Here is a 260,000-nt window from a genome sequence, read left to right as displayed (position 1 = left end):
CAAGTGACCCCTTCCACATGTGAAACACGAGAGGAACGTCATGCGACCCAGTGAGCTACAGGCAACTAGAATTTAACCACCACTTCCACACCGACTTCTGAATTTGAATTGTGTGAATCGAGGCCCAGATTTCCTTAATTCCTTTAAAACTCTATACAAAAAAATCTCAAGGACAACGACTGTATTTCAGACCCCCATTGAGACAAATTGTGGAGTATTCTTTGTGTACATTTTTGTCTGGAAGTCAAAAGGAGCTCAAGGGCTCTCTGCATTGTAATGAATGTTTTGTTAGCCTGCTATGCTGATGTCATTTCAATGATAGAGGTTCTCACTCTTGTAAAGCTAACAAAGGTTTGGTTTAGAAAACTGTTAATCCATCAGCACATCCACAATTAAACTCTGAAGTAGCGCAGTTGCAGTTGGAAGAACTTTGGCTCAGTTTGAAAGAGGGAGATGGAGAAGGGTGGGTGTTTCAGGGAGTGTGGGGGGGATAAGAGTTTACCCCCTCTTACTAATTTTGGGCATTGCTTCTGCGGTACTGGTGGTCTCAGATATCCTATCATTCCAATCTGCCTTTCACTGTGTTTTTTTCTTTTTTCTGTGTGTCATAGACCCAAAAATGGATTTAACTTACGTTACGACAAATCTATATGGAGTTTGTTTCTGTCTGCTGGTTGACTCCCCTGTTTCCGCCTGCACTAGGACCCTCTCACCCCCTCCTCCCCATGGTTCATGCTTCAGTGTGATCTGTTTTTATGGCTAGTACCTCTTGATATAAACCCTTGCATTCATTCCATCACACTGCTGCATTCGTCGTCCCACGTGCCGCCGCGTTATTGATGCTCAGTGCCAATATTGTTCCATCAAGTCTCTGTCGGCTCGTCGCTGACAGCAGTGTAACATTTCAGGAAGTGAACTTAGACTAGATGTTTGATCTGTTATGCAACATTTGTGAGAAAAAACAGACCTAAGCAGTCAATTCAGATCTTGTTCATGAGCAAAAGAAACTATTTCCGTTCACTCAGGGAACCTCAACTAACATCAAACAGGAATGAAGATGGCAGTGGACGTCACTGCTGCTCTATCTGCTGTCCGTTGTTCCACACTGAAATACCTGGATCATAACTACTGAATGGATTGTCCTGAAATTTGATACAGGCATTAATGGGGAGAGCTCTTACTGGCCCCCACAAGTGTGCAGAGTGAGGTGTTTAAATTGAATTTACTGCTTTAATATTTAGACACCGGCCACACAGACTGGCATGACTTATGAGCAGGTGTTTGTGGTTACCAGACGATGAATCCCAACACCCTTGGTAGTCCGTATGATCACCACAACAGCCAGGAGACTGTCTCATTTTGTGTGGCTATTCATATTCCAAAAATATGCAAACATTTATTTCAGATGCGCGTGGTTTTAGGCACTAATAAAAGTGTGTGGTAGCATGGGTTGCATGGTGACACACTAAACCTGGATGGTGAGCAATGCAAACAATGCCGGTCAACCATCGGTATGTTAGCGTTGTCTCCATCAGTATGTCTGAATCCTCACGTTGTTACTTAGTTCAAAGCACAGCTGCGTCTGAGTGCATCCTCACAAAAGGCAGGAGACTATAAATGCTTGTAATATACTTGTTCAGGTGACATCTCTGGGTAGAGGTAGGAGACAACAATAAGGCCACACAAATGAATTACTGATCATTTTGAAATTGAGTGTTAAGAGATTGTCTATTTTCTAAACTTCCCCCAAATTTCAAATGTGCCAAGTTTAAAGGAGGCTGATGAAACTTGATTTAAAAAAAAACAACTAAATATAAAGAAATAAGTAATCATATCAATTAGAATCATCCAGAATGCTGCTGCTCGAGTCCTGAGTAGAAGGAAATACAACCATATTAGGCCAGTCCTCAGGTCTCTGCCCTGGCTTCCTGTCACATAGAGAATAGACTTTAAAAGCTTGTGTAAAAGTCTTTACATGGCGTAGCACCAAAGTACATCTCTGACATGTTAAAGCCGTACTGTATGAACCAATTCAGACTCTGAGAACCTCAGGGAGTGATGTCCTGCTGGCACCTAGAGTCAGGACTAAACAAGGTGATGCTGCGTTTCAGTTTTACATAGTCTTCCAGGAGATGTGAGACAGGCTTCAACTCTGACAATGTTGAAATTCAGGATTAGAATTGTTCTATTTAGCTGTGCATATGACAACTGAAAAGATTGTATCTGCACTTTTCGTTTTAATTTAGTAAGTAAATAAAAAAAAGAAAGTAACATTTCATTTATATACTACCTTTCAAGATAAAAGTCACTAAGTGCTTCACAATAAAACACAGGATGTTCTGCCTCCTCAAACAGGAGCCCACAGCCCACCAGTTAGATTTATTTACTATTATATAATACTATTCTACGTTCTATGGAGCGACGTTTCAATTACAATTAAATGATTACCGTAGATAAATACTAAAATTAATAAATATTCCATGAAGTAAATAAATATGACGATCAAATAAATACAATTAAATTAATAATAAAATCTTTATTTTTTAAATTACAACTTTTCATTCTTATTTTATGACAAATTATTTTATAATGGTATATTTAGTAATTCATGACATTTTTATTTCATAATCATTTCTATTAGTGAGACTTTTATTTTGTAATGCCATGTTTAAATATTTCATTGCCACTTATATTTCATGGCTCTTTTTAGCAACATTTTTTATATTCAAATGAAGGGGTGTGGTAGTTTGTCCAGTCCTGAACTTCAGTGGATGCTCATGAAGGACAAGACAGCCGGTAGAAAACAGATGAAATATCTATGAAGAAGAAGAACAAAATGCAACAATATTTTGGGGAAACATGGACTTTCACTGACTAAAAGCTTCTCAAACTTATCGTGAGAGGCTACTGTACCAACCACCTTGGTGAAATGGCACCTACACAAGCCTCACCAAGCTGAGAATCCTGTTCCAGGACCACTGTCACTAACCCCATTTATCCTGACTGCATGCCAGTGCAGCACCATTGAATCAATCTTATAATAATCAAAGTTAATTAGAATTATATATTATTATTCATTGGTGCTGGGCCAGTGCAGGATCAACCAGCAGCTTTGCGGATGCATGATTCATTTGCAGTCTAGATGTGGAGGGGTGGTGTAAACCTCCTGCTCTGGCTGGGGCTGGGAGGGGCTGCTGCAACCAACTGAGCGTGCTTTGGACGAGGAGGAAGGAACACAGCAAGCCGGGGTCCTGCTTGCTGTGAAGTGTAAAAATCTCACATGCTTTAACATTTGAGTTTCCAAAAGTTAATACCTGAAAAAGTCGCTAGATTTACCGTTAGTTTCTCTTTGGAAACAAACAAGCAGACAATTAAGTCATTAGAGGGATTTGAAAACTTTATAATTTGTCACATACCGGTAGTAAAAGAACCACCACTGCATTTAGCTGGGCAGATTAAGTAAATATTCCATAAAAATCTTTCACTTGGTGATACAAGCACCAGATTTGGCACAAATGATGTCCAGGATGCACTCCAATATGGTCTGCATTTTTCTTTCAGATGGCAGCTATTATATGACTGAAAATTAGCATTTTGGGGAGCTGTCTGATCACAGATATTGCATTATGTTGACAGGCAACGTCTATGATCATTCACTGTAATTGGAGCTTAACCAGCCCATTTCGGGAGCAGGACCACGCCTCAACCACGCCTCCTCCGGCACCACGCCTCTTCCGGCAAACCTTCAAATACTAACCTAAACCTCAGTTCCTTTTCGCTCTCGTTCTCTGCACGCTCGCTCTTGGGCAGCACGTCAACGCTACTACACACTCTCGTATCTCGAAAACAGTTACTCACCTATTCAGGCATGGACCTCGTGTTGCTATCGCCTTCGGACGACGATCGGCTTGCAGGGGATCACCAGCAAACACCAGCTGATCGGGATCCGGAGGAGGAAAACTCTTCAGATGTCGGCGCGCCTGAAGCGCCGCTCTCCCGGGCCCCCATGGCTGCCCGGGGGGCCGGCGAGCCGGTCAAGCTCCGCATCCTCTGTGGTCCACATCCCGTCCGGTTCACCTCTCCTGAACATCCGGGATCGTCGTTGCAGGTCTCCGACTCCTCTCCTGTGTCTCCTCGCCGTCGACCCGACAGCGCAGGTTGCGCAAACCGCCGCGCAGCGAGACCGAGCCGCCCCGTCCGCCCCAGGTGTCCCGCCAAAGAGCCCGCCGCCAGGCAGGCCGACCTCCGACGTCGGCTGCCGCTCTGGCGGCGGTTTATTCCTCTGGAACGCACGTGTTTCTCAAACCCCTTTCTTTTTTTTTTTTTTTTCTCTCAGCCACCTGCGGAGCTCGCTGTCAACCCCGCTCCAGCGACACACACCCAGAAACGAGTGGCCCATCCGGCCGGTTCATCTCTCATGAACATCCGGGATTGCGGCAGCCCGCCCGCAGGTGTCCTCCCCGTCCCCTGGCCCGCCTCCGTCATCGGCGGGGACGCGGGCAATCCCTCGCCGTCGACCCAACAGCGCAGGCTGCGCAATCCGCCGGCGGTCTAGCCACGCCCCGGCGGGGGGAAGGCCCCGACGGCCCGCCTCCTGCAGGTGTTTCGGGCTGGACTGTCGCCACCCTCCATAGGGCACTGCCTGGTGGAGTCCCTTTTCACCGCATGGACAATAAAGAGGAAAAAAAAAAAAAAAAAAAAAACAACTTCTCAACCATCTCATGTCAGCCTGCCATGCCAACAGCCCCGCCGACGCCTGCTCTCTTCCGGATGACGTCATCACGCCAACTCCGACGGCGCGCCGTGACGTCGACCCCCGGGTCTCGCACTCAAAAGATTTTTCCAGTGGCCAGCCGCGGTACTGCAACAAAAAAAAAAAAAAATCCCATGGGGTCCAGAAAGCTTTTTCCGCAATAGTAAAAGAGAAGCGATCGTACAAACCGGACGTTGAGCATTACCTTTACTCACAAGGTCTTTCATTAACATTCTCGTTAAACATAATCTCCGAACAACGTTGCCTCATTGCAGGAATCTCAACTGCACATGAGCGGTCCTTCACCTTAAGCCGTCCGTGTGGAAACATAAACAATTCCATCGTTACACGGCCCACCTCCAGCAACTACAACAGCTAACTTCGGCCGGGGTTGCTAGCACCGGGATGCTAGCTCCCCCCCAGCCCACCTCCAGCAATTACAGCAGCTAGATCCGGCCGGGATTGCTAGCACCGGGATGCTAGCTCCCCCCTCAGCCCTCCTCCGGAACCTACAACAGCTAACTCAGCCGGGGCTATTAGCTCCGGGATGCTAGCTCCCCCCTCAGCCCTCCCTACAACAGCTAACTCTGCCGGGGTTACTAGTACCGGGATGCTAGCACCCCCGCTATGCTCGTTCAGCAGCCTCAACCGCCAGCGGTAGAAGGGGCCCTCGGCACCGGATTGCCAGGATCCTTTGCTTCCCAGCTTCATCAGTCCCAGCAGGTTACCTCGGTTGGGGCCACCGGCATCGGGATGTTGGTACCCGGCATCCCTCCCACCGCATTTCAACCCAGTTTCCTTCCTCAACCCGTTCTGGCCCCGCAGGCAACTACTCATTTCACCCCGTCCACAGCTAATCCCGCCGTCCGTCATCCCAACGCTTTCGCTTCCCGCCCTTCTCCAGTTCCGGCCAAACCTGCGCAAACAAACCTACAACAGCTAACTTCGGGGCCGGGGTAACTAGCACTGGGTTGCTAGCCCCCCCCCCAGCACCTACAACAGCTAACTCAGCCGGGGCCGCTAGCTCCGGGATGCTAGCACCCCCCTCAGCCCACCCCCGGCACCTACAACAGCTAACTCAGCCGGGGTTACTAGCACCGGGATGCTAGCACCCCCCGCCATGTTCTTTCAGCAGCCCCAACCGCCAGCGGCGGAAGGGGCTCTTGGAACCGGATAGCCGGGATCCTTGGCTTCCCGGCTCCGTCGGTCCCAGCGGGTTGCCTTGGTTGGAGCCGCCGGCATCGGGGTGTTGGTGCCCGGCCTCCCTCCCACCACATTCGGCCCGGTTTCCTTCCTCGAACCCGTTCCGGCCCCGCGGGCAGCCGCTCGTTTCGTTTCGTTTCCTCCTCGTGCCTTCCCTCCACCAACCACCCGCAGACGGACATCTTGAAGACCATGAAGGATGCCTCCACTCGAAAGGAAAGTCATCCACCCGTTCAAAAGAGCTCACACCGACCGAGTTCGCATACGCTTCTCTCTTTACAGAGAAGCTGCGTGTTCCGTCTTTCTTCACGTCGCCGGGGGCTGGACGGCTCGTCCAGCGTCCTCGGTTCGGCCCTCCGCTTCGGAGGCAGCGGCTTTTATCGATCGCTTCGGGGCTGCAGCTCGCCTTTATCAGTTCGGCGAGGCGCGTGCTGGCGCGCCCGGACACTGAGTCGCGTTACTTCGTCGCCCGCACGGCCCCGGCGTGCTCTTCGTGCGGTGCCCCGTCGCGCCCAGCTCTTCCTGCTCCGTTCCTGCTGCGCCGGGCATCACTCCACCCGAGCGAGGATTTCGGCTTCGCGGAGGCCGGGCGAGCATCTCTCTGCACCTATCGGCATTCCCGCTCTGGAAGTGGCGCTTCGCGGTCGCCCCAGTCCGCGCTTCGTTGAGTTCCTCGTAAAGGGTTCAGTGAAGGTTTTCACCCCGGCATTATCTCACTTCCGTCAACATCTTTCGAATGCAAAAATCGAATCCGCCATAAACGAGCCGGAATCAGTCGATCGCTCGCTCGCCAAGGAATTTAAGGAAGGCTTCATGATCGGCCCGTTCACTCATCCCCCCTTTCCGAACTTTCGAATAAGCCCTCTCGGCATTGAAACCGGGAAATACCCAGGAAAGAAACGATCATCGTCGATCTTCAGCGCCTCTTGGCAGTTCCATTCCAAGCATCAATAGCCTGATTCCGAGCGAAGACTTCTCCCTCCACTACGCCACCATCAATCACGCCATCGCCCTCATTAAACTCACTGGGAAAAGGTCGTGGCTCTCAAGCAGATATCACCAGCGCTTTCAAGGTTCTCCCAATTCACCCAGACTTCTGGCAATACTTCAGCGTCCGCTGGCGAGGTGCATACTACTTGCAGTCAGGCTCACCTTCGGCTGCAAGAGCAGCCCCTAACTTTTCGACACCTTTAGAGGCCCTCTGCTGGATCCTCTCCAACAACCACGGCATTCCTTCCTCGTCCATCTCTTGAATGATTTCCTCATCGTTACCCCTCTCTCATCGCCACCCGCTTCCGGCCTGGTCACCCTGACTTCAGTTTTCTCCGAACTCGGGGTTCCATTGTCCGCTGAGAAAACGGTGGGCCCCTCCACTTCCCTCGAATTCCTCGGTATCACTCTCGATACGGATCTGTTTCAGGCTTCTCTTCCAACCGAAAAGCTCAACCGAATCGGTCTTCTTATTTATCGGCCTTCTTATTTCCTCTTAGCCCCAGGCTGCACCAAACGCCAACTCCTCTCCCTCCTGGGCCACCTCAATTTTGCGATGCGCATTTCGGGAGCAGGACCACGCCTCAACCACGCCTCCTCCGGCACCACGCCTCTTCCGGCAAACCTTCAAATACTAACCTAAACCTCAGTTCCTTCGCTCTCGTTCTCTGCACCCCTCCCCCCACCCCTTTTCTCTTCTCCTTCTTCCCTCTCTTTCTCTACCTCATAGATTCCTAAGGGGTTCGTCGTTGCCCGGGCGCTGTGGCGGATTCCCTACCAGCTTCCCCACAACGCATCGACCGATCCATAGATCATCATCATCGTCATTGTCATCGTCATCGCCATTATCATCACCATCGTCATCGTCATCATTATCATCTTCGTATCAATAAATCATTTAAACGTATCCTGTTGATGGCGTGGTCCTTGCTAGTGAATTATATGGTCAAGCTTTATTGGTTTGTACCTCGTTTCTTATTAACTTCCTTTTATTATTATATTTTTGGGAAAAACTCATCCTCGGGTGTAAAATGAATTTAAGCTGAGAAAGTTTGAGTCCTCAGGTTTAGCCACTAACCAAGCTCACAAGCAGGCCAACATTAAAGGTGATGGTGGTGCCATTGGAGTTACTGAGGATCCATCTGCACTAAGGGGGTGGATGGTGTCTGGACCACAAGTTAGCCAGTATGAGTTGGCATCACAGGTCAAAATATTAAATGAAGATATAAGGCATCATGAGCAGACCATTCAGTCTCAGAAGTCCTTCACTGACAAGGTCCAGAAACTGTTTACTGTGCTGAAAGATCTGGGAAAGCCTGTCCAGGAAGAGTCCGAAGATCTGCTCACATTGGACACAAAAACCATTGCGGGTTCTCACTTTGAGAAAGGTCAAGCTGCCTTCAGAAACCTTTTCAATGGTCTGGGTTTTCAGGCATCCCTCTATAGGCTCATCAGAAAGAACAATGCTGACTTCGTTCGCCAAGAGGCAGGTGCAGCCTCTGGAGACATGATAAAGCAGATACTCAAAGATGACTGCTCTTACAGGTTTATATCCTTCCAATCACGAGAGTGCGATCTGAGAATCAGTCTTTCCCTACAGCAACACAGGGAAACGCCACTCTAGCCAGAAGTCTCTGCTTACAAACATTCTGGAAGATACAATTTCTCCTTCCGATCGTTGATGGTTCATCTCTTGTGTATTGTCGAAGAATAATATAAAATCCAGTTCAGAAGTCCGCTGTGGTGTAGTGAGTTTTATTCAGTAAGCCGGCGGTGAGCAGACCTCCGCAGAGCGTGTCTGGGTTGGTGTGCTGACCCAGAGTGGTTGGAATCATGACTTTATACAGTAAGTTCAAAGTACAAAAGGCAAGCCAAGTGAGAGACAAAAAGCCATTTAGAGTCAGATCTGTGATCTGTGATCTGTGGCCAAATGCCGTTATCGGGCATTTGGCATGACTGTCACTAAGTTGTAAATTACCCCATAGGGTGGTCTCGTGATTCAAGTCTGTGGCCAAATGAGTTGGTATTAACATATCAGTCAGTCAGGAACTTCGTCATATGGCATTCCCATGATTCAAGTCTTTGTTGAAGCCAGTTCCAAGGTGTCGGCCCTGCAGGGGGTAGGACGCTGGAGTTTCACGTCAGCCACAGTGTCACAATGCCTCATCAGTATTCATTTTCTCCAAAGACATCAAAGACCTTTGAGGAATATGCTGTCCAAGATGGAGTGCCAAAGATCCAGACATTACTCATCAAAATATGAGTGAACAGACATAGTTTTTGATTGTTTCTGGACTCTGGACAGCTACCACCCAACTGGAAAAGTTTCCTGCAAGACAGTAACAACAAGACTGAGTTATTTGGGGTCCTAGCTGACAAAATAGTGACCATGTCATAGTTGTGACCAAAGGAGTGCAGGCTCTTTCAAACAAACCCATCAAGCCTTAAGGGTTTAAGCCCTTGCAACCACGAAGAAGCTGACTCCACAGTCTTCCCACATGCTCTTCATTCAGCCAAGCAATACATGGAGCCTGTGTTGATTAAGGTATGTAACAGATATTCTCGTTGTTTCAGTCAGTGTTTTGCGACTCGTCACGATGCAGGCTTGGAAAAGATTCATACCCTCACTGTGATGTTATGTAAGCTTTTTGTGTTAAAGGCAAGACATCTGCATGGCATGGGAGGTTTGCCCTAAAGCGAGCACTGTCTTCAAAAAGCTTAGTCAATACCCACCTATCATAGAACCCCCTTGAGAGGTTTTTCATCCCCATGTATGACAGGCACAGAACTACAGGCAAGGTTGATGGGGCAAGACTGAACTTGTTTGCTCGGAAGCAAAGGTCTTATGATGCCATTCCACCGACAAGCGCATCCCTTGTTCAGCATATGAAACAGTCTGCCTTCCAGGCTGCCTGCATACGGGGCAAGGGAACAGTGTGCAAAATGCAAACTGGGAGCCCTGCCAACTGGGGCTGGCAACAAGATGGTGAGGCCTGGCAGGTTATCTGTACAACCCTTTCACCCACTGCTCCGACTTGTGAGCAGCTGACAAAATATGGCTGCAAGACTGAACGCCGAGAACAATGCAAATACTATCTGTCCTGGTTTGGGGTTTATTTTGGTTCCTGTTTTATTTTGAAAGTCTGTGTCCTTGTGTTTAGTTATTAGTTTGACTTCCCAAGTTCATCTGCCCTGAGTGTTGGCACCTGTGTCTCGTCAGCCCTTGCTGATATATTGTCTTGTCCTGTGTTTCCTCTCTGGTGGTCCGTATTGTTTTGTATCTCTTGTTGTTGTGCTTTCCTTGTTCCCTTGGGTTCTCTGTTTTAGTCCTCCATGTGGGTTTCTGGGTTTTTAAAAATGTATTTAGAGTTCTGAGTTTAGTTCCTTTTGGTTGGTTTTTGGTATACCTGGCTTGCAATGGTTTTTGTTTCAATAAATCACTTTTTCAACTTCATCGTAGGCCTCCTCTCTTACATGCGGGTCCTGCTACAACCTTCAAATCGTAACACTTTAGCATGAAATGTACACAGTTGTGTGCCTGCAAATGTGAGGACTAAAAGAGGAGCCAGTGGAAGTCTTACATCAAAAGTTGTTTCCAAACTCAAACAACACACATGTTGATCTGTTTTTTCATATTGTTTGTAAAACACAGAATTTAAGTTAGCATCACCTTCTACATTGACAACACATTTCTAATGTACTGGTCAACCTCAGATAAGTCTACATCTTCTAGCATTGGGTGGTCAAGACATCACATCGAAAACATCGGTAAGAATGTTTCTTTGTTTAATTCCCGTTGTATCATCCATAATTTTAAGCCATCAAGCAGGTCTGAGCAGTCTATGTGTTCCGGTTTTTAATTGGTCCAAACTGTTCTAACTGAGTTTAATGAATTAATAACAATTTTCCAAATAATGAAGTTGCCAACTTAGACATTGTCACTATATTCAGCAAGTTTCCTTCTAGCGTCTTTTATGTCTGCTTGTTTGTTTCCAAAAAGTGACTTGTGGCAAACATAGTGACCCTTCCAGGTATTTACTTTGGGAGACGGTGTACTGTATATATCCATCCTAATTAACTTTGATTATTATAAGATTGATTCAATGGTGCTGCACTGGCATGCAGTCAGGGTGAATGGGGTTAGTGACAGTGGTCCTGGAAAGGGATTCTCAGCTTGATGACGTTTTACAGATGGGTGATGTGCTACCATTCCAACGAGGTGGCGTGTAGCCTCTCTCAATGAGTCCGAGATGCTTTCAGTCTCAGACATTTTACAAATCTGAAACATCCAGTGTAAGTTCAAGTTCACCCAAAGTGTTGCTGTGATTCTTCTTCCTCTTTGTTGATGTTTTTATCGGTTTTCTGTTTTCTTCCGGCTCTCCTGTCCCTCCTGAAGATCTACTGAAGTTCACGACTGGTAACTATGCCCCTTCATTTGAATATTTGAATATAAGAAAATCAATTAAAAAGAGCCCTGTGGCAATGCAAAATAAAAAGTATGTAAACATGGCATTACAAAGTAAATGTATCACGAATAAATTATTTATTTATTTAAGTATTTATTCATTCAGTTGTGAAAGAAATGGTGCTCCATGGCATTCATTAATTTTTTCCAACTTAAATATTATATCATAAACTTCAGATGTGAAATTATGAACAACAGAGATGAAAATGCTATTGAGTATGTATGAGGTTTTACAAGGATGCACCTGTTACTGTTTATTACTGTTTATGGCTTGAAATTCTTTATCTACCACATTCAAGTAACACTACCTGTTTCTTTGTTTCCTCGCTGAAGAGACTGGATTGCACTGGGACATCTGGGACATTTGGTTCTTTCCATATGAGAGCGACCTGCTGTTGAAGCAGTATTTTTAGAAGTGACTGTTAATGCTGCCTATAGGTGCAGCCAGCTCCCATCCAGTTGTAAAGTCCCCTGGACAGATGTTTCTCCAGTCACAGACTTGGGTCTGGGTAGCCACATGTGATAATATGCTGGAAGAATCTTATCTAATAAGTGGTCGAGTTCCCTTGTTACCTCTACTACTACTTCTAAAGTTTTAGATATTGCTACGTAATAAAAAAACAAACAACAATATGGTCCTTTCCAAGTCTCATAATTATGGTAAACAGATAAATAATACATGGCATGCTGCAGGTCAACAAGTGCCAAAACCTGTTTTTTCACACAGCTTCTGCATTTTATTGTAGCTTTGCCATTTCCCCTGCGAATGATGGATGGATGAAAATGTGTTCTTATTTTAACAAGTATTCTTGATTCTTGATAATAAAAATCATATTTGATTGATTTGTTTTTTATATGATTTATTTTGTTGTAATTTCCTGCTGACTCTGGTGAAAATGGATTAAAATGTCAAAATAATTTATGTCACGTGACTGGAGATTTGTACAGAACTTCTTCTTAACTTACATATATTATTAAATTGAAGCAAAATGGTAATATTTCATGTCTTGATCATTTTTTCACTTCACCAAACATAAATTCTGCTAATTCACATTCAGTTTATTAGCTGGATGTAGTAAATTTGAAAGACAGGACTGGCACTACAATCTGTTTTTTTTTCTTTTTCTTTTTTTAGTTATATTAATTTGATGCCAAATGCAATGGCCATAAACTTTGAAGTCATACCTTGTTTGGCTTTTTCCCTCTCTGAATACATCACAACCTGTCTAATAACTTGCTCCCGGTCTTCACAAGTGTCCTCTGTAATATGCAGTGTGGCTGTGGAAAAATCCAGCAGGCTTTGGCTGAGCATAAAGGGCAATTAGCTGCATCATGAAATAAACCAGCACAGTGTCCCGTTTGACAAGGCAGGACTGAAATGTTTTTTACCTACTGGTGGCTCCACAAAGAAACCTCTGAGAATTTGTTTTTGTCCTCCAGCCTATGATGCATAAGACACATGCAAGCAAAAGGCATCATTTGTGTTTGCTCCCTTGATGTGTGTTTACCTTACGTATGGTGTATTACAGCTGGATTGCCTCCAGGCAACACAGAAATGGGACCATAAAGTGAGCCGAGGACACCTCCTCGTCTTGTTTGGATTGTTCGGTAGCAGTGCGAGTCAAATGAGGTTTTTTGTATTTAAGGGTGTCTCCTAATGTTCCCTGGCATGACTGGATAATAAAATTCACAATGAAGCGAGAGAAGCAAAGGAAGCCTCGAACAGCCAGCATGAAGTATGGATTAAAGTAGCTGGGTCTGCCTGGCTAAGAAGGTGTCTGGGTGATAATCTGATCCTAATCTTTTTAGATCTAATCGGGCCAGATGTAATGTGATCCATTAACGCTCAGTGATTGGATTTGTTAGAATGGTGACATGCGATTTCTGAGTCGCACACGCCAGTGGCACAACTCTTTGAAACGAGAGGTCAGACATGATGCTATTATAGTCAAAATGAGCCTTTCTGTCGTGCTAATCTGAAGCAAAGGGAGACCGTGTCTTGTAGCTTTAATGGGTCACACACACAGAGGGAACCAGCATGCCAAATGTCATGCAGGCTAACAGCAGGGCAATCAGGAATATTTAACCTCCTGTGCCTCCTTGGAGCTGTACCATAGGTGCACACACCCATTGGTGTTTACGGTCGTTAGGCTCTAAGATGCACATGCAGAGAATTGCCACTGAATATGGGAATACATGCATACATGTATGCACTGGACCATCACAAATGCAGCCTGTTGCCAAGGCCGGCCTGTCAGTTGGTGTGCACCATATGTTGCCGTGTTGGCATCACCGTAGGTGTTCAGTCTGGGGGTTACAAATCAGTCAGAACCTCATACATGTGTAAGTGTAAGCGGCTTCTTTCACCTCAACTAGCCGCTTTGATTTTGTTTTTTGTTGGGGTTTTTTTCACTCTGATGAAGGCTGAAGTTAAGGTCATCCAGAGATGCTAGGAGCTGAACCTCTGAGTAACACCGTGTAACACTAGGTGTAATGTATGGCTTGTGCAGTAGATGAAGACTGCAGCGTGTTACATATTGCTCTAACAAAACCTGATTGTGCACAATTAAGATGTGTAAGATGCTGAGAACAGGTTGGAAAAATATCCAAGACTCATCTCCACTCATTTGTGCCTCCTTGTTTTTGTTTTCTTCCATCCTCCTGCCCGTAACCTGAAAATAGAGCTCAGCAAAAACATGTTGGGCGAGGCCTTAAATACACTGGAGGAGAGAGGAGGATGGTTGGAGGAGCTATAAATAAGGAGTCTGGACATCTGGTGTGTGAAAAGTTAATTGTAAATTAAAATAGAAATAACTATTAACACTGTCACAAACTATTGTATTGTCATTTGAAATAGCATTAAAATATACACATGTATGCTGGCACAAAACACTGAAGCCATCAGCAACCAGCTTGGTGGTTTTTAGAAAGTAGGACCATTGATTTCTGTGCAGTTGTGGAGGCTGGCCTTTCACCCAGAAGACACACGTCCTCTGGAGACTACTAAAGAGTCCCACTTATAACTTTGGTGTCCAGAGTTATGACAAGACCAATGACGTTTTCAAGTTGGCCATAGTGTCATATTATGTTGAACTGACAAATGTGAAAGTGTAATTACTGTTATCTAAGTGCTGGCAAGATAGTGAGCCTATTTTTATCATCCTGGAGTCGAGTGGCAGAAAAGTCCCCTGTATAGTTTAATTCATCCATTGTCTATGTTGTGTTTAGACTGTTAGAAGAAATCAACCTGATCTCACAAAAATCGGTGAAATGCCCACGACCTCTCATCACTATTTTCCGTGGCACCAGCATGGAAAGTGGTAAATTCCGTGTGAGCACTACGGATATTGTACCTATGCAAAGTCAATTGGGATCCGTTGTCGTGATATATACACGGATTATTACATTATTATTATTTATATATTATTCTTTATTATAGTGGCTAAGTTATTAGTTTTTGACACGCACGTTACTGTTTGTTACTGTCAGTTTGTAAAAGCATGTTTTTAACGCTGTTTTAACAGTGTTTTATTGAGGTTTTAATGGTGTTTTGATTATGTTTTAACAGTATTTTGACGGCGAGTATTTAACCGTGTTTTCTAGTATTTAACATAAATTCGAGTATTTAACCGTATTTAACACACACACACACACACACACACACACACACACACACACACACACACACACACACACACACACACACACACACACACACACACACACACACACACACACACACACACACACACACACACACACACAGCTAAAGGCTGATTACAGCATTGATTCACAACCTTTAGACTTAGATGGTTTGGTGATGTTTGGACTAAACAACAGTCATAAGTATTGACCGAAGCTCCATGAGCTCAGTGACAGTTTGAGCTGTGTTTTTGATTGTTGGGTAAAAATGCTGCTTCTGAAGGTGGAACATGGAGTCAAACATTTTTATTTCTTTTGTAACACAAAATAAAAAGCTTTCAGTCTGTGAAAGTACCTGTTTATTTGTACAGTTCAGCATTATTTAAATGAGATTTGTGCCCATGAACCAGTATCTGAGTCGCCGGGCTGTTAGAAAGGCTGATATATGAGCTCAGGTGGTCGGTTACGATAGCGAGGGCTATATTTACAAGGTATATAATGACAGTATCTTCACTGGTAAGAATCTACCACACGTATCTGCTCGACAAACAGAACACATCTGCCATATCAGCAATTTTGCAACTAAATTTAATATACATTTTCTTAGTTTTTTTGTGTAACAAGATAGAAATAAATGAGCTAATCCTTTTTTTTTCGTTGAAAAGTGAGTCTAATTGGCCTTGAAAAATGTACTTCAGACTGTTTTTCACTTTCAAAAAGTGCACTTAAGTCCATTGAGATGCCTCTAAGTGAAGACACAAGCGTTATGTAACATCCCTGTGGCTATTCTAATCACATGTACAATATGCACACGTTCACAAGTAAAAGAAAGAAATAATGAGGGAATATTCAACTTTTAAATATTCTAATGTCAATGAAACTGCAGTTGTTTTTGATAGCCACATGACTGTAGCTTTCCTTCATCTTTGGCCTCTGTGTTCCCATCAATCTGCACGTCCCATCTGTGAGGGAGACGTGCAAACCCACAAAATTGACAGTAGTGTGCTGCAATTACAGATAGTGTTCAAACTGTTGACATTTCAGGGGAACATTCATTGAGCCCATTGAGTGCTGCAAAGGCCTTCTTTGCATTCTTAGACACTGCGAAGCACATGCTTCTCAGCTTCACGACGTTTTAACTAAACACAGCGTGTCTTTACATACATAACACCTGCAGACAGACCGATTTTTTTGTCTGCTCTTGCAGCCTTTCTTCTTTTATGGCAGGAGGTATGAGGTCAGCATCAGCCCCGGCAGCAACACAAGCTCACCAAGTATAAACTTTCTGTGATCATAAGATATGCTTGGCAGAAGTTTCTCCCTGTAACGTACACTCCCGCAGGACATTGTGTATCTGTGAAATGTATGTTTGGCATATTCAACATAGCTTGTCTGTCGTCTATTGCATATTTTGCAAGTATGTCTGCACATCTTAAAGGCAACAATGTGCATTCGTGCATGTCCAATTTGCGTGCCCGCACATATCTGCATGCATGTTATGGTGTGAATACACACACGGGTGTTTTTTAACAAGTATCACTTCCGCATTTTAGGAATATAAATGTGTGTGTTTATCTGCATGGGATACCCTAAGCTGCGTATACTCTTTGCAAAAGCTTGAGGCACACCCCAGCGGGACTTTCCTTTAAACTGCATGGATTAAACCGTCTGTCATCAGTTTGTGCGTGCATGTTCTTTAACTATGCGTGTTCTTTTATGTTTTTGTGTGTGCATTCATGCATGAAAGTGCTTCTGTGTTTGTGGCTGACTGATCACACAGGAAAAGGTGATTGCCTATTAGTATTAGAACGGCAGTTAACACCTCCTTTTTTGTAGTGGTTAAAGTACTTATGAGTGTTTAGTGCCTTACCTGCAGCAGACATCAGCCGAAGCACTATAATGACACACAAGCTTGGCTAACGGCAACTCAGAATGAGGGGCATAGAGAAGCAAATATTCACCATCTGAAACAGTTTTAAGGTAAACAATCTCACAGTTGTTAGAGTAAATGGTGTTAGATGTACTTATCCTGTCACTTTTACACCAAACACAGAAAGTCCATGCTGCAATACAGTCAGCAGACTGTAACTGTCTGATGCAAAGTGATGCAGTGCAGACATATACCATTCACACAGTTGTGGAAAATATGGAGAATATCTGAGATGTTTCAGTTGGTGAAAACCAAGAATCAAGATTTGCCAACATGGAATGAAGAAAAGTTATAGTTCCTTATTTGGCCACTGGGGGCTGACTCCAATGGCAAGTAAATATCCTTTGACTTCCGTGTTAAAATGTCTTTCTTTGCAGCATCAATAAATCTATTTACAGCCTTGATCAAAACATGCTGTTTGTCTCCAAAACAGGTAAAATGATTTATTAGGGCCCGAGCACTGACAGTGCGAAGGCCCTATTGTATCTGTAGGATTTTTTTCTTGTTTTTATTTTTCCGACGAAATAAGGGCCTTTTTTCCCCCTAAACGTTCCCCAAAAGTCACCAAATTTTGCACGCAAGCCAGGCCTGGCGAAAAATGTGATAATTAATGGTTTGCATTAATGGGCGTGGCCTAATGGCTCAACAGCGCCCCCTAGAATACTTTGTGCCTCAAGCCCCACAATACGGTTTGACGTACATGCACAAAAATCGGTACACACCTGTATCATGTCGCAACTTAAAGAAAAGTCTCTTGGCGCCATGGCCGAAACCGAACAGGAAGTCTGCTATTTTGAATTAGTCGTGTAATTTTGGCGCAATTTATGCAATTTCTTCGGCTGTTTCTTCGCCCTAACCGTAACGTGCACGTGCATCAAAATGTGCGTCTCGATCCTGCGACGATGGGCATTACTTTTCTCAGTCAAAAGCGTTACCGTGGCGACGATAGACGCCAAAATGCGCGCCCCCCCTTCATGTGATTGGTCCATATGTGATAGTTCCTACTTTCTGCCATAACTTTAGAATGGTTTGACATAAAGACTCGTGGGTGGTGTCATTAGACGCGGTTTTGAGTCCTTGACCATAGTTGGTGCAAATTAGCCCCGCCCCTTCTTCTGATTGGTCGATATCTGATAGTTCCTACTTTCTGCCATAACTTTTGAACGGGTTGTGATAAAGACATGTGGGTGGTGTCTTTGTTTCTTTGTTTTGTTTTGTTTTCTTAAACTTCTCATGAAGTGTTTTTTTTTTACATGTACAAAAATAAAATAAATCAAATCAAATATGTTTCTCTATTTTTCTTAATTTTGTGAGGGGGGATATATATTGTTTTTCGGCACTACCTTGTTCTCCATAGCTGATATAACATGAATTACTCCTATGTGGGATCAATATAGTTCTTATTTTTGCCATCTGAGAAAATTAAATATATTATATTCGGTGCCGGTTTCCCAAGAATATTAGTGCGTGTGTGAATGAATAAATGAGACGTAAAACGTAAATTTCTTTGTAGAAAGGCGCTTTATGAAAATAAGTCAATTCACTTGCATTAGTTTACAGCGCAGTCTTGCCACATCCAATATGGCGGCGACGTTGACGTACGGCTCAGCGCCCGATGCGGCGTCTACGTATATATGTCTATGGTATCAACGATCGCAGAGTAAATGGGAGAGTCTCTCACTGCTTCTTCATCATAAACTTGTAACCTGGCTCGGGCTGCGCTTACATTTTTCTCTTCCTGAATTCGCTCTAATTCACGCCTTTGAGCTCCATGTTCTGCTCGCTGTTTCTCCTCCAGATGTTGAATTTTTTCCCTTTGCCTTTTTTCTTCAAGCAGCATCTTATATATACTACTATACTATACTACCTTTGCTGCAAGTTCTGCTGCTGCTTCTGCACGTTTTGCTGCCACTGTGGAGGTTCTGCTGTGACAGGTGGAGGGCGTACGTGAGTGTGAGGCAGAGGATCCAAATAATAAATAAGCCATAATCACGATTAGGCAGCTCATGAAGCCGTTGCCTCTCACTATCAAAATGTTCCTCAATGCCTGATAGTCTTTCATGAGCAATTTTTAACATTTAACTTGTCACTGCCTCACATGCATCGATATGTCGCCTTGTTTCTGTTGTTGGTAGGGCGTGAAGTCTAACTTCATTATATACACTCAAAACCTCATCCTTTGGCCTTTCTAACGAGTCTGCTAGAAAAGCTAATTTACTTTCTGAGATATCAGATTTGAGCTCATTTTGTGCCTTGCGGGCTTGAATCTTCCATTGGTCGTACAAACATGCAAGTTTTCTCTCCCGTTTTTCTGTTTCATCCCTTTGGAATTCAAGCATTTTCTCTGTAGGCTTACGCTCTCTACAGGAACGTCTAAGCCAACATGATCTCACAAAAATCCGTGAAATGCCCACGACCTCTCACCACTATTTTCCTTGGTACCAACACGGAAAGTGGTATAATTCCGTGTGGGCACCACGGATATTGTACCATGCAAAGTCAAGGGGATCCGTGGTCGTGATATATACACGGATTATGACATTATTATTATTTATATATTATTCTTTGTTATAGTGGCTAAATTATGCGTTTTTTTCACGCAAGGTGCTGTTTGTTACTCTTAGTTTGTAAAAGCCCGTTTTTAACACTGTTTTAGCAGTGTTTTACTGAGGTTTTAATGGGAGCACCACGGATATAGTACTATGCAAAGTCAATGGGAGGCGTGGTCGTGATATATACACGGATTATGACATTATTATTATTTATATATTATTCTTTGCTATAGTGGCTAAAGTATGCGTTTTTGTCGTGCAAGGTACTGTTTGTTACTGTTAGTTTGTAAAAGCATGTTTTTAACGCTGTTTTAAACTTAAACTTAAACTTAAACTTAAACTTTATTTATTTATATAGCACTCTTTATGCAACTGGAGTGCAACACAAAGTGCTTTACAAAAATACATAAAAAAAAACAATCTCCCTTGACCCCCCCCCCCACCCCCCCCACACACACACACTCCCCGTACCCTCATTCATAAGACATACACACACATACACACAGCATACTATACAGATGCAGACCCACCCGGCACCCCCCACCCTTGTGATAAAAATGGAGTATGGCTGAGCACTGATAGACCAGGTGAGGAAACACCGTCCTATGGGAGCCATCCACACCGAGAGCTGTCCAAGCCCATGACTACAGGGGACGCCGCCGCAGAGACCCCCCGGACCCAGACAGAGAGGGGCCCACACCACGGCTATGAAGCCCTGGAGCAGGACCCCCAAATATCCAGGCCAGGACAGCAGGACCCCCAACTATCCAGGCCCTGGAGCAGGACCCCCAACTATCCAGGCCAGGACAGCAGGACCCCCAACTATCCAGGCCCTGGAGCAGGACCCCCAACTATCCAGGCCAGGACAGCAGGACACCCAACTATCCAGGCCCTGGAGCTGGACCCCCAACTATCCAGGCCAGGACAGCAGGACCCCCAACTATCCAGACCCTGGAGCTGGACCCCCAACTATCCAGGCCCTGAAGCAGGACCCCCAACTATCCAGGCCCTGAAGCAGGACCCCCAACTATCCAGGCCCTGGAGCAGGACCCCCAACTATCCAGGCCCTGGAGCTGGACCCCCAACTATCCAGGCCAGGACAGAAGGACCCCCAACTATCCAGGCCAGGACAGTGGGACCCCCAACTATCCAGGCCAGGACAGCCCCCCATAGGCAGACCAGGCTCCCGGCGTGGAGGGCCCCCATGAGGAGAACGAAAGTTACGCCTGTAACTACGGTTCTATGAGTCCCGGATGACCGCCAGGCGGTGCTGTAAGCACTGGATATCTCCCCCTCGCGCATGCGCATGTCGAGTACAATACCAACAATGTCACGTCACCCGTGACCCCTGCATGACCCCCGGAAGGGTATATCTTCCGGCGTCAGCATGGGATCGGCTCCTAGAATCTTCTCGCGAGAGCACGAGGATTCGGAGTGACCGGCAGGCCTGGCGGTCATCCGGGACTCATAGAACCGTAGTTACAGGCGTAACTTTCGTTCTATTTCGTCCCTACTGACCGCCAGGCGGTGCTGTAAGCACTGGATGACGAATACCAACAATGTCACATAGAATCCCGGTCACATACCACACTGATCAGGGGCAGAAGGACCCGGGAGTAGAACCACGCTATCTAGCTAGCTATCTGCTAGCAGAAAAGCTATCTCCGTAGAGAGCCACTTCAGGCCCACCCGGGCCAAGGGCCCAAAAGGGTGGAGAAGAGAGGGCACCTAGCACCATGGGCAGGTCCCACACTGCTCGGGGGTTTATATTCATGTTTATGTTCTGGTTCTCTGGAAAGCGTCTAGAGACAACATCTGTTGTATTAGACGCTATATAAATAAAATCGAATGGAATCGAAAACTGGGGCCTTTGGGCTCCTCGGGGGGGGGGCAGCCTCAGAGCCCCCCTGAGAAAGAGAAACCAGCCGGTGGCACCCCACGGTGGCATTCTCAACCAGGGCATGTTGCGATGAAATGACCGCCACATACACCCTTAAAGTGGACTGAGCACGGCCACCATCCAGGAGGGACCGAAAGGAACCCCAGGATCGTGGCCACGGGGCAAAGAACAGGGTCCTCTGCCCCGTCTGCACACCAGGCAGAGAATCTCCCCCACTCGCACTCATACCAGAGGCGGGTGGGAGGCACATGGGCATTCGAGATGCCAGCCCTGACAGGTTCAGGACAGCTTGACAACAATGGGTCGGGCGCCGCAGCGGCCAGACTCAGAGCCAAAAACGACGGGGTCGGGGTGCAAAACCTGAATCCCCGGCTGGAAAAGACGGTCCCTCTGGGGGGCGTCATGTTGTGTCGCAGCAGAGCCTCCGCAGCAGTGGAAACTATGTTTCCCCGGTCGGAAGGGGGCCACCAAGAGGAGCCCGTGAGCCCTCTGGAGGACCCTCTGCAAAGGCGGCTTGCGCCGGGAGAGGAAGTCCGTCACCCGGTTTCTGTCTCCAGGCAGGAACATCGCCCGAAGGCCGGGCAGGCGAGGAGCTGTCCACGCTAGGAGGCCCCGGGACACCTGCAGCAGCTGTGCAGAGTCGGGGCCCCCTCTGGTGGCCGATCAAGGAACAGTGGACACACTGTCCGACCGACCCGGCACGTGCCTCCCCCACAGGAGTTGCAAAAAATGTTAGTGTGAAGTGCAGAGCCCAGAGCTCCAGCACGTTGATGTAGCGCGTGCGGACCCGGGAGGACTACTGATGACAGCCTCCCGGCAGGGAGGGGAAAGCGCCTAAGGGCACACCCCTCAGCCGGAATGTCCCGCCTCTTCAGGGTGCAAGGGTATAGACACACACCCGCGAAACCCTGACCAGCCTGCGCCCGTGCCTCTTGGCATCCAGGCGAGGCTGTCCAGCCACATTGCAGGGGGCGTAGCGACAGCAGGCCCAAAGGTATAAGAGGGGCAAGGGTTGCCATCACGCACCTGGTGAAAAAAGTCCTCGGTGACAGGGAGAGCCCGCACAGGAGCACCCTGAACCGACAACGGTGGCCCCGGTAGGCGAGCCCCCGGAACCACCGGTGACGTGCCGCGACCGGCACGTGAAACAAGCGCCCTGTAGGTCCACAGTTGCAAACCACTTCCTCCTGACCAACGCAGAGCATCTGCTGTGGTCAAGCCTCCGGAAGGGCAAGACCTTCATGTATTCGTCGAGGTCCCTCAAGTCCAGGATGGGACGACGTCCGTCGTCTCTCTTGCTGACGAGAAAGTAGCTCAAGTAGAACCCCCAGGCCGCGGCGGGGGGTCCACCGGCATGATGGCGCTCTTGGCCAGTAGGGCGGGCAACACCTGAGCCCGAGCCGGAATGTTTGCCGGGTCTCTGACGATGGTCATCTCAACCCGGCCGGAGATAGGAGGCCGGTGTCGGAACTGCAATACATACCCCCGGGCTAGGGTGGAAACCACCCGGGCCCCAATGAGCAGGCAGCCCAGTAACCGAGCTGCTGCCGGAAAAGTAGCTGACGACCGGCTCCGTGGCCTTAGCGCCGTCTCCCCCGGGCTCCGGACGTCCCGGGGGGCGACGGTCGGGATCAACGCCCCGACGCTGGTGGGACGGTCCGCGCACAGGGGGGCGAAAGTCACCATCAGGCTGACTCACAGACCGCTGAAAGCCGCGCCGGCCGCCGTGGGCAGGCGGCCAGGGGCGAGGCCCGGGGGCCGGTGAAGGGCCTCCCGGTGTACAGGAGGCGGCCGCACCCCTGTGAAGGTACACCAGCCGCTGCCTGGTCTCATCAGCCAGGGCGGTGCGGTTCAGAGCTTCCAGGGCAGTTGCCCCAAACAGCTCCCCCGGTTCTGCCGGTGCCTGACGAAGAACCCTACGAGCAGTCTCCGTCAGGGGTGACTGCGCCAGTCAGACATGACGGCGCGTGTGCACCAGGGTGGACATCAGCCGCCCCAGTTCCCTCGTTTGGGAGGCAAAAAGCCTGTAGGGATATGTCACACATGTCCTGTGTGGAATCATCCACCTGTGCATCCTGCAGGGAGGTGGAGAGCCAGTAGCAGATGAAAAAAGGGTGTTCCCCAGCCGGCCGATGCGTGCCGCTGTTTCATAAGCCTTACAAATATGCCCATCAGTAACCCTACTCTGGGTAGAGGGGCACTTGGGATCTGGCTTCAGAGCCTCATCAGGAGCCACTATCAGTGCTGCAATGGAGGGCTCGATGGGGGGGGCATGTGGTGGAGACCAGCCACAGCAGCGTCCTCCATCGCCGTCAGAGCCCGGTCATCAGCCGGCTGTGACATCTCTCCAGCATGAGTGCAGCTCCCTCAAAAAAAAAACTCCGACAAAGACGGAATGTGAATTCCACCGGAGAAGGATTGCGCCTGTGGAAGGCGCTAGAGGCCACCTCCGCACGCGGTGCATTCGGCTGCAAGTGTGCCAGGGCAGTGCGGATAATGCTCTGCACGGAGGAACAAACCGTCCCCTCCCGAGAGCTCTGGGCAGATGAGTGCGAGGAGAACCCCGAGCGCTGTGAGGCCGGGTCCCCTGATGACACGTTGATGTGGCTCGCCGAGGCTGCAATGGAGATGGCGTCCTCCGGCAGCGGCGGTGGCGACCCCAGAGCAAACTCTGGCATGGCAGGTTCCACCTGGCCAGTACCAGGTTGCAGATTGAGGAGGGGCGCCGTCATCTGCTCCATGTCGGCAGCCAAGCGATCTACCTTCGAGGAGAGCTGGCTCGTCATCCGCCGTCGTTTGGGGGCCCCCACCACTCTCTTTGCCGATCGCTTCAAAGAAGACCCCGGCTGAGATGAGGGGAGGCTGGCCAACGGCCCCGCTGCTCAGGGCCGAGGCACGACACGCAGAGGTCCTGGTCATCCGCGGGGTCCAGGGCGGCCATGCACCCTGGGCATGAACGCTCCATCACAGCGACCGGTGGGAGAGGGAGCGGACACGCTGCCGTCGCCACGGATGTGCTGGCAGGAAAGAGGAGCGGACACGCTGCCGTTCACACGAATGTGTCGGTGGGAGCGGTCACGCTGCCGTCACCACGGATGTGCCGGTGGGAGAGGGGAGCGGACGCGCTGCAGTCACCGCGTAGGTGTCGGTGGGAGAGGGGAGCGGAAACGCTGCCGTCACCACAGCGAGCACGCTGCCGTCACCACCAATATGCTGGCGGGAGAGGGGAGCGGTCACGCTACCGTCAGCACGGATGTGTCAGTGGGAGAGGGGAGCAGAAACGCTGCCGTCACCACAGCGAGCACGCTGCCATCACCGCCAATGTGCCGGCGGGAGAGGGGAGGGCCACGCTACCGCCAATACGGATGTGTAAGTGGGAGAGGGGAGCGGAAACGCTGCCGTCACCACAGCGAGCACGCTGCCGTCACCACCAATATGCCGGTGGGAGAGGGGAGCGGCCACGCTACCGTCAGCACGGATGTGTCAGTGGGAGAGGGAGCGGACACGCTGCCGTCACCACGGATGTGCTGGTAGGAGAGACGAGCGGACACGCTGCCGTCCACACGAATGTGTCGGTGGGAGCGGTCACGCTGCCGTCCACACGAATGTGTCGGTGGGAGAGGGGAGCGGTCACGCTGCCGTCACCACGGATGTGCCGGTGGGAGAGGGAGCGGACGAGCCGCCATCACCACGTAGGTGTCAGTGGGAGAGGGGAGCGGAAACGCTGCCGTCACCACAGCGAGCACGCTGCCGTCACCACCAATATGAAGGCGGGAGAGGGGAGGGCCACGCTACCGTCAACACAGGTGTGTCAGTGGGAGAGGGGAGCGGAAACGCTGCCGTCACCACAGCGAGCACGCTGCCGTCACCGCCAATATGCAGGCGGGAGAGGGGAGGGCCACGCTGCCGTCACCACGGCTATGAGAAAAGGCAAAAATAGGCGTCTTTACTCAAAAAGAAGAGAACAATCCTCTCTCGTTTCTTTCCTTTTTCTTTTTTTTTTTTTTTTTTCAAAAGAAAAAAATAATCTGCAAGGAAAAAATAATGTTGTCACATTAATAAAGTGGGAGAGGGAGCGAAACGCTGCCGTCACCACAAATGAGCCGGTGGGAGAGGGGCGTGGCCTTCACCACGGCTGTAGCAAGACCAAAAAAGGTGTTTGTATTGTTTTCTCAAAAGAAAAAAATAATCCTTTTCCGTCTTCTCTTTTTTTTTTTTTTTTCAAAAGAAAAAAATTATCTACAAGGAAAAAATAATGTCACACTAATAAAGTGGGAGAGGGAGCGAAACGCTGCCGTCACCACAAATGAGCCGGTGGGAGAGGGGCGTGGCCTTCACCACGGCTGTAAGAAAGACCAAAAAAGGTGTTTGTATTGTTTTTTCAAAAGAAAAAAATAATCCTTTTCCGTCTTTTTTTTTTTTTTTTTTTTCTTTCCTTTTTTTTTCAAAAGAAAAAAATAATCTGCAAGGAAAAAATAATGTCGTCACATTAATAAGTGGGGAGAGCAAGCGAACGCTGTCTCCCTGCGCAGATTGTGATCAGGTGTCAGGCGCAGCTTGACAGCTTACCTTCTGTCAGCTGGGCAGGGGGGCGGGGCGGGGAGACGCCGCCGCCACCCGACACCATCAATACCGCGTCGGCCACAGCTCCTCGGAGGACGAAAAAAAATCGTTACTCCTACCTTACGGCACGAAGCTGCACAGAGGCCGGCGGGTTTCTTAGGGAGGAAAAAAAGGAGCTTCACAAAGCTCCTATTTCCGTCCTGTACTTCAGACGCGCGATGCGAGAAGAAAAAAGGAGCCGATCCCATGCTGACGCCGGAAGATATACCCTTCCGGGGGTCATGCAGGGGTCACGGGTGACGTGACATTGTTGGTATTGTACTCGACATGCGCATGCGCGAGGGGGAGATATCCAGTGCTTACAGCACCGCCTGGCGGTCAGTAGGGACGAAATAGAACACTGGCGCTGAGAACTAAGAAACAATAAACAAGATATGAACAGAACTAAAAGGAGTGTAAAACATGAAACATGAAAAACAGCATAAATGAATGTTAATATAAAAGATAAGTACACTGACAGTAGAAGCAACATTAAAAAATAAATGAGTAAATAAGTAATAAAATAAATAAGTAATTAATAAAAGCTTTAAGAGGAACTTAAGAGGAATAAAATGACATAGAGGAAAACATTAATAAGTAGTGCTAAACAAGTAAAAGGAGATTCAGTTAAAAGCTAATTTAAAAAGGTGAGTCTTGAGCCGACCTTTAAAAGCATCAACAGTCTCTACGGCCCTGAATTCCTCCGGCAGGCTGTTCCACAGGCGTGGGCCATAAAAATGAAATGAAGCTTCACCAAAGGTTTTGGTTCTCACTTTGGGAACAGATAAAAGACCGGTACCGGAGGATCTCAGGGTCCGCGAGGGGCGATATGGTAAAAGCAGGTCTGAAAGATAAGAAGGGCCAAGGCCGTTAAGACACTTAAAAACAAGTAAAATAACCTTAAAATCGGTTTTAGCAGTGTTTTATTGAGGTTTTCAGACTCCTAGCTAAAAGTGTTAGTGAACTATGCAAAAGAAGACACAAAATAGGCCCCATTCCATTAGTCAGGAGGCTCTGAGACCTATACGTTTCTACACCCTCCTAACCAGCCAGGACGTTTTGGAGGAAACACTGTTGCAGAAGTCATAGAAATCAGATTTGGAAACCAATTAAAACCTCAATAAAACACTGCTAAAACAGCGGTAAAAACATGCTTTTACAAACTGACAGTAACAAATAGTACCTTGCGCAACAAAAACCCATAATTTAGCCACTATAATAAAGAATAATATATAAATAATAATAATGTCATAATCCGTGTATATATCACGACCACGCCTCCCATTGACTTCGCATAGTGCTATATCCGTGGTGCTCCCATTAAAACCTCATTAAAACACTGCTAAAACAGCGTTAAAAACGTGCTTTTACAAACGGACAGTAAAAAACAGTACCTTGCGCGACAAAAATGCATACTTTAGCCACTTTACAAAGAATAATATCTAAATAATAATAATGTCATAATCCGTGTATATATCACGACCACGCCTCCCATTGACTTTGCATAGTACTATATCCGTGGTGCTCCCATTAAAACCTCATTAAAACACTGCTAAAACAGCGTTAAAAACATGCTTTTACAAACTAACAGTAACAAACAGTACCTTGCGTGACAAAAACGCATAATTTAGCCACTATAACAAAGAATAATATATAAATAATAATAATGTCATAATCACGACCACGGATCCCCTTGACTTTGCATGGTACAATATCCGTGGTGCCCACACGGAATTATACCACTTTCCGTGTTGGTACCACGGAAAATAGTGGTGAGAGGTCGTGGGCATTTCACGGATTTTTGTGAGATCAGGTTGGTCTAAGCTCATTTGTTAGCTCTTCAACTTGGTCTTGAAACTGAATTTTTTCTTGGCTGCTCGCTTCTTCATTTACAGTTTGTTCATCTGCAGTTTGTTCATTTGATGCATTCATTTTAAGGTTTGAATTGGGTATTTTTGCTTCATTTAGTATTAGGTTGAATCACATAAAGAATTATGTGCAGTGATGAGCTAAAAATAATAAGTGATAATCAGTTTTTTTTTTGTTTTTTTTTTAAATATACCTGACACAAACTGTTAAACCATATGCTAAACAGGTTTAAGGAAATACTGATACACTTTAGAATGACAGAAAATGATCTAATAGATGAAATCGTTAATGTATCCCAAGAAAAAAAGAGTCCTTTATGCTTTAGGTGGATGGACGCACCTTTCCTTAAGTGCTGCAGAGAAGGTAATTGGCTTAGCAGTGGTACACCTTACAGTTCCTGTTTGAATATCAGTTGAACCGTCAGATGATTTCACTTTTGACAGGTGAAGTAGTCTGGCACCATAAACCTTCATCACCAGGCGGCAGCGAAATGGCAGGAACCAATGAGAGTAAAGCTCTTACTGTAGTGTCCTCAGGAAGAAACGTTGGAGTCTTCAACTGATGTTCAGGAGTTTATTAAGTTCCTTCACACCGTAAGAGCTGCAGTAAACAGATATTCATCTTAAAACACACTTCAAACTAATATTTACAAACGTATTCATGACAATATTACCTTTTACCTCTCTAACTGAGACACTATAACAAAAAATCAGTTGAAATCTCCGTCCGTTTAGAAAAGTATGTATGGATGTATTAATAGAACGGTACACACGCCGTTAACTGCGATGGAGGATATCCTGTCCGAACATTCAAAATAAAAGTCCTTTTCAAAATAAAGTTCTCCTTTCATTGTTTCAAAGGATCGTTCGTCCTTTCAACTAAAGACAGGTGCTAAAACTGTGACTGAGATGAGGTGGCCCTGCTCCAGCTGGGTCCCTGTTCAGTCCAACCTTTTTGCAACATGAAGGAAAAAGATGCTCCAAAAATGTCCAGGAGACATGTCGTCCAGGTCCAGGTCGTCCACATGTCCACATTTAATGGTGAAAACTTTCTCCTCTGGCCCTCATGGTAACAGTTAGCCTAGCTAGCTTCCCATCCGTGTTCCTCCCTGATTCTCCAAATCCAGGGTGTTGTGACACCAGTCATCTGCAGGTAAGACACTAATCACTTATTACTACCTATTAGGACAAAATACGCCTTTAGAACAATTAACTGTCGCTGTTAATAATAAAAACTTGATCCCACCGAATACTGGATAACCTTAAGCTTATTTTAACCTTATTTAACTCTGTAAAAGATGTTTCAGCAGTTGACTTTGTTTAGCTTGTTATATTTTCTTCCTTCAAAATGCTTCCCTTTTTTTCTTTTAAACAAAAACAGGCACAACTGAAATACATGCTACAAATACAGTACATGTATACAAGATGATGCTCTCAAAAGCTGAACCAATGCAATGTGGATTCAACTGGGGTTCACAAACAAAGAATAGGCACTCAACATGAGATGAACTTATATTCTTGTTGCACTAAAGTGTGCAACATGTGTAAGTGTATGTAAAATGCAGTGTAAGCTCTAGTTCCAGAGCCTCATAAAGCTCTAAAAGTTATTTGGGATGACTTGTACACCTCAGGAAAAACTCTGACTGCTATTACTTTCCACATTTTAATATTAGAAAAAAGAAAAACAATGGTAAAAAAAATAAATGAATACAATGAAACTGTGAAAATAACAGATGCAACTAACACATAGGACATGCAGCACAGGGACATGGATGGTAAGTACATGAGCCCGGTGGAACCAGGTCACACAGACACATGCAGTACACGTTCACCTCCATGTGTACAGTTACGTGTATTATGGTGTGCATGGCAGCAGTATATCTGATTGTATTTCCTCTGCAGCAGCTGATACTGAAGCTGCTGTGACAGCCTGCACCTGTCACTCTGCATCACAAACACACTTGGACACACATGCAAACACACTCACACACTCACACACACACACACAAACTAAAGATCCACTCTCAAGCTAACATGCAAGTTGATTCTCGATAACTGCACAAAAGTCTGTGTCTCATGGGCTTAGTTAGAAAGGTGAGTGGTAAGACTAAAGAATCCTAATTCATGCCGGCACATTTTCCAGATTGGGGAGTTATAGAAATGTATATCTGCCATGAGGAAATATGGTTATCTTTGTGGCTCTGCATGTTCAGCAATATCTCAAAATGCCTTTCTTGTTCTTCTATTAGCCATTTTGGCCAGTTGACAAATAACTACTTTCATTATGGGTAGTAGTCACTCCAATGCTACGATGAAAAACTTGCACTGCAGTAGTTGGCACTGCAATAAAGAAAAAAAACTTCATTAGCATTCAGCCCGACTACGTTTGTCTCTCTAGCTATTGCCAGAAGAGGCTGATGAGATACATTTTAATGACAAAAGTTTGCAAAGCGGGAGTTAAATTAGATGAACTGGCTGAACCTGTCTGTTTCAGGAAGCCAGTGAGAGTATTAAAGGAGATATAACGCTGATTTTAATCTGAGTTGTCCGTTTCTTCTCTGCCCTTTGTCACAGCTCATCTGCCAACACACACACACACACACACACACACACACACACACACACACACACACACACACACACACACACACACACACACACACACACACACACACACACACTAAGCAACCAAGAACAGAATTTAAACGACACAATTTTAATCTTGCTCTTCTACTCACAAACATTTATAACAGTTCATGAATAAATATTTAAACCAAATACCACTGAGATGACATTCATTTGACTCTGACTGAGGTAGAAAACTAGATTCGGCCTCATCAAGGCCTCTGAAACCAACTTTTGGTTGCAACAAAGCAAGCTTCGGCTTTATCTCAATATAAAAACAGATGCACAAGCACAATTTAAAGCTGCATGTGATTTATTTTGTGTTTGGGATCACATGCTTGTCTTATTTATTCATCACTCAGGGATTGTAGGTTCCCTCAGTTATAAGAAAGCAGCAGTTTTTCAGCTTCTTTATCCCCCCCGATACTAGCTACAGTACTACATTGAATCCATATGAACTGCACAGTAAGAACAATTCTTCACAAGCAAACACACAGACATGTTCAGAGTGTAAGTAAGAGACCCTCAATGCTTTGTTCAGCAGCTTTTTTTGTTGTTTTTATTTTTGTTTTTTAAACATGAATTGAATTGTATTCATTCTTATTATTGAAGGGGAGAATAGACGACTCCACATGACTCTAGGTAATCTTTAAAGATTAGCTGCTTGAGGCCAGCTTTACTTTTACCTCTTAGAAAGCTGAACAAGGAAGACAGAAATATCTCCCATTTCAGCAAGGTATCTGCTCAGTGCAATAAATTAAGTACGCACATAAAATATCTGTAAACCAATTGCAATGTTTTTACAAGGAGTGTAACAGACAATGTTCTGTAAACAGCAGAGCCAACTGTATTCGTGATCTCCCCAGCTCGGCCTGACAGACCGCTCCACTTCACGGAGCTAAAGCAGACGGAATGAAAGGAAGGTGTGGGTTCATTGTGGTGTCTTTGGACACAAAAAGCAGTTCCAGTGAGCATGTGATGAGACACCGTGAATAAAAGGGAGACAAAGAGCATTTCTGGTAGTCACAAGTTTGGGTCTCAGATGTTATTCTTATGTACAAGTCTACACTCATAAATGGTTTGAATGTTTATTGGGAAGGAATTAACAAAGACCAAGCTTGTCTTGATAATCTCATCATGAGTCAGGCTGAAGGGAGACTCCCTCCACCACAATGTTTCAAATAAGACTTTTAGCCTCAGCGCAGGCAGAGAGCACTTTCTCATCGTTGCTTCAGGAAGGTTTTGTCTGGATTGCTAATGGAAACACTTATTAGCCATGCAAATATCTTGCTAAATTCCCGCTCATCCTTTCTGCCTCCTGGTTTTTTAACTTGTGTCTTTTTGGGTTAAAGGGCTTTATTAATGAAAATATGTTAAATCAGAGGTAGTTATCTTTATGAATTATCTCTAAGAAAGACAAATAGCTAAATACTCATTTAAATCTGAAGGATCTGTAACCTTTATTTTCTCTGCATTATGTTTGACCTGCAACAAACTCCTTCACGGTTGAATCAACGTTTGAGTGTTTTGGTTTCATTCCTACAATTTGTCCCCATAGTCCTGTAGTTTTTTTTTTCTTTTTAAATCTAAGACAATTTCTTGAGATCACGTTGAAAAGTGTGTGACAATACCACGAGGATACAGTATCACCTTCTCAGCCATGTTTCTGAGCAGCTGGGTTCACAGCAGTAGGAGTCAGATTCATCTGGACCCAACTCCATTCTACTTACCGCTTCAGTGTGATGACACTCTTCTGGAATAAGTGTTTGTGCTATCCACTTCTGACGTTCAGCAAAGAACAAAATGTGAAACCGGATGTGAGTGATGTGGCTCTCAGATGCCAAGATGAGTCTGGATTTAGATATGTGATGGCTAAAAAAAAATGTTTTAATGCTTTTTTCTGATCACAAAACACTTTTTTGAGCAATATATTGCTAAGCATTCATGAGTCAGAGCAGATGGTGTTACCTTGTTGATGCTACATCATCTGTAAGTAATTGCACTTCATTCTAAACATGAAGAAACTCTATACCTTTCAGCCTGGCAGCATGCAGGGATTTGAACCAGCGACATTTACAATAATTTTTCTCCCTAAAGAGAGATTTTGGAATGAATAAGCAGATATGATTGAAAGGTTTTTCATAATGTTTCCTTACAAAAAAAAACATGAAAACAGTGTGGTAGTTGATGCTTCATGTCTCTGTAGACTTTCAAGATGGGTTTGCTCACTTTTGCTGCATCTAAGATCAGTGGACAAGCTAAGTGTTTTTTTTTTTGTGGGAGAAAAAAAGATGCATGCTTAAATTTCACTCAAAGTTATCAGTCAGGCGTCTTTTAAATTTGTTGCAAATGAATATTATCAGCTTTCTACGTATGTAGCTGCCTCAACAGCCTAATCTTACCTCAAATTGTGCAATAGCTCCATTATTTAAGCACAAAACCTTAATTTCAAAATAAAGGTGGTAATATTGAGACATGCGTACAGTCATGCCATTTTCTTTTTGTTTAAAAAGTCCCAAAGTGCACATTTGCAGGTCAAAGGGCATTGTTTTCCACGTTCCAGGTACCATTAAGTTTACTGTGTTTGGTACCATTATGTTTTTTGTATTAATTATACGTCTACTTTGCTTTATTTTCATTTATTTCAATTTCAGAGGCTATTTAGCATTATTTATATAGACTGTATGGTATTTTAATTTTCATGTTGGAAAAATAATTAATATTAGAAAGTATTCATTTTCCGATAGTACCGACACTTCCAAAAACAACCTCTGTCAAAAATCTCTCAACGTAGCTGTTGTAAATTTCCTTAAAAAGAATACTGGCTTCTCTGTTTTGCTCTGTTATTAAGAGAAGTTCAAATGGAAAACAAAGAAAAGAACCAGTCTTGCACTAAAGGGGAACCGTGATCAAGAGTAAAACCACAGTGAGACTGACAAAATATCACCTAACAACACATACTTACAAAGAGTGAAATGGTTCGTATATCTCAACAAACTCAAACATTGTATGTTTAAATACACTGGTGGTTACTGCACAGATTTACGCTAACAATGTTTAGTCCAATATTCTACTTGGTCAAGCAATTGAGGCCAGGTTTTCCTTACTGTTCCAACTGGCGGAGCTGTTAGCCTGCCAGTCCACCAGAGACCCTGGAGCCACGTCTAAAACCTGCTCAGAGAAAGAACTTGGTGGCAGAGTCGGTGAGCTGTCCTGAATGCTGCTCCCCGTACTCCCTTTAAACCTGGATGTCTGTTGAACGTCTTGCCCCGTAACACCATCCAGGTTTGAGGTCCCGTTCTGCCTTCGTGGGGATTTGGAGAAGTGATTTCTCCTACTGCACCACCCCCAGGCTCTCCTCCCTCCCCAGCGTCCTCCTTTGCCCCTCAAATAGAGTATTTCCTGGAAGGCATGCCTGAAATCAGGGCTGCGGCAGTATATGAGCGGGTTGAACGCTGAGTTGGAATATCCTAACCAGTTGAGGATTCTGACGGCCACCTTGCTATCCCCAAGATTGCTGAAAGTTGTGAGGATATTGAGGATGAAGAAAGGTAGCCAACACACAGTAAAGGTTCCCATAATGATCCCCAGAGTTTTTACAGCTTTGTGCTCCTTAAGAGAGAACTTGAGGCGCTTTGTGGAGAGCCTTCCTTCCCACTTTTCAGTCCTTCCTCTGTTATCGTCCCCCTTGTCCTCTTTTTCAGTGTCTACATCTCCTGGTTGCTGCATGCTCAGTCTGTCCTCTCCTGCGGATTCCTCCGCCTCTGTTCCCGCCCTCAGTTTATTCAGTGCAGGGCTATCGTCAGGACTGGGCACCTGTGCAGAGTAGTGCAGATTATAAAGGTGCTTCTCCCTGCCTCGGATCTTCTCCAGCTGCTTCTGAGCCTCCTGGAAGACGCGGCTGTACAGGAAGATCATCACCACCAGCGGCAGGTAGAACGACACTATTGAGGAAGACACTGCATAGGCGGTGTTGGTGTTGAACTCGCAGCAGTCTTCGGCAGCCAAGCACTTGAGAGCCGTGATATCATCCGATACCCAGACCTTCAGATAGATCGGCAGGAAGGAGATAAGGGAGGCCACGGCCCAAACAGCCAGCACCACTGCAAAGGCCCGACCCCTGCAGTAGCAGCAGCCAAGACGGAAAATACAGGGAAAGAATATGTGAGCACATAGATACACGACAGTTATGGTGTTGATTTATTAGAACTCATGGATATGCAAGATTTTAACAAGAGATCAACCATCATATTACTCTTAGAAATAACCAATAATATCAAGATTTCTCAAGTTGCGATTCCACATGTCTCAAAACCACTCCACCAATATGCATTTACCTATCAGGTAGAAGGGAAGCAGGTATTGATCGGGAGAGTTTGGCTGTTGCACAAATTTACAGAATTGTTAATTTGGAGAAAAACTAATTTGTCTCTGCTGAGAGTTGTTGCTCTGCCTTGAATACTACGTCTCTTTACTTAGTCCAGTGGTTAAATGTATGCCACATATAAAGAAACACAATAAGCAAACAAAGAAGAATGTACACATGTATGAGATGAAATGACAACCTAAACTGGTTTTGGCGGTTTCTTTAGCATCTTTTCACTTTCTGTTTTCAGAGCTATCATTATTATTATTATTATTATTATTATTATTATTATTATTATTATCATTATTATTATTATTATTACAATTATTATTAATATTACTATTATTATTATCATCATCATCATTATTGTTATTATTACTATTATTATTATTATTTTGTGTAGACTTATGATACTTCATTTGTTCTTTTTGTATATTCTATTCTGTTAAAAGGTGGGCAAGATCAGCTTTATGCTTCAAGCCCAGACCTTTTCGGTCAAAATAATCACAATGTTGACCAGGGAAAAACCTGTGTTATCTTGTTTGTTGATTTTTTTGTGTGATTTTTATGTTTGTGAACCGAAATAAATATTAACTAACTAACTAAATTCAATTCAATTCAATTTTATTTATATAGCGTCTAATACAACAGATGTTGTCTCTAGACGCTTTCCAGAGATCCAGAACATGAACATAAACATAAACATAAACCCCCGAGCAATTATTATATGAACAATGGCAGGTAAAAACTCCCATAGTGGGAGAAAAGCCTTAAGCCAAACAGTGGCAAGGAAAAACTCTCCTTTAGGAGGGAAGAAACTAACTATGCCAAATAACTACAGAATGACTTGATTGAGTTTTGGAACAAAATAAAGTATGTTTTTTTGCATGAAATAAAATTGTTATAACCATGCATGTACCTGTACCTCACGAAGGTGTACGACCAAGTTTGGCCAGACAGGCACAGAGGAAGTTCAACTCTCTCACACTGAGTTAAGGTTTTTAAGTTTTTTATGTTATTTCCTAGAAAATATTGAATGAATCCTCTCAAATTCTGGGATATAAACCCATTTTGTATGAGATGAAACAGTTTCTCGAATTTGTAATTTAAGCAAAGGAAAGGAGCCTGTATCTACAGTCAGAGCCGACAGCTGATTTTATCATTAATTTTTCGATTCATATTTTAGGACTCTAATTTGCAGTACAGCATGGACTTAATGTTTTCCCCATATAATAAAGAGTGCTGGAAGTGGTCAACAAGACTAGAGAAACTATGCAAATGCTGTGGATTTACCATTGCCCTCAGTACAATTCAATATTCAAACAGCTCATTTGCAGATTTTGGCATGTGCTGCCAGCAGCCTCAAGTTCGTAGTCTCAAGCAAAGATGAGTATTGGGCTGCAGAGGTCTGGTGATCTCACTTCTTTGAAACTGTACACCTCCAGATTCTTTTCATTTTTAAACTAGTACTCACCCGCAACTGTCTCTGTCTCAAGTGACTTTGAGTAGTGGACTGTACAGTCACAAACTACACGATACAGCTATTTCAAATATCTTTAAAAAACCCTCAAGACCTCCACTCAGTTTTCGTTATTGCAAAACGGTGTGCTGTCCTTTTTAAGGTAAAAAAATAATAATTCTGGAACAGATTTTCTGAAATGGGTGGAAAATATACTGATGTTAATTCAGAGGCATTAGAGAAGCACTTGTGCAAGAGGAAGGGTATATCCATGCAGGGCTAATCATTACCATGGCACTATTTAACCCATACTGACCCAACGCAACGCATGAGTGTGTTTGCCTGCATGAGTGCACCTACGGTTTTGATGGTTAATGGGTTCATATTTTCCAGCTAGTTGAGCCTTTGGATAAAACTCTAGAAAATGATGAAATGCCAGGATTTATTTGATAGTACTGTATGTTTGAAAGCCTGAAAATGTAGAGGGTGGTGCAGCAAAGGTATTCCTCCTGTACTGTTGTCGTATTCGTTTGACAATGCAGGATCAAAAACATTAAGACATTTTATTCATGTTTTTGGTTATTAAACAGCTCCTATACCTGGTGAGCAGAGTTGGGTAGCGAAGCGGCGAGGTGATGGCCAGGTAGCGGTCCAAAGCAATCACACACAGGGTTTCAATACTGGCTGTCACACACAGCACATCAGTTGCTGTCCAGAAGTCGCACATGAAGTTTCCAAATTTCCAGATTCCCAGCAGGATGTTGCTGGAGCCAAAGGGGACCACAACCACACCCATGATGAGGTCAGCAACTGCCAGTGAAGCAATGAAGAGGTTGGTGACTGTTTGGAGCCGCTGGAACCGTAGAATCACTGTAATCACCATTACATTACCTGCACAGAGGAAATTCATGCTGTACTACGACTGTTTGATTTTTCTGTTATTGGCTTATTGGCTGAATGAGTCCGGTAGCCTTCCTGCTACTTACCAAAAACTATGGCCAGAACCAGAACAGCCATGGCAACCCCGAGCAGTACCAGTTCCGCATCACTGTACTCCGATGTTGAGTTAGAGCCCTGGGTGAAGTTGCTGTTCTGTGATTGGTTACACAGTCCTGCCATGATCTGCTGTCAAAACAAACGGTAAAATACAGCTTTGGTCAGACCCTTTGTGGGCAGGTGATTCAAACTGTCAGTCTTCATTCATATTGTAACATATAGTAAATCACGTTTTAATGCAAATTAAAAGCAAATGTATTTCATTTTGTATTCCAGTAAACTACACTTCACTACTGTTAAATGCAAAAATACATCATGCAAACTGTTACTCTGCTGCTGTCCCTTGACCTTTGAAAAGGTTGGTGTTGTGAGCGTCTGGGGCTGAAAGTTGAATGTGAGGTGACAGATGAGTTCAGATGGAGCTGATTGCATTATTCACAATCAGCTGTTTGTGCCAGGTGGGCACAGCTGTCAGAATAACTATTTTGTTAAATGTCCTAAAGAATAAATTAATTTAAAAATGTTTTTTTAAGTCACTGCAAAGATGGAAGTTATCAAATATGCACTTAAATATAGACACACTATGGTTAGGAGGTGTAAAATCTTGATTTACTTGATCACAGTAATTTATATTTGCATTATCATGTAACTATAACACCGACTCTGCTTAGTGATGCATCATCGTTTTAAACTACGCAGTGCAGGTGGTGTCACATATACAGTGGTAAGTCAGTGCTAACTGGATCTGAATCCAGCAGTGGCAGCAGCACCCCCTCCGTCCACGCCCCTGCCAGCCAGAGTCTTCCAGGAAATGTTTGGCTAAAGCTTCAAATTTGCAATACTCGCACTGTTTATGATTTGAAGTTTTCAGTGGAAGCTGTGCTGTTTTCACTTTACACAAAGTCTGATGAAACAAGCCCAAGTGCAAAGTCTTGATCGGGCTCATATTCTTAGCAAAAAGGTCAATCTTTAATTTCTTTACATTTTGACAAATAAATATCACAGACAACTTCCTCAATTCATTAATAAGACTGAGCCAGCTACCCTCCCTTTCTACCCTTTCTTTAAAATATGCAAATGTGGCAATAACAAGTGAAGAATGCATTTATTTTGGTAATATAAAACTGAATATTTGATAATGCATGATTAAAGGTTTAACCTCTTTTTACCTGGGATAGGTGATTCCCGTCCTGTGACCCTGAATACACTGAAGCAAGTATGAAATGAATGTTTGAATGATTCATCTTTTTAATTGTTACATTTAAGGGTCCTAAAAGTAATAACTGTAATTGTGCATTTTGGGTGTTCTAAACTGGAGGAGGCCCTTTGTGGTAGTTTCTCCCAAATTGACAACATATTTAAAGCGTCCCGCAGTGGCAGCAAAATAGGAAGCTGCCTATAGTGTGAGGAAAGGAAGGGCGACTCCTTCAACTAGTGTGCTTGAAAGCACCACTCCCATATGATATAGTGTGGGTTTGCACTCATATTTATGCAGATAGATAAGTCAGTTACACTGTTTGTACATCAAGAGATTATTCTTTCTGGCAAATACGAGGACTACCGCCATAGGCTGCCCAACTTATCTGAAACAAAAACCTTCTTTTAGGCTCAACAGGTCAGCCGGGGAAACCCTGTTATCTCATAAGGCTAAACATATGTGGTTGTTCACAGAAGGAGTGAAGTGGTTCTGGGTGTAGGAGTTCAGCAGGGTCGGCTGTGTGCGTGTCTTTGCATTTTCCTCCCCGGTGTTAACCAACGTCCACTCGCAGCATTTTGTCCAGATACGGTGTCAAGTAATAGAATCGTTTTCATCTCTCAGGTATCTGTCTTATACTGTCTTGTATTCTTTTTATTTTTAGTATTTTGTAATAAAGAACAGTAGAGAAAATAACAAGAAAGGAAAAAGGGCGTAAAAGACCCTGCTGGAACCCTTAAGCCAGCAAGACTCTAAAATAGCGTCTTAACATGCAAACAGAACAGAGTGTACACTTTGCTTTTACACCCTGACCTAATCATTCCACTTGAGGTTACTACATTTTCTTCAGTTGATGCTGGGGAAGAGCTGTGCAATTTATAGGTACCAGAGCATATACATTATGCAATGGTGTTTGCCAAAGAGAAGTGGAGCAGATCAGCTTAAATAAATTACATTTAATGCAACTTTATATAATTGGGGTTGTTGCATGCACCCTGGTTTGCAGTTACTAGAAAACACATGTGAGGGTAGCTGCAGGGTCTTAAAAAATGAACATCTGATATAGCGTGCATATATTTATTAATAGTCATTGATGTATAAAAAGACATCTACTTTTATTCACACTTGGCTGGTTTGGTGAGCATAACGGCTCTTTCACAAACGTGGGCTAATTGACAGCAGGCACATGGAGGTGCTTGTTTGCTGTTCTGACTGTTGGGCAGTCGGGGGATGGTTAGTCCTGGTAGGTGAGCAAAGGTTTAGGGGTAGTAATCTACAAAAGGCCAATACTTACTCTCTGAGCTGACTAATTGCTGGCTCAGCTTGTTGCAAAATATTTCCCTTTGCATTGCCATCTATTTATTTTGCTAATAGAAAGCTGCATGTATGTTATGTTTTTTGATGCACATCTTGAAACGGTTTTGTTAATTGGATTTGCCGCGTGCTCGTGCACTTGGGGTTTGTATGTAAGTTGGCTTTATTCCAAGACAATCCAAACACTCGCAACGCATTTTAATGGCAGCTTGAAAGTGGCGCATTGATTCACGAGTGTTTACCCAGCTCTCCAGTGGTCAATGAGCAAAGTGTTGAATTTTGGGATGCATTTCAAAAAGCTGAATGGAAGCAGGGTTCCACCATGACAGCGTTGCTATTCTATGACAATCATCTCACAAGAGGAGTAAATTGGTCTTAAAAACAGCGTCACAGTGAATTTGAACAGCTGTTGCAAAGCGTCAGGTGCTTTTTTTTAGTGTTAGTTTTGTCAGGTATTCTGTCTGCAGTGCACAACACCGTGTTTGTGTGAGAATTTGTCATTATTTGGAGCATGCGCCGACATTTGCATTTAGAGGACATTCTGTGTCTGGAAAATTATGGATTGGCTGGAAAGTTAACTGCAGAGTCATTTTTAAAATCAATATTTCATTACCAATGCTCATGTGGCCATTTCACTTGTAATTAATAAAGTATTGCAGAGGGCCCTTAAAGGCAATCATGCACTACACACAATATCATACAATTTGTAAGTGTGAAAGGATGTCATCCTTATTATTCATGTTTTTGCAAAGGGCCAGTGTTTATTGGCACATAAAGTCTGAAACTGATATTATCATTCTTTACACCAATGACCCCTGTGTACCCTTTCATGGATCTGTGGTTATTTATCGCTCCACCAATCAGATCACAGATAATCTCAAGAGATGTCATCATTTATGCAAAAATCCTGACCGTTTCCCTGACTGAGCCATTTAAACAGTCTCACACGAGGAAACCTGACCACCTCTCTGGGGCTGGTTATCACACACCAAAGATTTACAGAGCTGTAAAAATATTTATGTAGAGAATCAGGGATGGCAGTTACAATGGGCACTTAGAGCCCAGAAACGGACGCGATCGTGGATACACAAACACAGGCCACGAGTGTGTGGCAAATACATAAGCACACAAAACACCCAGCTTTTTCCAAGCTTATGAACAGATGACAGCACACCAGTGTGAAAAACCCCAAACTCTCTAAAAATAAGACGCACAAACCTTTGAAAGCCATGTTAGATTAACCACGTATAAAAAGATCAACGCTTGGAGATTGTTTTTTTGGTAGAAATTTGACTTGTCTGCAAAATCACGTTTAGTCAAGGCTATTATGCTTTCAGCAAAAGTGAGAGTAGACAGAGGAGCTCAGCTCACTCGTCAGGAACTCTACAGAGAGTATTTGAGATCTGTGTGATTTCAAAAGTTTCAGCCTTATAGAGCTCCAGATATGTTAGTCTTCAGTCCTGCTTATGTTATCTTTATAAAACAATGGTAAAATGATTATGTAACTCCAGAGAAACATGTAGGATTAATTGAATTAGGCACTTAGGTCCTGCTTTAACTGGCACCTAGAATACATATCAATTGTCAAATGTCATCTTGAACAGATGTTATGTAAGTTGGATCGCCCCCATGAAGGCAGTGTGTGCATGAAGAGTATGGATATAAACCAGCCTTCAAGTGTCAGTTTTCTTACCTCCAGGCCTTGTTTTCTGCTTCAGTCCAGTGATTTCATTTTCCAGATGATTTTAAATCCACAACATTATTAAAATGTGGTTGTCAGCAGCTTTTTCTCCGCTTTTTGCTGAGGTATAAGTTTTTGCTTTCAAGTGTGGCACGCACACACGTGCACACGCTCTGTCTGGCTCGTCCTCTTTGTTCTCACTCATGCATGGACACACTCTTTCAGCCCCAGCCATACTTTGAAGCAGCTGAGTCCGTCACCCTTTTTATAAGCAAGCCCTGATGACATCACAGCAGGACAGTAGCCAATCAGAGGACAGGAATCAGCTTTTTGAGTTTATGGCATGTCTGCAGTGTTCTGACAGCTGGACATTACCCAGTTCCCTTTTGGCTTTGGGAAACCAAAGTTTTTGACCTTATTCTTTCAGATAAGCTTCTTTTAAGCACCAGCCTTCTTCACAGTCATACAGCAACTGCAGAATAAAACCACAGACTGCTCTTGTTGTCTGCTGGAGATGTGCTTCTGCAGCTGAGCACGTTCAAAAGCATGCAACTCATCACTGTGATGCTTCATCCCCATATTCAGTAGCGTGGATGGGTCTGCCTCTTGCTGTATGTAATAATAAATGCAGTGTAATATCTTGTTAAATCTCTCCAACCTAGTTTTATTTAAATTAGTTTAAATTTGCTGGGTTTTTTTTAGCCAGAGCTTAGTTTCAGAGTCCACTTTGGTTCATACTCATGACAAAATTCAACTTATGATCAGGTTTCTGCTGAAAATTACAAAATATTTAAAGCAATTTGCTAAAGATTAAATAAAAAATGTTTGACAATTTTTTGTTTAAAAGTCACTTGTATACAAAGTCTTTATTTGCTATCACAAAAATGAATGTATTATACCATTAGAAGTTATAATTCTAACAACTGTTACCAGGCTTTTTGCATATGTCCACTCGGATTTCAGACCCATTGTCATGTGTTTATTCTACTATCAGGAAGGCTTCTGTGCTTTCCTGGTATTAGAATATACAGATATACAGATTTTATGTGAACATCTTTGTGATTTAAAATGAACTTTTGCAAAAGCTTTTTTTTTTCAGTGCAAATCTAGGATTTCCATCGTGAGTGTAAGTTCATAGCGAGTCTGACTCAGCAGAAATTCTGCAGATGCATCCTCTCAGAGAGGTCAGCTGACATGACAAGCAACAGCCCAGCTAACTAATGCTGAGTGCTTATTTTTCGAAATCGAATGAGTACGTTTAGTTTTTTTTTGTCGTACAGACTTGATGAAATGAATTTTGTTAGAAAGAAGTTCATTGGTTTGTTTTCAACAAGTATGTGGTGATGGTGTTTGACAGGTTATGGTACAGAGTCTGTTCCACATGTTGATTCAAGTTTAGATGGATACATTTATGACCTGTCTTAGAGAGACACATACATCAACTGCCTGTGGAGCGTCTGCTGGAGTGTTACCAGAATTACACCGCTTCATTAACATGCCGTTTGTGTTGATCGTTCAACATTCCAGAGATCCAAGAGTATCTTAATACGTTACAAGGAAATATCAGTCTTTGTCCTGAGCACCAATGAGTTGGGTAGTGTTATGTGTTGTGTGTGTGTGTGTGTGTGTGTGTGTGTGTGTGTGTGTGTGTGTGTGTGTGTGTGTGTGTGTGTGTGTGTGTGTGTGTGTGTGTGTGTGTGTGTGTGTGTGTGTGTGTCTTGTGTGTTTTTTATGTTACTGTCTGAGTGTAGAAAAATGAAGCGATGTCTGCTGCAAACCTACAGTAACTTTCTCCATAATGCATAAACTTTTCACATTGTATTACATCATATCATGTTGCATCATCTCATATTGTATCATATTGTCTCCCTGGCTTGCCGTCGGGGTCAGAGGTCAGGGTCCAAATGTCGAGTGCACAAAAGGAACAAAGGACGGACTTGAGATTCAAAATCTGAGGACTGCATCAAATGAAAAGGGGGTTAAAAATCTTAGTGGAGGCAACAAGCAAGTTCCTCTCTCATACAGCCACGCACACGCAGGCACGCACACGCACACGCAGGCACGCGTGCACGCACACACACACGCAGGCACGCGTGCACGCACACGCGTGCACGCACACACACACACACGCACACGCAGGCACGCGTGCACGCACACGCACCTCAGATACAGCCATGGTGCAGTTATGAGACGAGCTGTATTTGTACAGGACACACTCTACATGCATCTGATGTTTTGTGTTTTGGTGTCGGTACAGTCATGCTTCGTGCTTCGAGGTGCCAAGGAAACAGGAAATATTCAAAATGCAGCATGGGTTTCACCCGTCTTTCCTCCTGCTTTAATCAGCTCCTTCCTCTCCATGACGTCTTTTGGGGCATGTTTGTAAATGGGACCAGAGCAACTCCCAGGACCGGTCCCTTTGTGTTTAAACACCCTGATGTGTTTGCAGAGACTTTCAGCTCCGAGAACAAAACAGATGTGTGTTTATATTTATGTTAAAATAGAAAACTGCACACTTTGCATGCAGATACAAGCTGTCGTCCTGCACCCGAGAGCCCACAGCCACATCTGAGGGGTTTGATGTGGAGGTGGCACCACTTCTGGTTATGTGTGGACTGTTTGTGTTTCTCCCCCCAATATAATATACATTTTCTTTGGCATCAGAAACGCAGACTGTTGAGTACAGTATGGCCATACCCTGCCGTCTAAAACATTCCTCTCACGGTGCCTCTTCCTGCCTATGACCTGTTCCTTCCTCTATCTCTTCATCACCCCCACCCTCTGCCTCACCTTCTACTCCTGACATATGCATCCTTTTTTATTAAACCTCTGCCCACTTTACCATCTGTATGAGGGTTTTTCTGAGTCAGATATCCTCGCTTCACGTCATTGTGGGTTCAGGCAGAGTATTGCTTGCTGCGTCAATGAGGATTATGCTTTGGCTCCATCTGCGCTGTGACATCGTGTGGTCTGGATTGTTCTGTGTTGCTGCAGCTGCTGAAAAACTAGTTTATTTTGCTCATACTGCTTTAATTTATCTCCTCCCAGGCTCATGTGAGGTGTAATCAGAATAGATAGTCTCACAGCCTGCCATTCCCTTTTATGAAAACCCCATGGCTTAAATGCATCTAATACAACTGTGGTCATTCAGATTTCACCCTCAAATCTTTCAGGCATGTCAAATCTAACCATGGTAGTAAATCAATTAAAATGTTGTTGATCCTTTTCTTCCAGCTGAAGACGATCCCAAAATGATTTTTTATATTTTATTTAGGACGTATAAAAGTTATGCTTGCTTAAATCTCATCTCACCTCAACTCCTACATTATATGCTCCAAACGTTATCCTCAGATTTCAATCAGGGTTCCCTCCCTGTCTTCAGCTGCCTCTGAACCCTGTGGCATGACCGATTGCCAGGATTAAAAAGCATAAACATGAAGCCCGTGTTGTTGCCTCACTGCTCTGGCTTTCAATGAGATATTTTTGTTTATTTTAAAATTTGACTCCCCATGTTCAGCGCCTTAAGTAGACTTGTCCCTGAATTCATATCAGACTTTTTGACCAGGTTTGTGCCTTCCTGACCCTTCAGATCTGCATCATTTTAATAGTTTCCAGATCTCCATTTTTGGCAAACTAGATAGGACATTTTCCATCCTGCTCTTTCAGGTTTCTGGTTCGAGTCCTGACAGGCACAGAGCAGAGTTTGTCTCAGGGTTTGACACTTCCCCCCAGTTTGAGTTTCAGTTCTGTCCCTCCTGTTTCCCATTGGCCCTGATTGTGTCTGCACCCGTGTCTCGTCGTGTCTCGTTATCCCCTGTGTATATCTGGTCTTGTCATACCTTTGTTCCCTGTTGGTCCGTACTGTTTGCTCCCTCCATGTCTCCTCGTTGTTTTTGGATTCCAGTTTTTGTTCTGCTTTTGATCCTGCCCAGCAGCGTTTTTGGTTTTGTTTTTTCTCAATAAATCCTGTTTTGTTGCGAACTCCTGCCTCCTGCTCTCCTGCGTTTGGGTCCTCAACAACCACACCTTGTGACAGTTTGCATGTTCTGCCCTATGCCTGTGTGGGCTTCCTCCAGGCCCTCCAGCCTCCTCCCACACTCCAAAAAAACATGTAAGTTAGGAATTGTATTGAATCATGCTCTTTTAATCAAGAGATTAAAAGATTTAAGAGAAATGAGAGATATGTTTGCAGTAGGAATTTAGAATCAGGTCTCTTGTGTGACAGAAGTCAACAATATAATGCTACAAACTTCTCCTTTCTTCAACCACATGATTATTTTTGGGCATGTTATAGTTGTGCAATATCTCTTGGGGCAGTTTCACACAGAGAAGAATGTATAAATATATACTTAAAACACATATATGTATGTAATATTTCTTGTATATGTAGAAAATATCATCATAATGATTTTTTAGATTTGAAACCGCAATAATCTTACAGTATGGGCTTTTATTTTGAAACTGTTATGTTGATCAACACTGACTTCTGCTATCCGCTACCCACCATCAATTTAAAACAAACTGCCATCAAATTTAACTAATCTAAGTCAATTAAATTGATCCCTATAAGCTCATTTCGAAGGAATCATGCAAGCAAATTATTTTACTCAGATCAGTGACGGTAAAAGTGAGGAAAGGTGAAAAAAATACTGTCTGTTTTGACTAACTATCCTTGAAACTTACTTGCCAGTTTGAGCTGGAAATTGAAATCAAGAGCAGCAGCTCATCACCACAGCAGCTCATCACCACAGCAGCTCACGGAGCAGAAGTGCAGAGCTGCCCTCAGCTGAAAGCATTTCCTTGTTTTGCAAAAGAAAAATGCATCAGTCGAACAATGATGCCAGTTGAGGTTTCTTCGTGGTTTATTTGTGCTCAGAGACACGTGAGGTATATTTTGTACATAACGTGCGATGGGCACCGCTGAGACCATGCTGTACCGTTTCCTGCTCCTACATCCTAGAACTAGTGGCTCGCTTTCATTTCTTGTTTTTTGAATAGCTTGATTTAAATAAGACAATGATCTCGATGAGAAGTTAGCACAGAAGTGATGACTGTCATTGGTATTGAGAAATGTAGACAGCAGACTCTTAGGTGGTTGGAGGGGGGGGGGGGGGGGGGGGGGAAGAGAAGGAGGGTGATGGGTGTCCCCCTGCAGCGTAGCTCTATATAGAACAAAGCTATGTTTAAGACGAGGTGTGCTGGTCGTCAGTATTGAATTCCAATATCGGGCACCATTATAAGCATATTTTATTCTTCAAAAGAAAAAAATACAAAAAAATCTAGCTTGAAAAGGACCAGTGAAATGTGATGTGGAGGTAGAGGCTGTCCATGTATTCTTCCTCTCATCCTATGCCCTGTGTATGTATGTTTCCAGCTGCCTCACCTCTGCCTCACAGTACAGCTGTAATGACGATGTGATGACTGAAAGGGTCAAAAAGGTGGAAAGAAAAATGCAAAGTTACTAAGACTGATTGGACTTCACTGAAAAAAGCCTCATAAGGATATATAAGTGATCACATTGTTGAACCTTTATAATGTGACACGTCGTTTGTGAGGAAGCTTAAGTTAGTGAATGTTTGTGTGTGTTGTCAGGTGAGGAGTGGTGGCATCAGAGGTCTGCAGATCAAGAATGGAGCGCGTCAGCGCTGAGATAAACATCCTTTCATCGCTGCTGCTGTTAGGTAGTGTTCCTGCCGTTTCCTCTCTTCCCATATTTCACTTTCTCTCATTTTCCTTCCCCTGCTTTCCATTTTCCTTTCCTATTTCCTCAGTCGTTCAGTCTTTCCTTTATTTTTCACATTTTTTTCTTCTGCTTTCATTTTTATCGCTCAGTTTTCCTTCATTTTAACTCCTCAGCTTATGTAACTCTTATATTCTGCTCTTCATCTTTCATCTGTCTTAATTTTTACCAGGGTCAGGTGGTGATCCCAATGGGGCCATCTGTCTCCCCCGTTCACATTCCTCTGGTGAAGAGCCAGCAGTCTTCATCTCTTTAGGACGACCACACATATCCAGTCTTGTGTAGTGTATTTGTTTTAAATAATTCGTTTTTCTTCACTTTTAATGACACCCTTTTGCCTTGTGAATAAAAACCACATTTAATTAGTGCCAGAAAGTTTTCAGTAGATGAAATTTATGGCTGTTTAATAAACTAAACTCCATTATATTAATAACCTGTTGAAAGCAGGCCCTTGTAAATCAGAAAAGTAGTATTTCTGCTACTTAACAGATTAAACATGACGGATTGCAATAAACATGTGAGGTGTCACAGTTTGCAACTAGGAAGTGGGATCATCCATCCTGGTCCGTCTGGTCAACCATCTCTCTGCATCGCTACGGCGTGTAAACACCTGTCTGCTCGTCTAAAATGCTTGAAAATGCCCTGATTATATCACACAAGGTTTGGAGACAACGTTTAATCTACTACAAGGTACCGGTGGGAGCTTTCATCCGCTTACATCTTAAGTCTTCTAAAAAGGTTTGATGGATCTCTGATGTTGGAATTCAGGACTATTTTTTTTTTTTAAAGAACACCAAAGGATGATTGTGAAATATTCTCTGTGCAAAGATGATTCTCTCCTCTGTGGACTGGCGATGATAGAGGTTTGATTGTACAATCTTTACTCTGCTGATCAGATGGGTTGAGCCAGCCTGTGGTATCTAATATTTTGAAAGTGCCTTCCTTTTCACTTTCCTTTTTAGTTTTAGTGCTGCCACGAGCCACGATTTTAACTTGCCGTTCACTGAGTTTACACAAGCCCATTCTTCATTTATCACTCCCCGGGTCTGCATGTCCCGACCGTCTCTGTGATGCACAGCGGATGAAGGGACGACATTCGCAGTGGTACCCTGCTTTTTCTCTGCGCAGCAACAGCTCAAAGAATTCCTGTACGTCCAAACACAGCTGCTTCGTCTGCTTTGGATAAGAACCAAAGCTGTGAGAGATTGATTCCGCCCCTCGTGTTTCAACAACCGGAGAGAGGGAAGTTCCAGTCTGCCAAATGAGATGTTAAGACCAGCAAGTCTCATCAAACTTCACGTTTTAATTGCAAGAAATGAGCAGCAGCTTTCAGATGCCCCTCAGCTGCAAGGCTCGTCTCACGTGCGTTTGTGGAGAAGTGTTGCTCTGTCATCACATTGTTGTCACAAAATGACAGACTGCAATGTACAAATGATATTTGTAAAATAAGAAAGACCTGTAGGGAGATTTTTACATTTTGGGACAAAGCAGGGGGGGAAACGCCATCAATGAGTTTTTTATCCTCTGTAGTCATAAGGTGTGGTTTTCCTTCTATTTAAAGCCGAGGGTGAATATGCTTTGATTTATCAGCTGCACTTTAATCATCTGCACCAATAAATCTAAGGACTTTGGGAGTGAACGGGAACCTCTGACCTCTGGGGTTTGGATTTATCAACAACACAACTGTCTGTAAAGGACAGGAATCCTGACATAGAGGGTCCATTTATGAGCTTTTAATCATAGGAAGTGTAGGCAGATCAGTTATTATACTCTAACATATATACACACACACACACACACACACAATAGCTCTGACCTCACCTTCACCTTGTTTCATTTCCTGACTGACAAACCTGCAAACACGCCAATGTGTACCAGGACCTTTTTGCTTTCACTAAGAACAAATTTTGTCTTGAAGTGGGAGGGGAGCACCAACAATTTGTGACCAGATGTACAGACTTGTGTCTCCTTAATGCTATAAATACATACTAACCTGTAAAATCTAGCATTATTGCAACGAGAAACTTCTTTTAAAGGGTCTTGTGAATCATCCTCAGGTGATTCTGACTGAACTGGAGCAGACGGAACTTATGACTCAAGTATGACCATGTGTCATCAGATTTCGTCACGTCTGATGATAAAACAACATGAAATGTTAAATAAGATCTACTGTAATTTACAGACCTAAGTTTAGATGGTTGTTTGTCAGAACAATTGAGATTAGATTTTGTGTCTTGTGTGTTACAGGCGCGTCTTTTCTACATTGGTCCAAAAAAAGAAAGAAAAGAAAACACTAGCGCCAACTAACATTTGGCTTTTGAGTTCAACAGGAAAGAGCTTAAGTGTCACATGAAATGACTACACAGCACTCTGTTTTGAGCGCACGCTAATTTACAATGGGTGTGCTGCACAGGACTGCAAGAGCTGGCGCATCTTTTTTTTTTGTGGTCACAGCGAGACATTTTTTGTTTTTTTTGTTCATGTTTCTTTATTGGGTAGTTGATGTAATGCATATTACACAATAAACATTTTTTAAAGGATTCGACAGATTACCCCGTTTTATATTTTAACACACACACACACACACACACACACACACACAAAACAAACAAAAAAAGTAAGTAAATAAAGACACAAAACTTAACATAACAAACCCCCCAAAACACACACACTGTAAAATACGTAATTATAAACAGGTCCCAAAGTAAGTACCAATTACCAATCAAACGCTGACTGAAGAAAATAATAATAGGAAAAATAAAGTAATAAAATAAAATACAGGACACACAAATCAACATCAACAAAAAAAATAAAAAATAAAATAGAATAAATAAATAAAAATTAAAATAAACAGACATAAGAGGAACCCTAAAACAATAGATATGGTTAGCAATACCATACTTCCCAATAATTAAATAAAATAAAATGAATATTCCAAGGATGCCAAAGAATTAACAAGAGAAAGAATAGGTTCCCAAATGTAAGAAAACTTATCAGAGCAACCCCTAATACCGTATTTAATTTTCTCTAAATATAAAAAGGACATCAGGTCTTTCAACCAAGAATTGGGAGATGGAGGTTTTTGGTCCTTCCATTGAAGTAAAATGTGTCTACGAGCTACAAGAAAGGAAAAAGCAATTATATTAATCTCCTTCTTAGTAAAACTATTAAAATCTTCAGGTACACCAAAAATAGAGATTAAAGGGCTAGAAACCAGCGGTTTATTAAGGGCTTTTGAGACAGTATTATAGAAAGATGACCAGAATGAACACAGCTTTGGGCAGGAAAAGAACATATGTGTTTGGTTACCCGGTGATAAAGAGCATCTGTCACAGTTATCACCTGTATCAAACAGTCTATGAGGCTTGACTTTGGACATGTGAATTCTGTGTACGACCTTAAACTGAATCAGTGTCAACTTGGCGCGAGATGAGGTATCATTAATTCTGTCTAGGGCTCTCTGCCACCATTCAGGTGAAAAAATAGTACCCAGTTCTTTTTCCCAAATATTTTTAACTGTTAGAGGAGATGATGATGATGATGATGATGATGATGATGATGAGATTAATTTGATCACATTTGAAATGTTTCTGCGAGCTACAGGTAAAGATAAAATTGCATCGACAATCGACAATTGATGAGGAAAGTTAAAAAAGTTATGTTGAGCAAAGTTTCGAATTTGAAAATATCTAAATAACTGAGATTGTGGAAGATCAAACTTATTTTTAATGGTGTCGAAAGGAGCAAAAACTTTATCAATGTAAAATTGACTAAAATAAAGCAGACCTTTCTCTTTCCACGCAGAGAAAACAGGGTCGAGAGCCGAAGGAAGAAATAAATGATTGTCACAGATAGGTATCAGTGGCGAAAGAGAGGTGATTTTAAAGTTACATCTAAACTGCTTCCAGATCTCTAAAGTAGATGCAACAATTGGATTAGAAATGTGTTTAGCCGAATATGAATTTAGAGGAGCACAGATTAAGGTTGATAAAGAGACTGAGTTACAAGAGTGAGCTTCCATCTGACACCAGTCTGTAGTTGGGAACTTGTACCAAGTATGGATTTTTTGAATATTGGCCGCCCAGTAGTACATCGTCAGATTAGGCAGTGCAAGGCCACCTTGTTCTTTACTTCGTTGTAGAGTAGAATATTTTATTCTTGAAGTCTTTCCTGCCCAAATAAATGATGAGATAGTCTGATCCAGTTCCGTAAAAAAAGATTTGGGGAGGAATATTGGAAAAGACGGATGGAATTGATTCTTCCTAAAAGAGAAAGGGGGAGCGTATTCCAATGCTTAGGATCAGATTTTATCTCTTTGGCCAACTTCACAATATTATGGGTTAGGGTTAGGGTTAGGGTTAGGGTTAGGGTTAGCCTAACCCTAACCCTAACCCTAACCCTAACCCTTTGTAAATTAAAGGAAGACTATGAGAAATATGAATACCCAAATACCTAAATTTGGAAGTGGTTAGTTGAAAAGGTAGCGCTTGAGCTGGGATCTGTTTAGCCACATTATTATACACATTATATATTATTACACATTGTATAGAGGAAAACACTCGCTCTTATCAATATTCAACTTATATCCCGAGAAGGAACCAAAAGTTTGTGGAATATCAAGAATATTTTTAATACATACAGTAGGGTTAGAGATATAAAGCAACAGGTCATCTGCATAAAGCGAGACTCCCCATTCCTATTGATACCAGAGAAGAGCGGTGAGCTCTTCAAAGCCATGGAAAGCGGTTCGATTGCGACAGCGAAAAGCATGGACGACAAGGGGCAGCCCTGGCGGCAACTGCGTGTTAAAGGGAAGAACTCAGACCGAGTTGGTAATTACACTTGCAGTAGGGGCACTGTAAAGCAATTTAATCCATGAAATATACTTTTGACCAAATCCCAATCTTGTAAGAACTGAAAATAAATAACCCCACTCTACGCGGCCTTCTCTGCATCCATAGAGACCCCCAGTTCAGGATACTCTGTAACAGATTTTGACATTATTATGTTAAGTAAACGACGAATATTAAAAAATAACTACCGACCCTTTTATAAAACCAGTTTGGTCAGTAGAAATAATGTTTGGTAGGCAGGGATCCAGCCGGCCAGCAAGGATCTTCGCTAACAGCTTTATATCAGCATTAATCACATTTCACAAAATCATTAATTAATTTATTTCTGGCAGGGGGACTGCCAATGTAAACTAGCCTTTTGGCTACAATTGGGTACATTTACATTTTATTTTATAAAATGTTTCTTAATGTACGTTGTCCCTCTCTAACAAATAAAAATAAACTGAAACTGAATTAAGCAAGCTGACAGGCCTCCAACTGCTGCATACTTCTGGCTCTTTATTTTTCTTTGGGATGAGTGAAATTGATGCTTGATGCTTGACATTGGGAGAATGCCACACTCTAGAGAGTAATTAAACATGTCCAGCATCAAGGGGGCTAACTGGTCAGAACATTTCTTCAAGAAGTCAGCTGGAAAGCCGTCTGGGCCTGTGCCTTTCCACAGCCAGACATTTTGAACTAGAGCACGGCCCCTCATACAGGCTCTGAAACTGACGGTGGCAACGAACTGTCACCACATCATGTGAATCAGGCTGATTGTGTCTTATTATCCCAACTTTAAACTGATGTTCCTCACCGGGATCTTTCGGGGAAAAAGAGTTTAACAGTAGATATACTCTTTAATAAAGGGTCTACTTGAGACATTTAGTTGGGTTTAAAGGCAGATGCAACATAGTAACTGCATGTCTTTTAATTGCAAAAGTGTCTTCTTTCAGAAGTGAAGTTGCTGTCAATGAACAGCAGATCCTGTCGAATCCGTCATCTGCTTTTGGCAAAGCGGATATCATAACTGCAGGTTGAGAGGTTGTCAAGCCTTTTAAGGTTGTATTTGACTGCTCCAGAGCTAGAATTACATAGCCAAGCATCTCCTCTGAGAATCACCAGTTAAAGCAATCCTTAAAAATGGAAGTATATGGAATTCTGCCTTTTTGTACCACAAATGAAACATCCTCCACTTCTACATTGTTGCTATTCTTTTCTTTTGTTAGATGCAGAAAAACACTTTCCATTTACAGGACTTGAAGAAACATTAGTATAAGCACTGATAATTTCCCCAATTTCAAGCACAATGTAAATTATCTTGTGGTATCCTATGGTATCTTTTTTTTTTGCAACTCAGTAAAATGAGGTCACTCGAAAAACAGAAACAGATTGCTGCTATCTATAGTGCATTTTTCTTTTTCCTTACTTAGCAAAACTTATACTATACATGTTGAAAATGCAGACGGACTGCAGGAAAGAACACGTCTCACTGGCTCCCTGTCAGTTCAGGAGGAGATTTATACATGTTTTTGATGAGTTGTCCTGTACCTCAATGGCTTTTTTCCTAAAATATGTGCCTATTACAGAAGGCCCACCTTTAACAGCTCGTTTTTCTCCTCACAAAGGGGGAAAAAGAAAACTCTTCAACTTACTAAGTAAAACATCTGTAACTGTGAGACCTCTGTCTGGATAGGAGACACTTGAGAAAGCTTGACATTACAAAAGGAAAACAGAAAATTAAAACATAAAAAACACATTTTCTACTTTAACCTTGTTACATGAAGAACAAATCTGGGTAATCTTTTTAACCTGAATCAGCCATGCTTGGAAACCCTCGAAAACGGCGCCGCACCGCCTGCTCCGAGCAGGAGGATGAAAGGTTAGTGAGGCCGAGGCTCGCGGAGGTCCTCTCCAGAATATACAGCTGCCCTCCTGCCCTCCTGACCTCCTGACCTCCAACCAGCCTAAATGCAACCTGAGTTAGTGGAGCAGCTCTCTGCGGCGCAGCAGGTTACCCCTGGCTATTCCCTCGCAGAATTCAGAAGTTAAGGTGAGCAGAGGTTTCCTGCCAAGGCCCCCCTGTGGAATGACCGGGTGGAGAGGATCGGGGAATCTAACAGAACATGCACATACATTTTGACTTGCTTTAAATAACTTGTTAGTTTAGTTGTTTTGTCATTGTAATCCTGCTTCCTTTTTATTATAAGCAAATTACATGTATTCCCTGAATATAGATGTCCATCAAATATAAGGAACCAGAAGTATAACCATCAACACTGTAATTACATCCATTGATATCTATTTATTAAAATGGATTAAAATGCAAAGTTCAAGGAGAAAGTGCTTCTGAACATCTCTTTTAACGGCCTTCAACTTTCCTCTTGTGGTTTCACCGTTGACATCAGAGGCGTTTCCAGATGCAGTCCTGACTGGAAGATGTTTCAAAACTCACACTAGAAACCATCTATCCAACATCTAGTGGAAGGCAGTCAAAGGTAATGGATAAGAACTGATGAACACGGTGGGGACTATCGCATTGATTAGTGACGCTTAGCTGCGTAGTGATGACTGTATAGACAAATTGTGCGATAAAAATATGTACTTACAGCTTGTTTCCTGCTCTATTTGAAATCAAAGAGCAGTCATGTTGTTTGTCTCATTAAGGAGTTATTATAATGTGACCTTTCTGTAGCTACAGAAGGTAAACCCGTGGCTCAGGTGATTGGTGGACTGGCTGCGGTGATGTTTACAGGCTGCTTCTGTGCCACACATCATGTCCTGTCCAAGAGGACATTGCTACTTATTTGTCAGGCAACATAGCACCTGTGTTTATTTAATATTTTTTATTTATCTGTGTGCCTGTTACTTGTGCCACCATATAAAGTATTTTGCTGTAAGTGCGAGGAAAATTGTTTGACTCCTTCACAGTGGCACCTCAGCCAAACATCGGAGGCGGGAGACGGTACAGTATGATTTTCATACTCTCAGAACACATTTTTTCATCCATCTGAATACATTTAGAAAACCGTTTTCCAGGAACGTCAACTCTCCCCTCAGCTTTGTTGAGAGTTGACATCTGATGTGTTTCCTCTGCAATCTGAAGCCATATAGGCTAACGAATCAACGTGTTGGGGGAAGGCTGCTGCAGGTTTCTGTCCTGTTTGAAATTCCAGCAATACTCAACCTGCTTCTGCCATGATTTTGCATATTAAAAAGTCCTTGTTCAAAACTTCCTTGTAGAGCTGAGTAAGAATAATCCTTATGAAGATACAACAAACACATGAACCATGCAACACCACAAACAGTGCAGTTACCCGACTCTGCTCTTTAAATAGTTCTTACCTTTTTGTCTCCATGTGTTAAAATAGGCAGGCAAACTATACAATGGGCCATTAATCATACCTGATCAGAACGGATGTAATGGTCCACGGACATATTGTTCTTCTGACCCTTCCAACTGCAAACATCATAAAGTTCAGTCGTTTTAAAGCTGTAACTCTGAGAGCAGCTATCAGAGACAGAGATGTGACCGGGATCCTCCTGAAGGAATTAAACTCCTGTAAGGAGTAGAAAAGCAGGTCAGATTTATGACTCACAGTAAAGACAGCACGGGTCAGAGTTCAACACACTGCAGCAGTTTAGATTGGTTTTTAAGTGTGCTTTCTTTGTCGCTTTTTTTTTTTTTTTATCTTGGAAGTGAATATAAATGTATCATTTGTTGTGCAGGAACATCAGTAGGAGGCGTTGGGAAGTGCTCCTGGTTGGATTACCAATGTTGGCAGTTGCAGGAAGTATCCTGCACATTGTTTTTCAATTACAGGGAAGTAAGCCAGCATAGACTCAACGTTGTCTGTATAAACATGTTTTGCTGCTAAAGGCTGTTGCATGCAAGGAGAGAACAATCATACCATACGTTCTCGCTTGAGTTAAAAACGTTGTCGTGAGAGACTGGAGGATTTTACATTCCATTAGATTTGTATAAAGGCATGCTGCCCCCAAAGCCCTCTTTGCTTACATTAAATAAGTCTTTAAAATCGAGCTATCCACAGTTTTAGTGTCCTTTTTCTTCATGTTTTAACTAAAATGAGCAAAGTTTACAGAAGTACCTCCAACGCTCGGGTGAGGAGCTCAAAGCTTCTGTTGTCCATACACACACTGCCCCCCGATGGTGTGTTTCTGCAGCCACATATAGTATAGTAGAGTATATTTGTTCACCCAGTCGTTTATCTTTACCCCAGGAGAAAACAGACTGAAATAAAGGGGAATATGTTTGTCCAAAAGGAACCCTATGAAACGTATTTACGTGATTTTAATTGTAAGTATTGCTGTTTTCATATCTATTTCATCCCAGTAGAAATACTTATGTATTGTAATCATCTTATAGCTTTATTTCTTTATAACATCCATCCATTTTCTATACCCACTTTATCCCTTGCAGGGTCGCGGGGGTCTGCTGGAGCCTATCAGCTCACTACAGGGGGGCAGGGGTTCACCCTGGACATGCTGCCACTCCATCACAGGGACACTCTTTATAACAGTGGAAGTTAATACTTTTAAGACTCAGTTAATCCATTAATACGGTAACACAAATATCACTTATCTTGATGATCATTTATTGCAGTTGTAATGGGCTTTCAATATAGAGTTTTTATAAACTGATTTATGATGAAAGAGACAGTTAATCCATACTGGAAGTGAAATCAAAACAATTTGTACTGGTGGATGAAAAATAGTTTAATCAGCCAGGCCATTCGTCCTCCACTTGATTTATTAAACATATCCCTCCCTCAGGATTTGGTTTTAGATGACACAATCACTTCAACAGGACATTCATCACGTTTAGGGAGGATTTGAACTCTTTAAACTTCCTGTAGAGAAATAGATTAAGGCACGATCAAGTGATTGATTCAACAGCATATGATAACAAGATTAACTTTTATCCATGGACACTTGAACAGGAGGAACAGTAAGGGGAATGTGAGGTCAGTACCATATGGGAGGAGTCAATAGCTTTCCCCTAAGCAAGTCCCAAATGGTGTGTAGACCCTGCAGGGATCAGCCCGGTATCTTCAGCCAGCCCTCCGGCACTACCAGCTCCTCGAACATGACCCGCTCCTGTCCATGTACCTCTGCAATATGGTCCTTACAGGGAAATGTTAGGTGTATTAGGAGCACCTACTGTGCAAACACTGATGTCAGCATCATGTCTGGCCTCAGTGAAGTTGTTGTGATGTACCGGTAGTCTAATGTAGTAATGACATGTCTTCCCAGATCAAGTCCATGCTCCCAGTGGGACATGGAGGTAAACGCCTCAGCTGCAGGTTTACACCCCCCCACCCTGGTCATGCTGACTGTCATCTGTTGCCTGGTATATTTGTTCTTAGGAATTGCTACAGAGATGGTTTCTGCAATGGTCTGGCCAGCTGTAGTGACTTTCTCCCACATAGGGAAACTTAGATGTGTTCTAGGTAACTTCAGAATAGACGTCCCACTAAGTTGGCCATACCTTGGATGTGGAAGTGTAATGGGTTTGGCTGTAAATAGGAGCCGGATAATCACGTTTTAATAGTGGTTGCCCTTTCATTGATACTATAGTTAGTTACATCCCGAATGAAGATTTGAGGATATGGGGCTATTGTTTTGACACCACCATTGACACAGCTGATTGCAATAAGCAATACAAGTCATTTATGTGTGTAATTAAATTGTCTACAAATTTGACCAAAAGAAAGGTTCCACTTGTAATAAATAAATAAAACTGTCCACAATATGATTCCAGTCACTCACCTCTCTTCTCTCACAGGACTTCGGATGACTTCATGAATACTTGAGTTTTGGTATCTTCCTATCAATTCCCATAAGGAATTGATAACAAATGTATTAAATATAATATTTAAATGTATTATTATTAAATTGCTAATAGCCTACATTTATTAGCCATACTTAGAGATATTGGGGGCGATGAAAGCGAATTGATGCCTCCCTCCATATAATGGGAGCCTGTGGAGGAACTGTGGAGGAAGTGGGGAGGAGGATGATTGCAAGCCTGGGGGGGAGAGGGATCAGAAGGCTTGTGAGAGATGAGTAACTCCTGCTTCTTAAACAGGGAACAGCCCACCATAAAAGATTAGACTTGACTTTCAATATTATCACAATTTTATTGATCACAGCAACTTTCTTCTTCACCTTGATTATCACACACTAAAGCCAACAGGCTTAAAGTAAAAAAAAAAAAAAAGTCTTAAAGTTGACACATTCATTCATTCATTCATTCATTCATTCATTCATTCATTCATTCATTCATTCATTCATTCATTCATTCATCCATCCATCCATCCATCCATTCATCCATCCATCCATCCATCCATCCATTCAGTTCGACAGCAGGCGTTTCCTCCCAGCAGTTTGTTGTCCAGACGCTGTTCGGCGCTCTCGCGCTGCGGGAGTGGGTAGTGGGTCCTGCGCGCAGAGACAGGTTCTCTGACAGCTCTGAGTCCGTGAAAAGCCCACAGAAAGTCTCCGCCCAGCCCCGGCACCAGCGCCGGCACCGGCACCGGAGCGGGAGCGCACGGAGGCGGAGCGCGCTGAGCGGACAGGGCGGGATGGACGTGTCTGCGCCGCGGGGCTTAACCTGAAGGGACATGAAGAACAGAGAGACCTGAGGGGGATGTGGGGGCTTTGAACCGTCAGTTTCAATTAAATTCCTGCCTTAAGGGTGGGAAGGTGCAATCTGCCTCGCCTGGCTGTAATCCTGCAGGAGGAGCGGGGGAAGCCCTGGTTCCAGCCCTGGCTCCAGCCCTGGCTCCAGCCGGACAGGGACCGGAGAGTTGGACGGGTAGCGCTCTGCTACTCGGATCTTTTGCCCTGCACATGAAGGCTGAAATGGAGCGACTCTAAAAGCTGATCCAGTCAGTTAAACTGGCAAGATTCCTCCTGGCACCATGAGCGGACCGACTAAAGGTAAGCAGCGCTCAAGAATATCCCTTCAGTGTGTAAAGGATTTCTACCCAATCAATAACAGTTTCCCGAGAGGATTGAATGTGGAACAGACTAACAGTTCCCCACCCACGTTATTGATCACTGACTTACTTAGGGAAATTGTTTTGGATCTTGTCATAAACTATTTTATAAATTGAGTTGAAAAGAAAAGAATGCACTGTTTGGATATCTGACAGCATCCATCACAACTGTGGTTATTTAAGGACCGTGCTGCCAGGGTTGGCTAGAGATGCACTACAAGCCACAAGATTCAACTGAATTTAACTTCCTTTGACCATTTTGGAAAATAGTCTTTTTTTCTTTTCTTTTGTTGAAAACTGCTTGTCTTCTCTGCAGTCAAGGGTGTTAAAGCTAAGCCAATAAAACGGCCCAATGTCAAACATAGAACCACATAGAGCAGATGTACAGATCCCAAAATCTATTCCCAAATCTATTACAAAGAAAAGTCAAAGTTGACCTTCCAGCAGTATTAGAGTTAAAGCAGCTGCCTACTTCTCCAAGGAGCCTTTTGGCTCTACACATCCCACCTGAGTGAGATATTTAACCTTCTAACAGCTCTGCTGGGGATACACTACAGTTACAAGCGTTCACAGGAGCAGAGAGGCCCCGGCTGAGTGACCGTAGACCCTCAAATCTCCCACAGAAAAGACGGGAATTAGGTTTTGGCTGACTGCTTTGGTTCACACTATGGTGGAGATTATTGGTTTTGATCCAGGCTGTTAACCCATGAGGTCACAGGTCAGAGGAACTACGTTATGTTGTGAAGTGTGCAGAATAAATGGCTTATCTGACTTTGAAGCCATTTAGAGGAGAGCTGTAGGCAAACAGGATTAAACAGAATGTCATCAGGCGTCTTGTTCTGCGTGGGGTAAGCAAAAATTGTGATGCCCTTAAGCGCTAAAAACAAGGTCGGAGACCTTCCTGAGCAGCACTTTTACCTACATTTAATGGAAGTGACACAAAAAAAGCAACAGCAGAGAAAGTGACTATTTGAAATCCATTTCTTATCAGCATCTGATCATATCTTGAAGTTAACTTGACACTAACCTAGGGGGATTTTATACAGTAAAATAGATGTTGTTTTTTTTCAGTATTGGGTACCTTTCCCTGAAGATTCAACCAGTGTCTGTATTCAGACAAATCACAAGAAAATCACGAAAGACCAAATCCCCTGCAGGGCAGTTACTGTACATGGCATGCTTCTTCACATTTTTCAGTTTTAGAAAGTGGAATTGCACCTTCTAATAATAACAAATGCACACATGAAGTTCTCTCTCCTCCTGGAGGAGCTCACAGGTGGCTCAGATCTTCCTATGGCTGCTGTTCCAGTCCTTGCTGCCATCTGGCTACAGAGCCCATGCCAGCCCTGTGATCACACACACATACACACACATACACAAGTATACAACCTTTATGTCCTACTTTTACCTTTTTTCCACTCCTGTAAACATGTATATACCTACAGGTCTCCTGCTGTTATCAGCTTAACCTTCCTGCATGTTCTGTTGCTGCCATTGCATAATTCCCAAACTCTGGGATGCAGTAGCATTAACTGTAATGTAATTGACTTCAGCATACAGTAGATTTGTTGCTCAGACTGTTGCACAATATTTTGCGCACAAATGGCTGTCATCGGAAATCCAAATTGAACCCGTCACCTGTCCGGCTCTGTTTGTTGCATATCTCTATTCCTTTATAATCCCATGATAGAGACAAAACACGACTCGGTTGTGTGTGTGTCTCTGAGGGCATAAAGAAAGGACTACTTTCAACAAGAGGGATTTGACCGGTTTTGTAAGCGAGGATCAAAGAAGTGTAATCCCAAAAAGATCCAGAGTGACCTTTTTGTCTCTAAAGGCACGCCCACATCAGGATTACTCAGAGCTTCATCGACATATGCAGAAAAGATGAAATCCAGCATACTGCGCCATTGTATTTCCTTTTTTCAACAGTCAGGATAAATATAAGGACAAATATTAATAACAAATGGTGAAAATAATATTGTTGGGTTTGTTGAGAAAAAAAAACTGAATCAGGATAATAAAACTCATTCAGGAAGCCATTAGAGTACATAAGTGCAACAGCAAATATTACAGCAACTTGCCTCAGCCCAAGGCTGCTCTTTGAATGGTCCACCTCAAATAAAGTCCTCACATCGTGTCATTACTAAATCCACAACTGAAAAGGCATTAAGTTACCTCAAACATTATGTTTGGCAGATTTCTTAATGGACTTTTGAATAAGTCCTTACCCACCAGAACAACGAATTAGGAGTCGTACATCGGTAGTGGCTTATTGTGTTGTTGCCATGTCCTCACACTGAACTGAATACAGTGAGAGTTTGTTAATGTCAAAGGAAAATTAGAAGGATGACAATCCCTCATTGTCATACAAGATCTTATAGCAGTGGACAGGTCTGATTTAATATGATTTAATATTGCAAAGAAGCTAGAGAAGCCTCCTCTGAAGAGAAAAGCTGCTTTATTAGTCTGTTTTGTGTAATGTGTTTATAATGTTGACTTTCAGTCATACAACTTGGGATTGAACTGAGTTTTGTCCTGATTAGACACATTTGTGACCCACCTAATTTAAATTGTGTTTTAACTAGATTAGATTGGATTTAAACCAAAGTGTGCATTAACTGACCTTGTTAGATTGAGCTTTGTTTATGTTAAAATAGAGTTTTAACAGGTAAAATTGTTTTTAGATTAAAGGGGACCTATTATGAAAAACACGTTTTTTCTTGTTTTAACATATATAAAGTGGTCTCCCCTCACCCTGCCAGCACAGGGGAGACAAAATACCATGAATTTCTGCAAGCTCTCTGACCCCCGCCGGACAGAGTCCCCCAGTGTCACGTGACTTTTTTTGGGCCGATTAAAATCTGCTCCCGTCGTGACGTCACGACGGGAGCAGATTTCCATAGGTTCAGCCTCCGCTGCTGAAACCACGCCCACTACCAGCTCTCTCCGCTGCTGGAGCGGTGCTTACTCGGGCCAGTCGGACGCGGCACCGCGGCGGAGCGGATCCGGGTTAAATCATCCAGGTTCCTGGGTGGTTTGGGAGCTGGGTCCTCCGAGGTCCGTCCCAGGCTGGACCAGCTTCACCCTCCGATATTTTCAGCCAAATCTGTCGGTTTGATCACCGGTGAACGACGATGCGCCGCGGATGCGCTCCGGAGCCGATCTGTGCGCCCGCCGTGGGGTTGCGGCGCCATCGCGCAGCATCCGCCGGGCAGAACCGGCTGAAATTCCGCTGGTCGGTCCCCGGGAGTCCCTGCTACCAGTCCAGGCGGGTTCCTGCGGTCCCGGCCGGTCGGAACCGGTCAGATTCCCCGGTTAAAGCCGCGGTGATGCGCGCTGCTCCAGCCATACTTCCTGGTTCCCAAAGCGCGGCCCGTCCGACTAAATAGTCCAGGTTCCCAGCCGCTTTGGGAGCAGGGATTTCTGGGGTACGTCCCAGGCTGGACCAGCTTCACCCTCCGAGATTTTCAGCGAAATCTGTCGGTTTGATCACCGGTAACGGGCGATGCGCCCCGGAGCCATGCGCCGGGCGCCCGGCGTGGCTCCGGGGCCAGCGTTCAGCATCCGCCGGGCAGATCCGGCTGAAATAGTGCATAAATGTTATTTATATACAACTCATATTTTATTTTTTTAACAATAAAGTTGCCATTTGTGAAAATTCAGTGTTGTGATAATTTACAGGCTCGGGCTGCTCTGGCGGAGCAGGTTTATTCTCCTTCCCTGCTACACGTCATTCAGGGAGCCAATCAGCACAGAGCCTCATTATCATACCCCCCCCTTCCCTTAGAATGAGGCACAGAAAAATAGGTTACAAGCGGTAAAACTAGTGACAGGGCCCACAGGCTGAATTTCTGATTTATGTAGAAAAAACAAGCTTTAGATTGTTTTTAAGACATTCAAGGCCTGTTTAAAATATACATTAAATGCCATAATATGTCCCCTTTAAATTATTCTATATTATAGTGTGTTTAGATCACATTGGACTTGGTTTTGAATATATTGAACTCAGTAAGGGAATGTTATGTTAACAAAATGAACAATGGTATGCCATTCATATCGTTCAATTCACGTGTCATGACTTACAACTTTATCAAACATGTCAGCATCCTGGTTAAGATAGCGAGGACTTGAAGGTGGAGAGGTGTAAGTGTACGCTGTAGTACATGTAACAAGTTACAACCAAACAAATACGATGAAGAAAGCCAGGAACAGTTTGCGAGGACATAACTTGGCCTTTGCTTGGCTTTCTGTCTCTCTCCATTAAGCTGCTACCTGCTAATAAATGACTGTGAGCTGCATTGATCGCTGGTTCAGAGAATTTCCAGGAGACACTGTCAGTTACGATGCAGATCCCTCAGCCATCTTCCTCCAGACTGGGGTCTGTTTCTCCCTGAGTTCGTTACTGGTGCTGTTTGATGGGTTGCTGTCTGCTTAATATTTGAGTCATATTGTTTGTCTTTGACTAATAAGTCCTCTGCTGATCCAGCTGTCTTATATGAAGAGCTGGAGAGCGCATCTGTGGCCTTTGAAAGTCATTTTTAGCATGTCAATCTTTGTTTTCATTCAATTTTGAAGACTTAAACACGAACACTTGATTTGAACAGTTTTCTCCTCATGAAAAATGGAGCGGATACATTTGGTTTCTGAGGCTGTTGCTCTGCATTTCTTTATCTTTCTTTGATCTGATGCTTGACTTCAGCTGAAAGGAAGATACAAAGAAAAACCCTGAAAACTGTGGTACAGGACATATTGTTCTTCCTCTCGTCTCCTCTCGCCTCAGTTCAGTACCAGTCAGGTCTTTATGGAGGAAACAACAACAGCGGCTCGCCTCTCTCCAGCCGAGGAAACTCAGCAATCGTGTGTGAGCGGTGTGGGGAAGTCTGCCGTGGGGAGGTGGTGCGCGTCAAGAACACACACTTCCACGTCCACTGCTTCACCTGTCAAGGTAAGAACAGGGGAACATCTGACAATGAGGTCATTCAAGTGTCATTTATAAGTCCTCTTAAGTGTGTCATTTCAAATTGATCTAGATGCTGAGAAGCTACACAAAAAAATCACTTCCGATTATTCTATTATGGACATTCTATCTACTTTCTGTCAAGTAACAAAGTACAAATACTTTGTTACCTGACTTAAGTAGAAATTTTGGTTATCTATACTTCACTGGAGTAATTATTTTTCAGAAGACTTTTTACTTTTACTCCTTACATTTTCACGCAATTATCTGCACTTTTTACTCCTTACATTTTAAAAACAGCCTTGTTACTCTATTTCATTTGGGCCTTTAAATAAAAACTATCCAGTTAAATTGCTCCATCCGGATAGAGTGAATTAGGTTGTGGTTGTTTCAGATGTTCTTGTCCAGTTTTGTTCTTACATCCGTTCCCTCAGATTCCTGCAACTAAACTTGGATGTACATTCCAATAAAGGTTAGGATAAATGATAACATGCCTCTGAAGTTTGACTTTTGCACCATTACAATACTTATAGGTAACTAGTCATCATATCTGCTGCTCTCTGAAACACATGTTAATGTTCAATAGTACACATATATGGTTCTTTAATATATTTGCATTATACTAAGATGCATTCATTTTCAATGGCTTTTGTCCTTAATGGCTTTTTTCCCCCTTACATTACTTTTACTTTTATACTTTAAGTAGTTTTGAAACCAGTACTTTTATACTTTTACTTGAGTAAAAAACTTGAGTTGATACTTCAACTTCTACAGGAGTATTTTTAAACTCTAGTATCTATACTTCTACCTGAGTAATGAATGTGAATACTTTTGACACTTCTGAAAATGACACAGAGATACAGTGGGTTAGAACATGGTGATGTTATCCACAAGTAGCAAGGAGCTGCTGAGTAATTACATAAACCAACAGCATGTATATTTGGGCGAGTCTGGAGCACTTTGGCACTTATTGCTCAGTTACATCGGCGAATTGGATGTGGATCGGACCCAAAATTCGTGATTTGGGCCAAGCTGGGGTCTTTGCATCTTCTGCATGAGCCAGATGCAGCCCCAATTTCAGAAGAAAGTTTGGACTTGGCACACGAGAAGGCCCAAAGAAAAGTCTCATTTGGGCTACACCTATCAGATACGAGCCCAAACGTTAGGCTCGCCACACTCTTCCTGAGTCAGCGCTGTAAGAGAAATTCAAATGCGGGCCAAAGAAAACCGAGAATATGGGCCAGGTTTGGGTCAGACTTTATTTTCTATGTCAAGATGCTTCATTGTACGTTACTGGGGAACAAAATGAGTGACCAATGAACATGTAGATGCTTTTCTGAGCTGCTCAGTGTTCGGATCAGTTAGTCAGAATTGACTCATAGAAAATTGGGGAATGATTGATTGCAAATAATTAGGAGACACTCACTGTATAATAAGTCATTAATATACGATATCCCATGTGTTTAAGAGCAAATTACCTCAATATGCATTTCAACAAAACAGTCATGGATTGAGAGTTATTAGAGAAGTCTCCTCAATATACATTCATATCTGACACTCTTCTCTTTCACTCGTATTCACTCTCTTTTTCCAGTGTTGCTCAAATGAACAGCTTTCCATGTGTGGATTCCGAATCAATTTTCATAATTAAATATTAAATGATTGCCACCACTCAGACAAGAAGGAACCGCAACAATTGAATCGCTAATATCATCTGGACTCATTGAAACAGAAACTGGATGATAACTAAAGCTGCATTAAAGCCAGGGTCTAGGTCGTTAAAGTGTATCACATCAGACAATAAAGGCACGATGCAACATTCGGAATTGGAAAATGTTGCTGATCCCATTAAATGTTCATTATTGTTCATATTGCAAAACTAAATGTCGTTAAAGCAACTCTATGTATCACCACCATTCCTGACCACATGGGTGGATCATAGTTGGACGCTTGACCATGATACCAAAAGGGATCTTATTTATTACGTTATTTTCAACTACATATACTTTACTATGGAGTAGGTTACCCTTTTGCAGCTATAACCGATTCCACTCGTTTTGGAGGTTTTTTTCCTACTCTTTACTCTTTTGAAGTCCTTCACCTGACTGCCAAACGGAGAAGCGTGATTCAGCGCCTTCCCACTGCTCCACAGTCCAGTGTCAGTGAGCTTTACACCACCACATCCAACGCTTGGCATTGGCCTTGATGAGGCCAGGCATGGCTGCTCAGCCATGGAGGGCTGGGCAGCCATGACTGGCCTCATCAAGCCAAATCATGCCAAATCCATGAAATTCCCCAACACCGTCCTATAGAAAAGGTGCCATCCTATCATAGTGCCAAACTTAAAATCACTAAGCTCTTCAGAACGACTAACAAATGCAAAGGGAGACTGTAGGGCTAGGTGCTTGATTTTATACATTTTATAAACCAATGGCTCTGATGGAAAAACCTGATTTCAGTAATTAACAGGTGTTGCCAAATGCAGTTTTTCGTGGAGTGTAGATCTACTGTTGATAAAATGACAAACGATCCACTGACAATCCTAATGAGTAGGGATGTCTATCAGCACCACTGTCCTATTTGAGGTGCACTTCATTTGGCGCTTTTGCATTAGTATCACCTCAGCTCGGTTCTACCCGTTTTGCGCTTTCGCACTAGGGCTGAGACGGGTAAAGCCGCTCCAAGTCGATACTTTTTTCTGTAACCATTTCAGTGAGGTTCTATAGCGCGCTGAGCAGGGACTATTTCTGAGGTCACCACCCTCCTCGCCACCGATTGGTCGGGGGGCGGGGCCGTCACCACCCTCCGCACCTCTGATTGGTCGGGGGGCGGGGCCGTCAAACGTTTGAATCAGGAAGCGGGAGTCAGCGCGAGGGGACTCGCGGCTCGCGGCGATTTTATTATAAAGCGCAAAACGTCTGTTTGGTGATCCAACTCTGAGGTGCAGATGTTCATAAACCTGGTGGCTGTCGAGAAAAGATTAAAAAAGCGATGTAGACGGGCTGTTTTTTTCTCAGCCGCTCCCGGCTCCAGCTGATTTCTCATCTGCGCCGACATGAACAAAGGTGTTGCGCAATCGAGTACGTCACAGCAGCTTCACCACAACCCCCCCACTTCTCCCCTGGCTGTGGAAAACACACGTGTGGAGCCGTGTAAAGCCGCGCCGCGCCGAGCCGGGCTGAGCCGATACTAGTGGAAAAGTGCCAATTGTGTCCTACACCAGGGGCTGACACATGAATACGACACATGCGATGCACTGCCCTCTTGTGGTCAGAATGGGTATTTCTGCATAGAGTGGCTTTAAGGTGAGTGGTGTGGTTTGTGTTAAGGAAACTGATTTGTTTGTTGTGAAATTCTCAAAAACACTTAAATAGCTGATATTACATAATAACTTAAATGAAATGAACTGAATTGTTACCGCTTTTGAATCTTATGCAAACAATTAGTATGATAGAGATGTGAGATTTTTCTAAGAGCAAGATTTTGGAGCAAGATTTAGTAATGGCGGTTAGATCATGACACTATACTTTATTTTCTGTCAGTATCTTTTTCAAACAACCGATAAAATCAGACAATTCCATGTATATTAGCAAACCAATAAGCTAAAACTTTATGAACATTGACAACTTATGTGATAAAAAACCCTGCTCATCTTGTTACAATGTTTATTCTGGCAGTCACATGAATGTTATTACGCCACTTGCTCCGTTTTAAAAAGGTTTGCAGAGCAATCACACATTGCTCTAGCACGACAACATCATCATCCTCCTCCTGGTACCAGACTGCCCAGGACACTCTCAGACGGTCCTGAGTATTCAGAGCTCTTCTGGAAGCAACAGGAATGTAACTTTCTTAAAATACAGTATATAAAAGCACGAATCGTATGAATGAAGCAAACAGGTAACAGATGCTGACTGGCTGGAGGTGGAATCAAAAAAGTCTTTTTAGAGTGTTATCCACATTTTCATTTAAATACTGACATATACTGTAAAACCATTCTGTCTGAAAATGCCAAGAATGAGTTTATTGGCTATATTGCCCAGCCCTGATGTGGATGTACTTTTCAAAAAGACAACAACAACGTAGCGTTACCATTAGCTGCTTCAGTCAGGGGCTGGTAGGAGTTGGTCACAGCTAACAGGACACATGGAAACATGCACAAGTAGAACTCAACCCTGGTCTGTTTCTAGGAATGTTTTTGTTTTCTTTTTGGCTTTTTACATGTGTTTTTTTCTTTCAGCTAATTTGTCATAATTATTAGTTTTGAGGCCAAACATAAGCATTGCTAAGGTGCTTTCTATTCATGAAGGTGCGGTAAGTCCTGCCTCCGCTTTTTGAAAGACAAATTTTAATTAGTTTCTAAATGCAAACACACTCCAGTGACCAAAACTTCACAAGTCACATAAGACAGATCACAAATTTGATTTGCCTTTCGTCTAAACAACCAATCACTCAAGAAACTGGATCTATGTCTCATTGGGAAACATTGTTTAAAAGTTTCATTATAGACCGACATACACTTTGTTCTTGTTCAACAATCAGAAAAGGATTGAAGTGGGAGTATAAAATGCATGGATGATATTTTATTTGGTCTGAACATTGAACAAAATGAACATCAGCGAAACCTTTGCAGTTTTTGTCAGCAAGAGCTACATCCTTAAAGGGGACCTATTATGAAAAACACGTTTTTTCTTGTTTTAACATATATAAAGTGGTCTCCCCTCACCCTGCCAGCAGAGGGGAGATGAAATCCCATGAATTTCTGCAAGGTCTGTGACCCCCGCCCGACAGAATCCCCCAGTGTCACGTGATTTTTCTGAGCCGATTAGAATCTGCGCCTATGGTGACGTCACCATAGGCGCAGAGGTTCGGCCTCCGCTGCTGAAACCACGCCCACAACCAGCTCTCTCCGCCGGCTGGAGCTCCGCCATTGTTCAGCAGCGGTGGCTGTTTCCACAGCGAGGGGACAGTAGAAATTAGGTTTTGCATCGACATTTACCCTCATAAAAGGATCAGTTCCAACAGCACGGACCCGGCAACTGCACACGAGTCAGCGGTAAGTTCCTTTTTTTTATGTTATTTATATTTGTATGATCTTTGCATGGGCTAAATATTTAGCTTAGCTCCGGAACACCGGCGCCGCATACGGAGCTGCCGGAGCTGCTCACGGACCGGCCCGGCTCCAGTGTTCCCTAACGGAGCCACTCACTCGTTAGGTAAATTAGTAATACATTTTTTCTGTCTGGTTTCAGATCTTCCAAGCAGCTGAAGCTGTTCGACACCTCCAGAAAACGCACGGTCCTTCCTTGAGCCAGCAATAGTGCATAAATGTTTATATACAACTCATATTTTATTTTTTTAACAATAAAGTTGCAATTGGTGAAAATTCACCAATGGCTGTTGTGATTTATTTACAGTTAACATGATTCATCTGTCTTATAACATAAGAAATGATGAGAAATCTTCCTGTGTGAAGACGAGGTGACTAAAGGTTGATTTATGGTTCTGCGTTACACCAACTCAGAGCCTACGGCGTAGGGTACACGTCGATTTAAGGCAGAACCGTAAATCAGGCTTTAAGATCCGTTTACACCGTGTAACTGAATGAGAGCGTCCGACTATCACGTCAAGCTGCGTGACATCGGACGCTCTCTGTCCACACTGAAACTGTTAAACTCTCTCTGTCCACACTGAAACTGTTAAACTCTCTCTGTCCACACTGAAACTGTTAAACTCGCGGCCAGTTAGGACAGTCAAAAAAAATAAAGCCATGGAATTGATTTTGTCGCAGAAGCTTCTCGCATGGGACACGTTTTGTGTACGACGCAGCCGGCTGCTCTGGCCGGAGCGAGGCTTATTCTCCTCCCCTCCTACACGTCATTCAAGCAGCCAATCAGCGCAGAGCCTCATTATCATAGCCCCCCCCGCCCTGAAAATGAAGCAGAGAAAAAGGCTTTAGAAGCGGAAAAAATAAAAACATGGTCCAGAGACTGAATTTCTGATTTATGTAGAAAAAACAAGCTTTAGATTGTTTTTAAGACATTCAAGGCCTGTTTAAAATATACATTAAATGCCATAATATGTCCCCTTTAAGCTTCATTTAGAAAGGCTCAGACTAATATGCAGTACATTTTAAAAAGGCACACACTGAAGTTTGCAATAAGTCATCCATATAAGCAATAGATGAATTAAATAGAACATGGTGTTAATGTAGAAAGCAGGAACACATATAACTTGTTAACAGGGTAGAAGCTCATAGTAAGGCTGTGTGGCTTTGCAGTTGTCATTCTGTTTGCACGCATACATGCGAGTATTTGTGTTTTTTTCTATATGTGCATCTTTTCATGGTTGGGCTCCACCAGTGAACAGATGGGACAGAACAAGCTGAAAGAGGTCTGGAGTCAGCAGCCAGTTATGCAGTGCAGTCAGCAGGTTTTCAGCCCGTAGTCAGACTCCAACCAGCTAACCTCCTTTTCCAGGCCGGGCCTACACAGCCCCGACGCTGCAAGACACAACCGTTTCCTCTGTGTGATCTGCAACTTGCATCGCCTCAGTACCCTGAATAACAAAGCCCCACAGAGGAGGATTTATATTTTTTTCATCAAACAACACATTCCACTGCACGCAACACTCCTCACTGAGGAACTTCACAATAACCTGAGCTGAAATAACTCCTTCAGATGCATGTTTGGATGAATAATTGATTATCTAATTGGTTGACTGTTTTCCTTATTTGAAGCACTGAATCCCTCTGACGGGACACGAGCCCGGTTTATTGACAGAAGTGTTCCGTCTTTGATATGAAAGTATTTCTCATTATGGACTCTTGATCTTGCTGAGTCAGCTTAATGACTTTTTGCTAATGGCCCATCAGCTGAGCCGACATCAGCTGGTGATGTGGGCAAGAGTCAGATCCTCAGACACCTCTGTTCTTCTTTATCCTCACTCTGTCACTCCTTCGTCTCACATTCTTTATTTGCTTGCTGCTTTGAATGTCAGGGATACAATGCGTCTTTGTTTTTGGTAAACAGGATAATCGACTGTTAGTTTGGCTGTTCAAGACTGAAGCGCTTCTATTTTGGGAACGAGGAGACGATCCAGGCGAGGCAGTGTGCTGAAGTGAGACTTGAGATGTGATTTATTGGCTCGTTTAGGACTAATTAAAGGGCTACGGCCCCAAATCTATATTCTTTTTTTCCCCCTTTAAATTAAACGTATACTTGATAGATTATCTTTCTGTATGAATTTAAGGATGTAAGACACAAGTCGCCTCGGTGTTACAACCACTGAGTCTTTATGTTGCCTCGTTATAACCTGTTGTCTGTGGTTATTATTCATTTGTTAGGGATGTTGATATTGTCCTTTAATTACATGAGGAACTGATCAGGTCATACTGACTTTACCTTACAGCCAAATGCATGCAAAATAAATTATAGGATGTTTCTTGTATTGGAGAACCTTGAAATGGTGACATTGACAAAACAGAACAAACTCTGTTTTTGTTTCTCCAGCCGCTACGTATTTGGTGCCATCAGAAGGTTGTTTTCAGCTCCTCGGGGTTCGGATATGGAGCCTGTAGTCGGGCTTGTTGCAGCACATCCCTGGGATAGGACTGCGACCTGGGGAGTTGCAGGGCTGGGTCAATACCTCGGGGTCTTTGTTATATTGTGTGAGCAAGTCTCCACGATGCTGAGCCATCTGCAGGGTGGGAGTGTTGCTGCCAGTAGGGGTGGGCTGTATGTGTCACAGGGACATTAACGTAAATGCCAGGTCCATAGGTCTCCCCGCAGATATTTGCAGGAATATAGTAACTTGTGCACTTGTGAATGGTTTGTAATGTCATAGATGACACACACAAGTACATACGGTACAAGTCAACGGCATTTAGAACTTCGACTTTTGATTTTTACCAATAAGGCTTTATATTCTTTTTGCATAAGAAGAACAAAAATAAGATTTTGTATTCCAAAGGGTGACCACTGATTGTTCTCGTAGCAAATTGAACATTTATTTATACATTTACCCCACTTTTAAAGCAAATTATGTCAGTCTTTGGAACATTTGTGTCTTCATGGTCTACATTCCAGTCAACAACTAATGCAGTAAGTTTCACTTTAATTGTAACATATATTTGGCGTTTAGGCTCCATTCAAGCAAAGTTTACCAGGCTTACACACAAATACAGGGGTGTAGGACTAACCCCCTCTTTTAATTGGAGCCCGCAGGTGGAATCCAGGGTGGAGATGGGATTGACGGCGAGCTTTGTCTGTATGACATCTGAAGGCATCCAAGAACATGCTTCTTGCTCCTTAAATAGGTCAAAGAACTAAGTAACTGGAAGGAACCATTCAGAGGGGTGAATGAGCAGGTGCACGCACTGCAGGGATTGCCTGCCTTAAATAACTCCCAGGGTCGTATCATTTTATACAAAGTTAAAGTAAAGTAAAGTTATAGTAATTCCTCCTCATTTTGATGAACGTCAACACGTACCTACCAAAAGCAAACTTTATGTTACACATATGCAAAGACTGATCAGACTTCTTTTGCTTGTTTCTTCATTGCCGTTTCTCCACTTAGCCCATCTATCCTCTATGCAACAGTACAACAGTGGCTACAACAAGGAAATCTATTCAATGTTGATGATACAAAGTAGGAAGACAGTGACAGGATGGCAGATGTGAGCTGGACGGAGAGATCAATAGCCTCATTGATACCTCCCCAGGGTCGCTCTGTCTCATCCCTTCACTTTGCTGTCTGCTTCCCTTCCACTTCACATATGATGCTTCTGCTTCCTCTAATCTCTCCCTTGACTCCCATCTAACAAAAAAACCAAACAACCCTCTCTTCCTATCTGAATATGTAGTCATTCAAATCATCCTTGAACTTACAGCAACAAAAAGAGCAAAAACGTTCCAAATAGTCTGATTCTTATCATGTATGGATTTAGTGCAGTTTTGCCCAACAGCGTTAAGATTATCAGTTGAACCAGCGACAGTGAAAATGTCTGACCTTCACCCTCCAAACATAATTTAAAAGCTTAGAGCAGAACAAAATCATTTTTGAGGAGTTAAACATGCAGAGGGCGAGAGTCTGTGGATTTCATCTGTTAGTCTGTCGCACAAAAAGTCACGCATGGCCCGGCTGTTTCCGACAAAAGAGACTTCAAGGACAAACTGTGAAGCATGGGCGGCTGTATCAGCTCTGCAGAACTCCTTTGTGTGAGCGTTTTCACAGTTGGTACATTTGTTTTTACATCTTTATGTTTATGTTTTTTGTAATTTTGAGTTTACCAACTAAAAAGGATTAATAGTGGTGATGAGACAGTCAACACTTCCAGGAATCTGTGTGTTTGACATCCATTTTCATTATGTCCACCCTTCTCAAAAGCATTTGTCCTATAAATGTTTTACCTTATTGATTTACTGTCTTCCTGCCACGTGTGTTTATGCACATATTTAACCACATCTGAGCGCTTTTGGTCTAACAGGTTAAAAAGATGTACATGTACTATATTTGAATACTTTACCATAGCAGAAAATGTGTGAAATTCCAGTAAAAAACTAAATTGAGCAAGAAGGAAATGTAATAATGTAGCAACATTCAGACATTTCATTTGTATTTGTTTTATGTATTTCTTTTGTGACTTTAGTGTTGTTGTTTTATTAGAGGTTAAGTTACCATCAAGTCTGCTTCATGAGATAGAAACACAAAACATAGTTAGTTTGCTTACTGATGATGGCAGTGATTTTTCTGATTACTGAGCAGACTCCTTCATGAATGCTGTGTACAATAAAACCAATTCACCACATCCCAGCTTGTGCTGCATCTGAATTGCCCGGTTTTATTTTGACCCCTGCACATCTGGGAGGGTTCAGCACCCAGAGCAGAGGCTAAAGATAGAAACCATCACCACGTGAGGTCAGGTGAGCTGACGTGGTTCTGAGGTCTCGCTTGAATCTGCATCTGACAAACTTTTGACGTATTTGAACGTTCAGCTTCAGTCAGCAGGTTCAGATAACAGCAGGACGATTTGCCCCGACTGTCCGTGAAACGGTAAAATGTCATGTGACCGAGAGCAGATGATAGATGGTAATAAGCAGGCAGCATCTCATTTATATTCCAGCGATACTCTGCCGTGCCATTTTCTTCTTCCCTAAATGCATCCAGTGAGCTTTTTAATCAAATGGAATTATTTCCACGCAGGTGCATGTTTATACGCTGGCACCGATATAACTTTCTTTGTTAATGTCAGGAATGCAAACAAATGATCTAATTGTAGGTTGTGGTGCAACCATCCATTCACGAGCTTTCGTGCAGTATCTGTACTGACTTTCATTTAAACAGAAGAACATAATGGGAACATTTGTGGCTGGAGTTTGATGTTTAACATTTCAAGTGGCTATTTGGTGAAATGCTCTTGTGTAACCCATGTGTTATAAGTGTAAACTCACAAAAACAGTTATTGTACTGGCGTACAGGACACATAGAAAAGGGTTAAAGTTAAAAGCTTCATGATACGTGGTTCAGGACTGTTGGAGATGTTTCTGATGGTTGATGACTTCATTCTGAACACATTCTAACTGCCGTTGCCGTCTCTGATAAAATGAGATGTTAAAGAGAAGTTTGAAATTTTGAGCAAGTCTTGGCTGCAGCCGTTTCTCACTTGGCTTGCTTAGCAGTAAATAGAGGTTTTCCTTCTGTAACCACAGGCGCTGTAAACGCTTGTACATGGATGTTGGTCACTAACACTTGGCCCGACCTTCAAAATCCTTATAAGCCCAAGATCCCTCCAGAGAGGCAAAGCCTGAACAGCCTGAACAGTTCGGCTCTGCTTCTTAATAGCTTTCTGTTTAGTCAAAATTGATTAATATGTAAATGTAGGGTGAGAAACGCTGAGATGGACCGGATCACAATAGTCAAGCGTGTGTCACTGAATCTGGTGGACACGGAGAAAGTAGGAACAAGTGCTAAAATCAGCCCCGGGGATTAGGGATGGGCGGTATGGACTAAAACATTTATCAGGATAATTTCTGGCATTTATCCCTATAACGATAAAAAAAAATACTAATACAAAAACATCATCAACGGGAATTAATTTTTCTTTCTTTCTTTCTTTCTTTCTTACTTTCTTTCTTTCTTTCTTTCTTTCTTTCTTTCTTTCTTTCTTTCTTTCTTTCTTTCTTTCTTTCTTTCTTTCTTTCTTTCTTTCTTTCTTTCTTTCTTTCTTTCTTTCTTTCTTTCTTTCTTTCTTTCTTTCTTTCTTTCTTTCTTTCTTTCTTTCTTTCTGTTAGGTCTAACACAGCATTAAACAAGTTCGTAGCCAAAAGAAGACAGAAAGACTACCATGGAATGGGTTTTTAGCGCACTCCTGCAGGAGGGGGGAGAGCAACAGGAGTGCAGGGCAACTGCCCTCATTGAGAACTCCTGAGCTTCCCCAAAGATCCTCCCTCTAGAAGATGCTTTTATTAAGAAACTTTGACAGGAAATGATCATATAAGGACAATGCATAGTAAACAGTAGACAGTAGACAATGGGTAGTGGACAATGGGTGGAAGTGATAACGTATGATTGAGTCCTGACATTACAGTGGTCACCTGTCACCAGGACAGTCCAAAACCTGAGTAGATCAGGAAGCGGCTGATGTGGCTTCTGTTAGCCAAGCATGTGACAGTTTCACAATGACAAAACAAGTTCAAAGGTTGATTTACCTGACAATTTCTTTCTTTCTTTCAGGCTCATTTCCTTCCTTCCTTCCTTCCTTCCTTCCTTCCTTCCTTCCTTCCTTCCTTCCTTCCTTCCTTCCTTCCTTCCTTCCTTCCTTCCTTCCTTCCTTCCTTCCTTCCTTCCTTCCTTCCTTCACGTACGTTGTGCGTGGATTTAACGCAGAACCATAAATCCGGCTTTACACAAAAACGACATCAACGGGAATTAATCGTTTTAACAGCGAGATGACAAATTCTTACCGTGTGGAATTTTTTTGACGGTTTATCGTGAACGGTAAAATATGGCCCATCCCTACCGGGGATGCCTCACCTCTATATGTTGTAACAGTGATGCACAGTTTCCATGCGAGGAGATGGTGTGTGTTGCAGCAGCAGCAGCTGTGAACAGCTTCAGTAGCAGGCGGCTAATAAAGGTCAGGCTGGCATTTCAAAGTTACGACAACGGATTTGCCACAGAAGAGACAGAGAAAAAAAAAAAGTCAAGACAAGTTCCAACCTCAGAAATGATCAGTTAGCTGTTGTCTTTGGGATAAAAACAAAACCACATCTGTGTTGAAAGTCATCGTTTTGGTTGACATCTGTCCCACAATTCAGCACTGCATGTGAAATCAACTGAATGACAATCATGAGCACACGGGGGGTTGGGGCGGAAACATCCCGAGCATGTTTCCTTTGATATTCTGCAAAGACAAAGAGAGCCATCTGTCAGATTAACATCACACAATCAGTCCTGCATGTTTGTCTCTTACAACATGATTGTGAACATCTTAATCCATCACCCTGATGCTGATAACTCAGACACTCCTCTATTTGTCTGAATCAGCTGCTCGTGCGGCTGGAGAGTGCAGTTACGCACCTGACTTCACATACTTTAGAAAACAGCTAGTTATTCTTCAGTGCTGTACATTTGTGTAGTTCAGTTTATGGATGTTAGATTCTCACAGACTAGGATTGAATAATATCACTTTATATCTTCTGTTAGTACTTCTTGTAAACCGCTGAATAGTTTTCTGCCAGATATTGTTGCCTATTTTGTGTGTCGGCCTCTTCGGTTTTATGGAACACGTCTGCTTATCATTCAGAGCTTAAGAGAAACATTGTCCGTTTGTTTGCTTCATGAATCTGGATGTCCATTAAACTCATACTTCACACTGTTAAAGAAAGTGAGCTGGACCAAAGTTTATTGGGCTCATCTTTTCTGCATCTTCATGACTTCATTAAGCTCTGCTCTTTAGAGCGTGTGTTTGTGTCAGCCTGTATTCATATGTGCTGTGTTTTATTCTATTTTAGCTTGTTTGTGTTCACCATTTATTTATTTATGGTTTTGGGACTTTGGTGAAGTTTGAGTCAGAAGCCTTCCTCATTTTTCGTGTTTTAAGGGGTTTTGGTCCTGACCTACTGATCCTGTTTTTATTTCCTGTTTTACTTTAAAACTTTTTTTCTAGTGTGTCACTATCTCTGGTCTACTGTGTTTTAATTATCTTCATGTGTATTTTTATCCCCTTGAGTGTTTGCCAGTGTCTACCTGTGTCTCATTCCTCCCTTGCTAGGCTGAATGAATCCTCCCGTTCTCCTGTCGTACTTTCCAATGATGAACCTCCAAACACACACGTGTCTGTCCATATCCCTGCCTGTCCAACTCGCTGTGTCTCTGTAATTGTCTCAGCCCTTTGTTAGTTCTGGGGTTGCCTTTTGATTTATACTTTTGGTTGTTGGTGTCCAGCTTTTGGTTTAGAATAAAGGACTTTGGGAAGCAGAAGCACATTTTCTGAAGTTTATTTTTAAGTTGTCTTGACGCTTTTTCTGTGTTAAGCACCTTTAATTGCATTGTAGTTAAAGGGTTAGGGTTAGGTATCTATGCAGTATTCTTGATTTTGCATCGGGTATTGATAAATGATAATAATGGCTGCACACCGGGTACCATGTGGGCGTGTCCACAGGTTTACGCTGGTCTTACTGTGTTTGCCCATATGGATTTGAGTGGGATCTGGATTTTAAAGGTCCTTCTAAGCCCTTGTTCATCCAGTACACCTGTAATGGGCCCCACATGTTTCGCTCACTAAGGCTGCCGGTTTGTGGCCCTTAAAGGGGACCTATTATGGCATTTAATGTATATTTTAAACAGGCCTTGAATGTCTTAAAAACAATCAAAAGCTTGTTTATTCTACATAAATCAGAAATTCAGCCTCTGGGCCATGTCTTTATTTTTACCGTTTCTAGCCTCCATTTTCTGTGAGTGATTCTGAGGGGCGGGGCTATGATAATGAAGCTCTGTGCTGATTGGCTGCCTGAATGATGTGTAGCAGGGGAGGGAACAAAGCCTCTCCGGCAGAAGAGCAGCGGCTCCGTACACTATTAAAGCGTTTCCCATGCGATGCGATCGAACTTTAGTGACAAAATCAATTCCATTGCTTTATTTTCTATTGGACTGTCCTAACTGGCCGCGAGTTTAACGGTTTCAGTGTGGACAGAGAGCATCCGATGTCACGCAGCTCGACGTGATAGTCGGACGCTCTCATTCAGTTACACGGTGTAAATGGATCTTAAAGCCTGATTTACGGTTCTGCGTTAAATCGACGCGTACCCTACGCCGTAGGCTCTGCGTTGGTGTAACGCGGAACCATAAATCAGCCTTTAGTCACCTCGTCTTCACACAGGAAGATTTTTGATGATTCCTCCTCATTTCATATGTTACAAGACAAATGAATCATGTTAACTGTAAATAAATCACAACACTGAATTTTCACAAATGGCAACTTTATTGTTAAAAAATAAAAAATTACATGTATTGACTATTGCTGGCTCAAGGAAGGACCGTGCGTCTTCTGAAGGTGTCGTTGAACAGCTTCAGGTGCTTGGAAGATCTGAAACCATGAACAGAAATAGATGTATTACGGTACTAATAGAACTCCGTAACACGGAGTAACACCGGAGCTAAGCTAAATACTTAGCCTATGCAAAGATCATACTTGTAGACAAATATAAATAACATAAGAAATTAACGTCACTTACCGCTGACTCGTGTGCAGTTGCCGGGTCCGTACTGTTGGCACTGATCCTTTTATGAGGGTGTGAGGAACCAGAGTGGCCTCCCCACGTACAAGGGGACAAGGCAAAACTGGACCTGGGTGATGAGGTGTAAAAAAAACCTTGCAGAGCGTAGAATGCCAAAAAAATAAGGCTTTTTATTCCATGTAAAAAAAACACATACAGGCGGAGGGCAAAATCAGCATTCCAAAAAAGAAGGCACAATGGGGCATAGCCTCCCAACAAGCTTCCTCCATTTCAGCAGACCCCCTTCTGGTATACAGCTGCTGTTTATAAACCCAGGCAGGGTGGAGAGGTTGATTGGACACAGGGTTGCCACAATCAGTAGAACCAAGCACACCTGCGTGCTGCTCCCCCGCAGACCACGCCCAATCCTCCACTCTGCCACACACATTGAAAAAAAAGTCCGGTGATGGTGAGAAGGGGAGGGGTTGCTCACTTTCTCACACTTCCCTCCCCCTCTGGAGTCTCGCCAACCCCGTTGCGAGACAGGAAATCAGCCACTTCCTCCAGTTGCCGGCCGCTTCCTCCCGGTTGCCGGCCGCTTCCTCCCGGTTGCCGAGGACGCTTCCTCCCGGTTGCCGAGGACGCTTCCTCCCGTTTGCTGAGGACGCTTCCTCCCGGTTGCCGACCCCGTCCTGCCGGTTACAAGCCGCATTCTCCCGGTTACAAGCCGCATCCTGGTCACCGGGTCTCCCAGACTCCTGGTGACCGGGTCTCCCAGACTCCTGGTCACCGGGTCTCCCAGACTCCTGGTCACCGGGTCTCCCAGACTCCTGGTCACCGGGTCTCCCAGACTCCTGGTCACCGGGTCTCCCAGACTCCTGGTCACCGGGTCTCCCAGACTCCTCCCGGGTCAGCCTGGGGCCATCCATTCTTCCCCAGACTTGGCCAAACCCACGGCCTCGCTTCCCACCTCTTCTCTCCAGTTTTTCAGGTGGCGCCAAAGATCCCACTCCTGACACCAAATGTGAGGAACCAGAGCGGCCTCCCCACGTACAAGGGGACAAGGCAAAACTGGACCTGGGTGATGAGGTGTAAAAAAAACCTTGCAGAGCGTAGAATGCCAAAAAAATAAGGCTTTTTATTCCATGTAAAAAAAACACATACAGGCGGAGGGCAAAATCAGTAATCTAAAAAAAAGGCACAATGGGGCATAGCCTCCCAACAAGCTTCCTCCATTCAGCAGACCCCCTTCTGGTATACAGCTGCTGTTTATAAACCCAGGCAGGGAGGAGAGGTTGATTGGACACAGGTGTGCCACAATCAGCAGAACCAGGCACACCTGCGTGCTGCTCCCCCGCAGACCACGCCCAATCCTCCACTCTTCCACACACATTAAAAAAAAGTCCGGTGATGGTGAGAAGGGGAGGGGTTGCTCACTTTCTCACACTTTCCTCCCCCTCTGGAGTCTCTCCAACCCCGTTGCGAGACAGGAAATCAGCCACTTCCTCCGGTTGCCAGCCGCTTCCTCCCGGTATCCGAGGACGCTTCCTCCCGGTTGCCGAGGGCGCTTCCTCCCGGTTGCTGAGGACGCTTCCTCCCGGTTGCCGAGGACGCTTCCTCCCGGTTGCCGAGGACGCTTCCTCCCGGTTGCCGAGGACGCTTCCTCCCGGTTGCCGACCCCGTCCTGCCGGTTACAATCCGCATCCTCCCGGTTACAAGCCGCATCCTGGTCACCGGGTCTCCCAGACTCCTGGTCACCGGGTCTCCCAGACTCCTGATCACCGGGTCTCCCAGACTCCTCCCGGGTCAGCCTGGGGCCATCCATTCTTCCCCAGACTTGGCCAAACCCACGGCCTCGCTTCCCACCTCTTCTCTCCAGTTTTTCAGGTGGTGCCAAAGATCCCACTCCTGACACCAAATGTGAGGAACCAGAGCGGCCTCCCCACGTACAAGGGGACAAGGCAAAACTGGACCTGGGTGATGAGGTGTAAAAAAACCTTGCAGAGCGTAGAATGCCAAAAAAATAAGGCTTTTTATTCCATGTAAAAAAAACACATACAGGCGGAGGGCAAAATCAGCATTCCAAAAAAGAAGGCACAATGAGGCATAGCCTCCCAACAAGCTTCCTCCATTCAGCAGACACCCTTCTGGTATACAGCTGAGGCACACCTGCATGCTGCTCCCCCGCAGACCACGCCCAATCCTCCACTCTGCCACACACATTAAAGAAATGTCCGGTGATGGTGAGAAGGGGAGGGGTTGCTCATTTTCTCACAGAGGGTAAATGTTTATGCAAAACCTAATTTCTACTGTCCCTCGCTGTTCAGCAGCCACCGCTTCTGAACAATGGCGGACGCTCCGTCTGACTCTGGTGGAGTTAGTTGTGGGCGTGGTTTCAGCAGCGGAGTTAGTTGTGGGCGTGGTTTCAGCAGCGGAGGAGACCGAGGCGTGGTTTGCATTTTGCTTACGTAACGAAAATGCACAAATCTTATTGGCTCGTAGAAGTCACATGACACTGGAAGAATCCTCCGGGCGGGGAGAACAAACCCTGCAGAATTCAGTTGCATTCTTCCTTCTCTGAGTTGTCAGGGTGAGAGGAGACCACTTTATATATGTTAAAGCAAGAGAAAACCTGTTTTTCATAATAGGTCCCCTTTAAGAGTGAAAGCATCAGGGATCCACGTCGGTTGCCCTTTTAAAGCCCAAGCCCACTCTGGATCTAAGCAGCCCACCTTTAATCTAGACGGCAGCCACATGAACGTGCTCACTGGGTTGTTACTCATTGATGACATCACATAACTGAAGGCATCCTGCTTGCAAAATGTGCACGGAACAGCTATGCCGTAAAATCGCGATGTTATTCTACTGTTTTATTAAAGCCTGTCAAAGCTTTTCTGTTTAATGGAAATTAACTGAGTCATGTTTGGGGCTTTCAGCTTGTAAAAGGGAATATTTGAAAGGGAGTACAGTTGTTTTAACCTCTGTGCATCTCCTTCAGCTTTACTTGACACTATCTGTCTTTCTCTCTTACTGTCGGAGCCTCTTAACGCTCTGGCTCTGATCAGCTCAGATCCATTCACTCTGAGTTTAGAGCCATTAGCGTAATTACAGAGCAGACACTCAATTCCCTGTCAGATATCTTGATCCGTTGGCTGCCTTTTAGATGTCCAACCTACACTTTCATTCAGGTTGTATTATCGTGCCACTCTCTAAAATGCAGCCTCTAGCGTCATTGACTCTGCGCTCTACTCCACTGATTACGATACGTTGCAGTGCCACATACATGGTACGCTGGCTTGTGTGAAGCTGAACTGTCGCTGAAACGGCCCTTGGACTTTATTTATTTTTGAGACATGCATCATGAGCTATTTATCATTACGTGATTTTTATCAATAAATAGCCTTTTAAATAGCACATTAGGGCTTTAAATGCACGGAAACACAGCTGATGGAGGGGTCGAACTCCGTCCAGCAAGAGCAAATCATGGTTCAGCTCTTTTTAAAAGTGCCTAACCAACCTGCAGGGGAGCAGCCACCTCACTTTAGCACAAGTGGACCTGAAACAATCATCTGGCTGAATGACTTTGCATTTGCTTAATAAAAGTCATACATCATGCTGTCAGGAGGACGTATAGTAAACAAGGTGTGCACGCTTTTTCCTTTGACGGTCTGCTACAGAGCAGTGCGTCCATTAATGCATATAAGATTATCTAGTTTGTACGAACTCAAATTAGCAGTTATCACTACCATAATATAGAAATAGAAATGTTATAAGCCCCGCAGGTGAAGTGAAGTGAGCCATTTCCATATTTACCGTTTGCTCAGTGCTTTTTTCAAACATAACTTTACAGGTAGGGAGAAGGATTTAAATTCCTGCGGGTTTTGTGGGTGCCTACGGAGCCCCTCTGGTGACATTTGGAAAAAATAAAATAATGCGTGGCCACGCATTAATATCTCGTGGCCACGAGATAATTAATGCGTGGCCACGAGTTATTAATGCGTGGCCACGCATTATTTTATTTTTTTCAAATGTCACATGTTATTACTACACTCGCCATGACAATACTCTTGCTCTTTAATATAAATAGACTATAATTACTGTTATTAATGATGAATAACCATCCCACCAAGGAAGTTGCATCCACGAAGTCCAGACAGTAGGTTATAATGCCATCCACGAGTAAAATAATGCGTGGGCACGAGATACATAATGCGTGGCCACACATTAATAACTCGTGGCCACGCATTAATTATCTCGTGGCCACGTTATCTCGTGGCCATATATTATCAACAGGGTTAAAATAGTTTAGAATTTTTCATTTTAGTTTAGTTTTATTTCGTTTTAACTTTTTATCCTTCAATTCAGTTTTAATTCATTTTTAGTGTGGGTTTGCTAGTTTTTATTAGTTTTTATATTTTCAAAAATGCTTTGTTTTAGTTTAGTTTTTATTAGTTTTAGTTTTGACGTCACGGACCGTGAGGCGTTCAGGTGCCGTAGCTGCCAGTTGGAGATAAACGGCCAGAGCGGAATAAATTGATCATACCAAGAGGCTTATATTGACAGGGACGAAAACAGAGGAAATTATATCTATAATTTCAGTTCGTTTTAGTTAGTTTTCTAAACACGCAATATAGTTTCAGTTAGTTATCGTTTTTGTCTTTTAATTTTCGTTTTTATTTAGTTCAGTTAACGAAATTGTTTTTTCAATTTTCGTTTTCGTTATTTCGTTCGTTTTCGTGAACGATAATAACTCTGCTCTGCAACAGGACCTGTTCTTGTTGCAGAATAACTAATGTTCGGGTCGAGGGACTAATCAGTCGTCTCCTAAAGATAATACGACGGAGGCGGCATTTAACCATCTGAAGTGGTTAAATATTTTGCCGTAGCTGTACATCTTCAGATGAACCGGCAACCATAACGCTGTGCAATATGAGACTGAGTAGTTTAAAATCCAGATTATGGCCGTGACCCCTGAGAGGTCAGCGCTGAGAACAGATTGGACTTAAAAACTCCACCCCCACAAACAGAGCAAATACTCCCTCATGAAACCTAGATGGTAACCGGTTGCTGCAGCGTACCTACCCTCCAACCAGAGGGGAAACCCCTGGAGAAGTGGATTAAGATGAGTATTTGTTTCAAACAAGGCTTACAGCTACAACTTCCTACTCACAGTAGCAGCATGTGATATAACACACTTACTAACCATGTAGGTAATTGTTACAATAGTTGCTGTAACTCATGATTTTTACAGTCATGACTGTTTATCCGAAGCAACAACGATGTCAACACGTGGCACAATTATTTCAGATCTAGGTGAGCCAAATAAAGACCTTCTCTTTGATTGTTCAGTGTGTGGCTGTGACTTGGTCCACGCGGGCTTCTTCCACCACTCGGGCGAGTACATCTGCACCGAGGACTACCAGCGGCTGCACGGGACCCAGTGTGACAGCTGTGACCAGTACATCACTGGAGAGGTGGTGTCTGCCCTGGGGAGGGCATACCACCCGCACTGTTTTGTCTGCAGTGTCTGCAGGTAAGGGCAAAGCTGTCATACTCCATCCATCCATCTGTTTTCTACACCTGTTTTATCCTGTTCTCCCTGCTGGAGCCGATCCCAGCACATTAGGCGAGAGGCAGGGCTGCTGTCATATCCTTAAAAAATATGATAATATAATTCATAGATGCCGAAAGTTCCATTAAGTTTGTATCTTATCACAAAACTAAACTCTTTTGTGATGTAGCTCTGTTTTTCCCTTTTCCATGTGGTTCCCAGCTGTTGATGATCATTGATTATTGATGCCGTGCCCTCAGACAGATAAGAGATCCCAGATTTGCAGCTGAGCCTTCCACCTTTGCCCTCGAGGCACTAACATTTTTTATGAGAATGGATTTCCCAATCATTTAATTGTAAAATGGAAAGAGGATCCCTTCCATTCTTTCCTTCACAAATGTTTTTTCTAACATTTCAATGATTTTCCTCAGGTGTTCATTGATAAACTGCAGATCCCTGCCCATCTGTCCTATCACAGTCTCAGCTTGATGCTCATATCAAATCATGGCTACAATAACCTGTGATACTATGTATTTGTATCATGTGTTTGTTAAATTATTCAAGAGGAAAAGACATTTATCTCTTAATGTTTAATGTACAAATAATATAAAATAGAGCTTCTTATTAATGTCAAACTACAGAAATACTCATTTGTTTCTAATTACCTGGGGAAGGAATTAGAAGTGATTGTATTTTGATATTTGGCTGAAGTGAGAATTTCTATACTACCCTCTCTGCAGTTTATTATATTTAATTTCATCTTTCATGTGCGTGTTCTCAGGAGCCCATTTCCAATCGGAGACAGAGTGACCTTCTGCGGAAAAAAGTGTGTGTGTCAGCAGTGCTCACACTCTTTCAACACTGACAAGCCCGTTAAGGTCCACGGACCAAGCTGTAAGGAACAAACACCCTCACACACTAACATCCCTGCAGATATGCATGCAGGCGTGCTTCTGCAGGCACGTAGCATATTGTAAATTTTGCACAGCTGACACGAAGGATTACACACAACAACAAGCGAGGACTTATCCAAACACAGAAGATTAAACGAGGTGACTATTTTGAGACAACGCTCTAAACTCCGTTGAACAGCCTCTTTGTACCCTGATCATTATCATCAATCAATTAAACAAAGTTTGGTTTCCATTTTTGAGCACAAATAAATAACACAAATACAGAATATCATTTTAACACTTTTTTTCCTCAAACAAAAAACTCTGCATGTTGGATGGACAGAGTATTCTGCACAAGGTCAAATTGATCGCCTGGGTTCTTTGGAATGATAAACCATTTGACTTCATCCATATATTTTGAACAGAGATGTAGATCTTTAAAGCAGATTAAATCTATGAAGCTTTGACTGTAAATAAACTTGATTGGTGAATAATAAAAGTGAAGACATGTATTACAGTAAATGACGGCTACATGGTATTCTGTTTTATCTTGCCTACTGATTTGATTTGGATCTTTATGTGCGACTGTTCCCTTACGCTACGCTGGCTTGGCTCTGGTAGCGCCATCTGGCACGGACAGCATGACTTTCATGAGACACACAGAAGAGACATGAGGAAAGATTGGCAGGCCAGAGACGCAAGGGCAGAGACGGGAGTTGATAAATGCATAAAAGCTCTCTGCAAAATGTTCCTGCGCGTCTTATTGCTGCCTCTCCTCTCCTTCAGACTGCGCGGGCTGCGGCGAGGAGATCAGACAGGGTCAGTCTCTGCTGGCTCTGGAGAGACAGTGGCACGTCAGTTGTTTTAAATGCCGAACATGCGGCCGTGCGCTCACTGGCGAATACATCAGCAAGTAGGTGGCTTGGTCGTCCTAGTGCACAATTCAGCTGTTGTCAAATGGCAAATATGATCCTTTTTCCCCCCAAGAAGTTAAAGGGGACCTATTATGGCATCTAATACCTATTTTAAACAGGCCTTGAATGTCTTAAAAACAAGCTTTTGATTGTTTTTGCTAAATAAATTAGAAATTCAGCCTCTCAACCATGTCATTCTGAGTGGGCGGGGCTATGATAATGAGGCTCTTTGCTGATTGGCTGCCTGAATGACACGATACACCGCTACGAAAAAATGGCGGAAGCTCCGGCCGGCGGAGTAACCCTGCGTTCACACCAGCCCCCGGGTCTGGCAGTCAGAAGGCGCGCCAATTTTTTCCAGTGTCCAGCCGCGGTACTGCAACAAAAAATCCCATGGGGCCCAGAAAGCTTTTTTCCCATAGACCGCAATAGTAAAAGAGAAGCCTCTAAAACTGTTCACAGGAACCTCCAGCTGTAATCCCCGGCAATTACTAATCTTTGTATTCTATATTTTTAAGTCATGGACTTTATATCTGTCAAAAATGTTTTATAACGGCCAGAAAAGTCAAAGAAAAGTCTCTTTCTGGGCGTGACGTCACGGCTGACGTCACAGCCGTGTCCGTGCATTCATGGATGTATTATATTAATATATATTATGTAATTATATTATATTAATACATTAATAATATATGTAATACTATACATGTAATAATATACATTAATTAATATATTATATTAATACATATTATATTAATATTCGCGTCATTGCCCCGGGGCATGATGGGAGGCCCCAGAGCATCATGGGAGGTGACTCAACTGCGCATGCTCTATGGGCCGCATAACGCGGAAGTAAACCCGGAAGTCAGGAACCTTTTCAGCGTATGCGCTGAGTGAGCAAAATGCATTGAAATGAATGGGCGGCCATTTTCAATTTCCCATCCAGTTTTATAATAGATCCATGGTTCACACTGAAAGCGTCACGGGCGTCATAGGCGTCCGGCTGCCATTCATTGTCTATGAAAACGGGCGTCGAGAAGCGGTGGGAGCGGCGGGAGCGGCGGAGGCGGCGGGACCGGCGGAGGCGGCGGAGGCGGCGCGTCAATTTGTAGTTGAAAAATCTGAACTTTATGCAAATGAGCAGCGGCGATGCCGAGGCAGCGTCCAATCACAGACCGGGATTCCCGATGCCTCAATGCAGATTGTACTTTCATGTAGACACAAACGTACACTCAGTCATATGCGTACATGAGCAGAGCTGTCACTAACACACTTATTTTATCAGGAATTCATATATTTCATCCAGCAAAATGACATTTTTGCTGATTTGACTGCCGTTTTTACCTGAACTGCTCATGTGAAACACGTATCTGATGGGTGAGGAGCTGGATGGTCCCAACGATTTTATTTGCTACATTGATCCAATGAAAAATAATGAAAACCCGTGCTTATTAATCACAAAACACAGGTTAAACATCATGACCAAATCCGCTCCGACCCGGTGTGTCTGTGATCAGCGCAGAGACTGCAGCTTCGCCTGAATTATGGTTCCGCGTTAAATCGACGGCGTAGCCGACGGCGTAGGGTCGCGGTGGGGTGTGCGTCGCCGCGTACCCTACGCCGTCAGTTCTGCGTTGGTGTGACGCGGAACCATAAATCAGCCTAGGCGGATTTATGGTTCACCGGGAGCAAGGGCTCTGGCAGTTGATGTCGATCCAGGACCAAACTTGTAAAGGAGCATCAAACTCACTCTTATCTACGCGGAAATAACGCTGAAATATAAAGAAGGCTTCCCAAAGTGTGATCCATGGTGAAATAGGAAACTGAAGATGTGCAGCTATATGTGTAAGCTGTTCCCACTGTTCCCTCCAGTTCTGCAGCAGCTTTAGCCCCGCCCACCGTAGCGTTAGCCCCGCCCACTGCAGCTTTAGCCCCGCCCACTGCAGCCGTCGACAGTACATGCCGCTTTCAGTGTGAACGCTCCAAACAGCGAGATGCTGGAGTCAGGAGATTTTTGACGCTTTCAGTGTGAACGCAGGGTTAGTTGTGGGCGTGGATTCACCCATCGCTCCTGTTGTGACGTCACAACAGGAGCAGAATCTTATTGGCTCGTAGATCCACATCACACTGGACGATCATCCGGGCGGCTGTACAGACACTGCAGAATCTGGTTGCTTTCCTCCTTCTCTGAGTTGTCAGACTGAGGGGAGACCACTTTATATATGTTAAGGCAAGAGAAAACCTGTTTTTCATAATAGGTCCCCTTTAACATTTTCTGATCTGAAAAGCCACTTTGAAATGTGAATGTCCATCCTTAGACAGGAGAAGTAACAGCAGAGCGTTGGCACAAAGCCGGGAGCTGGAGTTAACTAGCTTCTTCATGTTCCATGCAGAGATGGGATACCCTACTGCGAGGCTGACTACCACACCCAGTTTGGGATCAAGTGTGACAGCTGTAACAGGTACATCAGTGGCAGAGTCCTCGAGGTGAGAGCATTTATTCCTGTACGTGTACATAATGCTGCGTAAATATGTCTATGTGCTTCACATAAATGGAAACAACAGTGTGGATGTGCAAAGTTACTGACCATGTGTGTCTGTGCGAGCATGTGTCAGAGATGCTTCTATAAAAAGCTGCACGAAGGTGAAGTCGTTTCTCTTCAAATGACTGAAATGTTGTCTGGTGATGAAACGGCTTCAGAAATTCAACAAAGCAACGCTCTTGGCTTTTGATCGCGCCTTCCCTCATCTGTCACCTGCATTGTTTTTTTATGTTTCTTCATCTCTGTTCATTTTTGTCAACTGCCTGTGGTTCTCAGTGCCTAATTCCTTTCCCTTCCTTTCCTTTCCTTTCCTCTCCTTTCCTTTCCTTTCCTTTCCTTTCCTTTCCTTTCCTTTCCTTTCCTTCCCTTCCATGTCCTGCAGGCTGGAGGAAAGCGCTACCACCCCAGCTGTGCCAGGTGTGCCCGCTGTCACATGATGTTCTTGGAAGGAGAGGAGATGTACCTTACAGGTAAGGAGGAAAACCACACAGGCCTGCTGAAGAGTGTTTTCAAGGTTACGTACTGTTGCAATAATCCGTGGTATCCCAATAAATAGTTTTTCATTATTTATAGATGAAACAGCCAAGTGGTCCTGAATTGGTACTAAAATAGTTCATTTGAACTATTCTCGAGGAAATACAAATGCACTGCCGCATTGTAGTTAACAGGCATAAAAATAGACTTGAAGCATCTTTCGAAATGATTTTTTTCCCCTGTGAAGATCCAGATGGCCTCTAGTTCTGCCTGTGTGGAAGTGTGGGTGCACGTGAGTGTGGCGAAGAGATGACGAGGCAGGAAGATATGTGACCAGATAAGAGGCTGCTCTCAACAAAGGGCCATTGAAAAGGCTATTGATCTCACATGCAACACTTGTATCAGACTGAATGGTAGAGACACAAGTGCACACACAACACTCAGGCTGAAGTCAATTACCTTCCCTCCTCCACCTCTGCAGCTGGGCACAGTATTCCGCGCTGTCGCCGAAAGATTTATCGGAATGAGCCCAACTGCGGCAGAAATTCAAAATGAATCATGCAGGAGCTTCTGTTTAATGAATTAGATAACAGCAATTTAAATTAGGCTGATAAGTAGAATGTACTGTATACACATGGATGGAGTGATATGAGGACACTTGAAATTCCTCCAGATTGCATGGACGATGAAAATGCATTTGTATATTTTTTTTCACTTCTTAAAGCTAATTTCCCACAAATTCAGTCGTGAGCAGCTTATGTCAATACTTCTTTGTAAGTGATAACTATTGCTGATGTTTACATGGAGCGTTTGGGTAAACATAGAGTGTTTGTGTCCAGCAGGAGGAGAGGATGACTGGCTTTGACCACACCGTCCAGGATTTACCTTTGTTTGGTCTCTTGTTCAGTCATGCTTATTTCACTGGTTTTGAGTCTCTTTGCAGCATCTGCCATGACGCCCACTAAACTTTGTGAGATTATTTCATCCTCCTCCGTGCGTGAAAAAGTGGTGTAAAGTGATATGCTATTGTCACAAGTAACAACCAGGACGGAGGTCCAGAGTTATTTCGGGCAGTTTCTGCACATATCAGAGGCGGGAGACTGCCAGAGCTCGATAACACTTCCTAAAAGTCATCAAATATTCCTTCAAAGGAAATTGAAAGTGAAATTATTACGCGAAAACCTCCTTTGTGCAGCTTTAAGATAAACATGTTCAGAAAGAGCATTAAAAAATAAAATGTAAAATGTCTAATATTTGGCTTTATGCAGTCCAAGTTAAATATGGAACTACTGTACCGTAACGTGGCGGACGCAGCGTCAGAGTCGCCACACAGTCCTATACCTCCCCATGTGGCTCATTGACATTCCCCTGCTCTCTCGCCCAAGACAACAGCCAAGCCAAGTATTTGCATATTGTACCTGAAGCCGGCGACCAAAGCTGTACGTCTTTTAATCTACGTCTCTAAATAGCCTTTTCTTTTTTCTGTGTATCTTGTTGAAGACACGTGCGTCTGATTGCAGGTGCATGTGCAGGTGTGCTTGTGAATAGGTGTGTGTTTGGGTGTGTTTGGGTGTGTTTGGGTGTGTTTGGGTGTGTGCGTTGAGCTCCGGTGATCTGCCCCAAGGTTACATTCACTCCTTTTGATGACTTCAGACATGTAGGAGGGCTGAGCAATCACCCTCTTGAGACACACTCAATTAGGACACACACACACACACACACACACACACACACACACACACACACACACACACACACACACACACACACACACACACGCACACGCACACGCACACGCACACGCACACACACACACATGCCCACTAACACCTACACTCACAGCACACGCACACGTAGCCTTGCGATCAATCTCACCATACGTGTTTGGAATCAGAAGCCTTGTTTATGTGTACTTGCACTTGTGTGTCTGTGAGGCAGAGATTAATAACTCTTCCACAAACAACCACTCTTAAAATTGATAGATGGATGGAAAATAGCTAATTTTTTAAATATATTTCTATTCAGTTTAATTCAAGTTAATAATCTCTCATTAAACCCCCAAGGGAAAAGATCTATCTCTGCAATAGGAAGTCAGTCTGTCAGCATAACAGCCGTAAAGAGTCTTTGCAGATAGTTCCAGACGTCTTCTAGTGAATCTGAAGAAAGGTTTGACTGAAGACACTCTTGTTGTTGCATGTCTTGATAATGTGTAAAGGACATTTTTAAGTGCATTATGAAGTTCACTGGTGAAAAGAAAGTGTGTTCCCTCCAGGCAGAGATTTGTATTGTTAGGATTTGATCCATACTGGTAACGGTAGATACAATGCTCAATCCTTATAATTTTAATTAAAAAAAATATCTGGTATTTGAATATGTGATAAGAATCGACAGTGTGAATGTAGCATGGGGCACGTTTCACCTAACATCCAAAGCCATTTATGTAATGCCAAAAATAATTGAAATAATGCCGTTAACTGTCTTCTTTTGTTTTTAATGTATTTGAATATTTTGCTCACTTCATATTTGACTCTTCCCTACATACGAACTGATGTTAGCTGCTGCCATCTGAAAAGTGCTTATCTGGTCATCACCTGAGTTTCACACGTTATTGTTTGAATAAAGATTATAACAGCAGCTATGTGAGAAAGTGAGCAACCCCTCCCCTTCTCACCATCACCGGACTTTTTTTTTAATGTGTGTGGCAGAGTGGAGGATTGGGCGTGGTCTGCAGGGGAGCAGCACGCAGGTGTGCCTGGTTCTGCTGATTGTGGCACACCTGTGTGCAATCAACCTCTCCACCCTGCCTGGGTTTATAAACAGCAGCTGTATACCAGAAGAGGGGTCTGCGGAAATGGAGGAAGATTAGATTACTGATTTTTCCCTCCGCCTGTATGTGTTTTTTCACATGGAATAAAAAGCGTTATTTTTTGGCATTCTACGCTCTGCGAGGTTTTTTTTACGCCTCATCACCCAGGTCCAGTTTTGCCTTGTCCCCTTGTACGTGGGGAGGCCGCTCTGGTTCCTCACAAGCTAAATCAGACAGCCAATCAGAGCTGAGAACATAGAGCCACAACTAAAGGGCTCTAATAGAAAATATTAATGATTGAAAATATCAGTCACTTACAAGACAGCTGTCACGCCACGTTTAACCATTAGATCAATGGTTTAACAGTTAGCACTATTGGTTGCTGGCTACAAGACCTTATTCAATTCAATTTTATTTATATAGCGTCTATTACAACAGAAGTTGTCTAGGCGCTTTCCAGAGACCCAGAACATAAACCCCCGAGTTATTACAATTATTACATAAACATAACATGATCCACTGGAGTGAAGGACTGACGAGCTTTCAGGATAAAGTTTCTGTTGAAGCAATAATCAATGAGTTTATGTCCTCCTTTTTGTTACATTGTTGGTGTTGGTTCTCTTGTGCTCCTGTTTTATATTGAAAATCATTTCATCTTCTGCGTGGGTTCATGTTTGACTTCCCACGTTGGTCATCCATCTTTCTTGATTGTCTACATATGTGTCTGTTTTGCCTTTGACTGTTTGTCAGAGTGTATGTCCATCGAGATATTGTCCTGGTCCATTTCAGATAGCTGCTTATGTAGAAACTCAGTGTGTTGAACCTGAACTCAGGGAAAATTTGAGTTTTCTGTTTCACAAAGCGGGGAAGCGGGTTAGTTGAGGCGGCTTCATGAAGTGGAAACAAGTTCAACTTCATCAGACTATCATATAAGGCGTTTAGCCCTTGTTTGATATATAACTCACCAACCACCAGACTCAAAACAACTAAGAAATGATTTATGCAATTAAAGACATTCTAAAAAATAAATACAATGCATAGGATGATAAATAAAATTACCCGATGTGTTAATAGAGGTACAAACAATAATAATTAAAAAGTCTTAAAGACAGAGTTTAAATATTTAAAAAAATATATATTTACATTGTATAAAATTCTCTAAAAAATTCTCTCTCTCATTATTGTGGCATTCAGCGAAATGAAAATGTTGGTAATCCTGACTGACCTGAAACAGGAGAGGTTTAGTCTGATTTAACTTCAGACAGTGTGACAAAAATGTTATGGTTCTTTTTGCACAGTATATGTAAACTTCAGGTTTCAACTGTACACACTGTTACAGCTTATTAATTCTTTATACATTTATCCACCTAACATCATGAGAATAATTCAGCTGATGCTTAAATGAATCGTACAGTTTGGCTTCATAAGGGGAAGATGACCTCTGTGGGCCATGTTGTATTTTTGTTTCCACCTGACTGATCGCTGGTGCCAAAGAGTGTTCGTTATGTTGGCAGAATCAGACATATTTTTATCTGAAAGAAACATCCTTGTTGAAACTCCTGAACTGGGTTTGACTTATTTTCTCTTTCCTTACCTACTGCAGTGCAGCAGACAAACAGAAAGGTACATATTTGAATGGCTACATTTGCCTAGCATGCATGCTGCTTCTCGTGGCAGCATTATTCAGCAAAAGAAGCCTCATGGCTATTTAAATATCTCCTACTTCATACAGTACATTTACAGTCTCAAATGACATGAGCAAATATGTCAATATTGCCTCCTTAGATTTACCCTGGCTGCTTTCAACCTGTGTTTTTGAATATCACTGTTCATAATCAAAGGGCCGCTTTGTTCCATTGATTAGTCTTATTTTGCATAAAGATAAGACGCAGCTGAGGCTTCATTCCTCAACAACGCATCCGCATGCCGGGGGAAGAAAACAACGTGCGGACAGAATCAGGTCATGCCTCAGAAAGAAATGTTTCACAAATTTTAGGTAGAAAATGTAGATTCTCCTCATCCAGGAGAAAGAGGAACTGAAGGCCACACATGTGCAGCATCAGAGCTGAGCAGCGTGGGAGGGACGGGGGAGCACTGAATCACTGAATCACCGCGCAGGCTTTCTGTCCACACTATTGATTTGGTGTGTGGGATTGTGGGAGAGTGGGCCTTCTTGCTGTGTGTGTGTGTGTGTGTGTGTGTGTGTGTGTGTGTGTGTGTGTGTGTGTGTGTGTGTGTGTGTGTGTGTGTGTGTGAGTGAGGGTGCAGGTCAAATTTATGGTGTTGATGCTGGTTGAATATTAGAGTCATGATTGCCTAACAGAGTCCATTCCAGCCAACATCGCCCAAGGTCCGAAGAAGCGATACAAACTCTTCTGTGTGTGTGTGCGTGTGTGTGTGTGTGTGTGTGTGTGTGTGTGTGTGTGTGTGTGTGTGTGTGTGTGTGTCTATTCGGGCGGATGCATTAATGCCGCTGTCCCCATCAGATCCACATCCATATAACATCCTGACATTGGTGGTTTACTGTTATGAATCTAATAGTCTTCATTCATTTCCTCTCCTGCTCTGAAGGTCATCCTCTGCCTTTCTTTTCTTCATTTCTTTGCAACTTCATTTTTATTCCTTTATCTTCTCAGACAGCCTCCTTTTTCCTATTCTCCCTCTCCCTCTCATAGATTTCAGTTCATTTCAGCAAAAAAGGACAGAAAAGGTGTTTGCAATCACGATAAAGCGCACATTTTCCAAATCGGTGAACATGCTTAACTGTGTGCACCACTATTTATTGAATTATACACATGTCTGAGTTTTCACTCTCTGTGTTCAATGCGTCCTGTTTCATTCGTGATGGGTTTTGCACTTCAAAAAGGATGCCCTCATTATTTAAACGGAATTTCTTAAGGGAGTAGTTTAACCAGTCAAAGAGTTTATTGTCTGCTCTTGGAAACTCATCAAAAGGAACAGCACTAACAGCATTACAGGCTGTAATGGTTCCCTGCCAGAAGCCAGCAGTTTACGCAGGATAAGTTCATATATGCAAAAACCCATTTCTAAGAAAATAAAAACACCTTGTTTCCAGAAAATTAGAAAACTGCTTTATGTATTTTGCTAAGAACTTTAGTCGAGAACATTTCAGCAATTTTTGCTTGAAATGAGACAGTTTCGACTAACTTCAGGATTTTTAAGATTTAGGAATATAGGGTAGTTAGTTTTTGTATATTTGAATTGTGTAAAATCTGTGCCAATTTTTTATGAAGATTTTAGAGGAAATGTAGTTGATAAAACTTACAAATATTTTCTATAGCATTCAAATTCGAAATTGGGGTTAAATGTGGCATAAAATCAAAATCTGCCTGTCTACATTCAACCTCTCCCCAAAGTTTCATAAAAGTTTGTTTTTTTCATAATTCTGCTGAGATACAATTAAAAACGCCAGTCTTATCCAGAGCACATCATATACGTCTGCACAGTTTGGAGCGCTTAACATCTCACTGGTACTAAGAACCTTTTGTCACCCAGAGTCAAACTGCACAAAAACAGTGCAAGGGAATCAAAAGAAAAAAGTAACTTTTTTGCTGCTTAATGAGGCAGCATTTGCTCCAGCCGACAAACACTGACAAAGCTTGTGCAGCACTAGTGCCAAAAACACAGTCTGCACAACACAATGACAACGCAGCTCCTTTAGACTCCCCATGTAAGAACTGTGTGGTGAAACGGGTAGAAACATGAGCTTAATGGTTCTACAGCCATGTGAGGAAGTTAATTCCTACTCATTTAATAATTTGTTTGTGTACAAATATAATAAGAGCTTCTGGTTATAATGGGTCTTATCATTAGGCAAAAGACCTCTGGCCAAAAAAATGACATGTCATTTTATTTACTGTGCCATTCCTTAATTAAACAAATTTTAAGAAAAAGGAAAAAGGAAATCTAATATGGACAATACTAACTACCACTTTATTGGTTTAAGTGAGTGAATTGCGGCCAGGTGCCGCTAATCATCACACCTTGATGAGCTTATCATCAGCAAGACGGCTAAACTCTGTATAATGAGATATTTTATCAGCTTGCTGGTCTTTGGCATTCAGGTGTTGTTAATACAATACCAAGAGGGAAAAAACGTAAGCAATGGCCTTTGGGAAGGAATTATTGTTGCACATAAGTCTGGAAAGGGATATGAAACCGTTTCCAAACAATTTGAGGTCAAATACAGTTAGAGATTATTCAAGGAAAATAAATGAAAGTGACCTTTTAGCTGTACATGATGCTTCAAGCAATTTCTGGATAATATGTTTCCAAAGTCCCTTTGTTGTCTTTTTGATGTACCAACACTCGTGCCTGTGTGTTTGTAACAGGTCATACTTGGCCACACCTGTGCTCTCAGTTCAGTCAGCATGCTGATATGCAAAGAATGATTATGCTGAAGTTTAGCAATTGTATTTATTTATTTTTTGTCTGCATATATATATATATATATATATCAATGGCAGGTACCTTGATTGTCAAAAACCAGTATAAATGCATTTTAATCTTGCAGCAGTTCTTAGCTTTTGTGCGAGGGTGTATAATGTGTCCTCCAACAGTCCTCCTGTCAAACCGATCAAACATATTTTATTAACGGATCTTCCTCTTTTCGAGTCTATTGCAATCTCAGATGTGGTTCTGCCAGTATCTGGTGCAGGTCACAGCTGTTGGGTCGGTTCAGCCGGGGCACTGGGGCACTGGGGGGCATCGTGACAGTCCAGTAGGTGGGACATTGTCTCCGAGGTACACGGGGTGGGAGTGGTTGGAGAGTTTGTGGCCATCCCATGAAACACTCGGTTCTTTTCCTGCATCTCAATTTTTAAGATGGAAACTGCAGTTGGGTTTTTGATGGGTTGGGTTTCAGGTGGTTGTTATTGTAGTACAGGGGTAGGCAATTCCGGTCCTCGAGGGCCGGTGTCCTGCATGTTTTAGATGTTTCCCTGCTTTAACACACCTGATTCTAATTAATCATCGTCATCAGCTTGTCATCCAGGGCTGCACAATTCTGTTAATGACACAGGTACTTTTATCACGGTGTGCTGAAGCAGGGTAACATCTAAGACATGCAGGACACCGGCCCTCGAGGACCGGAATTGCCTACCCCTGTTGTAGTAGGTTGTCATCTCTTGGAGGGGTCTTTTCAGGACAGACTCAATCTTCTGAAAGTTCTCCTGTTGGGTGGTGATGCAGAGGTCATCAAAATAGATGAAGCGGTGGCATTGAGGGGGAACATGTTGGTTGTTGGTATAGATGTTGAAGAGGAGTGGGTCCAGTACGCTGCATTGTGGCAGGCCGTTCTTTTGGGCTTTCCATTTGCTCTTCTTATCGTTTAACTGAACAAAGAAGCATCTGTTGTTGAGGAGACTTTTGATGACATGGCACAGGTCAAGGTCACCAGTCATGGGAAAAGGTTTCCTGATCATGGTGCGGTGCTGGACAGTGTCGTAGGTAGCCGTAAGGTCTATGAAAGTTGCTCCGGTGATGAGTTCGCACTCAAAACCATCCTCAATATGTTGGGTGAGGTTCAATAGCTGCCCAGCACAGGAATGGCCAGGGCGGAAGCCAGCTTGATCTTTAGTAAGCTTGGAGTCTATAAGTGGCATGAGGCGTTGGAGTAATAGCCTCTCGTAGAGCTTGTAGGTGATGCAGAGGAGGGAAATGGGTCTGTAGCTCTTTGGGGATGATGGGTCCTTTCCAGGTTTGGGAATCGCGACAGTCTTGGCCATACAGCTGGGATTGTTATCTGTGCCATGCATGAGTTCAGCTTTGCTAGCAGCCAGGTATTTGCTTTGGGTCCCAGATGCTGTATCATTTCCACCAGTATGTCATTGATACTGCTTTCCCAGGTTTCAGCATGGTCATTGAGTTCTTCTAGGTCGAAGGGCTTGGTGAGAGCACTGGCCGGTTGTGGGTGGTATGATACCACTGTTCGGCGGTATACTCCTGGGGGTCCGCAACGGTTTTGGTTGCAACCGTTTGTGACCAGCTGTGCTGCCATTGAGTTTGCTGTGACTGTTGTGAGTGTGGGCAGTGTCTTTTGCATCTTTCTGGTAGTTCAGAGTGGAGGAACGGACTTTGGGGGGGTTTATACACTGATGTGACACATACAGAGTTCATCTCGGCCACCAGTTTCCTACCAGGGATAGCTGGTCGGTGTTGTGCAGGGCTGATGTGGACTTCCTGCATGCACACTAGGTCAAAGTGTTTGGCCACTAAGTCAAAAGTCTGCCTTGCATCTGGAGAAACCTTCAATATTGATGGCAATTGTAGGTGCTCGGGTAGGTATATAGATATTGACAGGGCTGGACTGAGACAAAAAATCGGCCCGGGCATTTTGACCCTAGACCGGACCACCAGGTATTGATGGAAAGAAAATGAAGCCTATGAATGAAAACAAACGTTCTTGTGACACCGCTTGTACACTGTCTTGTTGGTGTGTATGTTCTTGTCTAATAAACCTAAACCTACACCATCCCCCCCAGTCCCGTTATAGATGTACTACTGTTTCTGAGTAGACCAGAAAACTTGTATGGCAAGCCGTTTTAACATTTAATAGCTAGACTGGATATGTGTTGCAGATATCTGTAATTCAATTCTTCCTAGTCAAAAAGAACATTTCAGATATCTACAATGATATATTAACCCATTTTAAACAGGGGGAACGCATTCTGACAGCGTGAAATACTGCTGTCAGAATGCGTTCCCCCTCTGTTTATCATGAAGGGATGCTCACACATCTTTCAAATTCATACTGCTGACTTCTTTCACCACCACAGATAAGTCCTGTGATTTTCAGGCTGATATCATCATATTTGACCATTTTAAACAGGGGGAATGCAGCGCTGCCTCTGTTTTTACTAACTAATGACCATGAATTGCCTAAACAGTGGGTTCTTCCAATATATGTATATATACACAAAGTCTTTGCTGCGATGGCATCACTGTAGGTAAACATTTCTCCAAAAAGATTGATGTATTATTTCACCCACCCACTATTAATCACAGCATTATTAAAATTTAGTGACGATCAGGAATCCAAACACCACTGTCCCTGTCAAAAAAGCAACTTAAATGTGGAGTTGCTAATTTAATTTTATAGAATATATAAGATATTGAATATGAACTCATCATTCTTCAAATAGTACGCGCTCTAATGTTGTGACTACTCCAGCCAGTGCTGCCTGGGAGACTTGCGAGGCCCTGTGCGGAATGGCTGGGGGGGGCGAAACGCGAAGTTTTTTGGGTTTTTGGGTCGGATCGGGTGTCTATATGCGCAAGTTTAACTCTCCAATTAGCAAAATACTGGATAGCTTCCCCTGCCTCATCATCATTTGGCTTGCCTCGACGCGGGGCCCCGTGGCTGGATCAGAGCACCTTGTGTCAATGCGCTTGGTCTGATCAGTTACTGAACAACAGACACGTGCATCATTGCACATATGTTTATTGATATGCACAGACTAGTACACATTTAGGTCTGTAATGGAACGTGACTGTTGATATTTATAAGGGAAAAAACGAAAAAAAACGAAAAAAAAAAAAAAACGGCCCATAGCGCGAGGCCCCGCGAGGCCCCTTGGGGCGCGAGGCCCCGTGCGGTCGCATGGTTCGCACACCCCTTGCGGCGGCCCTGACTCCAGCCCATAACCAATCTAACTCATCATAACCAATCGGCCAGTGGTACCAGTTGTTGTCAGGTAAAAAGCAAAATCAAATGGGCCGATTTTTTGGGCCGATTTAAAAAAAAAAAAAAAAAAAAAAAATTTTGGTATAGTAATACCAGATATTAAAATCAGATTGTACCAATCAGCGTTTCCCAGGCTGCACCACAGGGGAGGTTTCTGTATTAGCAGTATAATATAATTTAGTAATAGTATAACCCCGATTCTGCCAGAGAGGACAGAACCACCAATGTGAAACATGAAAGGACAGGACAGAGAAAGAGACTAGACAGTGATGGGTGCAGTGTGATGTGTTGTGTTGTGATGTGAGGTGGATTATTGCAGAAAGGGCAGACATGCAATATGAGACAGACAGTTGCATATAAATAAATTACATGTAAGAAAAGGTGAAAGAAGGACCAAAGCTCTTTCTTCATAAAACCAATTTTAAGTATTTTTTTGGTCTTTCTGTGTTGATCTTGGCGGGGAGACCACAAGAGCTGCATCCCCTGTTATGCGACCAGACAAACTGCCTCCATAGCCATCCACCGGGCCGCCTGTGTGTACCTATGTGTGCTTGGCTGTGTGCAATGATTGATGCTGACGCACTCCAGAGAGGCTGATCTGCTCCTCAGTGGGTCTCGTAAAAGTGTACGGCAGCTGCCCACACACAATAAACAAAGCAAACCGAGGCACATCTGTGTGTCTCTGTGTGTGCAGGTTCAGACGTTTGGCACCCCATGTGCAAAGAAGCAGCTCGTCTGGAGAGAAAACTGAGGGTGAGTGATACTCAAAATACCTCCTTTCCCTTCCCTCACTTTAGTTTCTGCCCTCGTTGCACCTGAAATACCTGATGTTTGGTTGCAGTTGCTATTCCTCCTGTTTGAGAAATGATTCCAGGATGTGGCACAGGATTTGTCCCTCTGTTGATCTTATCCTGTTGTATTGTTCAATTTGCTATGAAATTAACGGAGTTTATCTTTGGGAACGTTAGAAGAAGAGTAAGTGATAGAGTATACTAGAACTGCACTCAGAGATATAAAATAATGTAAACTTGAGACAATGCCAAACCAAGACAGCTGCTCAAATTAATGTAAGACGTTTGTTTAATGGCATATATTGAGCTTATCAGTCACATGTACATGGTTTATTGTTAAGATTGAAGTGAAAATTGTATTTGTAGTTCCATTAATGTTTTTACTACAAATATGTTCTGACCTGACAAGTTGCACGTTTATTCAGACTCATGACGGTTATAAATGTACTGAAGTTCTGCTTTCACTTACAGAAATCTTTATTTCTGACTCTGAATTTATAAATGTCAATAAACTCTTAAGGGGACATAATGAAACATAATTTGATAGTCTGAAGTCCCTACAAAATGAAAATGGATCACATATTCCCGCTATTGCTTTTATGGAATCCTGAAAAACAATGTTTTTCAGTTAGCTGTCCAAATTTGCAGGATTCTGTGACATCACAGACTCATACGAGAGTTGAATAATCCAGCGTCCGCTTATTCATTCTCTAACCAGTTTGACACGCTTAATTTGCTGCAGCTGTGAAGTGGAAAGTGTACAAGGCTGTAACAAATGTGTAAAAAAGAATGACTCCGCCCTCTGAAACGAACTGTTTTGAAGAGAGCTGCAAACGTTCTGGCCTGTGTTCCCGGCCCTCCCCCCCCTCTGGTCATCCCATTGCTTCTTCCACCTGCCTACGTGGATGTCTGCTGTTGCTGCTTCCGCCTGCCTGCACCCCCCCCCCCCCCCCCCCCTCTGGTCATCCCGCTACTCCTTCCACATGACTGTTGTGTGCTGCTGACGCCCCCCCCCCCCCCCCCCCCCTCTGGTCATCCCGCTGCTGCTTCCACATGACTGTTGTGTGCTGCTGACGCCCCCCCCCCCACCTCTGGTCATCCCGCTGCTGCTTCCACCTGCCTGCTGTGTGCTGTCGACGTCCCTGACTCCCCCAGTCTGGCCTTCGGCAGGAGGGTCCCCCCTTATGATCCTGGTCCTGCTCAAGGTTTCTTCCCTCCTAAAGGGGAGTTTTTCCTTGCCACTGTTTGGCTTAAGGCTTTTCTCCCACTATGGGAGTTTTTACCTGCCATTGTTTATATAATAATTGCTCGGGGGTTTATGTTTATGTTTATGTTTATGTTCATGTTCTGGATCTCTGGAAAGCGTCTAGAGACAACATCTGTTGTATTAGACGCTATATAAATAAAATTTAATTGAATTGAATTGAATTCAAAGACATGCTGAAAAGGGAGCTGATTTACTGTTTGGTAGTTTGACCGAAGCATGTCATGGACATTATATTAAGACTTAAGGATTTTTTTTAGCTATTATATCAAGAGATCAGCAAGGGCTGTTTTCTTTCCAAATCTTTTTACTTAAAGGGGACCTATTATGAAAAAAAACGTTTTCTCTTGATTTAACATATATAAAGTGGTCTTCCTTCAGCCTGACAACTCAGAGAAGGAAGAAACAACCAGATTCTGCAGTGTCTGTACAGCCGCCCGGATGAGCCGTCCAGTGTGATGTGGATCTACGAGCCAATAAGATTCTGCTCCCGTCGTTACGTAACCAAAATGTGATTTACATAGTTTGGCCTCCGATGCGTTAAACCACGCCCACAACTAACTCTGACCGGAACAACAACAACTCCACCGGCCGGAGCTTCCTCCATTTTTTCGTAGTGGTGTATTGCGTCATTCAGGCAGCCAATCAGCACAGATCCTCATTATCATAGCCCCGCCCACTCAGAATCCTGCATAGATAATGAAGTTAGAGACTGGGAAGATAAAGACATGGATCAGAGGCTGAATTTCTAAATTATATAGCAAAAACAATCAAAAGCTTGTTTTTTAAGACATTCAAGGCCTGTTTAAAATAGGTATTAGATCCATAATAGGTCCCCTTTAAATGAGTATCTTTTGTCTGAACTTTGTATAATGCTAAGTCTTGACAGAGCATATACTGTATGAAGTGAGTCAGCACTTTTGTGTTGCTAAAACATAGAATACAATGAAACTTTGTGTCATAGCTGTTGTTTTTGGCTGAAATGAAGTCATATTCTGTCTCTGGCTCCTACGTTTGACTCACAGTTGAGACGTACCTCCGAGACGGCGTCCATTTCTCCTCCAGGCTCGTCTCCTCTCCTTGGCTCTCCTCACCGCCTCATCTGCGTGAGTGACTCTTCATGGCGGCTACGCCTAAACTGCTCTGGCTGCATCCTCAGCTGTAACTGTCAACCTTCATTCAGCTAAAACCAACATGAACAGATGTGTAAAAAGTTCATGAAAGACCACGCTGCCTGTGCTTTATCTGGGTGCAGAACTGATTATCTGTTGGTCTGTCTGTCTGTCTGTCCACCTCTGAGTCTCCCTGCGTCACTGTCTGATTCAAGTTGGCTCGATGGATTTCAAAATATTTTTCTTCAAACTTTGATTTAAACTGGCAATGGCTGTCCAATTTTCTTTTCAAGACTCAGTCTTTATTTAGTGTTCATCTGTGTGTGCATGTCTGTGCTCCCATCCCCCTCTTACAGTCTAAGGCTGACAATGATGTTTTGGACTATAAGCAGCTGGCATCTCTGCCCAAGGTCAAAGCCATATATGACATCCAGCGGCCTGACATCATCCCTTATCAGGCCAACCATGCACACACACAGCTCTCAGATGACACTCTAGAAAGATACAACGGTGGTCAGGTACACACACACACTCAAACACACAGACTTACACACAACTTGACTCTTACGTTTTGCCTTCCAGGAATCTTCTGACAGAAAGTGACCATAGCACTTATAGAATAACAAAATATTTTCTGTTCTCCCTCTTATCCAGTCGTTGGGTTCCTTATCACCATATTCTCATGTGAGTATTGCATCAGAGAATCTTCCCCACCTATCTAGTGACTCGTGGTATATTTCACTCTCAATAAGCAACCGAAAAATAAAGCAATTTGCATGTAGTATGCAACAAAAGAAACTGGTCGGGGCCCCTTTCAACAGCAAGGATGAGTGGATGTACAGTAGGTAGGTTTGCAGGGCCATGAAGGAGGGGTAAAGGGTAGTTGGTGCTGCAGCATCAGAGTGGTGGGCTGGGCTTACACAGACCTATCAGTGGGGCAAACAGGGCCTTTGATAAAGATCCTGCAGCAATGAGATTGTCTCAAAGTGACAGTGATGGAGCAGGAGGAGTGTGGAGTCAAGGCTATTGCGCAGGAGCAGCGTCCATGACCATGAAAGCGGCTCACTACCAAGGCCTTGCATGATGCAGGGTAGAATCTGCAAACTCTTCTGTGGAGCGGAAAGATATTTGGCTGGAGGTTTTGGCAGGGGGGACTATATGTGAGGGCCACCTGCATAAAACACTCCCCTTTTACTGGAAAATGGATTTAAAAATGATCTGGCGGTGACATTGTTATTTGCATTTATGCATTCAACCTTTTTAGAGACAAACAATGAGCAGCCAGCAAGGAGCCAGAAGAATCCACTTTCTCAGGCAGGGTGAATGGATTGCAGCCAAAATGAACATAAAGCTAGTATTAAAGTTTCTGACATCATAGTTGGAGTGGAATATGGAGGTGGACATGAGCAGACAGCTGTATTTCATAAGCTCCTGCATCCTAAATTAGCATTATAGAATAATACAAAAAACTGTGTGTCACTGCTGTCGGCATCTGGCGCCTTGGGCATCTTGAAAGTACTTGAAAGTACCAGCCACTTCCACCCGTTGTGTTTGACACATCAAGCACATTGACAGAATATTCCAGGCCCACGTTTGGGGGTAGGTCCATTTACGGTACAGAGGCACCCCTGTGATCCACTGAACCTGAGGAGGGAGAGCGTACAACAGTTTAAATCAAGACAAAAAAGATCAAACTCGAGGCCTCGGGCCTCTGTCGATTCCACTAGCCAGAGTCAGATAATGCAACGCATCCACAGAGGAATCTAAGGGTATGGAGAAGACAGGCCTTTGGATCTGGTTGGAAGAGAGAAAAAAGAAGATAGAAGAGCCGAGCAAGTCCTCAAGCTCGTGTAGACGTCCCTGGTCATTTCCTTTCCACCCAGTGATGCTTTCTTTCTGCATGTCCTAGTCTGCAGGCTATGCTAAGCTAAAAGCAGCTGCTCATTTTGGTTGCTGCGAGCATTTACGCTGTTATTAAACCGCTGCCAGCATGATTAAAAGGGGGTTTTGTTCTGCTTTTAAAGTGCATTAAAGCTCATTACACTAAGACAGTTCTGTGGTTTCACTTTCAGGATCTGTTGGACGGCGTGGAGCTGAGAACGAGGCGTTCTTCCAGCTCCGCCTTCACCGAGTCTCCCGCTCACAGTCGCCACGAAGGATCGCCCCTGCATTACTATCTCCCTGGTAATGTACCCACGTGCACAAACACAACAATCAAATCCAAGCTTTCTGCAGGGAGGAGTCACCCCTGATCCACACACACGTACCAGCTCACACAGGTCTTCCTTTAGCGTATCTGTCATGGGCAGTACTCGAGTTGTAAAAAAAAAATCAGGGGGGATGGTGGATTTTATCATATGGGGACAGATAATTTGTGCTGATTACAAATAATATAATATATTACAAATAATAGCAGTGACCAAAACAGCTGCAGAAATACTGCAGGAATGACATAGCAGCAGTTAAATGCAGCCTTCTGTAAGCTTTAAATATCCACTGGGCTTACATCAAATACATCAAAACACAACAATAAAAAACACTTTTCTGAACTTATCAATATGACTCTGTCCTTCACAGGATAAGTAACATGGATCACTGCAAAAACTCACAATCTGAACAAGAATATTTGTCTTATTTCTAGTTAAAATGTCTCATTTTAGTAGAAAAATCTCATTACACTTAAAACAAGACTCATCACTGGAAAAAACAACAATTTTCACCTGTTTCAAGTAGATTTTCACTTAAAATGAGTAGAAAAATCTGCCAGTGGAACAAGATTTTTTTGCTTGTAATAAGAAGATAAATCTTGTCCCACTGGCAGATTTTTCTACTTATTTCAAGTGAAAATTTACTTGAAACAGGTGAAAATTGTCAAATAAGTTATTTTTCTGGTGTTATTTTTCTGGTGATGACTCTAAATGTTGAAATAGCAGTAAAACCACATTCATTGATGAAATGACATAAGGGATGGAAAGGAGGGATGGCAGTTTTACAGGGGGGATGATTTGGACCGTTTTTATTTCAGGGGGGATGATTTGGACCGTTTTGATTTCAGGGGGGATGCCATCCCCCCTCACCCCCCCTCACCCCCCCTCAACTCCAGTACTGGTCATGAGCCTGTCTCTGTTTGGGCCGGCGGGCCGGTCATGGTCTGGTTTGTCTCACTGTGCTTGCCTGGGCTGACTGCAGGCAGTGAAAGTGGCAGGAGCTCCCCCTATTACAGTCAGCCAGAGCCCAAGTGTCCTACACCTACCACCTCCACCTTCCAAGCCTCCAAGCATTTCCATGTGCCAGGTAGGCAGTCATGTGTAACCCCCCCCTCACCTGCTTACTAACCCCAGTAACCCCTTAGTTTGGATCACACCCCACACATTTATTTTACTGGCTACTCCTCCTTGTGGATTATGCTTGCTGCCTCTGTTAACTGTCTTATCTAATGTGTTTCTTTAGTATGATCAAATCTTTTGCCCAGAACCAACTGTTAATGTGTTCTGGAAAAAAGGAAATTGTTAGATGATCACATATTTACAAGCTTCCACACCAATATGAGAGGCTACTCTCCAGCGTTAATACTTGTATAGACGGAGCGTTTATCTTCGTCCACCTCAGGATGCTCGTCTGATTTATCACGGCCACTTTCATCCAGCAAACTAATGCGGGCTAATTTCATTTCAGCAGTCCATCAGCCCTCCACTTTATCAGGTTAAGTCCTACCTCTATCCTGAACCTTTCACTCTGTCCTGGTTCCTTTCACTTTGAAAGGCTTCATCTTTTCACCACAGCCTGTGCGATGGACTTTTTTTTTTCATCCTTATCTTTGTCTGTCCTCCGTCCCTTCCTCTTGTTGTTTTTTTTTCCTCGTGTTTCCTTGCCAGCCCTGCAACAGCACTCCCTTCATGCTTTTCAAGCCAAAGCGAGATGTATTCGGAGCATGCTTTTATTCAAAGTGCTATACGCGGTACCACAAGGGCGTCCAAATTTAGCGTGGATGTCCCACTGGGAGCGAGACGTCCAACTTTATTGGCTCGGTGGCGTACCGGTACTCTGTTCTGTGGCTTTGCTGTAGCATATGGTTGTGACGTTTCCAAACATTCGAATGACTGTACAACATTTTCCACCAAAACAATGGCCATGAAATGCTTTAATTTCCAAGCTTCCCCCTGTTCCTCCCTTTATCCTGCTTCTCCCTCTCCTCGAGCCGCCCTCTTTCCTCCCTTCTTTTTCTTCCATGGCTGAATTAATCAGCCTTCCTGCTCGTCAGTCAGACTGTCTGGATGCCCCATCCCCCCCCTCGCCTGCACCACTTTATTACTTGTGCTTGTCAGCTTTATGGTTCAGAAGACCGTTAATGTACACAACTAATTTGGTGGGATGGAATGAAGGAGGAGATCCAGATTAGTCCCCTTCGTCTTTCCCCTGAAATGTCTGTCGCTTTGTGCCACTAATTATAGTTTTGTGTTGGTTCTCAGCTTCTGAGGAAACCAACATCTACAGGAAACCTCCCATCTATAAGAGACAAGGTGAGTTATTTCTTTTTTTTGCAGTTTTGCGTGGCGGGGTTGTAGTCTTTGTTGGACTTTCACATGTCACATGATTCACACGTACAGCTTTAGGATATTACCTTTATTTGACTGTCCTAATGAAACATTCACAAGAGATCTGAATGAAATACCTTCTCTATCTTTCTGGAGCCATCCATCTGAAGTTTGCGCTTGGATGGATGGGCTGCAGTCCCTCACTCTCATTTCTCTCAATAAATTAGAAAAGCTTTTTTCTTTTTGGAGGCATACTCAGACTTGAGTCAGCAGAAATCTGCAACCAGCCACTGTACGTGGACGCAGAGCCCGCTGGGCGGTCTGAAGGGAAGATCGGTTTACCAAAATCATCCCAAATTATTTTTCATTATTTTATTTATAGACTTATTTCCTACAAGCATGGTCTACAAATAGAAATCACTTCGGTCCTGAAGTGATTCACTGTTGATGAAGATGTAATACTCCAAGAGTTTTGATTGAAATACATTTTTCTGGCATTTTTAATAAACATATCGAGGGAGAACATGTGTCTAAAAAGTTATTTCTCGTTTTATTATCAGTCTTTAGGGGTTTATGATGAGAGAGATAAACAAGCAATATAAAAACCAATAGTAAGCAATCTGAGAGCAACATAACCAATTTGAAAAAAATAAGCATAATATAAAAGTTTCTTGGTTTTTTTTTAAGCAATAACTTGCAGTTTGATTGCACTACAAGGACGGTGCCAGGGTGCGACCAGCAGGGGGGAAAGTAAGCTGGAATGATCTGAAACTGCGTTCTAGTAGGACTCTGGTAAGATTCTGGGGCCTCATTTATAAAGCTTGCTTGCGCACAAAACAGGACTTGAAAGATGCGCAAGCCACCTTCTACGCAAAGGTTGGGATTTAAAAAGAAAAAACTAACCGAAAAATGTGTGTATCTTTAAGCCAACCCTAACCCTCCCGTAGGAACATACTTAAGATATGGGGAACTGGCGAGGCAGGCGGTGAGGTGGTGAAATGAAGCCAGATTCATGTCATCACATCAGACTTATAGATCCATGTACACCCAAGCCGGAGTTCTGCCGAGGTGTCCTACCTCGTCAGAACATACTACCTTACCATCCCCGTTTCTTTTATCTCAGTTTCTTTTTTTTCAAAGGCTTTTTCATGCAAAAAGACGATTTAACAGCAGGAAGTCACAATGTGCTTCACATAGATCTATGTGTACGACGCTTCGGCGGATGAAAATAAAACGTCAAATCACACTTCCACATAGATAAATGTTGATGTCTATGTGGAAGCGTGATCTGATGGGGTATTTTCATCTGTCAAATCATCCTACCGGCATGGCATGTCCGCGGTGCAGGACACGCCGTGCCGGTGTCGTGCCAAAAAGTGATTGCCTGCCAGAATTTGATTTCTCCCCTGAAAATGGGTCTTTTTACCTGCCAAAAATTGATTGAAGGCCAAATACAGTTAACGAAAGGTTGTTTCTGCCTAAATATGATTTGATCTCATTCTTGAGCTTCATAATCTGAAAATGTGACGTTTCAGCGCTATCGCTCAACGGGCTGCTGTGCGCGCTCCCGCGGCCAAAAATCACATTCTGGCAGGCAACTCACTTGCTTTATTTCTGTTAGTCATGCCACTACTGTGACCACCAAATAATGTGGTTTTCCTGCCTCCACCTCATCCACAACATCTCCATCTCAGTCTCTGTGAGATTTAGTGGTACGGTGGCTCGACACGTCTCATTCATCCTGACGCACAGCAGAAACAGACTGCAAGAGCCGCTGCACATGCTCAGCAGGCTCATTCATATGCAAATACAGTCATGGAGTAGTTTGCATTGACCATTTATGGTATGAAGTGGGCGGGATATGAGGCGAATTCACGTGCGCAACCTTCCAGCTGGACTGGGATTTATAAAGAGAACATTGTGTGCAAGTTTTATAAATCCAGATTTTTTTTTGCGCCCGCCATTTTCGACTTTTGGGTTTACATGCACTTTTAGTATGAATCCTACACACTCTTTTATAAATGAGGCCCCTGGTTCTGGTTCTCCGAAACCCAGTGGCTTTGCTCAGCCCAACTACCGTAAAGAGAAGCAGGGACTTGAGTGGGATGTAAAGTTTGATAGCTGGCGCCACGTAAAAAAGATGAGATTACAGATTCAGCTGATAATTCAAGAAGTGAAGTGAAACTGAGCGGAGCGATGCCAGGCAGTGACCGTTAGGCGATCCATCAGGTGGCACGGCCTCCACAGCTACAGTTCCTCGGAAAGACCTTTGCGTGATTTACGCTGCGCTGCAAAGTGCTGACAAACCCTTCCCCTCCATCTGAGCTGGCCCACTGTGATCCGGGCCGAGTGGATGGATTTAATTTTGCCCCATGACGAGTTATGCTTCAGAGCACTTTTCACACCAAAAACCATGATCAGCTAAACACACTGCACATTAGCACAGTAATGTGTGTGACAGCACAGAACCTGGCTCCCGCTCAGAAACACCAGCTTCCCTGTGTCCTTGAGTAGCTGCTGCGTTACGGGACAGCAGAGGTGTCAAGTAACCAAGTACAAGTACTTCGTTTCTGTACTTAAATGTTTATGTTTATGTTTATGTTCATGTTCTGGATCTCTGGAAAGCGTCTAGAGACAACATCTGTTGTATTAGACGCTATATAAATAAAATTGAATTGAATTGAATTGACTTAAGTACATTTTTTAGGTATCTATACTTTGCTCCATTACTTATTTTTCTTCCTACTTCTTATTTCTACTTATTACATTTTCACACAAGTATCTGTACTTTCTATTCCTTACATTTCTAAAACAAGCGTTACTCGTTACTCTTGGCTTCGGTTTAATAATGTTTATAATTTATAAACATTAAAACATTAAAACGGGTCCCGAGTTTCCCGCGCTGTCCTGCGGATGTGACGTCACATGACGCTGCATGTGCGTTCTCCCCGTTCTCCCGTGCCGGCTTCACTGTTGGCTGCAGTACCCCCAACGGCCGTCGTGGCGCTATGAGTCTCATTTCTTTAAGGGATGCTCATGCTCCTTTAAGGGATTTGTATGTAGTGATGTAGAGCTCATTCTCATTTAAAGGAGCTTGAGGCCGGATTGTGGCAGGATTTATGAAAAAAATCCGTATACATTTTAAGTTTTCTAGTAATAATGTCAGATGAAGCGTTCCAAACCCAAAAGAATGTTTCCTCTAGTGTATCTCTCCGTTGCCTTGAACAGGCTGTGTGCTGCAAAATGTGCTGCAATTCGGTCCCGAATTTCCTGCGCTGGGCTGCAGATGTGACGTCACATGACGCTGCATGTGCGTTCTCCCCGTTCTCCCGTGCCGGCTTCACTGTTGGCTGCAGTACCCCCAACGGCCGTCGAGGTGAAGGGTGGCGCTAGAGAGTCTCATTTCTTAAAAGGAGCCTCAAGCTCCTTTAAGTTATGGTCTTGACTTGTCAGCTGCGACTGGTATGGGGTTCAGGGCTGAATTTTTCAGGCAGGAAGATTTTAAGTTTATTTTTTGATGGGATGAACATGAATACCTCATACTACTGTTTGTGCAGAATCTCTCTCTCTCTCTCTCTCTCTCTCTCTCTCTCTCTCTCTCTCTCTCTCTCTCTCTCTCTCTCTCTCTCTCTCTCTCTCTCTCTCTCTCTCTCTCTCTCTCTCTCTCTCTCTCTCTCTCTCTCTCTCTCTCTCTCTCTCTCTAGAGAAAATGTTGAAACTTAGTTGTTGTTTTTCCAACCTGGGCCCGGTTTTGAATACAATAAAATTTGAGAAAGAACATGCTCCTTGAGTGACTTTGTCTCTGACAGTAATGGGTTAATGATTGTGTTGTATCTTGGGCCACTTGTAGATCCACTAGAATCAGTGTTTAAATTGAGCTTTCAATTCATATAGTGGCAGCTGGCTGTTTTTTTTTCAAAAGTTACTTTATACTTTTATACTTTAAGTAGTTTTTGGAGCACATACTTTTTACTTTTACTTGAGTAAAGAGGTCAAGTTCATACTTCAACTTTTACCAGAGTATTTTTAAACTGCAGTATCTATACTTCTACTTAAGTAACAAATGTGTGTACTTTTGACACCACTGCGAGACAGGACAACTGAGAGACGGATACATGACGCTGCCATGTGTCTCTGGACGGTGGGAGCGTTCTGACGACCCATCGCTCACTAGGAACTGAGCATCACACAATATCACATTTTCTCTGACCTCATTTCCGTTCACGGTTCCCTAATTCTGATGCACCTCATCTCCTTCCCTCCCTCGCTCTCCTGCTGCATCTCCTCCTCTTTGCAAGTAACTGCTGAACATGGACTCTCTTCTTTCTCATGCGATCATGCACAAAAAGACAAAAGGTTAGAAAACGATAGAAATAATCAACTCGTAAAAAAACAAGCTGGCTTGTTTCATTCAGAACACTGTGGTGTCTTCATGTTCACTTTTCCATCCCGGGTTATTTCTGAGCCTGGAAATCAACCTGACAATCTTGGACGAGAAGCGTTTGCCATTATTATGCATTCAAACACTCTTTTACCGAGAAACAGTTCTAGGATGTCTCTCTCTCTGTCGTGGCCTCAGATATATCGCCGTCTACAGCTGCCAACAAGAGTAAGACCAATGAGAATCTCATCAATTCCAGTCGCCTTCCCACCTCTTACTGCAACAACCTTTATCACACAGACTCCAACTACTATCCCTACAGCGGCTCTCCTAAAGGTAAAGCCGTGCCCGTGCAACATACTGCGCATATGTATGAGGACATATCAAACGCGTTCCACCTCCTAGACTGCATGTCAGATTTGAAAAGTGCACTTCTGACTGCAGGAAATGACTTTGATGCCTAGGGTATAATCTTTCTTCCTACTTTGCCTCTTTTACTCCTCACCCCCCCTCCCTCTGTGTTTCTCCGTGAAGTCTCCAGGGTGAGGAGGTTTTCATCTGGAGGAGAGGAGGATGGATGGAATCATAATATCAACAGGGTAAGAGAGGGAGACATTATCCTGCCTTTTATAATTTAAGACAGTTAATATTTTATAAGGCGGTTAATTAAATGTTTATTTCCGACTTCCCCCACTGGACATGACAGGAAGTGATGCTCCTGCATCCTCCTTCTCGTGATGTTCCTGCTTTAATAATAACATTATATTGTTGCCTCGTCCCGCGTTAGTCCATCATATTCACCATCCGAGTCATATTGCTCCGTCACCTTGTCCTCCATCCATCTAGCCCATCCTTTCACTCCTCCCTGATTATTGTTCCCCCCCCCCCCCATGCAGGGAATTGGCAGGATGATCCTGAAGGAGGAGATGAAGGCGCGATCAGGTTGTTACGACAACGACCAGTGGGGGAGCAGACGCAGTTCCCGGTGCAGCAGCAAGGAGGCGCTGAACAGTTTGGAGTACAACTCCCTCAACGGCTGTAAGTCTGAGTCTCCTCCTGAATGTCCCTGCCAGGCTGGACGGGTGTCCCTTCATCGGGACAAAAGCTGGACCAACGTGATGCTGTTCCAGCATTTGTCTCGGTGTGGTTCACGTCATCCACCAGACGTTGTTGTTTCTCACTCTTGGTGAGTTGTTTTTCAGGGAATCTGGTTCAATGAAGTAAAAAAGTACAAAAAAATAGTACTTTCATTAAAACACATCCCAGCCTTTTAAGAGCACAGACAGCTTTTGGGGTCATGCTGCTAGAAGAGGCTGAAAGGATAACAGTGGCGTTATATAAGTCAGTCACTCCGTTGGTTCGGGAATATCTCGCTGACTCATGGACGGACTGCAGTGAGACATTCTTGCTCCCCAGAGGACGCTTCCTACCGACTGATGATTCCTTCAATTGTTTCATAGCAACAAGCAGCAGGTCTATTTTTTTTTTTACTTTTTACATCAAAATACTGATCTGCTAGATTAGAAACTGTTCACGTATGGGTTTCTGATGGTATGTCCCTCATACCTGTGGACAGAGAATCATGTTGTCTTTTGAATGAATTAAAATCTATGATGGGTAACTTTTCTTGTGGCACGCCCATTAGTCCCACATTTGAACTTAATACTTTAGTTTATGACCAAAGCATCAGTTGCTTGTAGAATAGAATAGAATAGAATGTCTTTATTGTCATTTGTACAGGTACAACGAAATTGGATGCAATCTTCTTTAAGGTGCATTGTTTAAAAAATAGATATATTAAAACAACAACAACAACTATAAAAATAAATAATCTCTAAAAGGACACAAACAGGAAGACAACATACAGGTATTGCACGGTTCGGTCAGTATTGCACATGGAAAAAGTCAGTTTGAGTATTTAGCAGTATTGAGTGTAGTTATGGCTCTGGCATAGAAACTGTTCTTGAGTGTGTTTGTGCGTGATTTCAGTGATTTCAGTGTCCTGAAACGTCTGCCTGATGGCAACAGTTCAAAGAGTGAGTGTCCGGGGTGAGATGGTCCTTGATGATTGTATCTACAAGAGAAGAGGAAATTGAGCATGCAAAATCGTGTCCCACAAATTTGAATTTATGAGATAACACCTCTTGCTCTGGAGACACAAACAGTGCAACAATTTAACAGGAAATAGCAACATCATACTTGAATCCTAACCCGACCATAAACCTGCAGTGTCGCAGTGAAATGTTCATGAACATTAATATTTATCTGACTTTGCCCCGGAAGGTCAGGTGTCAGGAAATGGAAAAGGTAACGTGTGGGTCTCATGATGAGGCTAACCAATACCAATAGCATCCAGGTCACATCCTTCATTGCCTTCAGCAGCTGAGGGGGTTGAAACAGATAGAGACAGTCATGGAGAGAGGAAGGAGAATGTGAAAGTTGGTTGAAGGTGGGGGCTACATGAGAATAAAAGAAGGAGAGTGCCGTGCGAGAGACTGGACATGATAGAAAGCGAATAAGTAAAGGGAGGCAGAGGGAATTAGGAGCTAAAGCAATTTGGAGCCGCTCAAAGAAGATGTACGACATGACGCCTGGAGGTATATCAGGGTCAGGGAGCAGAGAGAGAGTAAAAAATGATCTATCCATGCAGAGAAGTCACAAACGGAGAGGTGTGAATAATCACTCCTGGGTTTATAGTGTCTCCTGTTATTCTACTGATTAGAAAAACCCTAACAGGCGTAGACTCATCTGTTCTGCAGAAGAGGCCTGTTTTGTAAAGGAAGTGATGGAAGAAACAACTCTTCTTTGGGTCATTCACTAGCAAGGACCACGCCATCATCAGGATACATTTAAATTATTTATTGATACGAAGATGATGACGATGACGATGGTGATGATAATGGCGATGACAATGACAACGACGATGATGATCTATGGATCGGTCGATGCGTTGTGGGGAAGCTGGTAGGGAATCCGCCGCAGCGCCCGGGCAACGACGAACCCCCACAACCGTGGATTATTTAAGGAGATGAGACTGAGCGGATCTGAGGTCGCTAAGATCTGAGCGAATGTAGCGATGATAGTTTGGGAGGACCATCGGCCCATGAGCTGGAGTAGTGCGTGGGAGAGATGCCAGATAAGGAGAGTATATGACGGAAGCGATGGTGAAACCAGAAACTGGTGACGACTGTCCTGACTCGGACGCAAAAGGATCTGTCGAAGATGTGCTCTGTGTTTTCCGGAAAGACAAGTAGTTGGCCAGGGTCTCGAAGTATTCAGGGGTGATTGGTCTTCGGGGATGAGAAACAAGAAAGAGAGTCGGCGATGGTGGTGGAGTGACCGGGGACATGTGCTGCACGGAGGATAAATTGATGTATGGCTGAGTGCCAGACTAGACGGCGCATGAACGGCATGATGGATGTGGAGTTGGAGCGTCCTTTATTGATTATGTCGATACTTATGGATATGAAGATGATGGCGATGATGATGGCGATGACGATGGCGATGATGATGGCGATGATGATGGCGGTGATGATGATGATGGCGATGGCGATGATGATGACGATGATGATGGCGATGACGATGGCGATGATGATGGCGATGATGATGATGATGGCGATGATGATGGCGGTGATGATGATGATGGCGATGACGAAGGCGATGACGAAGGCGATGACGAAGGCGATGACGATGATGATGATGATGGCGATGGCGATGGCGATGACGATGGCGATGGCGATGGCGATGGCGATGATGATGGCGATGACGATGGCAATGACGATGATGATCTATGGTTCGGTCGATGCGTTGTGGTATTCGTTTACACGCTCTGAGGGCCATCCTGCTGCGAACCATCTCCCATCGTAAAAGCCCCCAAAACCGATTGAAGAAGCAGCATCGGTGTATAGATTGATGTCATGGGGGTGAGCCAGTTGGTCATCATAAAAGAAAGTGATCCCATTCCAGGTGGCAAGGAGGTTGAGCCACAAACGAAGCTCGGCACGGCTCGAGTTGTCTAGGGAGATGGGAGACAAGAGAGATGGAACGGCGGAAGAGATGGACAGCAAGTGGGAGATGAAGGCCCGCCCTTGGGGAATAATGCGCATGGCAAAATTGAGGTGGCCCAGGAGGAGGAGTTGGCGTTTGGTGCAGCCTGGGGCTAAGAGGAAATTAGAAATAAGAAGACCAATTCGGTTGAGCTTTTCGGTTGGATGAGAAGCCTGAAACAGATCCATATCGAGAGTGATACCGAGGAATTCGAGGGAAGTGGAGGGGCCCACCGTTTTCTCAGCGGACAATGGAACCCAGAGTTCGGAGAAAACGGAAGTCAGGGTGACCAGGCTGGAAGCGGGTGGCGATGAGAGAGGGGTAACGATGAGGAAATCATTCAAGGGATGGACGAGGAAGGAATGCTGTGGTTGTTGGAGAGGATCCAGCAGAGGGTCTCTGATAAGGTGTCGAAAGTTAGGGGCTGCTCTTGCAGCCGAAGGTGAGCCTGACTGCAAGTAGTATGCACCTCGCCAGCGGACGCCGAAGTATTGCCAGAAGTCTGGGTGAATTGGGAAAACCTTGAAAGCGCTGGTGATATCCGCTTGAGAGCCACGACCTTCTCCCGGTGAGTTTAATGAGGGCAATGGCGTGATTGATGGTGGCGTAGTGAAGGGAGAAGTCTTCGCTCGGAATCAGGCTATTGATGCTTGGAATGGAACTGCCATAAGGCGCTGAAAGATCGACGATGATACGTTTCTTTCCTGAGGGCTTATTCGAAAGTTCGGAAAGGGGGGATGAGTGAACGGGCCGATCATGAAGCCTTCCTTAACTTCCTTGGCGAGCGAGCGATCGACTGATTGCGGCTTGTTTATGGCGGACAGTAGATTTTTGCATTCGAAAGATGAGGACGGAAGTGATATAATGCCGGGGTGGAAACCTTCACTGAACCCTTTAACGAGGAACTCAATGAAGCACGGACTGGGGCGACCACGAAGGGCTGAGGGGGGAGCTAGCATCACGGTGCTAGCAACCCCGGCCAGATCTAGCTGCTGTAATTGCTGGAGGTGGGCTTGGGGGGGCGCTGGCGTCCCGGTGCCAGAAACCCCGGCCGGATCTAGCTGCCGTAGTTGCTGGAGGTGGGCTGGGGGGGGCATCCCGATGCCGGTGGCTCCAACTGAGGTAACCCGCTGGGGCCGACGGAGCTGGGAAGCGGAGGATCCTGGCAATCTGGTGCCAAGAGCCCTTTCTACCGCTGGCGGTTGAGGCTGCTGAAAGAGCATGGCGGGGGGGGGTGCTAGCATCCCGGTGCTAGTAACCCCGGCCGAAGTTAGCTATTGTAGGTTCCGGAGGTGGGCTGAGGGGGGAGCTAGCATCCCGGTGCTAGCAACCCCGGCCGGATCTAGCTGCTGTAATTGCTGGAGGTGGGCTGGGGGGGGCATCCCGATGCCGGTGGCTCCAACTGAGGTAACCCGCTGGGGCCGACGGAGCTGGAAAGCGGAGGATCCTGGCAATCTGGTGCCAAGAGCCCCTTCTACCACTGGCGGTTGAGGCTGCTGAAAGAGCATGACGGAGGGGTGCTAGCATCCCGGTGCTAGTAACCCCGGCCGAAGTTAGCTATTGTAGGTGCTGGAGGTGGGCAGCGGGGGGCGCTGGCATCCCGGTGCCAGAAGCCCCGGCCGAAGTTAGCTGTTGTAGTTGCTGGAGGCGGGCAGTGTAACAATGGAATATTTTATGTTTCCACACGGACGGCTTAAGGTGAAGGACCGCTCATGCGCAGTTGAGGTTCCTGCAATGAGGCTACGTTTGTTCGGAGATTGTGTTTAACGAGAATGTTAATGAAAGACCTTGTGAGTAAAGGTAATGCTCAAACGTCCAGTTTGTACGATCGCTTCTCTTTTACTATTGCGGTCTATGGGAAAAGCTTTCTGGGCCCCATGGGATTTTTTTGTTGCAGTACCGCGGCTGGCCACTGGAAAAAATCGGCGTGCCTTCTGAGTGCGAGACCCGGGTTCTCGGTCGGACTGGCCCCATATGGGGGCGTCGACATCACGGCGCGCCGTCGAAATTTGCGTGATGACGTCACCCGGAAGAGAAACCGGATTGCGCAACCTGCGCTGTCGGGTCGACGCCGAGGGATTGTCCGCATCCCCTTCCTGCCGATGACGGAGGCGGGCCAGGAGACGGGGAGGACACCACGGACGAGCTGCTGCCATCCCGGATGTTCAGGAGAGATGAACCGGACGCGGACCACTGAGGAGACCCCCCGGGACGGCCGTGGGGGCCCGAGAGAGCGGCGCTTCAGGCACGGCGACGGCTGAAAGTTTTCCTCCTCCGGATCCCGATCAGCTGGTGTTTTGCTGGTGATCCCCTGCAAGCAGATCGTCGTCCGATGGCGATAGCAACACGAGATCCGTGCCTGAATGGGTGAGTAACTGTTTTCGAGATACGAGAGTGTGTAGTAGCGTTGACGTTCTTGCGGCTCTGGCGCGAGAGCGAGAGCGAACGTGCAGAGAACGAGAGCGAAGAGGAACTGAGGTTTAGGTTAGTATTTGAAGGTATGCTGGAAGAGGCGTGGTGCCGGAAGAGGCGTGGTTGAGGCGTGGTCCTGCTCCTGAAACTCGCTGGTTAAGCTCCAATAATTAGTTCAGTTCACTTAAGTAATACTTTCAAATCAGTTACAACACTCTTTGTTATTCATGACCCAGACCTCCCTGATTCTGAAAACATTCAAATTGCAATTTTCTCACTATTAAGTAAATACTTCAAGGGAATTTATGAAATAACAAAAATGCAATGCAACTCAAATGAGTATGCTCCATTCTTGTCTAGTTTCAGGGGAGATCCTGAAGTTAAATGTACAATCATTAGATGTCAGATGTCTTGTGGGTTTAGATCATAGCTCACTTAACCCTTGACTATTACATCCAATTCACTACAACAGTACTGCACATGCAGCATTACCATCTTATGGACACAGAATAATAACAGTGATCAGATTTGGATTGATTTTGATAGATGACAGAGCACCTGAATCTGAGATGCAAAAACATCAAGATTTGGTCTTTGATCATTTAGAGCAACATTAGAGTTATTAACTCGTTCTTATCAGTTTCAAATAAACCCTTTGTGGAATTATGTGATGTCTGAATCCAGAATATGATGCCATATAATCAATTCAAATGTATTGTAAAACTGTTATGTACACAACATACTAGGATGCCTAACAATGAACCTGATAAACCTCAGCGTGTTTTCATCTGATGCATCTGTGATGTGCGTATGGAAGAAAAATAGCCTTTCATGTCTCAAGGTGCATTAAAATTACAAACTGCAGCGTGTTGGTGCCATAAACATACATTTTTAACGGAAAGGGCTCGAGTGTAAACGCGGCTGACGCTGGCGCCCGTGGTGCTTCATATTTCATATGACGTAGGTCCTGACGGTGATTATGTCTTCGTGTTGAGGCTGCGAGGGACATGTCCTCATACCGCTGATGTTTTATAGATGTCCTACAGAAGCTGGATCATTATTTCCCCTCCACTGGAAACTCTTACTACGTGGTCTGGCATCACTAACTCAACTAAAGACTCTCACTTTAGTCAGTAAATACACATGTCAGAGGATCATAGCAGGACATCAGGTGATATTTAAAATGAATAATCACCAGCAGCATGATGTTTCAAATACCACCTCTATTGATCAAGAATTGAGTTTGCTTTTCCAGTATAATGATGGATGGATGGATCAACCAAAAGTATTCTGCCAAACTACTTTCTCTGTTTCTTTTCTGCAGAAATCATTGTCAAACTATAACTTTGTTTTAAAAGCAAAGATATTCAAACTGATGAAATGACAACGACTAACTTGCCTGTTTCCCTCTGTCTCCGTGTCCCCAGCTCCGAGGTCCACGTGCAGTGCAGACAACGGTGAGTGGACAGATCATGGATGGGTTACTCCCTCCATCCTTCATCCAGTCAGGGGTTGAGGGGGAGATTCCTCCCAAATTCCTCCTTTTTCCCCTTGCTTTTAATTACTGTCTTTTTATATTGTCTTATTCAGATTTTGTCTCTTAGCCCTTTTCTTGTCCCTTTTTTATGTCTTCGCTTTTTAAGCACTTTCTGTGAAGCACTTTAGTTGCGGCTCAGCCGTTTGTTTATGTGCTATACAAATAAGATTTGACTTGACTTGACAAATCACTCTGGCACACAAAAACATAACTCTGTCCTGTGGGTTACAGGTGGGACGATATACAGCCTGATCTTATCTGCTTTTTTTTTTTCTTCTAAATGCAGCATTGATCCAAGTTTTTGTGACTTTCAGCCATCCGTTTCATAACCAACGAGTAACCACAGCGCAATAGTTACGATGTTTTTTTTATTTAAGAAATACAGATATTTTACTGTTGTGCTATCCTCATTTGCCTTCATATCCCATTCTGCTACTTTATCACCTCTTTTATTACTTGTGGGAGGGTATTATCCCCCTAACATCCCAACTGTTTCTCCATATTTGTTTATGAAACGACACTTTTGTGCTATTACAATTGCACAGTTGTAATTATAGAGCACGACGAAATCACCGCCAGGAAAGATGGGACTAGTTTTCAGTTAGAAGTTTCCACATAATTCTGCATCAAGGCATATTTGGATTAAACAAGCTTGAGACTATTTTTAATTTTCAGTTGAAAGGGAGTACAGTCGATGACAAACTCATCATAGTCCAACAGTTTAGCACATGCTGGAGACGGGCTCTGCACGTCGGCCAGGTTTCTGCTGCATCGTGATGCTTTGTCCGTGGCTCTTTGACATCGCTGTATGATTCAGTTCCTTTAAACATAGAAGTGGACAAAAGAGGGAGATGCTGAAAATAGAGCAAGGAAACAGATGAGAAAGGAGGAAACAGAAGATGTGGAAGTAGATGAGACTAGTGGCAGAAAGGCTTCAAAGATCCATGTAACTACCGTCCTCTAGCACGCACTCCTGAAGCAGCAGTGCATGCAATATACTATAGCCCTGCCGGAGGATTTCTGGATGATGATGGTTACCAATGGTTACCAGGAAGCCCCATCCTCCTAGATAATGTTAGAACAAAGGGAGGAGATAATATGCTCATATTAGACTGGAAAATGATGGAGAATTAGCAAGAAGTCTAAGTGGTCAGGCTACAGGTGGAGCGAGGCGTCATGACGTGTAGTCATGTCTCTGCACAGGAGTCTCTGGGTCATGGGAGCTTTGTGGTTCAGAAAACACTGACAGTACAGTATGTGAAAAGTACATCAGTGGTTTGAATTGTTGCGCCAATTAGAAGAGCAGAAGTTGTTTCCCTTGTGTAATATTCTTAGAAAACGGAGAAAGACGGACGGATTAGAAGCCTTTTACTAATCTTTCAGCAACGTGCCAATAAGACGCCGTTGAGCTGTGGCAAATCTGCTCAGACACTGGGAATACAGAGCAGCTCCCATGTCAGGTCTGCATTTACAGTTACAGCTCAGCCAACTCTTCCCACAAATGTAAATAATGGCAGAAAAACACAACTGTGACCAGACCAGACCATTTTCATGTTCACAATAAAAAACGCAAAGAAATGTGGTAACTTGAATGTAAATATGTGAACGTTAAAGTTCATCTTGTTTCCACCCGTCTGCAAATCCCTGATTAATTATGGTAAAATTAGACTGTATGAAGAAATTTCTTTGAGTTTATATAAATTGTGTTGTAAAGCATGCTATTTTCTAAAAGTTATAATCTTAATAATAATAAAAAACAGCACAAAAAAACTCGTAGTACTGATGCTGATCATGACGCGAGTATCTGCATGCTTGTTTATGAAAGCGGTTTTATGTTTGTCCCTCCAGACTCATACATCGCTAAATCTGCCTCGTTGCCCGGCTACGGCAGAAACGGACTAAACAGGGTAAGTGTTCCCAGTTCTCCATGTGAGGGACTGTGTTGTTATGATTGCAAGGTAGGAATTTCCTATTGGAGACATAATGGAAGTCTCTACAATCTTCCCAGTTTAGTCTGAGTACTTGGGATAAGGTGAAATGAGTTTAGTTTAAGTTATTGTTGGTAAGCAGTTCTGAAGCTCAGTCTAAGTCCTGAGGAAATGTGTTAGTATGATTATCCTGAGTGCAGAGATATCAAAAGTCCAATTTGTACATTTCCTTGGCTGTAATATGATAACATAATTAAATCAATTCACATTGCTCCATATTTCAATATAGTTTTATTGGCCAGTTCTATTAGCTTTTCTGTTTTTTTTTTCTCAACAATCAATCACACAATAACTTAATCATCAGTTTGAGATAGCTGATGTTTTTAGCATCTAATGACATCATGGTCGTGCTCAGAAGAGCAACGGTCTTTCTTGCCCCTCTATCGGACAGATGTCTGTCTTTTGGTCTTCAATGTTTGCTGTAAAAACCGTTCACGTTGCAAACATGCTTACCGGTGAAACATTTACGAAAAGATTCACCAATAAATCAGCATATCTCTAATCTCGTGCTTATTTTGCATATTTAGACACAGTGGACAGCACACAGTTATGTGAATTTATTTTTAGTTATGTGAACTTCCCCATTGTAGGATCATAAACGAATTTCTTATCTTATCTTAAAATAAAATAAAATAAAATAAAACAACCCTCTGTTAAAAATGATCAACAAGGGATGTTTCATTATAACATATGAGTTCAAAAGACACAAGAGCAGTACAAAGAGAGAATAATTCCAAATATTTTTTTATCCCCGATTTTTTACCCATTTTATCACCCAGTGCTCATACCTAAGTAACAGTCCTGGGCATTGCTCTCCTCTGCCAACCCAGGGAGGGCCCTACACTAAGCTCAGGTCTCCTTCTTATCCTGAGGAGTGACGGACCGCTTCTTTTCACCAGACAGGGTGAGGATTCTCTGACCGGAGACCGTAGCGCGTGGAAGGATCACGTTATTCCGGCCGGATCCTCCCCACCCCATCTGGCGCCCCGGTTGGCCAGAGGGGGCATGTATAGCCCAGGACTGTGTGCATGTTTTTGTGAGGGTAGCTCACATTAGCTACCCAGGGGAACACGGGGAGAACATACAAACTCCACACAGAAAGATCCTTTCGCCAACCCCACCCAGGGTGTGGGCACTGAAGTCATGGGAGAACTAACACGCACTTCAGCGCCCACAGCGTCCCCGGCGGGAATTGAACCCAGGACCTTCTAGCTGTGAGACGGCTGCACTACCAGCTGCGCCACCGTGCCCCCTACAACAACAACAAAGAGAGAATAAGACAAACATTGTGCTCTGCTACTGGTAATAAATGGTAAAATACTTAATTTATAGCCAAACTTGATAGTCGGTTGTATTTACTTTCTGAGTTTCTGAGAAGAGTGACAAGATAGTGACAAAGATTTAAATCACTCTGTGTAGTATTACCACTTGTGACCACATGGGGGCATTTAGATCTTTTATTTCGACAAAAGAGCTGCTGACAATCCTTATAATAAAGTGGACGGTCCAGCAGCACGAACACGGACTGTCTGGTGATCTGGTGCCATCGTGTGGTCAGAGATGGTATTGCTGCATACTGCTGCCTTACAGTTCCTGTCTGCTGTGTTCTACAAAAATAACATTATTTCATGTCTCCCTAAACTACTTTGGTTGTGTTTTGGCAGCCTGGAAGTGCCGGTGCCGATTATTACCAATATGACAGCAGTAAAGCAGTAAATTGGCAAATCCGAGGTCAGTTTGTTGTACATGTTAAATCTGCCCTCAATTTTTTTCTAGTTCTTCTTTAATTTATTCCCTTCTTTCATAGTGCTTTTCTTGTCTGTAAGATGTCTGTAAGTGCACCAGTTGGTCACCACATTGTGTCTTCTTCTTTCCTTACAGAATACAAGGTAAGATGCAGCAACCCAACCGTTAATGAGCCAAAAGGGAAACGTGAATGGTCTGTAATAGAGTGTTGACTAGAGAATCCAGGAACACCCACTCCACTCTGACAGTTCTGTGTGCTTGACTGACTCACCTATCCAACTATAAAGATAGAAATGATATAAGTGAACACTGCCAGAGGGCAACCTTATACTTTGTTGTAGTTCATGTGGTACATTTGTGAGTCATCGTCCTCATTTCTTTATGAAAGGATCAATTAGGAAATGCACTACAAATCATGTGAGAAAGTTGGAGATCATTCAGAAGTAGTTTGCTATAACGGCGTCTGAGCCAGGTTAACCCTATAATGCTGGATGTATCATTATATTTTCAGTGTATTATAGTACAATATTTAGGATGTGATATTTGTGTATTATGTCATTTGTCAGGTATTAAAGGTTTATGTCTTATGGGAAGTTGGTGTATTGATTAATATAATCACTTTTTTATTGTGGATCTGGTTGAAAACCTCTAGAAATCGTGCAAAGGTTAAAACAGAACAACTCTCCCTGACATTACTGGGTTCATTATTTCTTAAAATGGTTAAGGCTTTGACATTTAACATCCTTTTAAGCTGCTGCAGGGGTCTTATCAGTGGCACAATTCAAGCTTTTAAAAAAACTATTTTGAATGTAATTGGTAATGGATGGGAGACATTCACTCACTACCTCGTTCATTTCATTCTGGTACTAAACCAGTTAAGATTTATGATTTCTTAAAGTCCTACTATAACTGTTTAGAATAAAGGGAGAACAAGAACCTTTTTAAACACAGATTATTTTTCAGTTTTCAGTCATAAAAAATAGACATTTTATTGTGCTTTTCTATTTTTTTAGGACTACATTTTTTATTTTGCTTTTACTTAGCTACAAAAATAGAAATTCATTATTTCTTATATTTTCATTATTCTTTTAGCTCTTACATGGATTATTGGAAATTGTAGCGCTTAATTTAAAACTGTTTTCACAGATCTCCCATTTGTTTTTGTAAATTTAACTCACAGTTTAGACAAAGCCTCCATGATTTGTTTTTAAGGCATGAAGTTTACTATATTGTTAAACAACTGTTGGTCACAGATGAGTAATATTCTGTTTCCTGCTGCAGATCTACCCGTATGAATCCCTGGTGGTGTCGGTCAGAGGACAGCAGCAGCTCCCCAGTGACGTGGACAGAGCCCGACTGGAGGTAAATGGAGACAGGAGTTAGATTCTTCCAAATCAGTGATCTGGCTGAATTGGGATCATGCAAACTTTAAAAAGGACAAAAATATTGAATAAAAAAAGGTTTTAAGTCCCCCACATAAGGTCCCTGTAGAATCTTTTATTTGTATTTATTTATTTTTCTGGTCTTTTGTTGGTTTCTGACAGCATGACAGATACAATCTCCTGCTCTGATAAAACAAAGACTTAAGACTTGAAGGTGAACGTCACCTTATTAATATCATTCTTATAGTCGGGCATGGTGGTGGCACGATTATTCTGTGGAGTTGCTTTACTGAGGAAAGAACTGGAAGACTTGTCAGAATAGATGAAATGATGTATATAAACAAACGGAGTTTTCAGATTGCTTAGGATCTCAAGCAGGAGTAAAGATTTACATTTCAACAAGACATGAACATGAAACATGCTGCCAATAAAAGCCCATAGATCACCTCAGTAAGACTGTTCTGTGTCTGTTGTGACCAAGCCCATGTGTAGACCTGAAAATGCCTCTTTATTCCCACTCCCTTCACAACTTGGGTGAGCTTTAATCGTTCTGCCAAGAGGACAGGGAGAACTTTCCAAAGGAAAACACCTTTCCTTTGTTTCCATCCAGGGCACTTTAACCAGGTGCTAAGTTAAAGGTATAAAAACCTTTATGCAAAGGTGTAAATACCTTTTGTATAAAGAGAATTTCAGTATTTTATTCATTTATAAAACATGTGGAATATTTGCTGTACTAATACATATAAGTAAAAGCAAATCTTTCCTTTAGGACTGATAATGTTCACAGCAACTTTAACAGCCAGTAGGAACCTGAGACCTGTGGAGGGGGTCTGGTGTAGCCCACTCTCATTTGCTTGTGTAGCAGATAAAGTCCATTCCTTTTTTTTTTTTTTTTTTTCCCTTGTCTGCACACATATTAATGATTGATACCATGACGGTAGAAACCAAAAGCATACACATGTGCATTATTACTATATTTAATATATATACATATATATACGCATACATATGCGTACACATACATAAATATACACATACAAACCCAGTGATTTTTTTTTTTTTTTTTTCTTTCTTTTTTTTTTTGGGGGGGGGGGGGGGGGGGGGTGACGACATCCACTGCCAATCCAGGAAGCAGGAACACATGGAAACACGCACTGGAAATCTGCAACAAAAAACCACAAACAAAACACGAAACCGGCACGGAGCCAACCAAAACAACAACAGCAATCGACCTAAATCTTGAGATCTGATCGCAGTCTGAGCTAAGCTATAAAGTCCATTCCTGTTAGGATGGTTCTCCTTTTTGACCGTATGTTTTCTTTCACAGCGTCACCTCTCGCCGGATGAATTTTACAGAGTCTTTGGCATGTCCATGTCTGCCTTCGACCGCCTCGCTCAGTGGAAGAAGAATGAACTGAAGAAACAGGTCCGACTCTTCTGAGGAACAGCCAGCGGATGTGTCGGAGCATGTGCCGTTCCAACAATAACAGACTGCTCTGAAAGTAGCTTCCATAAAAAACTGTTTTACTGACCCGCCGAGAGGCTGAGCCCTGGAGGAGTCAGAGGAAAGCTGTCCGCTCCCAAGCCTTGCTCTGCTGTAACCCGTGTTCACTTGGACTTCTTAAGCAATATTTGTGAAGTTACTAAAGAGTGAGTGAAGGGGGGCTGGAAGTTCACACTTGGACAGATTCACAGCAAAGATAATTGGTACTTTTAGGACTTGGCTGCTTCTCCCTTTGCCACCGGTAGAGGGCGCTGTGTCGCTGTTTAAGAATGAGGTACTACAGCAAACTGAGGGTCTCTCATACTAAGAGGATATTCATGCCAGAAACTAAAGATCCTCTGTGAAGAAAAACAGATGGGAGACGCAAAAAGGATCCCGTTTTACTTCAAGTGGCTTCCCCTCCAGATACTCACAAACTAACAAGTCATAAACACAACGACATGTTTGAGTTTCAGCACTGAGGTTACTGAACTCACAAGTTATTCACAAGTTTTGATGAAGTGCAGATTGAAAACTGAAGCTTTTATCCAGATTATTTTTTCTTTCCCAAACTGTGTATTTGATTTTGATATTTTGATGTCAGGTGACCTGAAGCCATATGAGTATTAACACTTCTTTTCTATGACATAAGCAGATTGTACAGTTCACTGATGTGTTTTGAAAGTTGAAGTGATGTGTATGAACCGTGACGTGGGCAATCAGAGATTTTAGGCTTAGAAAGTGTGGTTGGTTTATTTATTTATTTATTTATTTGTATTTAAGGAACTCAAATTTACACTAACAGCTGTGTTTGACAAAGCACGGCCACATTTGGGATGTTAGATCCAGTTAAACCAAAGTGAATGATGTTTGTGACGTGTCTGCGTGCAGTAACAGCTGATGGCTAGTGGAGGGTTTTGGTTCACATTTATTCAAAAGCTATCTGAGTAAACAAAAGAATTCTGATTTGAATGACAGAGAAAAGTGGCTGAAAAGAAGGAAATAGCGGTTTGTGTGAGGAGAGACGCAAGGAAACAATGGTGGCAGGAGTTTTAAGAAGTTCCACTCCAGACCTTTGCAGACAGGTTTGTGTTTGTGGTGAACAGGAGTGGCAGATACCCACTGAGCTGGGGGGGATTTTAGAGACACAGAAGGTGCTTGATGGCTCATATAAAAGGTGACAAAAGTGACTGAAAATGAGAATGCTGTGTTTTCTTGAATAAACTATGTGTGTTTGCCGGTTAGAACAAAACACTTTCCACATTGATTATGTAAATAAAAACACACTAACTTATTATTTTTTAACTTATTTCAGTTTATATTTGTCATCTACATCCCATGTCTTTGACTGAAGCTTCTGAATAAATGATTATAAGGCTTAATATTGCTGCAATATTATTTTTCTTGAAACTTGATTGTACACAGAGGTGGATGAGAAGATGGAGAGCAGGGCTGCTTCAAGTTTATTTATATAGCACTATTCAACACAAGGTCATTCAAAGTGCTTTACATCGACATTAAAAGCAGCAAGACATAATTAGACAGTAAATAACAAATAAAATGAAATAAAATTATGAGAATTGAAGGTAAAATAATAAAAAGCACAAGTTGCTGATTTAAGAGTCCGCTAAAATAACAAATAAATGAAATAAAATCATAAGAAAAGAGGTAAAATAATAATAAGCACAAGTTGTTAAAAATAAGGGCAGTAGAGTACAGCAGGTAAGTTTAATTTAGGAGTATGCTTGAGTAAACAGTAATGTTTTTAGGCCCAAAAGATTGTCATTACTTCTCCAAAAATACACTTGGTTGGTGGATTTGATTAGTTTTAGACATACAGTGGAAGGCAAATGAATCGAGTACTTTTCTATTTGTTTGCTTTCATATCCCGATCACTTACTGTAACTGCAGGAGTTCAGCATGGACGTCCTGCTGCTCCGGTCCAGTTCTGGGTCTCTGGAAAGCACCTAGAGAAAAACTTGTATTGTAATAGATGCTGTATAAATAAAATTGAATTGAATTGAATTGGATTAAAGGTTATAGCTACACTGTTACAACTTTTTCTTTTCTTTTTAGAATATGAAGAAATATGATGAATTATTTTGGAGAAGTTGATGAACTGATTAATGTAATCACTTTTTTATTGTAGGTCTGGTTCAAAAGATCTAAACATAATTCAAAGGTTTAAACAGGCCAACTGTCCCTAACATTATTGGGTTGATTCTTTCATAAAATTACACAATATCTGTGCTATACCAGACAATGTCTCCAGTGGGGGTTTGGATCTATATTACCTTCACTGCACAGTAATTCCTGTAGTTCTCTTGGGCTTGTATGGAGACTTACTGCAGATTTATGCATCGGATTTGAGTTCATATATTCAGTATCCTCCACATTTCCTTTGACACCTGCCTACATTCTGTGTGGTAAATGGTGCAGTCCCACATGTTCTGTGATAGTCAAAATGGGCTTTAAGTATGGCTACAGTCATGTCACGCGATCTTTTTGTAAGAATTCATTCTGATCACCAGTTGCAGCCAATTCTGACAGAATATTGAGCAGATAGTGAAAAGAACTGCTAATCTTTTTGGCCAGACCCCTCAGTGGACATCACCACATGGACTGTATAGTCTAGTACAGTGGTTCTCAAATGGGGGTACGCGTACCCCTGGGGTTACGTGAAGGCACTCCAGGGTGTACGTGAGATTTTGAAATATACATATATTTAAAAAGTAGCATCCATGCAAAAATCCTTTAAAAATAAATATTTCATAAATAATTGAGGAAAATATAAGTCTAAATTCATAAAATGAATTTTATCTTCAGGAGTAGGCTATTCAACGTATTATCCTAAAACCTCAGAGTATCCCCCACACCAGGATGGTTCCACCTAACCTGTCAATCACCTGGCTTCACCTGTCAATCACCGGGCTTCACCTGTCAATCACTTGGACCAATGATGGAGTTGTGGTTGAAGCATAGCAGCAATATTTGTATGTTTAATAAATCAGTTACTGATGGCGCAGTGCTCTGTTTTAGGTCTTTTTTTTACAACCAAAAGTGCTTTGCGCTGGTTAGGGGGTACTTGGCTGAAAAAATATTTCACAGGGGGAACATCACTGAAAAAAGGTTGAGGACCACTGATCTAGTATACCCACGACAACTGGAAAGCTGGGTTTTCCACTGACCACTGACAAAACGTTGTATGTCTCAGAAAAAGGGGAAATGTGCTTGAAAATTAGACTATATATAAATTGTAGGTCCCTCCCCTCCCTTTACCCTGTTCCTTAACTCTGAAAGCCTCTTTCTCTCTTTTGAAAGTCTTAGAAAGATTTTCAAAAAGCCCTATGAAAATGCAGCCTATGACGTTTTATCATTTAAATATGTCACCTATAGATTAACGATTAACCAACACACAACTTACTCTTGCAATGTACATCAGGATCACTAAAAGGAGTCCAAAAAACCAGGTCTGTTTGCACGTACTATTGTTTGGACACAGTGAGCACTTTCAAGTTACTACCTTGGACTTTGATCATTTATTCATTTTTTTGCATTTTCCATTTTAGATCTTTCTGACAGTCTTATTCTACGCTATAACAAACTTGAATTGATACCTGGAAAACAAGAGGTAAATAAAGTCAGTGCTGTAGGAATACTGGAAAGAGTGGGAGCATTAAAGGCAAGTTGATACCCATGAGTCTTAGATCATTGTAGGATAGATGATTATTTCATCATAATGCCACATTGGTGTATGTAACATTCTACTGTTTCTGTGTGTAAATATTTCATTAAATATGTAAATATGTAATTCTATCTACGGATATCGGTGCATAGTTTATATTCCAACAGGACTCATTTTTTCTAAATGCATCTTGCCTTTTCCATTTAAATTCTCACTTGTAATTGAAAGAAAAGTTGTAAGCTATTATATTTTCATTCAATTAAAATCCCCATATCAATCGAGTAAAATAAAATTTTCCGAGTTAATTGGACAGAAATGAGAAGTGTATTCCACCAGTGGTTGTCCCCCGGGTCCCCAGAGATTATGTCTCCTCAAATAACTCGGGAGGAATGAATGGGCCTTGCTGACAGAACCGCACCGGCACTATGACCCCGCGGAGCCCCACACGCAGCTCGGGAGCCGCCGGGTCTGAAGGCTGATTTATGGTTCCGCGTTACACCAACACCTACAGGGCGCGTCGCCGCGTAACATACGCCGTACCCTACGGCGTACCTCTGCGTCGATTTAACGCGGAACCATAATTCCGGCTGTACTGTGAACCGCAGCCGCCAGTCCGTGAGTCAGTCGCCGCAGAGACGGACTCACGCCGCCGTGAGGGGGACACGTTTACCATGGGATCAGCTTCTTAAATGAAACCTGGAACGAGGGATTACAACTGGAAAAAACCCTAGTGTTTCCAGGCGAGATGGACTCCAAGCGCCAGGGCGGTGAGTAGCCGTGTCAAGACTTTTTGTTTTACCAAAGAAACAATAAGTTTAAGGCGAAACCTCCACAGAGGACAAGGAGCGCACATTTCAAAGTAATTTATACAGTAAAGTAGTTTAGAGTAAACACATACTTTATCGATTAAAGTCAAGTAACGTGTAACTTTAAAAACAAAACACAATAGTTCATTGTACGCTTATTGAACGTGAATGGAGGGAGTAGGAGTTTATACTTGTATAAAACTGCTGTGATGAGACGAACCGAGAGCGGCTCGCGCCCTGCTCCGCTGTTGGTGCGAGAGCGTGACGTCAGGATGGAGGATCCTCAGGTTTATTTATTTTTTGGTTTATTAAAAAGGATCCCCATTAGTCTTCACTATGGGAAGACTATTCTTCCTGGGGTCCACACATAGACATACAAAAGATGACAATAATCCAACTCAAAAAGGGTGAAAAACATTCTCTACAATTCCTGAAATGATAAATTGAACCAAAAATAAGTATATTTGCTACTATCACCAGATCTGTTCCACTTTTGAGCAAAATAGTTTGCAAACGACTTTATAATTTATAATATACCCATACCTCTATTTATAGTAGTATAAATATATTACATATCATAATATACTCATACATTATAATACAGAGTGAAGGTAGAGTGAAGGATGATTTATGGTTCCGCGTAGACTTCGGCGTAGAGTACGCGTCGATTTAACGCGGAACCATAAATCAGGCTTGATGCAACCTGAACCCGACACAGAGCTGCCCTGTTTGCTGGACGAGGCTGCAGCGGCCGCCGCCGCGGCTCAATGAGCGCTCTGTTCCGGGGCTGCAGGCCGCAGGGCGGCCGGCAGGAAGCCGCATCATTACCGGGACACCAGGTGATGGAGACCTGGTGGTGCAGTTTCACAAAGTCCAGCCCAGACTGGATCACGTGGTGTTTATCTGAAGTACATCAACGAGAGAAACCACACCACACAATGAGAGAGGACTTGTTACAATCAGATTAAAACTGCTTTACATCAAATATAGAAACACAGACACATTGTTTAAGGGTAACTACATGATTGTTGTTGCTTGACAGCTCAACAACAGTGTTTTAGATGTTGTTAACTCATTCTGGAGGAATGGACCAAAGTCTACGTGCAATCTTTAATAAGATGTTTATTTAACCACTCTTCCCATCAGACTGAGTCTGTGTTTGGTTTTATCAAGCCGGGTTTAAAAAAGTTGTACCAATCAATTCATTTTAAGAGTAATCCTTTCTCTCTGTGTAACAGCTCTTAAAAACTTGAGCTAGACCACTTCTGTTTTCTTTCATAGAAATAAAGCACACAACCTTAATGATTATATTTTAATATATACAGTAATTTATACAGTAAAATCATTTTAACTTCCATGACCTGCACCGTTTCCACAGTAATAACTGAGATTGAGCTACACTGTAAATCTACCACAATTATGGTTTCTCTTACCAAACTTCGACTGAGCAGCAGGTCTGCACATGCTGAGACTGAGCTGATGAGAGCTGCTCTTCTCGCAGAACAACAAACAATGGAGCTTTTTTTAATGTATTCATAACCATTACATCCCTCAAGGGAACGATTGTTAATAAAAGAGTCAAAAAGCTTTAGGTGGGTGTATATAAGTTCTCTAGTGTTTACATGTTGACCTGAGAAAAGCAGATTGGCGACAGACAGCATACATAACAATAAAGCGTTTGAATCGTGGGAACATAAATGTGGAAACAGTTAATCATAAGAATAATTACCAATTCCACTGTATTTCACATAAGTGACAGATTTTAGCAATTACGTTTATGTGATCCTGAAAGAGTTCTGTGTTTGATCTTGGTACGTAATTACGTCCATGAACTTTGAAACAATTTCCAATGTGCTGCTTGTTGTTGTATTTATCAGCGTGCCAAACCGTGGCAACCAGTATTTCCACCTCTTTTGTGAGTTATTTTCAAATCCGAAATATTTTCGTCTATTAAAAGCATGCATTAAAAGCAGCTGGATGGAAACAGGTTGAGCCAGTACAGGGTGGCATGCAGAAATTACACGATTTATGAATGCACACATGGCTGCTACCAGAAATCTCCCCAGAACACACAGTTGTAGTAACCGCCGCTCCAAAGTCACAGTTTCCATTTCCCACTGTGCTCCCTGTCATCAGGCCCGTCTTCATGGTTCATTTCGTTTGGGGTTTGACTGGCATTGCATCATCTCTTTGCAGCAAGACTTCACAATCACATAAAATCACAATAGCATGGAAACCTTCATGCATCAGCATTTTGTTCTGAAAGAAAAACATCCACCACAGAGACCCATCACGTCACTCATGGATGCTTCACCTGGATCTTCCAGGTTCATCACTCCTCCGCATCAGGCTGAGCTTGAAGTTAAACTCATGCTACGTCATCTGGGCAAAAGTCATGTACTTTTACTTTGAACCCTCAGCGTTTACTATCTACAGAAAGTGATAAGATACTCAAAGAATGTGGGAAAAAATAAAATTCCTACAGTTTTCCCACAGCTGTTTCTTTTTACAGATCTTCCCAGCTCAGTTGTGGACTTTTGAAAGTGTCTGACTGAATGCTAACCCCGGGCGAGCGGTGACGCTATGCACTGTTGTCATGAAAATATGTATTACAGGATGCTGACTATGTGAAGTGGACTTTTGTCTCAGAACGAGCGGCCGGGGCAGCCGAGCCTTGAACTCTGACCCTCTGAAGAGGGCGAGTGTCTGAAGAAGGGACGGCGGTTGAAGGAGGAAAAGGACTTAAAAGGGAAGGATCTGAGTCGGGGGAGACGGGCGAACAGAGAGGAGAAGGGAGAGTGTCTGATTCAGAGGGATGTCTTGCAGCTTGTTATATCTTGGGGGAGGTGGGAAGACGACGTCTTCTGTGGACCAAAACAGCAGCGCTCCACACTCCAGAGGCTAGAATACATGTCTGTGTGAAGTATATCTTAAAACACCCCTGTTTTCCTTCACTTCAGATTCCTCATTTATGAAAATAGCCAGCAGTTCAGCTGAACATCACTTCAGTACGTTGACACATTGTGTTTGGTCTTGGAGGACGATAGCTCTGGAGTGGTGTTGATTGACGGGTGGACTTGTAATGGACGGTTGTGGAAGCCTCAGGTCAGGACGGATGTCCCCCTGCACCGTCAGCCTCAGGTCAGGACGGATGTCCCCCTGCACCGTCAGCCTCAGGTCAGGACGGATGTCCCCCTGCACCGTCAGCCTCAGGTCAGGACGGATGTCCCCCTGCACCGTCTACGTGGTAAAGTGAGCTGCAGCCGTGGCGCTTGTTTTCCTCTGAGCTGCAACCAAACACTAAATCAGTCCAAATGATAGTCGCATGGGCCGCGTCTCATGACCGGCCTAAAGGAGGTCTGTCTGGAAACACACAAGAATGCATGTCAAAGCGCACACACAGAAGCTTCTTATTAACACTGATCTCACTGTACGCTCACTGGATCAGCCGCTAAACGTTAGTAAGAGACACTTTAACGGGAGGCTCGTGTGCTGCCTGGAGTGAGCTGAACCAGCCAACATTTAGGAAAAGTAATTCATGTGGAAGTGTGTGTGTGTGTGTGTGTGTGTGTGTGTGTGTGTGTGTGTGTGTGTGTGTGTGTGTGTGTGTGTGTGTGTGTGTGTGTGTGTGTGTATAACAAAGATCCCTCTGTGGGTGAAACCCGCCACAAGCCTCCAGAACAGCTGATTCTCAGCCTCTCATCCCCCGAGAGGAGACGGCCTGGACTCTGTACAGTCAGGCTCCACCAAACAGAAACATGCAGCAAAGGCCAGTGCAGAACACGCTGTGTACAGCCATAACGCTGCAGAACTGTGCTGTGTCTGTTTAACAGGCCAGAGAAGTGTGATGTCGGTGTCTCCCAGCCGGGGAACCTCTCCCTCACTCAGTCCCTTCAGCCCGGGGACACCAGTAGGAATGCGAGCAAAGGACAGGGGGAGATGTTGCAACGACAGAAGATGTTTGGACAGAGAGACACGCAGCAGGATGGAGAGATGGAAAGGAGGAAAGTGGGAGGAAGGGGCGAGGCTCGCCATGGGATAGCCGAGAGATTTGAGATCAGGAAGGAGTGGAGAGAAGCTTCTGTCGACAGCTCGGACAGGAAAGCACAGCTGACGCACACACACTGACTCAGACGTGCACGCACACACACTGACTCAGACGTGCACGCACACACACTGACTCAGACGTGCACGCACACAGGCGTACAGCTGCTGGAGATCTGCTGCGACCCTGGCGGCCCACGGGCCCGCGGGCCGGGGCAGCGCAGCTGTGCTGCCCCACGCCCCTCACACTGTGTGACTGTATCTCAGTTCCTGTTTTGTTTTCTCGTCGGAGGTTCGGACTCCGACAATGCAGCCGCTCGCTGCGGTCTCACAGAGCATTGTGGTCATCTAATTCTGGACCTGCAGAGACAATAGGGTATTGTTGGAGTGAGGGGAGACGGAAGAGGCCTGCGGGAGCGTCAGGGCCTTTCTCCCACTCTTTCTGAAAGAGAAAAGAGCTCAGTTTGGTCCCAGTTCAAAATCTTTTTTAAGAGCTGTGAGGTCTTTGAGGGAGTCCATATTTTAGCAGATGCATTTGTTCAGCCAGAATTAAAAAAAACCTGGAGCTTGTTTTTACACAGAAAGTAGTCCTTTAAAAGAGACAATCCGATGGTTGTACTGTTGCTCTTGAACAGAACCGAAATTTAATGGATACAACCAGTGTGTGAAATACCTATCCATATCCGGGGGGGTCCCTAACTAGCGTTTTTTTTTTTTTTAAACAGTGTGGCCCTATGCAATAAACCAATACAATCAGCCTACTATAGCCTATGACAAATACACGCACACGTTTAACCATTTTAGATGCACGTTGTTTTACTAACAGGAGGCAAAATTGTGCATTACGATGCAGAATGTTATTTACAAATTAAATCTGATAATTAAAATAAATAAAATACATTAATTGGCACCACACTGGTGCACAGTGCACTTAATGAATAAATGCCAGGTATAGGACACTGGCGCATGACCAGTGCATTGCAGAAACGAATAAACAAATAAAATAGGCTAATGTATTTTTTTAGATAAATAAAAAAAAAATACAATGAAAATGAATTGTGCATTCAAATAACAGTAATAACAACAAATGCCACTATCGGAGACGTGCAATCAGTGCACTTAAACAGATCCTCAGCCTGCACAATGATGACTGATTATTTAACGTTATGTAACCATCCAGGAAATTATGTTTTAACACAGCTGTGTGAACACATTCACAAATTCCACTCATAACAGGTCGTCACGCAAAATAAAAAAAACAAAATATGATGGCTCTCAACAGGTGGGTTCACGCAGCTTACACATTCACAAATCACACCCATAACAGGCCATAACGCAAAATAATAATAATAACAATAATTTAAAAAAAAACATTCGCTCTCAGGTGGGTTCAGGCCATATTAAGCAGGCTGGCCTCTTACCTTAAGTTAAAGCAAGTCACTGCTAGCAGCGGGGGCGCAGTAGCATCTGCCCCGGAGCACTCGGCCTCGACTTACCTTCCTTCACCAGAGGGGGGAGAGGAACGGGACCCTCTGTTGTGACATCGTCTCTATCCTCATCTCTGGCTGCCACTGACACCTTTTTTGATGTGAACCCAAAGTGTGCAAGTGACACACTCTGAGTTAGCTTCCGCTTAGCCATGTTATTGTGGCATCTCAACTAGCCGGCCTAGTCATTGCGCTGTGCTGGCGCACATGGCTAATTTGCATACATAAAGGTGCAGGACTTGTGTTAAACTAATAAAAGTTTTGAATTGTGAATACTTGATATGGCGATCTCTTTAACATATTTAATTGACCATTAGTGACAATCAAATTATCATATTATATTATATAGCCTAATTTATTTATTTTTTTGACAACATTGAGACCCCCCCTAAATTTGGCTTTTGAGTCCTTCAGGGGGGCTCAAGGGTTAATCGGGGGGTCCGACCCCCCGGACCCCCCCGTATTTCGCACTCTGGATACAACGCATGAAGCAAGCAGCTCAAAGATTGAGCCCCTAAACAAGAACTATTGCTGCAAAGTGTGTTTCCAAGCTAACATACTGTCACGCAAGCATGTAATTATTGATCATGCTGCAAATGCCCAAGAATATGTGTTATTATCAGGCAATGAAACACACAGAGCCAGGAGACTATTTTGCTGTGATCTGGTGACCGCGTCCCGTCCTTTCGGGGGTGAAGCCGGAGGTTTTCGTCTTTACATCGGCTCCATTTCCGCCAGGAAAGGAAGCTTCCTGGCCTGTTCTCCGAACCGTCTTCTCGGCCCTACTCTCTTCCCTCCTCCTCTCTCTTTGTTGGCTCCGATCAGGCAGGATGTCTGAGAGCGTGTCGGGGCATTTGAAACAATGTCAAGGTCAACAAAGCTCACAAACAGATGCACACTTTCACACACTTTCACACACAGAGACTCACACAGGATGTCGGAGCTGGACATTGAAACAGTTCATTTTGAAAGAAAGCACCAAATATTTCATGGAGTCCGTGAAGGGGGTGGGGGGGTTATGGAGGACTGTTGATTATCTCCTCCCTGTCAGCTGCTGCAACAGCCGCTCAGATATGTGCTCCAAACCAGCTCCCTGGTCTCTCCACGGCCAGCGCTGCGTGTGTTTGCCCGCGGCCTCGCTCGCATGTGACAGCCTGATATTTGATTCACTCTGTCTAACAGCAAAGACATTCTTGGTATGTTAAGAGTCGATATTACAGTATTAGCTGTTCCACTACGAGCAGACGGCTTTCTACAGCAAATAGTTCTTTTTTTCTTTGGTTTTTCAAATCCCAAGTAATGAAATGATTGTGTGGTTGCCAGTGGTGATGGAGCGGCTGGTGAATGAGCTGGGCTGTCTGCTAAAGATGCTGGACCACGAGACAGTCAGCCCGGCTACGTCCGACAAGATCGCCTCCGTACGCAACATCCTGGACACTCTTCCGCTGTCAGGTAACGTGTGGCCCATTGAGGGCAAACGTCCTACACACATTGAATATTTCTGATCTTATCAGTCTTATGAGGTGCTAAAGAAATATTAGTTCTTAACTTCTTCTAATGAGATGTTTAATTTCACCTCAATGTTTTCTATAAGCTGCTTAAGTTCCTTTTTCAGGTGCTGACTGTTGGTATAATGTTTTGAAGTTTTGACCTTGTTTTGAGCGTTCTTCTCTTAGGTTTAGACAACAGAAGGATCAGTGTGGTTAAGGGGAGGCTCATGGTTTGGTTTAGATGGACAGCATTCAGAACGCATTACAGAGCTGCACTTACAAGTCTTAATCAGTGCCAAGCTCCTACTCTAAAAAAAAAGACTTCTTACAAACATTTCATAGTTTCACAACCTTCATAGTGATACTAGTAAGTTTTGCAGTTTTACACCAGACAAGAAATATTCATTTATTTATTTACATATTTAAATGTATTGAACCCAAAAGCAGTAAGCTGCCTGTTTAAAACTTGTTTTAACTTGTGTTTTAAAGCCTTAAAAGGGTTTTTCTCACATGAGTCAGAAACTGATGGTATGTTCCAAGAAGAAAATACCGTCACAAATGAACCTTGAAAATCTTATCATGGAGACTTAGATTTAGTCAAACTAGGAGACCGACTGTGACTGAACACGTCTGCTTTTCTTTTCCGTCCGAATACTCTAATGTTTGTTCTGTGTAATAATGACAAAAAGTTCGGTCCAAATAGTTCATAGTTGAATAATGTGTTCAAAGTATATTTGTTTACAAGGCTGTACAGTGATGATCAAATAAACAGCGTTTAGTAATTGGTTGACTTTATTATCATGAACAAATCACACAGTTTTGCTCCTGACAATAAGACTTTGTTTAACCAAACAATACCATAATTGTTCAAAGCAAAACTGTCATTTGTGACATCAAATCTCCCTGAAGTTTCTACATCCGACTCTTGTTTACCTAGAAGAGTGGAGCACGTCAAGGAGGATAAAAGGATTGATGTAAGAGGATAATGAAATGCAAAGTTGAAAGAGGATAATGAGATAAGGTCAAAGAAAGGGGACGAGTAAATATCCTGATGGTTGACGAGTGTAATATTGAGCGGAGGTTTAGGATCACAAGCTTCACACTCAGCACTGTGTTGTTGTCTGACGGGTCTGGGCCATGTGTTTGTACTATGGTACAGATGGAGAATAAAGAGTCACTTGTAGCGTCTGTTCTCTGTCAGGAAAGGCCATAACCATAACCCTGATCACATTTCTAACTTATAATTTGTATTTTCCACAGTCAATGGATCAGATGTCTACATGAATAGTGGTCTCTATGGAAACGGCACTAGCTTTGTAGAGTCTCTGTTTGAGGATTTTGGTCAGTAGATTTTCAAAACTGTTCAGTGTGTGATGTTGATTGTTATAAAATGTTTTTTCCAGTCATTTGGCTGCATTATTTTATGAAAGGACAAAATCCATTGTGTCTAACATTTGTTATTCCACCAGACTGTGATTTGCACATGCTCAGTGCATCTCCAGTGGAGCAGAAGGAGCCAAATAACGAGGAGGAGAAGACTCATCCTAATAAATCTGTAAGCTGCTCACCTCACACGCCCATGACTGGATCTGCCTCTCGTGCTTTTCCACAAAAATCCTGGTCTAACTTTGATCCTGGTTCCTCAGACGCCCACGGACACCCCCCCTCCCGTGCCGGCCACCCCACTTCCTGATGACTACTATGAAGAAGCCGTTCCTCTGGATCCTGGAACCACGCCACAGTACATTACCACCAACCTGACCAGTCAGTTCTGTTCTCACTCATCCTCACGGCCTGAAAGCTAAAGTAAAGCAAACAAACCATAACTCCTCCTCTACCCTCTCCCTGTCCCAGCTTCCAGGAACTCTGTGGAGGACGCCTACTACGAAGACGCTGACAACAACTACCCCACCACCCGGATTAACGGGGCCCCTAAAGACTCCTGTCAGTCTGCCCAACTATGTGACTGTAAACTGAGGCGTGATTTGTTTTAGAATCATAATTTGGCAGCAGATGTTTTTTCAGTTAATCATGTGTGGTATTTTTGGGTCACAGACAATGACTCAGACGCTCTGAGCAGCTCCTATGAGTCGTACGAGGAAGAGGACGATGAGGCGAAGGGGCGGGACGCGTCCCAGAGGTGGACGGCGGAGGGAAGCCCGGACGGACCCGTCAGGGACTGTCGTATCTGTGCCTTCCTGCTGCGGAAGAAACGCTTCGGCCAGTGGGCCAAGCAGCTGGTCGTGGTCAGAGACAATAAACTGCAGGTATACGGATGTACGGAGGACCTTATCAACCCTCAGAGCGCTGGGACGGCTAGATCAATCAGTCCAATCACTGGCTATCATTTCTTCCTGATATTTTTAGGGGAAAATCCTAAGTTTTATGGTTACTCAGAGCTTTACTGGGGGCTTTCAGAATATTGCTAAAAAATGGTCTCTTTTTGCTTGTTTGTTGGTGTTTTCCTTTGTTCTCTCTTTTCTTCTTCTCTTCTCTCCCCCTCATCCCTTCCACTCTCATGTCTTCCTGCGTTAATGACTCCCCCCTTTTAAACCCTTTTTTTCATCATTTTCCCTTATTTATTTATTACTGTAATTAATTTATTTATTACATTTTTCCTATTTATTTATTTAGCTTTATTTTTTATTTTTTGCTGCTGTCTCTCTCCTAAAATAACCATCATTCTAGAAAACCATCATACTCATACGCACCACACACGTGCATGCATACATAAACGCACGCACGCACCCACATACACGGCCACATACAGGACTATCTCAGAAAATTAGAATATTGTGATTTTCTGTAATGCAATTACAAAAACAAAAATGTCATAAATTCTGGATTCATTACAAATCAACTGAAATATTGCAAGCCTTTTATTATTTTAATATTGCTGATCATGGCTTACAGCTTAAGAAAACTCAAATATCCTATCTAAAACAATTAGAATATTCTGGGAATCTTAATCTTAACCTGTAAACCATAATCAGCAATATTAAAATAATAAAAGCCTTGCAATAATTCCGTTGATTTGTAATGTAATCCAGAATGTATGACATTTTTGTTTTTTTAATTGCATTACAGAAAATAAAGGACTTTATCACAATATTCTAATTTTCTGAGACAGTCCTGTAGAGGAAATCTGAGCAAAAACATTGATTTTGTTGTTTTGTACTGTTTTGTTCGTTTGTTTTGTTTGCTTTCTAGTGTCCCTCTTGTCCTGTACCTGTATGTGTTTTTGTTTTGCGCATTTGTATTGTTGCTGTTTTGTATAAAATTGAACACGTGTCCTCTCTGAATGTCACCGTTCCTCTCTTTAGTGTTATAAGAGCATCAAGGAGGCCTCCCCCCACACAGAGCTCCCCCTGAATCTCTGTAACGTCATCTACGTCCCAAAGGAAGGTCGGAAAAAGAGGCACGAGCTGCGTTTCTCGTTGCCTGGAGGTGAAGCTCTGGTCCTGGCCGTTCAGAGTAAAGAACAGGCCCAGCGGTGGCTTAAGGTACAAGCAGACTCAGGGAGGTGTGGACGATGGGAGGACACAGGGATGTGTCTGGGAGTAAAGGCTTTCCTCTCCTCTGGATCCAGGTGGTCCACGATGTGGGCAGCCAGTGTAACAACACGGACGGGCTGAATGGATCCACGTCTCCCATCATACAGAGAAAGCTGGAGCTTGACAAGGTCTGTCGGAGTGTGGACGTGTGTTTAACGCCTTGGGCAGGGGGCAAATTTAAGCCTTAAGAACATAAGCCTGAGCTAAGAACTGAATCCTCTGTTCGAAGGAGGATGACTTATCAGTTTATCAGTTCCCTCCCTCTGGCAATGCTGCTGACGGGTCTGTCATTTATTTCTTTGTGATTCTATACCCTCGTTTTTACGTTTCAGTGCTGAGGAAGTCCCCTCTTTCCACTCGTGCATGACGCAACTATTCCTTTGGCCTCTAGTTTACAAGTAGTGACTGAATTGACATTATTGTGGTTGCTGAGCTGGCTTTGTTTTTTTTCATTGTGATCTGACAGTTTCATGCAGCGTTGTCATAGTAATCCTTAAAAAGACAGTGAATGAAATATACAACAAAGGTACATTTTAGTTATGTTTTGTTAATAAATTGTTAATAAATTGTTGAGAATGAGCTCATTTTTCAGTATTTTTCTCTCCTCATCCCACATTTACCAAAGAAAAGAGAGTTGATGAATGTTTGTTTTATTTATTCTTTGTCCCCAGATGCTGCAGCCTGACAGACCGGCGTCGGACTCAGACAGCGGCCCGACAGCTGACAGTCAGTCCAGTCATCATGTCTCAGGCCGGGACACCACTGACTCACTTAGTAGGTTCACTTTACAAATACTGATAAAGTTAGAAAACCTGGATAAGATAGGATAAGATCAATTCTGCACACTTTCTCAAGAGTTACCACAGACACACTGATGTAGTGCTGCAGGATTGTCATTGAAACCGTTGACGTCTCGGGGATGTAGATAAGATGGAAGGGGAAGATGTTGGTGGAGTTTTGGGGATGACTACGGTAAAGTTTAGCAAAACAGGTGAAATACAGAACTGTGCAGTGATACAAAACTTATGGACTGTTCATCTCCCTCAATGAGTTTTGAGATTAAAGAGAAGAGGACTTTAATGTCATTTGTCAACCCATCACATGATCACATGATCAGTTCCGATTCATCAGCTGTTTGTCCTCCTGAGACATGGGGCCTCATGATCAAAACGTGCGTGGATTTCAACGTGAATCCAGACGTGGAATTTTCACGTATGCAAAAAAAAAATTGAGATGTTCAAAACTGTGCGTACGCCCAAATCCACGCAGGTTCCTTTGAACATCACAATCAACGTGGATTTGAGCGCACATGCGGGAGCACAACACTCCGCCCTGTCTCCTCCCTCAAATACATATGTTTGAATATGAAGATAATTATCCATTAAAAACCACTCATCCTAACAAGGAACTTGCAAAAACAAGTAAAACAAATTAAAAAAAACATTGGCTGTGAGCTGGAGACACTCCTGTCAGAAGTTGAGGCCTGGAAAAAATAATTTATTTGGGGGCATTTCTTCCGATTTAAACTGCATTGCATTATGGTTGTTATGTTGTGTTGTTCTTTGCTTTGTGTTGCGTTCCGTGAAGAGTTGTGGTTTTATTATGATCGTACGGGTTTGTGAATGTTTATGGGCAGCGTTAGTGCATCATTACACTCTGCTTTTCTTGTTTGTATTTTAAGAACCGACACCAGAAGTTTGTGGACGAAAAACGTCTCCTCGTTCCGCTTTATTGTCACGCGTATTATATACTAACGGATTAAGACCAATGTACACGTTTATTGAGTCCTACACATTGTAGATGTAAGCGATCACCTCTATGGGCTCAAATTAATGCCATAAGTATTTTGTATCTGTAAATAAACTTTGTACTTGTAGAAATATTTTGTGCGTGTGAAAAAAATATTCAACGTTGGCTTCTTGCTGATTGTGAATGTTTAATGACCACACCGGGTGGAGTAATAACCACACGCTTTTCACTGAAGAGTTGAGCTTTTTCCATTTTAGCTTTAATTTGCCGTTTCCCCTTAGATATACAGTAGGTGCCAGAAATACTAGATTAAGGCATTTAAATGCAACAGCAATGTTTTGAATGTCACTGTTTATTCCACACTGAGACATGTTAGCCTTATTGCTTTAGTCTAATAGGTGTTTGCTACATTTCCTTTCCAATTGTGTAAATTAGGGTACATCAAATATTGTATATGTTGTATTTCTTAGTGTTGGAATAAGGAACTTGCTCTAAGAAATACAGTTAATTGTTGAGTAACATTTACATCATATCATAAAGGCAAGGCAAGTGTATTTGTAGAGCACAATTCAACGACGATATGATTCACAGAGCTTTACAAAGACAGGATGGCAGTGGTGGTGGTGGAGCGGGTCGTCCAATGATCCAAGGGTTGGTGGTTCAAACCCTGCTCACCCCCAGTCATCTGTGGTTGTGTCCTTGGGAAAGACACTTTACCCTCCTTACCTCACTGCTGTGTGAATGTTCTGGGGGTCCGTTGGCGTGGATTGGCAGCCACGTTTCCCGTCAGCCGGCCCCGGGGCAGCTATCAAATCAAAATTTATTTGTTAAGCACTTTTCATACAAAATAAAAAATGCAACGCAAAGCGCTTTACATAAAACAAAACTTAATAATGCCCCTGGGTTAAAACAACAGGAACAGCTAGTTTAAAACAAGGGTATACAAGAAAGACTCAAAGGAATCAGCTATGGCTGCACATGTAGCTTACCATCACCAAGTATGAATGAGCAGTGAAGAAATAATGTACAACCATTGTAAAGTGACCGTGGGTTCCTTGAAAGTGCTAAATAAACACAAGTTGTTGTTGTTATTATTATTATTATTATTATTATTATTATTATTATTAAAACATAAATAAAAAGCATGATTTAAAGTTTAGTTTAACTTACAGGATTCCCCCCTGAGGGACTAACCCAAACAAACCCCTCAGGTTAGAGGAATCAAACCTCATGTCCCTGCTTTCTGAAGAAAGAGTCTGATCAAAAGCATAAACGCAAGTCTTATATTTTTTTATAATTTACAAAATGATGGAGGATGAAACAGGGAGATCAACAATGTAACGTCAGAAAGTAAGTCAAACATAGTTATGTTGTGTACTGTTACAACGGTTTACCGAGCAAATGGCTCTGAAATGAAAGAGACATGAGAGAGAGCGAGAGACGGGAAGTGAGGCACAAGCAGATATGACATCCTTCCTGTCCTCTTCCTGTCATTGTCTTTGGCTGACATCATAGGAAGCAGCGTAACGAGCACCTGGTACACGGGAATGAACTTGCAAACGTACTCTAAGACTGGCTTTAGTACATAGAATTACACGTTATAATTTATTCAAATTCAACTTGGAATTCAGTTGAGGGAAGGTCTGTCCATCAAAGGAAAACTGGGAGTTTTTGTTCATTACAGTATTTTACTTGAATGTAATTAAAAGTGATTTGTTTTATTTTTTTTCTATAATGCTAATGTGACAAACAACAACAGGATGCTTCTATGATGAGCTGTGTTTGGCTTCAGGCAGGGGGAAGCGCGGCACCTTCTCCGAGCTGACGGGGTCCATGAGCCGAGCAGCAGGGAAGAAAATCAATCGAATCATCACATTCTCTAAAAAGAAGATGCCTTTACCAGACGAGCCTCACTCTTCCTCCGGAAACCATGACAACCCCCGCTGTGGTGAGGATCATGCAGCAATTGTGCTGATTATTTTGTGGGTCATTAGTAACAGAAGACCTAAGAAGAATTACTTAGGTCTTATATATATATATATATATATATATATATATATATATATATATATATATATATATATATATATATATATATATACCGTATATATATATATACTGTATATATATATATATAAAATAACTAATTTTGTTTATAAAAATGGATTGCATGTTATATACATTTCAAAACACCAAGAATTACCACTAAGGGCCATGATTATACTGTAATATTTTTGCACAACATATACTGTAGCTTCAGAGCATTATATCATAAATCCTTTCTAAAATAGCAAAATGTTGCATCTCAAATCTTCAGATTAATGAATAAAATATTAACTGTCAAAGCCTTTATGATAGTCGTGGGTTTATCATTTATGTGTGTTAGTGAAGCATGTTGCTTACCTTGGATATTGTGTCTTCAGAGTCAGACAATCTTAATTTCAAGGTTTTGTATAATTCCCAAATCCTCTGTTGGATGAGCTGAATGATGCAGCCTCGTGGACTGAGCATTTCAGATCATTTCTGATCATTCCCGATCATTGGTGATAATTCCTGATCATTTCTGATCATTTTTGCAAGCCAATGGTGACATAATCATTGATACCAGGCAGTGAGGCAGATTAAAGTGCTGCTACTAAGAAAATTACACTCTCCCGTACTGGCACTACAACGAGTCATACAGGAAGTACATTAGTCAAACACAGACATAACTACACAAATTCATCAGTAATAAGTGATGAAGTTTGAATCATTCTTAAATATTTGAACCCTCTCTGGATATACCGGACCTTGGGAGACCTTTGACTGTGTTCACACACAGTTCTCTTCAGCTCCTCATAGTTTTTAAATGTGCCACTTGAGCAGAGGTCAGCAGGTTACATAACTCAGGAGGTGCAAATCAGCTGAAACAACATGAAAGCACCAGTACGTGGCAGGTATTGAGCTTTCTCCACATGCCAAGTTGAGAAATGAAAAAAAGACTCAACTGTTTCTGGGAGACAATATTCTACAGTGTAGATAATATCTTTTACATAGTAGAAATACGTTTATGTGCGGTAAATGTTGAGTAAATGCTTTGTTAGAGTAAATAGGCCCGTGGTGTGTGTTGCATTTGGGCAGGTTTTCTCAGCGTGTGTCTCAGCGGCTGTTGGAAGGAGCGTTGGTGTGTGCTGCGAGGGGGAAGCTTGTACCTGCACAAGGAGCCGGGCGACCAGCGGCCCCCCGTCATCGTGGTGCCCCTCAAGGGGGCAGAGGTGGTTCCAGGGGGACTGGGACCCAAACATCCTTTCTCCTTCCGCATCATGCAAGGAGGAAATGAACTGGCAGCGTTAGAGGTGCGTCTATCTATATACCGTATTTTCTGGACTATAAGCCGCACCTGTATATAAGCCGCATCCGCTCTATTTTTTTAAAAATAATAAAAAAAAGATATACAAGCCGCACCTGTATATAAGCCGCATTCACATTCACTAAAAAAAAAGGTATGCAAGCCGCAGATATTTATGTTGTTAGATTAGATATTTACTACATGTACACAAGGATTTTGAACTGTAAATGATGTACATGTTTGTACCTAAATAGATCCTTTCCTAACAGTGTCTTTTAACACGGCAGCAACTTTGCTGATTAAAACGGGACAGAACCAAGAAAAAATAACCAGTATTTATTTATCTATTTATCTGTTTGAAATCTGCTTGTACCTACTTCTATCTGCTAAAGAAGAAGTAGCGTATTCTTCTTTGCATTTATTTTATCTTAGTTTTGATTCTAATTCCGGTTAGAGCGCCCCGAGTGGTGGAAGAAAAATCCACAGAATAGCCGCACCTTTGTATAAGCCGCATGGTTGAAAACCTATGAAAAAAGTAGCGGCTTATAGTCCAGAAAATACGGTACAACTTTTAACATTTATTTTTCTGTCGTGGTTATTTCTGTCTTTCTAACCAGGGACAGCAGACAATTGGCCAGTTAGTTACATTGAATCACTGCTGTATGTAACTGAGTTTTAAATCTCTATTATAGTTTGTTTTGTTCAAAATAACATTACCTCCGTTAATAACGGTTTTATTCCTGTAAATAAGAGTTGAATTCCCCTCGATTACATTGTAATATTAACCTTATTTAAATCAATTCTATCTCAGGACATCTTTAGTTTTTTTATTGTGCTAAATGTCAGATACGTGAAAGTCCTTGAAAAGTTTAAGTGGGGATTATAATATTCGAGAGGTGCTACATGTTTGTGGACAGTTTAACTAAGGCTCTTTTTTTTTAAAGAATTCTGTAGAAGACTGCAAGCAAATTACATGTTACATTTCTATTGTTTGACTTAAAAGGAATTATGTTTTTGATATATGAAATGATTCTTGTTGATTCGTAGATTTAATTGTGGATTTTGACTTAAAGACATATTCCCTGATCTTAATAAGTACTGAAACAGCTTGTTCTAACAAATGTAAATTAGCAGCCAGCTAACTGCAGCACCACTGCTTTTAATTGTGCAATGTGTCTAAATTAAAGTAATTACTAGGCCAATGGCCAATGAAGCATCCCGGACCACTTAATGAAGGCGGAGGCGATTAAATAAAATAAATTATCAAACAAATTATGGGGTTCTCTCACTGCTTGAGAGTCCTCGTTCATTTTTTATTTTGCTTGTTAAGAGATTGTGAATAAAAGACCAATCAGTACCAATGGTCCATGGTGAAATATAAAACTGTAATCCTTTATCCTGTCATTATGTTATGTGTTTTACTTCTCTAAAATACATGGGCTGCTTGGCAGTACATGGTACAGCATTTATAAGGTCCATTTGACAGAAGAGCAGCAGTGGAGCAGCAGCTCCTCTGCAGCCCTAAAACAGCCTGTTATCAGCCTGTAATGATAGGTTTGAAAGGGAGCAACTGTAATATATTTCCAAAGTTTTCTCTAAAGGGGTGGCAAAGCAATTTTATGTATATCTCAAAAAAGTCTTTTTTCTTTTTTTTTTAAGTCACAACATGTCTCCTCTAGTGTAGCCAGGGTCATTTGTTAGGTGTTGCGTAACACAAACATGGTTCTAGCCGGCGTTTCTACTCCTCTGTCCATCAGGCCAGCTGCTCGGAGGATCTGGGCTGTTGGTTGGGGGTTCTGTTCGCCGAGACGGGCAGCGCTGCCCTCCCCGAAGAGTTGCATTACGACTACATCGATGTGGACACGCTCACGGACATACAGCAGGCCGCCAGACAGTCCTTCATGTGAGTCACTTCTGACAACGTGTGCTCATGTGCACGCTCTCACCCAGAGTTTCCCGTCTCTGACTGTCACTGAAATCCTGCTGTACATAAGTGTCCTGTTGTATTTGTGTGTTCCTTCCTTGGGTAGGTGGGCGACTAACACGGCTACGTCCTCCAGCGGGGCCTCGGTTTACTCCAGAACCTACGACGAGGTCTATGAAAGTGTTGCGGTGAGGAAAAACCATAAAACCTGAACACATTTTAAGCTTGCAAGTGTCTTTATTACATCCCTTTGATTCTCTATCGTCTCTGTGATATTCAAAGGATAATTCAATGATTTACTTAAATGCCATTATCCATCCATCTATCTATCTATCCATCCATCCATCCATCCATCCATCAATCTTCATCCGCTCATCCGTTACCGGGTCACCCAGACACTTCCTCCTGCTCTTCCTCCTGCTCTTCCTCCAGCTCTTCCTCCATCTCTTCCTCCAGCTCTTCCTCCAGCTCTTCCTCCAGCTCTTCCTCCATCTCTTCCTCCAGCTCTTCCTCCAGCTCTTCCTCCAGCTCTTCCTCCAGCTCTTCCTCCAGCTCTTCCTCCAGCACTTCCTCCATCTCTTCTAGGGGAGTCCGAGACGTTCCCAGGCCAGCCGAGAGACATAGTCTCTCCAGCGTGTCCTGGGTCTTCCCCGGGGTCTCCTCCCGGTGGGACATGCCTGGAACACCTCCCTAGGGAGGAGGGACATGCCTGGAACACCTCCCTAGGGAGGAGGGACATGCCTGGAACACCTCCCTAGGGAGGAGGGACATGCCTGGAACACCTCCCTAGGGAGGAGGGACATGTCTGGAACACCTCCCTAGGGAGGAGGGACATGCCTGGAACTCCTCCCTAGGGAGGAGGGACATGCCTGGAACACCTCCCTAGGGAGGAGGGACATGCCTGGAACACCTCCCTAGGGAGGATCCAGGAGGATCTGATACAGATGTCCAAGCCACCTCAGCTGACTCCTCTCAATGTGAAGGAGCAGCGGCTCGACTCCGAGCTCCTCCCGGGTGACCGAACTCCTCACCCTATCTCTAAGGGAGGAAACTCATCTCTAAGGGAGCGTCCAGCCACCCTGCGGAGGAAACTCATCTCTAAGGGAGGAAACTCATCTCTAAGGGAGCGTCCAGCCGCCCTGCGGAGGAAACTCATCTCTAAGGGAGGAAACTCATCTCTAAGGGAGCGTCCAGCCACCCTGCAGAGGAAACTCATCTCTAAGGGAGCGTCCAGCCACCCTGCAGAGGAAACTCATCTCTAAGGGAGCGTCCAGCCATCCTGCGGAGGAAACTCATCTCTAAGGGAGGATCCAGCCACCCTGTGGAGGAAACTCATCTCTAAGGGAGGAAACTCATCTCTAAGGGAGCGTCCAGCCACCCTGCAGAGGAAACTCATCTCTAAGGGAGCGTCCAGCCACCCTGCGGAGGAAACTCATCTCTAAGGGAGCGTCCAGCCACCCTGTGGAGGAAACTCATCTCTAAGGGAGGAAACTCATCTCTAAGGGAGGAAACTCATCTCTAAGGGAGCGTCCAGCCACCCTGCAGAGGAAACTCATCTCTAAGGGAGCGTCCAGCCACCCTGCAGAGGAAACTCATCTCTAAGGGAGCGTCCAGCCACCCTGTGGAGGAAACTCATCTCTAAGGGAGCATCCAGCCACCCTGTGGAGGAAACTCATCTCTAAGGGAGGAAACTCATCTCTAAGGGAGCGTCCAGCCACCCTGCGGAGGAAACTCATCTCTAAGGGAGCGTCCAGCCACCCTGTGGAGGAAACTCATCTCTAAGGGAGCATCCAGCCACCCTGCGGAGGAAACTCATCTCTAAGGGAGCGTCCAGCCACCCTGCAGAGGAAACTCATCTCTAAGGGAGCGTCCAGCCACCCTGCGGAGGAAACTCATCTCTAAGGGAGCATCCAGCCACCCTGCGTAGGAAACTCATCTCTAAGGGAGCGTCCAGCCACCCTGTGGAGGAAACTCATCTCTAAGGGAGCGTCCAGCCACCCTGCAGAGGAAACTCATCTCTAAGGGAGCGTCCAGCCACCCTGCGGAGGAAACTCATCTCTAAGGGAGGAAACTCATCTCTAAGGGAGCGTCCAGCCACCCTGCGGAGGAAACTCATCTCTAAGGGAGCGTCCAGCCACCCTGCGGAGGAAACTCATCTCTAAGGGAGGAAACTCATCTCTAAGGGAGCGTCCAGCCACCCTGTGGAGGAAACTCATCTCTAAGGGAGCGTCCAGCCACCCTGCGGAGGAAACTCATCTCTAAGGGAGCGTCCAGCCACCCTGTGGAGGAAACTCATCTCGGCCACTTGTATCCGCGATCTTGTCCTTTCGGTCACTACCCAAAGTTCATGACCATAGGTGAGGGTAGGGGTGTAGATTGACCGGTAAATTGAAAGCTTTACCGGACGCTGCACCGATCCGTCTGCCAATCTCCCGCTCCATCGTTCCCTCACTCGTGAACAAGACCCCGAGATACTTGAACTCCTCCACCTGAGGCAGGACTTCTCCACCCACCCGGAGAAGGCATGCCACCCTTTCCCGGTGGAGAACCATGGCCTCGGTCTTGGGGGTGCTGATTCTCATCCCCGCCATGTTGCACTCTGCTTCAAAGAGTCCCAGCATGTTATTATATTACTATTGTATTTTCCTTTATAATATAGAAAAACTCTAGTTGTTTAATTACAGTTTATTACATTTTCATATACAAAAACACCCTTTTTTAAAATGTTCCAATGCATTATACATTTGGTTGCTTTTCTCACTGCACAGGAATGTTGTTTGTTCTGTCAACCAGAAACCAAAAAACTGATTAAGCACATTTTAGAATGTAATTCCGTCCCCCTGTCCTGCAGGATGTGGACGTGGAGAACAAAGCAGGCCAGGTGAGACGCCACGCCTCCTTCTCCAGCAGGGACTCGGAGAAGACGGAACAACAGGCCACCGTTAAGAGACACACCTCCAGTGAGTCTCCTCTTCTTTCCATAATGCATTAGACCTGCTTACATAAAAACTACATGGAAGGAAATGTGGCCGCAGGCGGTGGCCGGCCCCTGCGGGGCAGGAGTTTATTCTGCTGAACAACAGATTTCACTTTCTCCGTGAATCCCCCGTCTGCCTCAACGCTGCTTTGTTGTCTCTCAGATGTAAATCAGTACGGGCGCTACGGGAAGACGCGTGCAGAGGAGGATGCCAGGCGGTACCTTCAACAGAAAGAGGAGCTGGAGAAGCAAAAGGACGAGCTCAGGAATTCGCTGATCTCCCTCCGCAGGGAGAAGAAAGGGGTGAAGGAGGAGATGAAGACTGGCACAGGTCAGAGAGACATCATTCATACGCCGCCGGTTCCAGTTAAGCTTCAGAGCTTATGCTAATTATAAGTGTGTGTATGTGTGTGTGGGCGTGTGTGTGTGCAGGTCCTGATGTGGAAAAGCGGTTAGCCGAGCTGGAGACGCTGTGTAAACAGAAGGAGGCGGAGAGGGTGGAGCTGGAACTGAGACTGACAGAAGTCAAAGAAAACCTGAAGAAATCACTGGCTCGGGGGTCGCAGGGTCCTCCTAACGACACCAAGATCAGCGTCAAGGTGGGGACGCCTCAAGGCTGCTCTGTTCTGCCGCTCACACAGAACCCTTCCTGTTTGAGTCAAAGAAAATCTGACTTGAACTTCAGACTGAAATCTGCTGATTAGGAAACTTCCACACCCAATGAGTTTATAAATACACCTTGAACGATATCTGGGAACATAAGTGTGTTGAAACCATCATCAGTTTTTCTCACCATTCCTCTTGTCCATATGTCCGAGTTGCAGGACATGTACAGGACTGTCTCAGAAAATTAGAATATTGTGATAAAGTCCTTTATTTTCTGTAATGCAATTAAAAAAACAAAAATGTCATACATTCTGGATTCATTACAAATCAACTGAAATATTGCAAGCCTTTTATTATTTTAATATTGCTGATTATGGTTTACATTTTAAGATTAAGATTCCAAGAATATTCTAATTTTTTGAGATAGGATATTTGAGTTTTCTTAAGCTGTAAGCCATGATCAGCAATATTGTTGATTTGTAATGAATCCAGAATGTATGACATTTTTGTTTTTGTAATTGCATTACAGAAAATCTCAATATTCAAATTTTCTGAGACAGTCCTGTATACTTGAGGATTTGATTTACACGGCTTTGTTTTATAACGCTTTGGAAGAAGAACACATTCTCCTTTCAGCGAGGGTTGTTTGTTGCCTGTTGGCAGTGACCCCTCCTGCAGTCTCCTTCGGTTGCCTGGCAACTTCACAGCACTGATTTCAGGAACGTACCGCTTCTGGCTTTGAAATAGTCCAGAAAAGTCAAGCAGCATACATCCCTAAATTCTTAAACCCTTTGAAGTCTGGAATTTATTTTCTGAGGGCATGCGTGTTCTTTGTGCACAGGTGTCGAGAACTAACGTGGAAAAAGTTTACAATGAGAGTTTGCCTGTTAACGCGGCGTCCGAGCTCCGTAAGCGCCCTCCGTCTCTCTACGCCTCCTCCAAGGGGAACGTCATGCAGAAAGCTAAGGTGAGGTGTTGGTCTCAGTAAATGAAGACAAGAACATGTATGTGTTTAGGTTTTATATCCCGGTGCAAACCTCATGCTGATTGCAGTCCCTGCAGGAACTTACAAAGACGCATTTAGTCCTTCAACGTGAGTTTGGAAGCCCCTTAAAATCCCCCTGATGATTGTGATGCATTAACCCATATAACTGTCAGTGTGTGCTTTTAGTCCTTTTGACAATGTTTCATGAGGAAAATAAAGGCTATGTTTTTTTATCGTTTTGAATTTACATTTTTGCTAGTATGGCTTGACACGTCTTTCTCCGGCCCACTTTATCAAAACCAACGTCCATCAGAAACACCTGCATCTTGTTTTCACCTCCCCGGGTGTTCACGTGTGAGTCTGCTGAATATCCATTTACTCCTCTGGCAGTCCTGCAGTCTCACACAGATGTGCAAACTCTGTCTTGTGTTTTTTATTCTAGAGTGCTTTGAAAAATGTAAAGGTTGGTTGTGGATGTCAGAGAGGGGCTGCACTGTTTTCTTGGTATTTAAATAAACCAGGAGGACATAAACAAACTGCTATCTTGATAAGCCACTTCTGTTTGCAGTATCTGAAACGCTTTGAACCCTTTCTGCTATGAGCAGGTCTTTTATTGGGAAAGAGCAGCATGCAAACCACATGCACCAGCAGACTGGACTGATCTCAAGTGATCTGCAATCGATGAAAGGATCAGCGTCGCTGCAGTGTTAAATAATCCTGCTCTCTTTTAAAGTAAACTGTACATTTGGATTGGAAATTACAATAAAAGATGTGTCTTTTTCATATCTACCCCCTCCTCTCCTGGACTCTCGTGGGAAACTGCCTTTATATGATCATGCCAACCCCCACCTGTCATGACATCCATCATAACAGGGCCAGCATTTCATTAAATACGGATTTTTATGTGAGGAAAATAAAAAGACCACATGATAAAACTGAGGCACCGACAGTTTACTTTAGCCGATGTCATATGTGTTATATCAGCTTCTAGGCAGTCTGTATCTCGGAAACACACTTTGTCAGCAGTGTCCAAACTAGGAAGTTTGGTCAGATATGTAACAGTTGTGCTGTTATCTAACGTGGCCGGCCGGGCCGGCGGCCCCGGCCGACGGGAGCTTGTTCCCCGGGAGGAATGTCATGTCTTGGGTCCTGGCTTGTGTTCAGGGTAATGTTGGAGGATATTGGTTAGTTATTCATAGATTTGGGTTTAGGATGAATGAATATAAGCCAATGTTGAAGATAGTTGTGCAAGCCTGTGTGTGTTTTTAGTTTATCGTGTCATTGGCACATTTTGTGGTACAGCTAAAGACTTAAACTGACGGCAGGAAAGTGTCCTCTCTCTGGAGTTTAGGGTGGGGGCAAATATGTTACACATTATTTACACTAAACTATGTCCTCTGTCCATAGCTAGAATTCTATATAGTGAAATGCATTTAAAAACAGATAGATACAAATGTAGCAACCACAGGAGGGATGTTGTGTGTTGTGTAATATGCACAGGGGGGACTAGTACTGTATGTCAAAAACAGAACTAATAATTGGGCTGAAAAATAAAAAGGCTTACTTTCCGTTGACTCGCATATATATTCAATTCAATTTGATATATATAGCGTCTATTACAACAGAAGTTGTCTCTAGGATCTTTCCAGAGACCCAGAACATGAACCCCCGAGCAATTATTACATAAACATAACATAAACAATGGCAGGTAAAAAAAACTCCCCTAGTGGGAGAATATCTGTGGGAATGATGCCGTCAGCAGTGAGTGGAGAGCATCACGTACACCTTTACAAGAGGACTGAGAGATTGTTTCTCGTGGTTTCCAGGAGTGGGAGTCGAAGAAGGGGACCTAGACTGAACGTGAAGAGATCAAGTGAAGGACTGATGGGGAGAAAAAGTGAGCACGGCAGAAGGATGCAAAAAGAAAAATGGAAGAAGAGTCAGGTAACTAGCACTGAAGAGAAGAAAGATCAGAAAAAAGGATGAACTTTTCCCTCTTCTTATATTAAAGGAAATGTACAGCCAGCCCGGAGCTGCCTCAACCACTGTAAATACGACTGAAACAGCAGCGATCACTATGAACATGAAGTCTATACCGTATTGTTTGTCTTTCATGTGTTTACGTCCCTGCTGCGCTGCAGAAGGTAAACGTGTGTGTGTTGTAAAGGGAGAGTGGTTCTTAAAGATACTGTGAGTTCAGAGTTACAGGCAATGCTTCCTATCTACACCTCCGTCCAGTCGTTGGTGGGGCTTTTTTTATTTCCTTTCCCCAAAAACTTGTAATTGAAATGTCAAAAACTAAAGAAATATGTTGTTGTTTTTACCTTAAATTATCATCATTATTGATAAATGTATCTTATATCTGGTATTTAAAGCTTTAAATCACGATGACTCAATTGTTTTCCGAGATGAATAAATCCGTGTTTATTGTAACAATGTGAACGGTCGCTTTAAACCAATATATGGATATTTTTTCATATTTGACTTTTGCACTTTATCTTGTTGTATATTGTGATTATATAATATAACGTTTCAGAAATTGACCTTTTCTGCCCCTCATCACCAAATAATTGGAAGACAAATGCCTGTGTGTGGTTTTCCTGCTCATCACATGGACGTGAACAGAAACTCACATTTGAGTAAAGGATTACTGCTTCAACAAACGTGTGTTGTTCAATTAGTTTCTTTTTTCTTCTGCTGTTGAAACTCCTTTATTTGGAAATGATGAGTTTTAGAATAAGAGGATGAGCAACTGCGTTAAAGTGTAACTACAGGACCATCTAGTGGCGTAATCTTATCAAAGCTGCTGATTGACACAAAGTCTGCAGCCCTGATTAGAAGATGGTGTAAATCAGGGGTGTCAAATGTGCGGCCCGCGGGCCGCATGCGGCCCAAGAGAGATTTTCATGGGGCCCACGAGAAGTTTCCAACGCAAAAAACCGAAATGTTAATTTACTAAAAAGGAAGGAATAAATAATTGCCATGAATCGCAGCATATATGATAATATATGCCTTCTACAAATCCATCGTTATTCCACAAAGAGAGCAGTTTTCGACATTTTTTTTGTTTTCTAGAATGCATTTGCCGATTTTATTTCTTTGTAGACGGTCATTTATTTTTATTAACCGACTACTATTATATATTTTCGCAGGAAAAATATCACTGCTAAAAGAGATGATAGAAGATTTTTATTTGGAGAATTTCAGTTTTAAAAATACGAGGATAGTGACAAAGTAAACAGTTAAAAAAGAAGTGCTGACTTTTTCGGCACACTGGCGTAAATATCCGCACCAATTTTTAAAAATAAATACACTTAATTGTACTGGAAAAATCTCTAAATCACAAAGAAACACTCTCGGATGTAATAAGATAGATTTAGCTTTTAATTAAATTTCCTATAAAAAAAGCGAAATATAAAAAAAAACATACTTGCTTCTGTTTATCTTTGTAAAATGATATTAAAAGTATCTTACATAATTTGAAAAAAAACGAGAAATTTCAAGAAAAGATCCTGAAGAAATATATTTTACATAATTAGAGTGTAAACAAAGTGCATATTTCCTTTAAAAATAACTAAACTGATATTGGATTAGATAACAATAGTAAAAAAAAAGAATTAGAAAAAAAAATGTTCGCACCTTTTTTGTTATTTTGAGCGTGCGGCCCGCGAGAAAAAAATTGGTCAAATCCGGCCCGCCAAGCAAAATGAGTTTGACAGCCCTGCTGTAAATAATTCAGTACTATCACCCTGGGCTGCCCTTTTTATGTTGTTTTGTTTTTGTCTGTTTTGACATGAGTAGCCTCTCCGTTTGTTCTTCATTTCCTGGTAGAAGAGTTTGTGTTGATGGCTTAAATACTTTAATATGAACATACTTTAAACCTGCTGAGAGCCTGATATCAGAGAACAGCTCTCTTACCGCGCAGGGACTCCAACAAGATCGCACCAGAAAAGAATAATGTGTCAGTTTGTATCTCCTTGAAATGTTGTCTCCTTCCAGTATAATCTCTGGAGGGAAAAATGAGTCATCAGACTTGGAGGATGTTCTTTCAGCGGTTTTATTTTGTAGAAAGAAAAAAAAAAAAAAAGATCCAGACATGACAAAAAAAAAATATTAATATAACAGTTTCTGGCTTTGTAGTTGAATAATGATAAAGACAAAAGGTGTTTTTGATTAATGGCAATATTCTTTCAGATTAGATGACAGGGGGGGAAATAAATCATGAGGAAAACAGAGAATCATCTTGTCATTTGCATTTGTAAAGCAAATACCTGCAAAGTCTAACCAAATTATCATGCATATAAAGCAGAGCGCTTAACAAGCTTTTAGACCTGCCGGGTTTTACAGAACACGTCCCAGTGAGAGAACTATCAGAGGAAACGATGCAAAAGGTTGTAAAGTAATTCCGAGCAGAGAAGCAGAGGTTGGTTGTTGTTCCCAGTGAGCTGTGTCTGAAATAGGAGCAAGTAAAAACAGAATAGGTCGTACAAGGGAACTGTACGTGCAGAAGAATCCAAACATCGGTACCAAAAACTTAAAGCAATACGGTGTAAATAAAGAAAATGTGCATCAAAAGAGATGCAAACCAAAATGATTGTCACTGAACCGTAACACTGAAAGGAGATTTGCGTGCACAAAGTCCAAACACAGACTACAATTGGACAGAAAACAGGAAGAAAAAGCAACTATGGACTGTGGATGATCAGATGAAAGCAATATTCAGTACTCAATCTCAAGTCTGCCTCGAGGAGGGAGGTGATGCTGGAGGTTTAGTTTGGCCAGTGAAACATTTAAAAAAAAAACTTTTTTTTACAGTTACCACTGTAGTAGATAGTTATTAACTCTGCTGGAGATAACCCTAACCCTTTCTGTTTTATCTCCATCCTCCTAAAGTAGTTTTGTTGAGTATGAAGTCATTTTTCTGGAAGGTTATGCATCTCATAGAGTATTGAGAATTTTCTTCAGAAAAGGCCTCTTAATGACAATAAAAGACAAATAAATAAATAAAAACATCCACCAAAAGTCCAGGTTTCAGTCCAACTGAAAACATTTAGTTGAAACCTGAAGAAGAGGAAAAGGACCATGACAACCCTCCATCCTGCGAAGATGTCATCTGCTGTACATCATTAAAGAATATAGTTTTATTTACAATATATATAGTGATGTACAAGCCTTTAATAAACTAAAGCTGCCATAAAAATCAGAGATCCGATGCTAAGATCTACCAGGTACTAATAGTGATATTTTTGGTTCATGTAATAGTTTCTTGTTGTTTTTTTTTTCTCTCATCTGAATCTGAAACAAAAACACCATTAATGAAAACATTCAATTTTTTCAGGTTTATTTTACAAATGTTCAGCTGATAAACAAACTGTATGGTCTGTTTAGTATCACGTTTGTGCTCTTTTGTTAAAAGTGCTGAATAAACATCCTACTAGAGGGGTAACGTCACATTATTCATCAGAGGTTAGACAGGATCTATGAACGTCACTTTAGATCAACACACTTTCCAACCAGTAAAAGTTCCTTAGAATTTGGACGAGCTAAAAAGTCATAAAACATGGTGAAAACACAATATCTCCTCAGAACTAATACTGTTAACATTCAACAGACTCATAAAATGCACATTAAAAACAAAAAAAAGATGGACAAGAGAGTCGATACACTTCTTTACAAACAGTTTATTTAGTGCATTTCTAGTTTGTCCACAGCAGGAACAAAAATATTAAGTGGATCTGTGCTCCCGTTGGTTCCCCGGAGGTTTGGGCCGACAGAACCGGCCGGCTCAGGTTCTGGGGTGATCCTGTTGGTCCAGTAGTGATCTAACACCCTCACATTGGCTCACTAGTGTTCTGGCATCACACTGTTGGCTCACTAGTGCTCACCTGTGGTCAGGAACACACTAAACCAGGAGGAAAGAAAACTAACAAGGAAACAAAAACCGAGGAGGAAATCGGACCTTCGGCATGCTGCTACTGAGCAGAGGTCCACAAGCTTCCATGCAACGACACACACAAACAAACGGCAAGAGACAACAACGGCAAGAACGGAAAAGGTAAACAACGGTGTTGCCTGTAAGAAGTAAGCATGGAAGCATTTACAGTAAACCTTATATTAACCTGCTAAAGCCCTCCAGAGGTTCGTCTGATATACAACACATCTGAAAAAGGTCAACCCCCCCACCACCCTCTACACACACACACACACACACACACACACACACACACACACACACTCGCTGCAGGTAGAGCATGTACCCACCCTCTCTGATCCACACACACACACACACACACACACACACACACACACACACACACACACACACACACACACACACACACACACTCGCTGCAGGTAGAGCATGTACCCACCCTCTCTGATCCACACACACACACACACACGCAGGTGCACTTGCATGCAAACAAATAATGAGTCCTCGTAAGCTAGCGAGGACGTCAGCGGACGTCACCCAACACCCCCCACCCCATCCCCCTTACATATATGTTTTACAAAATAAAAATAAATACATTAAAATATATAACAAAAAAAAGATTAAAGATATTAAGAAGATTAAAATGCATATATATGCTTTGGGTTTTACCAAACTTGGTATTAAGCATTAATATATATGCAGACAAACAGAAAAAAAAGAACGAGGAAGACGGTTTTTGAAAACATGACTAAACCCCATGAGCTCTGTGTAAACATAGCGTACGGTTGGATAGATAAAGACTCTTCCTGTCTTTGTGTCTCCCTGCAACTCTCCGGCCTCCCGCCTCTCCAGAGCAGTAACCTAGTTCCGTAGTACCTGGACTCTTTGGTTCTCTGTAACAGTCTGGTTCTCCCTCTGCGTGGCCGTCTGACTCCATCCTCTCCTCGTCCTCTCCTCGTCCTCTCCTCGTCCTCTCCTCGTCCTCTCCTCGTCCTCTCCTCGTCCTCTCCTCATCCTCTCCTCGTCCTCTCCTCATCCTCTCCTCGTCCTCTCCTCGTCCTCGTCCTCTCCTCATCCTCTCCTCGTCCTCTCCTCGTCCTCTCCTCGTCCTCACATCCTCCATGATGCAGCAAGAGGAGCAGTGACCCGGGGGTAGACCCGGGGGTAGACCCGGGGTCAGACCCGGGGCAGACCCGGGGGCAGACCCGGGGGTCCCGCCCCCCCTGCACGAGCCAGGCGGGTTGATTGTCCTTGTTTGTATTTACATCACAGTCAGTCACAGTGGGCTCCGTGAAGTGGAGGAACGATCTTCGCCTCGGCCTGCCCCTCACAAGCCTGGAGTGTGGGCATGGTGCCTGAGATCTGTGTGTGTGTGTGTGTGTGTGTGTGTGTGTGTGTGTGTGTGTGTGTGTGTGTGTGTGTGTGTGTGTGTGTGTGTGTGTGTGTGTGTGTGTGTGTGTGTGTGTACGCGTGCGTGAGGGGTCGAGAGGTTAGGATAAGTCGTGGTTGCTCGGCGACTTCCCTCCGCCGTTGAGCAGGGCGGACGCGCTGCGGCTCTTGGTGGGCGTGCCGCTGCCGGAGCGGGAGAGTTCTGTCAGGTCGTGCAGGGACGGCTCCCTGTACATGGCCACTGCACAGAGAACACAACCGTTACTGGACCGCCCAGGACCTCACTTACACTTACACAGAGCTGCTGTAGGATCTAAACCTCCTGGGGGCTTTATTACTTGCGTATAAAGCCCAAAACGGTTTAGCTCCGCATTATTTGCAAGACCTGATAGTGCCTTATGTTCCTGTCAGAGCTCTCCGTTCTCAGAGTGCAGGTTTACTCGTAGTTCCTAGAGTATCTAAATGTAGATTTGGAGGGCGGGCGTTCTGCTATCAGGCACCATTACTATGGAACCAACTTCCAATCTGGGTTAGGAGGCTGACACCACCTCCACCTTTAAAACTAAACTTAAAACCTTTCTGTTTAGTAAAGCCTATAGTTAGTGTTTAGTAAACCTCTAGCTGGTGTTGGTAAATCTCTAGGTAGTGTAAACTCTAGTATGTTAGAGTCGCTCCTGTAGTTTCTTGTGCTGGCCCCCCCTTCTCCTCCCTTTTTTCTCTTTTGTTCATGGTGCAGCATCCTCTGCCAGTGGAGAAGAGCATCTCTGAATGCACAACACCGGAACCTGCAGCGTGGGAGTGAGAGGGGCAGGGTAACAGGGGGAGAGATTTATCCGTCAAGACTCCTCTCCCTGGCCCTGCCCCTTCTCAACCTTTCCCCGACCCTGAACCTAACCTGGGGCTTGCTGATTGGGCTGGAGCTTTGGGATCTGCGTGCTGGCCTGCGGTCCCCACCCCTGGTCATCCTGTCGCTGCTTCCACCTGCCTGCGGTCCCCACCCCTGGTCATTCCGTTGCTGCTTCCACCTGCCTGCGGTCCCCACCCCTGGTCATCTCGTTGCTGCTTCCACCTGCCTGCTGTGCTGTTGACGTCCCCGACCCCCCAGTCTGGCCTTCGGCAGGAAGGTCTCCCCTTATGATCCAGGTCAAGGTTTCTTCCCTCCTAAAGGGGAGTTTTTCTTGCCACTGTTTGGCTTAAGGCTTTTCTCCCACTAGGGGAGTTTTTACCTGCCATTGTTTATGTAATAATTGCTCGGGGGTTTATGTTCTGGGTCCCTGGAAAGCGTCTAGAGACAACTTTTGTTGTATTAGACGCTATATAAATAAAATTGAATTGAATTGAAATTGAATTGGAGCATCGCTGGCATGTGCACACGCTAGACTGTAGTTCTCCAGACCGGTTTTGGTCTCAAAACCGGTCTGGAGAACACTTTTTTGTGGTCTTGGTCTTGTCTCGGTCTCTGACTCGGATAATTGAGATGCCGTTGCCACACCAAGGTGACAGAATCTGGTGATCAGTTCTTCCTCTTGTTAATGTACAGTTTTGTAAACTATTTGTATTTTGTATTTGATTGAATGTTTTGGTGCATCTGCATGTGTGTCTGTATTTATTTACAGTTCTGTGTTTATAACGGCCTTGTTTGAATATGAATAATATGAATATGAATAATATTTGCATATCATTGTGATTGATTAAGCATCAGGTCTATTTCAGTGATGCTGATATACAGTATAATTTGGCTACTATAATTATAAATAATGCAAGTTCAAGTCGATAATTGAATCTTTAATATTTAAAATTCATGTTTCATCTCCAAATTAAGTCCAATTTAAATCAGTAACATTTACTATTCATTACCTTTCTGAGGTGCAGGGGGTGTTGGAGCTGGTTATTCTGCTAGAGGACTTTGGGACTAGTTAGTAGTCGTGTCAATCCTTAACAGCACTGGAGTCAATCCTCCAATAGTGTAGAAATAATATGTCGCCACACAGATCTGATCTCAGCTGATGGATGGAAACATTTGTAGTGAGTTCAACATCATCATCACTTCTCTGTGTTATTGATCTGCAGTTGAAAACAAGTTCATATGGAAACTAGCTGAACCAGGATGATGTTCTACAATCACGCAGGATCAGGACATTACTAGGTTTTATTTTGGTCTCGGTCTTGATACTCTTTGGTCTTGGTAGTGTCTAGGTTTAGTCTTGACTACAAGTCTAGCACACGCTTGCTCTGTCAGTCCTGAGGGTGAGCAGAGCTGTGCTTAGTCTCTTACTTAATGACAGTTTCCAGCTGTATTATATTACTCCAGGAATTTGAGCTGAGTAAATCATGAAGTTGTGTTATTAACTGATATAATTAACAAACAGCACATCATGTCCTGACAGAAACCGTTAGCCGTCTCCCGGGCTACACATGATCAGGCCCGACCCACCTGGAGTCGTGTTTGGGTCCATGTGATGAATTAAAGTCTAATATCTACTTTGATTTGCTCCCCTTATTCTCCGGGGAAATATCTGACTCCTGAGTGAAGTTTGGGTCTGAGTCAGGCAGCTTTTCAAAGCTTTTTCATTAGAAACGAGCGCCTGGCTGCTGCCGGAGATGTGAGAGGCTGATCAGCTGCACGTCAGACCGCCGCAGCAACCACACAATAAAGCCGGTCTTCTCATATTTCCACGAGGATCCATTAGTGCGATTACTCTACCAGCAGCAATTTCCCACGAAGCCGCTACCAGATCTGTTGTTTCTACAGCAATATCGATTATTTCCCTCTTTCCCTCTCTTACTTGTATTTCTCTCATTTCTTCAGATGATGTAATGCTCTCTGACAGCATGAACCACGCCCAAGCCTTTAAAATTAATCCTGCACAATGTGAAAATCTTCAAGAGATTTCCTAAACTGCTTCTTAGGTTTGTTCTTCCCCCGGAACTGTTATAAAATCAATCAATAAAGATACAGATGTCACAATTAGGTTCATGCAACGTGGTTAGATATAAACTCACTTAGCTGGAATTTGGTCATTCTAAGCAATTATATGATAACTTTCAGGATGATGACTTAGATCATTGCCTGTATAGTCATGGATATTTCAGCATCCCTTCCAGACATTTGAAGAGAGTCTGCTTAACCTGTAGGACATATCGTGGTTTTCAGCAAGAAGATTCATCAAGCATCATGAAATTAACATCTATTCCTTCTACCTGGCTTAATCTTGAACATTTACCGGTCAGACGGGCTGTTTCCTACACAGACAGTTTTCACTTTCCACATCTCATTTCTCTCAGCTGAATATTTAAGCATGACTGGATTCCATGACGCCTAATAGTCACGAATCTAAACTTGTTCTTAACCTCCTATTTTAGGGTTCAGGGAAACTCCAGCAGCATAAGGACAAATCTGTGCACGCGTCTTACATCTTCTGAAGATTTCATTTCAAGGGGGTTTTTAAGAGGCCACATTATGCCTTTTATGTTTTTCATTTCCCTCGATGTGTTTTATGCTGCAGCTTTGTGCACACATGAAGTTTCTACCAAGTGTCAAAGCCGACACCAAAGGGAGTTATTCCACAACAATCCGAGCCTGCTGGTGAGCTGCCCGGAACACGGACTCCAGGCCTCTCTTCTCTTATCTACAACAGCGAGCCGCTACAGAGCTCAGACAAGAACCAGCAGCTGCCACTTCTGACCCGTCAGCTGACCAATCACAGAAGGCTCTCAGCATCAGAACCTTAGCGGCTCATGAAACCCAATGTGAACAAGGATTTCTTACAGTATAGAAAAACAAAGTGAAGTTCTTTGGATTAAAACATGCAAACCTGTTTTAAGTTCAGCCACAAAATGAAATGAACTTTCTGAAAAGAGCCTGACACACACACACACACACACACACACACACACACACACACACACACACACACACACACACACACACACACACACACACATACATACATACACATAGCCACACAGACATATACACACACACACACACACCTAGCCACACAGACACACATATATAGCCACACACACACACACACACACACACACACACACACACACACACACACACACACACACACACACACACACACACACACACACACACACACACACATATAGCCACACAGACATATACACACACACACACACCTAGCCACACAGACATATGTGTATACAGTATATATGTATTTGTATGTATGTGTCATGCTGAGTATCATGCTGTGTTTGATTGTATATTTATTTATTGTTTTGGAATTGTGTTAAACATTTTACTTGCATGCATGTTTTTGTTGCTTTGTTTAGTTATTGTTTGAAATGTAACTTTTTCTGTGTTTTGAGTTTGACATGCAATTACTTTTTGAGTTGATTAGACACAGCTGAACACTATTAAGGCAGGAACTGGATCTTGACTGACAGCTGCAGTGGCCAATGAACTACTGCAGGCTGGCCCCCTAGACCAATGGTGAACCAGGGGAGGGTTCCCTTCCCCCTAAATATTCACAGAGAGACATTCAAGCAGGAGGATGGACTGACGGACAGAGGCCCACGGGGGCCCAGGTTGTTGGGGAGCCCCCGGCGGACCCGGACGGACCCAGACGGAGCGGAAAGCGGACGCAGCAGTGTATTGGAGGCCTTTGGACACTAGTGGCAGAAGTAGGAACTTCTGCCTAAAAGCTGAGTTTCTCCAACCAATACACTGGCTGTTGCAAGCAGAACCACTTCGTGATAGCCAAACGAAATATCCTGTGGTTGTAGGGCAGATTGCTGGTTATTCTTCTTTGCTCCAGGGTCAAAGAGTGTCGACTGGAGGTGTGTAGCAGAGGGATCCCTGTTGGCGTGGGCCTGACTGCGGTGGATTGTAGAGGGGGTGCTAGAGGAAAGTCTTTGAATAAGACAGTGAGCCCCTGAACGGATTGACTTTGACTGTTTGTTTTTAACTCTTGCCTTTTAAGGATTGGCCATTTTAAGAGACATTTCTCCCATTTTAAGAGACATTTCTCCCATTTTAAGAGACATTTTCCCCATCCTTGATTTTATGTTAATGTTCTTTGCACAATAAATGTTTGTCGCTGCACCCTTTGTATTTGTGGGTTACTAAGTACTGCTCACCCTCGAAGAACGGAAAAGTATGTCCTTGGGGACTTGGGTTATTTTATAACCATAACTTTAAGAACCACCCCTTTGACATTTGGCGTTGTCGGCAGGATTCAAGTTTGTGAGCAGTGCTTGGTACCTACAACATATTTTAAAAATGATGATGCCAATTTATCCTGGTGCCCCTTGGGTGCCAAAATTCCAAGGCCCTCTGCTCCAAGCCCTGAAGAGGTTTGCCCGTCTTAACACTGATGCGACCTTTGCCCAAATGCAGCAAGAGACCACTGGAGGCTGCTGGTGGTGCTGCTGGATGCTGCTGAGAGCTGGCTGCAGCAAGAGACCACTGGAAGCTGCTGCTGGATGCAGCTGCTGCTCAGAGCTGGCTGCAGCAAGAGACCGCTGGAGGCTGCTGGTGGTGCTGCTGAATGCTGCTGAGAGCTGGCTGCAGCAAGAGACCACTGGAGGCTGCTGGTGGTGCTGCTGCTGAGAGCTGGCTGCAGCAAGAGACCGCTGGAGGCTGCTGGTGGTGCTGCTGGATGCTGCTGAGAGCTGGCTGCAGCAAGAGACCACTGGAGGCTGCTGGTGGTGCTGCTGGATGCTGCTGAGAGCTGGCTGCAGCAAGAGACCACTGGAAGCTGCTGGTGGTGCTGCTGGATGCGGCTGCTGCTGAGAGCTGGCTGCAGCAAGAGACCACTGGAGGCTGCTGGTGGTGCTGCTGGATGCGGCTGCTGCGGAGAGCTGGCTGCTGGGATAAGGGACCACTGGAGGCTGCTGGTGGTGGACATGGGGTGGAAAGTCCAAAGACATCCTTGGCAACAACCCAGATGCACTTGGATGCAATCCTCAACCACCAGCTCGATATTGTTAATTGTTGGCAGGGACTGCCAACGGTAAACTGTAGGGGGGTGTCATGCTGTGTTTAATTGTATATTTATTGTTTTCGAATTGTGTTAAACATTTTACTTGCATGCATGTTTTTGTTGCTTTGTTTAGTTATTGTTTGAAATGTAACTTTTTCTGTGTTTTGAGTTTGACATGCAATTACTTTTTGAGTTGATTAGACACAGCTGAACACTATTAAGGCAGGAACTGGATCTTGACTGACAGCTGCAGTGGCCAATGAACTACTGCAGGCTGGTCCCCCTAGACCAATGGTGAACCAGGGGAGGGTTTCCTTCCACCTAGATATTCACAGAGAGACATTCAAGCAGGAGGATGGACTGACGGACAGAGGCCCACGAGGGCCCAGGTTGTTGGGGCGGACCCGGACGGACCGGAAAGCGGACGCAGCAGTGTATTGGAGGCCTTTGGACGCTAGTGGCAGAAGTAGGAACTTCTGCCTAAAAGCTGAGTTTCTCCAACCAATACACTGGCTGTTGCAAGCAGAACCACTTCGTGATAGCCAAACAAAATATCCTGTGGTTGTAGGGCAGATTGCTGGTTATTCTTCTTTGCTCCAGGGTCAAAGAGTGTCGACTGGAGGTGTGTAGCAGAGGGATCCCTGTTGGCGTGGGCCTGACTGCTGTGGATTCAAGAGGGGGTGTCTTTGAATAAGACAGTGAGCCCCTGAACGGATTGACTTTGACTGTTTGTTTTTAACCCTTGCCTTTTAAGGATTGGCCATTTTAAGAGACATTTCTCCCATTTTAAGAGACATTTTCCCCACCCTTGATTTTATGTTAACGTTCTTTGCACAATAAACGTTTGTTGCTGCACCCTTTGTATTTGTGGGTTACTAAGTACTGCTCACCCTCGAAGAACGGAAAAGTATGTCCTTGGGGAATTGGGTTATTTTATTACCATAACTTTAAGAACCACCCCTTTGACGTGTGTGTGTGTGTGTGTGTGTGTGTGTGTGTGTGTATATATATATATTTATATTAACAATGCACATACAGGACTGTCTCAGAAAATTACAATATTGTGATTTTTCTGTAATGCAATTACAAAAATGTCATACATTCTGGATTCATTACAAATCAACTGAAATATTGCAAGCCTTTTATTTTAATATTGCTGATCATGGCTTACAGTTTAAGAAAACTCAAATATCCTATCTCAAAAAATTAGAATATTCTGGGAATCTTAAACTTTATCACAATATTCAAATTTGCTGAGACAGTCCTGTATATATGCCTTAGGTTCTTACCAGCATGGTTTTAACCATTAATATGTGTGCAGACAAGTAAAAAAAAATAATGAAAAGAGCCTAACGAGGGCCTTTTAACAAGCTTCTCCTTCAGGACTTGTGCGTTACCTTTGAGCGGCTTGGGGATGAAGTGTGCAGCAGGCTTGTTCTTCTTGACGTGGTTCCCCTTCATGATGGCCCCGTCCTTGTTGAGTCCCAGGTACCAGGCCCGGCCCGAGGCCTGCTGCCGGTACAGCATGGAGGAGTAGGTGACGTAGTAGTTCTCAAACACCGACTCCTTGAACTTGCACTCCGGAGTGAAATGTTCCTGGGTGGACAGCGTGACAGACAGAACAAACTGTAAAGGAGGTGGGACAGGGATGCGAGCGGAGAGGTGGGATGTGAGGAAGAGCGGAGTCACCGACGACGGGATTTTGTAACGGCAGCTCCATTAAAAAGGGTTGGATCAATCCTCCGTTCCATCCATCATCTGCTCTGTGAATCATTATCTCGGCCCGGCTGGAGTCTCCGTGAACAAACCGCACTAACTTAAGAGAGCTGACATTTGCATTTCCTTATTCCTGCATCTCCATGGCAACCGGCTACTCCCTTGAATACCAACCAGTCTACTGGGAAAGATGGTGCCCAGGTTGCCGGGGGAAATGGAGAGACACAGAAAGGGTGCTCTCTCTCTCGTTCTCTCTGTCTCTGGTGTCCATCAATCTTGTATAAATTTTCATTAAGCACGTCTTGATGATCCGTCAACAAACTTTGTCAGAAAGCAAACAGGACTGTGAATAGTTTGTGTGCGTGTGCTTTTAATATCAGGTGAGGAGATGAAGCCAGTGATATCAGCGTTATGACTGAGCAGCATCTTTAGAAAAACAACAGAGAGCCCCCGGAGCTGGACGCCATGGGCCAGATATGGCTGCGGTATAAAGGCATGGTTGTTATTAAATTGAGGTGGGACCCAGTTTCTTATTTCCTTTTTGTTAGTTTTCATGTTTTTGATCTCACCCTGTTGTTTGCGTGCTATTATCTGTTGATTCTTGTAGCTTCTAACTCAGCCACCATCCGTCATGAAGAGCTAAAATAAGGCTCTTAGAGCTCAGCTTCTGGCTCTTTTGAGAAAATAAACACACATTTCCATCAGGCAGGAAATTAACTAATTTCAGGAGAGACTTTTCAATCAAAGAATGACTGAAAGGAGGCGGAAAAAAAATGAAGCTGATCTGTAATCAATCATGAGAAGCCACATTATCAGAGGACAGATGGGTGAGGCTCAGACACAAGTCATAAATCCATGTGGAAGCTGTCAAGGCAACACTGATGTGATGATGAAACAGTAATGAGTCTACTCTTACTTTAAGATTATTGTCTTATTTCTAAACCTGAGAGATTTCAGTCTGCTGACGATGAGCGCCATGATGTTGTGGTGGTGAGTGTTGGTGGTGATGAGTGTTTGTGGTGATCAGTGTTGGTGGTGGTGAGTGTTGGTGGTGGTGAGCGTTGGTGGTGATGAGTGTTGTGGTGGTGATTAGTGTTGGTGGTGATGAGTGTTGGTGGTGATGAGTGTTGGTGGTGATGAGTGTTGGTGGTGATGAGTGTTGGTGGTGATGAGTGTTGGTGGTGATGAGTGTTGGTGGTGATGAGTGTTTGTGGTGATGAGTGTTTGTGGTGATGAGTGTTAGTGGTGATGAGTGTTGGTGGTGATGAGTGTTAGTGGTGATGAGTGTTTGTGGTGATGAGTGTTTGTGGTGGTGAGTGTTGGTGGTGATGAGTGTTGGTGGTGATGAGTGTTTGTGGTGATGAGTGTTGGTGGTGATGAGTGTTGGTGGTGATGAGTGTTGGTGGTGGTGAGTGTTGGTGGTGATGAGTGTTGGTGGTGATGAGTGTTGGTGGTGATGAGTGTTGGTGGTGATGAGTGTTTGTGGTGGTGAGTGTTGGTGGTGATGAGTGTTTGTGGTGATGAGTGTTGGTGGTGATGAGTGTTGGTGGTGATGAGCGTTTGTGGTGATGAGTGTTGGTGGTGATGAGCGTTTGTGGTGATGAGTGTTGGTGGTGATGAGCGTTTGTGGTGATGAGTGTTGGTGGTGATGAGCGTTTGTGGTGATGAGTGTTGGTGGTGATCAGTGTTGGTGGTGATGAGTGTTGGTGGTGATGAGTGTTGGTGGTGATGAGTGTTTGTGGTGGTGAGTGTTTGTGGTGGTGAGCGTTTGTGGTGATGAGTGTTGGTGGTGATGAGCGTTTGTGGTGATGAGTGTTGGTGGTGATGAGTGTTGGTGGTGGTGAGTGTTGGTGGTGATGAGCGTTTGTGGTGATCAGTGTTGGTGGTGGTGAGTGTTGGTGGTGATGAGTGTTGGTGGTGATTAGTGTTTGTGGTGATGAGTGTTGGTGGTGATCAGTGTTGGTGGTGATGAGTGTTTGTGGTGGTGAGTGTTGGTGGTGGTGAGTGTTGGTGGTGATGAGTGTTGGTGGTGGTGAGTGTTGGTGGTGATGAGTGTTGGTGGTGGTGAGTGTTGGTGGTGATGAGTGTTGGTGGTGATGAGTGTTGGTGGTGATGAGTGTTGGTGGTGGTGAGTGTTGGTGGTGATGAGTGTTTGTGGTGATGAGTGTTGGTGGTGATGAGTGTTTGTGGTGATGAGTGTTGGTGGTGATTAGTGTTTGTGGTGATCAGTGTTGGTGGTGATGAGTGTTTGTGGTGGTGAGTGTTTGTGGTGGTGAGTGTTGGTGGTGGTGAGTGTTGGTGGTGGTGAGTGTTGGTGGTGGTGAGTGTTGGTGGTGGTGAGTGTTGGTGGTGGTGAGTGTTTGTGGTGGTGAGTGTTGGTGGTGATGAGCGTTTGTGGTGATGAGTGTTGGTGGTGATGAGTGTTGGTGGTGATGAGTGTTGGTGGTGATGAGTGTTGGTGGTGGTGAGTGTTGGTGGTGATGAGTGTTTGTGGTGATCAGTGTTGGTGGTGATGAGTGTTTGTGGTGGTGAGTGTTGGTGGTGGTGAGTGTTGGTGGTGATGAGTGTTGGTGGTGATGAGTGTTGGTGGTGATGAGTGTTGGTGGTGGTGAGTGTTGGTGGTGATGAGTGTTTGTGGTGATGAGTGTTGGTGGTGATGAGTGTTTGTGGTGATGAGTGTTGGTGGTGATTAGTGTTTGTGGTGATCATTGTTGGTGGTGATGAGTGTTTGTGGTGGTGAGTGTTTGTGGTGGTGAGTGTTGGTGGTGATGAGTGTTGGTGGTGATGAGTGTTGGTGGTGGTGAGTGTTGGTGGTGGTGAGTGTTGGTGGTGGTGAGTGTTGGTGGTGATGAGTGTTGGTGGTGGTGAGTGTTTGTGGTGATGAGTGTTGGTGGTGGTGAGTGTTGGTGGTGGTGAGTGTTGGTGGTGGTGAGTGTTGGTGGTGGTGAGTGTTGGTGGTGGTGAGTGTTTGTGGTGATGAGTGTTGGTGGTGGTGAGTGTTGGTGGTGGTGAGTGTTTGTGGTGGTGAGTGTTGGTGGTGATGAGCGTTTGTGGTGATGAGTGTTGGTGGTGATGAGTGTTGGTGGTGATGAGTGTTGGTGGTGATGAGTGTTTGTGGTGGTGAGTGTTTGTGGTGGTGAGTGTTTGTGGTGGTGAGCGTTTGTGGTGATGAGTGTTGGTGGTGATGAGCGTTTGTGGTGATGAGTGTTGGTGGTGGTGAGTGTTGGTGGTGGTGAGTGTTGGTGGTGATGAGCGTTTGTGGTGATCAGTGTTGGTGGTGATGAGTGTTGGTGGTGATTAGTGTTTGTGGTGATGAGTGTTGGTGGTGATCAGTGTTGGTGGTGATGAGTGTTTGTGGTGGTGAGTGTTGGTGGTGGTGAGTGTTGGTGGTGATGAGTGTTGGTGGTGATGAGTGTTGGTGGTGATGAGTGTTGGTGGTGGTGAGTGTTGGTGGTGATGAGTGTTTGTGGTGGTGAGTGTTGGTGGTGATGAGTGTTTGTGGTGATGAGTGTTGGTGGTGATGAGTGTTTGTGGTGATGAGTGTTGGTGGTGATTAGTGTTTGTGGTGGTGAGTGTTTGTGGTGACCTACCGAGGTGTAGAGAAAGCCTTCGTTGTTCATCGCCAGGTAGAGTTTGGTCTGGACACCCTGGATGGCCACGACCCGGAGCCCCACGGGGATCAGGTTGAAGACAGCTACACACACACACACACACACACACACACACACACACACACACACACACACACACACACACACACACACACACACACACACACACACACACACACACACACACAGACCTCATCAGTATCAGGGACATAATGACACCTCCATCCTGCCACAGGGAGGTTATCTTAGAAGTCCGGCCAGGCACTGAGGCAACTGAACTTCTCCAACAATTCAGCTGCAGGTAGATAAGCATGCGATGAAAAAGCTACCAATGATCAAAAGACACACAACAAGGCTGCATGAACAACTATAAGGCACGGATACATAAATCAAACAAAAAGGACACAGAGCTTGAAGCTATTTCCTTTTTTCTCACAACAGAAAACCATTTAATCACCAGTGTTTTGTTCTATGTCATCACGTAGTATGTATAACGTCAGGAGGCACTAATTATATTAGAAAAGAAAAGATTCATGCTACAATGATGTTAACCAGAGGAAGAAGTTGCAGTTTTACAGTTAAAACACTTGTTTATTCAGCTGATGTTTAGATGATGATGCGATGAATTCTTATTTATGTGCTCAACACGGCAACACTGAGGGTTGCAGCTCCAGCTTTCAGGCCACACCGCTCCAGTAACGCTCGACACCCACACTAACACGGTTCCCTCAACACTCCCAAGCAGGAAGCTGATCCCTTTTCAGGTTGTTGTCAACAACATATTCATGGTGACTTCATTCACCAATAATAGCAGAAAGATCATGGAACAGGAAGCAATCTCCATGTTGGGGTAGAGATGTTTGTTTTTGCCATTAAAGCAGCTTGAGGGACTGACTTTGAGGTTGGCAGCGCTGTTTTTTCCTCTTTGTGAGTTTTTATCATCTCAATCTACATTTTTGTTGTTAATCAGCCCTCCACTACTGACATTTTACTTTCTGAGCCATCTCTATCAACAGCAGCATGGATGCTGACCTAATTACTGGCAAACCATCACACTGTGAATAGGTCTGCCGGCAAGCGTCTGATGAGGGTCCACTTCTCTGTTTCTGTCAGTCAGAAAAGGTTGGGACTGCTCTGTAATACTTATTATATAATATATAATACTTATATACTTGTATTACAGACTGGTCTGTAATACTTCTGTTCCTCCATTGTGCTTTTGTTGATTTCTACTGATGCAAAAGATGTTGTACATTTACATGCTGTCTTCCAGCTTGCTTTGTGTTTGCAACCTTAAAACTAAACCATTATTTACAGTTGTTCACAGTGGGGAGTGAAGACATGATTATTAGTTGCAGTTCTAGAAGTCAAGCGTTGGTTTATTTGAAGTCATTAAGCAAAACGAGTTATTTTTAATGAGTACAGTTGTATGCAGCCATGGATTACAGGCACTATCTGTCCAAACACAGTCATGGCTGAGTGGTTCCCTGCCGGTAGGCGTTTATATGATGTATACCGTATGTAATGGTTTAATTAAATAACATGCTTCCATGCCTTTCTCTCCGTTGGCAGCTGGAGGTCTGAAGAGCAGCTTCTTAATGTGAGGCGTGCTGTGCATGAGAAGGTGACTGTCGTCTGAACTGAAGACACACAGTATATCCTGTGTGTGTGTGTGTGTGTGTGTGTGTGTGTGTGTGTGTGTGTGTGTGTGTGTGTGTGTGTGTGTGTGTGTGTGTGTGTGTGTGTGTGTGTGTGTGTGTGTGTGTGTGTGTGTGTGTGCCACTCCTCCGGCTCATGCTGGTACCTGTCACTACTCCTGGAATCGGAAAATATCACCATGTGTTGCGCCGACATTCAGTCAATTCCATTAAACGGGGAGCATTTAACACGGAGAGATTGCAGTGTTGGCACCTGACATTTGGGGGGAAAGCTTTGCGCGCCAGCGTTCTAATTAAATGAGCACTTGACATGTTGTGAGTGACTCCCTGAATTAAAATGTGCAGATCAAACCGATTTCCAGAGGGGGAAGTTTATTGTAAAATTGGTTTTAACTGGAATTGAAAGCTCGCCCCACCGCGGATATAAAGGTGGTAAATTAAATCACATCTTCATCCACATCTTTGACTAAATTAAATATTTTGTTTTAGTATGAAGTGAAATAAATCCACAATATAAGAAAACTGTTGTAAGATGTGTTACTGATGGGGTTTTCACGCTCTATATTGCTTTACTTGCTCATCTGAAGGATGGTATAAAGATGATTAGCTGTTGGAATGATGCTGGATTAAAGTTCTCCTTTTGTAAAGAAAGGAATTTTTAGAGCGTGTAACTTTTATACCTGCAGAAAAATGTTTGAATACACGTTAAGAATTCTTAGGGTTGCCAATATTTAACTTCAAACTGATTGCAGAGCTGAAAGGGTTGATTGATTAATTAACTGAGAGGAATTTTGTCTTGTTTTTGGCACAGATGACAAATATTCCAATTAAATTATTAACCTTTTTAATTAATATGCTTGTGAATGTAAGGCTCAAGGGCTCTGTTGGTCAGACTACAAAGCATTTTGTACATTTCAACTTAAAATTCTTCAATTGAGATTTTTTCAGATATTTACATGAAACTATGACATCAATCAGACGAATTGATTATGGAAATAATGAGCTGCAGTGGCAGGATGGCTTTGAAAAAAAAGCAAGTAAAATAGGACAGCCCTTTTCCTGTTCATTGAAAGACCGTTACTCACCGTAGGTGCTGTCTTCATCCTTGGTTCCATCAATGGTGCCATCAGGCTGCATTTGCAGCTGGAAGCCCTGGCGACTGGAGAGCCTGGTCACAATGCCCTTTAACTGGGGCTCTGCCAGGAGAGGAGAGGAGAGGAGAGGAGGCACATATTTCACTTTCTACTGTCATGTGATCACTGTACCAAATCCAGCTTTCTCCAAGAAGTAGAGACGGAGGGAAAACCGGTTTAAACTTCCAGTCCCTTGGATATTTTTGCTTAAACAAGGAGCTGTTTTTTCGTTTTTCTTAAATCCCAGATATCTGCTGATCCAACCATACAGCATAAAGTTATTCACCCTACATGAGATGTTGGTGCTTTCATGCAACATGATGAACAGCTAGACAGAGCCATCTAACAGATGATGAAGTGATGATGATCCTGCCTTAGTGATGGTGTCGGATGGTGGTGATGCCTGCGGGGATGATGATGATGATGATGATGGCGATGATGGCTGAGGAGCTGATGGTGATGGTGATGGACCCCCAGGAGTCCCGGTTCTTCCCCCCCATGCCCCGTCCCCTCAGACCTGGCGGTCGCCTTCTCTTCCGTTTCTTCCTGGAGCCGAACAGCTTGACGCGCGAGAACACATTGAGCTTGCTGGGCTTGTCGTTGTTGCCCTTGCTGTTGCTGGGGCTGCTGCTGCCGCGGCACGCGTTCGCCTTCTCCCGCTCCCGCGCCTGGCGCTTCTGCCGGATGAGGGAGCTGGCGATGGCCGCGGCGCGGGACATGCTGCCGGCGGAGCGGGGGGCGCGGCTGCGCTCCGGCTGGACGGAGAGCTGGCGGACGCGGCGGTGGGTGGGGGGTGTGCGGGATGCGGGGGGGTTAGGGGGTGGTGGGGGGGGGCTACACCACCCACGGCTCAGCTCGCATCACCCACCGGCCGCTGCGGACTCGCGGATTGCCGTGATTGCGTGACGCGTCCAGAATCCTCCATCGGTGCGTCCTGGCGCCGCGGGGACGCCGTGCAGCAGATCCACTTACGTGCCACTGATTGCGCGTGAACGACGCCGCCTCCCATCCCCCAGGGGGTCTGAGTGGCAAAAAGCTGTCTGAGTCCCCCCCACCTCCACCTCCACCTCCACCCCCAACAGCTCCTGCTGGGGCTTCTCCTGGATGTCCCGCGGGAGCGCGGATGGGTCCGAGTGGCGGATCAACAGCTTCGGATCCGGCGCGGACGGCGCCGGAGGCTGCAGCTGCTGCTGCTGCTGCTGCTGCTGCTGCTGCTGCTGCTGCTGCTGCTGCTGCTGCTGCTGGAGATGATGGAGATGATGGTGATGACTGCAGCGGTGGCTCCTGCTGCTGCTGCTCCTGCTGCTGCTGCTCCTGCTGCTGCTCCTGCTGCTCCTGCTGCCCCCCCCCGGCCCCGGCCCCCCGGCGACGATGCCCCCGACAGAAACGCAGCGAGCGCGGAGTGGGTCGGCGACACGGTGCGGGACTCGATCCGCGGAGACGGGATCATGATGCAGCCGTGCCGTTCATGAGACTGCTGCAGCCCTGCCCGCCCAGAGGGGGGGGGGGGGGGGGGGGGGGGGGGTTGCTCAAGGTTGAGGGGGCTTGGGCAGCCTCCTCCATCACCTGTAGCCTGCACCCACGTGGCGCACTATTTACATGTCCCACCGATGCATGACAGGTGCAATTTTATGGGGGGGGCTATATGATAGGATTCATTTTATTTATTTATTTATTTATTTATTTATTTATTTTTTCTGGGGGGGTTGACTGATGGGCAGACAGGTGAATGAATAATAAAAGAAGAAAAATGAGCGCAAAAATGAGATATTGAGTGTGCCTGAAGTAAGAAAGAGGAAGATGGGGGGACACACTTACATATGGATTATAAAAAAAATGTGGCGAGAGAGTGAGAGAGAGAGAGTGAGATAGCTGTGAAAAATGATAAGGAAAATCGAGGCACAAGGGGAAATTGAAAAAACTACAAAAAGGGGAAATGATTTAAAAAAACTGCAAAGAGAGAGATGGAAAGAGCCAGGATTTTTGAAGGAGAGCTAAATTATAATAAGAGAGGGGGAAGGAGGGGCTCTCATCTTATTTTGGTGCAGAGAATCCCAATGCTAAGAGGCTGCAGCTTGCAAGGAGGTGAGAACAGGGGAACCTCTTGCTTCATCTGCTTTGTCGTCTCCTAGGTGTTTCCTACTTCAGCAGCCGGACGGAGGTCGCGGAGCAGCAGGCAGCCCTTCCATGCACGACCATGACCCCCCCCCCCCCCCCCCCCCCCCCACGGTGAAACTGATCCACGGCTGCCAGGGCTGCGATGGCGCTTGACTATGCAATCGAAAAGGAGAAGTGGCGGCGGCAGACCCCGAGCCGACAGATTCGCGGAGGTCGACCTGTGCGTGCGCACCTGGCCCGACCCGCGCAGGCCAGGCCGCGCTGTTCTGCAGGAGCGGAAATCAATGACTGGAGAACAGGGAGGAGGAGGAGACCTCAGAAGGGAGAAGGAGACAAACTCAATAACCTACTGTGGGAATGAGCCAGAAAGTGGATAAAGTGATGCACTGTGGACATAAACTGAGGTCAGGACCGGGTCACAAAAGTGGAGCGTGTGCGTTATGGGTAGAGGTGGGACGTATTGCCTTCCAGGATAAGACCCCATAAGTGATAAATAAAGTGTCCCGTGAAACTAAAACTTATTTATGGGATTCCCGAATTAGTCATGTAGTTCTCCTAAAAGCAAAAGTCAAGCAAAGTAAAACCAGCATAAACTAATCAGATAAAAGTTGACTCGAGGTTTATTAACGGCACCTATTCTGCCTTTAACCGCCACAATGGCAACGTAAATGCCACAGAAAATAACATAACTCAATTCATATATCAGCGGAAAAGCAGCTAAACAGCACCAACATTCCTGCAGATTCACCAAGATTGAATAATAATAGGCTACTAATAATTTTGAAGAAATAATTAAAAAAAAGTCTTTATAAGCGAAATCCAACCTAATTAACACAATATTGGATATTGGTGCATTAATCGCCAAGTAACTGAACCATGAAACTTTAACAAAACAATATAATCGTTGAATTGCGCGCCCTAAGTCAAACTGTGTGGTCATATTTTGGAGCATTTTAGTTGCTGATGGATTACATTATGAAGTTATTTTAGCCAATCGTATTTTTGCAGGGTTGTAAGAAAACTGTAGCCTTCCTTTTGATGGTAAACAGAGATTACCTTAGGGCTGAGATTTAAAAAGGAAATTCATTTAGCTCAGCCATTAAACAAGTCATTTATTAAAATGCTCTAAGTATGAATTAATTTTCAAGTTTACTGAAATTAAACAAAAAATATTCATGTTCTATTGCAAGGTCACTTCTTATGAGTTCATATGAGTGTTTTAAGAAGTCCAGCGTGTGTAAAGGAACTGCAGTCCAGGTGAAGGGCGCGTCCTGCGCTGTTTTCAGCACCACGGACAGCGCTCAGGGAAACCAGTCAGAACTTCCATCCATCCATTAGAAGCCTATAACAGATCCACCCAACTATTTCAAAAATAACTATTTCATTGAAACTTAAGTATTTAAAAGGGGCAATATCTAGCTGCATAACCAACTTGTAACTCCAAGGCTAAAATTCAGAAGTTAATTAAAAGACTTTTAGGACGTTGTCATTGAACTCCCATATTTTTTCCACACTAAAACAACTCGTTCCCAAACACCGAGCACATTGACCAGTCCCGTTGATGTCTACAACCCATATTTTTCATTTATTTGTCATTACAGAATTACCACCGGCCTTAATTTTCATCTTCCTAGCCTTACCTGAGGTTGATCGGCGGAGAGGGAAAGCCATGCTGCGAACATGGAGCTCCGCAGCCTTGTGTTCATGGCTTTTCCCATTTCCTGTGGAGTGCTTCTCGACGAAATAGCTGCAAATTACTGAAGTTCAAATCACAGAACTCTCCACGGCATTGGATCCATTAAGTCCGCACACGTGGTGTTGACGGGAGATCATTACAGAACATTAGAGGCCATTAAGCCGTTGGAACCGGTCATCAATGATTCATCCCGAGGCCCCTCTGATCTGGCTCGGTAAGTGAGGGATGGAGCCAGCACGCCGTTCCCAAATCCAAGGCCCTATCGATGTAACTGTTTGTTTGCTATTTGTGTAAGTGAGCCAGATTAAAATGAGACTGGGACACTAGTGGAGTGCAAATACTAACAAATCTATATTACTGCTTGCATGGACTCTATCGACATCCCAGTAACCTCTAACCTTCAGTCACTGCCACTTGATGGCTGTAAGGTCTTCAGTCCCAAGTCTTGTCAAATGCATGTTCAATTCAATTCAATTTTATTTATATAACGTCTATACAGCAGACGTTGTCGCTATAGGCGCATTCCAGAGACCCAGAACATGAACATAAACCCCCGAGCAATTATTACATAAACATAACATAAACACTGGCAGGTAAAAACTCCTCTAGTGGGAGAAAAATCTTAAGCCAAACAGTGGTAAGGAAAACTCCCCTTATGTGTCAAGTGAAAAAGCAGCAGATTGTCACAGCTGCTGTTAGAACTGAGATACTGAGGATAAAAAGGATAGAAATTGACCAACAGTATGCCAAATGCATCACATCTGTATTCCAAATATATCTTCACCTGCATTGACTGAAATATTTCAGGTTACAACAAGGTTCTTTGTAAGAATCCATAAAATGACATGAATGATTAAATTTATATATTGCCTTCAATGTAGAAATGTATTATAGTATCAAAGAAGTGAAATCTTAAGGTTGCTTAGGGAGAATAAAGCATATTTTGCAGTGCATTATAAGATAATACAACTTCCTTTTAAAAAAAACTATTTCACAGCTGAACAAAGACAAACAAATATAAAAACACATGCAAGTAATGGTTTCATATTGTATATCACTCTGCTCCTTAATGCGTATATTATCACAGCACATCATCTTGTATAGACACTTACACACAGACTGGACACCAACGCCCATAATGTCATATTATCAGCCCATTACACTGTAATTCTGCTACAATGCTTCTTGTGAAACAGCCTGCTAGCCCATTAAAACGTGGGGGTTCTTCATACACAAGCATTGGTATAGTCATAAAATTATCAGCTTCTAATGAATCCAAACACAGCAACATCCAAACTAATGAGATGATACAGAAAGTATCACACATTGCAGAGGGTCTGCTGCTGCATTTACTGCAGCATGGAAGCTCATAAAAGTCAGTGAAGGCAGTGAAGCAGGATGTTGCCATAATGTGCAAACTCAGCAACTTCCAGCTGATAGAGGATCAAATGTAAAAGTTGTCTGAGGCAGCATCTTTGACATAACTGTGCTTTCCATGATGAGTTTCCAAATCTCAGTCACGTGCCATGAGGAATATTTTCACAGTGACATTTATAAAGTCGTTGCGTAATTAATCTTGTAGTGACGTCATGTGATGAAAAAATGACGGTTGGATTAAGAAAATGGATGGATACATTCGGTTAAGCTCAGACTTCGTCCTTTCTCTTTGTTCTTTTTTCGGTATTTGTCTAACCGAACCTGTTTTGAATAAATAGTTCCTTGGCTTGAAATAGTAAAGTGCAACAAAGTCAGTGTGTACACTTTGGCAAATATTTCCAGGCCAACAGTCTGGGCAAGTGGCCAGTATTCAGTCCCTGTCTCTTCCGAAAAAAGCAAAAACAAAAAAGCCCTCTTTACAGCTGTTTTTTTTTTTCGTCACTTTTTGTTTTATCAATTTCTCTAATTCCCGACTTCTCTCATTGAAATAATACGACACTAGATGGCGCCATAGTAAAACGTAACTGAAAGTATACAAAGACCGAGAAGAGGAGGTTGTAGGTTTTCCTGTGTGCACATAACAGGTTAAATAATTAAGAAGATCTGCTGGGATTCTAGGGGGGCATGGATGTCTGGAACAAATTCAGTGGCCAACCATCCAATTTATAAATCTAATCTCCTTAAGAACAAGATGTTAATGAGTTCTTGTTCTTTCAGCAACTTACTCATTAATTATGTCACAATGTTAAGAACGGCCCAAGGTGACCTGTAGTCACGACTGTCTGTTCACTAATGTGAGAAACATCTATTCTGGAAGATATTTAGTCCAAAAAATCCTAAAAACCTAGTACATTGTTCCAGAAAACACTGTGTTCACTTATGTTCAATATTTATATGTTGGAATTAATCATTTATTTGATTTTTCGTTAATGTGACTACTCAATAACAGTTTTTGAATGTGCCTCATATTTTCCTGCTATTTCTGAGTAAGAGAGGGAACTTGTGAGAATAACATTAAAATACACAAGTTCATTCTGCCTCAGTTCCTAAATTCAGTTTTTATGTAGCTTTATATGTAGTTTATTGAGGTCGAACTTCTTAAGGTGTATTTGTCTATTGTTTAATGGAACATTGAATCATTTCCCCTTTTCATCTTGTCATGGTTACATTGCGAACACATTAGACACTAATCACAAATTAGTGGAGACAAATGTATCATTGGAGGAAATCACAAGGGCAGCATTACAGGGTGGACTATGATTGAGAGGATCAATTATGCTATTAATCAATTGCTATTGGCTTCCGCAAAAGGTAGTCACCTACAAATAAACACTCCGGAGGGAGGTCTTTATGCTTTCCATGTACAGTAAACATTCAAATAGTGATGTTTTTGTCGCCTGCATTACATTTCCCACACTTGTGTTTTATGTTTAATAGCATATTTAATTGGATTAAGTCAGTCTCGTGGAAATAAAACACATTTCACAAATAGTTTTATCATTGATAATTATGCACGACAGAGCTCAGCTCGAGGGCCACTCCCTTTCTGTTTCCATGGCAATGATAGTTTCCCAGTATCCATTGCGGTGATCCACGCGCTGACATTTTTACTGTCCATGCTGTATTTTAGATAACGTGTGTGTGTGTGTGTGTGTGTGTGTGTGTGTGTGTGTGTGTGTGTGTGTGTGTGTGTGTGTGTGTGTGTGTGTGTGTGTGTGTGTGTGTGTGTGTGTGTGTGTGTGTGTGTGTGTGTGTGTGTGTGTGTGTGTGAGGTAAATACACTGCTGTGGGGCTGTAAGGGTGGTTAGGAACAATTTAAGGGGTTTTGCTTAATCTAAACTGGAGGGACAATTCAACCTGAGCGCACAATGATGAACATCGCGTTGTCCTAAAACTCCTCATAAGATTAAGCTACTGCTTATCAAATCTATGTGGAGAGAAATAACGATAAATCCTGTGACAGAAATGTCAAAATTCCACTTTCAGGACCGTGTTTGGTCAGTTTTAGTTACAGCCAAATGGAGACAATGAGACCCGCGTGCGTCTCTGCACAATCACACAGCTTTAACTGATATTCCCCTTTTCTTTTTGTAAATAATTTAAAGTAAAATTACACGCCCTGAATTGAATCTGACTTTGGAAATGCTTTCTCGACCTAATATTTGTCGTAGTTTGAATTTATGAGGCTACTCACCTTTGGTGGCATGGTCTTTATCCTCCTTGCTTTTCGTTTTTCCGCTCATGGGGCTCTAACTGCTGCTGGTCTGAGTTGAACGTCAGGTGAGAAACGCTGGGATGAGCTTCTACTTGTTCATCTCCGGCGGCTGCAGTCCAGCTCCTCGCGTTTCCTTCCCTCCCTGGTCCTCCCTGGTCCTCCCTGGTCCTCCCTGGTCCTCCCTGGTCCTCCCTGGTCCTCCCTGGTCCTCCCTGGTCCTCCCTGGTCCTCCCTGGTCCTCCCTGGTCCTCCCTGGTCCTCCCTGGTCCTCCCTGGTCCTCCCTGGTCCCCTGCTTCCGTCCTGTGACCCGGCTCAGCCTGGTCCACCTGGAGCTGCTGGGTTTCACCGCATCACAGCAGAAGTTCTCCTCGCAGACGCCGAAAGTGCGCGCACTGGGAGACAGGTGGCACGGTGGGGAAGTGTGGACGCAAACCAGGGATGCGAATCATGCGATCACTATCTATTCTCATCAGTACCCACATATCTCTGAACAATAGAGACTGTAGTGCACGGGTTTGAGTGCCAACCAGTTTGATAACAGCAGACTAAGCTTTTACTATCATTGTAACCAATAACTGGTCAACTGCTGATGGCTTTTCAGAAAGTACTTTTTTGTCTTTAACGCTGAAACTGATAGAATAAAAGACCGCTGTAACTCTGTACTCATGATGTATTAATATCTTGCAGATCTTATTATGCCTCAAAAATCTCCCATCCCTTTGTTCACTATGACATTTATAATATTAAGGCCAGAACATTTAAAATGAAGTGTTAATGGGGATCTTATTATCTACTAAAATCTGTTTTACATTCATTTCAGTTATCTTCATGAGAATTAGAAATAAGTTGTTTTTAGACACATGATTAAGTCCCGTTTGGTTATAAACCACAGAGAAAGGTGTTTTATCTTTTTAACAATGGTAGGAACAAGACAACTTTGGTGTGTACATGTTAAGTCCTTTATGAGATCAGTGTATTCAGAAGGAAATCTTCTGTCCCATAAATGCAGCATCACCTGCTAACTCAGCAGACCAGGGCTATGCAAATGAACCGGTTCATTGATCATTTAATCAATTCGTTCTAAGGCAACAGCAATAAGCACTGCATTTCATTCCAGTCTCTGGTTAGCACACTGTGTTTGTGTGCTGCTTACATGTTGAAAAATCTGTTATGCCATATGAATTCACTGTTTTATCTATTATATTCTTAAATCCTTGTCCTTCACCCAGATTATAGCAATAGCAGTGTTTAAAATTAACCAGCAAATATCATGCATATGACTCTTATTCTCTTATTCTGTTTCTGAGAAAAATAAAACTATAGTCAATATAAAATATCTGTTCACATAATTAAAGAGAACCATGTGAACATTTCAGTTTGTCAGTAAGAAGTTGCAGCATGCTGAGTTTCTGCTGGTAACCTACATGAGGTGTCCTGTAGGACTAACGGAGCTGGCAGACCCAGCAGAGTTGTCGTTAGGAACCTGTTAGGAACCAGGACCTAATGAGCAGGGGGTCGGACTCCAGTCCACAAAGGCCTCTGTTCCGGATGTCTTAGATATGTCCCTGCTTCAAGGCAGCGTGATACACGGCTGTGCCATTAACAGACTTGTGCAGACCTTGATGCCAACCCATCATTTGAATCAGGTGTGTTGATGCAGGAGACATTTTATACATGCAGGACAGCCCTGGACTGGAGTCCTACACCGTTTTTTTTAAAGCAATAGAAATGTTTACTGTAAATGACCATTGCAGTGCAAAACATCTGGACAATAATTATAAGTTCTTAATTCTAGTATGGTTTTCTGAATGCATGAAGGGAAACTAATGTGCAAGAGCTCCTTTAGAGGTTAACGTAAGGTTTCATTGTTCACACTTAAGTTTTTAATTAAGTTTGTGAATGTAAGGCACACAAATGTTTCCCAAAGTAATCCCTTGGCCATTTGGGTTTATTATTTGTTGATAAATTATGTTTCTTGATGCAGTTCCATCTGAGCCATCTGAGATGTCAAACTTTAAGCCCGTAACCTTTGCTTTAAAGCTCTGACAGTTCCCAGTTCCCTGGGATTATTTGATGATATTATGCATGTTGGGAGGGAAATATGTAAATTCTCTTGAATCTTTCTTTGAGGAGCTGTCATGCCCGCTTCTCCCACGCTACCAAGGTCAGCATCGCAGCCTTCTGATCGCCGGTCCTGACACTACAACTCCCAGCATTCCTCAGTTCTCCTCCTCATGGACCTCATCACTCTCATGCGTCTGCTGCCCTGCCTATAATCCCTGCACAGACCCAGCTCCTTGTGTAGTGTTAGTTGGTCCACATGTCCTGTGAGGGTCAGTCCACAGCTGTGTCTCTGTGTGCATCTTATCGCACTGTGTTGTCGTTATTAAACCATACTTCAGCACCTGTGTCTGCCTGCTGCTTTAAAACCTTTCAGGAACTGTATTTTTACACATTTAAATGATTTTACTGACTCTTGTTCATAAAAAGTAGATGGTAGATCCTCTGCCCATAACAGTCATTTAAAATCTCCCCTTCACCACAGTCAAGTTCATGACAACTTCTGTTGTAATGTCAGGTTGTTCTCCTGTTCCTTCTATCTTAAATAGAAGCAAAATAACAAGAACAGGAACTTTTTGCACGCTTTATTTGTATTTGTTCTAACTTGTTGTTTAACTTGTCTTTCTTTTATATTTTTAGCCGGGGGACTGCCAATGGAAACTAGCTCTATAGCTAAAATTGGGTGCATTTGCATTTTTAATTCTAAATGTATATGAATGTACACTGTCCCTTCCCAAATAAACTGAATTGAATTGAATTGAATTAATAGACGCTATATAAATAAAATTGAATTGAACTGAACGGTATTGGCCCCTAACACATGCAGAAACCAGTGAGAATGTGGCTGAAAAGAGAAAAGTTAAAACTGGGAGTTCATGCCACCTGTTAAAACTAAATTCAACATCATTGTCATAAAGAGACTTGTATTTTTATTTCTTTCCTATTATACTTTGAGGTTGTATGTGACAAACCGTAAAGTTGGTAAATCTTCAGAAAACAAAGATAACCTAATATTCTCTGGAATACTTATAATAATGATGCCATTGATTATGAATAAAATAATTTTATGAAATAAAATAATTATGAAATTAAGTATTCATAAAAACTCGCAAAAATGTACTTTCCAGCTATTTAAAAAAATACCCCAAATGAGACAGTTAAAGTCTGTATATCTGGAATATCATTATTTACTCAAGTGAGATGCTTTACATCTGTTAAAATCATATACCAGATTACCGTTCATGCTGCGAGCCCTGCGCATGGTCATGCTGTTAACACGTCTCATGAGATCTCTTCTGTTGAGTTTGCCGGTTTATCTGTACCAGAACTTTGACATCAAGTCAAAGCCGCTCTTTGACTTCAGCTAAGAAATGGGCCAACAGAGGAAAGCGCAGCCCCCCCCTGTGGATTAGTGATCTGGGAGCAGCTGCTCTACCAGAAGGAAAAGTGCAGCATAAGTCTGTTACTGTTCCCGTCAGACAAGTCACACAGACCAAATGATCCCATAAATAACAATCCCCTGCAAAGCTCCTGCACCTTCTCCCGGTGGAGTTAATTGAAGTATCTACGGTAACACGAGCAGAAGTGAAATCATGTACGGATGTCTGTTTCTGCTCTGTGATGGACTGGAAACATGAGGTGTACTCGTCTCCTGTCTGGTGGCAGCTGCTCGGATCCAGACCCTCCAACCAGGATGAAGCGGATAGAAGACATCTGGCAGGAATCAACTCTGAGTTACTCTTTTGGCACATGCAGCGGGATCAGTGTGTGGGGTTAGTTTAGTAAAAAGCAAATACTTTTTCCCAAACGGGCAAATCACTTTTCTCTGCTGTCAATCATGATAATTCCTCCGCTGTGGGCTGTTCTGGGGTCAGGTGCTTGTAACCAAGTGCACCTGAGGGAGCAGTGATGGCAGAGAGGTTGACCTCGGGAGTCATCCACCAAATGCAAAACCCCTTCTAACTACACTAGGAATGAGAAAACACCAGTGTTCCAGCTGATAAAAGGATGTCTTAAAAGAAGAGGTGAGTGGCCTGATCCCAGGCCTTCAGGGGAGCTGGAGTATTCATCACTGCTAAATCAATACTTTTACACAGGCTGTAGCACCGCAGCCGTGGATCCCCAAGAGAGGCACCTGAAAGTCAATCCTGATTAAACATTTCTCAGTTCAATTCACCTAAAACTTCAACATGATACGCTTAAAAAATCTCTCTTAGAGAGGATTTGCAAAATTGATTTCCTTTTGCTAGTCGAGTCTTTTATTAATTATGAGTGACACAAAACTATTATCCTGCAGGTGTTAATGGTTGTTTTAATTTCATTTAAATAGTTTACTCTTGTGATATTGAGGATGTATAATCATTCAAACTGAAGGTAAAGGGCGTGGGATATTATGAGCAGTACACTTCACCACAGCTGTAAAGAAAATGCCCGACGCCAAAGACAACCTTCTACCACTAGTTCCTGGATTCAACCTTCAACCCACTTTCTCCTGGCTCCGTGCATTTCCATTGGAGATTCTGTCAGCACCTCCTCCTCTGTGATCACAGCGCGGAAGCATCTGGTCCCAGGACACGAGTCACCAGGGACTGATTGAGTCATAATTGTGACAAAATGAGCAGTGAACCTGCTGATTGTTAGTTTCCCTTACAGTCCCTGACATGGAAGGTTGATGCTTTTAAGGGCGGATGCACAGTCATGTGAAAAAGATTGTACATCCTCTTTTACTGCTAATACATGACATGTCAGAACATAATAAAAAGAAAATAATTCCCTTGTTACCAACTCTTGAAAATGTAATAAAAAAAACAACTGTGCATGAACACAAATATGTGAAATATAGTTGCATCATTAGGCAACCAAAACTATGGCTAAATGTAGATTCAGTCCATGGGAAGAAAAAACAACTAGCATACCTCACAATTCAATAACGGGTAGATCCACCTTAAGCAGCAATAAATTGGAAATAATGATTTTAATGTTTTTCACCACTTCACCACCGTGCTTGACAAGATGGGCTAAAATACTGTTTCTTTTTTTCTTTTTTGCCACATGTTGCGTGTTATCAACAATCACGTCTACTTTGCTCTCATCTGTCTTAAGTATATAATTATTGTGGCAATTGCCTTGAATGGTTTCCACCTGTGAATAATCTTTCTTACTGCGGAATGATTGGTTTCAAACTGTTTGTAAACCCTTCTACGATTGATGTACAGAAACAGTTACTCCCTAATTATGCCTCGGATCAATGCTAATGTCTTTCCTCCTAGGCACTGTGTTACACAAGTCAGTTCAAGACCAGTAAACATCAGAATACCTACTATTATAGATGTAGTCACAACGCCTGGCTGCTACACACCTCCTTCATGGAAGCATTAACAGTACTGTGCAGAATGGCATGATTTATTCTTCACCTGAGGTTATGTTTACCTCATTTAAAGAGCGGGTAAGAGCAAATTGCTTCTGTAATTATCCTGATAAAACCCCAGAACTGCGAGAGGATGCACGCTGCCTGCAAGTAGCAGTGGAAATAGAGATACAGCCCTCCTCTGCATTAAAATCTTCCCTTGTCAACAAATCAAGACGAAGCTGCTGTTACCAAGCAGCTGCTCTCCACACCAACTGACCTACTGACAGTCACGCTGATTTGTCCACAGCCACACCCTGTATAACTCACTCTAATTAAACAGCCATCAATACTCCACATCGATCCTAGAGATCGGCAGTTCTTCGCGTCAGTATGCAAACTGATTATCTCTGGTGTCTAACATGCTTTAATTTACTGTAACATTTGGCCACTAAAATAGCGATGAAGTTTCAAATCTGGAGGCATTGGCAGCACATTCATTGGTTTGTTTGCAAGTGCACTTTTGACTGTAGTATGTGTATGTGAAAATCAAGGTAGAACAGAGGAACGGTTGGTGAAACTTTGTGTAAAAAAATCTATAAAAAGTTAGATTACACAACTGTCCCAAAAGCCAACAGGTCCAAGCACAACAAATATGGGCGTTACAGCCAAACTTCTGATCACAGTGACATGTACTAATCCATTAAACTAAAATTATATGGGTAGCAAATAAAGGTGAAACTTTTTGTCATTCACTATTTGAAATAGTTTGCTTTGTTCTTCTGATTTGTTGTGTTGCTGCATAGTTTACACATCTTGCAAAAATATCCTCACATTCTCCAGTAAAATGTCCTGCTATGATTCAGGATCCAGTCTGCGTATTGCTCAGCAACAGCTGGGAAATGCTCCAGCATCTGTGACCTGTACCGGAGAAATTACCATAGAGATCAGATGGATGGATACACTTCAGAATCTATCCTTCCATCAGCTGAGTGTCGGTTCTTTTGCAGCCCGACCAAGCACAGCATCGTCTTTCAGTGTTCTCCCACAGGTGAAATCATGAATATTAACTCCGGCTAATGAGAATGAAAGCTTTTGAGTGTCTTTGGTGCTGGAGAGGTGTTTGTTTGTGAAACACCTACAGAGAGAGCAGCAGCGTTGCTGTTTCTGATGTGATGTGTGCTGTGATTTGATAGATCTTTGTCTGTTATTGATGGAGATCACTTCCATCAAATTTCAAATAATTAGAATAATTTGACGTTGGGGATTAATTATTTTGGGTTCCACTGAGCTAGAACAATTAGATCCATTACAAATGTACAAGTACAAACTTGTTGCTCTCTTTCTCTCTCTCTCTCTCTCTGTGTGTGTGTGTGTGTGTGTGTGTGTGTGTGTGTGTGTGTGTGTGCGTGCGTACGTGCGCGTGCGCGTGCGCGTGTGCGTGTGTGTATGGTTGATATTACCAGCTGTTAATCACGTTGTTTATCAAGATGAGTCTTCTCAGATAAGCAGCTTTCGCAACATGAGGCCTCCTAATGGGGGTAAATGTTTCTACGTTTCCACACGCACGCACGCACACACACACACACACACACACACACACACACATACCAACCTAATCCATCACATCAGTTGTCAATAACATCAGTTGTCAATATTTGATCAATTTAAACCTACAATGGTGGAAAGAAATGAGCTGCTTTGAATCCTGTGTTACTCTGAATCAGTTCCTCCCTGACATACGTATGGATGAAGTCTGATACACTTCTTATGTTCAACTTTCTCTCTGTCTCACATCCACACACACACACATCCAAATGTGAACAAACAAATAGACTCTCTGTCAACCCCGGTGAGTAAACAGTGTGTTGCTGTACTTTAGACTGTCCCGCGCCGCTTCGGCCTTTCACTCAAAATCAGATAGACAGACGACGCGAAAATGGCCAGAGTTTGTTTCCTGGTCCTCATGGCTGGATTGCAGCTGATGAATGGACTGGGTGCTCCGGTGACAGAGGAAACCCCAGGTAAACAGCAGCAGAACGGTACATGGCAGTCAGAGACAGCTGAGCTTCAGACACCATTAACGGCCTGGTCGGACGCTTCCACTTCTAACCCTAACCCTAAAGTGAAACTCTACTGAAAGATCTGTGTTTCTGCTTTTGCTGTTTCCCTTTAGGCCGAATAAGGTGAAGTAAGCTAAAAAGATTTTTTGTACAGCGCATGCAGAAGAATCATTTTTAAAAACACATTTTTTATTCCCTGTCGTCTGCATGCTCAGGACGGACAATTGACTCCAACTGAAGACTCAAACAGCCTGTTTGCTAATGTAGTGGACTTTTTATGGATTATTGTTTCATAAATACTATTTTCCTAAAATGGGATGAAATTAATGGTATTTGATTGAAATCATTTGGAATTTCTTATTGTATAATTGGACTGAGACAGACTGATTGAAAGACCACTAAGGTAAGTTTGAAGCTGTTTGGACCATGGCAGCTGGTTGGGAAGAATGAAGGCTTGAGTGAGACCATGTGAGGCCATGAACGCACCAATCAGACCAGTGGAACCAGGAGGTGGAGGTTAAGCAGATGCAGGACGGATTTCCAGCTATTATCTGCCAAGTTCTTTAAAAGCAGATGAAATGTAAGCGAGGTCAGAGCTAGAAGATGGTGCCATCTGTCAGAGGACTCGGTGCGATTTTAAAGAACACACGACCTGATACCCAAAGTAGAGTCTTATACATCAACCCCAGCACTGACGTCCAGGGCTGGAAAAACAAAACCGAAGGGCTAAACGACAAAATTACTCTAATGGTCACTTGAGCCCAGAGAGTTGTATTACACTAAAACATGAGACTTCATGGGCGGGCCATTTCTGTGCTGAATATCCCTATTTTTCCTATTTTCCTATTTTTATCCTAGAGCTTCCTAGACAATAATTCCTCATCACTTCTACTAAGGCTCCATCAGAGGATTTTGGTTTGTCTAATACGTGGGCTTCGTGGCCACAGCAAAATGATTTTCTTTGTCAGTCATTTGGTTGTAGATATACTGGTGTGCTTGGGTCATTGTCTTGTTGTACGACTCATATGTACTATGGGAGTGGTGGCCTAGTGGTTACAGAGGAGGGTTGGAGACTGGAGGTTCAAGCCCCTGGATTGCAACCACTTTGGGCCCCTGAGCAAGGCCCTTAACCCTTACTGCTCCCCGGGCACCGTGCAAATGGCAGGCCACTGCTACTAGTTCAACTAGAAAATGGGTAAAATGCAGAGAAAAAATTCCCTATTGTGGGATTAATAAAGGAATTATTATTATTACTCGTATCTGACTCAAGTGGCTTACGAAAGGTGCGAAAGGTGCCCAGGTCCTGTGGCAGCAAAAACGCCCAAATCATCACACTTCCACCACCTTGCTTGATAGTTCATGTTTGGTGGTGCTGCCATGCTGTGTTTGACCCTTTGCCAAATGTGGCGTGTATCATGGTCAAACATCTCCATGTTGGTCTTTTCTGGGTTATTCAGAGGAGACTGTACAGATTGAAGCCATGTTGTCATGCGTTTTGGAGAAAAAAAGACTTTCACAGGTCAAGCATTTTTTCCTTGTTGAGTTGTGGCTAACTTTGGATCAAAGTTTTCATCAAAGTACATGGTTAAATCTTTTATTTCTGTTCTTATAGTCTAAATCAGGGGTGTCAGACTCCAGTCCTTGAGGACCGTTGTCCTGCATCTTTTAGATGTGTCCCTTTTTTAGCACACCGTGATACAAGGAGCTGTCTCATCAACAGAACTATCCAGACTTTGATGACAAGCTGGTGATGATGATTAATTAGAATCAGGTGTGTTAAAACAGTGAAACATCTAAAACATGCAGGACACCGGCCCTCCGTGGATTCAGTTTGACACCCGTGGTCTAAATGGTCCTTTGCCATGTTATTATCCTGGAAATCCCAGTGGTACAAAATGATGGTACCACTCCATTAATGCAATTGCCCTACAGACTGTTTCATGTTCCCTCCATCTAATAAAAGACTAAATGTCTGATTATCACATTACACACAGTTAACACATCAGTTAATGCTGGGGAATATACACACAACTGAAGAATAATATTAAAGCAGTAAAGATAGTTTATTTTTCTCTGATTACCTTTTTAGGAGCTGTGTTTGTGTCACCGCAGACGGCACACACGGTGCTTCATCGCCAGCGCAGATACAACAGTGGCCACCTTGAAGAAATCATGCAAAAAGCTAATCTGGAGAGAGAATGCAAAGAGGAGACCTGCTCGATGGAGGAGGCCAGGGAGGTGTTTGAGAATGATGAGAAAACTGTAGGTTGTACACGAACACAAAGAAGCTAGATGGCTCAACGATCAGACAAGTCTGTCCTTCATGTCAGTGTTTCTCTTCCAGATGGAGTTTTGGGTCGGCTACATCGGTAGGACGGATTAAAGACAGGTTCTCCAACCTCACTGAGAATTTAAAACATTTACTCACCTACTCATCCTTTGTTTTGTGTTGGTTTATGGCTTGGGTGCAGATGGTGATCAGTGTAACCCGCAGCCCTGCCAGAATGCAGGCGTATGCCAGGATGGGGTCGGCACCTATGTTTGCTGGTGCAAACCAAACTTCAGTGGCAAGAACTGTGAGATCGGTGAGAGGGGCACCATGCATGATAACATGTTTACTACCAACACACACACAGTAGCATAAATAAATATAATGGTTCATTTTACATGCTGTCTTTTTTCCCAGAGGTGACCAAGCAGTGTTCAGTCAACAATGGTGGATGTGGGCATTTCTGTGTGATGCAGGGACAGCGAGCGTTGTGTCGCTGTACAGCTGGTTACACACTTGGATCAGACAAGAAAAGCTGTGAGCCAACAGGTAAAACAGTGAAACCGCGTTCTAGACAGAACCTATAGGAATAATAAAACTACTGTAACAGACAGTCCCAACCTCCTCAAAAACCAAGGAGACTAAACTTGTCACAAAGGTTGTAGTAGGGACCCATATGCAGGAGAGCAGGTCTCAAAAAACTGATTTATTCACACAATCTAAACCAAAAACGCTGCTGAGGAGGATCCAAAAAACAGAACATGAACATGAATCAAAAAACTATGAAAACCTGACGAGGAGAACATGGAGGGAGCAAACAGTACGGACCAGCAGGGAACGAGGTGAGTGGAGGCGAGTGGAGGCGAGTGGAGGCGAGTGGAGGCGAGTGGAGGCGAGTGGAGGCGGGTGGAGGCGAGTGCAGGCGAGTGGAGGCGGGTGGAGGCGGGTGGAGGCGGGTGGAGGCGGGTGGAGGCGAGTGGAGGCGAGTGGAGGCGGGTGGAGGCGGGTGGAGGCGGGTGGAGGCGGGTGGAGGCGGGTGGAGGTGAGTGGAGGCGAGTGGAGGCGAGTGGAGGCGAGTGGAGGCGGGTGGAGGCGGGTGGAGGCAGGTGGAGGCGGGTGGAGGCGGGTGGAGGCGGGTGGAGGCGGGTGGAGGCGAGTGGAGGCGAGTGGAGGCGGCTGGAGGCGGGTGGAGGCGGGTGGAGGCGAGTGGAGGCGGCTGGAGGCGGGTGGAGGCGAGTGGAGGCGAGTGGAGGCGGCTGGAGGCGGGTGGAGGCGGGTGGAGGCGAGTGGAGGCGGCTGGAGGCGGGTGGAGGCGAGTGGAGGCGAGTGGAGGCGGCTGGAGGCGGGTGGAGGCGGGTGGAGGCGAGTGGAGGCGGCTGGAGGCGGGTGGAGGCGGGTGGAGGCGGGTGGAGGCGGGTGGAGGCGAGTGGAGGCGGGTGGAGGCGGGTGGAGGCGAGTGGAGGCGGGTGGAGGCGGGTGGAGGCGAGTGGAGGCGGGTGGAGGCGGGTGGAGGCGAGTGGGGGCGGGTGGAGGCGGGTGGAGGCGGGTGGAGGCGAGTGGAGGCGAGTGGAGGCGGCTGGAGGCGGGTGGAGGCGGGTGGAGGCGGGTGGAGGCGAGTGGAGGCGGCTGGAGGCGGGTGGAGGCGAGTGGAGGCGGGTGGAGGCGGGTGGAGGCGGGTGGAGGCGGGTGGAGGCGGGTGGAGGCGGGTGGAGGCGAGTGGAGGCGGGTGGAGGCGGGTGGAGGCGGGTGGAGGTGAGTGGAGGCTGAGGCGGGTGGAGGCGGGTGGAGGCGGGTGGAGGCGGGTGGAGGCGAGTGGAGGCGGGTGGAGGCGGGTGGAGGCGAGTGGAGGCGGGTGGAGGCGGGTGGAGGTGAGTGGAGGCGGGTGGAGGCGGGTGGAGGCGAGTGGAGGCGAGTGGAGGCGGGTGGAGGCGGGTGGAGGTGAGTGGAGGCGGGTGGAGGCGAGTGGAGGCGGGTGGAGGCGGGTGGAGGCGAGTGGAGGCGGGTGGAGGCGGGTGGAGGTGAGTGGAGGCGGGTGGAGGCGAGTGGAGGCGGGTGGAGGCGGGTGGAGGCGGGTGGAGGCGAGTGGAGGCTGAGGCGGGTGGAGGCGGGTGGAGGCGGGTGGAGGCGGGTGGAGGCGGGTGGAGGTGAGTGGAGGCGGGTGGAGGCGGGTGGAGGTGAGTGGAGGCGGGTGGAGGTGAGTGGAGGTGAGTGGAGGTGGGTGGAGGTGAGTGGAGGCGGGTGGAGGCGAGTGGAGGCGGGTGGAGGTGAGTGGAGGCGGGTGGAGGTGAGTGGAGGTGAGTGGAGGTGGGTGGAGGTGAGTGGAGGCGGGTGGAGGCGGGTGGAGGCGAGTGGAGGTGAGTGGAGGTGAGTGGAGGTGAGTGGAGGTGGGTGGAGGTGAGTAGAGGCGGGTGGAGGTGAGTGGAGGTGAGTGGAGGCGGGTGGAGGCGGGTGGAGGCGAGTGGAGGCGGGTGGAGGCGGGTGGAGGTGAGTGGAGGCGGGTGGAGGCGGGTGGAGGCGAGTGGAGGCGAGTGGAGGCGGGTGGAGGCGGGTGGAGGTGAGTGGAGGCGGGTGGAGGCGGGTGGAGGCGAGTGGAGGCGGGTGGAGGCGGGTGGAGGCGAGTGCAGGCGGGTGGAGGCGGGTGGAGGTGAGTGGAGGCGGGTGGAGGCGAGTGGAGGCGGGTGGAGGCGGGTGGAGGCGAGTGGAGGCGGGTGGAGGCGGGTGGAGGCGAGTGGAGGCGGGTGGAGGCGGGTGGAGGTGAGTGGAGGCGGGTGGAGGCGAGTGGAGGCGGGTGGAGGCGGGTGGAGGCGGGTGGAGGCGAGTGGAGGCTGAGGCGGGTGGAGGCGGGTGGAGGCGGGTGGAGGCGGGTGGAGGTGAGTGGAGGCGGGTGGAGGCGGGTGGAGGCGGGTGGAGGCGGGTGGAGGCGAGTGGAGGCGGGTGGAGGCGAGTGGAGGCTGAGGCGGGTGGAGGTGGGTGGAGGCGGGTGGAGGCGGGTGGAGGCAAGTGGAGGCGGGTGGAGGCGGGTGGAGGCGGGTGGAGGCGGGTGGAGGCGAGTGGAGGTGAGTGGAGGTGAGTGGAGGTGAGTGGAGGTGGGTGGAGGTGAGTAGAGGCGGGTGGAGGTGAGTGGAGGTGAGTGGAGGCGGGTGGAGGTGAGTGGAGGCGGGTGGAGGCGAGTGGAGGTGGGTGGAGGTGAGTGGAGGCGGGTGGAGGCGGGTGGAGGTGAGTGGAGGTGAGTGGAGGTGAGTGGAGGTGAGTGGAGGTGAGTGGAGGTGGGTGGAGGTGAGTGGAGGCGGGTGGAGGCGAGTGGAGGCGGGTGGAGGCGAGTGGAGGCGGGTGGAGGCGGGTGGAGGCGGGTGGAGGCGGGTGGAGGCGGGTGGAGGCGGGTGGAGGCGAGTGGAGGCGGGTGGAGGCGGGTGGAGGCGGGTGGAGGCGGGTGGAGGCGAGTGGAGGCGGGTGGAGGCGGGTGGAGGCGGGTGGAGGTGAGTGGAGGCGGGGTGGAGGCGAGTGGAGGCTGAGGCGGGTGGAGGTGGGTGGAGGCGGGTGGAGGCGGGTGGAGGCAAGTGGAGGCGGGTGGAGGCGAGTGGAGGTGAGTGGAGGCGGGTGGAGGCGAGTGGAGGCGGGTGGAGGCGAGTGGAGGCGGGTGGAGGCGAGTGGAGGTGAGTGGAGGCGGGTGGAGGTGAGTGGAGGCGGGTGGAGGCGAGTGGAGGCGGGTGGAGGCGAGTGGAGGTGAGTGGAGGCGGGTGGAGGCGAGTGGAGGTGAATGGAGGCGGGTGGAGGCGGGTGGAGGCGAGTGGAGGTGAGTGGAGGCGGGTGGAGGCGAGTGGAGGCGGGTGGAGGCGAGTGGAGGTGAGTGGAGGCGGGTGGAGGCGAGACGAGGCGTGCCGAGTGGAGGCGAGTGGAGGCGGGTGGAGGCGAGACGAGGCATGCCGAGTGGAGGCGCGCCGAGTAGCTACTAGTGGAAGCGCCATATCAGAGATCTCCGTCCAGAAGAGCGCAGTCCTAGGAACAGCAAACTCCCTGCACAGATCCCTCAAGCTCCCAGGTCTCTGAGGATCTTAGGTTGAAAAAAGTCTATTGCAACAACACCTGTAATTGAAGCCACAAGTTTTTTGCTAGCAAACGTAGAAACCCTTGGTTTTCTTTGAATTTAGTTCATAAATAAACTGAATCCGGGCAGCTTCTGACATGAATGTCAAGGGTAACTGGTATTTATGAGGCTGTGAAACTTGTTTTGGACTGACTGAAGTAATATAAACCTCTAACTAGGGAATGGTCCCAGAGCTCTCTTACACAGCAGTGAGACAGGGCTTGACCTGTCATGTTACATTTCTAATCCATCCAGCTATTATCCATTGAGGCATCGCAGACTGACACAGCAGCTTGCAGCTGTCAAATAAAGTACGTAATTAATGACTATTGTTGACAGCTTGGAGCCAAATGGAAAATCAGCTAATAAACATCTGGTACTTACAGTGCTTCTCAAATCTAAATAAACCTCAAATTACACTGAGCTGAACATGAAAATACACATCCACACACTCATCTATGACATACAGTACTGATTAGATGTGGCTTTAACTGGAGCCTACCACGTCACAAAAATTAGAAACAATGTGACATTTGCAAAAGTTCAAATGTGGCAACATGACACAAGGCCAGAGGATCTCAGGAAGGTAATGAACCCAGTATTTAAAGGTAATTTCCGAAATTCATTACATACATCTTTCTCTTTTGTCTTTCTTTTTCCCACAGGGGAATTCAGCTGTGGTCAGGTGAGTCTGCCCTCCGGTTCTGTCCCCAGGTTCCTCACCCCACAGCACTCAGCAAGCTCGGCAATCTCCCCCAAAACAAAGCAAGACCACAACCGCACCCATGCAGATGACTACTATTATGATGATATAACTCTGTCATATGATTACAGCGACGTCTTCACAAATGCGTCAGACGCGCTCAACATCTCTGTGGACTATGCAATAAATGTACGGTCAATGAAGCCGGATCCTCCTCTCTCTGTAAGTTCAGCTGATGCTGTCAGTGTTGATGCAGAGGCAGGAACTGACAAAACTCCCACAGAAAAGAAGCTGTCGTGGGCTTTCCCCACACTGCCCACGATCAAGGCTGAAGACAACCCTGACCAGAGGATTGTGGGAGGAGACCTGGCCCGTCCTGGAGAGATTCCTTGGCAGGTACTGCCATTTGAGATATAGCATGGAGAGATGAATTGGAGGCAAACTGGTCCTTTTGGGGGACGGGTTGGGGTTAGTTGACTGCAAGGACTTAGAAAATGATGTTTGCAGATATTGAGTTCAGTTTAGGTGCATTAATCTGTCAGTTTCCAGGGAATTTGGGAAGAACCAGTAAGAGAGAACCGTTGGTGTTTGCAGGTATCACTGATGTTCCGCCCTGACTCCAGTACGAGAGCTAGGTCATTCTGCGGTGGCTCTCTGCTCAGTGAATTGTGGGTCGTCACTGCGGCACATTGTCTTAATGAGGCCCCATCTAAAAGTTTCTTCATCCGAGTTGGTAGGAAAACCACTTGAAATGCATCTACATATTTCAATCCTAGATGTTTGAACTGTGACTTGTGAGTGAGAGCTGAATGTACTTGTTTGTTTTTTGAAATTTCCACATGACCCATTCTCCTAGGTGAACATGATATCAACGTGGATGAGGGTCCTGAGAGAGACCACGTGGTGGCAGAGAAGCACGTCCATCCCATGTATAATGCCCAGACGTCACTTTACAACCACGACATTGCGCTCCTGAAGCTCGCCCAGCCGGTGGAGCTGTCCAACGAGAGGCGGCCCATCTGCCTGGGCCCCAAGGAGTTCACGCAGAACGCCTTGCGTCAATCCACCAGCTCCCTCGTGAGCGGCTGGGGCCGGCTCAAGTTCCATGGCCCCGAAGCCACCAAGCTCCAGAAGCTAGCCGTGCCCCACGTGGACCGCACCCTGTGCAAGCAGAGCAGCCAGGACCACATCACACGCTACATGTTCTGTGCCGGCTTTCAGAACGAGCAGAAGGATTCGTGCCAGGGGGACAGCGGCGGGCCGCACGCAACCAAGTACAAAGACACTTGGTTCCTGACGGGCGTCGTCAGCTGGGGAGAGGAGTGTGCCAAGGAGGGGAAGTACGGCATTTACACGCGAGTGTCACGGTACTACACCTGGATCAGTCAGAAAATGGGCCTCCGGATGAGCAGCTGATGAATGGGGTTGTGATCCACATGCACGAGCTTGGCCGATAAAAAACATAACCGCTAATTTTAATCTAATAAAGTCTATAATGGAACATGACAGAACATTATCCTGAAGCGTCCGAACTGCAGTGAGACACAATAAAAGAAGTGTAGAATTTGTTATTTGTTCATTTAACTTGTATTTGATTTCCTCTAATACAGCAATGGCCTTCCTCCGATAGTTTTCTTTACAATTCCATCATCTAGATGTAAACACCTGAACATTCAGGTAATCATTCATTCAGTAACATATTGGTAGCTTCCCCAATTTCACAATTTTAAAGTTGGATATATATTTTTACAGCCAAGTTTTTAATCTGTCATAGCAAGAAAAGGGCAGTTTAAATATCCTCTTATCACTAAACTATGACAAGGCTCTGAAAGTTTAAAATTTAAAACAGTGTCCCTTAATAACACTCTTCATGGCAGACAAATATTCCTCTCTGATTATTGTTTGTGCTAGAAATATACATTTTTTCACCTCAGTGATATTAAAAAAAGGGTTTTGATGACATCATTCACACAAAAACACAGCTGCTTATTTCAGTCATTGATTCTTACCTTACCTGTTGATATTTTCCAGTGTTATTCAAGGGAATTCATTAGATTTAGTTTAATCAAGCCACTGGGTCAGTGGGTAGATCCACCTTAGTGGCAGTTAACATATTTCCAATTTTATGTGTTCGCCCTACCCCGTTTGTCAACATTGTTTTAAGTTTTCGGCGCCTTTTCTCTTTAAGAAATGTCACATCTCCCTCGATGCCGATGCGATTCGATTATTGAAATAAAAGTGGTAATTCCCCCAAAATATATACATAAAATTATAAACAGAGGTAAATTTACAGTAATAGCTTTCCTCTTTCACCTGCTCTCTCTCTTCAACTTTCCATTCTTTCAACGCTAAATAAACTTTTACTAAATGATAAATCCAAAGGTGTTTCCACAGTTGTCTGCTTGAACTAACAGTTTTTGCATCAGAGACAAAACATTCCCTGCAACACTGTTGTCGCTGAGAATCATGGTAATAAAGCAAATACAAACTAATTCCTATATTTGGGACTTGCCACTAGTTGACTTGCAGCATCTACTTTCTGCAGTTTATCGAAAAATGTCTCTCTATATGTTGATGCATTTATTTTGTGTGGTTGTACAAGCATCCCGTCTGGCTGTGTTTGATTAACTCGTCATGACTGTTCAAATAGCTTCCTGCTCAGACTTTAAATGCAAACCTGCATTTCCTTTTTTTTTAAAGGAAAAGTGAAAAACAAATGTAGGATAACGAGCATTAGTCAACGTGGAGAGAGCTAACCCTTTACGTGCCAGAGGAGGTGTTAGTCTCCATGAAGCTCAGTAATCCTGCAAAGACCTGTACCAACTTAAACAGGGCGGAAAAAAATACCACACAAGTCAGGTTCAGTCCAGCCATATAGTTGTGTGCTTATATTTCAGAAAATAAACATATACATTATGCATTATTATACAGGCTCTCTCTATGATTCAAAATATCAAAAAGAAAGTGCAAACAGGAGCAAAAAGCAATGAACACCAGTTTACAGGATGGGAGAAGTTTGAGTAAATCCATTTACAACTTGTTATGTCACAATGTAGCATAGAAGTGGAACTCAAATCAACTGAATGCAGCAATTTCTATTTATTGATTTTTTTTCTTAATCAGTGACCACACATTATTTAGTAAATAAGAGTAAATCTTGAATTTAGCACTACCAGCAGGACTAAAGCTCATTTGTAGGAATACAATTAACACAGTAGGAAAGAATTTTTCAAAATTGTTCAATTTCATTGCTTGATAGCAGAGTATCAGTGCCAGACTGACAAGGTACGGATTTCTATGACGACAACTAGTCTATAAACAATTACAGTTGACACTTTTATCATTTACATACTCTCTATTTACTGGAATTGTCTTCCACGGCTGCCAGTGATGTATTTACACTCGTCTGTCTGCCCACAGAGGTGAGCCCCGGTGTTTTGAGGCGGTAAAGTGGCAGTGTTTTCATGACCCTTTCACACTTTAGTTAAACAGCCTCGTAAATGCTTAACAAGCTCCATTTTGTAATGTTTCCAAGCTGCTTTCAAACAGGCAGTAACATTTAAACATCCTCCTGTCCTACTGCTCCCCCAAAGATTTCATTTAAAGAATTTAGGGATCTCATTCTACAAAAGTAATCTGTGACATTTTTACAATGCTTTTTACAGTTAGGACCCAACATTGAGCATTGTTCCTCTGTTGAAGTAAAATAGAAACAAAGTCAAAAAAATAAAAGTGTTACACGTGCCGGGAGTGATATCGTCCATGCAGTTACAAACAAGCTAGTCTCATCTCCGCGGTAATGGAAGAGGCTGGGGAACCTTCCATAAACAAGGTACTGAATTGTTAACGGCAAAGCTCAACGTAGCTTTCTCTGATTCTTCGCTAGTCTGCAGCACTGATCATTAATGAAGAAAAAAAACTTTTATCATATGGACAACAAAGTTAAAGCCACCTTTTTCTCTAGTACGGATAGTACAGATAAAAGTACAGATAGTACAGATAAAATGAAGGCTGTCTCTCACAGAAGCATCCCTGTGTGCCACGATGCACAATATTATTGAACTGAAGCAAAACTGGATTCAGTTTGGTCATTAACACCCTGAGGGATTTCAATGTAAACAAATTAAAAAAAGTTACTCTCTCATGTCTGCATCACCTCCAAAATGTCACCATTGTTTGCATGCATTATGACTGATGACAGGTTCCCATCTTTTCAAGCTTTAGAGGGAAAGGAGAAATATCTTCTGAGAATAAGTGTAAAACTGTTTGAAAGAATAAGAAAATACAAGGATTTGAGTATCTCTCTGGGGACCCAGTCGTAAAAACTGCTCTGGGACGCGACTAGAATTATAACATCACAAGCCTCATCCACTATAACACATAAGATAAGATAAGATAAGAAATCCTTTAATAGTCCCACAGAGGGGAAATTTGCACATCTTGATGGCAGCCATAGAAACAAAAAAGAAGAGTATGCGTTGAGCTTTTTCTTTTATCAACATCCTCATGATGGCGACTAGGAATGTAGAAAGCTGAAGGATCTGCAACAGCTCAGCTCAAATCCGTGTGATTTTCTTTTTCCTCCCTTTCTTTTTGCTTTATTGTGTCATGTAAATGGAGGTGGAAAACAATCAGTGCTCACTTTTGTGGTGGAGTAACCATGGCGATTTCCGAAAGGATTGGATGATTCTTCAACAAGCAAAAAGGCCAACGAAACAAACACACCAAAGATAAAGCTATTTTCTACCGTATGACTGACAGTTCAACACAAAAAGTAGCTGCAGTGATTGGCTGAGTTGTTTGGCACATGAATGATATGTCATTAGGCATGTGTAACCTTTATGTGATATTTCATAAGAAAATAGAAATGATATAAGTTCTTAAAGAAAAGTCCACGCTGTGGGTATGAACAAGCCGCCGTTCAACACTCAGTCCAAATGATCCACTGCATCCTTATGGAAAAGGCAGATAAAAAGATGGCTTGGTTTGTACATTCTTCTGAGGTCCACTCGGTAGTTTCCAGCCTTCTGAGGTGAAACGGTCACAGTAAAGTAGCTGCTGATGCTGTCCTCCACTCTCACATGAGTGAGTCAGGTGCCCACTTTTCCTTTGCAAGTTGATGGAAAATGTAGCCCTGTGGGCGTGGACGAGTATTTGGGCAAAGAAATTAGTATGTACGCTCAAAATGAACACGGTGTCATGTAGCCTGTGTTTTGATTGGCCCTCAGCAGATCTCTCCCAGGATCCTGTGCAGGTCTTCAGGCAGAACCCGCCCTTCCTCACCTCGACTGATATTCTTTACCATCCTGTAATTACAAACAACGCAACCAGAAGTATTATTAACATGTGTTTATTCCTTTTTTTCCCATCTTGGCCTCTTCTTTATCAGAATTTTTAATTGGCTGACTTCTTAATCACAGTCTGTTACCAAATTCCTGACGAGTCCTCGTGCATCAACTGTATGACATCACCGCAGTTAAAGATGATGTCATCAGTGCTGGCCATGCTGCTCTCTACCAGGACTCTGTACCTGCCCGCCACCTGGAGCAGGAAACACACGCTTAAAACTCACGGGAAACATTTATTTTATTCAATTTTTAATCATATTTACTCATTTGAATACGGCACAAAAAAAACAACATGGATTCCAAAGTCGAGATGCATTTTGTCAACCAACAAAATATGTCCCAAATGAAAGAAAAACAAAAAAAAATACAATTATCTGTAAGTTATTTCAACTATACTTATAATTTAAAAAGACAGAATCATTTTGATTTTGATCTTAACAGGATATTAACAAAAAAAGGCAAAAAGAGTTGTGCAATCCTTAAAAACACCTGGTAAAGCCTCTTGGTGAGGAATAGATAAAACATATTCCGGGAAGATGCTGCCTTCACACGTTTTCTAAAGTAAATATCGAGTTTTCATGGATTACAAAACATTGCATTATTTTTATTTAGAAAATCACATGTGATTTCACTGAATCCAATTGTCCGTTGCAAGAAAACGCTCCCAGATTTCTGGTCCTGTATATTAGACAAATGTCAAGACAAGTCAGTGTGACATGATTCTGCCAGAACTGGAAAGCCTGCAAGTTGTTGGGCCGATGAAGGGCTGTTGAAAACTTAATGGGTCACGACTAAAACTGCCAGTCCTAGAAATAAATTGAACTTTTTCCTGAGTGTTTACATCTTGCTGAGTGTAGTCATAGGTGTGTAAGCCACTATGCAAGAGCCCTCCAGGACTGATCCCACAACCCAAGCTGGGATGAGTGTTACCTGCCCTGCTAGTAATCGCTACGGTCAAGAGCTCACTCCTCTGAATCATTTTCCCTGTACTTAATGTAACCATATCCCACCAGTGGGGCAGGCTGATCCTCGTCCTCCTCTGAGTCTGATAAGGCCGAGACGTCTGTGGAGCCCCAGTCCTCCAGGCCCTCACAGATCGCCACTGAGTGATGAGAGACAACCCAACCTGAAGATGACAGACAGTCAACTGAAAACTTCAGCGTTTTATGTGCAACCGATATAAAAATGTATCAAAGTCTATGGTGCACCTTAAGCAAACTGCATTTTTTAACAAGTTTTATTCCATTCTGAGTGCTTGAACAAGTATTTGATCAAAGATCAAACAGAGAAAAAGTGTTTAAAAGATCAAATGTATCATTCACTAAGTGGTGATGACTAGTACTCGAGTTGTAAAAAGAAATCAGGGGGGATGGTGGATTTTATCATATGGGGACAGATCATTTGTGCTGATTACAAATAATATAATATATTACAAATAATAGCAGTGACCAAAACACCTGCAGAAATACTGCAGGAATGACATAGCAGCAGTTAAATGCAGCCTTCTGTAAACTTTAAATATCCACTGGGCTTACATCAAATACATCAAAACACAACAATAAAAAACACTTTTCTGAACTTATCAATATGACTCTGTCCTTCACAGGATAAGTTAAATGGATCACTGCAAAAACTCACAATCTTAACAAGAATATTTGTCTTATTTCTAGTTAAAATGTCTCATTTTAGTAAAAAAATCTCATTACACTTAAAACAAGACTCATCACTGGAAAAACAACAATTTTCACCTGTTTCAAGTAGATTTTCACTTAACATTAGAAAAATCTGCCAGTGGAACAAGATTTTTTTGCTTGTAATAAGAAGATAAATCGAAAGTTACGCCTGTAACTACGGTTCTATGAGTCCCGGATGACCGCCAGGCGGTGCTGTAAGCACTAAATATCTCCCCTCGCGCATGCGCATGTCGAGTACAATACCAACAATGTCACGTCACCCGTGACCCCTGCATGACCCCCGGAAGGGGTATAACTTCCGGTGTCAGCATGGATCTTCTCCTAGAATCTTCTCGCGAGAGCACGAGGATTCGGAGTGACCGGCAGGCCTACTACGGTTCTATGAGTCCCGGACTCATAGAACCGTAGTTACAGGCGTAACTTTCGTTCTATTTCGTCCCTACTGACCGCCAGGCGGTGCTGTAAGCACCGGATGACGAATACCAACAATGTCACGTAGGATCCCGGTCACTTACCTCACTGACCAGGGGCAGAAGGACCCGGGAGTAGAACCACGCCCAATGGTTGGGGAGTGGCAACATTGATCCGGTAAAATCTGGAGAACGTGTCCGGCGACGTCCACGAAGCCGCTGTGCAGATGTCCTCCAGAGGCACCCCCTTCAGGGCAGCCAAAGAAGCTGCGACGCTTCTGGTCGAGTGGCACCTCACCCCCACTGGTGAGGGGCGGCCACTGGCCCTGTAGGCGCGCTCGACGGTGTCCACCACCCAGTGGGACGGCGCTGTCCAGAAACAGCACGCCCCCATGTTGGGGCCACCATGGCAGAGAACAAGCTGCTCCGACCGTCGCACAGGCGCGGTAGCATAAGCAGCGAGGGCCCGTACGGGGCACAAAGGGCTCGGCCCACTCTCTGCAGGCTCGGGGTCGAACCGGCCAAGCTGGATAGGCCGATTAGTACGAGTGCGTGGCAGGACCTTGGGCAGGAACGCCACGTTCGGCCAAAACGTAGCCCCTGAGCCATCTGGGTCCGCCCCAGGCAGGACCCACTGACTGACAGGGCATGTAACTCACCGACTCGCTTTGCCGATGTCATAGCGAGGAGAAAAGCTATCTCCATAGAGAGCCACTTCAGGCCCACCTGGGCCAAGGGCCCAAAGGGTGGAGAAGAGAAGGCACCTAGCACCATGGACAGGTCCCACACTGGGGCCTTTGGGCTCCTCGAGGGGGGCGCAGCCTCAGAGCCCCCCTGAGAAAGAGAAACCAGCCAGGGGCACCCCACGGTGGCATTCTCAACCAGGGCATGTTGCGATGAAATGACCGCCACGTACACCCTTAGAGTGGACTGAGCACGGCCACCATCCAGGAGGGACCGAAAGGAACCCCAGGATCGTGGCCACGGAGCGAAGAACAGGGTCCTCTGCCCCGTCTGCACACCAGGCAGAGAATCTCTCCCACTCGCACTCATACCAGAGGCGGGTGGGAGGCACATGGGCATTCGAGATGCTAGCCCTGACGGGTTCAGGACAGCTTGACAACAATGGGTCGGGCCCCGCAGCGGCCAGACCCAGAGCTGAAACGACGGGGTCGGGGTGCAAAACCTGAATCCCCAGCTGGGAAAGACAGCCCCTCTGGGGGGCGTCATGTTGTGTCACAGCAGAGCCTCCGCAGCAGTGGAAACCATGTTTCCCCGGTCGGAAGGGGGCCACCAAGAGGAGCCCGTGAGCCCTCTGGAGGACCCTCTGCAAAGTCGGCTTGCACCGGGAGAGGAAGTCCGTCACCCGGTTCCTGTCTCCAGGCAGGAACATCGCCCGAAGGCCGGGCAGGCGAGGAGCGGTCCACGCTAGGAGGCCCCGGGACACCTGCAGCAGCTGTGCAGAGTCGGTGCCACCAGGGGGGTGGTCGATCAAGGGACAGTGGACACACTGTCTGACCGAACCGGCACGTGCCTCCCCCACAGGAGTTGCAAAAAATGTTCCAGTGTGAAGTGCAGAGCCCAGAGCTCCAGCACGTTGATGTGGCGCGTGCGGACCCGGGAGGACCACTGATGACAGCCTCCCGGCAGGGAGGGGACAGCGCCTAAAGGCACACCCCTCAGCCGGAATGTCCCGTCTTTCCAGGGTGCAAGGGTATGGACACACACCCGCGAAACCCTGACCAGGGAGAGGGGAGCGGCCACGCTACCGTCATCACGGATGTGTCAGTGGGAGAGGGGAGCGGAAACGCTGCCGTCACCACAGCGAGCACGCTGCCGTCACCACCAATATGCCGGCGGGAGAGGGGAGCGGCCACGCTACCGTCAGCACGGATGTGTCAGTGGGAGAGGCGAGCGGAAACGCTGCCGTCACCACAGCGAGCACGCTGCCGTCACCACCAATATGCCGGTGGGAGAGGGGAGCGGCCACGCTGCCGTCACCACGGCTATAAAGAAAAGGCCAAGAAAGGTGTCTTTCCTCAAAAAGAAAAAACTAAAATAACCCTTTTCTGTTTTTCTCTTTTTTTTTCAAAGAGAAAAAATAACTGCAAGGAAAAAATAATGTCACAACAACAAAGTGGGAGAGGGAGCGAAACGCTACCGTCACCACGAATGTGCCGGTGGGAGAAGGGAGCGGACACGCTGCCGTCACCACGGCTGTAAGAAAGACCAAAAAAGGTGTTTGTGTTGTTTTTTTCAAAAGAAAAAAATAATCCTATTCTGTCTTTTTTCTTTTCCTTTTTTTCCTTTTTTTTCAAAAGAAAAAATAATCTGCAAGGAAAAAATAATGTTGCCACATTAATAAAGTGGGAGAGGGAGCGAAACGCTGTCTCCCTGCACAGATTGTTCAGGTGTCAGGTGCAGGTGACAGCTTACCTTCTGCCAGCTATGCTGGGGGGTGGGGCGGGGAGACGCCGCCGCAACCCGACACAATCAAATATCGCGCCGGCCACAGCTCCTCTGAGGACGAAAAAAATCGTTTCTCCTACCTGAATGGCATGAAGCTGCACCGGGCCTGCGGTTTAGGGAGGAAAGGAAGAAGCTTTAACCAAGCTTCTATTTCCGTCCTGTACTTCAGACGCGCGGAGCGAGAAGAAAAAGGAGAAGATCCATGCTGACACCGGAAGTTATACCCCTTCCGGGGGTCATGCAGGGGTCACGGGTGACGTGACATTGTTGGTATTGTACTCGACATGCGCATGTGCGAGGGGAGATATCCAGTGCTTACAGCACCGCCTGGCGGTCAGTAGGGACGAAATAGAACTTGTCCCACTGGCAGATTTTCCTACTTGTTTCAAGTGAAAATTTACTTGAAACAGGTGAAAATTGTCAAATAAGTTATTTTCTGGGGATGACTCTAAATGTTGAAATAGCAGTAAAACCACATTCATTGATGAAATGACATAAGGGATGGAAAGGGGGGATGGCAGTTTTACAGGGGGGATGATTTGGACCGTTTTTATTTCGGGGGGTTTGCCATCCCTCTTCATCCCCCCTCAACTCCAGTACTGGTGATGATCAGGAAGAGCCAGAACTCACTGCGTTGAGGTGAGTGGACCACGGGCTCTGAGTGGCCGTGGCTGGAGTGAGGGGAATCCTCCGCTCTGAACCCATGGGAGTGGCTCATTGCCAGGGAGCTGTGAGGAACAGGAAGACACGCTGAGCAGCCTCCCACCGACGGGCCGGCCCACGACACACACATCTCTGATGCACTATGGCATGACCACGGAAACAAAGAAACGGGCAAAACAAACAGAACGACAACAAACAACAACCACTGTGTCACAAAACGAGCTTGTAACTCATCCACATTCACTAGATTAGTTAAGCATTCCACTCAGTTCTCCGTCACATATATTTCAGTGTTTGATTTCAGAAACAAGTATTGATTAAATCAGATCACTGCAATATATGGCTCCATCATTTTGTGTAAACCACATTCTACACGCACATACCAAGTTCTGATTACATGGCATTTACAAACAGTTCACAGTCCATGTTAACTAGCTTTAAGTAGTAAATGGGTGGAGTTTGTTTTATTAGGTCTACGAAACATAAAGAAATCAAAACTGATTGATTCAAGCTCACCCATCTGCTAAAAAAAGCAGAAACGCTTCATTTACTTACAATTACCTTGTGAGGTTCAGTTATGTTGTGGACACAATCATTCAAAGTGACAGTCATTAGTATCCAGTGTAAAAATCAAGAAGTGTCACAAGACAAGGCTGCTCTTTGTTAGATACTTGAATGAGTTTAAATGAAAGTAAAATGTTAGGTTAAGTCAATATTTTCTATAAATTCCATGATAAGAACAAACCAACACTGCCAGTACACCGTTAACAACCTTTTCACCGCCTTCAATTCAACCCTGTTGGTTCTGTCATCTTGTTGGGTTTTACTGTACTTTATTATTCACTGAGTTTAGGTTTTTCTCTGTGCTTCCTAATTATATTCAACATGTGCGTCTTGTACTGTTTTACTTTCTGTCTTTATACTGTTTCCTCCCTTTTTTACTTGTTTATCTTGATATTTCCAGCTTATCTCTTGCTAAGTAGGATTTCTGGTTCTATGTGGCAACTCCGGCCTGTTCTTGAATGTTCCTGTCCCTCTGTAATTGCACCACCCACCACTGGGTGGTGCTGTCGCTTCTCTTCTGCAGCGCTGTAGCTTGCAGTGCTGAACTTCCCTTTACTTCTTTTACCTAGGGCTGGAGCAAATGAAGCATGTCTAGCTGTAAGTTAAAGCTGACTAATGTTGAGCAACATTAATTTTTACAGACTCTGTAGTAATTTATCAATCTACCTGGCTTGAAAACAATTAGGAAGTATTTACAGGAAATACGTAAACGCATCCAAGCAGGCCAGCTATATTTGTTGTGGTCCCTTTTGAACCCAATGGCCAGCTACATTTCTGGATAAGTGCACGTCAGGCTACGATGGAGGTTGCGGCGTATGGCTCCCCTCTAAGGTCAATATACCTCATTGGTTCAGCAGAAAAGCATAAACCACACTTTGGTAATGCTTGAATGTGTGTCTCGGGAAGTTTAACCTGCCACAGCAGCTGCTGATCACCTTTTACTCTGCCATCATCCAGTCTGTTCTCTGCTCTTCCCTCACTGTCTGGTTTGGATCAGCCACCAAACTGGACAGGCACAGACTGCAACGGACAATCAGGTCTGCAGAGAGGATAATTGGGACTAACCTCCCATCTATCGACGACCTGTACCGGTCCAGGACCAGGAAACGGGCAGGTCGAATCTCTGCAGACCCCTCACACCCGGGACACAGCCTGTTCCAATTCCTCCCCTCTGGACGGCGCTACAGAGCTCTGTGCGCTAAAACCTCCAGACACAGGGACAGTTTCTTCCCCCAAGCGGTTGCTCTGATGAACTCTCACAAATAACAGTCTCAGAGTAACCAAACACGTGCAATAAAAAAAAAAAAAAAAAGTCTGCCTCACTCTGCTGCACCTCTCACTTTTTGTATTTCTTTTGTATAATTTTTTCTTGTATTTTTTGTATAATTTGTCTGTTAAAATTGTAAATAGGTTATACTTATTCTTATTTTTATTCAGAACTGTCCTTCTCACTACCTCAAACTGCTGCACTTTTAAAATGTTTATACTGTACATAGAAATACCACATTTATTTATTGTTTATTTGTTTATTGTTTATTTTTAATACCAAAGAGCGAAATTACCGGAGTCAAATTCTTTGTTGGACAATGTTCGAACCTGGCCAATAAAGCTGATTCTGATTCTGATTCTATGTCCGCTCTCCTCCCTTTTCCAGTCTGTTGTCCATACACATTTCACAACCTGTTGGCCTATATGTTTATCTCCTTGTGATTTATTTTCTTGTGTTTTGACTTTTTGTGCATATTTAGACTCTTGTCCTTCAGAGTATGTCATTGACAATGTCATTTTAAATTATTTCCTTTCTTCATCTCATCTCTCTGTTTTACTATGTTTTACCGTCCTGCACAAAACCAGAAATTTCCAAGGGCTTTTTTTTCTCGTTATTAATTTGTTTTGGTCTTTTTTCTCCAGTTTTTGGCAAATTATAATAAATCAGGCATTTTGGGGGGATTCTAGCAATATGTAGTGGAAACAGCACTGTTGGTTTAGTTTTTTACATGGAATCTGTTTACAAAACATAATAATGCCCTGCATTATTATCATAATGTTCTGAAAAAAAAAAAATTATATGTTGAAAACATTCATCAAATTCAGAGCATGCTACAGTACATGCAACCACTTCATCAACCACTTCACCGACTTCACTTCTCAAAATAACTTCATTAGCACAAGCCCACAAAGGCCATTTAAAGTAGCATCGTTGACACCGTCCTGAAGAGGCATTAATACCAACAAACTGGAAAGCAACTGAAAAACTCGACCAATACTAAAAGTTTGTTTTGATTTTTTTATCCATTTCACAGATTTCTAAAAAAGTGTCTAATGTATAAAACTCATAATCATTGAGGATCAATAACATTGCTGTCTAACTCACGGTTTAAGCAGCTTATGCAGTGGTTAGTCATTTAAGTTGCTAAAGAGTTTACTCTGGGAAACCTAGAGATTATTAGTTTGTAATTGTTGAAAACCAGCAACACTCATCACAGCTGCAAAACAGATTCTGACATAAAGATAAATAGTTATTTATAATAAAAGAGATAAATCGATAACACAGTTTGATAAAAGTTTGATAGAGCCACAATATTTGAAGCGAAGCACAATTATTTTCATACAATCATATTAAACTGTTATATACATCCATTCCAGCCTTTCGAGTCTACATTTACCCCTAATGAGAGTCTCAGTCCTGAGTATTCCTGACTTGCTGTCATAACAGAAGTGTTAAACGCCTTTGCCAAGGACACTGACAGTTCTTAGTGTTGGCTAAGGCTTCAAATATTACTGGCGTCCAACTTAATCTGGCAGCTTCGCCCGTCACACTGGAGTTCCTTCATATACCATAAATTGTTTAGTGCGCTTGAATCTCTGCATATGAATATATATCAGACGCTTTAAATCGCTGCCAATTTTTCATTCCTCAGTGACATCATCTGTTTTAAGTAACACCAGTGTTATTTTTAACAGTCAGTAGCTCTAAATTGCCCCTGCAACTGCTTTTCAAATTAGGTTAAGGCTGAAATGCAGCAAATGATGTGTTATTAAAAAAAAAATTATTTACATTTATAAAATAAAATATTAAATAACTTGATTTCATAAAGTCAAAGTCAAAAGGATTTTTTATTTCTTACTATTTTCCACACTGTTTTTTACAGGTTCTTCTGACTTTGAGATATCATATCACCAAATCTCCTTTTTTATAGAATATATTTGTATACGTGTGTAAAACCCATCATAGCTGAGGGTACTGCATGATGCGTGGGGAGATTCTCACTGCCGTACCGTCGTCTTTAGGATGTTTAATCAGATCGGCACTGCTGCCGTCTTCAGAGGCAATCTCTAAAAATAGTTTTTACAGTTTACTTTTCTCAAAGGCATGGCGGTTTTTACTCCCCGGTCTTCAGCTCCTACCCCAGTGTTTTCTTTTTCTTTTGATCCTGACCTCCCAGATAACCACAAACTCCTTCGTAGTGTGTATGTGGTCATCTGAACCCAACACGGTGAGGCAGCGTTCAGCTTTAATGCTCAATCACCTGCGGAACAAACTCCCAGAATGCATCAGGGCTGCTGAATCTCTCATTTGCTCCAAGTCAAAGTTGAAAACCTTTTTATTTACTGCTGTATTTCAGGAATCCCCCATAATGCACCACAACCTTTAGTACTTGCATCTCATTTGTTTCATTTTTTTAACTTATGTCTTACTGTCTTTTATTTTTGCTTTTAAACTCTTTTACTTTTTAATGTTTTTTTTCATCCTTTTATGTAAAGCTCTTTGAATTGTCTTGTACAAACAAACTCAGTTCAGGTCGACCCAAGCGTCACCACTATAAACCACCCCCTACAGCTCGTCTTTGAGATGCTGGAATTCAACAAACACAGGCGTGCAAACGACTCCTTTAGTCGCTAAAATCTGGTTTTACTATCAAAGAGTTTCAAGGGTGTTCCAAGAAGACCATCATTAGTGATGGACTTCAGGCACACAATAAATGACAAAGTACATTTTATAGTTACATGACGTAACGTTGTGTTTAACGGATGCTTTTATCCGTTGAGTTCATGCAGTGATAATTACCTGTCAGAGAGAGAATTGTCTGAAAGGGGAAGAGAAGGAGGGTCGTCTGAGAAAAAGAGATGACACGGGGTTAAATTAAAGAGAATTAGAAATACACAACTCTAAATTAAAGGTTAAAAACACAAAGAACAGAAAAGCGCAAAAGCTGTTGGCTGACGGCAGAAGCTAGAACTGCACATCAGTTAACTTTTGCATAAAGAGTTTTTTAAATCATTTCAACAACTATACATCAGGCATTTCAGATGGAAAAAAAGATAGAAATTGATAGAAACCTTGGTGTAGTTTCTGTTGATTGGTGAGAATTTTTCGGATCTCTGTCAACCAGGCGACTTTGACTTCCATCGTAGGAGCCTAGATGGACGAGCACAGGCTGTTACACGCTGGCGGTCTGTGCAGTTACACTTACAACGCAGCAGAACAACAGCAGATCCAATACCTGGACTATGTACACCACTTCTCTACCACTGTAGCAGATTTCAAATTTCTTCACATCTCCTTTCACAGTGTCTGTGATTCCCACTGCACTCATCTGTGGAAAATAAAACAGAAAGAAGTCATATTTCACAGCCACATGTTGCCGCCTGTCAAGTAAAAGGTCAGATCAAAAATGGTTTGCAAATATGCTGAGCTCATGGTGGTCAGGGATTTCCCCTAGCATGAATGGATCGTGAGTTTTTTTGCTTTTTTTGCTTCTAAATTCCGATAAAACAAACGGTTATTATTTTTGGTCAAAAGTCATTTTAGAAAGGGATTAGATGGTGTTGCGATGGCTTCCAGTGCAACTGTGAGAAACCTTGGTGTTGTTTTCAATCAGGATTTATCGTTTAAACTGTAAATTAATCAGGTTTGTAAAACAGCTTTTTTCCATCTCCGTAATATTGCAAAGATAAGGAAAATCCTCTCGCAGAGTGATGCAGAAAAACTAGTTCATGCGTTTGTATCTTCTAGACTAGATTACTGTAATGTGTTGTTAGCAGGATGTCCAAGTAATTTGCTGAATAGGCTCCAGCTGATCCAGAATGCAGCAGCACGAGTGCTGACAGGAATCAGCAGGAGAGACCACGTCTCTCCAGTGTTAGCCTCGCTCCACTGGTCCCCGTAAAACTCCAATTCAAAATGTTATTACTAGCGTATAAAGCAAAAACAGCCTAGCTCCGCGATATTTGCAAGACCTGATGGTTCCTTATGTTCCTAACAGAGTGCAGGTTTACTCGTAGTTCCTAGAGTATCTAAATGTAGATTTGGAGGGCGGGCGTTCTGCTATCAGGCACCATTACTATGGAACCAACTTCCAATCTGGGTTAAGGAGGCTGACACCACCTCAATTCAATTCAATTCAATTTTATTTATATAGCGTCTAATACAACAGAGTTGTCTCTAGACGCTTTACAGAGACCCATACCCAGAACATGACCCCCGAGCAGTTATTACATAAACAATGGCAGGTAAAAAACTCCCCTAGTGGGAGAAAAACCTTAAGCCAAACAGTGGCAAGGAAAAACTCCCCTTTAGGAGGGAAGAAACCTTGAGCAGGACCAGGCTCATCAGGGGGGACCCTCCTGCCGAGGGCCAGACTTCCACCTCCACCTTTAAAACTAAACTTAAAACATTTCTGTTTAGTAAAGCCTCTAGTTAGTGTTTAGTAAACCTCTAGTTAGTGTTTAGTAAATTTCTAGTTAGTGTTTAGTAAACCTATAGTTAGTGTTTAGTAAACCTCTAGTTAGTGTTTAGTAAACCTATAGTTAGTGTTATTAAACCTCTAGTTAGTGTTTAGTAAACCTCTAGTTAGTGTTTAGTAAACCTCTAGTTAGTGTCAGTAAACCTCTAGTTAGTGTTTAGTAAACCTCTAGTTAGTGTTAGTAAACCTCTAGTTAGTGTTAGTAAGCCTCTAGTTAGTGTTATTAAACCTCTAGCTGGTGTTAGTAAACCTCTAGTTAGTTATAGTAAACCTCTAGTTAGTGTTAGTAAACCTGTAGTTAGTGTTTAGTTAACCTCTAGTTAGAGTTAGTAAACCTCTAGTTAGTGTTAGTAAACCTCTAGTTGTTGTTAGTAAACCTTTAGTTAGTGTTAGTAAACCTGTAGTTAGTGTTTAGTTAACCTCTAGTTAGAGTTAGTAAACCTCTAGTTAGTGTTAGTAAACCTCTAGTTGTTGTTAGTAAACCTCTAGTTAGTGTTTAGTAAACCTCTAGTTAGTGTCAGTAAACCTCTAGTTAGTGTTAGTAAACCTCTAGTTAGTGTTCAGTAAACCTCTAGTTAGTGTTAGTAAACCTCTAGTTAGTGTTTAGTAAACCTCTAGCTGGTGTTAGTAAACCTCTAGTTAGTGTTTAGTAAACCTCTAGCTGGTGTTAGTAAACCTCTAGTTAGTATTAGTTAACCTCTAGTTAGTGTTAGTAAACATCTAGTTAGTGTTTAGTAAACCTCTAGTTAGTGTTAGTAAACCTCTAGTTGGTGTTAGTAAACCTCTAGTTAGTGTTAGTAAACCTCTAGCTGGTGTTAGTAAACCTCTAGTTAGTGTTAGTAAACCTGTAGTTAGTGTTAGTAAACCTGTAGTTAGTGTTAGTAAACCTCTAGTTAGTGTTAGTAACCCTCTAGTTAGTGTTAGTAAACCTCTAGTTAGTGTTAGTAAACCTGTAGTTAGTGTTTAGTAAACCTCTAGTTAGTGTTTAGTAAACCTCTAGTTAGTGTTAGTAAACCTGTAGTTAGTGTTTAGTAAACCTCTAGTTAGTGTTAGTAAACCTCTAGTTAGTGTTAGTAAACCTCTAGTTAGTGTTAGTAAACCTCTAGTTAGTATTAGTAAACCTCTAATTAGTGTTTAGTAAACCTCTAGTTAGTATTAGTAAACCTCTAGTTAGTGTTAGTAAACCTCTAGTTAGTATTAGTAAACCTCTAGTTAGTGTTAGTAAACCTCTAGTTAGTGTTAGTAAACCTTTAGTTAGTGTTAGTAAACCTGTAGTTAGTGTTTAGTTAACCTCTAGTTAGAGTTAGTAAACCTCTAGTTAGTGTTAGTAAACCTCTAGTTGTTGTTAGTAAACCTCTAGTTAGTGTTTAGTAAACCTCTAGTTAGTGTCAGTAAACCTCTAGTTAGTGTTAGTAAACCTCTAGTTAGTGTTCAGTAAACCTCTAGTTAGTGTTAGTAAACCTCTAGTTAGTGTTTAGTAAACCTCTAGCTGGTGTTAGTAAACCTCTAGTTAGTGTTTAGTAAACCTCTAGCTGGTGTTAGTAAACCTCTAGTTAGTATTAGTTAACCTCTAGTTAGTGTTAGTAAACATCTAGTTAGTGTTTAGTAAACCTCTAGTTAGTGTTAGTAAACCTCTAGTTGGTGTTAGTAAACCTCTAGTTAGTGTTAGTAAACCTCTAGCTGGTGTTAGTAAACCTCTAGTTAGTGTTAGTAAACCTGTAGTTAGTGTTAGTAAACCTGTAGTTAGTGTTAGTAAACCTCTAGTTAGTGTTAGTAACCCTCTAGTTAGTGTTAGTAAACCTCTAGTTAGTGTTAGTAAACCTGTAGTTAGTGTTTAGTAAACCTCTAGTTAGTGTTTAGTAAACCTCTAGTTAGTGTTAGTAAACCTGTAGTTAGTGTTTAGTAAACCTCTAGTTAGTGTTAGTAAACCTCTAGTTAGTGTTAGTAAACCTCTAGTTAGTGTTAGTAAACCTCTAGTTAGTATTAGTAAACCTCTAATTAGTGTTTAGTAAACCTCTAGTTAGTATTAGTAAACCTCTAGTTAGTGTTAGTAAACCTCTAGTTAGTATTAGTAAACCTCTAGTTAGTATTTAGTAAACCTCTAGTTAGTGTTAGTAAACCTCTAGCTGGTGTTAGTAAACCTCTAGTTAGTGTTAGTAAACCTGTAGTTAGTGTCAGTAAACCTCTAGTTAGTGTTAGTAAACCTGTAGTTAGTGTTAGTAAACCTCTAGTTAGTGTTAGTAAACCTGTAGTTAGTGTTAGTAAACCTCTAGCTGGTGTTAGTAAACCTCTAGTTAGTGTTAGTAAACCTGTAGTTAGTGTCAGTAAACCTCTAGCTGGTGTTAGTAAACCTCTAGTTAGTGTTTAGTAAACCTCTAGTTAGTGTTAGTAAACCTCTAGTTAGTGTTAGTAAACCTCTAGTTAGTGTTAGTAAACCTGTAGTTAGTGTCAGTAAACCTCTAGCTGGTGTTAGTAAACCTCTAGTTAGTGTTTAGTAAACCTCTAGTTAGTGTTAGTAAACCTGTAGTTAGTGTTTAGTAAACCTCTAGTTAGTGTTAGTAAACCTCTAGTTAGTGTTTAGTAAACCTCTAGTTAGTGTTAGTAAACCTCTAGTTAGTGTTAGTAAACCTGTAGTTAGTGTTTAGTAAACCTCTAGTTAGTGTTAGTAAACCTGTAGTTAGTGTTTAGTAAACCTCTAGTTAGTGTTAGTAAACCTCTAGTTAGTGTTAGTAAACCTCTAGTTAGTGTTAGTAAACCTCTAGTTAGTATTAGTAAACCTCTAGTTAGTGTTTAGTAAACCTCTAGTTAGTGTTAGTAAACCTGTAGTTAGTGTTTAGTAAACCTCTAGTTAGTGTTAGTAAACCTCTAGTTAGTGTTAGTAAACCTCTAGTTAGTATTTAGTAAACCTCTAGTTAGTGTTAGTAAACCTCTAGCTGGTGTTAGTAAACCTCTAGTTAGTGTTAGTGAACCTGTAGTTAGTGTTTAGTAAACCTGTAGTTAGTGTTAGTAAACCTGTAGTTAGTGTTTAATAAACCTCTAGTTAGTGTTAGTAAACCTCTAGTTAGTATTTAGTAAACCTCTAGTTAGTGTTAGTAAACCTCTAGCTGGTGTTAGTAAACCTCTAGTTAGTGTTAGTGAACCTCTAGTTAGTGTCAGTAAACCTCTAGCTGGTGTTAGTAAACCTCTAGTTAGTGTTAGTAAACCTCTAGTTGGTGTTAGTAAACCTCTAGTTAGTGTTAGTAAACCTGTAGTTAGTGTTAGTAAACCTCTAGTTAGTGTTAGTAAACCTGTAGTTAGTGTCAGTAAACCTCTAGTTAGTGTTTAGTAAACCTCTAGTTAGTGTTAGTAAACCTCTAGTTAGTGTTAGTAAACCTCTAGTTAGTGTTAGTAAACCTCTAGTTAGTGTTTTCCTCTAGTTAGTGTTAGTAAACCTCTAGCTGGTGTTAGTAAACCTGTAGTTAGTGTTCAGTAAACCTCTAGTTAGTGTTAGTAAACCTCTAGTTAGTGTTAGTAAACCTGTAGTTAGTGTCAGTAAACCTCTAGCTGGTGTTAGTAAACCTCTAGTTAGTGTCAGTAAACCTCTAGTTAGCGGCAGGGGGACTCCAACATGATCCACTGGGCGGTGCCCCTCACCCTCCTTCTCTTTCCTTTCCTTTCTCAGTTATTAATTATAAGTATCTCATCACCACCATTGTTCTCCATTGTTCTTGTAGTTTGTTGTGCTGGTCTGCAGCCTCAGCTCCCCCTGCCATTCTTTATGTTTATGTAATAATTGCTCAGGGCAACTTCTGTTGTACTAGACGCGATATAGATCAAATTGAATTGAATCATGATGTGTTACTCTGAGGCAGGACTTGAAGCTGTAGAAGGGCGTCCTGTCTTGGTTGTCCTCGTCCCTGCGTTTGCAGAAGAGCATGGCGTGCTCGTAGAGGAAGAGGTGTCTCTGCATGGGTTTGAATCTGGCCAGCTCCTTCATTCGCACCGCTGCCCGTTTGTGGCTGATCCAAACGTTGAAGCCGCCCTGCATCACCACGCGGCCCAGCTGGCTGAGATCCCCCTGAGCCGGAGACAGGAACACACACGGGACTGTTTCAGATACTCTATTTTGGTCAACAGCAAAAATATGCGATGATGGTCTGGTATCCAGGGATGTGAACCCCTCCCTCTGTCCTTACTTCACGCCTTTAATTGGCTGGTACCTGATATCCAGTGATGGCTGTCTGATGCATGGAGTCGTTGACGGACTTAACCAGCTCCAGCATGGAGCTGAGCGCCTCCTGCAGCTCGCAGCGGTATCGCTGCTCCACACACTGCTTCAGAAGCTCCTGAGCAAAGACAGACACACAGGAAGACATGTCAGCGGTTCCTCCTTTATCTAATCTGAGGAAACAAAATCACTGCTGGCTTGTCTGCCGTTCTGACATCTGAGTAAATGCAATCTGCCTGTCCTCAGCTCGTCTCCTGGGCTGTGGCCGGGATCGTTTTGTACCACCACATCTCCGTTCGTGCATCAATGTCTTTTTTCAAACAGAATCAATGAATGAAGAGCGATGTGTCCACCTGACATGTATTAACGCAGAGCTGCTGGTTTGTGGTAAAGAAAAGGAGCTTCAATGAGATGAATGAGTTGTATTAATTTGTCAGTTCATGGACATGTAAATTTTTGATGTTTATTTTTTTATTGCTGTTGAGTTTAGAGGAGGTTTGGTGAATGTGCTATATACTATATACAAAGCACAATGCGTGCACATGTCATCATCTTACATTATTATCGTTCTGCCTTGTGTTTTTGAACAATCGGAGAACACAAAATTTGATTTCCACAAAGGATGAACCTCAAAAGCTCTCAAACGCTCCTGTGATTGTGACCGCAACCTAAACCTTTTCATCATCCATGCAGTCGTGACTCTGTGTGAGCAAAACCTTGAGAAGCAGCTGGTACTTGGTGAGCCGTTGGATGGGTTTCAGGAGGTAAGAATCAAGACCCAGCTTCTGGTCCAACTTCTTCTGACACTCCTGCAGAGAGCCAAGAGACACGGACAGAGAAATTAAACAATCACTTTTAAATGATTTTTCAGCTTTCATGATTTTTAATTGAAAACATGCACAGTGTTAGATAGTGTTACACATGTGCAGCTACTGTACCTGGAAGAAGGGCGAATCAGAGCACTGTCTCCATAGCAACTCTGAGCGAGGTTTGTTTTGGCAGTACCGCTCATACACCTTGAACTTCTCCTTCTGCTCACACACACACACACACACACACACACACACACACACACACACACACATTTAACACTTTCAGTGTGTTGTTTTAGACAGCTTCAGAAAAAGTCCTCACATCTCTGATAGTATTTCTCACCCGCTGCAGAAAGCAGGCCCCCACGCGCTCCGGAGCCTCCAGGCAACTCTGCAGATCTTGGAGGAAGATCCTGAATTGAAACCCCAAAATGAAAGTGACGTGTAATTAGATGGAGGTAAAAACACAGGAAGACAAGGACGACTCGGACACAGCGCGTGAGCTCAGTGTGTGTGTGTGTGTGTGTGTGTGTGTGTGTGTGTGTGTGTGTGTGTGTATTGCCTGCTGTGGAACTGGTAAATCTCTGGCATGTTGCCGAACAGAACATCCTTCTGGCTGCTGAGAGCTGGGGGAAGGAGATGAGACATGGACGGGTCCTCCATCTCTGCCCTGTACCCCTGATGAGAGAAGGTGAGGCGAGGCAGGAAATCAGAAAGTGCTGAATTAGAAACATTGCTCACTGCTGTTTCTGGCAAAGGCAGTCTCACCAGAAGGACAGAGAGCAGCTCATCCACGTAGATCCTCTCTGTAGCTATCAGCTCCTTCATAATGTGGCTGAAAAGAGTGAATATGACGGATAAATTGTTAAAGATCTTCATGCGACTGGGACAAAAAGAGCTGGGATGGGCTGCTATAATGGCTCGCTCACATACAGTATAGCAGCACACAGGGCCAATCATTTCAGGTCAGGGATACGTTGATTACATACCGTGTGGCCTGCTCTGGATTGTCCTCTGCCTCTGAATCCGTTTCAGGATTGGGGCCATATAAACTGCTGCGGTTGCCTTGGTAATCATGCATCACCTCAATCTGACAGGATGAAACAAATCTGTCAACTTGGACACATGAATAAATACAGTATAAATAAACGTGAGACAGTTTCAAATGATAGAATTGACAGGTATAACCAGGTCCGAATTTTGAAATCTATTTCAAGGTTCAGTGAAGGATAATACAACAAATATGAATATATATTAAAAAAGCACACCTTGCGCTGGCTGTTGTTTTTCCTTGAGGCTTTTTTTCCAGGAAGCAGGTCAAAGGAGAACTTTGAGTTCAAGACGCTGAAGTCTACACCTGCAGGGAAATGTCACACAAATGCACAAACATGAATGGTGATGCTCTAAGGCAGGGGTCGGCAACCCACGGCTCCAGAGCCGCATGCGGCTCTTCAGCGCCACCCTGGTGGCTCCTGGAGCTTTTTCAAAAATGTTTGAGCTTTTTTTTTCCCTTTTTTTCTTCTTTTTTTCTTTTTTTACTTTTTTCTTTTTTTCTTCTTTTTTCCTTTTTTTTCTATTTTTTTTCTATTTTTTCCTTTTTTTCTCTTTTTTCTTCTTTTTTCCTTTCCTTTTTAATCTCGATATTTCGACTTTTTTCTCGAAATTTTGACTTTTTTCTCAAGATTGTACTTCAACATTAATCTCGCGGGGCCCTGTCCCTAGCCGGTGGGGGCCTTGGGGGCCTGTGGGGGGGGTTGCCTCATGGCGGTGGGGGGGGGGGTGGCTGGGGAGGGCTCGGGCGGGGGGCTGTGGCTGGGGCGTCTCCGGGCCTCCCGGGGGGGGCTGGGCCGTGGACGTGGGGGTCCCACCCGGAGGGCCCAGCCCTGCCTGGGTGGGGGGTGGCTGTCTGCGCTGGGGGGGCATTGCTGCCTTGGTCCTCCGTCGCTGGGCGGGGGCACATGTGGGGACTCCGTGACCCTTGGGGTGTCCGCCGGGGTGGCCTCGGGGGGGGGTGGGGCCGGGTCCGGGGAGCGGGCCTCCCCTAACCGGGGGGTGCACGGGCGGGCGCGACGGCGGTGTGGCACCATTCCCAGGTATCTATGTCTTATGTTGTCAGTATGAATGGGAGGATGTTGGACCGTTTCCCCCTCCGTCTGGGGGCTCCGGCGGCGCCGGGGGCGCCCTTGGAGGTACGGTGGGGCCCTGGCCCGGCTCGGAGGGCCGGCCCCCATCTACTGGACGGCCGGTGGGGGGACGCGGGTGTCTTACCAGGGCCGGCTTTGCTGGTCCTGCTTCCTGGCTTCGGCCTCCGCTCCCCCTCTTTCCCCCCCTACACGATTCATACGCACATAGGCGAAGGGCGGGGGGTCCGGGTCGTGGGGGGCACCGTCCCGTGTGGCCCGGCACTCCCCGCCTCACGGTTTTAACAGCAAAATAGACACTGCACATTCAACACTTAATAAATACATTTGACAAGGACACGTAGTTCGGGAGGGGGGGGGGTCGGTGTCAATCGATACTTGGCCCTCCCCCCTCCCTGTTTTTATGGCATTAATCACACGCACTCAACACCAGGGGCGGGAGGGGGTCCCACATCACCCGCGTTCCCTCACTGGCCTGGGACAGGTGGGTCGGGTTACCCGGGCCTGGCGGGGCCCGCCGTGCAGCCTGGGGTGCCTTCTGGCGGTGCTGGACCCCCCCGGGGAGGGGGAAACGGTGCGTGATTGTATGTCGGTGTCGGTGAGAATGCGGTATGGAAGGGTCCTGCCATGGAGGATTTGAGCCTCCATTGGCAGGACATCAAAACTTAATAATTTATGAATATTATATTATACAAAGATGGTTATTATTATTATTAGTATTATTATTATGTATAGTATATTATATTATTATTAGTATAGGTATCGGATAGGTGAATGGATGAATGAATGGGATGCCTGGGTCTGGGGCCCTCCGTTGTCGGGCCTGCACGGGTGTCGCCTTGTTGGGGGGTTCCCTCTCTCCGGGCCCGTCTCCGGTCCCCCACGCTGCCTCTGCGGCGGGGCGCCCCTCTGGTCTTGGAGGGCCACTTTCGTGGGGGACGGGTGCGCCTGCCCGCGTCGGCGGCCGGGGCGCCTCTGTCTCTCCGGGCAGGCTGGCCCCCTGCCGGGTGGGGGTCGTTGGCCTGAAGGGGTGAGGGCCTCCTGGCCGCGTGTCCGGCCCGGACCGGGTGGCCGGGGATTGCCTGGGTCGCGGTCCGCCGCCGCGGGATCCCTGGCTGCTTCTTCCCGCGCCGTGGGGGGCCCCGCCCGCGGGCCCCCTCGGCCGCCGCCGGGGGGGGGGGGGGGGGGCCTCGCAGGCGGTGGGTTGCCTCCCTCCTACTTCTCCCCTCTGTGGGGTTGCCGGTGGCCTGGGTTCCGGGCTCTTCCGTGTCGGCCTCTGGTCTCGCGGGTGGCGGGGTTGCTCCCCCCCCTCCCCCACTATAGATACACTTCAGGTGGAGCTTTGTTTGGTTTATTACACACACACACACACACACACACACACACACACACACACACACACACACACACACACACACACACACACACACACACACACACACACACATATAGTCACTTAGTCACATGCATTTACACACACACACACACACACACACACACACACACACACACACACACACACGCATGATCATATACATACACACACACACACATAGACATACACACTGGCTTGTTCACCTGCATGCTGGCTCTCTAGTTTTTGGGTTTAGGTAGCGGTAGCGATAGCTTAGCTCAGACTGCGATCAGATCTCAAGATTTAGGTTGATTGCTGTTATTGTTTTGGTTGGCTCCGTGCCGGTTTCGTGCTTTGTTTGTGGTTTTTTGTTGCAGATTTCCAGTGCTTGACGTGTGTCTCCGTGTGTTCCTGCTTCCTGGATTGGCAGTGGAGGTCGTCACCCCCCCCCCCTCCCCAAAAAAAAAAAAAAAAAACACTGGGTTTGTATGTGTATATTTATGTATGTGTACGCATATGTGTGCGTATATATATGTATATATATTAAATATAGTAATAATGCACACATATACACTTTTGGTTTCTACCGTCATGGTATCAATCAATAATATGTGTGCAGACAAGGTTAAAAAAAAAAAAAACATTAATCTTGACATTTCGATTTTTTTCTCGACATTTTGACTTTTTTCTCGAAGTGCATAATTAAAAAAAGAAATCTTCCCCCAGTTCTAACTAATATAGATACATTCAGCATGTGTTGCCTTCATTCTAAGGCTTATACAAGACTTTTCATTTTTTGCGGCTCCAGACATATCTGTTTTTTGTGTTTTTGGTCCAATATGGCTCTTTCCACATTTTGGGTTGCCGACCGCTGCTCTAAGGGAAGGAACAATACTATAAAACAAGGTGGACCCAAAGCCTGAGCTAAATGTTAATGTCATTAAAGGAGGGCACCGAGGTGAGTGAAATTATAATCAATGAGGGATATCTGAGTCTTTAACCACTCTGAACTGGTGTCAACTACAATACATTGTTTGGTTTTTGGGACCAACTCATCCTGCCGACTGTGGTGAAGCAGAGGCTGATGAAGTGATGAAGTGGGAGTACCGTGCTTCGGGGAGAAGAGGGGGGACTTGCATCGCAGCACGTTCTGGTCCGAGTCCGGCCTGGGGGCCACCAGCTGTATGGGTCGGACCTGCAGGTCGGCCAGCTTCCTCAGACATTGCTCTCTGTTTCTCATCATACACTGCACCGAGTTCAGCTTCTCTGTTACCATGGTGATCTGGGACTGTAAAGAGAGCAGGTGTAAAGCAGGGTAGGCTTTGAGTGCTGTGAGTGTGAGCGTCGGCAGCAGCTGGGTACCTGCAGCTGAGGGGAGAGGATGGCCTCGAACTCCAGGCTCAGGGTGTCCTGGCTGTAACTCAGGACGGACGGCGCCCTCTCCTGGTGGCAGCTCAGGTAGTGCAGCGCCTCCTGAGCGCCCTCTCGGGTCTGGAACTTGTCCACCATCTGACTGGCCAGCAGATAGGCGCCCTCGTCACACCAGCGAAGGGCCTGCTCACAAAAGATTATACAGATTATAAAATCCTCCTGAGACATTTATGTGACTTGTGATGTCGATCTCTTTGACTCAAAATGACTTGAAAGTTCAAACTTGGTGGAGGGGCCGTGGCCACCAGGAGACCTCTCACATATATTGAGGGCCTGCCCAAAACTGCAGGTGAACTGGAAAGATATTGAAAGGGAAATCGAACATATTTTGATGATAAAGCTACAACTTGATCCAAAGTTATTTATTTTGGGTGTCCCTACAGGATATCAAATGGGGCAAAATAAATCATCTTTATTGAGGACAGTACTTTTGGTAGGTAAAAAACAATAACAGTACTATGGTTACAGCCACAGCCCCCCAAGACAGAGCAGTGGCAGCAAAGGGTTCATGAGGTTTATGTCATGGAAAATGGATTCATTTATTGATATATGGGCACCATGGATGTTGATGCATGGCTCCGAGCTGCCATGGACATGGATCAGAAAGCAAAGTAAATCGGTAGAGTGATTGTACTTTGATGCTTACACACTTACGTTTTTTTATTATTATTATTATTATTATTATTATTATTATTATTATTATTATTATTATTATTATTATTATTATTATTATTATTTTAATTTTATTTTTTTAAGTAATTAATAAATATATATATATATATATATATATATATATATATATATATATATATATATATATATATATATATATATATATATATATATATATATATATATATATATTACACTATGATGTATATTTGCTTTGTTTTTATATTTCACGTTGTATTTGATATTTGTGGGCATAAATAAAAAGGTTCAAAAAAAGAAAGTTTAAACTTGGATATCAGTTTTATCGTGAGTCTTTGAGCCTGGGAGCGACCGTACCTGTTCCAGGCGCAGCAGCAGGTCTCGTATCCGGTGCAGCGAGGCCCGCTTGGTCCGTATGGCCGTGGTGATGACATCACAGTGGTGGCGCAGCTCGTTGCAGCGCTGCACGATGAGAGCCAGAGCGTAGTGGTGGTTAGCAGCCAGCTGGTGGCCATGCAGGATCACCACCTGGGCACGAGCCATCTCCTCCTGATGCACACACACGGGGATCAAAGGGATTATTCAGCATGTGTTCCCAGATGAAAGAGATATTCGTGATACACAGGAAAGACACTGTGGCAGGGTGGAGAGGTTGATGGGACACACGCACCTGTGTCCCATCCGCCTGAGTGGCTGCCGCGCCTCCACCCTGCCTGCCTTATAAGGCATAGCTGGACAGCAGCGGGTGGGCCTGGGATGCTGATGTCTGATGCTGTGCTTGTGCACGTGTGAGGGTTTCTTCTGGTCTAATAAAAGGGTTCTGCACCAAGCTCCGTGTCCTCTCCATCCTGTCGGTCGGGCTCTCGATCCCGTTTGGCCCGAGGCCACCATGGGCCCGGCCCCGAGAGCGGCTTCCTCGGCGGTCGGGCCGACGCCGGGGACGACCCCCCGACGCCAATCTCCCACCCCGGCGCGAGATTGGCGTTGGAGGTGTGTGGCAGGGTGGAAAGGTTGATGGGACACACGCACCTGTGTCCCATCCGCCTGGGTGGCTGCCGCTCTCCACCCTGCCTGCCTTTTAAGGCATAGTTGGACAGCAGCGGGTGGGCCTGGGATCCTGATGTCTGATGCTGTGCTTGTGCACGTGTGGCGGTGATCTTCTGATTGCAAATAAAAGGGTTCTGCACAAAGCTCTGTGTCCTCTCCATCCTGTCGGTCGGGCCCTGTGGCACTCACACTGCTACAGACACTTTGTCTCTTAAATTCTGTGCATTCATGTTTTTAAGTGCAACACTTAGAAAAAATCCCTGTTGTGAATGAAACCAGTGGTCATAGTGTGAACTGCACTCAGTATCCTGTTTCTGAGCTAACATTCCCTCACGCTGAATGCTTCTCACACTCCGGGGGAAAGCAATACAACCGTAGAGGTAAAACTCTCTAGAGGGACATTTAGGATCACATTTTCTCTGGACGAGCTCTCTGACTGAGCTGTTCCGGTAATGATACAACATGACATCTAGACGATATTTTCACATTGGAAAAGTGCAGTGCAGAGGTCATTAGAGGTCATAGGAGCTGTTAGAAAAAATGAACTAACACCAAATCTCCCTGTCAGAGAATAATGTGAAGCTTAGCAAGAATGACTATAAAAACTCACTTTGAACGTTCAAGGAAATAAGAGACAGAATTATCTTCTTTCTTTCCTTAAGAGCAGTCCCATGTATCCTGTGCTAAAGGAGATCATGAAGGAAACAGTGAAGCTCATTTCCTTTGCAGTTTGTCTGGCTCTTATCGTGACTGCTAATTAAATACTTTTGAGTAACTCAGTCAGGAACCTTCCTAAGTAAAAAGCCTGTGACTGGACCCCTGGTTCTTGTTGTGAGAACAGCTAACAGGGAAGAACTTTATTAGGGTTAGGGTTTACATGTCTGTCCCTTTCATCTCAGCACCAGTGATGTGCGTGTTGCTGTGTGTGCTCGTGCGTGACCTGAGCGCGCTTGTCCAGGATCTGCAGGTCTTTGAGTAGCTGCTCAGTCTGAACCACCGTGGTTCCCACGGAGGCGATGTCTTTCTCCTGGGCGGAGATCCACTCCAGCACCTCGTCCATCTGCAAACACACACATCAGTGTCAGTCTCCTGACTAACACGGGGCTGAATTATCTTGTGTTTGTATGTTTCCTTCACACCTGCTGGAAGCTGATTTCATAGTGCAGCAGTTGCAGGTACTGCTGCAGCTTCAGGTGGTGTTTTTCAAAGAAGCCATCAAAAGCTTCCTCCATGTCCCTGAGCTGGGCCAGCAGCCTGAAACACACACGCACGGGCGGGACAGAGACGGTCTGTTAACATAAAGGTTTAAGGCAGGGGTCAGCAACCTGCGGCTCTAGAGCTGCATGCGGCTCTTTAGCGCCGCCCTAGTGGCTCCTGGAGCTTTTTCAAAAATGTTTGACTTTTTTTTCTTCTTTTTTTTTCCTTTTTTTCTTCTTTTTTTCTTTTTTTCCTTTTTTCTTTCTTCCTCTTTTTTTCTTCCTTTGTCCTTTCGACTTTTTTCTCAACATTCCGACTTTTCTCTCAAAATTTTGACTTTTTTCTCTCAACATTTCCACTTTTTTCTCGAGATTGTACTTCAACATTAATCTCGACATTTCCACTTTTTTCTCAACATTTTGACTTTTTTCTCGACATTTCGCCTTTCGCCATTTGCCTTCATTCTAAGGCTTATACAAGACTTTTCATTTTTTTCGGCTCCAGACATATTGGTTTTTGGTCCAATATGGCTCTTTCAACCTTTTGGTTGCCGACCCCTGGTTTAAGGAGATGAAACTCAGTTTCTGAGCTGTAAATTGAGCTTCTATGTGTCTTTACAGGAGAGTTAAACACAGTCAAGCACCTTTGAACAGTTTCCATATCTACTTGTATTTCCCTCTCGTCCTCTATGTCTTTCTTCGCAGTTTTGACGGTTTGCAGGTTGGACGCCAGCAGGCGTCCCTCTTTCAGCACACCCCGGATATCGTCCTGGTAAAGCAACAACAAAACACTCACAAAGCCGTGCGACCACAGAAAACTAGAGGAGGGGGAAGAGGGAAGGGAAGAGACGCATAAAAAAGAGCGGTAAACCTTCATCTGCCGGTATCGGTGGGTGTGGGAGTGCAGCAGGAATTCAATGGCACTGGCTTCATCTGGAAGTTCTGTTTCAGACAGTTCAGATCCAAACCGCTGCAGCAACTGGGCGATCTCTTTCACCGTCACTGCAAAGGTCTCGATGGACTGCACACACACACACACACACACACACACACACAAACATAGGACACACTTCAAACCTTCAGTAGTCTTAACAATAGTGACCTTACTTCATTCCTCTCATGTCAAACATCACTAGGAAATGGTAGCTGAACCACCTCCAGAAGAGCGTACCGAGCGGAGGACAAGCCAGTCGCTTTGGCAATACTCCACTTTTGCAGTGAAGTCTGATGCCAGGTGGTTTTCATCGATGTAGCGGAGCAGGTCGCTGACGGAGCGCAGCATCACCACCTAGGAAACGCAGAGGCATAAAGGATCTGAAAACCACTGGGCTGGTGATTCTTCTGATACCATAACAGGGGGAAAATTAGCTGTTCTAATAAATGATGCTGAATGTCAGAAGTAACGTTGGCGTTGCCCCGGAGGAGTGAAGGACCCAGCTCTGGAGAACAGGGACAAAGAAACGCACCGGCATTTTCAACAGGAAGTCATTCTGGCTGAAGCGAAAGCCCAGGTCAGTGCTGGAGGACGGACTGGGGGCAGAGCTTGACATGCCAGTGGGACGGAGCACCAGGACCAAATGCAGATTCCCCGGAAACGAGGTCTGAAAGAAGTGAATACAAAATTAGTGGCTTAGATAGTTCAGACATTCTTACGGTAAAGAAATGCAACTGCAGAGGAATCACAAACTGCTGGTATAATCTTGATCTCCAAAGCTTTTCAATCATAAAACTATACAAAACTCCTTTTTCAAATATATTTTCCAAACTTTTTTTAAAGAAGCATAAATAACTTCATTTCATGTTGAAATATCAGTCTCAACATAATTTGAAGGAACCTTTGCTAACGTTTAGGATGCATCAGCTAGCTGCTGGTGTGCTGTCTCTACTGTGGGCAAAAACCAGTCAATTAAACTTTGGACTGCCGTCCTGGTCAGCTCATGCAACAACTGTGTTTTGGTTTACGGTATTATGCCACACATCAACAACAATGGACCAAAAGGCAACTAAGAGGCTCAAGAAAGTAAAGACACATGAGAAAAGTGGCCATGGAAGCGGTCGGTCAAAAGTAAACCATAGATTGTGATGTTAAAGTTGGCTAATCTCCATTCCTATAGGGGGACCCACTGAGCAAACAATGCCTAAAAGTTTCTTCAAGCTGCTTTAATAACCCAAAGAGCTGGAAAATCACAAATATCCCTGAAACAGAAATGGTGTCTCAGTTCTGTCAGCCCTCACAGAAACACATAAGTGCTGTTCCCACTCTGACTAATATTATATGTGAAAGATTTCAGGCCTGTAGACATTCATTTCAAATATGTTTCTTTTTTTCTACATTGTTTCACACATTTCTCCAAAACTGTAGCAAAAAACAAGATTTGGAGTTGTTTTCTAAATGTGCAGTACCTTGTAAAATGCTTATGATCTCAGTGTTTTATTTTTCACACACACAAAGGAAGCCCATCTTCAGAGGTTGAATAGTTAGTTTACTTGAGACCATGTGTCTGGAACCTGTTGTGTGTTCTCAGTATATATATTTCCCCTGAAAACCTCTGTCTGCAACACCACCAAGCAACCAGCACCACAGAGGTCTCCAAACATGTCAGACAAAAAAGAACAACAATTTTAAGACATGCTGAGAAGGGCATCAGTCAAAACAGGGACTAAAGGTACAGAGAGCTCCAAAACTGAGGTTGAACTGTCTTCCCATGTGACCACTTATAAGCACACGGCCGTGAAACTGGACTTCACTGACGAATGGCCAAACGGCAATAAAAACAACAAAAGAAAAGCCTGGATTATAATGAAAAGGAAAATATATTTGAAATTCAGCAACAGGCACATGGGAACAAGGTAAATGTTTTCCCAGTAAGGAAAAAAAATTATTTTGGTATAAAACACTTTCGATCTGGGAAGACCACTCCCACAGTAAAACATGGTGGTGGTAGCATCTTGATTGGGGATTCTGCAGCTTCTTGGGAATTGGTCATAATTGAAGGAATTATTGGGGAGACTCAGTGTCGGTTCTCCGGAGAACTGAGAGGTGTATAAATGATAATTTTCCAGATTTTTCCTAAAAAAACACCAATGATAAATAATGAAGTGCCTTTGTTAGGTCAACTCAAAGCCCAGACATCAATCCGACTGATCTGTAGTATGACTTAAAGACTGACTCATTCTCCTAAACAACAAACGTTTCTCTACTGACGACTGCAGACAAAGTGTTATAGAATGAACTTATTTTCGGGATGTGATTATTTTTACATAAAATACCGTCATTGTCTGAGTTGGGTGGATTTTCTTCTCCGTAGAATAAGAACAGGAGTCAGACTGCCAGTGGGATCAGCTGACAGCTGATATCTGCTCATCCTGTTGTCTAGTAGAGCTCCACACCGCATCAGCATCCTTCACTGTCACTCCGGCAGTTCTTTAGCTTTCTGCTGCGTTTCTGTCGTCCCAGCAGCCGGCTTTACTCCCTCAGTCCACTCTCTAGTCATTCTTCTCATTCTCATTATCGGCCATCAACATCCCTGCATGCCTTCACACTTCCTTCTCTGGGCTTATGTTATGTAGAAACAGAAAGCTGTCGCCGCTGGCATTAACGCTACAGTTTCCCCGCTGCAGAGTCAAATTCACTAATGGCACCTAAACTGATGAGGACTGCCAACAACAACACCCAAGAGGCCAAATGGACTCTGAGTGAGAATTAACTGTTTTTCTGGATGGAGTCCAACTGGTTAGTTTTCTAATGTGAAAAACAACATATGACTCACACAATCTGCACGTCAATCCACTTGTGTCCCTGATGGACACCACATACCGGGCCCACATTAGCTTCCCCTTTGCCTTCTATATAATACTGAAACCCCAGAGGAACCAATCCCCCCCGGCCTTTTCCCGCTCTGTGCCCCGGTATCCCACTCTGACTCCAGATTCGGCCCACATGGACCTGCTAAGCGGATTGTTATGTTTACAGTTGTCCTTGCATGCACACATCTTCTGTAAATTTCTCCTAAAAAATGTCTACAGTCTGCAGTCAACTTTTACTCTTAATTAATAGTATATGTCCAGGTTGTGTGAGCTGAGAAACCACGGTTCTCTTTAATCCAGATGAGCAGAACCAGTGTACCAGGAGCTGTGGAGACATTGCAAAACTTGATGCAAAATAACTGGAATCTGTCTGCGAGCCTCTTACACTTGTGTGGCCTCTTCCCGGAAACTTCTGACCTGCCACCAACTCCATCTTACACTTATGACTTTTATACAAAAAATCCTGATGCTTGCCCTCACAGGAAACATGATGGATGGAACTATATCGGTAAGAACATCTGCATTGCACAGCTGTGGTCAGATGTGTGTTACATTGATTTAAAAGGTAAGCTAAACTCATGAAGAGGGGAAGCACACTCCACATCTTCAGCCTGCAGTACCGAAGCTGAAACAGCCTCATGCTGCTCTGCACCTGCAGTTACAGTCCAAACACGCTCGTTTGTCATTGGCCTGTCCTCATCCCCCAGCACACTCCCAACACACACTCCTAACATTAACGTGATATCTGATTCCGGCCGGTCTGTACACCGATAGTAATTTCAGGGGTTGTATTAAAGAGCCCATCCTATCCAGTGTGTCGCAGTGATGGAGCAGTGATGGAGCGCAGCTCCCCTCTCTGCTGCAGTATCCTCCCACCTCCTCCCTCACCTCCCAGCCCCCCGGCGGAGCTTACCGCGGCCCGCCGCAGACGGGGGAAGCCCCTCAGCGGGTTGGACTCGGCCATGGCTCCCGGCGGTGTCCTGCTCCGTCCTGCCCGGCCCGGGACGCCTGAAGCGGGACGCGGCGACGGCAGCGAGCGCGGTCACCTCCACCGCAGTGTCCGGGCAGCTCGGTGCGCTCCTCGGCAGAGCGCTGCTGCTGCGGCCGGGACGGTGGGGGGGACGGGGGGACGGGGGGACGGGGGGACGGGGGGGCTCACCTGACGTCAAACACACAAGAGTTGTGTTCACAAACACCCCCCACTCAATCCACATTCTTACACAAAAACAAATTACAAATTCAAAAGCAATCAAAACCATAAATGTATGTAAATGTTTTGGCTTTCTGTTATAATTTCATCCCCCCAGGATGGTTATAATGTGTTGTGCTTTTTGTTTTGTTTTTTTATTTGATTTATACTCTTTATATGTTATAATTCAACTTGAAATTGCATAATGTGAAGATTTGTAATCATTGTACTTTTTGCAAATGTTAAATTAAAAAAAAATAAAATAAAAAAACACCCCCAACTCACGGACACATCTGCACACCAGAGTATTATTCATGCAATATTATTATGTTATATTAGGATATTATTATTATTATTATATGCTATTATAGTATTACATATATTACTTTATCACTCTACATGATAATTATCTATGTATTTATTTATTCATTTATTTATTTTTCAAATTAATGTTCTTAATTTATTTATTTACTTTCATTATATTATTTACACACACACACACACACACACACACACACACACACACACACACACACCTAGATACATATCATTGTAACTCGATGTTGTCTTCTGTTGTTGTTTGTACTGTATGTCCACTGTCTGTATCTTGTATCTGTATTATGTCCACTTGGTGTAATGGGTTTGTCCCCTATGTCACTTTGGGTTATCATAAAATAAAAAAAATAAATAAATACAAAAAATAAAAATATTCATGTAGGTGATCGTTATCAAGTAATAATTTATAAGAATAGTAGACTGCCACGCCCCCATCCAAAAAAGGAAAAAATGATTTTATATATTTTTGTACTTGATTTTTTTGTGTGTTTATGTGTTTTTATTTCAAGCCGGATACAGGAACAACAGTGGTTGCATTTAATAAGAAAAAAGGATAATAAGAAAAGGGTTATAGGGTTGCGAGGGTGTGGTGTCGCTGGGTCCGCTAGATGGCGCTTGAAAACCAATATTCTGTCACTTCCAACTCACCTTTCAGCTGAGTTAGGAGCCTTGAAGTTTGAAAACATTAAAAGTGCAACATATGTTGGTGCTCTGTTCAAAAACCACATTTTAGACCGACACACCCACAAAATGCTGCACTACCTAGAACAAATATTCAGTTTCTGACTGCAGTCGGCTGTTAATGGATGAAACCTCAGCGCCAGCCTGGACATGACCAGTTACAGGGGGATATCTTTCTGTCTATATGATTATATGTATAGTTATGTCAGTGTTTTGTTTGTTTTTTAGTTGTTTTATTTATTTATTGATCTATTTGGGGGTACATGTACTTTTAGAGTGTGCTACTTGTGACAGACACCCAGTTATTTTTAATAGCAGCCCAGCCAAGATGTGTGTGTGTGTGCGAGGCCAATGTGAGATATAGTTAGATGGAAAAGAGGATGTCCTTTTGGATTGTTTACTGTTTCAATTTGGGTCCGTGTGAATTGCCAGCTTGGGTTCATGTACATGGTTGGCCGGAGTGGGATCCGGATAAGACAGTCATTTTGATCCCATCCTGATTCAGCACCAATGTACCTGAACATTGAGAGCAGTTCGCATGGGGCCAACATGGAGCCCATGGATAATCCTGTCCTGTATCACTCACCCTTTTCATGGCTGGAGTAACATCATCTCTACATTTGAAGTGGATTATGCATAGACATGTAAACAGGAGGTTCCAGGCTGTCTGTTTCACCTTTCCTCCATCAATGTCCCACAACTTTGATACTAATATTGCAAGTTTTGGATATATTTTTTCAATGATAGTGTTTTCAAATAGGTTAATTGTTAATCTGTAGTCTTTTGCACGACTCCAGTTTGTATATCTGCTTTTTCCCCAAAGACAGCTGGGCCCAGCAGAACCCCCAACACCCTGAATAGGAAAAAGTGTGTATGGATGGTATATGTCTAGATGGATCATCTATTTGACTTTTCAAAGTCTATAATCTTTTCTTTTTTCTCCATCTCCATCTATTTTTATACAAATGGGCAGAAATATTTCTGTACTGTAGTTTTTTTTAACATAGTGTTAAAAAAATAAGTGTTTATTAACATAAAAGACTACAAGTATCCCTCACACTCTAAGAAGTGATCATTCAACTTAGTATATACTGTAGGTGCTGATGCTTTCATCCACATGAGAATATTAAAGCTGACCGATAAAGTGCTGATTTATTCATATTACATATTGTCAGGTGGCTTAATCTGGTTACTGTTAACCTCGTTGTATTTGTATTCTTGATTTCATCATTAGTGCTAATGTACTGCAAACGTGCTGCAAACAGCTTCCACTGACAAACACTATTGCTGTCAAATAAATTTAGTGGACTAAATAAAGTACAGTATTTCCTTATGAAGTGTTTCCATGTGTTGTGAATGTATGTGAATGCTCCAAATAGTGTTTCTAATTCCAGTGCCTATAACGACAAAACAAGCTTTTATATTGAAATATCATCGAGTTGAACATGAGCGTTGCACTGAATTTAAAGATTTGAGTTTAAAAACCACAACTTTACACTTCCGACTTGACTAAAAGCCTTGAGTGAATTACGTGATCAGATTAAATCTCTGCAGATGAGGGTGAATCTTTGTTCTTCTGGCACTTGTTCAAGGGATATCCTGTCGAGGGAGTCACGCTGTCACGTTTCGTCTTTACGTTGCCAAACAGACCTCTAGTTTCCTGGAAGGATTGCTAATGAAACAGTGGTTGTTATAGATGCAATGTGAGCAGATTCTCAGATCAAGAATGATGTGGCTAAGTAAAATATTATAACGGTGAGGAAATAACTAACAACATTTAAAAAATTATTTTCCTATTGCATTATTACAAGAGCGTCCTGACTCATGATAGAGATTTTAAAGACTCGGTTTATAATGTAGTCCTTCAGATAGCTACTTTGTGATGATTTGAGTCCTCAGTTCAGCCGTTGCAGTGCAGCACAGTAACCCATGACTTGTGGGGTGTTATGGCGGACGACTAGTCCCTTCTTGGCTCAACTCCACATTCGCTCTTGTGTCATGTCACACCTACTTAATCAACCATCTTTAACTATTTACACAAATGTAACACTTGAACCCACTTTATAAAAAAAGAATATACCATAAGTTTAAACATTTTGCTGTGTTCTTTGCTCTCTTTTTCACATGAGCTTGTTAAAATGGGCTTGCTAACGGATTCATGTGTTCAAAGGTTGAGCTGATCCCATTTAATCTTTGGCACTATACGCAGACAGTGTGGAATAAGACAGCTTACTTTGATGTCGTCGATGCTCCGTCATCCGTTTTGTAACGTGACCGGGAGCCGTTAAGCTTCTCAGAGCAGACAGACTTGAATACAGAGAATCCCCACACCGTTCCTCAAAAGAGTCAGGTTTTATAAAAACAGACCCTTGATTTGTATCTTTCATCTGAATAGCAAAGACAGAATTATGGTTGGAAGTGGTAACCAGCTTTGCTTGCTCCGTGACAGACGTGTACAGTGATCTTTGGAAAATGTACCATTCTCTCACCTATTGATATGAAAATGAATTTTGAATCTTTGTTAGCTTTAATTTGCATTCTGTGTACAGTTCATGAATAATCAGGAAGATTTTTCAGGTGATAACTCTCATCAAGTTCAGCATGTGGCCCTGCTCTCAGATCAAGCCAAAAATAATGGTTATTATGGCTATAAATAGATTATTACATTTTTGAGAAATCAAAGCAGTCTCTTTCAAGAAACATTAAAACCAATATAAAAGAGCCAACAAAAAAGGGATTCCCAACCCGTATGTTATCTGCCGTCTGAACTGATTCAGATTGTGTCTGTGATTTGTTGGTGAGGAGGATTACCAGCCTGCACCACTACAACCATGTGGCGGTTCTGTCGGTGTTGATTTGCCTTGGTGACATTTTTAAACCCTTTGTAGTCCAAAAAAAGCTTTCCACTGATTGCTTAACTGGATTATTGAGAAGGTAACAACTACAATGGTAGACCCCTTGAACTCTTGATGTTAGCGGGAGGCAGGCTGTTATAAAAAGGGAGAACTGCAAGCGCAACTTACCCAGACTCAGTCCGCCACATACTACTGACCAGAGGTAAGACTTCCTCATCTTCTGAAATGGCTTGATGAAGGAATGAATGGATTCATATCATGATTATATTAATGATGCACAGTCTTTTTACCTGTAGTCAGAGGTAAATATTTGTTAAGGAGCATAGTAATGAGGAGAAACTAATTTAGCTCATGTTTGCATATGTATATGTGCCCAAAACCTCTATAGTCTGAAATTGATTCTTTTTCTGTTTTTTTTTTCTTAAAAAAAAAAATCAGGTTAAGGAGAAATAAGAAAGAGAGTTGTAGACTAACTTAAATTAATTTAATCAGTGATTCAGAAGAAACCTAATTATTTTTGGGAGCATAAGTTACCAAGTTTTACATGCCCACTTCAACTTATTTTGCTTATTCTCAATCAAACTATTTTTTTTCAATTGTTAAGCTTTTTTTCAGCATGTGATAGAACAGGTCAACATAAAGCTTTATTAAGTAGCTTCTAATCTCTCCTCACCTTTAGACCTTTTTAAACAAATACATGCTTAAAAGAAAGTCATCATGAAATGCATCGTTGCAAAATTAAACAGATATGTAGGTATAAATCTGTTGGACAGTTGTTTAAATAAGCCACTATGCTGTTTTAAATTGTGTGATAAGGTATATGCTTCACAGCAATCAGAGGAGTGGATTGAGCCTCTGTATCTCTCCATGGTGCTGAAATGTTTGGAATGCTGTAAAATCTACCGGAATCCTTTACGACCATTGAATGCTTTTAATTCTTTTTTTGTTTTCTTCTGTCTTTGCAATCAAAAATGTTGTCATACTTCTTCATGATTATATGACCATACGTTTGGATCATGATGGTGATGTACTGTGATGGCTCAGGTTTAAAAGCACTCTTAATAATTAGTACTCAGAATGTCTGCTGACACTGTGGACAAAACTGCTGTTTTACTGGATTGCAGGACATTTCATAAGTGCAACTGTAGAAGTCAAGCAGATGTTGCTCCTTGTCCTTAAGTACACACTCTGTGCATTATCCTTTCACCGTTTTGATCTTGAAATTGCCATTTGTAGGAGAGAAATTGAAGAAATATCCATGACACATATCTGTATTGGCATTCCCTTGCTGTTCCATTGTAAATAAAGCAAGTAACTGTTTCAAAAATTCACTGTCACTACTTTTATCTGTAGCATGATAGTCACAGTACAATTGGCACCGTTAGTTTTTGTTAAATTTACTTTTTCATCATTTGGGTTCATTACTATTCTGCAAGTGTATTACAGGACACAGTATAATTAATGGAAGGGTAAAATAATTTAACTGACTTGAATTATTTAATAATGTGAATAATTCCACAACAAATAAGACCAAAGAGTCTCAAGACTATTGATGTTGAAGAATGAAGCAGGAAAATGTGTATTCTCCCCAATTGGCACAATTAATAACATTAAATACTTGGATAAACAATAAAACAACTGCTTTGAGTCTCCTTAAACTGTCAGTAAACTTAACCCACAGTAACTCAAGTGTTGACCTATCAGGGATTGTAACAGAGTCCTTCAAGCAAACTTAGTAAAAATGGTAATTAAAGGAAGTACATATAAACTTTTGATGTACTGCCTGTCACCTTAAATCCAGAAATACCAACACAAGTTACTGAACTGGCTGTATCAGTTTAACAGTTCTAGTGTTGGCCATTGAGTTTAGCATCGCACTTTTATTTTAAAAGGGAACACATTGACATAATCGCCCAACGTGAATCTTTAGTGTTTGTAGTGAGGCCTGTCCTGTTGGAGTGAAGCCAATTAGCAGATGAAGCCTTACAGCCATGTTCTTTAACACCAGTGGTGTAATCTGATTACAAAGGATTAACCTTCTGTAGCCTTAGAGCAACATATCCCTCCAGCTGCCAAAGAGTCGACCGAAGGTGCAGAATCAAAGTCTTAAGCTCACTTTTTGACGGATACTGTAACACACTGACCATTTTCCTTCACATGTTTCTTTCCCCTTTCTACAGAACACTTCTAAACATCTTCAAAGATGGCAAAGTAAGTATTGTTTTTAGTAAACAGTCAATTGTAACTGTAATTCTTTTTTTCAGACCTTACGGGTTAAAAGAAAAAAACAAAAACATGAATTGTTATTGCTGTAAAGAGTTTGATCCCAGTTGAATAGTTGGTTAGAGTTTTGCACTTTTATGGTGCTTATGCAGGATTTTAAACCCAACTATGCAGTTCCAGATGTTCCCTTAGAAGTAAAATTAAAACATTTATCCAACAGTCATATCATTTATGAATCAGAAATGTTACGTTGTTATGAATGTGATGTTCTATCATCTCACCAAAAATCCTCATATTCAGAAAAGGTGGGGAAAACACCAAACATACAAGCACCAGTTCAACAGAAGTAAATAAATATTCCGCTAATTTAACACAAGAAAACTTTAGTCACTGAAAGTGGACAGGATGACCTGGAAACCTTCAGCTATACGAGCTCTTGAAAGGGACCAGATGCATAAAATGTACTCTCGGACATTAAATCTGGTAAGGAGCTTCCTCTGATCACACGGTAATCACCTGAACGCAGCACCATTTGTGGCTCCCTCACCTGACTCAGCCTCTCTCAATCCGGGCGGGACGAGGTAAAGCCTCTCCGCACTTAGCTATTCCTAACGGGATAAGGTGAAATGAAGACATACCGGCCCTTCTGCCGCAGATCAAGACTTTACTCAGAATCTACAAGAAATCTGACTTTTATCTGATTAAACCAGACAGTTCTTATGTCCGACAATGTGCACACTTGTGTCACAAAAAACCCTGTAGATGCTCTAGAGATAACTAGTTTATAGAAGGAGTCATGCGGATGGGTGAAGTCAAAGTTGGATGAATTCATTAAGCAATTGTATGAACTGAAATTCACCTTGAGGTGAATTTTATTGGCCATCTTTCCTGGAACAATATGAATAAACAGAAATTATACATTATTTTTTTCTCCTCTTTCATTCACAGAATTTTCAAGAAGACCAGTGGAAATGGAGGAGTCAGTATTATTCTCTTGTCTTGATGTGTATCTGTCATCGTTTTCCTCAGTCAGTCCTGAAACTTTAAATGTTTTCTCCCTCTGACAGCTCACCCTCTACTTGGGGAAGAGAGACTACGTGGACCACGTGTCTTCAGTGGATAGAGTTGGTGCGTTTCATGTCTTTTTTTTATCTTTTACTTCTTTATTTATTTCTTTGTGTGTGCATTTACTGGATCGGGGCATTAATTGGAAAATGTCTCTCTTTAGATGGCGTCGTGAAGGTGGACACAGCTGATTTTGGAGACAGAAAAGGTAACATCATTCAAGGCCTCTTTTATTAAGATCTCACGTTACTCTATTTTGACCAAAGAATGAAAATCAAACCAACTTATTTGAGGCCCTGGAAGAAACAACTGCAGAGATAATAAGTGTCCTGCTCCTGTGTTGACAGCTTTCATCCAGCTGGCGTGTGCGTTCCGTTACGGCACTGAAGACCTGGACGTGATGGGCCTGTGCTTCAGGAAAGACATCTGGATCCAGCAGGACCAGATCTACCCCGAGAGCTGCAAGCCCGAGCTGAGCGCCATGCATGAAACGCTGCTGAAGAAGGCGGGAGACAACGCCTACCCTTTCTCCTTTGACGTATGTGAAGGATTAAAGACCTCAGCTGTCAAAAGTCTTCATTTAAATTCAATTAAAAATGTCCTCAAAGATTTTCACAAGTAAAATAAATAGAACTTGTACCATTTTAACACTTTGTTGTTACTGATGAGCCGACAGAAAAAGATTTACATTTTATTATTCTATTATGAGTATTTAAACTAAGGTTGACTTTTCTTAAACAATCATTATGGACTCTTCTACATTTATTTGACAACTTAGATGTCAAGTTATTGTTTAAGAAAGATTGTAACCCATGCTACAACATCACACCCCCCACTAATCCCCTTTTAAATTCATACATTCATGTGAGACAAAAGAAAATAAATGTTGCTCAAAGAAACTGTGAGATAGTGTTTATGTTAGTACTCTTATGATGTTATACATAATGAAACAATATATATCCCTTAAGAGATAAAAGCAGTCATTTTACTTTTATACTCAGTTATTAGCTACTAATATGTAGATTATCTATTCAAGTTGGTATTTTTGTCTCAGAGGAATATTTCTTCCACCGCTGCTGGAAGAATGTTGCCGCTTTCTCTACGGCAAGAAAATATAATAAAAACAACAATTATAAAAATAATAATAATATTATTAATAATAATAATAATAATAATAATAATAATAATAATAATAATAATAATAATAATAATAATAATAATAATAATAATAATAATAATAATAATAATAATAATAATAATAATGATTGTTTTTTAAGTAAATCATCTCTTGACATTTTGAAAATAAAATAAATCATAGGACTTTAGATTCTAGGACTTAAAAGCAGATACTTCTGCTTCAAATATACATCTGAATGTAGTGACTGAATATAAAGTTTATTGGATGAGCGAACAGATAAAAGTGACTCTTGTATGGGTTTGTTTCTTCAGATTCCCAACAACCTGCCGTGCTCCGTCTCCCTGCAGCCCGGACCTGATGACAAGGGGAAGGTACTTGTACTTGTCCATCTGCTGATGCTTTTCTCCTTCATTATCACCACCAGAAACCAGAAACATACATTTAGTGAGTAAGCATTACTGTCAGATGTTTTATTGTCATGGCTCCTAACGTGGTATCTTGGTTCGCAGGCTTGTGGTGTTGACTTTGAGGTAAAAACATACCTTGCCAAGGAGAAGAACAGCGCTGATGAAAAGGTTGAAAAGAAGTGGGTAGACTTGACTCTTCTAACACATAATTGTCTCCAACCTGGCTGGCTTATGTTGTCTTTATCTATTTTCCTTCTTCCTCAACCATCTCTCCTTATATCTCTCATTTGTCCTTTCAGGGACACTGCTCGCCTTGTTATCCGTAAAATCCAGTATGCCCCCTCTCAGGTGGGCGACGGGCCCAAGGGCGATATCTGCAAAAGCTTCATGATGTCAGACAAGCCTGTTCACCTCGAAGCATCCATGGAGAAAGATGTACAGTGGAAAACATTTTATATTTCCTGTATTTTCCTTGCTTGTTGGCAACAACTGACTTACCATGTCTTGTTTGCTGCAGATTTGTGCTGTAACTGTACATCAGACAATTGACATCAGTTTCCTTGTTATTTTCCTTCCTCAGCTCTACTTTCATGGTGAAGATATCCCAATTAAAATCAAAATCAATAATGAGAGCAACAAAACAGTCAAGAAAATCAAAATTACTGGTGAGTGTCTTTGCAATTAGAAATCATTTTCAACAAATGTAACCCTTGCAAGGCGTTATGGGTTAGTTTGGCCTTGGCTCCGGCTAGGGCCCTGTTGACCCGAGCCTTAGCACCTTGCAAAGGTTAAATCCAGCAACTGTCACGAGAGTGCAACACTAATGCTTATCTGTATTTCCCTCTTCTCACAGTGGAACAAACCACAGACATCGTACTATATTCAGCAGACAAATACAGCAAGCCTGTTCTTAGCCAAGAGTTTGGGTACGTAGAGAGAAAACTGAAAGAGCAGCAAATACCCTAAATGCACGTGTTCAGCTTGGTGTTCTTATACAGGCATTTGTTTGCATTTTATCCTTTACAGAGAGACGGTGGACTCCAATAGCACCTTCGATAAAGCTCTGACCATTAAGCCCCAGCTGTCTGAAAACAAGGAGAAGAGAGGTTTGGCGCTGGATGGACGGCTGAAGGACGAGGACACTAACTTGGCCTCCACCACCATGTCAGTACACAAACACAGCAGGCACATTTCCATGAACTTTCACTTGGACAGCTTATGTAAAGCTGTTTGTAGACTTCGTGTTCAAGCTGGGTTTTTTCTTATATGCAGTAACTTTGTTTTGAATGCTGCCCAACGTCAGTGTTGTTAACTGTACTCAGTTGTGCACTTACTGAAACTAAATTAAACCTGCCAATCCTTTAAATCCCTGTAATTCCTCCTCAACAGGCTGCGACAGGGCGTAGAAAAAGAGGTGTTGGGTATCCTGGTTTCCTACAAGATTAAAATCAACCTCATGGTGGCTGGAGGAGGGTGAGTGCTTGTCTAGCATGTTTGTCTGAAGAAAACCCACGGATTAGATAGCATTAACGAGCATCAACAACTTCTAATTGTTTGTTGTTTTCAGCCTGCTGGGTGGTCTCACTGCAAGGTAAGCAGCATGTGTGACAAAACCGGATCACAATCAGTATAGACAATTACCAATTACCTCTTGTTTTTCTATATTGATATTATTTCTATATTGATTGGTTGGTTTATTTTCCTTTGCAGTGATGTCACATTGGAGCTGCCACTAAACCTTATGCACCCCAAGCCTGAAGGTAATGTTTGCAAAGAGATTGCGTCTCACATTTGTATCAATGATTGTACCCTCTCACTGTATTATCTTCTTCTTCTTCTTTTTATTCTTCTTCTTTTTCTCAAAACTGTCCGAACTGAGCAGAGTAAGGACTCCATATCACTGTAAGTACCTTCTCATTTTCTGGTGTTGTCAACCAGAAATCATCATTACAATTTAGTAAATGTCATTCAGTGGAGATGTGATGTTTGTGAATTTTATTTTCTATTTTTGGTACTTGCTGGTGTTTTTGGACTTTATTTTTTAATTATTTGATTAATGTTCGTAAAGTTAAAAATCATCTGAAGTCAAAATAAGGCTCAGCCAAGATTAGATCAGATAAGATTCTTATGTAAAACATCAGGTATTTACATCTGTTATCAATCTGAAACATCTTCTCTCAACTATTGCAACAAATTGAATGTCATTATAGGGTAAAAGAAAACGTCTTGATTTCCAAAATAAAAGTACTTGGATGAACCAGACATGTAAGGTTGTTATAATCACTTCAACAGCAGCAACATTAATGCATTAAACTTCTCATTCACCAATGCTTAAAATTAAGTCATTTGATATAGATAATTGGCCATGGCCAAGGAAAGGAAAAGGAAAGAAACTATTCAAATTCAGTAGGTTTTAAGTATAAATAATAGAGCATTGTTGTATTTTAATGTCATTGTGTTATACTTTCCATTAAATAAATTCAATGATCATCTATATGAAATCTAATACTCAATGATGATCTCCATCTGCAATAATAATTAACATTTCTCTTTCCATATTTCCAGAGAGGATGTCACCCTGAAAGTTGAGAACACACAACAGAAAGAGAGGACAACCATGGGAAACAACACAAAATGAAAGAAGAAGAATGTGGCTGGTGTCCTGAAACCAAATAACAGTAAACAAGCTACAGAAAACCTTAAGTAACACTGCAAAGATATAAGTTAGAACACCAGTCCCCTGGTAGATTTTTGTTGTATCTGTTTTTGTAGTTGAATTGATGGCATTTAGCTGTAGACAATATGTTTGCTTAACAAAGTTGCATTTAAAAGAGGATTCTTGTAGAAACACATATAAGTAGGTATGTATTAAAAATTATTTGCCTATCATGAAAAATATTAGATGGAGAAAATAACAAAACAAGTCTGAAGCCCATAAAAGCCGGTATGCTGTAAAAGACTGCAATGCATTTGTCTATTAAATGAAATGTGTGTGTAATGTGAGTAATGTGACTCATCAAATATCAAGACAATAAAGTCATTTTTAAAACTGAGTTTTATGTGTTGCTTTTAAGACGTAAGACTTTGTCAAGTGTTTCTCGTGGTGCTTTTCTACTAGTACCTACTCGGCTCTACTCATCTCAAATCATCTCCACTCAACTTGGCCGATTCAAAACCTTATTGTTTGTGTAAAACTTGTGGAATGATTGAGCGAACGTGGATCACTGATTCACTCCACTGGTTAGAATTCCACCAGCTTGTGTTTATTGTCTCTGTCCATGGTGCTGAAACAACAACAAAATGTTCTTTTTTACAATGTTGAAAGTGGCTGCTGTCTGAGATCATTATTAAAGTACTTTATATAATTGTTCAAAATCAAATGTAAGGCAAAGTCTGTCTGGGTTGATTTTATAGCAGTAAAAAATGTTGTCTCCATTGTAGGTTTTAGTTAGTACTCGGCTCTTACAGTATTTACATATTAGTATTCTTTAATTTATGTAATATTTCAACTGAAATCTATTCTGAAATGTATTTTTCCAAATAAGTCACAAATTAAACACAAATGAATCATGCAATAACAATATTCAATATATTGGGTTTAGTAGTGTCATAAAAGTATATCTCAGCATTTAATATACTGATATTCAATATATTGATCTAGTTTAATAGGTTCCCATGACCTAAATATTTAAATGCTTGAGCAATGAATGGGTATTTGTCAATTTTATGTGAAATGAAAAAACCTGAATTTGAAATAATTCCAATGAAAAACAACAACCAAAAGAACTCTGTGACAGTATCATTTCATAAGACATACAGTGGTGTCTAAAAGTATGAAAGCATTCCCCAGACCCCAAATAAAGTAATATTTATATTCCTTGTCGACCCAGCAGAACTTTACGGTCAGCAGGTTAACTTTTCTTAGAGGTTCAACAGATGAGGGTGAAAAAGTGGGATAATGGCTCTTTTGCAGTAGCTGGTCCTAAACTCTAGAACACGCCTGAGTTACGCTCACAGACCCGCCTCAATTCAAATCCAAACTAAAGACACACAAAGGCATTTGGCTCATAATAGCATTTTTTTTTTTAATTAATCCATTTATTTTATACTTTTACTTCTTTTTCATTTGATTTTTTACTGGAATGTTTTTCTTGTTCTACCCCTCTAGTGTCTTATGTTATAGTCCATGTTTTTATTTGATTTTAACTGTAAAGCACTTTGGTCAACAGTGCTTTTTTTAAAAGTGCTATACAAATAAAGATTTATTGATTGATATGAAATGTAGGTAATGAATCATAGACATTAAAACACAGAAAGGCCTCAGTTGAGATTTGAACAAGGAATCTTGCTGTGACATGACAACCAGTGCACCACAGTGATTCCCCAACTAGTCACATATGTGCTGTTTTTAAATGCCATCGTGAAGCTAGAATACATTTGTCTCACTTTAGCTTATGAATTTAACCTGTGGCTGTGACATTGAAAAGTAATGTGAAAAATGGAATCGATATGACAGAAGAAGCTGTTATAACTGATCTCAAGTTTATTTTATTTATTTATTTTTCACAAAAACTACAACCCGGGTCAACTGTGGTTATAATGATTAAGACGAACTACATATTAAAGATGGCCATGGGTGTTGCTAAAATCCTGGAATTAAGCAGTAAAGTGTTGCACATTCAGTTTAAGTCAGTTGGATCAAAACAATTGTGTTTGGAAAAAAATTAAATCGCTGCCCTTCTGCAAGACGTTTTTAAAAATTATTATCATTATTGCACATTTGGACATGTACGTAACCAGTGATAATCATGGCAGTTGAAACTGGCAGTGAACAAAGATAGCAAGTTCAGAGGGAACAAAAAGAAAATAATATAAATAATGATAATACAGAATAAACTCAACAGTAAACTGGTCGATTGAAGTAGTAAGCCTACTACAAAATGCAAGGGTAATACAGCAATGATTCAGTTTTCTAGTTCATTGGGAGAATTACTCATCATATAATTTCATATAATTTCTGGGCTGTGGATCTATTGACACATTTTTAGGATTTTAACTACACATTGAATTCATTTTTTCAGGATTTTTTTTCTGTTTTTGTGTATAAAAATATACCTAGACATATAACAATGTTAATGCAGAGTTCATTTTCTTTTTTCTTGAATATTACGCCAAATCTTATGTTATTTTTTGGGAAAGACGTTAAGAGAAATGGCATTGTATGTATTGTAAGTATGTATGTATTTTTGTATGTATTTTTCAATCATTCATTCACAGCCAATCAAAAGCCTTCAACTGCATCTCAGGCTGAAATATAGTAGGTATCCTCAGTGTTGTTTTCACAAAATGAGCAGTTATCCTCAAGCGTTCATGATTCTGGAGTGGGGTTCTTTCGCTTTTGGCTGTATCAGTATTTTTAAATCGCAGACCTTATTTTGGTGACTGTGGCGCTTCTGAGAGACTGTTTAAGCCTGAATTATGGTTCTGCGTTAAATCGACGCAGAGCCTACGCCGTAGGGTACGGCGTACGGTCCACGTCGGCGCGTACCCTACGCCGAAAGCTCTGCGTCGGTGTAACGCGGAACCATAAACCATCCTTTAGTCGGTCGGTTTCACCAGTAGAGGGCGCTCCACTTATTTGACAACGAAGAAGAAAAGACGTCCCCTCTGACGTCATCACGCACAGCGTGTAGCAGCAGCAACATGTCTTTGAATGGAGGTAAGTGGAGACAGCTATCAGCTACTTTCTCTAAAATGACCGCTGCTCATCTCTGCTGTTCTGTAAGAACACACATGGCTGTATTATCGGCTCCGATTGTTGCTGGTTCTGTTCCCCCGGGGCTTTCCCGCCCGAGCAGCTTCACATGAACGGTTCCTCGGCTGGTCGCTAGCTAGCTGCTCATCGGTTCCTGACACTCCATCAGGCTCTTTCTAAAACCTCCTGATCTAACTGGTTAAAACAGTTCCCTCGGCCGTGTGCAAAATCAGCTCTTATAAATGAGACGCATTTAGATCAGCACACTTTACAGCAATGTTAGGACTATGTAAGAAGTGAGGCAGGTGACGTGTGTGTGTGTGTGTGTGTGTGTGTGTGTGTGTGTGTGTGTGTGTGTGTGTGTGTGTGTGTGTGTGTGTGTGTGTGTGTGTGTGTTAGGGATGGGCGGTATGCACAAAAAAATGTATCACGATAATTTCTGGCATTTATCCCGATAACGATAAAAATGACGATTAAAAAAAATACCAATTCAACTCCACCTTTGTAACTATAAATCTATCACCACATTCAGTCTTTGGAGCCAAAACACTGCTCTAAAAGAATACTAAATACTACTAAACTACACCAATTATTACACCACTCTGGTAGAGACCTCAGCAGCAGCATATAATACTATGTTTATGTTAAGGCTGATTTATGGTTCTTTGTTAAATGCACAACCATAAATCAGCTTTACACAAAAACGTCATCAACGGGAATTTATCGTTTTTACCGCGAGATGACAAATTCTTACCGTGGGGGCATTTTTTTGACGGTATATCGTGAACGGCAAAATATCGCCCATTTCTAGTGTGTGTGTGTGTGTGTGTGTGTGTGTGTGTGTGTATGTATATATATATATATATATATATATATATATATATATATATATATATATATATAAATAAAGTGTGTGTTGGTTAGTTAAAGCCACGCATCTCTCAGTGCTGACATGTTCCTGCAGATGAAGACTTTGAGTGGGAGCCTCCAACCGAGGCGGAGATGAAGGTCATCCAGGCTCGCAGGGAGCGGCAAGACAAGATCAGCAAACTGATGGGAGATTACCTCCTGAAAGGATACAAGATGCTGGGAGAGTGCTGTGATCTGTGCGGGGTGAGTGAGGGCAGACTCCACTCTTGTTCCTGAATACAGGTGGCACACGAAAGGTTACGTGGTGTAATCTAAATCCATACATGTGTATGTTTGCAGACTATTCTTCTTCAGGACAAGCAGCAGAAAAACTACTGCGTCTCCTGTCAGGAGCTGGACTCTGATGTTGACAAGGACAACCCTGGTACCCTTTTCCTCATTATTCACCCACCTGCTTTAGGGCTGGGCGATATGGACCAAAAGTCATATTTCAATATTTTCTAGCTGAATGGCGATACTCGATATATATCCATATTTTTTCCGTGACGTAATTGGGATTTCCCCCAAAGCATTATAGCATAGCATCTCTGTTAGCTTCATTTTTTTCAGAGGAAAACCCTTAAAAAAACAGTTTTAATACAAAGCCACGTGCCAAATGTCACACAGGTTCCTTTATTAACAGAGGTCTGCACAATATCAAAATGTAAAAAACAAATTAAACGAAAATAAACTGCCTGCATATATAGAATAAAAATGCTTCTTGAATAAAATAAAACAAATATCCCTTTCCCGCATAACAATTAAATTAAAATACACTGTGCAATTAATACAATGTAGACAGTAACAGGCAGACTTTTCCACTGAGGTTGACAGTTGTGCAAATAACAAATCTCAAATAAAACATGTAAACAGATATTGCATCTCTTTGAGCAAATCTCAAATAATTACAACAAGTCAACTACTGTACATTTTACAGATTTGCCAGGAAAACTAACCTGTCAACACTGTCAGGTTTCAGCACAAAGGTACTTTTCTGCCAGCGCGAGGGGTCAGTGTTGATGTTCAGTCAATTCGTCGCAAAATAAACTATATCGATATAAACGGTATTGTCTCGTGCCATATCGCGTTTGAAAATATATCGATATATATTAAAATGTCGATATATCGCCCAGCCCTGACCTGCTTTTAACTAATTGTGAATGTAACTAAATATTTAGTTGTTGTTTTCCTCCAGCTCTGAATGCTCAGGCTGCGTTGTCTCAGGTGAGGGAGAGGCAGCTTGCAGCCCAGTCCCCGGCTCCGTCGCAGACACAGGAACTCAGTGGAAGTTCCACCAGCAGCCAAGCCGGTGCGTCGGTCCCTCAGCCCAGGCCAGAGCACTGTGAGGGGGCTGCCGCTGGGGGACGATCCCTTCTCCCTCCGCCTGTCGTCCCTCCTCCTGCGGCCGCCTCCACCCCCGTCGTGGCCCCTGCTCGCCCCCCGGCTAGTCCACCGAGTCCTGCCCTGCAACCGGAGCTCCAAGACGCGGAGGAAGCTGTTCTCACCAAACTTCGCTGGGCCACTACCCAATTACAGAGCTCAGCCTCCCTGGAGGCGAGTATCCAGCTCTGCAGCCTCATCACCAGCTGTGCCAACTCGCTGCGCAGCCTCAAGGAGCTCAGCCAATAACCACTGTACAGTAGCTGAAACCGTGGAGTGATAGGAACACTGTTTCTACTTGCCTCTGTTTTGGAGTACTGACTCTGGCTTAGCTTCTCTCTTCGGCTGAATCTATGCTTAAAGCTGAATTCAAAATCGGTCCAGGATGCACTTGAAATAGGATTAAAATGTCGGAAGTGCACACATTGTTATTGGGTTAATGCAAGCATACAGCTGGCAGAAATGTCACGTGTTCGTATGATGGCTTTTGTCAAATTGTGCGTTATATTATGATTACAGATATTCGACATTTGTCAAAGCACATTGGTTGTCCGTATTCATTTTAAAATAGCTGGCCAGTTAAAATTTTTAATGATTTGTATACCACAAAAACAATCATGCTAACTGGTGTCCAGAGTTTGCTGGCTGGCTGTTCCCACAGCAGCTAACGTATACACATGAGGAAACCAGACTGCTGTTACAGTATGTGGTTGCATTATGTTCAGAAGTTGCTGATTTGCAAGCTAAAATTCCAGTTCACACACCTGAATATTGATTTTGCACGAAAAGTTTGTGCTGGACCGCTTTCAGTGAAAGTTTCTCGCATGTTGTTGAGGATCCCAGTGCTTAAATACAAACCTGACTTCTCCAAGCCGGATTATTTCTGTTTGCTACTCTCATGTCTGACCTTCAGATTTGTGTTGAGTTCCTGTGTGTGATGTGAAAATGATTCATCTAAGGATCCAGTTATATTCATTGACCTGTTTTGTGTTGTTTATTTTCCCTGAAACAACTTACAAATGAGTAATAGTTTATTAGGGAGCGCTGTGTGATTGTGGATCTGGCTCAAGGATATTTTGAATGTATACTGGGGAAGTTTGGGTTTGAACCTATGATCCTCCCATTAAAAGAAAATCTCTCTACTTTCTAGTTACAGCTCCACCATTTTAGTTCTTTCAGATGTAAACCTCACCTCAGAGACCATGCAGAAAAAGAAACCACACTCACTCCTCCTTTTTACTTTTGCTAAATCCCTGGAGGCCTGTAAGCTCAGTATTACGTTCTTTAATGCCTTGCTCATTTAGGAACTGAGGAAGAACAACCATATTGTTAATTGCCATATGCAAGCTACACTACCCAGATAAAAGTATCCAGAGGTATTTATTGGTTTCTAATGTCATCAACAAAGTCATAAAAATGAAACGTATTTGTTTTTTTTCCACTGACAATCTGCTGGAACTCGGTCTCTGAAAACCTCAGTATTATTATTATTGCATCTACAGTAAACAAACTGGATTGTACATGAATGGTTGGCGCTTTGTATTAGAGAAGCCAGTTTCAGTGTCATTTGAGGTAGTTTTCTAAGAATGCACCAAAATAAATCCTTCTCAGAAGCAGCTCAGCTTGGTTCTTTTCACAAGGGGGCGCCACATGCAAGTAATGTCCTTAAAAATGGTGAGTGAAGAATAAAGATGGTGCTGTGTTCACACAAGCACGGCTGTCATGCAAATGTGACCTCAGTCACATCTGTAACCACATCTTCAAACGCTGCCACGACCGGATCATCAGGTTTGTCTGGGATTGTAATCATTACTAAGGAAAGCATGTACTTTTTGGTGTCAACAAGTATCAACAGTAAAAGATACCACAATGTCAAAAACAAGGAAAGAACAGGGAAAGCCGTAAAGGAATGCACCAATTTAATGTTTTAAGTCTTGATAACGACACCTGGAGTTGAATTAAGAGTTGATATCTTTCACCAATGTGATACTGATACTGTTACTGAGCTGTACCCTTCATGTGGAAGAGACTAAAGGCTTCAGGCTCCACTTCCACATTTCTTACCAAACTACATACATTTCCTAATGCAAAATGTTGCAATATAACAAGATATGACGGTAATAAACTGGTTTGTTGCAGAAAAATAAACAATTGTGCACCAGCATTGGAATTGTCAATAAAACCATCATAAATAAATAACTGAACATATATACTGTAGAAACAAACTGAATGCTTCATACAGGAACACATTTCAAGTGAGCAGATCGACTCATGGATCAAATTAATTTTCTAATTGATTTTTTTGTAAAAAAAATTTCCCCAAAATATTTAATCCTGATATCAGATCAGTGCATCCCTAGAAGCAGTATAGTTTATCTTGGAATTGTGTTTTACTACAAAAACGTTATTTCTGTTAAACTAGCGTAACGCTGCCCCGAGAAGTCTCCCCACCTCGCTCCACCACCACCTTCATCTTGATATGGTTAGCTCTAATGTCCCGGCATGATGCTGGGTCAAGAGATCAGATACCTGAACCCCCACCCGTCACTCAGAGGAAAATAACACTTAAAAAAATAACAATTTTCACCTTTTTCAAGTAAATTCTCACTTGAAATAAGTAGAAAAATCTGCCAGTGGAACAAGATTTATCTTCTCATTACAAGCAAAAAAATCTTGTTCCACTGGCAGATTTTTCTACTTATTTCAAGTGAAAATGTACTTGAAACAGGTGAAAATTGTTGTTTTTTCCAGTGATGAGTCTTGTTTTAAGTGTAATGAGATTTTTTTACTAAAAATTTTCTTTTTTTACTAAAAAATAAAAAAACATTTTTTACAAAAAAGTTTGCAGAACATGCAAACTCCACACAGAGAGACCCCACGAGCCCGGGAGTCGAACCAGGAACCTCCTTGCTGTCGGGCAACAGTGATTACCACCAAGCCACCATGCTGCCCACATTACATGATTTGTGAAGTATTGTTAGGCCCTCGGCCTCTGGACAGGTCATTGGGCTGGTGATCTCTCCTGGATGATTGGCTGTCTGCCTGCTGTTCCTGGCCTGCGGTTGGCTGACTGTGCCATCCTCCACCCGGGATTGGCCGTTTCCTCTTACTTCTCAGCTAGTCCTGGTTCATCAGCCGTATTTAAGGAGCAGGCTGATGGAAACTCAGGGCAGCTGTGTGTGTTTCACACTCAGCTTGCCTCATTCTGGGTTTGGTTGTCAGCCTGGAGAGAACCTGTTTGTCTAAACCCGTTTGTTCTGGATTGTGTAGTGTGGTTGTGCACTTAATGATGTTCTGTTGGTTTTCTGAATGTGGAGTTTGTTTTAAACCCCGGATGGCCCTTTTCGTTAAATCTCCACTTTTGATCTTTAGTTTACCTTTTGGTTTTCTTTATCCTTTTGTTTTGGTTGTCTTACACGAACATTTGTGTTGTGGGGTTAAAACCTGTTTTCTGTTATCACTATTTTACTGCCTCGTTGTCAATATAGCACCTATAAATAAGGATTTGTTTGTGGGTCAGATGTTCACAAACCCTTTTTTCCCTAGCGAGCTGGGGGTTTGTAACAAATAATTATATATACACTCCCATGCCAGTTTTTTCTTTCCTATAAAGATTCTGATACCTGGGCTTTGTATCGGCCGATTCTGCTGTTCCAATTCCAGATGTTATGTTTAGTTTTTGGTTGTTTTTTTTAAATTGCCATACTAAACATTACACAAAGACTTAACTTTTGAATATAAAACAGTTTTAGAGTTGTTGTATTTCCAACCTGGGAAACTACCATGGTTCTAGATGTTCAATTACAGGGTGGAATTCAACCTTTTCAGTGACCAACAGGGGCCGGTCATCTATGAATCTACACTGCCTGTTGCTGTTCTCGCTTTAGTCTGGAAACCACAGATCTGTATGGAGCGTGAACTGTTTTCCTGGTAGGATTTCCCGGCCTAAAATAATGCATTGCATGTTATGGGATGGTGCACAGATGTAAATACTCACCGATCCCCTTATTTCTGGCGGCGCCTGCAAGTGTTTCCTTGGCTGGTATCAGTGTCAGACTCTAAATGACCTAACCTTGCAGTGTTACTGGAGATCAGGTCTGGTGTGAACTTCTCAACTAATCCTCATTGCTTTTTGAAACGCAACTCGTAATAAAACTGAGAAGAGTTAGCAAATTATAGGAAATCTGTATCAGATTTAATCAATCATAGCTTCAACTATGAGGTTTTTAAAGAGGCATATTAAGCTTCATTAACTAATCAGAAGTCTGGGGCTTTTTAAACACATTATGTCCCTTTAATTTGATTTATTGATGTTACAATAACTTTTAAAAATGTGTTTTTGTAGGTTGTTTTTTTTTAACCTTAGCATTTACAACATCATGAGTGATGGTATTATCAAATATAAAGTATTACTGTCTGTTTTGAAAACTGGAGCAACTGCTAAACAAAATATTTCATGAATAATTTGGAAACACCCACAGATAACGTCCTATATAGTAAAACCACAACACCTACACATTCTTGCATCAGAATGACGGGCAGTCAGGGCATGGCACTGCTGGACATGACCAACAGGGGACACACTGTCTCCAGTCAGTGCTTTGGAAGGAGGTTCAATAAGAACACTGGTGTCTGTTTATTGTATTTTCAATATACGTCATGGACATTGTCAGAAAACCTCTTGTGCAGCACTTTACAGCTGAACAGAAGATGCTGTGTCTGAATTCTGAATTCCAGTTCATCCATCACTACTTGGTTTTGTGGTCTTCTATCAGTTAGATGCAAATGTGGATGTGTAATGGTTCTTTATTCCCGCTGTGTTGGCGTCCAGATGGTCAGGTTAGTTATTGCACCCCACAGTTAGTGTTAACAGTTAGTGCAAGCTGTAACATGAAAGGGCATCACGCTGGAGGTCAGTGTGATGGATGCCAGGGGAACAGGAAAGGATATGTGTTAGTAGACCTGCAGTAGAAGGACTCCTCAGATCAGTTTGTGAATCAAGGAAAAACCTCACAGAGAAACCAGTTCCCCAAATCCAAGAATCGATATAAGAAACGAGGGCATGGTTATGTTTCAGTGGAGAGCTAGGTGTTGCATTGACAGCATGAAAATGGGTTTGTAGTTGTTGCACGGGCATCAGACCTGTTTACAATGACAACATTTTAGAAAAGGGTAGCGATGTGGGCCGTTGATGTGGAAAGATTACGACCAAACAAGCCAGCTACGGGTTGCTGACTTATAACAGAAATATTGTCCCAGTCAGAAAACAACCAAATATTGACTTGAAATGACCACAAAGTGTTTCAACATATACAGGACTGTCTCAGAAAATGAATGAATTAAATTAGAATATTGTGATAAAGTTCTTGCAATTTAAAAAAAAAAAAAAAAAAAAAAAAAAAAATGTCATACATTCTGGATTAATTACAAATCAACTTAAATATTGCAAGCCTTTTATTATTTTAATATTGCTGATTATGGCTTACAGTTTAAGATTAAGATTCCCAGAATATTCTAATTTTTTGAGATAGGATATTTGAGTTTTCTTAAACTGTAAACCATGATCAGCAATATTAAAATAATAAAAGGTTGCAATATTTCAGTTGATTTGTAATGAATCCAGAGAATGTATGACATTTTTGCATTACAGAAAATAAAGGACTTTATCACAATATTCTAATTTTCTGAAACAGTCCTGTATAATAAAATGACCATTAAAAAGATATGCAAGGATGGCCAAATTTCCATATAATGAAAGCAAAGTTAATTAAGTGATTAGCGAAACAATCAAGCAGATAAGGCCACAAAAAGAACAAATGAAAAAGGCATACATTAACTCAAAACTGGAGAAAAACTATAATGACGTTAAGCAAAATCACGTGTAGAAAATAACAGCCCAAGATGCAAAGCTAGAGATACAAAACTGTATTTGAATTATTGCTGGTGTTTTCTCTAAGTCTTGTAAGTCTTGTAGGGTGTTTCCTCTAACATATCTAAGCCAAGATAAAGGCCTGTAATTTCATGAGGGCTATTGCTGGTTATGTCAACTTGAAAGAAAGAGACAAAAGCAGAGAACAGCGTGCTGTCAGGTGGCTGCGTGTTTGTTCAGGCACAAAACAATAACGCAGCGCTGAAAAGTCAGTGTAATATTAGACCAACTCTGAGTCATGACGGACTCGTTCCCCTGTTGCTCTTCCACCCCAGCTGCTTCTGTCCATCCATCCATCTCATTTCTCCCCCCAACCTAAAAATACACCCCTGCTCTCACTGAGGAAAATCCCCGCGCCTCGACTGGGCCTGAACAGAGCTCAGCCAGAGCCGCTGCAATGGAAACTCTCCCCAGTTAGTTCCCTGGACTTTTCCTGGGAGCGCTGGGTGACGCAGCTGCAACTCAGGAAGTGACTTGACTCATAACTATGAACTTCCACATCACTAACTCGGTAATTTGGAGCCTGGCGGCCTGCATGAGATGACAATTTGCAGAAATGCTCAAGTCAGATAAAGCAGACCAGGCGATGCGGGGTCGGGATCAAAGTCTAGTGATATAACTCCCACAGAGTACACTGAACATATTTAAAATAAATAAGTATGCTTTAATTCCCTTTTGTGTTTCCATTTAGGCTCTATTATAGGAATTACATACACAGAAAGTCCGGCTTTGGGCACATAATTGTAGTTTTGACAGGTAGTTATTTTAGATTTCTTGTAAATCTGTCTTAAAATGTAAGATACCTGACCTCGGTTGGGCTGGTGGGACCCTTATTTTTAAATCCAAAACTTGACAGATATGCACACAGTGCACACATGCAGTCACGGGGAGGAATTTGCATGGACTGCTTCATCACCAGAGGCATTCTTTGCATATTCCGTGTGGCTGTGAAGTGGCTGCTGTCCCTGCAGGAGGGAGGGAGCAGGGCCGGGTTGAGTCAAGCATGTTTTATGGTTCTGCGTTAAATCGACGCAGAAGCTACGGCGTAGGGTGGGCGTCGCCGCGTACCCTACGCCGTAGGCTCTGCGTCGGTGTGACGCGGAACCATAAATCAGCCTTAAGCCGCGCTCTCCATGTGGATTACAGCCACAGACAGGGGGACGGGCTGTCATCGGTTGCGTGTTGCGTGAAAGCGTTTCTATCCCGTGTTAGTGACACCCAGCCGTGGAGAGGTTCCTCCTCGGCCCTGCGTGTCTGCGTGTCCTGCGTGTCCTGCGTGCGGATCTCTGTCATCGACGCGTCTGCGGGGGAAGAGCGTGTGATTCAACTCAGTGCGAATGAGCGCAAGTCGGAGCTTGAGCGAGTTCATCATTATTATCCGCAGGAGGAGAAACTCGACCCGTATAAGGAACCAGGCAGCGGGACAAGTTGCCGGACTCCCCATTTTCTGTTGATTCTCTCTTCGCCGAGTTTGATCTGCCCCGATGGCTTCGGTGTGGAAGAGACTGCAGCGAGTTAATAAAAAGGCTTCAAAGTTTCAGTTTGTGGCTTCCTATCAGGAACTTGTGTTGGAGTGTACCAAGAAATGGTGAGTTGTTGTGTTTTTCGGCGTCATGTTAACGATTAATCAGAGTTTTAACGTTAACGACCTTCATGGGATGTGTTCGGCGTGTTATTGGCTGTAACAGGACTCCGTTACGGTCATGTTCACGCTCGTGTTGTGGCTCTTTCCGCTCCGGCGAGGAAGGGCGTCCCGAGGTTGCTGTGGTCGCGGGTTCGATCCCCGGCCCCGCCTATCACAGTCACAGTACACAGCCGGCTTTAAGGTCCCTTATCTGGGAACACACACAATAGAGCGATTTATCTGCAGCGTTAGTTCAAAAGACAGAAACAGGAGGGTTTCACACCCCCCAGTGCGTATTCATGGGACCCTCTGCCAATTCCTTATAAATAGAGTGGTTTATTTCTCGCTCGCTTATCTCATTATTTCACCTCAGAGATGCAAATAATATGAAGCTCAAACCCTCTCATTATTTCTTTTAGGTAAATTCCTATTTCCATCCTGTCCAATCTAGCTCTGACATACACTTTTACTTGTCTATGATCAAACAGTATTTCCTTATTTTATGGATAATGTTACAACTATATGGCTCATAAACCTAGCATGAAGAACAATTTTCTTGATTGTAGCACTACAAAAAAAGTGACTCTTGGCTCTTCAAACCTTTGCCCAGATATCATGCTTGCTCCTTGTTGTACCTTCTTATCTGTTGAGATAACACTGAAGGGTAGATTAAATGTAGCTGGTCAGAACCTTGATAAGAAGCACTGATCAGTTTTTGACTGATTAGTCTCGTAGGTAACAGAGAGCTTGGGGCAGTAAAAACAGTGTACATCAATCAACAGTCACAGTCTCTACCGCTGTGATGCTGAGAGGAAGATAAATGTCAGAGAGTGAGAAGAGTGAACAAGAGGAAGTGCAGGATAACGGAGGTTTACCTACAGGTTTCAGTTGTGTGATTCAGGCATGTGTGTTTGTTGTGCATCCACGAGTCGACTTTATGCGTGAGGTTATAGGATTCTGACACTTCAGAAGGTGGACTTTTTGGCGTGCATGTGTTTCAGGAGGGCTGTCCGGATTTAGCACGATAATCTGAGTCCCCTGACACATCAACCACACGGACTACTGAGATGCATTATAACCTTCATATGACATGCCTTGCAACTGTTGCTCCGCAGCAGCAACTGCTAGTCTTCCAGACGAGCGTGGAGCTGAAGAAGAAGCAGGAGGAGAGGAGAGTGGCAAAATGATCTCTCGTGACATACTTATGATTTCATACGTACATTTGTATAGTTTTATTGTATTGAAAAGGGAAATGATTTGGGTGATCTGTTTAGAACATATTTATTTCCACTTCCTGTCGCTTTAAGGTTTATGAAAGATAGGACATTCAGACAAGCTTGATGGAGCCACAAAACAGAAGGCAGTCAAAGATAGGCAAAAAATAGACAATGACGATTGCTGACAGAGACACTGACAGCCGAGGGATAAATACAGGGTCAGCAACCTAATCATATGCAACATTAAAAATGCTTCATGTGACAAAAGCATAAAAAAGATTAGTAAGCTGTTAGATTTCCTGAGAAAACAACTGTCTTGTACTTATAGTTGAGAACCATGATCCTTACTCAACATCAGTTTATCCCTCACAACAAACACTTTTCTAAGTGTGACGTACGGTAAAAACATGTCACCAAACTTGATGAAATCAGTCCAAGCCCTTTATCATTTCCTATTATCTTGCTTTGAGCGCTCTTTTCATCCTCTTTGTCGTCATCTCTGCGCACCATCAACCCCACTGCCGGCCGGGCTATTTCTGTGGCCACTCCCGACCCACTAACACACATACCACATGAGCACGTGTGGCACACAAAGCCCTCGGAGCCACACTTGAACGCTGATACCCTGAAACCTGAGAGACCCGGGACAATATTAACAATATAATAACTATTAATGGTATTATTCTAATGAACATCAGAGTCAGAAATACGTTTATTGCCAAGTAGTTTAGCACACACAAGGAATTGTTGTGGTGATTGGTACAATACAAAAGAACAAATAATATTAAAAGAGAAAATGTACAACATGTTGGTTTTAAAGTGCCGGAGTAATGAATGTGAAGATGTTTGATTCTTATAAATATAGATATATTTAAAGTTAGTAATGAGGTCTGATGTTGTTTGAAGAATATAGTCTCATACTTGTGTCCTTGCCTGCACATGTTTGAAGTGTGTGTGCGTCCTCAAATGAGGGGTTCCTTCCCCCTCAGTCAGGTCACATGACTTCAGAGCTTCCTCTTTCACTTCCTGTGCCACATAGCTGCGACCAAGGACAATGGAAGCACTCAAAAACTAATATTACGGGCATGTGTGTTTACAAAAAACACACGTTGTGTTGCCTAATTACAGATGAAGTGCTTCTGCTGCTCTATTATGTCGTTCCAGATGTATAGACAGACCGTGAAACAATGTCATCATGCGCTCACAGTTTCAGTAAACACACACTCACACACCACCGACACCGCCTCATCTATTACTGGGAGACAATGTTAGTCAGCAGAAAGTCATGAGACCTTGTTTCTGACCGTGTGTCCATGGTTTGCATAATGTCCACTCTGGTTGGAGGCTTTGTTCAAAGTAAAGAACGTTAAAGATTCAAATTCTACATTTTTTTATAGATCCTGATAAAAACTTGTGCCACATCTTTTTTGTTTTTGTGGTCAAGTTCTTTCTAAACTTGCATAATCTTCATGTAACAGCATTAGCCACGGTATTACTTCTGGTTTACTGTGTTTTATTTTGTCTCCAAAGGCAACCGGACAAGCTGAGGGTGGTGTGGACCAGGAGGAACAGGCGCATGTGTTCCAAGGTGAGACCGTGTAAAAGAAAATAAAAAGCACTAACGCATGCATATTTGTTTCTGCACTGTCGTTGAGATAGTTCTCTGGCATTCCTCATGCCCCCATGCTCACATTTAGTTAACAGCTAGTTAACTAACCCAAAGTGTAGCACTAAAACCAATCCGGGATGAGTTAGGGCCTCATCTCTGTCTCCACGGTAACGGGAGGTTCCTATAAGCTGATGTGTGGGCATTTCAGGGTTGCTTTTAGATTGGTTCCGCTCTTATCTGTCCGAAAGGTGTAGAAATTGGTAATTTTCAGTCATCTTCATCACCATTAGATTATGGAGTTCCTCAAGGTTCTGTTCTCGGTCCATTACTGTTCTCCATTTACATGCTTCCTCTAGGTCATATTATTACAAAACACAATATTAAATACCATTTCTATGCCGATGATACACAATTATACCTTTCCTTTGATAATAGCAACTCCAATCAACTAAATAACCTCCACATGTGCATTGCAGATATCAATAACTGGATGGCATCACATATTTTACAACTTAACTCAGAGAAGACAGAAATCCTCATCATAGGCCCAGACTCATTGCAAAATCATATTTCTTCCCATCTTGGTCCCCTCTCATCCAACATCAGCACTTCTTGTAGAAACCTCGGTATTATTTTTGAATTGAATTGTTTTTAATTGCATGTAAAGCACTTTGTGACTTGTTTTGAAAAGCGCTTTATAAATTAAGGTATTATTTTTATTATTATTATTATTATTATGTGTTTCAGTTTCAAGCCCCCACACGAATGTGAGAGCAAACACAAACATGTTTTCCAGGCTTTCTGAGTGTTGTAGTCAGGACTTTCTGTCATTGTAACCATGGCTTTAAAAGTCTTAATCCTTAGACAGGGACTTTATGGAGGAGTAAACTAGTGAGCACTGAGGAGAATGTCCCTACTCTTCTCAGAAATCCTCCAAAACATAAGATAGTCCTTAATAAGAACTGGACAAGTTCACTCACAAGCTGTTTGTTTGTGGTGCAGCTGCACAGCTGGCAGCCCGGGATCAAGAACCCCTACCGGGGCATGGTGGTGTGGCCCGTCCCCGAGAACATCGACATCTCCGTCACCCTCTTTAAGGTACCACACTCACAGTGCAACGCTCAGGATGGACACCAGTCCTGTGACACATTAAAAAGAGAAAGAAGTTAAGTGCCAATAACAGGCAGAGGTAACCATGGCGACCTTTAAAGAAGTGGACAAGTGCAGTTAAGGATAAAGTTTAACTAGTTTAAATAAAAACACAAAACTTGTGCTTCAACTGTTATGTTTATTTTAACCATTTAAACTAGTGAATTTAAATGTATTCAGGGTGCCAACAGTAGCCAGTGGAGTTCAACGAGTGTTCTCTACATGTTTAAACTTGTGCTGCACTTAGATGAACTCTAATGCAAAGGTTGAGGTCTGTATTTGTTATCGCCTATGCAGGACCCCAATGCCGATGAGTTTGAAGACAAAGAATGGACATTTGTCATCGAGGGTGTAAGTATTTCTCAGTTTTTTAACTAGTTAATTAAGCTGTTTGGTCAATAAAGCAGCTAAAGTTGTATAACTGGTGTATTTGACTGCAAGAGCCAGACTGGGTTTAGTCTCCACATACAGTAATGTTGTGGTTTTCATTATTGATCATGCACAGGAGAGCAAGGGTCACCGCAAAGTGCTGGCGTCGGCGGACATCAATCTGCGGCGCTTCGCCAGCCCCACGCCCACCCAGACGGACCTGACGCTGA

The 260,000-nt window shown here is 43.4% G+C and overlaps 9 protein-coding genes across 30 annotated transcripts in view; 6 read left to right on the top strand and 3 right to left on the bottom strand.

The window, feature by feature from the left end:
* Positions 1-33,153: 33,153 nt before the first annotated feature.
* Positions 33,154-41,765, bottom strand: LOC133459518 (beta-2 adrenergic receptor-like). Of its 2 annotated transcripts, none has more exons than XM_061739536.1 (4): positions 41,554-41,765; positions 37,342-37,480; positions 36,955-37,246; positions 33,154-34,650 (listed from the first exon to the last, which is right to left on the bottom strand). In XM_061739536.1, exons 2-4 carry the CDS (start codon positions 37,472-37,474, stop codon positions 33,609-33,611), a joined length of 1,467 nt encoding a protein of 488 aa, XP_061595520.1. In that variant the 5' UTR covers positions 37,475-37,480; positions 41,554-41,765; the 3' UTR covers positions 33,154-33,608. The 2 variants fall into 2 exon arrangements, with proteins under 2 accessions (XP_061595520.1, XP_061595521.1); XM_061739537.1 differs by having other exon boundaries at positions 36,955-37,165.
* Positions 41,766-58,594: 16,829 nt separating this feature from the next.
* On the top strand, positions 58,595-127,746 carry LOC133459517 (actin-binding LIM protein 3-like). The gene is made up of 23 exons (XM_061739535.1): positions 58,595-59,076; positions 63,919-64,083; positions 84,162-84,345; positions 85,145-85,257; positions 86,043-86,169; positions 88,561-88,654; positions 89,093-89,180; positions 100,390-100,448; positions 102,776-102,856; positions 103,219-103,380; positions 103,517-103,546; positions 104,935-105,046; positions 106,052-106,156; positions 107,332-107,382; positions 111,977-112,114; positions 112,313-112,377; positions 112,675-112,816; positions 119,665-119,694; positions 121,623-121,681; positions 123,427-123,493; positions 123,644-123,651; positions 124,790-124,870; positions 126,218-127,746. Exons 1-23 carry the CDS (start codon positions 59,058-59,060, stop codon positions 126,329-126,331), a joined length of 2,094 nt encoding a protein of 697 aa, XP_061595519.1. The 5' UTR covers positions 58,595-59,057; the 3' UTR covers positions 126,332-127,746.
* Positions 127,747-130,676: 2,930 nt separating this feature from the next.
* Positions 130,677-155,758, top strand: LOC133459516 (actin filament-associated protein 1-like 1). Of its 3 annotated transcripts, none has more exons than XM_061739532.1 (19): positions 130,677-130,825; positions 137,719-137,847; positions 139,146-139,226; positions 139,355-139,440; positions 139,532-139,649; positions 139,740-139,853; positions 139,941-140,152; positions 141,209-141,388; positions 141,475-141,567; positions 142,111-142,213; positions 144,981-145,136; positions 146,309-146,523; positions 148,274-148,419; positions 148,547-148,628; positions 151,292-151,400; positions 151,581-151,748; positions 151,850-152,016; positions 152,865-152,990; positions 154,835-155,758. In XM_061739532.1, the coding sequence occupies exons 1-19, from the start codon at positions 130,804-130,806 to the stop codon at positions 154,859-154,861; spliced, it is 2,334 nt and encodes a 777-aa protein (XP_061595516.1). In that variant the 5' UTR covers positions 130,677-130,803; the 3' UTR covers positions 154,862-155,758. The 3 variants fall into 3 exon arrangements, with proteins under 3 accessions (XP_061595516.1, XP_061595517.1, XP_061595518.1); XM_061739533.1 differs by having other exon boundaries at positions 139,740-139,829; positions 154,835-155,757; XM_061739534.1 differs by lacking the exon at positions 139,146-139,226 and having other exon boundaries at positions 154,835-155,757.
* Positions 155,759-160,425: 4,667 nt separating this feature from the next.
* fgf13b (fibroblast growth factor 13b) lies at positions 160,426-181,895 on the bottom strand. Of its 4 annotated transcripts, none has more exons than XM_061740797.1 (5): positions 181,847-181,895; positions 174,354-174,464; positions 171,590-171,693; positions 167,681-167,879; positions 160,426-160,570 (listed from the first exon to the last, which is right to left on the bottom strand). In XM_061740797.1, exons 1-5 carry the CDS (start codon positions 181,893-181,895, stop codon positions 160,431-160,433), a joined length of 603 nt encoding a protein of 200 aa, XP_061596781.1. In that variant the 3' UTR covers positions 160,426-160,430. The 4 variants fall into 4 exon arrangements, with proteins under 4 accessions (XP_061596781.1, XP_061596782.1, XP_061596780.1 ...); XM_061740798.1 differs by lacking the exon at positions 181,847-181,895 and adding an exon at positions 178,160-178,241; XM_061740796.1 differs by lacking the exon at positions 181,847-181,895 and adding an exon at positions 174,919-175,655.
* A 7,275-nt stretch (positions 181,896-189,170) lies between these two features.
* On the top strand, positions 189,171-198,775 carry f9b (coagulation factor IXb). 2 transcript variants are annotated; one of them, XM_061739530.1, is made up of 8 exons: positions 189,171-189,299; positions 191,428-191,600; positions 191,683-191,707; positions 191,810-191,923; positions 192,025-192,156; positions 196,357-196,790; positions 196,989-197,127; positions 197,251-198,775. In XM_061739530.1, exons 1-8 carry the CDS (start codon positions 189,215-189,217, stop codon positions 197,808-197,810), a joined length of 1,662 nt encoding a protein of 553 aa, XP_061595514.1. In that variant the 5' UTR covers positions 189,171-189,214; the 3' UTR covers positions 197,811-198,775. The 2 variants fall into 2 exon arrangements, with proteins under 2 accessions (XP_061595514.1, XP_061595515.1); XM_061739531.1 differs by having other exon boundaries at positions 189,197-189,299; positions 191,451-191,600.
* Positions 198,776-199,272: 497 nt separating this feature from the next.
* Positions 199,273-231,045, bottom strand: LOC133459513 (proto-oncogene DBL). 2 transcript variants are annotated; one of them, XM_061739527.1, is made up of 26 exons: positions 230,849-231,045; positions 227,595-227,729; positions 227,300-227,416; positions 227,000-227,149; positions 226,773-226,897; positions 226,072-226,186; positions 225,873-225,992; positions 224,243-224,434; positions 223,166-223,357; positions 222,911-223,091; positions 219,577-219,665; positions 219,298-219,398; positions 219,077-219,143; positions 218,871-218,986; positions 218,652-218,721; positions 218,435-218,527; positions 218,213-218,305; positions 217,489-217,614; positions 217,131-217,346; positions 212,048-212,140; positions 211,884-211,962; positions 211,612-211,657; positions 206,946-207,118; positions 202,753-202,868; positions 201,823-201,935; positions 199,273-201,700 (listed from the first exon to the last, which is right to left on the bottom strand). In XM_061739527.1, the coding sequence occupies exons 1-26, from the start codon at positions 230,897-230,899 to the stop codon at positions 201,619-201,621; spliced, it is 3,051 nt and encodes a 1,016-aa protein (XP_061595511.1). In that variant the 5' UTR covers positions 230,900-231,045; the 3' UTR covers positions 199,273-201,618. The 2 variants fall into 2 exon arrangements, with proteins under 2 accessions (XP_061595511.1, XP_061595512.1); XM_061739528.1 differs by having other exon boundaries at positions 206,946-207,043.
* A 4,063-nt stretch (positions 231,046-235,108) lies between these two features.
* Positions 235,109-242,882, top strand: arr3a (arrestin 3a, retinal (X-arrestin)). The gene is made up of 17 exons (XM_061739526.1): positions 235,109-235,198; positions 237,177-237,207; positions 238,168-238,198; positions 238,287-238,347; positions 238,448-238,492; positions 238,632-238,822; positions 239,734-239,793; positions 239,932-240,008; positions 240,129-240,264; positions 240,410-240,494; positions 240,683-240,755; positions 240,856-240,993; positions 241,219-241,302; positions 241,397-241,420; positions 241,540-241,589; positions 241,712-241,731; positions 242,395-242,882. The coding sequence occupies exons 2-16, from the start codon at positions 237,200-237,202 to the stop codon at positions 241,714-241,716; spliced, it is 1,068 nt and encodes a 355-aa protein (XP_061595510.1). The 5' UTR covers positions 235,109-235,198; positions 237,177-237,199; the 3' UTR covers positions 241,717-241,731; positions 242,395-242,882.
* Positions 242,883-245,488: 2,606 nt separating this feature from the next.
* On the top strand, positions 245,489-249,489 carry znrd2 (zinc ribbon domain containing 2). The gene is made up of 4 exons (XM_061740795.1): positions 245,489-245,548; positions 246,549-246,697; positions 246,794-246,878; positions 247,689-249,489. Exons 1-4 carry the CDS (start codon positions 245,533-245,535, stop codon positions 248,120-248,122), a joined length of 684 nt encoding a protein of 227 aa, XP_061596779.1. The 5' UTR covers positions 245,489-245,532; the 3' UTR covers positions 248,123-249,489.
* Positions 249,490-254,964: 5,475 nt separating this feature from the next.
* Positions 254,965-260,000, top strand: part of LOC133459504 (titin homolog) — a 46,789-nt gene continuing 41,753 nt past the window's right edge. For all 14 annotated transcript variants that reach the window (XM_061739509.1, XM_061739508.1, XM_061739507.1 and 11 more), the window contains exons 1-5: positions 254,965-255,390; positions 258,174-258,231; positions 259,255-259,350; positions 259,699-259,752; positions 259,907-260,000. The exon at positions 259,907-260,000 is cut by the window's right edge and continues 85 nt beyond it. In XM_061739509.1, the coding sequence (XP_061595493.1) occupies positions 255,287-255,390; positions 258,174-258,231; positions 259,255-259,350; positions 259,699-259,752; positions 259,907-260,000 (406 nt within the window). In that variant the 5' untranslated portion in view covers positions 254,965-255,286. The remainder of the gene's footprint in view (positions 255,391-258,173; positions 258,232-259,254; positions 259,351-259,698; positions 259,753-259,906) is intronic.

The sequence above is a fragment of the Cololabis saira genome, chromosome 14 (assembly GCF_033807715.1).
Source record: "Cololabis saira isolate AMF1-May2022 chromosome 14, fColSai1.1, whole genome shotgun sequence".
Classification (NCBI taxonomy): Eukaryota; Metazoa; Chordata; class Actinopteri; order Beloniformes; family Belonidae; genus Cololabis; species Cololabis saira.
The sequence above is the reverse complement of the archived record's forward strand: the minus strand, read 5'-3'. Positions and strand labels throughout refer to the sequence as shown.

Excerpts from the sequence above, each read along its gene's own strand:
- LOC133459516 (XM_061739532.1), top strand. The coding sequence starts at position 130,804 with ATGGACTCCAAGCGCCAGGGCG. Across the intron at positions 139,650-139,739 it reads CATTACCACCAACCTGACCA|CTTCCAGGAACTCTGTGGAG; the intron begins GTCAGTTCTGTT and ends TCCCTGTCCCAG. Across the intron at positions 139,854-139,940 it reads GTCTGCCCAACTATGTGACT|ACAATGACTCAGACGCTCTG; the intron begins GTAAACTGAGGC and ends TTTGGGTCACAG.
- LOC133459518 (XM_061739536.1), bottom strand. The coding sequence starts at position 37,474 with ATGGCAGGACTGTGTAACCAATCACAGAACAGCAACTTCACCCAGGGC. Across the intron at positions 37,247-37,341 it reads GGTTCTGGCCATAGTTTTTG|GTAATGTAATGGTGATTACA; the intron begins GTAAGTAGCAGG and ends TCCTCTGTGCAG. Across the intron at positions 34,651-36,954 it reads TACCCAACTCTGCTCACCAG|GGGTCGGGCCTTTGCAGTGG; the intron begins GTATAGGAGCTG and ends CTGCTACTGCAG.
- LOC133459513 (XM_061739527.1), bottom strand. The coding sequence starts at position 230,899 with ATGGCCGAGTCCAACCCGCTGAGGGGCTTCCCCCGTCTGCGGCGGGCC. Across the intron at positions 219,666-222,910 it reads CCTCTTCTCCCCGAAGCACG|GTGTAGACTTCAGCGTCTTG; the intron begins GTACTCCCACTT and ends ATTTCCCTGCAG. Across the intron at positions 211,963-212,047 it reads AAGTGGTGTACATAGTCCAG|GCTCCTACGATGGAAGTCAA; the intron begins GTATTGGATCTG and ends TCGTCCATCTAG.
- fgf13b (XM_061740796.1), bottom strand. The coding sequence starts at position 175,120 with ATGTCCCGCGCCGCGGCCATCGCCAGCTCCCTCATCCGGCAGAAGCGC. Across the intron at positions 171,694-174,353 it reads GGATGAAGACAGCACCTACG|CTGTCTTCAACCTGATCCCC; the intron begins GTGAGTAACGGT and ends GTGTGTGTGTAG. Across the intron at positions 167,880-171,589 it reads AAGGCTTTCTCTACACCTCG|GAACATTTCACTCCGGAGTG; the intron begins GTAGGTCACCAC and ends CTGTCCACCCAG.
- arr3a (XM_061739526.1), top strand. Across the intron at positions 238,823-239,733 it reads CCTACCCTTTCTCCTTTGAC|ATTCCCAACAACCTGCCGTG; the intron begins GTATGTGAAGGA and ends TTGTTTCTTCAG. Across the intron at positions 240,495-240,682 it reads CAAGAAAATCAAAATTACTG|TGGAACAAACCACAGACATC; the intron begins GTGAGTGTCTTT and ends CTCTTCTCACAG.
- LOC133459517 (XM_061739535.1), top strand. Across the intron at positions 105,047-106,051 it reads CCTGCATTACTATCTCCCTG|GCAGTGAAAGTGGCAGGAGC; the intron begins GTAATGTACCCA and ends GGCTGACTGCAG. Across the intron at positions 112,817-119,664 it reads GTACAACTCCCTCAACGGCT|CTCCGAGGTCCACGTGCAGT; the intron begins GTAAGTCTGAGT and ends CCGTGTCCCCAG.
- f9b (XM_061739530.1), top strand. The coding sequence starts at position 189,215 with ATGGCCAGAGTTTGTTTCCTGGTCCTCATGGCTGGATTGCAGCTGATG. Across the intron at positions 196,791-196,988 it reads CTGGAGAGATTCCTTGGCAG|GTATCACTGATGTTCCGCCC; the intron begins GTACTGCCATTT and ends TGGTGTTTGCAG. Across the intron at positions 197,128-197,250 it reads AAGTTTCTTCATCCGAGTTG|GTGAACATGATATCAACGTG; the intron begins GTAGGAAAACCA and ends CCATTCTCCTAG.
- znrd2 (XM_061740795.1), top strand. Across the intron at positions 246,698-246,793 it reads AGTGCTGTGATCTGTGCGGG|ACTATTCTTCTTCAGGACAA; the intron begins GTGAGTGAGGGC and ends GTATGTTTGCAG. Across the intron at positions 246,879-247,688 it reads TGTTGACAAGGACAACCCTG|CTCTGAATGCTCAGGCTGCG; the intron begins GTACCCTTTTCC and ends GTTTTCCTCCAG.